The sequence below is a fragment of the Amblyomma maculatum genome, chromosome 2 (assembly GCF_055883805.1).
Source record: "Amblyomma maculatum isolate TAMU_Amacu chromosome 2, ASM5588380v1, whole genome shotgun sequence".
Taxonomy (NCBI): Eukaryota; Metazoa; Arthropoda; class Arachnida; order Ixodida; family Ixodidae; genus Amblyomma; species Amblyomma maculatum.
In genome coordinates this window covers 28,092,124-28,350,696 of record NC_139345.1, presented here as the reverse complement: position 1 = coordinate 28,350,696, position 258,573 = coordinate 28,092,124, and the positions used below count along the sequence as shown (strand labels likewise).

The following is a 258,573-nucleotide window of genomic DNA, read 5'->3' as shown; positions in this document are numbered from 1 at the left end:
TGAGGAGAAGGGTATACCAGCGGGTTTATGAGGTGCAGCTTCGCGGGTGACAGAAGCTGACCAGTCTGGGCTCGGCGAAGGAGTACTGCCTCCACTCTCCGGAATGAGCTATCGGGGCGGCGATATAGTTGCTCAGGGTTGGCCAAGTGCTGGAGTATGCTTCGACGATAGTGTTGTGCTTGATGCCATGTCTCCGCCCTATCCATATGAGGCGACGACGGATGCGTAACGTCCTCAGGGGGCCACGAAGCGGAAACGAATGTGGATCCAGGCAAAGGTGCGGAAAGAGCTGCTGCGCGCGCTGCCTGGTGAAACATTGTTTTTACGTGTGCCTGCATCTAGCAACCAAGTACGTATATTTTTTATGCTATTTGTGCGTGCGTGCTCGCGCGCGCGCGCGTGTGTGTGTGTGTGTGTGTGTGTGTGTGTGTGTGTGTGTGTGTGTGTGTGTGTGTGTGTGTGTGTGTGTGTGTGTGTGTGTGTGTGTGTGTGTGTGTGTGTGTATGTGTGTGTGTGTGTGTGTGTGTGTGTGTGTGTGTGTGTGCGTGTGTGTGTGTGTGTGTGTGTGTGTGTGTGTGTGTGTGTGTGTGTGTGTGTGTGTGTGTGTGTGTGTGTGTGTGTGTGTGTGTGTGTGTGTGTGTGTGTGTGTGTGTGTGTTCAGATAAGAATGGTATTCAAGGTTCCATAACCATTATTTGTTTTCAACGAAACTTTTGTATGTGGTTGGCGAACATCTGTACACAAAGGAATGAACCTTAGTTTTGCAAGGTATGCAGTAGTTTTCTCTTAAAAAAATCTTATATCACTAGAGGCGGAAAATGCCATTTTTGTGATTTAAAAAAGTGCAAGTTTGAAACCCTGCTGCTCGCACACTATCATTTTATTGCGCATTATTTTTTACTGAATAAACCTAAAATAATTTTACTTTAAAGAGAGTTACCAAAACCATTTTTTTTTTCTTACCGCAAGAAGAAATGCTCTGCCAAAAAGTCAATTTTCACTCTTACGTTCGAGCACGAAGATATAAGTTGTTGTCCCTAAAGCTTTTTCTCTTTATTATGAAGGCTGCGTTCTTAATTCAAAGAAAATTGCTATCATTCCGCAGAGCATTCTGCTTATGACAGTAAGTTAGTCCACTTGAGGAAAATCCTCTTCAAAAACATATTAATGTTAATTTTTATCATAACCGAGATATGAAATGATAAAATTAAAGATGGATTGAATACCACTGCATAACACAATAAAAAAAAATATATTACAGAATGGAGTAAAGGCTAAACTGTCACTTGCTTTTTCTCACCAATTGGCAAGAATGGACGAATTTATTCCATTTAAAGCAATCACCAACACTGCCAACAAGCAGCAGAAAACGACTTTATAAGCACTGAAGCACCGAGAAGGCCTTGGATATTGCATGAGATGGAATGTACTTAAATTCAGCAAATAACGAGTCGAATTTCTGACGCCTACTCATTAAAAGGAAGTCCTAATCAATTTTATAGAATAAAACCATGCGCTCAGATTTATATGTATTTTTATATCTTTATTCTACATCTTCCATGATTTACACAAAGATGACACAAATTCAGTTCAATTTACTTAATATGAAGGCGCAATGCGCTTTGATTGCACACAAAAGTTCCTCAGCAATTAGTAAAAAAGTTTATTTAGGTGCAAGGATTTCCTTGCAACCTCCAAAAGCGCACTGGCTCAAACTATGAGCAAGGGATTGATTTTGTGACCAAGTACTTGGTGAGAAGAGGGGAGTCGCTGGAGAAAGATTTGATGTTGGGAAAGGTTGAGGGTCGCCGGAGAAGGGGTAGGCAGCGAACGCGATGGTTAGATGGCATCCTCGAGGCACTGCAGATGAAGTTATGTGAGGTTAGGAAGATAGTGAGAGACCGGAAAGCGTGGCGTGACATGGTCCATAGGGTCACGAAGAGTCGGACACGACTGAACGACTGAACTGAACTGAACTTGGTGAGCTCGTATCGCTCACCGTGTCCGTGTGCCGTTTACAGGCACCGGCAACGCTCCACCGCTGCATAGCCTGCGTACAAACCCGCACTTTCAGAAAAGTTGCGTGCTCTTGGGATTGGCGTGCCCGGCCCAACTCGGCCTGTCTGACGCAAGTATACCCTGGCCCAAGGCTGGCCTGAGCCCGAAGCAGGGGGCTTCCGATTGATCCAAGCCTGGGCCTTCGGGCTAGCCTGAGACCATGCGCACTTAATTTCTACTCAGGATCAATACAGACCATTTGTGGTTTTTTAAACTGGACTGACATGAGTCCTTGAAGCCAACTTGCGTTACGCCTCCACCATCTGTATGTATATGCTGTAATGTATACTAACGCTGATATAATAAAATTGAATTGAACTGAAATTGAAATTTAAATCGAAAAGAGGCCAGGATTGAATTCGCATCCTCAGAGTCAGCAGCTTATATTGCCCTCACCCCTGAACCACTGCAATGAGCAGGAGCTTATATAATCCTCCCCAAAGATGATCATACATGCACAGATGAAGACAAGTCCTTTTGTAAAAAACCTTGATTAGCAAAGTGGCCCGTAAACCCCTTTGCTAAAATTTGTGCACCAAGACCATTTTGTTCAATCGTTGGCCCTGTTTTGAGGAACTGAGGGCTTTTGTTAAGTATATATACTTGATGAGGGCTCGAGGTGGCCGCTATGTACTCTAGTTGTGTTCCGTAAAATGAAATGCATGTCTTTAGTCCGACATGTTGTGCGGTGCCCCCTGGTGATGAAGTGCTTTATTAGCCCGATATATAATGCTAGTCACGACTCACAAGCTTACGCCTAGTGCATTCGAATGGTTCTGAAAAGCGCGCCAAAGAAATATCCTGCTGCTGAAAATGATGATACCATTACAAGAGATTGTTTCGTAAAGTGATGTCGACAGCTATGACGGAGAGAAGGTGGGTCTAAACATTAGGTGGGTTATAACTCTGCGGCCCAATAGTTGAAAGCGAAAAAACGTGAATGGTGCGCGGCGGACCTTACAACAGCAAAATATAAGGATCATCAACTTGACGCACCGAGCAGTTTTGCTTAATGTCTGCTTGACTTCGACTCTCGAAATCACGGAAGTAAACAGCAAACACGGAGCAACGCCGGGGTTGAACGCAAGATCTCATAGTGCAAAAGTTATTTCATAGCTCGAAATATAAAACATTCCGATTAAATTCATTTTGAAGGTAGCGCGAAAAACGAGGACTCAAAATGAACCCGATTCAACTCGCCCAACTTTCAACCTTACTACAAATTCCGGTTAAACTTTTAGCAGTAAATGTCAACGAACGCAATGGTGTAATTTGTTATCTTTCATGTTATGCGCACCTCACTTCGCTATTAACGGCTCAGTACGCCTCAAAAAGTAAATAATTTAGAACGTCTTTTCCTGATACACATTGCACCTTTTTATCTGACTTTGTGATGGTTTTTTTTTTTTTGGCATTCTGGCCAATAAGAAAACCGGTTAAAATGACTACCATGAGAAGACAAAATTTTGTTAATAACAAATTTCTGTCTTTTTTCTTCCATGATTTACACAAAGATGACACAAATTCAGTTCAGTTTACTGAATATAAAGGCGCAATGTGCTTTGATTGCACACAAAAGTTCCTGCGCAATTAGTAAAAAAGATCATTTTTCTTTGAATTTTGCGGTTGCAAGCAGAAGCAAAATCCGGTTCCGGTGACGGCCATGGTGCGATATATCTTTTTTCTCGCCTAACACAATCTGGGATGTTTCTCATAATAAAGCGACAAGCCACGCATTTTTTTTTTTTTTTTTTAAGAAATGGAGATGGTCGAGCTCAAAGTCTGAGTCAGTTGGCATGGATGGTCAGTAAGCAGTTGGCCGACTTTGAAGAAAAAAAAATTGCATAATTTTTTTTATTTGTGACAAATTAAGTACAAAAAGTTTGTCACAGTACTTGTTCGTGGACCCGGATGCTCGAAAATAGCTTCACGGCCGCCGGAACTCAAAATTCTATAAATGTATCATTCGAGCATTAAGAGAAGCTGCTGGCCTCTTGGATACTTGCATTACGACATTCTGCACGAGACACGAGGCGAGCACGAAGAGGCACAACGAGCATCGATTAACTAAAAATTTTTCTTGCCTGAGATGATATAGCACAGATCCATAGTAGAGGACTGGCCATGGTTTCATGCAGACACGAGCAAGGATTTGTTCACTCTGATTTCAGTTGCAGCTTCCATAAATTATTAATTTGTAATCAATGTCTGTGTGAAATTAAAAAAAAAAAGATTATGGGGGTGGGGATAGTTATTAAGCAAAAATATGTAAGCTAATAAAATTTAAAGTATGATCAGGCAGTGAACCGCTAATCAAGAACCCTTTCAGTTTCAATATTAAACGTATAAAATAACTCACTCACTAGTTTTAGAGCGCACACTTTGGAGATTGCCCCAAATGAGAGGAGGACGGGGAATTGAATAAAAAAAGGCCATCTTAAGTGAGGCAGAGGAATTTCCAAATACTTTTCCCTCTGAAAAACATGCCTCCGGCAGCAAAGGTTGTAATGATCTATAGCTTCTGCATCATCGCATGTTGCACTAAGATTCGACGGCGTGAAGCTGGAATGACACAAAAAGAAAAGGCCGAGGAAAGGAATTCTGTAGCGCAAGAGTGCCATGGAGACTTCACATTGCCTTGAGCTGTAAGATGGCACATTCCAAGGAAACTGTAAATGTTAGCAGACAGCACGCACAAGGAAGGCCTCGGGACTCTGGGTAGTTGAAAACGTTCAAAACGAGTCATAATCAGCAAAATAATGTTAAGTACAAAGTTGGCAACACTCCTTTGAGAGCTGAATTCCCCAAGACATCGGTTGTCATATTGGAAGTAATACCGCAATGCCCCGGAATCTACTGAAAACAGATTTCTTCCACATGGACGAGAAGAAAAAACAAGAAAAAGGCTCGAAAGCTATGTCCTCGACTCTCAAGCGCTGCTGAGACTAGTCCGAGATTACGTGAGAAATATTGCAGGAAACTTTTTAAAGGGTCAAACCAAAAGCTAGAAATTCAGCTGCAAATATTGGCGCGTGATCTGGGATCCGGACAAAATAGCTCCAGTCGAGTGACCGGGAATAAATTATAACTATCGCCGATATATTTGCCTCTTTAGGGGGCATCTGTGAAAATAATTGCAGGTTGCGGGCACTGCAACAGGTTATCCTCCCTAGGACCCTTTGTCACATCGGTAGTAAGGTGTTCCTGGTCGAAAATGGCCGGAGCAGCTTGAATATTACTAACGCGTTGCACTGACCTAACCGACACTGAAAGTTTAGACAACAAGGACTGAGTGAATCTGAATAGTGGTTGCTTGTACTGCGGCCAGTGGTTATGGAGAAATAAAGCTGGGCGTGCTAAAAAGTGAGGGAAGCCACTCATAGCAAAGACTTAAGTGTTCACAAAAAGGTATGCACAGTTAGAAGTTCGAACAGAGAATTCATATCTCTTACATTATCTTCTAAATAAAGGACTACACTCGCAACTCATTTTGGCAAAGCGAGGCATAGCCTTAGAGCACGCCTCTCCAAAAGCAACAAATGTTGCACTTAGTAACCGAATTGCAGAATTGGCCTTACATAAGTTTTTTAGAAAAACAAAAGAGTGTCTCTGCGAATACCAAATATTTTTTTGCTAATTCGCGTCAGGCGAAGAACACGCTAGCTTTTCAAGGAATTACTTCCGATATGAGGTCGTCAGTCGAATTGGAGCTTATATATTACACCCAGATATTATAGGGACGTAGCCTGTGGGATTTGCTCGCCGCAATACATTAGGGAGATATAAAGAGGGTATGTCGACGGCCCGACTCATTTGAATGTTGAAAAATAATGGCAACAAAACCGATCTCTGAGGCACATCATTAGTTCCGTAATAAGTTTCGGGAGTAAAAGATCCAGTACAGAAGAGTTGTCCATTTATTAAGAATTATTGAGACAGACGGAAAAAAGGGGGTTTGCTTCCCTCAAGCTTGCTCAACAGTATGGAATGTTGTGAACTGTCATAGACTTTAGTGATATCCGGAGTGACTAATGCCGATGCCTCGTTCCCCATTGCACAGATTTCTGCCTGGGCACGAGCGCTGAAATCACGCGACCTGTGTCAGCAATAAAACACTGCAACATTGAAATACCGCTCCTCAATTAGTTAAACTCAAGTAGTTTTAGTGCCTTTTTTTTACTTTCCAAATCACTCCTTGCGTGATCACACCTGCCTGTAGAGAACGTGCCGCCCTCATCTCGTCTTCCAAACACTCACTTATTGCTGCCATTGTCATGGGCGAAGGCTTTGGTTCTTGCTTGTCCAAGGTAGATTTCAAGAAACAATTTAAAAAAACATGCTCTTCAGCATGTTTGTCAAATACAAATGTTGAGGGCCCAGAGGAGCAAATTATGCGGACACCTTCTGCTACCCAGTTATGGGAAAGATCATTCGAAGATGTCTATATAAATCTCCGCTTCAAACAAGCCAATCGGACATAGCTTCCTGGCTTAAGAGTTTTGTGCCTTACTCATTGCCCAAGGGTCCTGAAAGGTTCGATTCACGCTTCACCCATCCACCTGAAGCCCGAGTTGGCAGTGGCCTACCAATTGTGGACAGATGTACTTTCTGTAGTAATTTTCTGCAGGCGCTTTTCATACGATCAACATATCATACTTTTAAAATGTAAGAAACTCGATTTCAAGGCCTCGAAACCGAAACTGTAGAGCCGGGCCGCAATATAGAGCAAATATGTTCACGCTCACAATCTACCGGCTTCTTAAGATCAACATCGAATCTGTATCGCTGTATGAAAACAGCAGTGTTAGCAGCTTAGCATTTTATTATTTACTAGTTTCAGGCACGTGCTGGGGCTCTCCGCACACTGTAGTATCGCAGCCACTTTGCTATAGCCGTGTCCTCTACGATTTATCCGGTGTCGCGGTGCGGAAGCAGAAACGGTGAAGCATCTATCAGTTGCAGCGGACACGCGGCACCGATACTTGAGGGTGCTACGCTGTCTGAGAGAACGTTAATAGAACTGTCTGAGGCGCTCGGTGGCTCGGTTTTAGAGGAGGCGAGCAGCTGTGGCCAACGTTAATATAAAACTAAGGTTGGCAGAGGCAGCCTGCAAGCGAAGCGCTGCCTGGCTGAGGGTGGACCTTGGTGCGGGGTATGAATAATGGAACGCAACGCTCCAAGCACTGCTCACACATTGCCTTTCTTTGTTTTAGAGCGCAGCTCTTTGGCGCCCGCTCCTGGGTTACGCGTCGGCGTCGGCCTCGTAACCAGCTCCACCCCCCTTTCAGCCCCCCCCCCCCCCCCCCAGCTCAGCCCCCCTCTTCCTTCGTGGCTCCGACCGCGCGCTGCGCGCGCTCCACCTTTCGCCGCTGCGTATACCTCCCCTCTTCCTGCGTGGAGGCGAGGGTGCTCTCCGGTTGTCGAAACGCCGGCTCGCTATCAGCGGATCACGGTGCGTGTATCCCAAGCCGAAACGCAGAGACGTTCTCTTCACTCGCTAGCGGCGTCAGCGGCGTCAGTCAGTCGCTGCTATCTGTTCGTCGTGCAACGTTCCTATGGGCCCACGCGCTGCCTCCCGCAACCTCCCGATAACCTAATTGCTCTCTTCATTTCTCCGACACAAAGCTTCTTTCATGACAGCCAAGAACTGTTAATGGAGTGTTTCTAGAAGGAATACGTGTGAGAAATTAAAAAAAAAAGTCTGTAATTCTACATACTTTTGTTTGAAATCTTTGCCTCAATCTATCGAAAAGGTGAAACAGCTGATGAGCTGCACTTAAATTTCGCCTTAGGAAGTAACGTAATCGTCGGCAATTTTTTCATTTGTGTTGTTGGACCTTTTGTTTACATCTAGGTCGGACTTTTTTTTAACAGACGTCCACCCGTTGTAAAAAGGAAAACTACCGGATCATCATCATCAGCGCGTGATGTGTAACAGAAAAAAAAATTTTTTTGAATTGTTGCCTGAGAGTAGCATTGAGTATTAAAGGGTTAATTTGTGAAATATGATTAAGTAATTTCCGATGAATGACTTTCTACCTCTAAAGTCAAACATCTAGTGGAAAATGAAGGTTTGTAGCTGGCCGCTAGTAATATCAATATCATTTTTTTTAGAATTCGACAACACGATTGCTCACGCAATTACTTTGCTCCGGAAACAAAAACTAACCATCAAACGAAATTATAAGGTCAAGATGTTCATGCCTCTCGCTTGTTTGGCAGATTCAAATGTCAAAAATATATTCTGTTCACTGTTCAGCTGAATAATACCATGGTCGCTCATACACACACGCCGCGTACCATTGCCCAAAGTTATCAGCAACTGCAATTTTTTAAAACTGTATCCAAATGCTGGCGGTATGGTTCAAGCAATTTAATTTGACCACTTCGCGCCTAAAGCCGAGAGATGCGCTATTAATTCGGAAAGCCCGAGTGCAAAGCAACGCACCTTAGTCTACGTCCCTTCGTGGCGTGTGTCACGCCATTGCGTGGCCTTGAAAAGTGAATTGCGGACCTTGCGGTTAACTGCGACGAACCCTGCGGCGAACACCACAGCTCTGTAGCGAGGGGTTTCATGGGGGACAGACGGTCCCATGCATCACGTAGAGCATATGCCCCATACCAACCCATATTTTCTAGCATGCGCTGTTGGAAGTCGGTTAGCGCGGGGGATGGCTTTGCAAAAACGTGCGTTCTTTTCGCACCAGCGGTTCAAAATCTGCTCAGCATGAGCACTATGGGTAATCACGCACGTTTCTATTTACTCATCAGTTTCGCTTTAAAAGTCGAGCCAGTTGAACGATGGCTCTGACGTCAAAGCAGGTGAGGCATGGAGGAAGGAAAGGTGAGGGATGGAGAAACTGCGACATAATCGATACTTATGTATTCTTTGATTCCTGTTTTCGAGGCAGGCTAGCTTTAGCATTGCGATGAAGTAAAATGGCGAAGGAGGGATTATATCGCAATTTTCTCTACTCGTGACCTTAATTGACTTAAAGTCACAACCATCGCTCCACTGTTAAAATTGAAACCGAAACAGGTGAGAAAAGAAATTCGATAGCGGTCGGTTATTAGCAAATAGCTCATGGTTATTCGTGCTTAGCATTATTAATACCTTAGCATTATTACAGAACATAAAACACGCAAACAAAAGTTATTAATTATACAGATTTGATAACAGCATTTATGGGATATCCGGCAGCACTAGTATAACCAAGGTGCGACGAACCGACTTCATACCTGAACGCTTTTTTCCTTCTTGCTAACAGTGCGTGACACATTACTGTGAATACCAGCTGTGTTCACGTACGACCGCTTCTCGGGCTCCACAGGCAAACCGGCCGAACGCACTGCTTCTGCCGCACGATCGCACTTCCCGTTGGACACCTCATCATTTCGACGTCAGAAAAGAGACGAACGGAAAAATAAAGTTAGAAAGAGGGAGACGCACTTCCTGGGATGATGTGTATACCATCTAGGTTTTCTGGTAACGTTATAGGTCACAAAGAAATGTGTAAAAGGAAGAAAGGGGTATTGATTCAACGAAGAAAGTTTGACCTGTCAAATAAAGTACAAGAGGCAACGATGGAATGGCCACTGTTGCCCCTGCGTCCAAGCAATATAAAATGTCTGGTAGTTCGGCGAAAGACCCCTCTGCTGCCAGGTGCCGCATTCTCATGAGCTTCAGCGTCAGGCAGACCTGTAAGTATCTGCTTTCGTATTCCGGGCGCTGCAGACAGGACATACTCGGCGTGGATCGTAAAGACCGAAAATGAGGCCATGTTCTTCAGCGTGTATGTTGACACAGCATATATCACATGGCCCCTTCCTTTCTGAGTATGTAGAATGTTTTAAATCTGTATAACTGATTCGAAGACAGTGTGATTATAGAATAGTGCGAACGTTGCTTTTGTTAGCGGCTAGATCAGCTAGATTACTGTACTTTAATTCTCGTATGCCGGGTCGAATACCCACTGGAAGGTAGGACACTAACCAATAGCCAAAAAAGCGTCTGGATACCAAACTAAAATTCGCACACGGCCCGACCGTCGGCAAACGACTGGGCAGAGTTCAGCAGCCGATATTCTCGGGCAGCCAATGCAGGGCCAAAGTGGGTCCTCGTTGGCTGCCAGTTACGCTGGATAATTGTAGACCAAATACTTTCAGTCAACTTTCGGCAAATTGTAGGAATTAGTTGGCACCCAATGCTCAGCAGCTAAACATGGCCCATGGTTGGCTGTCCACGAGGCTGACAAAGTACTTTGAGCCAGCCACAAATCGGAAAATGATAGGTATTAGTCAACACCGAATGCTCGGCAACCAAATATAGCCCAAATAAAGCCGTATTTGGCCTGGCGAAGTTATCAAAGTAGCACGAATGTTTTTAGACAAGGCACTTGCATAATGTTCGCGCAAAGGCGGCAGAGCTAACTTTTTTAAATATAAATTATCAGCAACAGAATCGTGTCCTCAGTTATTTTCAAATTTTGTGATCGCAAGCTTTAACATGATTGAAATAACTTTCTCAGTTTGACTAAATGAGCGCCTCATGTTGGGGAGATGCAAGCTTGCTGAAAATTGCTATTAGGTGTGTGTGTGTGTGTGTGTGTGGGTGTGTGTGTGTGTGTGTGTGTATGTGTGTGTTGTGTGTGTGTGTGTGTGTGTGTGTGTGTGTGTGTGTGTGTGTGTGTGTGTGTGTGTGTGTGTGTGTGTGTGTGTGTGTGTGTGTGTGTGTGTGTGTGTGTGTGTGTGTGTGTGTGTGTGTGTGTGTGTGTGTGTGTGTGTGTGTGTGTGTGTGTGTGCGCGCGCGTGCGTGCGTGCGTGCGTGGGTGTGTTTATTTAGTTGTAGTCTTTCTTGTATGATTGTCACAGTGGACCTGGTCATCATGTAAATGTTTTTATTGTGTTCACTTCCAGATATCTGCTCCTTGCAATCTGTTGACTTAAAAAGTTACTGATTTGTTTCAGCTTTGCGAAATAATTTGTGGGCACCAATTCTTTCACGAAGAACATGCATATGTTTTGTTGGTGACGTTACGGATTGACATTTGAAGCTGTTCAGGTATGTTTTGCATTAGGGTGGCCGTTGTCTGCAAGGTTGTCACCCGGCCTTGGCGTTATGTCGGCAGCTGACGATCAAAAGCCAGTCATCCATCCCGGCATCGGCTCAACCTTGTTAACCTAGCTTGGGTCAAGGTAGGGCAATGACGCGTGTCTACGCTGGACCAACCTAGGGCCAATACCGATGTTTTAGTTGGGTACAGATGAACAAACAGAACCACAGAACTCTGAATCCGGCTAATTTTAGACAGTGAATACCGGAAACGCCCAGATGGAGGAAAACTATGTCGGGATAGGGAGGATCTTATACACATGATATGGACTTGTGGAGAAATTCAAGATATAGATAGAGACAAGAACAGATGAATTTTGGGAGACGTTGAATTTAAACTCAAACCATGAGATCCAGTTAGGTTTAATCCGACTGGCCAGACATGCCTCCCGGGTCCAAGGACTCCCTTAGACAACACACAGGCGTCCCACGGACAGCCCAGGGATTCCGATTATGGGAGATTGGGATATCGTAGAGTAATCCGGAGAAGTACCAAAGGAATCCCAAAACATACCAAGTGAAACCAGAAGGGAGTTCTTTAAGACGTCTTAAGCATGCTCTGGGACATGAAAGTGGTATTTTGAGAGCTTATTGGCACATTGCTACTAATTTTTTCATTGTTATTCTAAGCCCTGCCTTTGGTAGGTGCCCTGCAGTAAGCATGCAATTATAATGTCCTCCAAAACGCTTTGTTTACAGTTGCGGAAAAAAATTCATACCAATTTATTCAATGAACGCACGCGTGTGCCGAGACCGTTTTCGGGACGTTCAACGCTGCTGCAGCCTGCTACTCAGCAGTATCTGCATGCATATAGTGCTGGGATGTTGTTTGAAGCAGCTTTTGAGGAAGTCTTCCAACATACACGAAGCGCTGCTTGCCTACAGGGCCACACCTAGCGTGGAAGGGTTTTCACCAGGAGAACTCTTGATGGGTCGTCGTCTGAACACCACAGTACCAACCACTTCGAAGCTGCTAGCCCCGAAGTGGGACGACAGCGAATTCAGACAAAATAATGAAGCCTACAGAGCTCGTGCAAAACGATCATACGACACCCGGCACAAGGTACGGAGCCGAGAGTGCTTACCACCAGGCACAGCGGTGCGCATCCTCGCTGGAGCTGCATCACATGGCGTGGTAACATAGCCAACATCAGAACCAAGATCCTACGTTGTACAAACCGACAGAGGACAAGAAATACGTACAGCAAGACACTTGCAACCGTTGCAGGACACGAGCACCACAAGAAGTGGACGTGTTTGTAAGCGACCAGAACGCCTGGACCTGTGAGATCAAACCTTTCAAGAAAGGGGGGTGTTGTGGGCGCCACTGACGAGAGCATCCCAAGCGGCAAGCTAACCAGGGGGACCGCCGGGAGACCCCGCATGGGCGACCGCGCCAAGCAGAGCGAAAACGGGCGCCATTACCTGATTCATAAATAATCAATTTTGCTTGTTATACCGGCTACGTCTACCACACCAGGAAACTAATTATCGAGATTGATTACAAATTTTTCAAGCCATCAAACAAACAAGCAGGTCGATTTTCCCTTTTGCTCAAGATTCACAAGGTTTCCGCATACGCATCGTTTTCTATACACATACCAGAAAGGCCAATTGTTGCTAGCAATAATAAGCACCACATAGCATAACTTCCGACCCAGCTCGGTTTCTCCGAATAATTGAGCTTAATAACACGACCAACCACTCATATGGCTGTAGACTTGTCACACTGCACTTGATGTCAATGCACTCTGCACTAATATTTCCATCGATGAATTATTAATCGACAACTTCTTTCCGCATCCGTCTGAAGCTTATCGCCCCTTAAACGAGTCTGTGCTTTAAATTAGTTTAAGTTTGATTAATCCTATTATTTGCAGATATTTGGAACCAGCATGGGTACGCCATCCGCGCCAAATTACGCGAATATATTGTTGCGAAGAAGAAGGTCAGCAGGGGCGCGAGAGGAGCCCTCGCGCTTGGCCAGCCATTAAAATCATCCTTCACTCTATCGCGATGTTGCGCCGTTCTCTTGCTTGCCGCCACGTAACATTTTGGTTGGAGGTGCGGCGTACGTCCTCCCCATCCTCGCCTTGAAGAATTGACGCCATCTGTAAGCCGGGAACATTGACTGAGAGCCTTGGGATTATCGCCGTGTAGCTTCGCCTCAGCCCTTCCTGCCCAGACCCGATCAGCCGCAACTACCGCCACCCAGCCCCCAGCCCGGATCTGAAGACAACTTAGCACACATGTACTGACCAGAGACCAGACTAGAGCAAAGACCCTTTAGACTCGAAAAACCGAAAGACAAGAACACGCAACCGCCGCCCCGACCAGCCGCCCGACGCGACCTCGAGCCATCGGTCCCATGGATGCTTCGGTGGCATATGGCCGGCTGAATAGCTCCAGGGGAGGTGGATCACCTAAACATCATCGTGGTCATCGTCATCGTGGTGGCAAGCGCATCATTCATTCTCTTCTATCTTTTCTTGAACACCTACACCGTCACGTCACCATCGACTTCAACTAATCGATCGGGACGATCGCTCATTGGCCCCGGGAAGTGTTGCGAAGAAGAAGATCGGCAGTGGCGCGAGAGGAGCTCTTGCGCTAGGCCAGTCATTAAAATCATCCTTCACCCTATCGCCATGTTGTGCCGTTCTCTTGCTTGCCGCCACGTAACAATATTCATGGGAGTTCTAGAATACAAAGTACTAAATTCATTTCCGGAAAAACCACGCATATACCTTCGCTATATTGACGATATCTTCATGATATGGCAGCATGGATCAGAATAATTATAATCTTTCGTCTTTCACCTTAATAATCAGAGTGGGAATAAATTGCGTTGTCAGTCTGCAATATTTAAAGGTCGACTTTCTCGGCACGATGGTGTGGAAAAGGGAAAACTTAAAATTTCCTTGCACAGAAAGCCAACGGATCAGCAACAATACCTATAGATTTCACCAGTCATCATCCGAGACATTGTAAGCAAAGAATATTTGTAGGACCGGCGAAACTGCTTATAAGAATGTGTAGGGATGATAATGATTACTTGAAGAAACTATATTAAGGTGGCGGTCCCACTCCAGCGGTGAAGAGACGACAGTTTTGGCGATATTCATACGCCTACCGCGCCTCACTAGTTTAGTTTATAAATGTGATTTTAATATATTTGTAAAGTTTATTTCCTCTCCTTTCTAATGGTGCATTTGGTTTATAAATAGCTGCAACGGTGTTTAAGCTGTAAAGGAAAACACAAAGGTAAGAAACGGCTTTTCAGCTCTACTTGTCTCGGGAAAAGCAAAATTGTGCAAAATCTTTTGCGCCTAGAGAAACACCATTCGAGATGTTTTGAGATTAGATGTTAATAAACAAAGTTAAGCATTTTTATTACTGTGTATCGCATAGTTTATTAGCCACGCGCCAGTGAAAAGTGTATAAAACAGGTATTTATACATACAATAACTTTCAAGATACGCATTCTGCTGCGGCGATTTTTTGCACAGTTGGAGGTCGTACATAGTTCGCTTTTTCCTGAAAATATCATCTGTCTGCTTCATTTAGTGTAAAAGTTATTTGTGATCAAACTTTGCGTTTTTTGTAAAATGACTAAAAGTAAATGCTAAACTGTTCAAGTAATAAGCTTTTATCTGTGCTGAAATTTCGCGTGGAAAAACCTTACACCTCGCTGTCAGAGGATAAGCATCGGTTTCGTTCTACGACTCTCGAGGAATGTGCACTGTCAGGATGATTTCAGCTAATTTTTTCGTGGTTCACTTGAAGCGCGCGAGCTCTTCATGAAATATTTTAAGCATGATTGAAATGCTCCATGGCTTGTTTGTTTCTGGCGAATATAACTTAAAGGTTCGGGCTTTCGTTCCTTTATTCAACCGGTAATAATTATCAACTACAAAGTGCACAAAAAGCAAATAATAGTGGAATAACAGAGCCACGTGTGATAAACAGGGACTTTAGATAAACGTAGTAGGTAGCGCCATCTATGAAATTTCATGTGCACTAAAATGTCGCAGTTCAGAAAAATTACGAGGATAGCGCCACAAACACCCTGAATCGACGGGTATTTACGAGAGGGTATTGTGCTTCTACAACGTTTTCCCTCTGCCCTTTCCTTTCCATCGGGCGAGAGAGGTAAACACTGGCGAGTCGGGTCGAGTAGTCGGGTCGAACTGAGGTGCAGGTGCTTCGCGCACTCAGGTGCTTCGCGCATGCGCAGTAGTGCTACTTGAAAATGGTCCCTTGACAAATGTACACTTCCTTGCTTTGAGATTTATTTATCGCCTCGAATTAAGTGCGTCATACTGTTTGTGTGCCGAAACGTTGCCAGCTAAGGCTCTCGCGCTACTTGCTTACTCTACTTACTCAGCAAGACATAATAGTGGCGGAGACATTGAAATTTTTTTTTCCGGTTTTGTTTTGTAGTCTTGTAGCGCCCCTCGCGCCGCGCTTTTATCACAAACAACGGCACGGCGCTGGACAAAGAAGAATTTGGCACTAAGCGTCTCAGTGCAAGCAGCGAAAAAAAAAAAAAAAGTTCGAACCCGACGCTGTCGGAGCTGGTTATTCCTCGTCTTAGCTCCGCTATATTCAGATGTTCGCGGTGTTAGCATATATTGTGAGGGTGTAGAATTTAGACTTCTTTTTTCAGTGGCAAGAAGAAAAAAATATCTTCCCCTTTCTACGATAAAATGAATAGTAGGGCACGCAACTATAGCACTGCATAAATTAATATAATATAATTTCAAAGAGCGTCTCCCTAGGAGAAATTGCACGAATACGTGTACCCTCTGCCACTTTACTGGTACAGATAAAATGTTTCGACAGTCTGCCAAGTACAACTTGAAAACCTGAACATGCACAAGCATGCCTCTTCAACCTTCCCACTGAAGTTCCTATATAGCGCAAGCAGTGCAGGCTCCAAAGAAAAGGAGAAAAAAAAAAATGATATAGTGGGCAGCCGAAGATAATCACCAACGTTTCAGTCATGTTTTTTTTTTTTTTTTTTTTTTTTTTTCCGAATGTTGCGTTCCGGTGATGATAGTAAAGGTGCCACAGTAGCTGCCGGGGATGTTTTCGGTGAATGGGCAAGTAGGAAACAGCCATGTGAAGCTTCTCCAATAAAAAAAATGTGATGTTGAATCGGGTTTTGCCACTGCATTTCCGTCATTCCCCTCACTAAAAATTAAAAAAAAAAATGATGAGGCTCAACGCCGCTGAAACGAATGTCGAGCTTAGCTCAAATGAGAGAAACCACTGTAATCAAGAGTTCGACGAAATGCAGCCTGATCAGGTGGTGGCATAAAAAAATATACAGGCTCACTGACCAAGTTAAAGTTTCATGAAAACGTACTATCGTTTCGACAGCCCTACAGCTTCGTTGTTCACAATGGAGAAACCAGACAAAAAGATTCGTTTATATCTTCTTCAAATACTTTGACTTGATCAGTGGCCCAATATATATATATATATATATATATATATATATATATATATATATATATATATATATATATATATATATATGCAAAGCATCAAACGGGAAACCAATTCAGTGTTTTCTCTCATAATATATATATATATATATATATATATATATATATATATATATATATATATATATATATATATATATATATATATATATATATATATATATATATATATATAAACGGGAAACCAATTCAGTGTTTTCTCTCATAATATATATATATATATATATATATATATATATATTATGAGAGAAAACACTGAATTTGTTTCCCGTTTGATGCTTTTATTTGCGCTTATTTTATTTATTTTATACGTGCATGATGTCCCGTCCTCTTCCCAGCTAATTCCGCTTCGTGAAGGGGGATATACCGCGGATTGTCCGAAGCATTACGGCGTCTAGGGTAAACCGTTGATGCATTCGGCAGGGAAGCTGGTTCGGCGTTCATTTTGCTATAATGCTACACCTGCCTAGCATCGCCCGCTACCGCGCTTTGCCGCTGTGGCCGGGGGCGTGGAGCGTTCGGTCTAGTTTGCCCGGGCACAGTGAAGACGGCGATGTTACTATGGTGATGGCACTGTTTACGATTCTTAGAAAAACGCGCCACTCGCGGAAGTGAGCAACAGAGCTAACGCTCTAAACGCCCGTCGGCAGGCAGAGCGTTTCCAAAAGAATGGGGCCCTTATCTCGAGTAACGTAGATACCGTGTCACCCAGGCGTCCACTCACCCGCCGTCTCAACGCCCAATTTGTTGATATTATATTTGAACCTTGTTTTGAAGCAACTCGACTTCCTGTGCTCTGAAAGGTATCCGATCATGTTAGCAAAAGTGACATAGAAGCGTGTGAGAATTTCGAAGCATGCAAAGAACGTGCTTCCGTTTGACCACATAAAGCAAAACCGCTGTACTGCATTGATATGGATAAATTCACAAATTATAGCACATGCCAAATCTGACCGAACGCGATCTGACCGATGCGTCTAATCGTTTGGCATTTGCAGGAAAACATTTGGTAAGCATGGGCGCTCTTGCATGGAGTAAAAATTGGGCTCTGATTATTATGTTGCAAATGTGTGAATGTACAAGTGCCACATCACGAAATTATTTACTACCAACACATGAAGCCGAAAGGCGGGCTCAACACTAAAGTATACTTGTTGCATACGTGTGTGTGCCCTGTGAAATGAGTACAATAAAGTAGGCTACAAGCTACAGTAGTCCACCCAATACATTGGTTCAGAAAGCGCATGCATCATCACGGGAAGCTGCAGCAGGACAGGTCAGCGTCTTCCATATCATGCTACTTTTCACATCAGATTTCAGTGTCGAGTGAAATTCTGCAGGAGAAAAATGTTGCTAGGAGATTGATTGTTAAAATTTTATTCTAATTGTATGAAAATACTGTGTTCCTTTAATTGCACACACACACACACACGCACACACGCGCGCACACACACGCACGCACGCACACGCGCGCACACACACACACACACACACACACACACACACACACACACACACACACACACACACACACACACACACACACACACACACACACACACACACACACACACACACACACACACACACACACACACACACACACACACACACACACACACACACACACACACACACACACACACACACACACACACACACACACACACACACACACACACACACACACACACACACACACACACACACACACGCGCGCGCGCGCGAGCAAATAAAATGAAGACTGTGGAGCATCCAACTGGGAGTGGGGAAGTGGCCGCCATAAGCGCCTACAAAACTGTCCCCGTTAGGTCCTTTCTTCTGGCAACATTCTTTTACAACCCCCTCTCCCCTTCCCCCATTTCCCACATAGTTTAGTGTGAATTCGCCTCCTCAGTGCTTCGAACATGAATACATGCCGGCCTCCTGCGCGATACATAGCCTCTTGGTGGATTTCACATCTATGTCGAAATATCGATTCATCTCAAAAGGAAAAAACTGGCAATCATTCACTTATTTGCACATTGTGACTTACCAGCTCTAGTTTCCAAGATTGGACAAGCACGAACAAAAATAAACAAGGGCGACGGTTTACTGAAGTTCAGCTAATTATAGCTACATTATCATATTTGTAATCCCGTTTGATAAAGCAAATTTCTGTTGACCGCAAGAGCTGGCAGCTTCCACTCCAGTCAAAGAGTGTTCCGATCCCTGCTATATCTATGGCATCTACAATAGGGAGGTTTAGAATATGGTACCCCTACCGCTTAGGGGGACAGGGTAATAGCGCGGGTGACAGTAGGAGCACAATTCTCTATTATAGTGCGCACGCTCCGCTATTACTCTATCCCACTTACGGATAGGGTCGCCGTATTCTAAAGCTCGCTAATGATCACTCGATTGCACAGCCCAAAAGACGAGGATCGAAAGAACACAAGACAGGCGCCGAATTCAACTAAGGTTCAAGTCTGCAGAAATAATGCCATTCGCTTTTCCATTTCACTCGTACTAAGATTGCACTGTGCAATCATGTTGACACCCTGTTTTGTGTTCAGTCAAGCTAGCCTACTGCAGTCCAGTCCGACCCCCTCACGCTCGGCGGGTAGGAGCAATCGGGCTCGTGGCTCTACACCGGAAACTATACTTCGTCTCACAAGATATCTGCAGCACTGCGAAAAGCAGAGGAGCCCTTTCAATTGTGCTCCGAAGTGCCTCTCGCCCGTGCGCACTATAATAGAGAACTGTGCTCCTGCACAATTGCCTATTGTACGCGTGATCCTGATTGGACCTGCTGGGGTGCCTCTGCCTTTCGCTGTGCTGCAAACATCTTGTGAGACGAAATATAGGCAAGAGAGGGAAGGCTCTTGTCCCATTGTCGGGGCGCGTATTGTTCGAAGTAGTGGTGCGGTGGGGTGAAGAGGGGAGTTCAATGGGGCAGCCCATGCTGCGCAGGACGGGGGAAAAGCCCTCCCCTTCTCTGCCTGGACACTGCTGTGGAGCCACAAAAACCTTTGAAAGTCCGCGCAGCAACACAAGAAAAGCGTTCAGGCAGCGCAAGTCGAGATGGCTGGGTGGCTGGGTATTCAATTCCTCAGTCATGGATTAGTGGCGTAGCCTGGTGGCAGAATCTGACCTACTTCCAAGATGGCGACCGTGGATACTATTTCAAACAAGCTATCCCGGTAACTCCATTACTACGGCCTTCGAAGCAACCACTTTAAACCGCAACGATGTGCTCACGAAACGACGAAACTCCAACACTGAACGCCAGCATTCTTTTGTAACGAACTACTCTAATGTCCTTCCAAACATAAATAATGTTCGGCGGAAATACCATTTCATGCTAATGTCTCATGAACGCCTGAAGAAAATATTCCCGAACAATCAGTTGCAATCCCACTATACTTCGTCTCACCAGATATCTGCAACACTGTTAAGGTAGAGGAGCCCTTGCAATTGTGCTCCTAAGCGCGTCTCGACCCTGCTCCCTATAATAGAGAATTGTGCTCCTACTGCCACCCCGCCAATTTGGGGGGCAAGAGGGACTCAGGAGCATAATTGCCGATTGCAGTGCGTGCGATCCTGATCGGATCGGGGTGCCTCTGCCTTTCGCAATGCGGCAAACATCTTGTGAGACGAAGAATAGATATACTATATGCTGGGGAAGCCCAACTGAAATTTTAGTGAGCAATTGCAGAGTATTGTAGCAAGGTTGGCGAAAATTATTTATAGCTACAGTGACGAAGAGTGTGCCTTTTGTGTTTAGAGTTAATAGCGAAATTGTGGGGCTCTCGCTGTGTTACGTTAACATATAAACGTAACCCAAACCTCAGATATATTCTAGTACGTATATTCTAAACTCAACAAGTGTTCAACACACTTAAAGGGCAACTCCGGGGGTTTTTCGACATTCGAATATTCTAATAAAAATTTTACTGTAGATTCTCCTCACCGTCTTGACGCATTCAACAAAATTTGGGCGCCGTACGATAATCCGCTCGCGCGCAACACGACTTTAAAATATGCTGTTTTCATGGCTTAAGTTGATACTATTTCTGCCTGCAACACTGAGTTTCTGATGTCACAAACAGTATACCGGCGTTACTTTCCATTTCCCGCATGATTATAAAAGTGTGAGGCTTATATTGAACTACCTCAGACATTTTATGCAATGCTTCATGATTTCCATACTTTATTTTCACCATCCAACGCACGTACGAGTGTTTCTCTAATACTGAGTGTGACGTCACCATTTCGTCACCTCGGACGTCGTTTCTGGCCGTGAAAGCAGTTTCGGTTTCGATTTGCTGTTTTTTCTTTTTAAAAATACTTCTAATTGGAATTTCGAAAAATGGTTTTTCGTGTTCGAGTCAGGACGTGCCGAGGAATGTAATTCAACCAAAAACACAAAATGATGGAAAAACCACCGGAGTTGACCACATCCTTGCTTTCGATCCAGATGCAAGATGCCTAATCATTTAGACACCATGGCTAAATCAACTCCATGTTTTTTTTTCCCCTTTTCGCATAGAATCATGCTTTAATTCATCCTCCTCAGGAGGTTACAACATATCCCGGAAAGGAGCTCATGAGGACCTCCTGCGGATTACCCGGTTAGGATGTGGGAGGTGGGGACTTAAACGGGACGTCCCTGGGAGTGTGTGCTTTCTGGACTTTTGGTAATTACGCACACATCCACATGTTGGAAAACCTGAGCAGTCGCCATCCTTAGGTAAGCGCATCTGTTCATCTCAGGAAATTTTATGTATACTCCAGAAGGGCGTCTCAGTACATACAAGTGCTGTTATGATTGTGCTTCTAGCCACGGCACCCGCGGCACCTGCAGCGAGCAGTTCCTTCAGTCGAGCAGATGCGGGCGAGCGCATGACGCCCGCGTACAAGCCCGGGGCTGCACCGCAATGCACCAGCGCAATTAGGAGAAGCCTCGGCGACCGGCGTGTCTGGACTTGTCAGAGCAGAGACCAGAAATATTGGTGCCTCCACCATGCCTCCACGACCGCCAGCGTCACGGCGGCGCGCCCTCCTCTCCTACATTTTCGCACCGCGGCGGGAACCCAGTGCGCTCGTGATCGGGCCTCTTGGCCCGCGGCCAACTACAGCGTCCGGCGCTCAGCCGGTGGTCGAGCGAGACCCGTCGAGACACCGTGAGAGTCGTCGCGTGCCATGCTGCTCGTCTGGAGCGGACGTGTCTCCCTGGCCGTCGCTACAGCGTCCGGCTGGTCCGGCGCTCAGCCGGTAGTCGAGCGAGACCCGTCGAGACCATCGTGAGAGTCGTCGCGTGTCGAGCTGCTCGCCTGGAGCGGACGTGTCTCCCTGGCCGTCGCTGCACGAAGACAATCGCGTCAATCCAGTAACTTTCGACCCCCGTGCCGGTATTGTTGTGCCCTTTACCATGATATAAATATTGTATAAATTCACCTTGCGTTCCCGTCATCGTGTGGACCTGGTTAACACCCGAACACGGACTAGAATCGTGACAGCACTGTACTCCAGATCAGCCAAGTTATATAAAATATTTTCGTGAATAGTTATTTATTTCATTTCCTGTTTAATTAATTAGGGTCACATGCAACGTTCTGTTAATTGAGCTCTTCATTTCTTTGTCGACAACAAAAATAAAGCGATTAGTAGAGCTATTTTGTGTTTTCGGGAGAAGTTGCGCGCCATGCTAGTTGGGCGCCACAATGCCTTTTTTTTTTTTTTTTTTTTTGCGAGCTTGCGATTCTTATTGAATATTGCCCCTTATATCGTGGTAGGTTGTATGTAATGCAGCGGACTGCGTTGTATTTTATATATTTTCCCAGGAAGCCAATTTCCATGTTTCAACATTTGCTGTTTATATTCTCTGAAAAACCACAACAGAAGATCAGTTGCAACCCCCCTAGATAAATTATGCTGGGAAAGTGCAACCGAAATATTAGTGAGAAGTTGTTGAGTATCTTTGCAAGCCAAATGGCGAAAATTATCTATAGCTACAATGCAGTGGCATAGCCAGAAATGTTTTTCGACAGGGGCTGACGTTGCTGCTCAGCCTCCTCCGTATCGAGATACCAATCACCAACCTGTCACCTCTCAACTGGGCCATAAATTCTGCATGCCGGGATGCAAAGATTGCACGGGGCTTTCGGGGCTTTCGTTTCATCGAGTATCCTGCTCATGTATTGTTTCAGACGAAAATTATTCGTTTAATTCAGCAAAGGCAGAACTAAAAAATCATCATAGCCAGTTTTCCAGTCATTCAAGGCAGCATCTGCACTACAACGAACTGAAGTGTTACGAACAAACGAGGACTCTCAGCAGACCACTTCGGCGTACTTTCCACCGGAGCATACATAGCGACTAAAAACACCCAGATTCAGTGCGAACAAGAGGCCCGGGATGGAGAAGACAGTGCGGTGTCAGAAGATCGAGTTTGGCCTGCGGAGGCTGCGCATGTGGTGTCACGCTCCCTCCTAGATTTTTTTTTTTATTTCTCCACACATTCCATTTCTGCGTGCTTTGTCAATTAGAGTATGGCTTGTCTCCTTTGTATGGTCCGATGAACGATTTCAGAAAACTAAATGCACCTTTCGCTTTTTTTCATTCCCGCCGAAATCTCTTGCTGAGCGTGAAAAAGACATACTATACAGACAGTCCAGATTGATTTCCGACTCTGGTGGTTGTTTTGGTCTGCGGCGTATGACAGTATGAAAAAATTTCGTGGGGGGGCTGAAGCCCCATAAGCCCTCCCCCTGGCTACGCCCGTGCTACAATGACGAAGAGTATGCCTTTGGTGTTTGGAATTAATAGAAAAATTGTGCTGCTCTCGTTCACTCGCTTTCGTGAGAAATGGATGCTGGGCAACTGTCCTGGAAAGTATTTAGCTTGGTCCTGAAGTGGAAACGAAACGGAACATCCCACAGAGCACATCCCAGAATAGAGCTCGCAGGGACATCCTCATAATTACCCTCTTAGGAGGTGGGGACTGAAACTCGATGTTCCTGGGAGTCGGTGTATTTGGTCTAGACAAGGTCTAGGCGGTTAAGCATCATGTCCTAGCTCTATTCCTTGGAGAATAAAGTTTCACCACCAGATTGCATATTCTGCAGCGATCAAATCGCAAACCTCTCACAAACCGGTCACAAACCGAGCCATGCCATCGATACTCTCTGAGCTGCCTTTTTACGAGCTCTATGCCTCTGAGCTCTATTTGACGATTCTGACCTGCAAGAGCTCTAAATCAGTGCTAGAGGTTTACGATAGTATTTGTGGCCATGTGACCGTTCTTGTAATTCTACCTGGATTCCGTATTCGGCTTCAGAGGATGGATCATTAGGGACAGTGTCCGGAGCAAAGACCTTTTCCGGAATGTTTCCAGGTAGAAGCCGGCAGTTAGTTTTGGCGTTAGTTTTTCAACTGTTGCATAATCACGAAGAGCGATAAATGAGAAACCGCTTGGAGCATTGTAACTTGACTGAAGGCGCTTTATCTTCAGTCAAGTTACAATGCTCCAAGCGGTTTCTCATTTATCGCTCTTCGTGATTATGCAACAGTTGAAAAACTAACGCCAAAACTAACTGCCGGCTTCTACCTGGAAACATTCCGGAAAAGGTCTTTGCTCCGGACACTGTCCCTAATCTTCAGTCAAGTTACAATGCACCATCTAGCCCAACTTCAAGTTTTGTTAAACTACCGCTTGGAGCAGTTGCTGCCCGCAAAGATTACGAGTCGGTGTGTCCTAGCTCTATCCTTTGGAGAATGATTGCATATTCTGCAGCGATCAAATCGCAAACCTCTCACAAATCGGTCACAAATCGAACCATGCGATCGATACTCTCTGAGCTGCACTTCTATTTGCCGATTCTGACCTGCAAGAGCTCTAAATCAGTGCTGGAGGTTTGCGATAGTATTTGTGATGGGGCCATGTGGCCGTTCGCGTAATTCTACCTGGATTCCGTATTACAGCTTCAGAGGACGGATCATTAGGGACAAACAGTGTCCGGAGCAAATACCTTTTCCGGAATTTTCCCAGGTAGAAGCCGTGCAGTTAGTTTTCCAACTGTTGCATAATCGCATAATCACCAAGAGCGATAAATGAGAAACCGCTCGGAGCTGTTGCCACTGTTGCCCGCAAAGATTACCTCCTTCAGATTTTACTGAAAGTTGTCTGTACTCTCCGAAAGTGGATGCGTTTCATGAATCCCGTTTCCGGATTACTCCCGACGGTGCCCGCGAGAATCTCCCGCCATGTTGATTGGCGGCCATAATGTGTTTATCCTGAAGGCAACGCTTTCGTCCTCAAAACAAGAAAAACACCATTTGTGAGGCTACCTGAGCGCTTGTCGTTTTTACTCTGAAATTTTTACGATGAGACTGGAGGAGCGCTTGTGCGTGTTCACTGGTGCTGTGCACAGATATGGGTTTACTCGATCAGCAATGGATGCGTGAAAAGGTGAGTTTCTAGCAATTTTAGTACCTCGTTAGACTAGACCCTACCCACCTCAGCTACGCTGAGGGTTGATCTGTTGAGGTTCACAAAAGCTTGTTCTGCAATGGCTGCTTTGCGTTGTGTCTGACCTTAGTAAAATTTTAACGTGAAACAGGCTGTGATCTTGTGCTTTGCAAGTGATCGCCACGCGCTCTTCAAACTTCGCGAGAAAAGACGTGATGTTCTAAAGCGGCGTGTGTTACAACCCATTTTGCAGTTACCATGCGGTGAACTCATTGTATGATTCCTCCATATATTTTACACTTCATCAGACCTGAACGCCTCAGTAGTTTTTACATCAATCGTATTGCGGTCGGTTTCAGAAGCTCGTTTTGAACGCGGCGCTGTGCCATTTCCTGGCGGTTAGATAAGAGTGTTGGTCAGAAAAAAGAAAAAAAAAAAAAAAAAAAAGAAAGAAAAGGGGGGGGGGGGGGGGGGCTGCAGGTAGTTTCTATTCGAGGAACCGCACTACATTTGTTGGCCTTTGTGCATGGTGCAAAAACCATCATTCTGAACTGCCGAATTGGATATCGTTCGGCGGGTCTACCGCTCTATCCAGTAGTCTAGCCTCGGCAGGACGACTGTAACCTGCAACACATCGCCTCGTCGAGCGTCAGCCGCACTGCATGCATCGACGAGCTAAAATGACCTCTTATTTCGTGTTCATTTTCTGCGTTCTTCTCTTAGGTCACCTCTAGAATGCCTAACCTGCTAGGCACAAACTTCACTCATTTAATGCTAGTTTCAACGACACAAATATTGGGATGGGTAATTTAGGTTCTGCATGTTGCTTATCTCATAGCAAATTGGCCCACTGATCACCTGACCCGCCCATGCTAATGCATTGTGAGTAGTCCAGGGTGTTATTGTTTGTGCTACTCGCAACATGACTTGTTCGATGACCGCCAAGTAATCCCGTGCTCGGCTTCCGCAAACGTCTGTTGGAAGATACACGAGTTCGTTTCTTGTCCTTCCATGAAAACCGCTAAAACCGCTTGGAATAGCTTGGGAGATCTCAAGTGGTGTCGTGCGTTTCACCAACAGCGGTATTTTGACCCGTCCTCTGCTCTTAGCGCAACGTTGTACGGCTGGAAAAAGCTTGGCCGAATCGTCGGACTTGGGCGTTTCACAATCCTGTCGGAGTATGTTTCATTTGCAGATATACAGTCGATCACATTCAAATTTTATGCGCAGCCGCCGTAATTCGCCACGTATGTCTGTTTAGAGCTTTCTGCACTTGGCATCTGGAAACCTGTTACGCGTTTTCGAGGCTAATATAGATGGATTAGTAACTTGTCTCTCTGTGATGAAAATGTCGAAGTGATCAAAGACATTCACCGGGCACCTAGTCAGTAGCATAGATGCATGCTTTTTATTAATGTACTTTTGAAATTTTGCTGAAAGTTAATTAAATGCTCAGGATTGTGCTGGACACAAATGTGTATGGTAGAAAAACCTTACCTGGTCATTTTTGGATTTTCATTTCATCTTACATCCTTTCCGTATGAACAAAAAAAAAAAAATGAATGGCGCAGATTAGAGTATCACTTCTTTATTAAACCATTATTTGGCAAATGTTTTGCTGCTATTGTATGCAGTTTCAAGGCCCGAGTGTGCTGATCCCAGGTGCAGATTTTTCTAGCATTTTCAAGGGATTTACGCTGTAAGACAAACATGGTAGGTCATCGTAAACCTTGGTCATCTTGGAATGTGAGCTTGGAAAAGTGGCTGAAAATGAGTTCGGGCAAAAACAGAGGCACTGTCAGTAAACCAGGCATGAAATGAACGGAAGCATTAAGGTATGGGGACACTATAAAGGCCAAAATTTGTTTAAAAAATGACATTTTGATTTTCTTTTTTTGGTTCCACCCAGAGACTCCACTGTTGCTTGTGAAAGTAATCGCGAATCTCTCTTGTGGCTTTCAGAAATTGGAGGCTAAGCTTTGACCTACACCATGCAGACTCAAAACAAACTACAGGATTTCAATTCACATTGTTCTGTTTTGCTTTTTGTTTCACATCAGTTAAATACGATAGCCTTGTTGCGGAGCCTCAATGATTAACGAACTCAACTGCTCCAACCAAAGATGTAGGATCAAATCCCGGCTGTGGCGACCACTTTTCGATAAAGGCAGAAAGAAAGGCGCCCGTGTGGATGTCAGTGCATATTAAAGAACCGCAGGTGGTAAAATTTTCTGGAGCCCTTCACTGCGGCGTCTCTCATATGCCAAGTTGCTCTGGGACGTTAAACTCTATAAACTAAACCAGTTACCTATCGCAGGGTCTTATGCGCAGGCGAGCTAGGGAGACAGGGCCTCCAGTGAAATATTTGGAGTGCATATTAATGCTTAAATGGCCTGATATGGCAAAAGGCTCCAGAGAGGTCTACGTGAGCCTTCCAACTTTCAGGTTCGGTCTATTTTATGCTGTCAGCTACCATAAGATTGGAAACCAGGCAACTCTCACGGCAAATGGAAATGTCACTTTTTGTTGCAAGCTTCATTCTTTGGGATGATGTTCGGGACATTGCTATACACCATCTATTTTTACCATCTGCTATTTGCCTATGATTGTTCTGGTTTCAACCGCCGATCGATGACTGTGACATCAGTTATGTATAAATCATGTGAAGGATGAAAAAACTGCAATAAAATTGCTTCTTCCTAATATTAATTTACAACAGTAATAAAGCCAGCTTGTCTTAACTGCAACACTCACGAGTGAAGCAGCGACTGCATTACAGTTTTTTCATTCCTGATATCACCTAGACTTTACTTTTACGTCAGCTATGCAAACTGAAACCAATACAGGTGAGGGGAAAATTCAATCATAAATTATTTAATAGTTGTAGGTGAAAAAGATGTGATCCATGTGCAGTAATGTCATGCCCGTTATTGACAAAAAAAATAAAAACCAAAATTTAGTGTCTATGGTCCTTAAGAAGCACCTTCCTACTAAGTTGTGGAGCATTTTAGCACCTCAGAACTTTGCCTTCCTTTGTATGTAGAACTTGTCTTCAGTATTTTTTTTTTTATTAATTTTTTCTTACTTTGTGTGTGTTATACAACATAAATAAAGTTACAGTCAGTGAAAATTTTCTCTTGTGAATTAGCACACTCATTTAATCAATTAAGTTATGCATTGAATGAGGACAATTTAACTCCAGTAGTAATGTTTTATGTTGTGGCTTGTTATCTTAATATCCATGCTCGCAGAAAACCAGTTTTGTGTATGATTCCAGCCTCTTGCAGTGATATTGCCTGTGCACTCATCATGTTCATTATTCTAGCTCACTACTCAGCTACACTACACCTGCATAAATAAGAAACATTATGGTCTGCATTAGTTTCTTTATGCGGAAGCTGAATCTAGCAATTCTCAGAGTGAGATGTTATGTTTAAAAAATTACGAAACATACATCTTTTCAAATCGTTTTTGCATACTGATTATGTAACATATTTGTCAATTCAAATTAGTAAAAAGAATTTTGTTTCATCAATTAAACATAATTGCCTCCTTCATAATTACCTTTGTAGCTTTAGCCTTTTGGTAAAAGATACTTTCAAAAGTTTCATTCAGTGCTTCCTATGGACCATTTAGGGCCGTGTGTTTAATACCCTTGTCAAATGGCATTTCTCCAGGACCTTTACTTAAAGCCAGTCTATTGCTCTAAAGAAGCAAAACCAAAAAGAGCAGTAGTGCAACTACACAGCAAGTTTAAAGGTAGACGACAATATTGATAATGATTCAGGCAACCTCTGTAGTGCCATCTGTTGATCGGCAAAATCACATTAAATATATAGAACAGTTGAGCTAAGTTATGGCAGTGTAAAATAAATAGTAAATTAGCGAGTAAACAAACAAAAAATGCACGCACAACAAAATGGCTTCAAAGAAAGCACAGCCTAAGGAGCAAAGTGAGCAAAGCATAGCGTGTGTATGTCGGTGCGGCTGCTGAAAACATTCGACGTCTTCTCTCTACACCCCAGATTTTTAAAGTTCATTCTAATGCAAAATTAACCCTGATAAAATTAACCAGGCTTAAATATAATATTCAAAATTTTATTTACTCTGATATAATCAAAATTATGTTTAAGACTCTTTTGTTTTTTGAGCTCACTCGCTTGCGCTCATGTTTGGGTTACTCCTTTGCGCTGCTTAAAGGCCGCTGATCACTGGATTTCTGGCTACGAGCCTTTTTCGCAAATGTCTTGAGGCTTTGCCTTTTAGCTATGCGTCAACTGCCTTTGGAGCCTTACAAGTGCTCATGTGGCAGGAGTATCAGCTTTTCAGTGACAACTGCTTGTCTGTCACATAGCAGGGAATCTATCAAAAATATTGCTCGAGAAGTTCCAGCTCTGATCGCTTTGAAAAACATGTAGAAAAGATGGTTTTTATATTTCAAACAACAGAATGGGCTTAATTACACGTCACATGCAAAATGGCCTTTTTCACTTTTCTTTATGCAAGTTTAGAAGAATGTCATTATTATTATTTTTTTTTTCATTTGTTACATCTGACACACCAATATTGCGTCTAATTGGTGTGCGCAACTTTCTGCAGTTCATGCTGATCATATCTGTAGAAAATCTGTAACCTTAATTCTGTAGTGTTAAAGGAGGTTTTATGTCGAAAATCCAGCATCGGCATTGGGACTGAAAAATCACTGGCATGGTGCTAGTAGGTAGTAGCTGGCACTTGACATGGCCAAGCTCTGATTCTTCGATGGTTTGTGCAACTAACGAGACGATATGACGTGATATCAGAAAGTAGGTTGGTTGGTTTATGGGGTTTAACGTCCCGAAGCGACTCAGGCTATGAGATACGCCGTAGTGGAGGACTTCGGAAATTCTGACCACCTGGGGTTCTTTAACGTGCACTGGCATCGCACAGCGCACGGGCACCTTGCTTTTCGCCGCCAACAAAAAGCGGCCGCCGAGGCCGGGATTTGATCCCGCATTCTTGGGAACAGTAGTCGAACGCCGTAACCACTGCACCACCCCGGCGGGGTATATCAGAAAGTTGAGAGGTCGCCCATTCGAGGTGGGAATGGGGAATAAGAATCAACCTTCCAGTGCTCTTGGATTCTGAGTCAGGCACGCTACTCCTAGGCCATGATAGTACTTTCATACGGCTTGGTTAATGTGGGGCTTATATGTCGGATAGTAGCCTATGCTATTGCATTTTGCCCTTAAAGAGTGCCCTTAAGAGCTTATCAGAAGTACAGCTGCAAAAGCTTTGCCCTTAGAGAAACTCTACTGTACAGCAGAAAACCAACTCCTCTCTGCTTTTTTTTTTATTTATTTATTTGTGCCCTCTGTCAGTGCGCCTAATTACTAGGGAGACTAAGAGCAATAGGTGGTTGGTTGCTTGCTTCGTCCTGCATTGAAAATTGAGACCCCTTTATTTATTTATTTTTTTACAAGGTACACAGTGAGCACCAGTATGTTTTCACTCTGCGGAATATTAGAGTGCAGTTGCTAGTTTATGGAGTACTGCTTGCAATATTGAAGCACTTTTATGTGCTGGAATTCAGGGCTAGTATGAGCTAAACGCACTGATTCCTTTTCCTTCTCTTTTTTAAACCTAAATTTTATGCTTATCATTTTATAGTGTAGTGCAGGGGATAAAATTTATAGTACTGCCAAAAACAGCTTTCAATCCATTTTGAACTACTTTAAGTGGTGCATCTGTCAGTGAAGTATGTGTCCATGTGTCCACTTACCTTTTCACGCAGGCTGAATGTCACGGAAAGTTGAGCTAGTTGGTACATATTTTTAAGGAATAACAGCGCGGAGACGAAGGACAAGGAAGGTGTTGTCTTCTTCCTTGTCCTTCGTCTCCACTCTGTTATTCCTTAAAAATATGTACCAACTAGCTGTGACTTTATCAGCATGCACTCCTGTTCTAAATTCATGATGAAAGTGGTTTGGTTAAAGACAATGACAGGTGATCAAAACGAGTTGTGAGCTTATTGTGGAAATGAAAAGGTCTTGCCTCATATTGACTCAATCAGGTGTTCAGACATAAATAAAATGAACATTCATAATTTCAATTTTGCATGGAAAATTGTGCGAAACAAGCTGAAGCGACATTCTGGGGTGAAACTTTGGTGTTACCGCTGCATCCCACCACATGAACATCTATTGCTGAAGTAGGATTAATGTGTTATATATATATATATTTATTTTATTTATTTACAAATACTGCAGGCCCTTCTCGGGCCCATGCAGGAGTGGATACAAAGGAGACGATACAGGGGAACAAGTTGGGTACATATATAATACAAAATAAGAATTCATCATCATAGTGGCATCATGGTGGTAATGATGCCAATTCAGGAAAAAGAAAATAGCAGTATTTTTTTTTTTTTCTCAAGAGTGTTTGTTAAATTTGATTATGATTTACACACTCTAAGGACATCTTTTGATGTAAAAAAGACGCATGCAAAAAGGCTGTGCTCCCTTCGCATCATAAAGTGCTTAAGGTGTTACATGGTGCCACTAAATCCTGGATTTATTAATTGATGTACAGCCATAGCCCATTAAAACTATCATCAACAAAGTGTCCTGTTGTGCTGTGTAAAAGCATTCAGTGGGCGAGGCCTTATATACTTATGGTTCTTCACTTTAGCCAGTGTGAAACCACTATTCCTGCTCACCTGTCATCTTTTCCAGCATTGGGATACGTAAAAGTCGGCGTAGCTGATGAGTGAAACGTTTCTTCAAAAGCCTTTTGTATCATATTTAACAAAGCCATTGTATAATTTGGCAGCTTAGACATCACTGTCTCAATTGCGCCAGTGTAGTTGGGATCTAGAAGTTAATTTTTTGCTCCCTTTAAATAAGTAACCTACATTGATTCAACATTGTGCAAGGCTACTGCAGGGTAGTTGTTCTTGCACACTCAAGAAGTACTAGTGTATTATTGCTGTTTCTTATAACATCTCGGCTGTGATGCAGTAGATGTATAATATACCTTCTTTTTTAAATTGTTGAACATTCTATGACTGCTCTCAGTGGCAACGCTGTTGCCAAATCATGTGCAGAGAGTCACCCTTGCGTACTGCGTTGGAAGCTGGTGTTGCTGTCGTTTCAGACTCCTCCAGGCTGCTGCTTCTTTGGGCCATATTTCCATCCTTATTGTGTCCTGTTTTGGCCGCAGCCACGAAACGCCTATGTTGGTGTATTATGTTTGCAGGAGGTGGAGGTAGCAGCAGCAGCAGCAGCAGCAGCAGCCATGCTGGCCCTGGAAGGCGGCAGAGAGAGCACGTAGCGGCTGCAGGAGACTGCCAATGGCTGACGCCAGGTGCCAGGCACCGCGGCTGGGCCCCAGTGGAGCTCACAATGGCGTGCCTGGCACAGGAGGAACTTCGCTGCCACAGTGCTTGGAGGAACGAACATGTGCCTCACATGTGAGCGCTGTTGAATGCCATTGCATGGCCACTTTGCTGGCAGCGCCAAAAAAGTTATTTTGCTGCTGTGCGCACTTTCTATATAAGCAATACTGTAACCATCATGGCAAGCTATGCTGTTGCACTGAAGAGTCTAAAAACACGACTTCTGATGAAGTTTTTCTTTATTGCAAGTGACCAATTCATCCTCCTGGTGGGAAACCTGCATCTCGTGCAATTGCTCTGCTAATCAATCAGTTTACAGGTTCAACCCCCCCCCCCCCCCCCTTTTCTCTTTTTGCCGAAGGGTTGAACTCTTGATGCCAAATGACCCACCTCAGTGGCTCATTGGTTAGGATGCTCAACTGCTGAACCCAATAGCACGGGCTCAATCCTGACTGTGGCAGTCGCTTTCAGTGGAGGCCAAAAGCGAGGCACCCGTGTGCAGTAGAACCCTGCTGTTACGTTCCTCACTGCTGCGTTTTCCTGGCTGTTACGTTGTTTTCATCTGGTCCCAGCATAGCTCCCATAGAATGCAATGTATTGGAAACCCCTCTGGTACATTGTAGCAGTGAAAACGTACCTGCATGATTTGTCACAACCTGGCTCCCCGAATCCGCTCGAGCAACGTGCGCCAGCTACCATTATGGCTTTTGACGAGTCTTGGCCAGGTTTGTCTACGGAACTGGCGGGAAGAAGGCGCACGCAAGTTGGAGAGACTGGCACTAGATGGCCATACCATCAACTCGATATGCCACCGTAGCCTCGAACTCGCATTTTTTTTCTCCGCCCATTTTTTTTTCTGTTGTCAAAGTAACGTCTTCGTCGTGCTTCGATGGCATCAATAGCGTCGTGCAAGCGGAAGACGTTTATCCTTGAGGAAAAGCTAGCCATAGAGAATGCAGCCGACAGGCAGGTAGCACGGAAGAGAGTGGATATTGCAAAAGACCTTGTTCTGCCACCCTCTACGCTTAACAGCATCATCTCGAAGCATGCCGAAATAGAAGGGAATGTTGAGCTTTTTGGCCCGAAGGCTTGTGGTGCCAAGTTTGCAAACCTCGACGAGGTATCAGCTTTGACAGGAGCATTCTGCGTGAGAAGGCAATGGACTAGCCGACAGATTGGGCATCAATTCATGGTGTGGCGTGGGCAGATTTATGGTGTCAAACGGCTGGATCGACCGTTTTCGAAAGGCACAGCATCGCTTATAAGACGGTAAGCGGAGAAGCAGCAAGTGTCAACCTAGAAACAGTCTACGATTGGAAGGCCCGGCTACAATTGAGGGGTATGAGCCTTGTGACATTTACAATGCTGACAAAACTGGCCTTTTCTTCCGTGTGCAGCCATCAAAGTCATTAAGCATGAAAGGCGGAGCATGCCATGAAGGCAAATGCAGCAAAGGCCAATTGGCGGTACTCCTTTGTTGTAACATAGATGACTCAGACAAGCTAAAGCCATGGGTAATTGGAAAACATCAGAACCCACGGTGCTTGAAGAACACTCTTGCTGCTATGTCACTACAAAAGCAAGAGTCGTGCATGGATGACGTGTTCTTTATTCAAAGAATTTCTTTGGTACTTTGACTACAAGGGGGGTTCCCAGTGCAGAAATGTTTTACTTTTTCTGGACAACGTGCTGTCCACCCGAGAGATCCACCGTTTCTTGGAACATGAAGCTTGTGTGCTTCCCACCTAACACTACAAGCCATTTGCAGCCATTGGATGCCGGCATCATAAAGAACCTAAAGCATGCGTACAGGAAATGTATTGTGAAGCTCTCTCTCGCTTGTATTGATAGCGGACAGCAACCTATGGCTGTTTCAGTACTTGGCGCTATACAATTACGTCTCTTCAGCATGGACTGCAGTGAGCGCATAAACTGCACGGCACTGCTTCGTTCTGTGTGGCTTTCACAGTGACTGGGAAATGGGAACTGCCACAGAGTCTGAAGAATCCGAAGAATTTTGTGATCAAGAGGCTATGAATGAGCTGTGTGTCATATTACAACTACATTGCCGTGGATGCTGCTGTTGTGACGTCAGAGTGCAGCATTGCCGAGATCGTTGCGAATTCGGTCACGAGTAAAGGCTCTGACTGTGATGACGAAGAGCACGAGCTGCATGATTCCGAGGAGTTGACTGAACCGAGCTTTGGGGAAGCCGCGGCGGCTCTGGACCTCCTTTGCAGGTACGTCGCACCTCAAAGCGACACAGACACTAATGTGGCCTTCCAGGCTATTGGGAAATGCGTGGTGCTTTCAGCGAACGAAAGAAACGGCAATCTACCATTCTCAGTTTATTTAAGCAAGTTTTTTTTTTCATTTTTAACCTCAATAAATAGTTTCAATTATAAGCCGCACTGTTTTCATTAATTTTCAGAACTTTTCTTACTGTTGCATTTTCCCAGCTGTTACGTTTTTTTTTTCCCGGTCTCGTGAAAAACGTATGAACGGGGTTTCACTGTACTGTTAATGTCTGTGCACTTTAAAGAATTCCAAGTAGTTGAAATTTCCGAAGCCCTTCACTATGGCGTGCCCATAGCCTGAGCCGATTTGTGATGCTGAGGCTCTATAAACCATCTTGGTGCCAAACATGATGTAGCATGATGTCAAGCCAGGGAGAGAAAGTGGGATAATGGCAGAGGGCCATATGGTGCTATATGGGGGTAAAGTTGGCTTAGCTAAAGGGCATATAGAAGCCACTAGCATGGTGGCACGTTAGCAGCCAAAGGTCAGATCATATTGTTGTCCGAGTAATATTCGGTGTCACGTTCAGTTTCCAGGACCTCAAAAAGTCTTCTGAGCCACACTGTTGTCTTCTTTTACATGGTAGCATTGAGCATATCTCTATTTCAGTGGAGAGCTTTGGCGCCAAATACAAATACTTGCTGGACCAAATAGAGGACATGAAACTTTTGCTTCTCATCCTGCTGGCTGTTAATGACCGTGGTCAGGTTAAATGGCTTTATTACCTGCACTGCAAAAAAAATGAAACCACAAAATGCCTTCAGTCTACTGGCATATGACATTTTGCATTGATTTTCTCTTGTGGATTGCATTAAAAATACAAAATGCTGCGAAAAATGGTGTGGTGTGGCGAGAACTTCGTTGCATTGATTTCTATTACTTGCTGACGGGGAATTGGAAGTATTTCATTGAAGTGGTGTTCATTCTGTGGGGTTCAACATTATACAATGGACTCCCTTCAGGATGAATTTTGAAGGGACCAGAAAATTTGTGGATCTTAGCAGAAGTGCCCCTAAAAAATTAGCTGTGGTTTAGCTCGTGGTTAAACCTGGGGTTACCCAAGAGCTATCTGCATGGCTACGCTTTGATTCGGTTTGAAAGTGAAGACATGGCTTTTGCACATAGTAGTTTACTCTATGGTTTCAGCTTTATTTATGCCATGGGGGCACTTTTGACCACTAAATTGCGATTAGGTGAAAGTGTCTGTTGCACTGGGGTCTGAAGCCCTCCACTATGGCACCTCTTTCTGTTTTCACTCCCACTTTCGTGATGACACGATAGCGTAAGCTACCAACCAGCATATAAAGCCCCGCTTTAACCGAGCTGTATGAACGTGCCTGCATGGCCTAGTGATAACGTGAATACAAAGGTTTTGGCAGGTTGATTGTGATATCACCCTCCCATATAAATGGAGAGACCCGAGTTGGCAGCTCTTGCCAAAAATAAAGTCAGGAAGTTAGTGCTCGGCCATGTAAGCTGCCGGCTACCTCCTCTTATTTTTCTCCTTCTCCTCCTCCTCCTTCCGGCCAACGTGCAACCACAACGAAAGTGCGATCACGGCGAAGAGGTGAAGTGGCTGGCATAGTGTAGCTCTCGCTACATAAATGATATATGTGAGCATGCTGGATGGGTTGCATCAAAATAATCAACAAAATAACCTTGCAGAGAGGAGATAACTGCAATACAGTATTTTTTGCACTATGCATGAAGTGAGCTGCAGACACAGCATGCAACCAGCTCATGTTACCCTACTTGAAAATGCAGTGGTCTAGTTTTCTTGTTCACTATCTCGTCTTTCTCACCGTATCTCACAGTGGCTGTTATTTGTGTGTTCCTTGCCTGGTGCATCTCTCTTATCTTGCTCCATCTGCAGCCTAGCTGTAACCAAAGCCACGAGGAGGCACACCCTTTTTATACACCATAGGCAATGCATGCAGCATCGATATATGGCCAGCACCATGATAACTGATGCTGCAGCACTGCGTCAGTTGAAGTTGTACTCCTGGAGCTTTCAAGTCTGAAGTTAACGAGTATCTGTGCATTGCACATGCATGTCTTGTAGTTCATGGGAGGCAGTGTGCGACACGAAAAATAGGCGCCATGTGCTTTTTATGTACTGGCAAGAAAGCTTCCTCCCAAGAAAGCATGCACCCTCTAGGCAGCTTCCCCATAGTTCTTTGTAAAGGTGCACGGACATCCTTTTGTTGGGGTGCCCTTTCTTGTTTCACATATTTTTTTTCCTTACGTTCCTGTACAGGTGCCTCGTGACTGCTATTTTGCAGTGTTGCCATGGCTCATGGCTTAAACGAAAGTTAGTCTCATCCAAAGGACACAGGAAACAGTTTGTGTTTACATTTCAAAATTATTTTATACATTGAATCTTATGGAAACAAGCCAATGGTCTTACATTGTTAATCTTATCCAGGAATTTTTCTTAGCGGAGCTTGTGGGAAGTCTACTGTATTGAACTCAAAAGGGAATTACAAAATACATAGATATGTAGAAAATTCGATATATTGTAAAAATAGCAGTGGATCAGCATATCTGCAACCTGCAAGCAAGAATACATTAAACCCAGGCTAGTGCTGTGACTCTTGCACTAACCGGCAGTTCACTGGTGTGCTGGAAGCGCACCACTTGCTAGGCGTTGGTAGGCCTAACCTGCTTCAGCCCAAAGCATCAGCGAACAGTCCTTTGGAACTAGTCACTGCCTGTCAGAAGGTGCCACCAACTCCTGCTTCCAGTACACCATAAACAGAGTAATTGCACACAAAATGGATAAGGTGGCCATAGCTGGCAAAAGATCTGGTTGAGAGGACAAAGTGCGGGATCACTGCAAGGAATTTCACTGTCTCTGTGTTATGACATTATCACCCTTCATTCTCACCTAAACCTCCTTTATTTCCCCTTTCCCCCTTCCCTTGGTGTGAAGGCAGATCAGGGCAATGGTTATGATGACTGATGTATTAATGAGATATGACTGCACTTTGAATGTTCGCGCATATTTGATTCTCTCTGTGAAGATGCATTGAGTCTAGAGCAGCAACCTAGTGGGTTCGATTTGGGCATGTTGCAGGTCATATTGACTGGGTACTTGGCAGGACTTCACTGTAGTGTGGGGCAACCCTTTTTGTGCCTCTGATAGAACAACTGGATAGCATAAACATTTTTTCTGCCTGCCTGTGCTGACCCTTGCTGCTCAGGCTATGGAGGTGGCAGCCTGTGTATGTCAGTCCTAGTACACTTCAGAGTTTTCTCTGTTGATGTGCCATGTGCGCATGTGCAAAACTGAGAGGGAAGTTCGCAGATATGGCAAACAAGATGTTGCTTTGTGGCCATCTGTGGCGGTCTAGTTCTATGTGGCTGCGGAGAAGCACCGGTGGCATTTGAAAAGGGGGACTGAAGAAGTGAAGCTCTCTAAAGAGAGTACTGGAAGCTCTGGTATGAATTTCAGCTACCCCTGCTTGTCACTAAGAAATTATTTGAGAAAACCATGGAAAAACCCATGTTTTTCAATAAATGTCTGAGAAATGAAATGTGGAATTAAAGCTCCTCCACCCTCAACCACTCCCTCTACTAGTCGCCTATAAATTTTTAAGGAGCTTGAGGGTTTATTTCAAGGAACGTTCATTCAAAGGGGCCAAGGTTGCTGGAGGTAAAAAGGTAATCTAACATGACTCTGGATTCACTTGAGCTCCTGGCATGTTTTTCTCAACTCATGATCTGTGCTACATTGTCATGCCTCTGGATGAGTGAATGTGCTGCTATAATGCACCTAACTCTCTGCAGCGTCACCTGAGGGCCCGGAGCAACAGCAGTGCCAGCAGCGAGGCGAGTAGTGATGCATCATCTTGTTCTTCATCGTCTTCGTCATCGTCGTGTTCCTCCACATCCTCCAGCTCATGCTCATCAGCCACTTGCTCAGATGAGGAAAGTAGCTCCCTTCCGGCCAATTGCGAGTTCGCCATTGTGCGCCAGCCAGAGCAGACACATGACCCTCTCAAGCTTCGAATTGCCGCCCGGCGAGTCTCCAAAACTGAGGATTCAGCCTGTGCGACAACATCAGCTGGTGGCAGTGGCTCGGCTAGCGGCTCATCTGCGGTGCGGCTCCGCATAAAACAACGCAAGAGTCGGAGACGGAGGCGTTCGCGGAGTCCTACGGGAGGAAAAGGGCTGTGCCAGCCGCGCTGTTCTTGCATGGAGAAGAGTAAAGGAAAGGTGAGCTTTCACTGAGAACTTCTTTGCTTAGAGAACAATAAAAGTTCAGATTATCAATTAGTTTCAAAAAGCTGGCAAAAACCACTAGCATTACAGTAAATTCATTTGGCTAAAGACTGGGCATGGTCACCTGCGTTGTTGGTGAGAACAGCATGACAGTGATTGTTTTTCACATTTTCATCATTGTTTTATTGCATGCGCACTATTGGGAGCATCAAAGCAGTACCGCTCGAAAATGATGAGAACCTTCCTGACATCCTAAATTCGTGGTGCAATGTGGTAGCAATGGTGCCCCTCACAAGCAGTCTACTGCGGGTGTGGATGTTTCTTCGTATGATCCGCTCAATGGAGACATTTCAAGAGCGCACATTTCCAGAGCAGTGGAAGACTCATGCAAAAGGAAGCGTGGAAAACGTGCAGTGCCGCCAATGAGCATTCGAAAGGTTACACAGCTGTGATTGATTGGCTGGCTGATGCATGTCCGATAGCATTTTTGCCACAGTCTGGTTTGAGTGGTGTAAAGCTCATAAAAAGCATAACTGAAACTTAGTCAGCCTGTTCTCAGAGATGAGGCCGTCCATTTTTTGCCATGCCTGTCATTGCGTGCATGTCAGAGGTGTGCGATCAACTCCATAGCATTCAGTTCAGGTTTAAGGAGTGGTATTTTAACGATTACATACTGTGCCAATTCTACCTCGATGTGGCATAACCAGCCCAAGAATCATAATGTCCATCCGACGCTACAACCCTGCATGGCTCTCTGAGACTCCGTGGACAGTAAGACTCTTCCACAACAGTCACATTACCAGACTTTTAGCAAGTCTTGAAGATCATGTAGACCAAAGCAGGCAGCTGCCACCGCGACCAGCACCTGCTACCCTCTGGCACTTCTAGCTGCCGTACCAGTCATGGCGCCAATTTGATTTTGCCTATTCTTCCGTGCTTTACCTGGTTTTATCTTCTATTCCTGTTTTGGAGGCAACGCACCCTCGTGACTATATACTGCCCTATTGCGAAGACGTTTCTTGGCCATATGCCAGGTACCAGATTGCCGGGTGTCGGCAGCCTGTATTCGTATTATCTGTAATGGAATTGACTTACGTTGGAATCAATGGACTTTCTATACAGACATTATTATGGAGCTTGGCCACACCAGGTACTAGTACTGTTCAAATTATCTTGAAATTTGCAATATTGAGGTTCTAATTAACAAGCTTTCACTGTACCTCCTTTCATAATGATCGTGCAAGCTTAACCCATTGCCACTCTCGAGATAACTCATGAGGCCCCACACGCACACCCTCTGCTACTTACTCCCAAGTATGCTCATGTTTCCTCTTTAACTCACTCCTTGCCACTCTTGATAATATTCGCGTAGAAATAAATATTTTGGCCATGTTGCACCGCTTAATGGAGAAGCCACATAAGCACATAGACCTTGTAGGGTAAATTTTAGACAACCGATGTAGGGGATGTTCCTAGATCCATGTCACCATTATTATCATCACTGCATCGCTTCGTTGTTATCTTGGCCATGCAGCCATCCGAGTTAGCGTGCTTTGTAGGACAAATATTTTCAGGAATTGTTCATGAATTCTGACGCAGGTGAAAGTGATAACATTGAAGCAGCACAGCTAAAAGGGCTTGTCAAGTGAACACAGCGAGGAACAGCTCCTGCTGCCTTAGATTTTGAAGAAGAGAAGGAAACCCGACAAGAGGAATAGAAAATGTTTACATCTGCAGAGCATCATAATGTATTACTAGCATAAAAAAATCTATGGAACTTGAAAAACAACGAGCCTAGCCAACATTTAAAGAAATGGCATGGAGGGAGTAGCAGTCAGAAAAAAACAAAACTGCAGTGAAAGGGTTAAAGGAACACTGGGGTTTTCAGGGCTATGTTTGTTGCTGGACGAGTTGGTTGATCATTATAAAAAAAAAAAAAAGAAATTGGTGGTGGCTTAGCTTGGCTAAGCCTGGATACCAGAAGCAAACATTTTCGACGATGCCATGGCTTAGCTTGTGCTTAGCCGGTGAAAGCGCGCAGCACCAACTAAAGGTCAACCGGCGGAGTCACAGCGGCGGCAGCGGCGGCTCCGACTACTTGTGACGTGACGTGATTTGTGCATGCGCCGCTGTGGCTTATTGCGAAAGCAATACTACGCCAGGTCTAACCACTCGTCGCTGTGTGCTGTGTCTGTGTCCATGTCTATGACCGTGGTCCCTTGGCAGGAGCTGCCAACTTGGGTCTCTCGTTTCACAACGGACGGTTATGTCAGACTCAGCCTGCCAGGATTCTTGCATTCACGTTACCCGTATAGGCCACTAAGGCATGCTCATACGGCTTGGTTAAAGCGGGGCTTTATATGCGTTTCTAACGATGGAGAACACGCGAGACTCGAGAGTTGACTAGCCTAGTGAAGCTTTTCGCTTCAAAACAGCTCTGGCAGGCGAAGAACGAGAAGGAGAACACAACTGCGCTGGTTGTGTGTCGTCCTCCTTCTCATCCTTCGTCTGTGAGCGCCGTTTTTTTTCATAATTTTCAGGGCTGTTACTTTTAGCTTTCCAGTTGTTTCGTTGCGTCATATCAAGTTTAGTTCAAAAGGAATGATGCAGATTGGTGAGCACAAAGGAAAGCCATTCAATTTACAGTGTCCAAAATACAAACAAATGAGAAACAGTGATTTTGGAGCAATTTTTTTTGCCTATTTCAAACTCCAAGTAGCTGTGCTTAGTGCTGCCAATTGGAACAGTACTGCCTGCAAACGATGTAGAGCAGGGGTTCTCAAACTGTCCTGCTATGTCACGTGTCAGAAAGAGCAGACCTTCGTGCTGCCAGGGTGCACACTTCCCATTTTTGGGCCACATTTTCAAACCTATGTGAGCCTTAATTAGTTCGCTGCAGCCCTCCAGTGCACTGTTGAGTGAACATTTGCTTGCTGCAAATCAGAAGTTATGGTCTATAAATGTTGCAACCTCTCTTACTTTTGTGGGCATACTGATGGGTGGTCCACCAAGTGGGACAGATTGTTGGATAGACATGTAACTGCTTGCAATTTAATGTGGGCCCACAGAGCATCCTGCACTGTCAGAAGTGTGCTTGATGCTTTCGTTTAGTGTCCTCGGTTTGAGTGGGCACCAAGAAGCACATGAAATGCTTGTTCCTGGTTCTGATATGTCTCGAAAAATGCTACAGAAGCTACTAAATTTCTAGTGTTACTCTCTTCTGAACTATGTAGTTCCTTGAATGGAGGCTAAGGGCAAAGTCACATATTGCAGTTTTGCTTGCATATACCCTCGCACATAGTTTCAACCCCAACTTCAGAAAAAGAAAGTTATCCCCGTGTCACCCGCACATTTACCTGAAGAAAGGACAGCCAAGATTCCTTTAGGTTTGCTAGCAGTGGTGGCTTTGGTGTTCAGAGCAATTTATTTCGAGAAGCTCGATGCAGTGCTCTGATCATCACACTTAATATTGTTATCACACCCTTCTGCAGAGGCTTGGTCACTGTTGTCAAGGGCGTCGCCTTTAAATTTGTCTAGGCTGTGGCTCAATTCCGGACGCTTTTGTCCACCATGTCAACTAGGACTGGCTTTTACACTTTGATGATGTTGGAAAAAATAGTTTGGCCTTCGGTCTCACCCCATTAGGGTGTGGATAAAAAATTTGTTAGGTAGCCACCTTAGCATACTCTGCTTTGTTGGCCGCTCAGTAGCTTGACATGCGTTGATGACCATGGGGGTTTGGGTGCTAGCATAGAGCTGTATGTGATGTTGTTCCCTGTAACCTTCTAAAATTCACGTAAAACTCCACCATCACGCAAGAAAATATGGTGCTTATATTTCAAAACTGAAATTTTTCAGGGGGCAGTACACTTCTCATAAATTGATGCAGGAAAATTTTAAAAAATTTGTTTTCAGCAGCTTACACATAAATTACATCTGTCAGTAGTGACTAAGTCACTCATTCAGATGATGTTGACAATTTGTTACAGAACGTCTCTTTTGCTTTCGTGCAGATGACGGATCAAGATCCCTCCACATGCAGCTACACGTCTTCTTCCCGCAAGACTTCGCGCTCGTGCAGCAGCTCCCGCTCATCAAGCAGTGGTTCATCGAGTTCTGGCTCATCCTCAAGCTCTGGTTCTAATTCTGGTTCTGGTTCAGGTTCTGGCTCAAGCTCAGGGTCGAGTTCGAGCTCGGGCAGTTCTTCAAGTTCTTCAGACTCTGAAAGCTCGTGCAGTGTATCAGATTATTCGTCTTGCCGCACGCCTGTCAAGGCCACTGGATATCGTGCCTATCAGAGCAGTGACACCGGCATTTCGTCTCCGTTTCGGCCTTGCACAAAGGCTGAAACAACTTGTGCTATCCCAGTTGCATCAGACATAATAGGAAATGTGGAGAAGCCAGCTTCCACAGCAAGTGACTGCAACACGGTAGTTGGGCAGCCCTTGCCTTACCTAAACATGGATGCACCAGCAAATGTGTCACCTGACAGTGGTATCCAGTCTTGTGGAGAGTCTCCACAACGTGTGAGCTGTCATGGGGATTCTCCACATCGTGGTAGCTGCCGTGAAGATTCACCTCCACGCACGAATTGCCATGATGATGAAATTGACAAGAAACGTGCCATGCAGGAGGAGCTGGTCCCCGCAGCTTGCAGCAATCCAGGGCTAACCGACACCCTTAATAAGCCACCTGGGATTCCTCGCTTGGAGCAGTGCAAGTTGTCTGATGTGAACACAGTGCACGAGATGAAGCAGTCCTCACCTGGCAGTGAACCGGACACTGTGACTGACACTGCCGAGGCTGTTGAGAGTCCTTGCAGAGGGCTGCATGTCACTGAAACTTTTGAAAAGTCACCACTTATGGATACAGGGGCAGCAGTCTCATCACCTTTACAGTGTATACCTAACTGTGCAGAAAATTTGCAAGAGATCGACATTTGTGGGAGTGAAACAAAAAGGTACCCTTCTTGTGAGGTGTCTGCTAAGTCACCAGTGGTCCCTACATTGGACGAAGTCAGTGGAAAGACGGAAGTATTCAAGGATGTGACACCACCCCCACCTCAGCTTACACCTCCACGCTCAGTTCTAGAGCCAGTTCCAAGTTCTGGCGCTGGTCTAAGCAGTAGTGTTGTCGTTGACAGCGAAAAAGAAGAGAGGATTAAAAGTCAGTGTCCCCCTGTCCTGTCTTGTTCCTCGAGCAATGGGAAACACAACAGGAAGGTTAGCAGCCGAGAGAAGAAAGTTATAGAGGAGGTCAGTGCCATGTCACCACCACGGCTCAGAAGAAGGAGACGAGATGGGGAGGAACCAGCCATTGTGAAGAGGGTGCCAGTCAGAACAAGGGACCTGAGACCATCTAGGGGAGAGAGGACACCAGTGAATGCTAGCACAAGACCACTGCGCAGTGCTACTGTAAAGGCCAGTGCACGAAGCCGAGGTAAAGCTGAAAGCGGAGACAGCGAACTTCATCAGCTTGTGCAGAGGGTGCACGACTCAATTAGCACACAGTTCCACGACACAGCAGGTGCATCGAGTGACTTTGAAACAACAGCAGACGGGGAGGAAGCTGTTGTGAAAAGGAAAGGTGCTGAGCAAGAGGTGGTAGAAGTGGAACCCGGTGAAATAAAGAGTGCCTCATCACCACCTTCGCTTGCATCAGCGCAAGATCAGGAGAATCCCGATGTGAATATCTCTGAGAATGCAGAGCCCACAGTTAAGAAGATTGAAGAAAAGTTGGTACCAGGCCGCAAAAGGGGGAGACCCAAGCTAAGTACTGCAAAGAAGTCAGCTGGTGTAAAAGTGGAAAAGCCAGTTTTACGGCAAACACGAAAGGAAAAATCTGAGCAGGATGCCAGTGCTCACACATCTCCAGTGCCAGAGGGGAAGAGTGAAGTGATAGAGGTGAACAGTAACGTACCAGAGGTGAAGAGTGACGTGCCAGAGGTGAAGAGTGACGTGCCAGAGGTGAAGAATGACGTGCCAGACCTGAAGCCTTGCCTAAGCAACTCAGTGAAACAGGAGGATACGTCTGATGTGCGTAGGACTTGCCTTGAGGATGTACCGGTTAAGACAAGCGCTGATGTGGTGGAGACAAGGAAGAACAGAGTGTCTGCAAAAAAGGAGGGCACTGATGTGTCTGTTGACATGGATGCTTTGCTTCGCGAATGCAACATTGAGGAGCAGACACATCTGCTCCATATGTACCAGCGGAAAATGAAAAAGAAGAGGTTTGTGCAGCAACCACTGCGTCATACTCGCCGTAGCAGTCTACGGAAGTCTGCACGTTTAGCAGCCACCCTCAGCTGTGAATCAGTGGATGCTCTTATTGACGCACTTTCTTCCATTTTCATCTCAAAGCAGGCATCGCTGCACATTGCCAATATTGATGATGTCCCTGCAATTTTTAAGCCAGTGAAATACTTGCGCCCAAAGCGCACTTCCGAAAGACCATTGAGGCAGTTGAGTAGTGCTGGTAAGGCTGAGGCTCGAAAGGTGGACAAAGATGAAATAAAGGCAATGCCTGGAAAGAAGGGAAAAATAAAAAAGCAGGTGCAACCTCCTTCAATCATATCGGAGTCTCCTTCAGATACGCTGACACCTCCATCGGGGGATCGATGCTTACCTCTGAAGAAGCGACATTGTCTTCTCAGTGAGGACAAAAGCCTAGAAACAGACAGTGACAAGGAGCCCAAACCTCAGGACGCAGCTGATAAAGGCCAGAGCAAGCATCCATCGCCAGCTATGATAACTGCAGATGTGACCAAAACCAGCAGCCCACCTGAAACTATGCCAACCTTGCCGCGGTGTGAAATGCCTGTCCTTACAAAAGCAGCGAGGAAGGCTATGTACCCCATTGTGTCATTAGAACCACTTCCTCAGGATGTCAAAGGGTCAAAGAAGAAATCTGCATCAAAAGGCAGGAAGCAGAAAGCTCATTCGGTTGCAAAGAGAAGGTCTTGCATTCAGAACAATGCCGCGACCCCTGCTGTTGATGATACTATTGAGAGCTGCATTGAGAAGTTCAACGAGGCACTTGACTCAGCCAAGCTGAACGAAAAGTCGCGGTCCAGAACGAAGTCGCCAACTAAGCTGAGCCAGAGCCTTGATTCAAGCAATCATTTGCAGGCAGGAAGTACACCTAAATCACCACCTGAAACTCGCTGCAAATCTCATTCTAAGCTGCAAACTAAGACGGGCCCTATTTCCCAGCCAGAATCTCAGCCCGAATCCCAGCCCGAATCCCAGCCCAAATCCCAGCCCAAATCCCAGCCCGAATCCCAGCCCGAATCCCAGCTCGAATCCCAGCTCGAATCCCAGCCCGAATCCCAGCCTCTATCCGAGCCCGAATACCAGCCTCAATCCGAGTCCGAATCCCAGCCTGAAACCCAGCCAGAGTCACGGCCTGAACCCCAGCCTGAACTGTCTACTGAGTCCCTAGACGAATCCCAGCCAGAATCACTGGCTGATTCTCAGCTTGAGGTCCAGCCTGTGTGCTCACTTGAGCCCCAGGCTGAATTTCGGCTTGAATACCAAGCAGAGATACAGCCAGCTGCTCATCTGGTTGATGATGATGACATTCCTCTGTCTGCATTGGTTGCGCAGCAAACGGATGCTTGCGATGATGAAGAAGCAGTAATGCTTGTTGAGGATGACAGTGACCCTGAAAATCCTTTAAAGAAAATATCTCTTTTGAAGCAGAAGCAACAGAAACTGCTTAAAGCTGTTGAACGAGCGCGTCGGTCAAAAGAACGCGTGAGGAGTGATTTGCCTGCAGAAGAAGAATCAATGGGCATTGTCAAGAAGCATCGAAAGCGAAAGATGAGGAACAGGACTGGCTTCGTGAAGGTCAAGCGAAAAAGGGTCGCAGCGAAAAGTAGTCTTGTTGCCGCATCTGCCTGTGACGATACATTAGACAGTGCTGCTGATGACACTGTGGAGTCAACAAGAGTCAAGGAGCTGCTAACTGACAATTCCATGGTAGTGGATGGTTCCATTGTACACGTCAGCCAAGAACATATTGATGCTTGTGAAGTGGATAATCAGTCTCAAATATTAGATAAACACAAATCTGGCAACAGTGGTGAGGTGGGAGCAGTCAAGGAAAAGGGGTTAGGAACTGCGCCTGACAGCAACAGCAGACCTGAGAAGACCTCTGTACGCGCTACTGATGCCAAAAGCAAGTCAGTCACCTTCAGAGAGGAAGGTGAGGCAGCAGTAGCAAATGAGGAGTCTCTGTTGGATGGTAATACTGAGGCAGAGAATAAAGGAAGTGGGGAAAGTAATTCCAGTGTGCACACAACCAAAAAAGCCGTCAGTAGAGGCAGACAAGCAGGCATAGCAAGGCCAGACATTGGAAAAGCCAGTGATGAAACCGATGTAGATGATGGGCTGAAAGCAGGGGATGAGCCAACAAAAGAGCAGGCTAAAGTTCCAGCCAAGGTGACAACTGCTAGGAAATCCAGAGGAAGGAAGAAGACCAGAGCACTCAAGAAGAACCTAAAAGCCAGTCAAAAAGTGGACACGCCTAAATGTGGTGAAGAGACTGAAACAGGAGAAAGCGGTAAAAAAAATGAGTACGAAACTGGCAGCCAGGCAAAAGATGAAAGTGACAAAGACAGCGGTGCAAAAGTGAGTGCTGATATGGACCGGGTGCATCAAATAGCTGAGGAGGTCGAAAAAAGTGTGAAAAATGTAAGGCTGCCTCAACAACGAAAAAAATGCGGGCCAAGAAAGAAAATTTTGAAGTCCAGCAAAGCCAAAAATAAAAAGCCGGTGAAACCAGAGCCCTGTGAGCCTAATGCAAGTGCTGACGTGGATGACGTGGGTGAGTTATATTTATTTTCCTTTCTAATGAAGGATGTGTCATGAAATTTTGGCCTTTACAGTATGATTACACACTGATTGGAAACAGCATTCTTGTCATTTAGTTTCGAGAGTTTTGAGGTATTAACCTCCTGTTCCAACCATACAAAATGGTAAAAAGTAGTGGTTAAGATCTTAGTAAGCTACAGTCGGACACAGTTCAAGGAAGTGGTTGCAGATACCCCTCAAAGGAGGCACTTCCAGTGGTGCTCTCATCACGTCGCAGTTAATCCCATCTCACAGGCACACATACTATTCACCTGTCATCTTATACTAGGGGAGGAATCATGATGTCATGAGAACTGGTTGATGCCTTTAGCTGGAGGGTTTCTTTTGAAGGGCATTCGCCACTGCATTTCTGAGTTGTATATGATGATAGGCGGGGTGACTAATCACTTCGTCGCCAGTTGCAGCAATGCAAAATAGGATACTTCACTTTGATTGTACTGAAGGGACTAAGAGCATAAGAAATGGTAAACGAGATTTTAACACAAAACTGCACAAAGATCATCTTATGGAGGTACCCTTTTTTTTGTTTTATTAAAGTGGGAGATCTTTCTTACCTTTATCGGTTCTTATATTTCCCACGTGATAGCTCAGTGGTTATGGCGCTTGACTACTGAGCTGTGAAACACTGGTGTGATTCTAGCCACATTTCCGTAGAGGCAAAATGCTAGGCGCCTGTGTACTTTGTTACGTCAGTGCGCATTAAAGAACGCTCCTGGGGGGCAAAATTCATTGGAGGCACTCAGATTTCTCTTAAAGGCAGTAAGAGGAAAGCTTTTCCTGCGACTCTTTGCATTCATTTGCTGCTTTTTCACTCATGTGGTTCTTTTTTAAGGCGAAAACCTTTCTATGTTCATGGAGCGGAAATCTGCGCAGGGGAGCTGTGGATGTGATCTGTGCAACGCATCTGTGCACTGATGTATCACTCGCAAATAGTGGACATGTGAGGAAGGAGATTAAGAATGAAAACAATTGATGGTGATAGGTGATGAATAATATTTATAAATAGACATCGATAGAGTAAAGGACTAATGCTTATACTAAAGGATGATTAGTAATGACCAATATGTCAAACTACGACTTGTAATGACTGCAACTGGTTTGAAATGATTAAAAATGCTCAGAAATTATTGGCAATGACTACTATGACTAGGCATGACTCATCATGACTTATGTCAAATGGCGACTTGTGTTGCCCACAGCTGATTGGAAATGTGTACAAATGGTTAGCTATGAGTGGTAATGACTACAATGACTAGGCATGGCTCATCATGACTACAAAACGACCAATATGTCAAACGACGACTTGAAATGACTGCAACTGATTGGAAATGAGCAAAAATGCTTAGCTGGGAGTGATGACGACTACAGTGACCAGGCATGACTCACCACGACTACAAAACTAGGCTTTTGGTGACTAGGCTTTCGCCGTTCTCCTTTTAAAAGACATCTAAGAGACCCTCTAAATTTTTTTTTGCTCTTTCTTGTTTACTCTTTCTAATTTTCTCTCTTTTTGTTGTTGTTTTTTTTTTCTTTTTTCTATCCCACTACCTTTTTCCTCTTTTACTCTTCACTGCCTGTTTTTGATGATCTAACGCGAGGCCTGACATTAAAGCTTTTCAGCGTTTTTGCACACTTTTGTCGTATTTGGCACAATTTCGACGTTCGGGGCTGTTTTGACGTCTGCAAATTATATCGACATCCTTGGCTATTTTGATATCGAATTGACTTTTTTGACTCTAGATCAGCAAAATTTTTCACACAGACACATTTTTTCACCTTCTATCTCATAGAACCATTCTTTTATTCATCAATGAATTCATTTCTTGACAGTGACAGTGTGACACCCTCTGCGGACGCACAAATCCTGTTCATACTCATGAGCTCATAAAGGCTTTCAGTTTAAAATCATCTGAATTCTTCTACTACAACACCCCTCATAGTCAGAGCCCTCATTCATGGAGTTCCTTGTCATGCTTCTTAGGACTCAATAGTTGATACTTATGAGACTGTGTCATGCTGTATGTTGTTTTATTTCATTGAGATAGCTAGGTTAGCATGCTAGTTATGATTGCAGGCTTAGCCAGACTCACAGTCTTGACAGAAGTCATAAATACCTCATCGATGTGTACTGCATCCGGAGTATTAAGCCTGTCTCACTTTAGCATGTGTTACTTTTTGCCACTTGAAATATTCTAGTTGAGTAGGCACTAATAGCTGTAGTTCTTTCTTTGCAGAAATAACAGAAAATGGAGCTACCGATGACAATACACACGACATCCTTCAGGAGCCGTTGCTAATTGACACTATAGCCGAGGCAATCGAAGCGGTGGTCATAGCCGGTGTAAAAAGGAAGGTGGGAAGACCAGTGAAGGTGAAATCTAAGGCCAGAATACTGGCTGCCGCAAAGCGTAAGGCCAAGATGATGAAAGGGGCTCCCACAAGCAAGAAGTTTAAGCTTTTGAAAAAGCAAGCAGTGTCCCTGCTGACTCCGACATCAGACAGTGAATTGTCATCGTGTACGATGCCATGTGTGGCTTCACCGTCTGGTACATCAGCTGCATCACATTCCTCCACCTTATGTGCCTCATCTGGTTTGGGAGCAGCAAATGCATCTGGCAAGCCTCCAAAAAAGAAGAGCAAAGTGGAGAACAACTCTGAGAAGGCTTCATCTTCTATAAGCAGGTGTGTGTTTTAACTTTCAATCCCGAGGCGTGGTAAAAAAGAGTAGCATATATTCTATTGCACTACTTTCACATTTGAATTTGTGGAACCCAAGGTCTTATCAATTTTGCTCCTTTTTTCTGTCTTGTTCTGAGGACCTGGCGCCCTTAAATTCAGTGCTGCAGCACATTCTATCTGCACTACAATTTATTATTATTCAGGGACTTGCCATGTTTTGAGTTCTTTAAACTCCCACAGACTCTGTTTTATGAGTGCACATTGTGCGTACAGTAGAATCTCGTTGATATGAATCTCAAGCGATCGCGAAAACCATTAACATATTTGAAATGAACGAAAAATCATATGCATAACTGTGGGAAAAGAATTCATGCATACCTATCTAAGACTGAGGGGATTTATTTATGGCTGCGCAAAATCGTCAGTGAGTGGGCCTGCACCCCCGAAAACTGTTCCCTGCATGTACAGTGCAACAGGAGATCACAACATCGGCAATTTGTGGGCCGCGCCCTGCTGGGCACTACTCCTTGGGCATACAGCACAACAGGCGATCATGACGCTGGCATGTCCGGGGTGCACGCCACTGCTAACTTCTCTTCGTGCATAGGGCAACTAGCAAATCGTGGAGTCAATTGATGTGCGGGCAGTCCATAGTACTTCATGCTGCTGTCGTGGATTGTGCATTTGCACCAACCATTATTGGCATGGGAGAGCAGATATTCTTCCTATTATACATTATGCACTCTGGCTGGGGAATTTTGTGAGTTCATATCAATCGGCTTTGCATCGCCAAGATTCTGTTGTGTTGTGCAAGCTACTCATTGCACATGATGTGACACTGCCTGGAGATGTAGAGACTGATTGCAGAAGAACGCTTTCTGATTGCAGAAGGACGCCAGTCATAATACTTTCAGGGGACGGCACGACAATATCATATAATTGGGCACCTCACATAGTGGATGCAGCCAATATAATTGTGCCTGTCAAAATGTTGTTTAATCCCCTTTCATTTGGGAAGTGTTGCTTGATTTGCTGCACTCTGCTTCAATCTACTTTCCCGGCTCCATCCTGTTTCAAAACAATATTGTCACAAAACTGCCTCAGTCTGGCTGCCTTGATATTACTGTCAAATTTAATGGAGCACAGACTTTTGCCGCACGGTGTAAGTATCTGCAAAACGTGTGATCTAATCCAATTCATTTAAGCAACCTTGAGAAGCGCATCAGGTGGGTGGCATGTTCAGTTGTATGTTCATGCTATGGGAGCTGCCGTAGTCAAAACGACGACAGTGCCCTTGTGGCAGAGGCACAACACCAGTATTCATAAGTTTAGTAATGCATCTCGCACTGGGCCTAGTACAATTAAACCTCGATGTAATGAAGTTGGTAAAATCTGCAGTTTACTTCGTAAAATTAAAATTTTCTAACATTGAGATTTGTCTTTTGAAAGTGGCTATCACATGTGTAATGTGGATGATGCGCCTGTAAAATTTTGGTTCCACCATCATCATCGCCACACTGGATTGCTGGCCCTTGATCACATTGCCCATTCTGCGGCTTGTTCGGTTGCCACCACCGCTGCAGCTGCGTGGGAGGGAGCCAGGGAAATGAATGCTGGCAGCAGCGGGTCGCGTCAGTTTTCCTGCCTCGTTTTATCCCCATCAGTCACGTTGTACCTGATGAACTGAAACCCGGTTTTCGCTGCACATCACTTTGCGCTGCAAACACGAGCATGTACGTCTTGTTCACACGCACGCATCATCTGAGTAGAAAGCTCTTTTACTGAGCTTTATGGAAATAGTAAATGAGCACGATAACTAAAGCGTAATTTCCTTTGAGCGCAGTCTGGACGCCGCATTTGATGCCCGTTTTGGGCAATGTTGCAACATACAGACAAATTCATTGATAACAATACAGGTTAGAACAATATTTCAAATATATCAATAGACTAAAGTGGCACTGTCAGCCTTATCATGATTTTATGGCAGAATAAACCGCTTATAACAATGCTGCTGTAGCACATTATTGGTTATCACATAGAAATCTGATCACTGAGAACCAGCTTAAAAGACACAAAAACGCAGAATTGCTTTAACCACAGCAGCCAACTCACCCTCACGATGAGAGAGCAAACGTTATATAATGCAAAAAAATAATAATGTAGAGCTCTTGTGGTCGGGTCCTCATTCCAGGACTCCTGCGGCCTTTGATGCCCGACTAGCCCATTCAATCAGCCAATGCTGGTCTTCGACTCTGAACTGGACAGCGCAGCCTCCCACTGCTCCGGTGTGGCATTGTGAATTATAGGCAGTGCATCTATTTTCTGGCAGGCCCATGTAATATGATAAATTGTCGGTTTCTATCCACACGAGGGATATGTGTCCCTGTATACGGTCGGATGTATCTGTATACGCTCCCGATGAGAAAGTGTGCGCATGAGAAGATGGTGGAGCCGACTGACAGGTAAGTCAGATGCTGTGAAAGCAAAAACTGTTCTTGACTGTGCATGCTGACAACTTGTGCACCAGGGACGCGCCATGCTTACAAGCAAAGTCTTCTTCTATGAAGCAGTCCATTATTAACTGCTCTGAGCGTGTGCCTTTCGTAGAAAATGGGCCACTGTGGTGGTGCTGCATCTCTGCATAGGCCACATCTTGTGCATAACTCGTGACAGTCGTTGATGTGCCTTGAGAGCACAGCTTTCTTTTTCCTTCCCACTATCTTTGTTCACTCTGTCCTGCAAGCGCGTCGAATTTCTGGTCAAAAATTGCTTCTGGGAAGCTGGTTTTGTTCAGAACACTGGTGACTTGAAGGTTCATGAAGCACCCACTGATGTAATGACGACGACAATAGTGATGAATTTTTACACGATGATGCAGTCATGAAAAATCAAGATTTCACCTACTAGGCGGTCTGATCAGCTTTTACCTGTGCTGACTGTGAAAAGGTAAGAGACCGATGCAAAAGAGGCCTTACAAATGACAAAGTTCTTTTGAGACTTCATTTTTCCCGAAGGTCCCCAAATCATATATGTACAGTACAGTAGTTAAACACTCTGCAGAGAGATGTGAACAAAATATGTCATGAACCAGTCGAAGCTGACTGATACGGACTTTTCTTTTAAAGAAATCAACATTACAACAGTTTGTCATTTCTGTTTTGGCACATCCCAGTGATAACGATCATTGGTTATAACAAAGATATTTTCTTCACACTTTAGTATTGTTATAAGTTAGTTTGTGCTGCTTCTGTGTCGTGCTGGCTACGGGCTGCGCGGACGTTCATGCCACCTAGTGGATTCCCGCGACGCTATGTCCGCAAGCCTCACCCATACCACCCGATATGGCGTTGCAGGCAGCGTGCGCCACCACCACCTACATTTACATCGGCCATATGCACCCTCCCGTACGCGCTGCAGTACGTGGTTTGGTACGTGCCTTGCTGAACCCACCCACTGAGTTTGTGGTACAATGTTTTCTCGGGTCAGTTTAAAGCCTGCAATAAAATTTCACTACATTGAAAGTGGTAAAATTTACTTTGTTGTATGAAGCTAAATTTACATAGTGGTCTATGGACAGGAGTTGTGAAAGCCAAGATATCTCATTGCATAAAAGATTTTGTTGTATTTTAATTTGTTACGTCGAGCATATATAGAATTTTCGTGATAATAAATATTGGTTTACAAGCAAATTTAAAACAAGTCACAAGCAATTGAAGGAAATTCATTGTGAAAATATTCTCTGTGCTCAGGATGTAGCATCTCCTCCCAGAGATGCATGCATATTCAGCAAAGCATTGTATGTTGAATAAGAAGGAACCAAAGCGCTTTTTTTTTTTTTTTTTTTTTGTAAGTCAAAAGTAGACCGCCGCAGTGATTAGAGGTGTTTGACCCCTAAGAAACATCTTCTGTAATGTAATTAGAATGCTCATACTTTTGTTTTATTACTACAAAGCTGCTCCGAAAGCTGGTCAAGTTTATTCATGTAGTCGTGATCACACTCCTGGAGTTCAAAATGCTGATAAAAGATATTTTGTTTCCAGTGAAAAACCAGTAGAAGAGACGCCAGTAGTGACTGTGACAAAGCCTTCGACCGGTGACGGTGCCCATCGCATGCGGCGACGAAGGCGCCGTGAGCACCATCTCCCGAAGAAGAAGTACCTAAAGGCTGGCCTCTATTCCAGCTGCTTTAAGGAAGATGGGTGAGTTGTGGGCCAATAGATTGCAATGCTTTTGCACTTGGGCAAAGACTGATCTGGAAGCATAGCCAGCAGGTGGCACAAATAATGTCATGCATGTAGAGTCAATAAAGATTCAAGGGTGGAACTATTTTAGTTGGACAATTCTTACACGGGCCATCTGTATTACAACGTTGCAGACCATGGGCATAAGTCCACTCCATTCCTATCGATCTGCGTACAGCTGCACAAAACATGCTGCACTCATGTCTGTCCCAATACTATCTTTTTTCCTTCCGCTCCGCACTTGCCCGTCTTGTTCTTAGGCTGCTTGGCATCACTACTCTTGTTATCTCCACTACTTTCCAAAGGAGAAACTAGGGAACAGTATTCCTTACTTGAATTCCGTTGGCCAGTTCTAAGTGCTCAAGACTCCTTGGCAAGAGGAAATTTGCTGATCAGTTCAGTCATGGACTTTGTTGCACTATTGACAGCTTGTGTACTGTGTTTGATATGTTGGTTTCTACATTTTTTAATTTGGTCAAGCAGTCCCTGCCGAATTAGTCATAAAAAGAAACTGAAAATGAGAAATTTTATTTTTTGTGTAATTTAAGTAAAGTATGACTTTACTAGCTGTAGCTTTGGAAAATTAGTCCAGAAGGACCACTTTAAAGATTGCAAAGTGTGCAGAGTGTAATTTACTAAAACGAATATTATTTTGTTATCATAGCATACAAAGGTACCTGGTGAACAAAGCAAATTGTTTGCAACGTTCACTGCTTGCTCATAAATGTGTTGCAGCAAGTAGGAATGTTGTGCAGGTTTTTGACACATTTTCTAATTACTAGTATCTGAATGTATCTAGCTTATGTTTTTTGCCTGTTCTACTTGCAGAGGTCCATCTAAAGATGCTGGAGAGGCAACAAATACAGAAACCTCACTGCCAGAACAGCTGAGCTCACTGAACCTCAAGTAAGATGGCTTTAACACAGCCCTTGTTAACCTGTGTGCTCCAATATGGCATTGTTGAAACATCTGAAATTGTGTCTCTGAGCTTATTGACATCCACTGCACAGTTTGCTTTTATATAAGTGGGGAAACTTGGTTCTGGGTTTCTAAATTAACTTCACTGTTAGCAGCACTTACTCCAGCATGTAATAGTCTCATGCTGCTTTCTGCTACACATAAAGATTAGTAGTAAACAAAGGCAGAAAAAAAACATCTTAAAAACGTCTTTTTTGAAGGAGTTCTGTCCATGAAACCCTGCATTGAGCACAGTCATAACACAGCGGTGGAATTGCTGTGTCTGTAGCATCGCACTGCGCCAGTTGGCAAATTCTGCTGCATGCTGTTGCAAAATCAACTTTTGAATTAAATTGATTTCAAACAAACAAGCATGCTTCCATACATGTTTGACGTGTATGGAAGTGAAAGCTGCTCTTTGCGCCACTTTTTCACCCACTTTTGCACCATAACTGTGCCAAGAGCTCGATGAGAAACTTTGGCAAGGACGAAACAGGAACTGAGGGCAGCAGCACTTTCAAACTGGTCGGTTGCATGTTTCTTTTGTGACACCATCACAAGTGTAGGGCTGTGAAAGTATCCAAAATTTCCAATAGCTGCTGAATCGAAACACCAAGTAAAAATTACTGTATTTTCAGCAGTCTCTTTGTATATACATATATATATATATATATTTTTTTTTCTCATTTTCCTCATTTTAGGGCTATTTTAAAAAAAAAAGACTGGGCTGAAGAAAGCAGCCTTTTAAACTGAAGGGTTCTACAGTTGAATCCCGCCACAACGAATACCGCCACAACGAAATTTCCGCGACAACGAATAATTTTTTATTCCCCGCGAGTATCCTATAAGAATTAATGGCCTAAATTTCTCTGCACAACGAACCATTTTTGCAGAGCGTTTCCGCTTCAACGAAATTTTCGCGTTCAAAATCGAAACCGAAACTAGTTTTATTGACGAGAAGTCCAAGTCAAATCCAAAGCCACATTAAGCATGAAATCACGTGATTGCAGTTCCGCCATTTTGGCTTTGTGTCGTGGTCGCGTTGTTCACTCGCTGCCTTTCTCTTCGACAACGACGAGTTTTCATCCGCAGGACACGATGGCAACGCAAGTGAAAAAACGCAAAACTCTTTCCCTTGAGCAAAAAGCTCAAATAATCGCCCAAGCAGAAAGCGGAAGGAAGAAAGCGGCAATTGCTGAAGACTTCGGAATTCCTGCAAGTTCGCTGTCAACGATTCTAGGCAATAAGGACAGCGTGAGAATGGCACTTGCTTCAGGCACATCCTCGAAGCACAAAAAGGTGACGCGGCCCCTCCATGAAGAGTTGGACAAAGCAGTGCATGCGTGGTTTGTGGAAGCACGAGCCAGCAACGTCCCCCTGTCCGGAAGCATCGTCCAGCAGAAAGCCTTGAACTATGCATGCCTACTTGGCATTGATGATTTTAAAGCCAGCATTGGCTGGCTAAACCGTTTCAAGGCCCGCCATAACATCGTTGGAAAAGTGTTGTGCGGCGAGTCAATGTCAGCAGGCGTGGACGGAGCAGCTGCTTGGAAGGTGAGTAACATGGCCGGAATTTTAAGCAACTTCGCGCCTGCAGACATTTACAACGCCGACGAGACCGGGCTATTCTACGAGATGTTGCCGGCTAGGACGCTCGACTTCAAGGGGCAGCGCTGTCACGGCGGCAAACACAGCAAAAAACGCATCACAGTGCTGCTTTGCACAAATATGGATGGCTCGGACAAGCATCCGCCGTTAGTCATAGGCAAAAGTGCCAAGCCGCGCTGTTTTAAGGGAACTCGTAGCCTACCTGTGCAGTACAAGGCGAACAACAAGTCATGGATGACCCGCGCTATTTTCACCGAGTGGATGATGGCATTCGACCGCGGCATGAAGCGGCAGGGCCGTAAAGTTTGCTTGCTTTTGGACAATTGTTCAGCGCATCACTCCGACGAAGTCAAGCTCACTAACACGGAGCTGAGGTTTTTCCCTCCCAATTGCACGTCTGTCTTACAGCCTCTCGATCAGGGCGTGATTCTTAGCCTGAAGCGCGCTTACCGCGGGAGGTTAATTCAGCGGCTGCTTTTTAACACTGAAACCGGCCGAGACACGAAGGTGGACTTGTACGTGGCACTGCAGATTATGTCTGCTGCCTGGAGCACACTGGGGCGCTCAGTAATTGTGAACTGTTTCAGGCACGCCGGATTTGCCGAAGGTCGACCCGTACACTCTGCTGGCCTAACACCAGGCGTTACAGACGACGACGAAGAGGCGTCACCGGCTCCGGGGATCGCGGCCGCCTGGAAAACGCTGGGAGAAATAGGAACCGTGCCGCCTAATCTCGAGCTCGACGAATACATCGGCGCTGACGCTTGTGTTGTTGTTCACGAAGATGTGAGTGATGAGCAGATCATAAAAGCTGCCCGGAATGATAAGGACTCTTCCGATGAAGAAGACGACGACGTACAGGAAGCGCCGGCTGCGGCAACCGCCGTACAGGTGATGGACGCTTTTGATGTCATCAGGAATTTCGTTGCTGTCCGAGACGACGATGTTGCAATGGGTTTGCTGACCGAGTGCGAAAATCGCGTGACGGCGTTGCTCGCCGTGAAGCGTAAGCAAACCAAGCTTACAGATTTTTGGCATTAAACGCCTTTGCTGCTGCTTGGGCAATTCTTTCTGCGTTTCACGTCAAATTTTTGCGATAACGAAGTTCCGCGAGAACGAATTTTTTTTCGTGCACCGTGAATTTCGTTATAGCGGGATTCAACTGTATCCACTTTTTTTTTATCGTCACCATTGCTAAAATCGGAACACCTCAGCAAACATTAGGGGTTACTATGACGGTCAGCTGTTATGGCACTGCTGTTATTCCGGCTGCATTCTGTTTATCACATGCCATGTTGCTGGCAGAAGGATACATACAAGGGGAAGTGAAATTGTAAAAGCCATACAGATCACATATGCTGGCTAGCAATGTGTCGATTTCAATAATGCTGCATGATAGTGGGCTAGCATGCTTGGCTGTGGCATGAATTGAACTCTAATTATTATTATTATTTTCTTTTTTTTGCTCAGCTTTCCCAAAATTTTGTCTCTGTTGTGCCTAATGAGTTGGCCGCCCTTTCTTTTCCGACGCATATTTTCTGTCTTTGTTTTAAGATACCTCCAATGCTGTCCACAATTTAACACAAGCTCTCCTGATTTGCTTATTTGAGTTCTGTTTCTATTGTTCTCCTCAAATTGGGCTGAGACCTTTTTTTTTTGAACATGCTGTTTCTTTTTATGTCATGTTTCCATGGCATCGTTACTTGGTTATCCTGTAAGGCATCATAATGAATGGAATTTAGGACACCTGATCTTCGACACAGTCATTTTTGTAATAACTTTGAGTCAGCAGGCAAAACCTACGTGACTCATTGAAAACTGTTGTGTCATTGTCTGTTGCTAGCAAGATGTGTAGCCAGCGAGTGAAGGCTGATCAACCATGCAACAAAGGGATTGCAGTTCGACAAGTGCTGCCATGTTCCCATCTGTTGAAAGGACTCACCAGAGTCATGAAAATCCTACCGAAGTTTGGTTTGGGGATAAAACCAGCTGCTGGGGGCACGACCGCCGATTAAGGAGCTGTGAGCGGCAGACAATGCCAGTAGTGTACGGTATGGTTGCAAGAGAAAGTTTTGCTTACACGCCCTTGCTATTGTTTAATCTCTTTAACACTTCATGCGAAATTGAAGCCGAGATCTTGTATTGGACACAGTTTCGTAATCTTAGCCCACTTGATGCTTATAGAGAGAAAGAACGCTGTCAACAGTGCCACGGCTGGTTCTGTACCGCCGATCATCTGAGGCCTAAAAGGGCATTGAATGACTGCCTAAATAATGTTCACTGCGCTCACTAACCTACAAAATACATGTGACTAACACACTTCTCAGAGGTGGGAACACTGTTTGAATTGTGCCAGCCTGCCTGCACCGTTACGTTGAGCCTACTTACATGCTGCTACAAACTGCAGTTTTTGATGGAATTGAACCAAGGCTGTGCCAAAATACTATTCTAGCAGCTTGGGAGAATGCAAAAAGGCTGACGATGCGCCCAATGGGTGTAGCCATGACGCTCTGGTTCCGTCACACAATGTATGATGAGAAAGATGACTGACGGAAATGAACCTCATTGCACTTTGCTCTGTAAGCCTTTGTTGCCCACTGTTAGCACACACTGCAGGCATGTTTTGCAAACCAGCTTCGTGATTGCTGCCAACACTGTCCAAAATGAGCAGCGTGAGTGTACTTGCAAAGAAAAAAATTATTTTTAAGGGGCTTAACTTAAATAATGCTACTTTTGGTCCGGCCAGATTTATCAGTTTCTGTTGTGGGTTTGGATCCCATTGCCGTTCCGTTATTGATTAGCTTTTCTTCGACTTTCTAATCAATCATCTATATGATAATGTTATATTTTTTAGATTGATGGACATTACAAAAAAATTTTCTATGCTTTCCTTGGCGTCAGTAGTTGTCACTTCCCTATGTATGTATCGCATAACCAGCCCCCCATTTCCTGTGTTGGTTTGCTGATCGCATGACTAGAGTCTTGATTGTGGCAGCCTTGATGCCATAGGTCGCGTAATTAACTTATTGCGCAGCTCGCACCCTCCTTTTTACAAAGTCTGCTGCTGTGGATGAGAATGGCACCAGTGAAAATGAAGTAGCAGCAACTCAGTTGGTATAGCTTGAGACGTGAAATTCGAAGTTCTTGGTGTCGGATCTCACTGGTGGCATGTTGTTTTTTCTTCTACTTTCTAACCAATTATCTCCATAATTATTTTATAATTTTGCATTGGTCAGCATAAAAAAAAGATAACTCTTGTTTTCCTTCGTGTCAGTGGCTTTCGGCTCCTTTTGTATAATAACAAGGTTAGACATTTTATGATTGACTGCTGATGAGGTTCAAAATACTTTTGCTGTGGCTTCAAGTTAGGCCTAGCAACACTGGACGTATGGCGTTACTGTGCAGGTGGCAATGTCGCCACAAAGGAAGGCAGTACTCGCGTGGGTGCACTTGTTACGGCTTTTGGCACAGCATAAGAGTTATTCTTTTCTGGTGCAAACGCCGAGTGCACAAGACGAGTGACGCCATGACACCATGTGTTCATGGTTCCAGGAAGAGTCCAGCATGCGGGACGATTCCAGAAGTATGTGGCTGGAGTTGGTGCAGCTGTACCGTATTTGAAAAGGGTCTTGCCAATGGTCCACTGCGAGGTAGTTTGCTCTCAAGAGGCTGTGCCTGCCGATGCCACTGCGCTCAGCTTTCTTTTCCTCTTCCTATCCTCTCCTTCTTTGCTGCTGCTGCTGCTGCTGCTGATGCCACTGCTGCTGTCTGCCCTCAGCGCTGTGCTGTGCTGGGCACCCTCACCTGACGGCTTCTACCTAACCACCACCTGCACTGTGCCTGCTGAGGAAATTGCCACCCCACCCACCAAAGCAGAGCCTGCCTGGTACTACTGCATCTACGAAGGCATTTTTACCACAAAACATGCACCTGGCACTCTTTTGCTGGACGTAGCGCAAGTTTTCACACCTTTTTTTGGCCCCTCTGCAGTGGCTCATTGAGTAGGGCACTTGGCGGCTGATCCTGACGACATGGATTCAATCCTAGCTGCACTGGCCGCTTTTCGATGGAAGTAGAACATAAAGTGCTTGTCTACTGTGCACTGTCGATGCATGTTAAAAATTCCCAGGTGATCGAAATTGTCTGGTGTCGTGGCCTTCCTTTTAGCTGATATCACTTTCGGACATTAAACTCCTGTATACCATATTGTATCATCTTTTTTTGGAACAAAATGTGGGGAAGAGAGGTCATGCAAGCATTATGATAGGGAGTTGTCAATTTCATCAAGAGTTGGTTTCAAGATCAGCGCTCTCTTTGTGTGCCCCCCCCCCCCCCCCCCCCCCCTTGTTTCCTTTCGGACATGCTTTGGACTGAAAAATAATTGGGGAATTGAGGCCTCTGTTTCTTGTTTATATTGTTTGTTTTAGAAACCACTCAGCAAGCTTATGCAGGGTGTCTCATGCAGCTGTAATCAAGTTTAAAGACCAAACTGTCATGTTGCACATAAGTGTAGTGAACAGCACACCATTGGCTGCTCTGTTACTCAGATGGCAGTGTTTCTGACATCTTGCTGCACTAATTGCTTGAAATTGTTGTGCGGTCTTCAATCATTGTTTCAGAGCACTACAAGCATCTAAAGCGTTGTAGAATGCATTAAAAAATGTTCCAGTTGTTTCGAGTATGTTGCAGTTAAACATGTAAATTCTGACCTCAGGGATCCAAGGAAAACGTCCAAAATGTCCAGAAAGTCAACCAGAAACTGTATGCATCCTAGTAAATTTAATATTTATCAATAGTTAATTTTTGTAGTAAATTTAATAAAAACTGGAGTGGTAATGGTTGTCTGCTTTTGATATGAGAATTACACGGCACTGGCAATTTTTCGCAGTTCCATTAAATGCTTTACAGTGTACATAGAACTGCTTCAGAATAGTAAAGGCCTTTGTGGCCACCCTAACAGCGCGGTGCGATAACATAGGAGCCTACTCTCATGCAGCGTCATCACGTAAGGACACTCCATCACACCAGTTGTCAACAGCGTAAGGCGAGCATGTATTTGCAATGCACTGGAAGAATGAATAACCGTGTAGGCAAGATTGAGGGAAACACACATCAGTGCCAAAACGGTGCGACACCTTGTAACATGAACAAGGAAAGATTGGTGGTGCACAACCAGGGGTTTTAAGTGGCGAACAGCTGTTCTTGGGTGGCTGGCTAATTCGCAGCTGATGGACTGAAGCTCGGAAAAGTGAACCTCAAACCATGTGGCCTCCATGATGGGGTCCTCAAGTTGTTGCAGCTGTTGCATGCACATCAGAAGCACATTCAGGCTGCAGTAATGTACAAGTGAAGTGCAAAAGTGCTCTTTTCTTACGTCTCTCCTTCATCCCGTTGTTGTGATGTATTACTGCAGCCCATGGTAAGGAGGTCAGCATGCACACTAACCGGCATCACAGATTTAGTGCCAGAACCACAATAGAAGGTGGTAGTGGTAGGGGGTTTATCATTGGCATTAGCATAGCTGAGTGGGAAGATACTTGATCTTGGAGGCACAATCGTAAGGAAAGCACAGGGAATTCAAGTTTAAGGAAATGGCAAGAGCTGAATGTTGTGCACAATTTCTCTACTCTTACAGCACAGTTAGGAAAAACTTTTTGCACACTGTTGCTCGTGAGGCACTCTGAAGTCACAGAGGAACTTCCTCAGATCAGCAACTATAGAATTGTGGTCTTTTTTCTTGTTTTCTTTATTAGCTTTATTTTTTGAGATGCAACTGGACATTCAGGCTGCTTCCATGCCAGTGGGGCATTTTCGTTTGTGCACATTCTCTTTGACGCAAAGCATCAGGCTTGCATAATGTGCATATCGCGCAGTTGTTCTTTTCGGTCAAATTCTAAAAGCTGTGCAAGGAAAGTGAGCCTTTGGAAACATTGAAATATGACCGAGCAGAACTTCATCTTGCCTGCCTCTAATGTTTTGTAGCTTTCGTGGTTTGTGAGAAGTGGGCAATTTGCTTGCACGGCTCACCTAGCTGGAGAAAGAGAGTTGGGCCACAGTGCTGGTGTGCATTCCTACGCGTGCAGTGAGCCAAGCACAGAGGAGGAGGAGGAAGGAAACCAGCCTGCACCCTTGGAGGAGGAGAGGTGCACCAGCCTGATGCCGTCCCCCATCCATGCGGGCAAGTACCTGCGCCAAAAGCGGTCTGACTTTCAGCTCTCCTATGACATCTGGTGGCTACACAAGAACAAGCAGGTGAGCTTTCAAGTCTCTGTCTTGATTTTATTTGCTCAAACAACTCATGCACCAGTGCACAGCATTGGTTGCATGTGGCCTGTTGTCTATGTGGTGTGTTGTTCTTGTCATAATTAAAAAGAAAGAGGGGGGGGGGGGGGGGGGGGGGATAAGCATGAAAGTAAAAGGAGGGATGAACCTTGCTTTAGAGTTCTGACTTCTCAATAAATTTTAGGATTTTTGTTTTTTGAACATGACAGTCAGGTTTGTGTTCAAATTGGGTAATTATGGTACGTCTGCTCATAGAGTAAAAAATAATAACATTGTTTTCTTCCTCTTTGTGAAGCCTTTTCCAAGAGCCTGAATATGTTTTGTTTCTTTAAAATGTGCTCTGAAATGACAAACGGCTTGGTGTGATCGCATCACCAGCAGTATATAAGCTGTTCAAGATGGAATGTGACTTCAATTTATCAAAAATATCCAGTTTTATATTGTAACCTTGTGATAGACCATTCATTCAGATTTCAGAAAATACACTTGGGCATTCAGCCTTCAAAAAATATCTTAATGCTCTTTTCTGGTGACATTGAGAATATTCAGGTGCTTTATTTGCATTTTTTTGTGTAAAATAAATCTATTTCTATATCTGGCAACCTTCTGATTAAGCTTTTTTTTTTTTTTTCGAATTCAGAAAATATATTGCTCTTTAGTATGTACATATTTAAAAAAACTTTTTTTTTGTCCTTTCCTGTGGTCATGTTAGGTAGAAAATTGAGTTTTCAGAAGTTTTATCACCATTTTTCTCAAAAACATTCTTTGAGGTTTATGTACGTTTTTCGTTTGAGAACTATGAAGTATAAGTAAATGCTATTTCCGCAAATTTTGATCAGTATTACTTACTTGAGCGCTACTAGAATCATTAGCCTATTTGTATTTTTATTATTAAAGAGACATGCGCAGCAATTGTATAGTGCCGAAAAAGATAAACTGTTTATTGCTTACAGTGAATAAATTTTTGTTTATGCATTTGTTTGTTTATACTGTGAATCCCATCAGGGATTGTAACGGAAGGGCTGTGAGTATACATACATTAAAACTACAAACATACATAATGCCACATAGTGCAGAGTGTTACATGCATACATACAAGCTTACAACAATCGAGAAAAACGGGTACAGTTGAACTTGGATGTAACGAACCTCTACGTAACGAATTCCTGACTTTAACATAGTTTTTAAATTCCCCAATGCCGCACCCATTGAAGCCAATGTATTTTCGACCTCTATGTAACGAAAGCATTGCGGCGGTCAACCTTGATGTAACGAACTCGCGAAGCTGATCAGTCATTATTTTTCTAGCTTTTACTGAAAATTTGGCCGAAGAAATGCATTAATTTAGTGAATATTAGAACTCTAAGAAGCCAGCAGCTACATGAACGCCTGTAATCACAGAAATCAAGCAAAATTGGCGATGATGATGATGATAGTATTACCTTCTAGCGCTGCTCCGTGGCTAACGCAGCAGCCTCCTGAGGCGTTGGTAGTGTAGTGCAACACCAGGTAGCATTAGTGGCTGCAGTTGATTTCTTTGTAGGTACTGTACGTGCGTGTAGCACATGCAAGTTTTGCTCACGTTGTGCATTCGCCATCCTGTCTGTTGTTCTGCATCTCGTGCACGTCTCATGTGTCTGCGGATTTGCAGTGTTGGTTCGCCCGACGTGTTTCGTTAGTGCTAGGCCAGCCCTTCTGCCTGTATTCGTGGGGCCCTGCTTGTTTCTGCGGCGTCAGTTCGTCGTGATGAGTTCAACGACCAGAAAACGAAAAGTTTTGTAATTTCAAGACAAACTTGCCATTTTAAATGCGATCTCCGCTGGCGAGAAGAAGGATGGCGCCGCTCGTTTCAACATCCCAGCGAGCACCCTATCAACAATTTTGAGTGCGGAAGAGAAGATTAGAAGAGGCAGTGGAGTCTGGAACAAAGGCTAAGAAAAGATTGAAACTGTCAACATATGATGATGTGGATAAGGCAGTGTTCACGTGGTTTTTGGACACGTGAGACAGGAATGTGTCCATAAGCAGAGCAATATTACAACAAGAAGGCGAAGGATTTTGTGTGCATCTTGGGCCATGATGACTTCAAGGCAAGCAACGGGTGGTTACAAGGTTTCAAGAGCCGACACAATGTTATCGGGAAAGTTATCTGCGGCGAATCTGCATCTGCAGACAGCGATGCTGCTGCTTCGTGGGTGGCTAACATGCTTCTTGGAATACTGAGTCGCTTCGAAGCGGCTGAGATCTATAATGCTGACGAGACGGCTCTCTTTTATCAGATGCTTCCGAGCCGCACGCTAGCACTTAAATGAGATGACTGCTGCGACAGAAAGCAGAGCAAACTCCACGTAACAGTTCTACTGTGCACCAGCCTCGACGGCACTGACAAGCGAGTTCCGCTAGTTGTGGGAAAAAGTGCCCGTCCCAGGTGCTTTAAGGGGACGAAGCGTATGCCTGTGAAATACACGGCGAGCACTAAAGCGTGGATGACTTGGGCAATATTTTCTGAATGGCTGAAAGACTTCAACCAGGCTATCAAGCGGCAAGGCCGTCAAGTTTGCCTACTTCTGGACAGTTGCACTGCGCACCATGTTGAAGGTTTGCAGCTGTCTCACATCGAACTGTACTACTTCCTGGCCAATTGCACATCACTAATACAGCCGCTGGACAAAGGAATAATCAACAGTTTTAAATGCAATTACCGGCGCCGACTGATACAGAAGCTTGTTCTGAACATCCGTCTGGAACGGGAGCTGAAGATCGATATTTATCAGTCAGTTGAAATGCTTGCAGCCTCCTGGCAAGAAGTCAGGGCAGAAGTTATTAAGAAGTGCTTTATGAAGGCAGGGATAACAAAAAACGTACAGGCTGGTGCCAGTGATGAGGAAGAAGAGGCTTCAGCTTCATCCGATGTGGCCAAAGTGTAGGATGAGCTACGCAGCAAAGGTCTGTCCCCCACGACGTCGACCTTAGCGACTTTTTGTTTGCCGACAACGCTGCCGTAGCTACGGAAGAAATGAATGATGAGGTACTTGCCGGAAGCGTGCAAAATCTCGATGTCTGTGATGATGGTTCCTGTGAGCCAGATCCGTGTGACGTGCCCACTGTGAAGGAGGTGACGAACGCAATCGACATATTGCGCCGTTTCGTTGGCTCGCGTGACGACGAAGAAGCATTACATGATTTAGCTTTACTGGAGCGCCGTGTTGTGCCTTCGCTCGCCCGGAAACAAGCAGAGATTACGCAGTTTTCTACTGTAAAATAAATGCCTGAAGGGTGAGTTCACCTTCACTGATATCTGAAGCCTTTCGGTTTCGTTTCTGCATCATTCGTGCAAGCCTGCATACAAACCCTGCATGTAACGACAAATTGCGAACTTTTGTCAACTTCGTTATATCCAGGTTCAACTTTATGTTAGGTCGATTGATTACATGATTAAGGAAGGTAACAACTAGTACAAAATCCATATGACAAGAATAATTACAGTCGCAGAGTCAATGACGGAATCAGTAATAAAATTCTAATTAACATTCAAGCAACAATCAAGGTTACAAAAATACAAAAAAGTATATATATAGTCATGGTTTCGTAACATAACTGTTGCCACTATAGTACGAAATTTGAAGACTTTGCACTTAATAGATATAAAGAAAAATGTGTCATGAAACACAAAAACAGCACAAAATTTTAGCTAAGGTACCTTTCGAGCTCTAATGCAAGCTACATCTATTTAGAAGATTGCTGGCAAATGTCATATTGTCACCAATACATGTAGCAAGCAGCAGAACAACCGAGCTGGACCTTTTTAATCAAGCTAAGCTTGAGAGAGATGACGACGCTCAGCCACGTGCCAAGACATTCGGCCACTTGGTGGCACCAGAAGACTGTCAGCGGTGTGGCCGCGGTGTGGCATTGCGGCATCGGCCCGATGCCGCAAGTGTAGGGGAATAATAGAAAAGCGGGGCAAGTTATACGGGACAGTCTCTGGCTCTGGTTTGAACCCTAAAATGGTTTAACGATTGTAATGTGGCTTCATTCTGGCAGCGTGAACTATTTCAGATTTCGGCTGCCGAGAGGAGTGGACAGTGCCTTGTGGTAGTACCTCATAGTTCACCGCGCTCAGGCGGCGGAGCACCTCGTAAGGTCCAAAGTAACGCAACAGAAGCTTTTCAGAGCGCCCTCGCAACCGTATTGGGCTCCATACCCAGACTTGGTCGCTGGGCGTGTAAGTCACCTCTCGGTGTCACAGGTTGTAGCTCTGGGCGTCGTGTACTTGTTGGTGCTGAATTCGCTGTCGGGCATGCTGGCGTGCAGCTTCTGCGTCACGAATTGGTCAGCCCCCGTGACAGTGGAGGGAGCAGAATCTGGAACAAGCATGTCATCCAGCATAGTCAAGGGTTCGCGTCCATGAACCAAATGGAATGGAGTGAAGCGTGTTGTTTCCTGGAGTGCAGTGTTGCATGCGAACAGGATGTACGGCAGAATTCGGTCCCAGTTCTCATGATCGTCATCTACATACATAGAAATCATATCGGCAATTGTCTTGTTAAGCCGCTCAGTCAGTCCATTAGTTTGAGGATGATAGGCTGTTGTCTTGCGGTGGGTGGTGCCACTGAGTCGAAGTACCTCACTCGTGAGTGCCGACGTAAACGAGGTTCCTCTGTCAGTTAAGACGACTGTTGGCACACCATGACGGAGTACAATGTTGTGAATGAAGAAATGCGCAACTTCCTCTGCGGCACCACGGGGAATGGCCTTGGTCTCACAGTAGCAGCTGAGGTAGGCAATCGCTATATACCTGTTACCCATGGAGGACTTCGGAAATGGGCCCAGTAAGTCCATGCCGACCTGTTGAAATGGGAATTTCAGGGGATCGATAGGCAGCAGGAGCCCAGCTGGTTTAATGGGTGGTGTCTTCCGCCGCTGGCACTCGCGGCAGGCACGGGCGTAGCGGTGCACAACGGCAGCTAGCCTGGGCCAGTAGTACTTTCAGCGTATCCGTGCCAATGTGCGAGAAAAACCGAGATGGCTGGAAGAAAGGTCATCGTGGCACGCACGAAGAACTTCGTCATGTAGCAGCGTAGTGGGTACTACAAGCAGATAAGCAGTTTCTGTTGGACCGTAGTTCTTCTTTGTAGAGCACACCATCACGCAGGCAAAATGACGACAGTCCGTGCCTGAAGAGCTGAGGAGGAGATGATACGGTTCCTTCGAGGTATTCTATGAGGGGCAAAAGTTCAGAGTCAGCCCGCTGCTTTCGGGATAAGGTGGACGTCGCGAGAACACCGAGGAAAGCGAAATCGTCGTCGGAGCCGTCCGCGTGGCAAAGAGTAGGGGCGCGGGACAGACAGTCAGCATCACTGTGTTTCTTGCCGGACTTGTGCACGATAGTAACGTCAAATTCTCGCAACCGAAGGCTCCATCAAGCCAAGCCTACCAGATGGATCTTTCAGGTTTGCCAGCCAACACAGAGAGTGATGGTTGCTCACGACACGAAACAGACGACCGTACAAGTACGGACGAAATTTCATGACTGCCCACACAACAGCGAGGCATTCCTTTTCCTTAGTTGAATAATTAATTTCGGAACGGGACAAAGTGCGACTGGCGTAAGTAATGACGCGTTCTGCACAGTCCTGCCTGAACAAGGACCGCACCGAGGTCAATGTTACTGGCATCCGTGTGCAGTTCCGTGTCAGCCTCTTCGTCGAAGTGGCCAAGTATAGGCGTATATTGGAGACAGGACTTGAGTTCCATGAAAGCTTTTTCCTGGTTGGGGCCCCAAAAGAACGGCTCGGCGTCTTTTGTCAGGCGGGTCAGAGGCTCAGCGATCTTGGAGAAATTGTTAACAAAGCGATGATAATATGCGCAGAGGCCGAGAAATCGACGCAAGCTTCGTTTATCCGCTGGTTTGGAGAATGAAGCAACAGCGGCCGTCTTTTCTGGGTCTAGGCTAACACCTCGAGCACTGACAATGTGGCCGAGAAATTTCAGCTCATTAAAAGCAAAGTGGCATTTTTCGGGTTTTAGAGAGAGACCGGCAGATCGGATGGCCTCGAAGACAGCGCGCAAACATTTCAGATGCTCGTCGAACGTGTCCGAGAAAATTACAGCGTCGTCGAGATATACGAGGCATGACTGCCACTTCAGACGAGAGAGTACAGTGTCCATCATTCGTGTCCAGTGCCACACCGAGCTGGCCCTTTTTAATCAAGCTAAGCTCGAGAGAGACGAGGACGACGCTCAGCCACATGCCAAGACATTCGGCCACTTGGTGGCAATATCGTAGTTTTTATTACGATACTTATAATTTTACTAAATTTGCAGGGGTACCTAGTTTTTCTCTACTACTAGAATCTTTTCTACTTTCCATTGCAGCTTCTGTACAGCTATGATCCTGTCAACAACTACAAACGGATCAAGTCAAGTGAGTGCTTTTGTGTGCTCATTTTCTGCCCACATAGTACAGTAAATGTGTTTATTCAATCCCTGCTAATTTGGATAATTCAAACTGCTAGCACAATTTTATATCTACGTAAGTGATAGCATATGCCCTCCGAAGTAGATGCTAGGGGTCTCGGACTCGTTAGTTGAATGGCTTGTTGAAGCGTGGCCACATCCAGTAAGGATTATCACAATAGCCCTACTAAAACCTTAATTGCATGCTGCAGGTATCGTTGACATGCTTGCGATGGCAGGTGGAAATACAAACTGATAGCCTCATTTCTGAGACGGCATCTACCACTTTATTTTAGTTTCACTTTTCCGAGATGCGCCAGCCCATGGCAGTAGCGGTTATCACCCATGTATCTGCCAGTTAACCAAGCCCAGTGGTGTACCATTTCGTCTTTTGCGAACAAAAAATTAGCCGTGTAGTGTTTTAATGTCTTCAAGCACTCATTTAGCAATGCAGAAGCTTTTTCTGAACAGGAAGCATAAAAATCAAGGAGTAAATACTGAAATCAATTTTAAGACCGTTCTAGCACAATGCGCTCTGAGCATCATCTGCTCGGCCACTGTCCAATTTGTTTCCTAGTGGCTCTCATATGGTGGCACCACATCCCCATGTGAAAGGCAGAGGGCGCTAACAGTGTAGCAACGTAGGATCTGTAATGAGTTTGATCCCAATCATCTTTACCACATTCGAAAGCACCGTGTGTTACAGTATAGTACCAATAATACTTCCCGACAGGGTTTTGTAGTGTAAACACCATATTTTCTTTTTTTCGTTTTCAACGGTGATTTAGCCGTAGCTGCTCAGGGCATAATACTGGGGTACTCATGAGCTTCATTTTTGTTGTCTACATGCGCAGATGTATATGTCGACGTGAAGCCAGTCTCTAAATATGAAGTGCAAAGCTGCAATTGCATGCGACCGAAAGTGAAGGCTGACAAGGGCTGTGGTACTGACTGCCTGAACAGGTGAGGATGGATTGTGAAAAAGTTTTTCAGCTTGTACATCACTTCTGTGGCACGCTTTTGAATGAGGGAAATAAGCTTGCTCTGTCATTTTGAACATAATGCAATGGCTCTAGACACTACAGAAAACCTGCAACATCATTCTGAAGATCCCTTGAACCATAAGAACCGTAAAACCATTTATTCCAATGTGTATGAAGAATCCCATAAAACGTTGGTAAGGAAATAAAAACATCTTTTAATTGGATGAAAGCTTTAAAGTGACTTTGTGAGAAGGTGCTCAAATGTGTGCTCATTGTCATTCCCTTGCCCGTAATGCAACTAATTTTGGGCCATAATGGCTTAGTGCAGTGTATTTCTCACTTTTAAACCTTCCAACAGTTGTGTGAGCATATTAGACAGATTTAGCATCACTCTTTCCTGTGTGGCTGCAGGATGATGTATGTGGAGTGCTCGCCCACACTGTGCCCCTGTGGTGAACAGTGTGGAAATCAGAAGATTCAGAAGCACGACTGGAGCCCAGGCCTGGAGCGCTTCATGACCCGTGACCGAGGCTGGGGAATACGCACACGAGAACCAATCAAGGCTGGTAAGTGTGATCTTTAATGGGGCTATATGTCTTGTATAAGTTTAGTTTTAGTCTATTTCTTGGAAATTTGGCTGACTTACTTTGGTGTTTATTTCGGAATGCAGTCTTCTTTCTTTCTTTGCGTATATGAGCTATCGGTTAGTTATTGGTGTTATTCCTTCCTTTATTTTCGGTAAATATGTATTTCGGGTAGTTAGAAGCCACAGTGTATAGTATTTTGGACTTTCTGTTCCCACAAGCATCAGTTTATCAGTCTACTGTTACAGCATTGTTATATGCGAGTTATTTTAGCATAGAACTTATGGTAAAGCTGATAGTGCTACGTCTGTTCATTGTTATATATAATATATTTTTCAAAGCGGGATTGTTAGTGGGTTCGACTGATGACAAAACATGATATGAGCTTGATTTTACAAAGGTTGCTGGTTATGCAATATTAACTAATGCATTCCTGAAATAAAGGTGCTCATTAATTAGTACCAGTAAAGCAGGAAGGTGATTCCAATTGTAGGAAGGTTTGGAAGTCCTGGGCATGCCATGGATTCAAGTTGCAGTCAGCTATGAAGAAATCCTGCAACAGGATGTCCGCGCATAAAAGCCTGAGCAGTCTTCATTTGACTAGCCCCGTGTTGTGCACTTAGCTTGATCTCATCAGAGCGCAAGCAGCAGCGAAGTGCAGTGATGCACATAACTTTGAGATGGCATGCCAGGTCTTCATATGTAATGCAGCACATTTCCCTTTGGCGCATATGCTAAAGCTACGAAATATTCACTAGGAAACATGAAAAATAATGTCAAAGAAAATTTCGAACGACTAGTGATCTCCGGCACTCAACAGACTGCTCCAGCCCAAGGATGCTACGCCAGCTCTTTCTTAGCAGTGTATATATTAGTGCTAGCTAATAAAAGATTAAAGAAAAGTAACATAATAGTAATTGATTACTTCACTGGAATCAGTTATTTTTCAGATGTAATTTTAATTCTAACCAGTAACTTGTTTTCTGTAACATTTACTAGTCTGGTGTGAATGAATTGGTGCCTTTATTCTTGTGGCCAGGAAACTGAATGTAAAAAACAGTCCCTACATGAAAGCTGCTGCCCATCAATTTGTGACAGAAAAAAAAGTGTGTGTGTGTGTGTGTTATTACACAGTAAAGCTTCTTTCTTTTAAATTAAGCAGTACTGCCCTTGTAGCTGTGAACTAATTTTTTCGCCTCTTTTTTTTTTTTTTCTTTAATTGGTTGTCAAAGGTCAAGTGCTCGCAATGTGCTCACATTTTCTTGGTAGTGACATGTTGTTTTCGTTGTTTTCTTTTTATTTCTGTTTCTTCCTTTTGCAGAGGAGTGGGGTCTGTGGGAATTTTTTCTTTCAATACCGATTGAGCACTGCCTCATGTATGTACCCCTGTGCACATTGTGTCATTGTGCAGGTGAATTCATCCTCGAGTATGTTGGTGAGATTGTTAGTGAGCAGGAGTTTCGCCACCGTATGGCAGAGCGCTACCGCAATGATGAGCATCACTACTGCCTCAACCTGGATTCTGGCATGGTCATTGACGGTTACCGCATGGCAGGGGAAGGACGCTTTGTCAACCATGCCTGCGACCCCAACTGTGAGATGCAAAAGTGGTGAGATATGGCTTTCACATTCCACATCGCCTGCAGTTGTTGAATGCAAATCTTTCGCCATTATAATCTCTATCCGCTGAATGCCCACAAACCTGGCAAGCAGGTGCCAGCTGTGGACGTACTGAACACGTGTCATTACTTTGCTGCTCTGCTGCAGGTCTGTGAATGGATACTATCGTGTTGGCCTGTTTGCTCTGAAGGACATTCCAAGCAACACTGAGATCTGCTACGACTACAACTTTCACAACTTCAACAATGAACGCCAGGTGAGACGCAGTGGACCATACTGTCGTATTCGAACTTGCTGCCTCAACGAACTAGTGCAGTGCGAGTGCATTGTTCAGTTGAAGTGGTGACGGGCACGCGGTACGATGAGGTGGCGATTCAATCGCACGCCAGTCACATGCCTATCAACCATTAGTGCTTGTTCTTATTGCTGTCCTCAGATTAAGCAGCACGGATGATTTAGATGCACCTCTGTGGTGGGCCATTAAAACAACATTTTGTTCCGTGAAATTTTTTGTGCCTCTTTTGCATATCTTTAGCCATGTGAATGCAAAAAGATTGTTCGTTATAATCGATCGAGTGCCACATTTTGATTTTTTTGTTTACTTTTACAGATAGAACTCCCGTAGAAATAAAGCACAGACCAAACAGGCTGATTTAATGTTGTTTGATCCGATAATTCTTTATATCATTGTTAATTATAACGAGATTCAACTGTAATGTTGTTCATTTCCTCAAGTTTGCAAATGTATGGATGCAAAGTTTTATTGTCTTGCTTCCTGACCAGGAAGCAAAATTAGTGTCCTCATGCGAAAAATTAATCATTGTGCTGAGTTGTCATATGTTAACTCTCATAGAAGCTGGCCTGGAATCAAAAATATTGTTATGGCGGTAATATTGTCGAAAATAGGGTTCATCTGTGTTTGGCATGTTCTGTACACCTTCTGCAGTTGAGTGAGTGCGTAAAATGTTGGCAAGCCATGAAAATTAGTGAAAACTTTCTACCAACATGGTATGCATTGGTGGCATAAGTTCCATTTCTGATAAGCAACACACATTTCACGTGAATATCAGGTGGCTTTGCAAAGAGTGTGTTTTAATGTACTACACAAGCTGATGCACAAAAGAAACATGTTGCGTTTCATGAATGGAATGTTATTCATTATTTTAATTTGTGGTAGCGTGAAATGCATTCACTGCAACCTAGGCCTGTACTTTTCCTTCTTGGTCAACAGCAAGAGTGCAAGTGTGGGAGTGACCAGTGTCGGGGCTTTATTGGAGGCAAGAGCCAACGCCTGAACGCGCAGGCCAAGGACAAGTCTAAAGAAGGCACCAAGGGCACCTCAAGCCGCTCCGTTCGCAAGCAACAGCGCGAGCGTCATCGGCTACGCCAGAAACGGGAGGTACGTATTTAGCTGTTCTGCACACAGCGTTGCTCTTTTGCACAGTTCTTTTCAGCCATGGAGGTGTTGAGTTTCCACTGAGCGTCGAGAAAATGGTTTTAAATGAATCTACCCTACAATGTGAGTGTTGAATCAGGAAATGGAAACTGGGAAAAGCACCAACTGTTCAAGTGTTTCTCCTATATGCAAAGCTACCGCAGTTTTTGAAACTTCTTTTTTTTTTTTTTCAGTACTTTTTAGTGGTTTTCACTTCTTCACCAGTCAAACATGTGGACAGCATGCAAACGGAGGCATACAATCAGATACAATTACTTTTTTTAGTTCATTGGCTCTGCCAAACCACGTGTAGATGCTTAATTACAACTTAAAAACATATTTTTCTCAAGAGGTATACAGTGTTTTGAACCTTGTGGATGGCCCAGTAAACGCCTGAATGTTTACTTTATTTCAACGAGAGTTTTGTTTTTTCAAGTTAAGCAGCACCATTTTCTACTCTCAAACAGGGAACCAAAACTGAGGGTGGTACAACAGTCACGGAGCCTACGGTAACAGCACGACTAAGCCAGCTGCAGTTGAAGCCGCTCTCTCATCAGCAGCGATGCTTTGTCCAAAAACATCGCTGCTTTCTGCTGCGCAACTACGACCGTGCCAAGCGGTCCTGTGCCAACCGACCGTCACGTGACCGGTGAGTGACCCCCCCGCATGAGATGCTTATTCTCTTCAATATGCTTGTGCTTTGTTTCGGACTCCTTTGAACTCCAGTATGCTGAAATCAAATTGGTACACTTAAATCTTTTCTCTGGTTTGAGGTGCATTCGGGAGTGATATCGCTTGAGAAGCACTAGATGTGGGAAGCACATAATTCGTGACACCGCTAGAGATACAGCAGTGCAGCGAGATGGTGCCAAATCACAGCTGTGCAATGATGCAGGTCAGCCTACAATGCACCAGCGGCGTCTACCACACATGGAGCAATACCAAAGTCTGCCGTGGCCAGACTAAACTTAGTAGCCATCACGTTAACAGTGCTGTCCAAAGGCTTAGTTGTGCACCAACAATGACCAGTGGACAAATCCACACAACTTGAACTGTGAATCCGGGACCGCCAGGATATCAACGCTTGCAAAAAAGGTGGTGAAAGGGATATGCTGGTTCCCCTGAGGACAGAGTAGAAGAGTGCTCATTCCCATGGTCCACAAATACCTCCTATTTCACTTTAGCGCAACATCATTCGAGCTTCAAACTTATAATAGCAGCTCTAGGTGAAATTGATAAATAATGTGCGCTTGCTGACCGAAAATTCAGACCTGATTTTTCAGGCATGCTTCCTACAAGTTCGTATTTTCGCCTTGCGCTATGTTGGTACATATATATTGAACAGTATGGAGTGACCGCGCCCACCCCCACAACCTTCTGTGCTAAGGGGCACGGTCGCTCCGCACGCGCTACTCTCTCGCGCTAAGCAATCATAGGACGCGCGTGTGCGGTTACGGGCTCAAGGGTTGTTCTGCCATTTGCCGCAGGTTTGGAGGTTTTTATTTTTTATTATGTTGGCATGTGCTACGACGTGCCAAGTTCAGGTTCGCGCGCCGTTGTCTCTCCAATAGGTCGACACATGACTTGATCACTGCTTTCGCTCTCTCTCGCCGTGTCCTTGCTTGTGGCTAACAGCAGCAAAGGAGGTTGTTTTAGCTTCTTTCCATCTCCCTCTGTCACCTTCATTTTGCGACGTCCCATTTCTCTCCGTTGTGCGGGCCACCGAAAGTGCGCCCTCCGTGCGCGCGGTTACTTTTGGATAACTGATCGCGCGGTACCTTCAACTGCTAACTGGAGCAATGGCTCTTCTGGTTATGAATACGAGCCAAGCTCGGATTCGGACTCTCAAGCAGTATTTAGCAGTAAAGCTTGTTAATTCGAATTCCACGGGACCGCTAAGCCAGTCCGAATTAAGCAAAATTTGAAATGATGAAAGTGAGCAAAAATGAATGCGCTTGAAACGTGGAGGGCACAAAAAACATTTATTTACCAAAATAAAATCGGTTATTACCTTCCGCCTCTTTTCGCTGAGGACAACAGTCGTCACTGCCCTCTAAGACGCAAATGCGACGCAGGGAGTCTTCTTCCCCCTCTCACGCGACATTAAGCGCTTCCACTGCTTTTGCCACGGACGGCTGCACGGGCGCCTCTTCCTCTTCGTCGTCCTCGTCTTCTGCATCTTCTGGGACAGACCGCTCACCAACAACAGCAGCAATAATGTCCTCATCAGATAGGGCATCGCACACCGCTGCGTCGCAGTCCACTTCAACGTAGTCATCAAAACTAATATCCTGAAGTGCAGCACGCATTGCCGCTGGCAGGGGTTCCCGACTCTCGTCATTGCCACTTTCCTCCATTCCAGCAACAAAGCCACAGTGGTGGAAGCAGTTTGCAATTGTGGACGGCGTTACCTGCTCCCATGCACGCACCAACATGTGCGTTGCTGAGAGCAACGTGATGCTGTGGCTTTCTTGGTTGCCCATGCACAAAATCATACGCTGGAGCATATGGCACCTGTACAAACACTTACTATGTTTCTAATGACACCCTGATCCAGCGGTTGCAGGCTTGCAGTCGTGTTGGCGGGCAGAAACACCAATCTTGTAGCTATCAGCTTGGCGTCGACCTTGTGTGCCAAGCAAATATCGACAATGAGCAAAACTTGTTGCTTGCTTAACTGCATCTCCCGGTCAAACTTTAGCAGCCACTTTTTAAACAACTCACCCGTCATCCATGCCTTGCTGTTGGCGGCGTATTCGGTTGGCAGTGTTCGGATGTTTTTGAAACACCGGGGCTTATGTGACTTCTCAATTACAAAAAGTGTGACCTTCTCCGTCCCGGCCATATTCGCGGCGACCAAAACAGTAATCCGCTCTTTGTTGCACTTACCACCAACACAACTGTCCCCTTTGGATGTTATACTCCGCCGGGGTGGCGCAGTGGTTACGGCGCTCGACTACTGTTCCCAAGGATGCGAGATCGAATCCCGGCCTCGGCGGCCGCTTTTCAATGGAGGCGAAAAGCAAAGCGCTCGTGTGCTGTGCGATGTCAGTGCACTTTAAAGAACCCCAGGTGGTCAAAATTTCCGGAGTCCTCCACTACGGCGTCTCTCACAGCCTGAGTCGCTTTGGGACGTTAAACCCCATAAACCAAGCCAAACCAAACCTTTGATGTTATAGTTTTGTCCGGTTGAAGCTTGTAGAACAAAGCTGTTTAATCGGCATTAAATATGTCCTCTACCAAGAAACTGTCCATATACTGCTGCAAGGCACTGCTTCACAACATCGCGCAAGTCTCCGCGTCCACTTCTTGTGCTTCACCGGATGGCACCCGGAAGACAAGATTATGTCTGTCTCTAAAGCGATGGATCCATCCTTCGGAGGCAACAAAATCTTGCACATTCATGCGCAGGGCAAAATCGGCTTTCGCCATGATGGTTCGGTCACTCAGGGGTGTATTACTGCTTCTCATTTCCTTCGCCCATGTGTAACTGCGGTCTCAACCTCGGGGTACTTTGCTGATCGTAGCCTTTTTCTGCTGTTGGATAAGTCTGATTTGTATGCATCCTCGATGGCCTTTCTATTGCGTACATACGTCGAAACGTGCTTTGCAGAATACCATGCTTTTTCGCGATTTCCACTTTGCTGATATTGCCTTGGTCCACTTCCGGCAAAATATCCACTTTCTCCTGCACAGTTTTGACGCAGTATTTTCCGCGCGAACACATCTCACGGACATAAGCTCAAGGCATGCGGCTTGCAAAACTATTGCTCACAGCACTAATCGTCTTTTGCACAAAAGAACCAGTTGTAACTTGTTCCAGGCCTAGCCTGCCCAGTCTCCCAACACTACGCCAGCCTGTCGATGGTTCTGCCACCCGTCATTCAGCCATGAAAGCTTCGAATGGTTGTTTTCAATGACGCTTGGCAGCGCCAATTTTTGAGTGAATTAATGAGCTGTTAAACACATTCACTTCTATGCAGTGCAGACCGGACCACGACGACTGGTTCGAATTATCTAAAATTTTGAATTAACGAGTTGTGAATTAACAAGCTTTTACTGTATCATTCTCATTTATTGTCAGGCTGATGGTGATGGTGATAATTAAATACACCTGCAGAACACTGAAATGTGCATATTCCGTTGACTACGTTATTTTATAGCAATCATAATCAAAAATAAATCGCTATGCTCGTTCCCTGAAACTAAGCCGACACCCTACAGCGAAAGGGCTAAAGATGCTTCACAGCACAGACTGTGCGGACTATGCGGAGAAGCATCCTCAAAGTGCAGCGGTTCAGTGAGCTTGCAGCAGCAGGTTCGGTTTCGTGTCTAGTCTTTCTCTAAGCCCACACATTTGACTGCGATGTGCCGACGACAGTACAGCCATCGAACGCTGGTTGCTTCCCATCATCTGTACATACACTACGTGGCGAGACAGTCAAGCATCAGAGTGGGCACAGAACTGCTGACCCCTTCCTTCATCATGGTGGCAATCGGAAGTTTATGTAAAGCGATTTTTTTTTTCTGTAAAATTTGAATTTTTGGATGTTTTAACGGTCCCTAGCAAGTCTAGATAAATTGTTCGTTGACTGTATTGTGCACGGTGATAGGGCACACGGAAGCGAGGAGGGATTTTAGCTGTCATTGCCCTGGTCTTTTTTTGAGCATACAGATTGAAATTGCGTGTCACATTTGATATTGTAAGGGCCCTGTTTCAGTTTAAATGTCCCTGCCCTTGAGCCTTAACCTTTGGCGTGTGTGTGTGTGTGTGTGCAGGCAAGTGCATGGAGGAGGATCGGAGCTTGCAGTGGCAGGTGGCAAGAAGCATGCTGTGCACCCAGCTGGCTTGGGTGCACTCACAACTGCATCAACCGCCGGCGGTGAAGAGGAAGAAGAGCGGGAGGAAGAAGCCTTCCGAACGCAGTTTACAGCACTCAACACGTCCCGGTCGGTGCGCACCCGACAACTGGCCCGAGCACAGGAGAACACCCAGCTGGCACGCACTGCACGGTTGGCCCAGGTCTTCCGAGATATTTGCAGCTCTGTGCTGGCCTGCAAAGGTGCCTCCTTTGTTCAGTTTGTGTGTGAAGAGCAGGCAGGGGGCTAGATCAAGGGAGTGCTTGTTCAGTGTGCATGGCGCTGTGATATGGCTGTGGTGTCAGGAAATGCAACATTCTGCATGGCCTCACAACAGATTTTTACTGCAATACTTTTGCAGCAACATGCCAGTCCATCTTTTCAGCAAAAATTCAGGTTTCAACAGACAGCTGACCTTTTATTATCATTTCAGAGGGGCAGTGGCTCGTTAGACACATACAGAGTGCCTTGCCTCTCGTTTCTCTGTCGTGCTGCTTTGGCATGATTGTACTAGTTTTTTTGTGTGCATAGTACTGCACTGATGGTTGGGCTTTGTGATTGAGTGGCACATGCTTCAGTGTAGGGGTAACTATGTACTGCTATTGGTTTTCGTCCTTCTTCCATCTGGCACTTACACCTGTTTTGCACTGTCTGTTTTCAGATGAGAATGGCAAAGTGCTGTCAACGCCATTTGTCAACCTGCCATCAAAGCGAAAGTAAGTTGATGATTGTCACCTTGAAAATGGGGCTGTGCGAACATTCGAAATTTTGAATACGAATCGAACATGTTTGTTATTCAATTCATATTTGTGTTCGAAAAACTGTATTCAGAATTTTTGAATATTTGAAGATTACTGAATACATCTAAAATTTTCGAATTCACCGCTGTAGTTTCCCCGCAATGCTTGACCTTGTGGGCTGCGTAGTGAACAGTCCTCAAAACACGGCGGGGTCGTTCTAGGAAGAGGGACCTTCCCTTTTGTGAAGAGGGCCTTCCCAACAGTGTGCGCAAAGCGAAGCACTTGAAGAAACCGAGAAAAAAAAATGTTGTTCTCGCTTCGGTTTCATCTCAAATGCCGACATCCATCGTGCGGGTGTTCATCAGATACAATTACTGTGATGCAAATGGTTTTCGGCAGTCATTTCAGGCTCATTTGTAGATCCGAGCGTTCAGTTATTTCAGACATTTTTTTCTGGTCCCTTGAAGGTCACGTTAACGAGAGTTTACTGCACTTAGAAGGAATTTGACAGCTCCACCCAGTTTTATGCAGGTTCCTTCTATACAAAAACTGGTATTGAAATCTTGTAATAAAAATTAGTACCAGATTTTTTCAGTAGGGCATACAGTTCTATGCAATTCTAGATTAATTTTAATTGCAAATACCATGTGAATTCTGAAATAAACAAGGCAAACAGTGTTTTCTATAGTTGAATTTCCATTTTTTTTTCTTTCACTGATCAGATATTCAATTTCGAAGGCAATTTTTTTTTTCCATATTCATATTTGATTCATATTCCAAAATTCCAATGTTCACACACTCATACTTGAAAGTTCAGGAGGGGCATGTGTTTTAAAATTTGTATTTTAGTTTTTAGTCCTATCTGAATGAAACTCCACAGTGTTGACCTGGTTTCTACATTGATTTTAAATCTATAATTATTTTTCTTTATAGCTTCGCTCCTTCAAAAATTGTTTCAAATATAAATTAAATGGCATTTATTTGGGGGTTGTTGGAAACTTCGGCTTTACAAATACAGAAAGTGTGTGGCCTCAATGCCAGAGACATGGCCTAGAGGAGGATGCTATTTTTATTCCCCTGAAAGCTGTTGATATGTAAGAAAGAAATGACTGGCATTTGCAGTGAGTATTTCTACTTAATTTTTTTAATGAAAGTTTAATTCTGATTTGCGAATCGATGCCAGAGTGATTATAAAGCCTCACCCCCCAGATCTCAATTCGAACAGATACTAATGCTAAATTTGTCGGTGTCAGTCAACAACAGCATTGACAATGTCCCGTAAGGCTGAGTGCAGTGGTCGAAACATCCAGCTGAGAAAAATGCACTTTAAACTTTAGGCAACAGGAACATTGTTAGAATCCAGCTGCTGCAGTATGAATGGTATAGTTGTGTAGCTCCGTTCTTCATTAGGTATGTCAAAGCCATTCACATGACTATTCCATTGCCGTGAGAGCTAAAGAAATGCTAAAATTGTGCAATAAAGTGGCCTCACCATATGCAAATAAGCTTACAAAGTAAGGGGCCTTTCATGCCTGTGAGTATAGGCAAGCAGGCCTGGTCACCTAGTGGCAGTTGCTGACTGCATCTCGCTCAAATTAAGTGGGCTGTCATCAATTCCTTTGGGCCTAGTTTTTGTAAATCCAGCCATATTGTTAGCACTGCCATGCAGCATGAAAGCAGCCCAGCATGACTGGCCAACTTGCTCATCTGAGCTTTCATTCTGTTTTTCCAGGGTGGAAAGTTGGGCTGATTGGTGCATGATCTTGTGGCTAAAGACAGCGCTAACACGAGACAAAGGAGAGAGGGGACGTGATGCTGTGATCCCCTCTCTCCTTCTTGCGTTAGCGCTGCTTTTAGCCACTTTTCATATTCATGAGATCCTCATCACTTTCACTGCCATTTCCTTTTCTTTGTCCTTGCAAATGATTGCAAAGGGCACTGATCTATTTCATCACTGATGGCAGCCCAGTTTCTTGACTGCTGGACCCATTTGTTGCTGACTATTTCATTTTTGGGAAAAAACAAAAAAAAAAGGCTTGCACTGGCATACAGAAACAATTTCACAAAATTTCAGGTCAGCAGCAGCAGCAGCAGACTCACAACAGTGAACAAAAGCTTTTGCACATGCTGTTTAAGAGGATGACTTAAAGCATGACTCGCTTTTCAGCACCTACTTGCTGGTTGCGATTAGTGTCACTTGACACAGTCGAACCCGGATATATCGAACTCGAAGGGGATTGCGAAATAGTTCGATATATCAATAATTCGATATACAAAAATCGGCTTGTGACGGCACTTACGATGCGAAAAAACGATACCGTATTTGTCGCCTAATCAACCCACTCGCATAATGAACCCACCCTCCACTTTTGCACCCGAGAATTTGAAAAATAAAAAATGTGTTAAGACCAGCTCGCTCACATGTAAGCGATTGAGCGATCTCAGCGAATCTCAGTGACGAGCGGCAGCGACAGAGCGAAAATTTTCAAACTTGTTGGAACTGCATCTCTCTTGCCACTCGAGCCACCGCGACAGCTCAATACAAGGTTTCTGTGTCGCTGCGGCAGAAATCGCAAGCGTTTTCGCTTGCATGTGGATGGCGCTTCACTCCGTTTCGGTCGTCGCATCCACAGCTCATTTCTTGGCAGCGTGCCAAGATGCTGTGCAGCGATAACGTCAGGACGCGTTTATCTTTTTATAGCTCCTCCGGTGGCGGGGAGCGAACTTGGCAGAGTGCCCGTGATGGCTTGATTGCACAAGCCTGGTTCGATTTATCACGCCGCGCTTGGGGCGGACGTCATGATCGCAGCAGCAGACTGCGTGCTTCCGTTGATTCATACATGCAAAGATAAACGGCTCCCGCAAAAAAAGAAAAAAAAAAAAGCCTGCCGCTTCTTAACGTCCGCAGCCGCCATATCTTACGCTACGTCGCGCGTACAGCACAACAGTAAGAAAGAATGACTCTCGAAAAAAAAACAATGAAGAAAAACAGAGCTGCTGCTTCTTAAAGTCCGCAGGCGCCACAGCCACGTCAGCCGCCGCGCGCAGAGGGTTCGCAACACATGCTGGAGAAAGAAAGCGTCCGACGTTTGTCTTAAAACGGGCTGAGCTGGCTTGGCGCATGCGTGGCGCGTGCTGAAGAAGAGAGATAGCTCGGCAAAAGAATGGGCACACCCACGCACATGGCTTGCAAACCTCATGTGTTGGCGTGCGGGAAACGATAACTGCAGATGCGCGCGCCTTTGGGGAATGGGCGCGGCGCTGTCCAGAACTGTCCCCTCTCATTCCTTCCGCGCGTGGCTTGAAAACGTCACGCGGCAAATGGCCAAGGGTGCTGTGATCGTCTTTGGGGAAGGCACACTTTCCAGTGCGTGGTGCGGAGTTCGATATATCGAACGACCGGTGAAATTGAGTTCGATATATGACGCGGCTTTCCTATACTTTTACATGGGATTTTCAAGGGGATATTCCGTGAGTTCGATATAATCAAAATTCGATATATCCGGCTTCGATATAACCGGGGTTGACTGTATTAGCAACAGTTGGAAATAGTGGTGCCTGCTCTTTCACGTCCATAGGACCCAGATCAGCAGACTTGTTGCTGGAGCAGCAAAAACCAGAAGGTAGTGAAGACTATTGAAAATTTTTCTCATGCATGCATGGGAGAAAGCATGGCAAAAGGGCATTACAAAAATCTCTGTGAAGGAGCCTGATGCAAAAGCCTAAATCATTAGCATATGCATTCAACACCGTGCCATCCACCTGATATTATGTAGTCTGATGCCCCTAGCTCCCTAACTGGGGAACCTGACTAATTTGGACAGTTCATTTGGCTGGACACACTTGAAGTCTCAGGGAAACACTCACAGCAGAAAGCGTCACTGGAAGACCTGTGCAGTTCTTTCGGCCATCCTTTCCAGTTGCAATGGCAGTAGTGTCTATTTCTTATAGCACTTCCTGTGGTGATGGTGTACCAGGGAATACGCTGGCCAAGCCTCAACCATTTGTTGACTATGGCCGCCACCCTGAAGCACCATTTCTATCAAGGCCCCCACGATCGGACGGTTGGGCTCCATAGAAAACGGGCTCCCTTTCTTTCACCAGTGTTATTTCATAGAAGGGAGAAGAGAAACTTGTTTACCTTCGCTAGTGCAGCATGCTTGAAAGCAGCTAAGCATGTGCCAGATATGGAATTTCACAGTTGATTTTCATACTCGAGTGTTTTCGTGTGCTATCTGCAGTTATAGAAATCCAAAGCATTGGCCCCTAATGCACCAACAAATCAGTTCATGTCTTCTCTTGTACAGTATGTATACTTTGTATACTTTTTTGGTCTGTAAACATGCAGTGTTAGAGCAGTTTCGTTGCACTTGGTCTTTGAACAGGTGCCCCGACTACTTTGAGAAAATTCACACACCGATTGACCTCAATAACATTGAGAAGAACATCATCACAGGGGAGTACAAGGACCTGGAGACATTTGCAGCTGACTTCAACCTTCTTTTTGACAATGCTGAGGTTTGTTACTAACTTTGCTAGATACATTTATCTCTGTGATACAGTTTTTATACATAAAATTGCTTTGCTAACTTTTGTTTGCTGCAAAATTGCATAAAGCTGTAGTATACTAAACAGATTTTTTACCTGTCAAAGTTTTGTTTCTTTAGTAAGTAGAATCACACCTTTCTTGGCAAAATGAAGAGACTTATGATAGGTCAACAGGGTCATTATGTTGCAGCCGCATGACTTCACGCAGGAGTTGCTGTCGCCCCAGAATACTCAGGTTAAACATGACATCACATATGGAATGAAAATGATAAAAACATGACGTGCAATGCAAATTTAAGGTTGGCCCCGCCGGGTGGCGCAGTGGTTATGGCGCTCGAAATCCCGGCCTCGGCGGCCGCTTTTCTGTAAAGGCAAAAAGCAAGGTGCCCGTGTGCTGTACGATGTCAGTGCACGTTAAAGAACCCCAGGTGGTCGAAATTTCCGGAGTCCTCCACTATAGCGTCTCTCATAGCCTGAGTTGCTTTGGGACGTTAAACCCCGCAAACCAACCAACCAACCAACCAACCAAACCAAATTTAAGGTTGCTGCATGTGTCACGTGATTTCACTTTGTAAAGTGTTTGGTTTCGCTAAAAGGAAAATTTTGGTCATAAACGGGATTCACACCCATAGCCTTTGGTTTGCGAGCTCGACACAGTACCATCTAAGCCACTTAAGATGCGCTTATACAAACTGTGAATAACTGGTGTAAATATGTACATGTTTTGTGGTCTAGGATATAAATTTTTTTTACAACTGTATGCTTAATAAGTATGTGTGAAACTAAAGAGGTAACAATTACTCAGCGAGCAGCAAGATTCATGTGATTTCATATCCTTTGCTTGAAGTAGCGCAGTGGCGCCGCCATTTTGTGGCCGTCGACGTTTATCAGAGCTTTTTGTCATTCACTCTTAATTGATATGAACTGTGCAGCTCTACCACAAGGACAACACAGAGCTGATGACATCGGTGAGCAAGCTAAAACGTTGCTACGAAGAAGCGAAATACTTGGTGGTGCCGATTCTGGAAGACATTCTTGGAGAGCCAGTGCCGTCGCACTTCAGCACTTACTCGGCCAATCACGGTGAGTTTATCATGTTTTCTCTGTGAAGGCATGTGTAAGAACATGTCTTATCACAAATTTGAGTAGGGCAGGAGAGCACTGTCATATTTTAATTCTAGCGATTTCCAAGGTCATAAACTATTTCCTCTTGCCTTGCTGTGCTAAATGAGGCTTGGTTACATTATTGTATTTCCTTCTATATGTAATTACAGCACTACACAGCTTATACCCCTGTCACACGAGCAGATTTAATGTCATTCGATGCATCGAATGTCATTCGGTTTCTTTCGGTGCTACACGGTAAAATATAATGTCATTCGCAAATGGTAGCAATTACGATCAGCTACAAAAAATGCTGCACTTAAGGAGCATCAGTGCGCATAAAAGGCGTTTGAAATCACTATGTAACATTTTAAATCTGATCAAAACATTTCTGTACAATAATTCAAGCGAAAAACATTACTTTTGGCTGTGCTGTAGAACTTTAGCCATAAAAATCCAAGCCAAGTATCGAGCCACCCAGAAGTCCGAAATATGTAAACAAAGAATATGGCTGAACACAGCGGAGCGCGGATACACAGTGCGGAGACGCACGGAGACACGTAGAGCATGCAATTGGCGTCCAAACTGTGAGGCGCTCAGTCAAAACTTTAAATAGTTCCGAGATAAACATACGGGGAGATGCGGTTAACAAGGAACACAGAGCCCAAAATGATCGTGAGTCGCTGCCATTACTGGACCACTGCTGTGACCGAGAGTAATGCCGTTCCGCGAGAGTCTGCAGTGCTAATAATTTTACACCTAAATTAACAGGTTTTAAAACAAAACTTTAGAAATATAATTTTTAAATTTCAATGTGCGCAGAATATGTTGTTGCGTTACGTGTTTCTGCTGCGTATCTGGCGTCAAGAGTACACATTCGGTTCGCGATCGAATGCGAATGAGTTCCCCAAACTCATTCGATGAAGAATGTCATTCGAACCTAATGACATTAAATTTTCTCGTGTAGCATGGGAATAATGACATTAGATGCTAATGTCATTCGATACGAATGACATTAAATTTGCTCGTGTGACAGGGGTATTAAGAAGGTCCGTTGTGCAGGTTTTCTGTAAAAGGTAAAAATAAGGGTTGTGAGAATTTTTGAAATCGCAAGTGTTTATGAAAAGTATTTGCTGTTCAATCCGATTTGCACTGCACTTACACTATTCAGACTATTCAAACTTCCTAAACATTCGAAAGTTATGAATTCCTAATTTATCTAAATTGGAGCATTTAAGAACTGTATGCTGTGTCTTTTGTGTGTGTGTATGTGTGTGTGCGCGTGCGTGTGTGTGGTTTTTGCTGTTTGTATATTTGTCCTTCTTGCTCGGATTGGCTAAAATCGGCAGGACTGTACAACCAGAATTATTACGAAAAAAAAAAGGTGGGCAGCAGGTTAACCTGTATTACAAGTGAAAGGCACTGCCATTCAGAAATCTCTTAATTTCGCCACCAGTTTAGATAGGCAGATCTTTGGAATAAGTGAATAGGAAGGTCGGAAAGTGAAAGTGCAGCAGGACTCAAATCGAAAATAAATACTGTTTGAAACTAATTCAAAGTTTCTAATGTTATCACACCCATAGTTTTAGCAGAGCAGCTGGAAATCCACTGTGTATGTCCAAAGGCTTCTCTGGCTTGCTGCCCCCCCCCCCCCCCCCCCCCCCCCGCATTTTTTTTTTCTTTCTTTCTTTTTTGATCTTTGGATGTAAGCATGCTTTTATGACTTTGTAACACTTGAAATTGGTTGTGTCCGTTTTTTCCATCTCATAATGGAAAGAAAAACCTGCGGAGGAGGACGAGGAGGTGATCCGGTGCGTCTGCAACATCTTCAAGGACGAGGGCCTCATGATCCAGTGCGAAAAGTGCTTTGTAAGTGTGTGCAAATTGTGGTTTCTAGCTTTAAAAACAGTGCATTTATCTCTCCCAGCTCCGTTTATGATTTCAGTCAGTGCTGTGTTCCAAGTAAAGTTGTGACTGACGAAAATTTTGCTGGAGTGCATTGTAGTATTCCAAGGCCTTTTCAAGGTATTGTAAAATTTAGCTCAGTCTTAAGGGACTGATAAAAATATTTCAAATTATCCAAAAGCTATATTACCGATTGGCCCCCAGAAGCTGCCCAAAGTCATTTATATGATAGGAAATTTACTTGCTGAAGAATGGAATGAACGGGGCAGTGTTCTGACTTTGAAATGGAAGCTAAGCAAACATTCTGTTACTTGCTTTACTGCCTGCACATTGTTAATAACGTTGCTGCAGTACTGCTTCAGAACGGTACGGGGCTCCTTGGCCTCCTTCACGTTGCACTGGAGCCTCGTCACAGGGGCCATTGTCACATCAGGAGGCTCCACAGCGCAAGTAGTGGACAACGTGTGACGCGTACGGTACATTGGAAGAATGAAATAACAGTGCAGAGGATAGCAAAACAAGTGCACATTACAGAACTTGGCACAACATAGAACATTGGCGGGAAGTTATGACAATGCCATTGATACGGGACGCTTGCTTATTCAGCATTTCGTGTTGATCTCTCCTGGTGTCTAGGTCTGGCAGCATTGTGACTGCATGGGAGTGAATGGTGACATAGAGAACTACCTGTGCGAGCTGTGCAATCCACGAGAAGTCAACCTGGTAAGCTCTTGCAGCTCATGCTGTCAGGATTCATACAGTGCTTTGTGGTTCCCTTTGGCTTGCACCTTTTGTAAATCTGTTCAACTTGTTTTCTACAGCGTTAACTTAGCTGCCTATTTCACTGTGGAGGAGTGCATTTACCTGTGCGATTAATTGCATTCACTGCGTGTCAAATGCAGCTTTTTTTTTTTTTTTTGTTATTCTTTAATTATGTTATGAATACCGCATTATGGCTATGCAACATCTGGGCTTAATTTTACATGCTTGAAAAGCTTATGTAGCTTCACATTTCAGCCGAGGCATGTTTTGATGTGTTCTGGACAGGAAATTCCCCTGGGACCTCCTGTAGCTGAGGGTGATCCTCAGTCCTACCTTACACTCCTCAAAGGGAACCTGCAGGTTAAGCAAGGTGAGTGCCAGTGCTTGTATTGGCTTGAATATAAAAAGCAGTGCAGAAGCGAGCTTCTGTGGGTCCCCTTGCATGCCTGGCATTTCTACAAGGTGTGCAGAGCCACAGTTGAAGATCCAAGTTTCAAGGCTTGCATGTATTATTGTTTCATGTGCGACCGATGATGGGGAGAAGGCAGTAAAAATAAAGTCGGCTACTGATGCTTAAATTTCGATCATGCCTGGTGCATATACAGGGGTGGAAGTGCTGCTCCTTTTGATCCATTCCTCTCCAAACTGCTTTTCCTGGTTCGTCCTGCTCCAAACTGGCTGCTGAAATGTTTTGCTATCAAATTTAGCTGATCATGAGAACGATGGCAGCGCACCGATGGCAGGAGGTATTACACATCTTGCACTAAGCTTAATACAAACAAAATTTTCGAAATCTACGGAAATATTTGTTCGCGAGTAAATTTATTTTGACACAGAAGAGTTTGGAGGCAATTGTGAAAAAATGCACTGTGCGTGTGGCATAGCACATCCCCCCAGCCTTTTGAATTGCTGGTGGAGAGAGAAGTGAGAGCAGTAAGCAAAGCAGATGCCCGCAAACTACCACAAACTGTTAGGAAACTTGTCTGGCTGCAAAAAGTGCACAAGTTGTGTTCTAATGATTTTGCTGTGAAAATAAGCAGGTGCTTCGCCATCAAATCTCAGCATCACCTTGCGGCATGGCTTCGAGGCACCGCTGCTTCAGTGGTTGTCAGCGAAATTGTGATCGAGCATTCTTCTAGCACCCATAAACTGGAGTGGCGCAGGCTGCCGATTTGAATTATTCAGTTATATTTATACATTAGAAATTTGGAACCGCAGAAATTCCTGGAATCATCCAGGATATTGAATTGACTGGATTTAAATTAAGGTTTTATGCAGTTACAGTAAACTTTTAAATTTTTTTTGAAAGGAATAAGTATTGTGAGCTTTTGTTCTTATATAGCCAAGTAAATATTTAATGTTCCATTTATGTGGTAGGATCAGGTAATGCCTTTATACAAAATGCCTGAATTGAGGTTATGTAGTATCTTTTGTTGAGCTAGGTTTGTGTTAACCATGTGAGATGGAAGGCAAGCGTATTGTTTTAATCCTCAGGGGACTGTGTGTACTTGAGCAAGTTCAAGGACAAAAGCCCATTGAAGCCTGTGTCACCGGAGACACGTGGGGACAAGAAGTCTTCAAAAAAGGCTGAAGGCTCTGAAGGTGCTGACGGCACCGAGCCAGAAGAGATGGAAGAAGGTGGAGGAAAGTCCACTCTCCTCCGGAACCTGCATGGCAGCAACAGCCCCATTTCGGATGAAGGTGGTAACCTCGACATCTTTCGTGTGGAACGGCTCTGGAAAAATGAACGGTGGGTGCATATTGCACTGAAGATGTTTTGGATGATTATGGTGTCTCATATGTGAAATGGCTTCACCTCTCACTTTACTATCAGGATATGCACATTCAATATGAATAGCCAGTGGTCAGTGGGAGGGCAGCAAATTTTGTAGGAATGTGGGCTCAATGTTGTTGCTTTTGTTGGGTTTTTTTTTTTTTTTTTTTTTAGTGCCTGTTCATATGTGTCATTAATCATGTGGGTGGCTCTTTTAGCTCAGGGAATCCATGCAGTGGTGTGTTGTAGTGTTAAGGTGATTTTGGATAACTTGCGGGTATGTTTTCACTTTCAATGCTCATGAGAGTTGAGTAAACGAGATTCCACTGCACTTGTACAACAAAGGAAAACACGCATCATGCGCCAGTTGGAAACACAAAACCTGGCTAGATAGCTCTGGCTCATGTTGCCACTGTCACGCAAATCTGCGCAAAACACTCATTCCTTACAGCATACAACAGACTCAAACTCAAACCACATGGCAGGCTTCTGCACCAGCGGTTATGCAATGTCCCCTGTGCAAGCTTATTATCATTGTGTTAGGCTGCTGTGCCATTTACTGATGTGTTTTCTAGTCAGCCACCCTCCAGACACTGATCATTCTATGCCTGGAAACAGAGCATTTCTTCACCCAAGACGGGTGGTTTCGTGGTCATAGTAGTCATATGTCTGTGTCACTTTTGGGTCGAAGCCCCATACTCCCCCTTCCCCTCCTTTTTTGAGTAGACGGCCTGTTTGACTGTTGTTGAACCTCTCTGGACAAAAATGCTGCTCTTGGAATACTGTTTCCTTTAAGGTGCAGATGCTTTAGCTCACTGTGGTTGATGCTGCTCGTAGCAACTTTTCCACTGGAGCTCAGATCGCCGTTCACTGCAACTTCAGTGCCACACCAGAAAGTCAATTGTCCCGTAATTGCTGACTGCAGTGCTGGTAGTCCACCGTTACTTTTGTAAATGCTGTTACTACTACTAGGTCCAAAGCTGCCGTTCCTTACATCGTTGTTAGCATTCCCACATTCATCCTCCTTTCGCAGTGTGTACTGACAACATTGTCACCATGTCTGGCCTTGTCGCCAAATCTCTCAACTCTGCCATCAAGATGTACCGTCGCCGTGTGCCCACTTCTCACCTTGCACGGCCAACTGCAGGTTCTTCACTACATCCGCTCCGGTTACCTGCATATACATTCGGCTTCCTTGCCTTCACTATGCACCCCATTCTTCATATGGCCACTTTCAGCCTCTTCATTGTCTCCAGTTCTTGTTGACTCGGAACGAAGACAGCGCAAACAAGGACAACTACAGAAGAGATAATTCACCAACTAGCCCAGCACCAGATTTTATTAAAGCAGTTCTTGCCACACCTCTCTATGCCACCTTGCTGAGCCACAGGAACAATCTTTGGTCCTAGTATTTGCAGCAGCACACAGACTCATCAAAATCACTTCTCAACACTTTGTATTCTGCTTTTCCATTGCTTCTTCAATGCCCCACTTTGTTTGCCAGTGTAGCAACGTGGCTCCCACGGTCCTCAGTTCCTTACTAACTCGCTACTAGGGAAAGAGGACTTGTAGAAAAAGCAGCGCACTCCTTTGCAGTCATGCAATGAAGGATTACACATGTGCATGCAACAAAGGGAAATGTAGTACAGTCGAACCCGGATATATCGAATTTTGGTTATATCGAACCCCCTCGGAATATCCCCCTGAAAATCCCATGTAAAAGTATAGGAAAGCCGCGTCATATATCGAACTCAGTTTCACCATTCCCGCTAAAAGAATGAAACGTCATGCATCAGTTTTTTTTCCATTGAACACGTAGTCAACTAAGACTGAGTAGGTGCATGGTTATGAGTACATTTAATAGCTCACGACATGACCAATCGAGACTTGTGGCTGGAACGCATTGAGAGCATATGGGCCCTATTTGCCAGTAAATTAATGATAACTTTGTGGCCGGACTGCAAGCTTGAAGAGCCAGAAAGAAAGGTTTCAGTGTGTTTACATCCGATTGCGCAAATATGCTCTGCCAGAGAGTTAACATGCAAGTTGGCTCCTCTTTTGTTTAGGGATAACAAATAACATATTCTGTATTGCATTTTTAATACGAATGGCCTGCAAAGGTTTTGTGTAAAATCAGCGCAATAAGTATACGCTGTGTATTGGACGGCGTGTTCACACGTGATAGCTATAAATGTATTTGGTGAACGTTCGCTCTCAGTAAAAAAATTAATGAAGGTTGAGTGCCTGGCCCCCACATGCATCATAGCATTCTCGCAGAGTGCTTAGCTCAGCACAACATTTCATCCGGACTGCATTTTTCACACGAAGCCTAGCTGTATTTACCTACAGCTAGGCTTTAAAATTGCTGCCAATGTAGTGATTTCGTTCTGTTGACTAAGCCAGCATGGCGTGTGTAGTTCTCGGAACGCTAAGAGATGGCACTCCGCGTTTCATCTTTTGATTCACGTAGTGTGTGCACTGATTTGGCAACGTGTTCATACGTGGTTCACAATCCAGTCACTGTGTGCTGATCCAAGATATATGCCAGGGGTCATGTTTATTTATTTCATACTGCAGACCCTATTACAGATCCAAGCAGGACAAATACATAATACATATCACAGGTTCAAGGGCTGCAAATTGGAGAAGGAGCCACTTTATTATGGTTGTATAGTTTGAAGTGTATTGTGACGCTCTAAACGGAATTATAAATTCTGTAGGCATCAGTAATGTGCAGAGGTAAAGAAATTGATAGCCTCATATGTCCCTTACATTGTGAAAAGAATCTTTGCATTCACTTTTAATTTGTGCAAAACCACACCTAGACCAGAACCCTGTTCCAGAGAAGTTTATTGAAGGGGAAGTAAACTGTATCGCTTTTGAAGTGTGGTGACGGGGAAGTGACAAAACTTCATTGTAGTGGCATTTATCATAGCACGTTTTCACTGTAGCTTGGTGCGCATGTGTAGAGTATTTCTAATATTGATCCAGAACTGTAGTTTTAAAATGGGAAAAAGTGCTGGTGCCTGAAAACATCTTACTGTGTTCTTTTTCCTGATCTTTGCACAACTCTCGTGCCTGCTTGCAGGGGAGAGAAGTTCATTTACGGGCACCACTATCTGAGGCCGCACGAGACCTTCCATGAGCCAACCCGCAAGTTCTACCACAATGAGGTACGTAATCTTTATAGCTTTTAATGCAGAATTTTTATTTGAAACTGCACACTGTTATTAAATTGAAACAATGTACGCATACTTGGCATGCACAGGGCATTTTTATGTTGCTAAGATGCCCCATTGCCCTGGTGTCGTGACAGGTGAGAGAAGTCAGATGAGAATGTAACGAAATAATAACTGAGTAAATAAAAAATTAATTATGGCCATTTTCAGAATTGCTACACCAGCTTCAAGGAAATGCAGTGTACCCAAGTAATGGAGAAACATCCAATTTTTAATGCAGCAACACAATACCTTATGCCTAGTGTGAAGTTTGAATACATGTATAAAAAAGAAAAGTAAGGACGTGAAAACAAGCGCAAAGAACTTACCACTGCAGGTGACTGACACGGTTTTGATTTTAGTCATAATACTGTGATTGGACAATCTGTATGCATTCCAAGAAGTTCTGGTTTTCTGTTCTGCACACTTATGTATCAAAACAAGCATAGAGAATGCTGCAGATGAAAGAGCAGTTGTGCAGAAGAAAGAGGTGTCATGTCTGGTCCTTTTTTTCTCATAGCAGTGAGTTTTCATGGCATCTTTAAGGTTTGGAAGAAGCCTTGTGAGCACATGCAAGATATCATGGACAAGAAATGGCTTGGCTTGGTTTTGTGGGATTTAACGTCCCAAAGCGACTCAGGCTATGAGAGATGCTGTAGTGGAGGGCTCAAGAAATTTCAGCCACCTGGGGTTCTTTAGCGTGCATTGCACAGCACATGGGCACCTTGCTTTTTGTAGTACCGGTTTGCTTCTGCAGTTTGCACACGCAAGGCAGTGTCATCAGCAGATTGCAGAATTATGATTCGCTGATGATGGCTTCAGTAGAACCTCATTTATTCAGGCTTCAAGGAACCACAAAAAAAATGTTGTGTTATCGAATGGTCAAGTTACTAAATTCTTCCCTGCTCTCTTAAAAAAATAAAAAAAATAAAAATAAAACTTGAAAATTTCAAAATATGGTGAAGCCTTATGAGGAGATTCTTTCGCACTAAAAGCTTTCCACTCATAGCAAGTATGCAGTAAGAGCAGCATAGATGTGAGGGAAATCAGAAGCAAGTAGGCTTCTAAAGTGGAAAAGAAGTGATTAGCAGCTTGTAAAAGGAATCGGACAGCTGGAGAATGTGCAGCTGACAGCTGCCATTGCCTGCAGCAAAGCTCGGAAATCAAAACTGTGATGGCTATATCAAAACTATATTAGCGATGAGGGCCTTTCTGTTGCCTGCCTTTTGTGCATGTTGGAGCACATGGGCTACACTGCTCAGGTTTTCGTTTGGTTTAGTTGGTTCCTGTTAAAAAGTACCTACATTTGGAGATTACAATGCATCATGCAATGTGTGGGATTTTCATTCTCTCACTTACGCCATTGGTGATTTGTCTACTCGGACCCACTTATGAAGTCCCATATGAAATTCCACAAGTGTGCTTGGCTGCATATCATAAGTGACTAAACTGAGACAACGAAGTTTACGTTAGGACAGTTGCAGAGACAGGATAAGTGCCATGGGTGTGGGCATTTAGTGTGCAACATGATATGGAAGGATAAAAAAAAAGTGCGCTTTCACTTTGTGATTGTTCAGACCAAGCAGTAGGACATATTGTCACCATGTTTGATGTGTGGAAAGCCCACTTGGGGAACTTGCGTGAAGTCTAAGCCTTTCGGCATCCAAATATGACTGGCATAGCCCTTGTCAAAAGTTTAGAGCCCAAGGGGTCTACTTCTGAGCCATACTATGTGACTCGTAATGCATTCCCAGGTTTCCAAACTTGCTGAAGGCAAGGTTTTTTTGTCCTACCCTCTCTAGTAGCTAGGACGATTGTTCAAAAAAATCATAACATATGGCTTAAAAGCAAACTCCCTGGGCTTTAAACTTGTGACAAAGGCTGTACATACAATAAGTTATGGAGAGCCAATTTGGATTGTCAGCTAATTTGGATAGATAATATGGTTTTGATACAGTCTGATCATGAAAGTTCTTACAATATTTGATCTCTGCTGAATATTCAGAAATATTAAATAGGTTCATATTCTAAATTTCAAATATTCACACATACCCGAAATTTATATATACATTTTTTTGTTTTCATGCAACAGATATTCATAGACATTTCACCTATTCATCCATTCTTCACGTGAGCAGTTCTGGGAAGAGAAACAAGTTATCATTGTCCCTCAAATGTATTATCAAGGTAGTCTCCTCCACATATTAACGAATGGCCATTATTACAGAAAAATTACTATTAGCCAGAAATGCATTGTCACATGCCATTGCTACTGATCGAGTTAGCTGCACTAGTAGTACGATGATGTGCATTTCTTGGGCGCAGGTCCTGCGTGTGCCTCTGTATGAGATCTTGCCCCTGGAGTGCGTGGCCGGTCTGTGCTGGGTGCTGGACTTGGCCACCTATTGTCGGGGCCGGCCACGAGGTGCATCCGAGAAAGACGTCTACGTGTGTGAGTGCCGTGTCGACAAGAGTGCCCGGCTCTTCTACAAGCTCAACAAACCCCGGTACACAACTCAGCTGTCCTCGGAATGCATTGTCACATGAGTGTAATTTGTTGGCCAGGTTTCTTGCTTTTTTGTTTCGGATGCTGTCAAGTTAAATGCTGTCGAAGGTACTCTTAAGGTTGATCATTTCGATGTGAATTCTTGCACAGAAGTTTGTTCAACATAGTTTGCTCAGTGCGACAGATTATCATAAATTCATTGCACCACACAGTATGCGGGCTACGCCATTAAGTAGCCACTGCCATCTGGAAAGGCAAAGTCTAGACCAGAGCACCAATAAAATGATAAGCGACAACATTTTGACGGCAGCTCAACGCCAGCTGTTAAATATGGAAGCCCGTTATACCCAGTGGCACGGGCAAAGGCGTATTATTCTTTATTACTTTTGGGCAGCCTCACCATAATATACTACATATGTTGAATGTGGAGAGAAACAAGTGCACAAGCTCCGAGCTGCCGCATGAGCGCCTGTGGCCACAGCAGCCAGTTTGGCACATTGTAAACACAGTGCAATGGCGTAATTGTTGATACAACTTTCGTAGACACCACAGTGTCCGCTGGTTATGCTTTTGCTGGCCCTTTGCTCACCACCAGGACAAAAGTGTTACAATTATGCAGCGAGCACTGCATGCCTGTTTTTTGTATGATGTCGAGGGAATGCCTGTTGCAGACAGAAATTCCGATACAGTTTCGTCAAGCTACTATCTCAAGTTCTCCAAGGCTAGCATTTGTTCCATGAATTATGCACGTGCATAGCTACAAGTTTAAGCCATATGGTGTATATGATACCTTGGGTAACCGTGGCGAGGCATTGCCTGCTTTTATACATGAGGTGCAAATACGAGCAAGATGGTTACGACCGGTGTGGGCCATGGTAGGTTATCCCACTCGACCACATTCATTAGCTTCTGTTGGTTGTATTATTGCTAGCCAATTTGCTATTTTAAGTGCGACTGCATAATTAAGAACCTGCGTATGTATATAATATGCAGTTTTTCTCCCTGAGTTTAGCATGTCAGATTTCCACCTTATATGCGGATGCAAACAATTTTCTGCCTAAATTTGCAGTTCTGTTTCCTTACTATTCAGTGCTATCGTCAGGTTTCCATCAAGAGGAGGCGCTGCCTAGCAGTGGCCTTGGTTGACTGTATCGGGTATTTTAGATTTGAACTCAGTTTCATTACGCTAACTTCAGTGCTCAGTGGAACGATTGTAACATTGCCTTAGCATTGCAGGTTGCCTATACAGCACAAGTGCGATTACCCAATGCCTCAAGAGCTGTCCAAAAAGCAAAACATTGTTGCAGTGTGACACTTGGCAACTCTCTTCTTTTTCCCCTCTCTCAATTTCCAGGTTTCCTGTTTGCACGAAAAGCTACGCCTTTGATGCTTTTGACACAAAGCTTACCCCAAAAAGGACATACTCGGTCAGTATTTTGAAACCTTTTTCCTCTGTTGTTACACAGTCTTGCCCCTTCTTCCAGTTTTCTACTGCATGTTGCATCAACTTCAGTGCAGTGTGTTCTTATTTTTACTTTCCTTCTTTCTTTTGCTGTGACTGCTTAGCCTCGAAGTAATCCCATTGTGTACCAGAAACGCAGCCGGGCAAAGACAACACATGGCTTTCCTGATGAACGGAGTGCTGATGTAAGTTGAAAACTTCTTGCTGCCTGGTGAATAAAGTCAAGCTACGGAGAGCTTCCTAAAAGGAGGCCCTTTCCGTGACTATTGCTGCTCAGTCCTTCTTGGAGCGTTGTCCACTTCTTGAAATTTGCTAGTGTTTTGGAAAGCATGCCGACATGTCAATGCTTGAAACCTTGGCCACTAAATGGCTTAAATGCTGCAGGCTGCTCACCAAAATTGGTTTTACTGACCTAGTGCACATTTTCCACTGGATGCAGAGAGAGGTGAAGAAGGAGCGCCTGGCCAAGGTTGTACGTCGCCTGGTGGCATCGGCAGCAGCAGAAGAAGCTGCTGACATGCCTCCGTCATCCGGACGGTAGCCACCGCTTTCCTGGCATCCACACCAACACATGCTCATTACTGCGACACTGAAGCTGCACTGTGGAGAAGAATAGAGTGCAGGGCTCCCCCGTCACTGCCCTGCAAGCGCACAGGTCTCCAGGCGACAGAAGAAAAGCAGCACCAGTGTTGTTCCCTTCTGTTGCAACCTGGGAGGCAGGACCTCTGGAGGTGTGCTGCGGGAAGCGTGCATCTCTTGTACAGCCATTGTTGTTCGGTCGCCTTCTTCACAAATGCCGCTTCGGCGTTTATATGCATCGCATGGCCCATCATGCATTTCATCTGGGAGCCACCATTCACCATCGCCTCTCCCTTCTTTCCTAAAATGTTGACCGTTGAAGCAGCAGATTTCCCACCATGTTTTGCTCCTATCATTGCACAAATTCTGCACTTGCCCACATTTGCAGTGTGCATGCCATACCTGCCCCTTTGTGTAGCGTTTCTGTCTTGCTTTTCGTCTCGAAAAGAAAACAGTACAAAACCGACGTAAATTGATACGGTGTCCGCAACGGCTTCTCTACAGCTTTGCTGTGCGATTTCAGGAACTGTTGTTTTAGTCAGCTCATGTGGCGCAAATGTGTTTCCTGGTTTTCTAAGACAGATATTGTCTACAGCCGGATTAGGGCAGCAATGCCAAATTAATTATCCGCTGCATCTGAGAATCACATGCAGCGCTGTAGCCACGTTTTATCTCTAATCATTTGAGGTGATGGCACAGCCTTCTTCGCCACAGTGAGTCTCTTTTTTTTCGGGTTGTGGGTTGTTTGTTTAGCATGAGCTGTCTGTGTAGATCGACTACATTATCGCCGAGAATGAAGGCCAAAGCATGGATGCTAATCTGCAAAGCATTGAGGTGCTCATGCTGAGGCTCCTGTTATTTATTTATGTGTGACATGTCGCTTTTTGTTACCTTAGTTTGTTTTAGCATATTGTGGCTGCACTTTACACATTGCCCTTTTTTTGTGGTCCCAGCTCATCTGCACTCCCATGTCCCTCCCTGTCCACACCTTTTGTACTGTATGCATTTCCCGAACTGCCAATTTATTTTTACCTTACTGTAATGTAATGTCAGTGGGGATGAGGCTTCCTGGAAAACAACAATTCATATTGTTCACTAAAGGCCCCTTTAATCGACTTACCATGTTGCGACCATTGCTGAAAAGAAAGGGGAAGCGCACATTACAGTTTTCTGAAGGCCTTTTTAATTGTGTTGCACCATATGTTCGATTTTAGCTTCCAAGAAAGTATATGCCATTTCGAGTCATTGTATATAAATACTCAGTGGTTTTAAAGAGGAGAAAGAGATAGGTTCATGAAGCATTTTGTTTTTCTTTCTTTTGCTAGCTGATACTTCATTGCAGCTTCACTGCACAGGTCATCGCATTTGTGGGGAATATACCATTTCATTTTCAAACGGTTGAAAATCATTATCTGTACATAACGGAATCCTTGCTTTATTCACATTGACATGATCAGCATGACTTTTTTTTTTCCTGGTGTTAAGCCGTGTCTTCATGTATTAAACGTTATTTTTGACAAAAATGATTCCTGGATATGTGTGACGCTCATTCTTGAAGCTTGCATCGGCACCAGCGCTGGACACTTTTGCAGTCATTAATATGCAACACCATTTCCAAGCATCAATAAGTAGTATTAGTGAGAAATTAACAATCACCTGAAATGTAACGCATGTTACAGACCGAGGATGAAGTCATATGTGGCATCTTGCATCAAAATTTAATGTTTCAATTTTCACATCATTGATGAACTGCCCAGCAATAATTTCTGGTTAACACTACAGTAGAATGCAACTTTAAAAACCAGCAGTTGCTAACTATGGGCCATGGTACATGGCGCGTGTATTACCCTGCTGAACAGCAAACGAAAATACTTTTTGAAATTTGAATACACCAAAGAAGGTCCAGGCATTGTAATTCCTGAGCTTGTAATTTGGTCTGCTGCTGAGTTCGTCATTTAGGTAACCAGAAAGGCTTGAACTTTCGGACTACTTTCTGCCACAGAGGAATTGTGTGTGGCGGTTACTGCCGATGAATTACATCGAACTATGGCGGTCTTGTAAGGTTCATGCGAGATGTGAGGAACCAACCTTAAACTGAAGTAAAATATTGTTCTGCTGAGCAGCGTAACAAAAAATGCATGATTTCTGATGGGACTGCGACTTTGAAGTAATGACATCAAGTTGCGTCTCTAGCTAAATTCATCCTTGCTTTATTGAGGTCTGACAATGTTTGTCTTCTATAGGGAGCTGTAGCACTGCTCTGAGCTACCATGAAGTATGCATTCATAATTGTAACATGTATAAATCTGCCCGCCTTAGGTTAAACACATCAGCTTGAACTGTTTTCAGCTTCTGTTTAAAATGGTAAACTTAATAAAATAGTGAAAAACATTTCGGCAGAGACCTGCCTGGTCAGGAGCCAACAAGGGTACCTACACTCCGGTGCTGACTCTGCACTTTCGCCATGGTTGATTAGGTGAAAGCAAGAGGCACACTCTTGAACTTCATTGCCATTGTTCAGGGAAAGTGTTTGCCAGCTCATGTCACTCGAGTTCAGGAGCAAACAATAATCGAAGAACCCCAATAGATCATTGCCGGATTGTGGGGGGCCAGACTGCCACTGCTCTAAAGCCATGTGCAGTCTTTGTCAAAAATATACAGCCCAAGGGGGTTTGTTTCTAAGCCCTGGGACTGCTGGAAGCACTCCTGGACTATACATATTCTTGGGGACGAGGAAACAGTAGCTGTGGCTTAGGCAGAAGTGCTCGTGCCAGGCCCACCGCAATTCATTAATATTGTTTCGCGGTCAACGGTCATCCTCTGTGTTCATTGCCTTGTCGCCTCGTAACAATATATTCGAGTACAATGAGACCTCTCATCACCTGTGTTACTGCGAACGCTGGAGTTGCGCCTACAGGACCTAAAAGTGAACCCCTTGGGCTGTATATTTTTTACTCCACATACACTGACGAGAGTTGGCGATTGGTCAACTTCCTTTCCATCACGTGAGGAAAGCGATATTACTGCTTATACATATTTTATGATTGCAGCTCTTGGGACACTGAAGCAGTGACTGTTCTGCAGTTTGTATGCCCCACGTGAACTAAGTTTGTGACGAGTCAGCCATCCCTAGGCGGTTGAAATCGAAACAGCAAGAGAGAAATATTCAATTGTAAATTATTACTGTTTTTTTTTTTTATGCATTATGTGCGGCTGTTAACATTTCATGTGCTGCACGTCATTCCAAGGATTGAACACACAGCTAACATTTGGTGTCTCTACTCCTTTAAGTCACTGGCAAAAACTGAATACACTGTTGTTCAAATTCTTGAAGTTGCTTTGAAGATAGTGAAGGAAATGTGCTGCTTAGGGCATGCTCAAAATGACGTTGCTCAACACGAAGTGCCTTAAATCCGAGTTCATTCATGGCTTGCAGGCCAGCCTACAAAAGAAAGAAAAGGAGAATAACAGTTAAAACTGCCATAGCTTGCAGCACATCACTTAGTAAGGGAATGAAGGAGAGGTACAGTTTAAAAGCTTGAAGGCTACTTTATGTTGCACCTGAAGCAGCAGACTCCATTTTATGCAGTTGAGTATTCCTTCTAGCGCAGGTAGGTACCCTCTTGTTGCATTTCACAGAGGCCTGTGATTTCTGCTGAGGCTATCTATGGGTAGAAACACAAGAGTGCTCTTCTGCTATTCAACTGAGTTTAGGCCTGTATTGGTGATGCCGGTTGCCGCTGCATAAAATAGCTATTCACAATGTCTGGCATCCGCAGACGTGGACTTAGCAGAACAAACAAAAATAAGCAAACATGAAAACTGTGCGGTGGGGACCAGACCCAGCAATGTCAGAATTAACTATGTATTATTGCATGTCATGGATTAAAAATGCGAATTGGGGCAGAAACATGGTTTTTTTTTTAAAAGGAAGCACTGTCTGGTTGCTGCTGTTCACTAGAGTGTGCAGCTAACATGCCCTTTCAGGTTTCAAAACTGCATGGGGCTTCAGCGCAGAAGGACGTACAGCAAGTTGCTCAAATTTCTCCTTATAGTGGTGCTTGCTCCCACCTGTCACATTCACATGGATCAACGTGGGTAGCTGGGCGCTGAAAGGGATATCGGTGTTACCCTTAGAACCAGTGGCTAAAACGGAACACTGCTGCAGGCACCGTACAGAACATGGGCTGCAAAGTTTCCAGACCCGCAGCGAATGCTACTTAGGCCCCTTGTAAGAAGAGGGGATCACCTATAATGGCCAAGCCAACGACCTGTCTCCATCACCAGAGCACAACTAAAGCTTAATGTTGTATTGATGAAACACCTCTAAAGGGTGTGACGAGTGCTCCATCATCCTTGCTTATGGAGAGATTCATTGCTTATGTGAAAACGGCTTTATAAGGCCAGTCAAATTATGGCTTTATGCAGTAAAGCATGGCTAAGAAATACCAGGACAAGCTAAGTGGTACACAAGGATGGTGCATGGGTAGTCCATGATGGTCATTATTAAGTGTGGCGGCATTGGCATGCATCGACCAGGGCCACATTATGGACAGTGGACAGTATAGTGGCCACTGATAGTGCAGAAAGCACACTGGTGGAAGGCAAAGAGAAAGAGGTGCAGGAAATTGAAGAAACCAAGGCAATAAGAGACGGCTTGGAATAAAGCAATGCAGCAATAATGGGGTGCCCAAAATTCTGTGCAAGACTGCGTAACCTGGGACCAGTTTAAGAGGTGCGAGTTGGAAGGCTAACAATACATGCAGAACATGCATTAGACTGCGACAAAAGAAGGAAGACGGCCAGAAGTAAAGGCGGGAAGCCTGCTTGGATAAGAGCATCAAGAACAGCAGCACAAATTACAAGCACTGGGAGATACTATATATAAGCACTGCAATGCAACAGCTTCCCAATTGTCTGATTGACCTTAGGGCTGAATGAAACAAACCCTTAAGTATTGCTAGACTGTGTGAGTACAACAATAGTATGTATTCATGAACTCTAAAATATAGTGTGGTGCACCACTCACTGCTTGACAAAGGTGCATGATATCAGCTGCACTGAAATGCTCCATTCTTTTTGCGAGGGATGGCATGTCAACTTCTCCAAGAGACATTGTTGCACAACGAGCCTTGAGGATCTCTTCTCGGGCCTGCGCACAAGGCCATAGAAGCACTTAACATGAAGTTTCTGTACAGGCAGGCAGTGATGTTCCATTGTGACAAGCAGTGGCACTGCTGAAAGTGCCACAAGAACATATTGAGCCATGAACAGGACAGCTGGCACCCCTATCTCATTTCTTGGATAAACATCACAAATAATACGTTGGAATGTTGAGCTAGTTGGTCTGCACACATGATGAAAAACACAGCTGAAAAGGCAATAATGCACAGAAGAGAGACACACGCACACATATAGACAAGGACAATGCTGCACTAACAACTAATTATTCCCACCCCTGCACCTCCTTCTTTCTTCACTTCTATGTACACCAAGCCTCAGCCTTCACTGTCCTCCCAGTAAGCAAGGAATTCCATCTCCTTCTTCAGTAAGGAAACGGAAGGCATACTAACACATTGTTCATCAGCCACAGTTATCGCCCAGGCTTCCAAAATCGCTCTTGTCAACTTGTCCTTATTTTTCTTCAAAACATCAATACTACGAAGGTCAGCAGGCCATTTTTGTTTCTTGGATAACTTAGTCTTTGTAGTCTGCAATGTTGGTTCCAGACTTCTCCGATATTACAGTGGCGTGTTCTCTATTGTTGTCGCTAACACATCTCCCAGTCTGACTAATGTACTTCTTCCCACAGAACAGAGGAATCTGATACACTATTACTTGAATGCAATGAATGGTTTTACTATGCATCATAGCTTAGTGCTGCAGAACAAGTGAAAAAGGAGAGGGAATGAACAAGTGACACAGAGGAAGAAATCGTTTTTAGTACCCTTCATGGCTTTACCCACAACTTGATGAAGATTGGCCAGAAATATGGCATTTAAATTATTCCTACAGCCCCCCAAAAACCTGAAGTATGTGTGCGTGGGTTAATGGGAAGAAGTAAAAATGCAAAATTGTGCACTGAACAAGGTATTCAAAATGCATTCAAGGGTATCAGATTCCCCTGCTCTGTGGGAAGAAGTACATTGGCCAGACTAGGAGATGCGTTACCGACAGGAACAGAGAACACGCCACTGCAATATTGCAGAAGTCTGGAACCAACATTGCAGTGCAGTGCAAAGACTAAGTTATCCAAGAAACAAAAATGGCCTGCTGACTTTCATAGTATTGATGTTTTGAAGAAGAATAAGGACAAGTTGACGAGCGATTTTGGAAGCCTGGGCGATAACTGTGGCTGATGAACAATGTGTTAGTATGCCTTCCGTTTCCTTATTGAAGAAGGAGATGGAATTCCTTGCTTACTGGGAGGACAGTGAAGGATGAGGCTTGGTGTACATAGAAGAAGTGAAGAAAGGAGGAGGTGCGGGGGTGGGAATAATTAGTTGTCAGTGCAGCATTGTCCTTATCTATGTATGTGTGCGTGTCTCCTCTGTGCATTGTTGGCTGTTCAGCTGCGTTTTTCATTATAAGAAAATACCACCACCTTGAAAAGCAGAGTAGAGTAGAAGACTGATGATGAGCTAATAATTAATTGCACACACTAAAAGCAAATGAATTTTGCTTTTGTGACCATGTTGTCCTTTATGATTTAGTGCCATAGCCAAGTGTACACTAAGCAAAGGCACTTTGCCATTGCGATTCTCTTTGCAATTCTCTGCTTGTATCTTTATCCAGGATTTCTTATACTTTAAAAATAAATTTATTAAATATGGCTGTTGAAAAGGTCTGACTATGGTGAATGGCAGCTACAGACTCACCTGAGCGTCTGGTGGTGGGATGTAGACAATAAGATCAAATCTGCCAGGCCTCAGCAATGCGTCATCAACTGCATCTGGCTTGCAGGTCGTAGCTATCATGACAACGTTTCGTCGTCCCTGTCAACAAAATCATGCCCTCAAGTGTGTTATTAGCTTGGCGCACAAGCAACAACATACTATGAGAAAAACTCCTCCTTGGTACCTGAGCTCACACAGCTATGCTCCACAAAGTGAATTTCGTAAGCGAGTTTGCTGCGGTTTACAAAAATATCTAGATCAGCTTCCTGCCAGAACCTATTATAGTATTGAATACTGTCGCAGTAAAAAAGTTAATGGTCAGCCAGCCACCTAAAAGCATTCGCTGACCAATTTTCTGCTGTTAAAACACTGAGAAATGGGGGAATAATATGGCACTCTTCAAATACATTGTTATACACTCCGCATAGCATTTAATGTTGCCCAGCCGTACGATTAGTCCCCACCCCAGGTAAGCTGAGGTCAGAGCTCCATCCATAAACAGTGGTGTTCCTGGTCATTGAGAGGCACATGCTAGCCTGCAGGAGCTAGATGTGCAATCCATGCATAAAAATTTAATGTGTGTGCTGATTTGTATTACCCGGGCTACTGAAACAAAAAATATGTATGGCTTAACATCCATAGCTGCACTTGGTAGTTTCACTGTGACTAGAGAATTTTAGCACACATGGACAGTCACACAGCCAATTTGGTAACATGCGACCACTGCTACCATTGCCATTCCTACCTAGCCACATTTGGCACATACTGCGTGGTTACCATAGTTTGCATATTCACTGCATGAAGGTGCTAAATGAGTGGGAGCGTATATACACAAGCCAGCTTTAGCAAAGCCAACAAGGATAGCTTGTCAAGAGGTTCCTTTCCAGGATTCTGCCACTGACTTGGAAACTTTGGCACATGTTCATGTTCTTCAAATCGAGATAGCAACTAGTGCCAAATAACATGCATGCAACCAGTCACAAACAAAAGCACAGTGAAGGTATCACAATATTTTCAGACAGAACTGTGATGGATATTTTCATGCTGTACTGGGTGATGTTGAAAACAAAATACTGAATAGGCTGCACTTATAGACAGTCTACAAAGCGGAGAAGTCGAAACTTTAAATATACATAGTCCACAAACTAAACCAGACGTTATGGTAAATATTTCGGGTGTTTGCCACCTTTTTAACATTGCAAACAATTATGGAACATTGTTACGAGGTTGTTCTCTGTGGATGTGGGACAACTACACCTATATATATCTGGGTTCTTTCTTAAGGGCATTAAAATATGTTTTTTCAAGTACAGCGGACCATGTGTAGAAAACATCCTCGCAAAACTCACCTCACTACTGCCTCCTCTTTGAAGCGTACCACTTCCTGCGCACAATACATTAGCAAATTTTGAATTACAGAAGATAATGAATGAAACAAAAAGCAAGTATAAGCCATACTAACCAATTCCATCGATCTCGCACAAAAGTGCAGAGAGGACACGATCCTGGGCTCCTGAATGCTCGCCAGACCTGCGGCCAACTAGAGTGTCTATGTCATCCATAAATATTGCACTTGGTGCTCTAAGCCTGGCTTGCCGAAAAACCTGCACGGAAACATGAACATCTTGACTGACATGTTATTAGTAAGCAGCCAGAAGTAGCCAGCATCTGAACAGTACCAAAGCAGCATGTTCCTACCTTACACAAGCAGAGAGGAGAGCGTTATTTTACTGTAGTATAGCCCAGTGTTCAAACCTTCAGGCATAAGTGCACAGTTCTATGATCCAGCCCAAAATGTGAAGTGTGTATGCTCAATGTCCATTTCATCGAAAACATCTTCACACTCCACAGTTTCAGCCTAAGAATATATCTTGTTCTAATGGAGCCTCTCCAGTGAAACAAAGGAAGCAAAGCACTCCTTATGCTTTGTTCACTGGTTTCACTGGTTTCACTAGTTCACCCCCACTAGTGGCACCCTTTGGCACTTAGTAAATTCTTCAAAGACAGAAAAAGAATTTGCACTTGACTAAGAGGTTACTAGGGACACTAATAGTGATTTTCCTACACAGAAAGGAGATGTATTCCTTGAAACAATCATAAATGAAGTCCCCCACTGAAAATTGTCACAAAACAAAGGCAACAACATGTCATTCAAGCTTAGAAGCCAGGCTCTCAAGAGGCTATGGCCTCGCCACATGAAAAGAACACAAACAAATCTGAAAGCTTGTGCACGCCTTATGCTTCTGAATTTGTTCCACATAACAGGTTTAGCATGCAAAGCGACTTTTGACAGAACCTTTCATGGAAGCTTTGCTACATGTGAAAGCAATGAAGCAATTGTGGCCTGCAAAGAATTTGCCTGACAAAGTGCAGTTGACAAAGTGCAGTTGACAAAGTGCGGTTACCAGACTTCTCAAAGAGAATTTAACAGTCCATCACTTTTAAAAAATTCTCTGGTTTATCCAGCCTTTGTTTTCAGCAAAGCTGACATAGTTGTAAAACTTGTGCCTATAATGCTTTAGAAGACTGGGCACTGCGACAACCCGCGTTGGACAGCTGGCCGCTTTTGCAATGACCGCCATGGGCGCCCGAAGGAAGGCGTGATGCGCAACAGCAACACTATGTTCACTACCTAGCGTATTGCAGGTGTAGCAATACGAGACTACACCAGAGCTGTGCAATTCTCTATTCTTAGCTATTCTTACAAAGGATGCGATTACTAGAATAATACCCAGATAAGATGTTTGAACACATGGAATTCGGAAAAGCTTAGTGTTCTGTAATTTTTTTCTTTCTGTAAATGTACAAAATCTGCTATTTTTTTTCCTGCTACTTTGAATAAAAATTTATTTGTATTCAAAGAAATGGATATGGAGGAAAACAATATGGCACATGTGAATTGCAGCTTGTGCTTTCAATTAACGGATATTTATGAATACCTTTTTTTCGCACAGCAAGGGATCTTTATGAATACCCTTTTTTCGTACAGCTTGCGTTCATCAATGCATGATTGAACTTTTCTCTTAAATCCTCAGTAATCTGCAATACGTCTTCCCGAGATCGGTGTTCTTATTGTGCTCTAATTGTCACAAGAACAAATGACAAGGCATGCAGTGTGTTTACTAAGGCATATTATTCATAAGCACAATGATTTAAGCTTTGGGCTTGCTTCTGCTTCATCTGCAGCTGCATGTGGCTTTACAGCAGCCCTTGTCATGGCAATGGAGCCGGGTGTAGGGCGGACCCATTACTGCTCGAGCTCAGCCTCCCTAACTATGACCTTGGCCTGGGATGGCAGGAAGCTGCTAGTTTTGCTCCCGTCCCATCGTTTATTCTCCGCTCTTTTGCAGCTTGCACTCCTACCCCCAGGCGTGTGCTGCCGTTGGCTGTTGCCATCCTGGTCATCTTTGCTGAACAAGTGTCGCCTTGTGCTTGTTTGGTACACTTCTTTCTTGGGATGTGGGCTGTTTGTTGTGATGGAGCCAGTTGTTGGTTTCTCCTTACTGGCTTGAATAGTTTAGGGCATTCCATGCACGTTTCTAAGTGTGGGCCCCTGCAGTTGACACACTTGGGCTGACACATGTGGTCAGCGGTGGGGTTTTGTAGGCCGCAGGTACGGCAGATTGGCAGCTTCGAGGTAGGGAAGACATCAGGTCTGTGTCTTGTCTGCCCATAATATGAACAAAATTGCTGTGCAAGTCTGTATGGAAAACATGAATACTCGCAGCAAGTCTTGGGAGATTTGGACCGTCCATCGTCAAAAGGGTGGTTGTCGAGGTTCCCAGAATCGTCTTGTCCATGAATGAGCCCGCATAGTAGTTGGGAGGGAAAATGACACGTAGGCTCGTACTAGATGGGTTGCACTTGTGATTATTAAAAGTGTCAGCTGTCGAAGTATTGCTGCCACTTTTTCATATTGGGCACTGGCCACAATGATGCTGGAGCCCAGATGTGGCCGTACTATTTTTTCTTCCATTCGGTTCGTCTTTGGGCAAGAACGGATGAGCACTGCTGTAATAATGTGGTTTGAATAGTCATGTAGGCTTAGCCATCCAGTAAGGCGCATTACGATTTTGATCTCTCCCTTCAGAAGGGGGAGAGCCTGGGCCTTGCTTGCAAATTAGGTCGATTAGGTTGACAGCGGGTGAACCACTTACGGGTTGGATGAGGTTGTCGGTGTTTGGTTGTCATCGGGCTGCCTTGCTGAGCTTCTTCGCTCGAGATCTTTTGATGGCGCCCTTCAATGCTGGGTCACTCAGGAGATCACCAACAGTGCCCTCGGCCGATTTGCAGGAGTCTTTGTTTGTCGCAGTTGCAGGACATTTAGTAGACGGTGTCTGGTTCCGGGCTGTAGTACATGGAAGTCGTAGTCCTCGGGAATGCCTATGTTCTCAAACCCCTAACGGGGATTTTCTCGGGAGGTGCTGGCTTCACCTTGCGCTCCTCTGGTAGCCATAGTGTAATTGGTTGCTGTCCAGTGAGCTGCAAGGTGGCCAACACTGCAAGGCAGAGCTGCCGAGGTTTGGGTCTACGACAACATGGTTGATATGCCTAGCATGGCGTAGTCGAGGCAAAGAGCCTTGCTTAACGATGCGTCGGGCAGCCCGTAGGCCCGATGGTGAGATGGCCCACGTGATGGCCCACGTGCAGCTGTGGCAGCTTCGGTGAAGTGGCTTCAACTGCAGCGGCAACAAGGGTTGTTGTGCAGTGTTGCGAGTTCAAGGACTCACAATTTGTAGTGTTGGGACGGGAGCCCATCCGCGCATGTCCTCTCAGCAGCGGCCGCGGAGTCTTAATTTGCAAGGTGAGTCAGCAACGATATGCAATAAAAAATATGCAAGGAGAGCTCAACAATGTGGCGATATATATATATATACAGGACTAAAAACTAGAGGCTTGCCAAGCTTGCCGACAAAAATAAAATGATGGACTAACATAGAAAGGCAGTTCACAGTTTTATGAGACCATATAGCATGTGAGGCGCTGTATACTGTTAGCACATATGCACTTCTCCTTTACTTCACACATTTTTTTTTCCTCTTGGGAACTATTGTCACTGTTCACTGACTTTTGCTAAAAAGCAAAGCCACTAAGTACATAACATTTGATTGCTTGAACTGTAAGCTTTTTTCCATGTTCCTCACATCCCAACTTTGGAAGAGCTTAAACCTCCTCCCAGCTCACTTTCAAGGAAAGCTGCAAAATCCGACATGCTAGACAAACTCGATCTTCCAGAGCTGAATGAACTGAATGAATCCTCCAATGCACAAACCAGACTTGAAAGGAGTGTAGATGGGTACAAAATACCGCCCGAGTCAAATTTCTGAGCACACTGCGACCTGGCATCGAGCATGGAGCAACCTATGTCCATGGTGAGAGATCGAGTACAGGCTTCACAACCTGTCTCTCACAGCATGTTGCAAGCTGCATATCCTGCCATGCAGCAGACCAATGGGCTAAAAATTTTCTTGATGCTATAACTATGCTCACCCTGCGGAAGTAAAATGAGTGGAGCCTGTGTGTCCTCTAGGCTTCTGTCCTACTCTCGGTCACCCCCTGACTGTCTGCTGCTGAGATTTCGTCTAACAGCAAACTATAATTACTTGAGAGCTACAATTTCCTATACTTTGAGGCAGTGCAAGGTAATAGAAAGACAGCACATTTGTGACTATTAAAGACTATGCTGGTGTCAAATGACCATTTTCCCTACTAGCTTGTCCCGCAACTAAGAAGACACTTTCTAATTTGTCTTGTGAGAGGTGCGAAGTCAAATGTATTTAAACTTTCACTTCTAGCAAAGGTAATTTGCAATCTCTATAGTTGAATTCAAAGTGGCTCATAGACTCTCAGCTGTACAGTCACTTAAGAGTTTTTTTGCATGCAACTACAATTCATTCTGATTACTAAAAATTCCTTCAGGCATTTTAACTTCAAGGAAGCCTCAAATGCCTATCCTTTAATTCTGAAGATCATAATTTTTTTGGTTTTGAGAGTGCTTCTATGAATGCCTTTATATCACAAACTGATCGATATAACTTTCGGACTTCCTTCCGATATAGAAAAGGCCTTTAAAATATTCTCATTAAAGAAACAGACTGCCGGGCCAACTCTCACTTTATCCGCTCCAAAAAAATATTCATTCTATTATTCTGAGGCATGGCTCTTAATGTTACGTTATTGCTGTCTTTCTTCCATGCCTCTTTGATTGACCCCACAACCGTGCAGCCATTGGGCACATTGAAGCCTGTCTACAAGAATGCATCGCACATAATCTTGATCCACTATGAGAAGTTCGAGAAGAAATGGAGGATCTGCTGGATGTAGGAACCTCTGGATGTGGGCACCTTGACTTGATGTTTGTCAATGTGGCTGCGCATGACGAAAAAAAGTTGTTAATTTGAAAGAAATAGCAAGGACAGGCAGTGGTAAACAGCTGAATGCTCATCACCATTTTCTTTTCCTAATAGCACGGGCAGCCTTGCGTGAGCGCTAATATATCATTCCACTAGGCAATTCAATTTCAACAACCTACAAGTTAGAACCACACATGCTTTTGTATCGATCAAAATGTATAGCATCCCATTCTTTGTTCAGGCTACTTGGGTAAATCAAAGTGGCCTCAGAATGAAACAGCTCTGCAAAGACTTTTTTAGATACAGCACCTACAGCAAAGACAACCATCGCAACAGGGCTGGTAATCTTCATCTAAACATGTTTATCACTTCCTTAAACATGATAAGATCGGCAAAGAAATGTATCAAGAGCAAAACTGACACTGCTTAATAATTTTTATGCCAAAAGTCTACCACATGCTGCAGTTCTAACTGGCACCACTGCACGCGACACCATTTACAGAGGCCAGCCTGTTCACAGCAACATTTCTGCAAGCACAATCTTTGCAAGGATGCTTTTTCTGACATCGATTTTCAATGCGAAAATGCCTAGGACTTGCGTCCATCTACCTACAGGAAAAATAAAAACACAGTGTAAATTTTATGGCACAGAATCATTGCTACAAACCTCCGAGCAAACAATATTACTCTGGAAATGGTGAATAAAATAATGTGGCTTCCCAAAGAAGATTACCTTTGAAGGGTTGGAGTACAGCCACCAAGCCATAGTCAGCTAGTTCATCAGCAGAACAGTTTGAGCTGAAATTTCCTAAATCAGTAAATGCCTATTGAGCCTGCACTGCAATGTCAATCAAGTAATGTAAGAAAAATTAGACAACTTAAAGTACAAAATACAATGAAAATAGAATTTAATGTTGACTTCCAATTGGTACATTTAAAAAAATGAGCACAAAGAATGCTTACCTGAATTCATTTTGTCAATGTGTTCTGAAAAGTTTAATCTCATCAAAGATGATAACGCTCTGCATGGAAAACTAATCCATGGAATGCAGCTTGCTGCAGAATACTTCTCAATGAAACCAAATCAGCTTTTGTAATGTTGTCTGGCTTTCTCGAGGCAGAAGCAGCAGTTTTTGTCCTTTTACGTAGACTTCAGCTACAAGGGCCAATTAAGCTTTTCTTGAATCAACAGGTACATTAGATTTCACTAGCTTTCTCTAGGTCAATGAGTTTGCTCCCAGAGCAACCTTCATGTAATTCCATATTTTATTAAACGCTTTCACCACCACCTTTCAGCAGTACCAAGTTGGCACTGAACATAACAAAAGTTATTCTCACAGTTTGCAACTGCAATTCTCGACCAGAGTGCCAGAATTTTTAGGCCACCACATAATGCATGTCAACCTTGTCCAAACCCATCTCCTGTGGTCAATCTTTGACTGTCACCATCATTTTCATGAAAATCAGGGACTAAGTGGCTTGGCTTCTCACTTGCAGTTGGCCTGCCATTTCCGACGTCAGTGTACATTAGATCAAATCATCCCCGTTTTGCCGGCGGAAGCTTCTGGTTGCAAAGATTCCTGCCCTTCCTCTTCTTTGACAGGGACTTCGAAGTAGTATAGCTTGGTGAGGCCAGAAAGACTACAGGAATGACATCATTTGATAACAACGGCCACCACTGGGGTATTTCCATGATTATGTCACTCATCATGGTCTGGCATGTGCACTGGGTGAAGTTCGCCTTGAAGTTATCATATCTCTTGATGTTGTGCCGCGGAGGAATTGAAAACCAGGCCTCTTGTAGCAGCTTTCATAGCAGAAAAAAGTGAAATCTGTAGAAGAAGTTTTACTGTTTCACAGCAAGAAGCAGGTGCTTTCGGAAATCAAAAGTAAGCCATGCATGTGACTGAAGTTAAAGCACACTGTGTGACTCTCAATTCGTACGCCTCTCTCCAGAGCCCAACTCCTGTGGTGTAGCTTTGCTGCAGCATTGTTGATCGGCCGCAATTAAAAATAGAGTAGATGTCCACGAACAGGAGTGAGCACTGTTGACTAATGTATTTGTAGAAAGTTCTCACTAATACTTGAGATGATGCATTGACAAAAAAAAATAAAAAGAACACACACCGTGCTGTATGTGCCCCATTGCACTGCGTGCGCATGCAGGCGGCCAGCCAGCTGGCATTCTTGTTGCTGGTAGCGCAATCTGTGACTGCAGCACCTCCATCATCGCAAAAGCGGCCCCTCACTCCCATGCATTCGCAGCACAGTCATCAGACTGCCCAGTCTTATAGAGCACTATACTTAAGCCGCTATATTTAAATGAGGATCAAATTGGCACCAATCTTCGAAGTACCTTGAAAAAGCAATTATGATGGCAACTGGCTCAACATTTTCAAGCAAAATAGAGAATTGCTCTGGGAGGTTAACATTCAGAGTAACTACAAAACAAACTTTGTTGACCAATTTTTCAAATGACTTTCTTGAACTTACTAGCAGAACAAAAATAAACGAAAACCTGGAACAATATGAGGAAATGTCAGCATGCATTTTAGTTTACTGGTGCACTGCCACAATTGGGACTTCAAGACAAAGTAACAGTAACAGCATGCCTAGCTATTCTTTCACTGCAACCTTGAAAAACAGCACACACCACAGCATCATATATTGTACTTTTGTACCACAGTGGTTATGCCATTTCTTGGCAAGGTTTTTGCACTAGGTCTTATGCTTTTCTGGCTGTTTTCATTTCATCTTCTTACATGGCCTCCAGCGGTACTAGCATTCTGCACAAACCCTTACAGGTATTCCTTTCTGGCGTGACTGGTTACTTCAAACAGTAAATCAGACTCACCGCAGTGATTACTTTCTCGGAGTCCCCAACAAAAGGAGAGTACACATTGGCCGCTCCAAGGGAGAACAACGTCAATCCTGGGCAACTAGCAGCGAGTGCGAGAGCGATGGCGGTTTTACCGCATCCTGGGGGCCCTACCAACAGCACGCCTCGCGGCTGTGACACTCCAAGCCTCCCAAAGGCCACTGGATTTAGCAGAGGGCCCTCAACCGCCTGGAAAATTCAAATACTGGGTCACAAATGTCACAAACAGCAAAGGGAGTTGGCACATAGTATAGGGGAAACCCCCACCACGAGGCAGAATGGAATTTGTAATAAGGGAGTAATTTACTCATTAGTATCCACCCAAACACAGCCATGTAGCACAAAGGAAAGTTATACAGCTTTCACAGAAACTTCGTAGTGGATGAAAAATTTGTCCTGGTCCAGGGCACAAGGCTACCTGAATTTCTTCAACTACAAATTTTCTATGAAAGCTGTATAGCTTTCTTTTGTAGCCGTATGACTGAGATTGGATGGGCATTACTGAGTAAATTACTCCCTTATAGCAAAGACAGGTCTACCGTATTACCGAAAGTAAAGCTTAGAATAAAGGTGGTAGAAACTGCAGCACTGATTGGCACTGTCGCTTTTGTAACACTTTCCTTTGTTCCTCAGCCAATGGTATCAACGCCTCCTCTCAGTCCGCACTGAACCATTTATGCATGACTTTCTTTGCCTCATTACCAGCAATTAACCATTATCAGGCATGGCTTTGCCATTGCTGCAGGGCTATGAAAGAACAGCAATAATTCGGCGAGGACCTGTGGGAACCCGAATGAAAACTAGCTGACGCCACCTGTAAGCATTTCATGCTTAGAGGCACATCTGCTGCGTGCAGCTAGCTATCAAAATCTGGTGCAGACCTTGCACACCACCAAGGCCACAGCAATACACTCCCTAATTATGGCAGAAACACTGTCTGCTAAAGACTACGTGCAGGTGACATGTTGCTAACAGCAGAGAGACTGAGTTGGTCAACGAGCCTCTGAGGCAATCTTATTGAACCATTCCTGTGTTCCTTTCATGGTAGGGCTTCTAATGCACTGACTGGCCTTCACTGTATTGCTAAAAATAAAGTGCCACCAGTGGCTGATTTCCCTGTTTGAGAAAAAGGGCAACCTACTCTGTTTATGCAGAAAACAGGGAAGATTAAACAGTACTTAGTGGCAACGCACAAATGACTGAAAATCCTTGTGCCCACCTTTCTGAAGCCACAACATTTACTAACATAATAATACATTTACACTGAGAATAAAAACATGCTAGGCATTTCAAACCATATAGTAAAGAGTACAAGAAAGCACATTCCGCTGATTATTCTCTGATAAAATTAGAATGAACAAGAGCAGTACTCACTGTTTGCAGCTTTTTCTGTATGTTGCCAATACCTCCAAGCTCTTTCCAAGAGAAGCGAGGAACAACTTCAACAGCAAACTCAAGACGACTGCTCAAGTTTGATCGAACTGTTGCAAGGGCAGCTTGAAAGTCCTTGTCTGTGACAAATGCCTCGGTGCGGTCTGAAGACTAAGAAAAAGGAAGTTATGGAAGGCAAGGCAGAACCTACTACTAGGTACAGGTCTCCAGTTTTGCCATGTGCCAAGATTTCCATTTAAGAGAACCTCTTGCCATGCACTCTGGCATGGAGCAGCAATAGCAGCTTGAAATAGCCAAACAAATTTTGCACCTTCACTGGTACTCACACAAGATTTGGATGATTCTTCCCAATGTCCATATCTCCCTCACACTTATGTCAAAGTACACCGCATGCTAGACTAGTCACTGCCAACAATAAAGTCAAATGCAAATACCCCGCCTTTTGGAACAGGGATCATTTTGGGAAAAAGAAGAAGCCATAAATATATATACGATCTTCAGCCACAGTGCTAGCTGTCCACCATGGAACACAACGGGACGCGACAGGAACTTGCACGCAAGACCTGCCCATACCAGCTGTACACCATAACTATAACCCAATTTGGTGTAACACAGGGCGTTAGCCACACGTGTTTAATCCTTGCTGCCTGAAAACAGGGAGCACCAAGAAGAGAGCAAAAGATGGGAATCTTGTGAGAAAAAAGAGAAGAACAGACCACTGCCGATTTTCCCTGGTTAGGTCAGCCCAGAGGTGCTGTCTGCGGGAAATGATGACCAAAGTAGTACGCTGCTTCCACCGAGGTCGAGGTCCATATGTTCAGCATCAGCTCAACAACAATTATACCTTTTTTCCACGACACAGCTATACCACGCACAGCTAAGCATGGTGGTGCACTCTTAATCAACATCTGCTTTAACAGATGCCCCTGCACGGAGTAACAAAGCTTTTGAACAATGTTTCACTAGGAGAATATAAACCAAATGCATTGTCCCACATTTGATTCACTATTGACTAATGCAGCGCTTTGCCACAAACTAACATTTCTTTCAGCTAATAAAAAAGCAAGAATCATGAGCATCAATTATAGTGAATGCTGAGCTGAAATGCATCATGAGTCGTGGCTGGAAATATTTTTCAAGCTAGACAAATATTTTATAATTTCAAACTGGTGAAAAATAGTTAAAAGAAATAAGCATATTAGAGGGTACACTGAAGTACAACTGCAACAGAAAATGATTAGCACAAGTGAGTCATGACTGGACTGGAGAAATTGCAATATAGCGCTATAATTGCCATACGTGCCGATATCAAGAATAGACAGCACGTTCCATTTTGCAAAGCGGGGTGGGAGGCAGAAACTGCAACAAAGGTGCCGCTGCTCGCAAAGTCAGCAAAAAAAAAAAAAAACCAATACTCCTGTCACACGGGCACTGTAAAGGCGTTTGAATAAAAAAACACCTCCCAAAAAGAGTTTCATCTGCAGACACACAACAAAGTTTAATCACCTTTTCAGAAGTATTCTTTTCTCAAAGATCAGCAATCTCTTTTACGGCTGGGAAGTCGTAGTCGCCAGCCTAGTGAACACTAGTGATTATCTTTTAATAGAGAAGGGAAGCAAATGTGCATTTTTGTGTCACATTTACACATTAAAAAAAAAAAGGGTTTTATACTTTGCAGAAGGTTAGCTAGGCGCAATAATGCACTTTTTCTACAGCACTCCCATAAGCAGTTCAAAAGATATCACGTGATGATTGATGCTAAGCGCCGATGTAGATGCTCGCCACCTTCTTTAATTTAACATTTGTGAACCTCTTGTAGCTAAATTTACTATAAACAACGGATAACACGTATTTGATTTATAGGCTGCAACACGTCGGCTTATTCTTAGCAGTGTTGTTTAAAGCCTAGTACCACGGTTTCAATAGCATCCTCGGAAGGACACTAAAAAGAGATCGTCAGCGCCATGTGTCTACTATGCAACTCCTTTTGAATATAAGTCTTTCGGGAAAGGATCACTTTGGTGAAAAAGTTTATGCTTGCTCGTGTGACAGAGGCATTAATCATGCGGGTAGGCACATCGGTGCATGATTCTGGATAAGGATTGTATAAGCGTTCATTTATGATGCAGGCTTTCGGATGTGCTCCTTTCTGCCGGCCACCCCCGCTATCAGCGCCACTCTCTCTATCAGCGTGTTCGGCAACAAGAGAGCCGTATCTTGAAATTTTTCTACTGCTATCATAAGTCATTTCTGCTAACTTTTTCCGTTGCAGCTGTACAACACTTCATACACTACTATACTAACAATGCCCCTGATTTTCCGCTTCAAAAATTTCACGTAAGTGAAAATGGATTAACTAGCATTATTTCATATCATATGCTACGGCACTATTTTCCAAACTTAACTAACAAATTTTACCCATCCTACAACAATGTGAAAGCAAGCCTTGCAAAAATCCACTTACAGTGCGCTTCATGGCAGCCATAAGAGACTCACGAAGGAGGGCAATTAGGTCTCCAAGCACAAAGCCAGATGTGGGTAGAACGAGATGGCTCAAGTCCAAGCCCAGCTTGGTTCCAGCTGTCCGTAAGATACAACTTCTCTCCTCAGCTGACAGAGCCCCCATCAACAGCTGGAATATAAAACACCGGGACATTAAGAGAGATCAAGATATGACCGCATACAAAATGCTGCCTCGTAAGTGCAGGTAGCAAAAGTACAGCTGACATCAGAAATAAATGGGACCACATGCTTGGGTAAAAATAGCACTGACACATAAGCAAGTGGAATTTTCTGTGACGGCCTTATACAGGCCCAGTTTTTCTTCTGCCGTGATCTTAACACTCTGGCTTTTTACTTTGTCGAAGATTCTAGCACAACTTTAAGAATATTCTTATTATTTTGTAACTTTAAAACAAGGTAGCGGGGTGTTCAAAATGTGATCAGTATTGTTTTGCTGTCCTTGTTATGTTTTCCAAGCCCTGGGAGGTACAGTCTTTAATTCAGGTCCTTAAAGTGAAAAACTGTTTTGCACCTCTTTTTGGTAAGAAATGTAAGCCGTTAGAAGACACACCGTAGCTATATGACAGTGCTTTAATGCTGCACCTATGCACCAGTAAATATCAAATAATGCAAACACTAGCCGAACTAAATCACAGAACTGAATTACATTTCCTTTGACACAAACTACATGTGCCAATATTATTATGTGCCTATTTAAACAGACATTAAAAAATCTAGACGATGTGCAGTCTGTCACTAGTAAAGATTATTTATAGGAAGCAAGTCAACAAGCATTCGAGAACAAACAAAACCAAGCTAAAGATACTCAAAAGGCACAATGCTGTATGTTTTGATATCCAAAAAGAGCTTATAAGAGGAAACAATTTGAGTATGAGGAGACTGATAGTTGCTGAAGCACACCTAATGCAAGAAGTAGTATGGTAATTATGATCTGCATTGCAAGGCACTGACTGACCTATTATTGCAGCTGTAGACTCAAAAGCCTCCCTGACTTTTGCTAACCCCCAACTCATGGTATCTGCTAATTTTTACTTTTTGCCTTTTGCATAAGCTTCTGGTGCACCTTGGCCTTTCAGGCTAGCAAACCGGTTTCTTTTACCGGTTAACCTCCCTGCATTTCCTCCTTTTTACCTTCCTTCCGAAACCAATGCTTGGGTGCGTCATGTTAACAGCATTGCAGTCAACGCGCATCAGAACACAACGGAATTAGGACGACTGTAGGTAACATTGCTGTTTCTTGCAGACACACGGAAGTAAACTGCCGAAATGGCATGCCACACTTTGACTTGAGAAGCGAAAGGCAAGTCACCTCCCTATCAAAGCGTCCCGGCCGACGCATGGCTGGGTCGATGTTATTCGGCCGAGTAGTCGTGGCGACAACGAAGACGCGCCGTCTGTCCTCCGAGCCATCCATAAGCGTCAGCAGCTGCGTTACGAGCCTATTGGCATGATGTGACGAACCAGACCCTCTTCGGACGCACAGCAGATCTACGTCGTCTATAAGCACGATGCAGGGCATCACTCGGTTGAGCGCTGAGGCCTCCGCAAACACGGAACGGAGCAGTGCCTCACTGTCGCCGGGGGCAGAGCGGCTAAGCTCCGGTCCTCGCACGCTCAGCAAGTGTGCGCCGCATTTTTGAGCCACTCGACGAACAACGCTAGTTTTACCGGTTCCCGAAGGCCCCGTCAGCAAGATTCCACTTTGAAGTCGTAACCCGACGCTCTTGAGCGTCTCGGGGTATTTGTGCGGAAATGTACACAGCTTAGCAAGCAGCTCCGTAGGTTCTCTTAGTGACTGTTCCCACACGTCTGAGAACAACGTGCGGTCGTTCTCATCCGACTTGTATGTGACGCTGGAAATTATTATTCTAGTGCTTCCTGTAATTCTGCAGGCGACGTCCTTGGGAAGGACCTGGTCGATGACGACCGCATGCACCGCGCATAGCCGCGCGAGTGGACGGTTGGACGGGCAGAAAAATGTCGATCCTGTTGTCACGTAATAGTTGCGCATAATCTTAGACAGCCAGTGTACAAATCGTTCACGCCGAACTTCATGCCATTTGATAAGTTCATGGACAGACGTAAGGACAACTGTGACGGTAGCGCTTTCAGCAGGCTGGCTTTGACCGAAAAGATCAACGCGGACGTTGTTACCGCGTGCAGTAATGTCACTGCCATTATTAACACCGAGTTCCACAGTCCTGTCAATGAAGGCAACGTAACTCGTGTATCGGTGTGGGTACACAACACACAAGTATGTTTTCCCGGCCACCGTAACTTTCACGACCGACCGCGGCAGACAGTTTCTTGCAATTAAGTAGGCAGCTGGAACTTCACAAATCTGGGATCCCATAAGACGGTCATCACTGCCTGCATACGTTAAAGACATTGTTTGTTCACGGTAGAAACGATCGAACTGCGGTGGCTACGGATCCATGCGACAGGGTTGGTTTTGAAGGCGGTTGAAGGTGTTGAATGACCGATGAAAGTAAACATGAAACACGTGCACACTGGCGGATGATTGCGCTTGCGGATTTGCCGCTCAGGACCCAGTGCTGCCAGTTCCGTTCATTTTCCGCTTTAAACTTAACCATTTGCCATATTTTGCTGAATAATTTTTCTGGTTAGAACCGCGTTATATTTTATATAAATCAATGCGTAATGATTAGAAGCACATGATTATAGATTATAGTATTTTGCTAGCCTTACTATAAAATTATATGCTTTCAGAAACGACAAAGTTTGCTTCAGTCATTTTTATTTTGTCAGGTAAAAATCAATAATAAAGTAAAGTGGAAAGAATAATTGGGAATTCGCGGCTAGTAATCTTGGTTGACAGCTTATTATTACTTTGGTTTGGGCGTTTTCAGTATTTGTGGGTTTGTGGATGCGCGACACGCGGGCGGCGCCAAGTGATCGCAGCGCTACCATGCCCTACCGGAGTCCTGAGCCCTACCCGAGCTACCCGAGCGCTGCCCTGGCGCCTGTTTTTGCCAAAATGGCTGCGGCCTGTTGTGGGTCGGACTCTTGGAATTTGGACATCAAAATCAAGTCCATCGAAAAGACCATCGCACCCCTGGTGCAACAGGTGAGACTCGCCGGGCAAGTGTGTCTCGCATTACGCCCGTTGCGGTGCCCTCAACAGTGCCGTGGACGATACCTTTGTGGAAACGTGCTCTCTACGCCACTCGCGTGCCTGGACGAGCGCATTTTCGTCTGCTATCGATGCTCGGACGCAGACGATCCGGTACGCTCCAATCGCCGGCACATCGTGCGCGCTGGCTGTTTACTAGGGCAGCAGTTATTCGCGCGATTCGTTATGGTTTCAAATGACCGGTTGGTACGTTGTGAAAATATTCCTACGTAGAGCAAATGAAAAATATCTTGGTCTCTGGGAATTATTCCTGAAAACAAGCGACGTAGCGGTTTAACGATTGAGCTCGTCCGATGAAGCAGCTAAGGCGCGTGCGTGAAAATAGTTTAGAAAGGTGTGCGCTTAACGGCTTGGCACAGTGAGCAAAAAAATAGTCAAGTAACTTAAGCCGCAGAATTATTATTTTCGTCTGCTCAAATTGTGTACGGAAACAAGAACGCTGAAATGGGAATATATGGATGGAACAATATTTAACCGGTCGAGCTTAATTGTGTACTGCAGCTTGCTTTCGCCACTCTAGCTCCGCATCCTCACGAATGGCGATTGTTGAAATAATAATAACATTTTGTTTTTATGTGAAGCACAAGCAGCTTTTGCTACTACTATCGTAAGAGAGGGACTTAAACCTCAAATGTTCAATTTCGTTCTAACGACGATTGTGGTTGTGTTTTAGTAAACATTTTTTCTTTTACTATTTTTTAATTGATTATTGTTGCTCCATATAAGGAGAAATCTTCATAAGTTTTAGTAGATTTTAGTTGATTTTGTATACTGACTGCTTATGGTTACATTTTAGACGGTACAGCGGCCGAATAACTTCCTGCATTATGAGACCTAAACCTTGTTTTCTTCGCGTATTCACCTAACACTATCACCTATTTGCTGCCTATTTCAGCCTGCATTTTTAGGTTTGCCATGGCTAGAGTTTAGAAAACGCCCACTGCTACTTTTAACGTCGTTTGCTTCGCGCTTCCTGTTTGAGATCAGTAATCCCTTCGACGAGCTGCTGCCACCCTAGAGAAGAACCACGATGCCGAACTTGATAGCACGCTTATTGCCGCTGTACGGGGACTTCAATTTCTGCTCCCCTTTTAAGACACTTCTTTCCTGAAAGCCCGGCAGTTCTCCTTGAGCGGTGACCTTCGATCCAGTCAGTGCATATATACGCATACCGGCGCGCGGATGTACTCGGACCTTGAGTTTAGCTTATTGTTTTGCAGGTTCGATTTACAACAGATTTTGTTTGTGCTATCTCCGCTCATGCGTGTGACCGATCAACCCGCAGTGTCGACGGTGCACAGCCTACGAAGGGGAGAAATTTAATATATTTCTTCGCAATCTTCACCTTTCCTCTTGGAAAGCAGCCCCGGGCTTTGCACCCGTCGCCTGCTTTTCTCCAAGGCGAACATTGAAGACAACGTCTACATGTACCATTATGACTTACGTAACTTATGAGGCTTCCGCTCAGTTCAAGAATAGATATCAGTATCATGAGCTGCAGCACTGTGAATGCCAGGAGGAGAATTAAGCTTCTCTCCAAGGTGAACATTGAAGACAACGTCTACATGTACCATTATGACTTACGTAACTTATGAGGCTTCCGCTCAGTTCAAGAATAGATATCAGTATCATGAGCTGCAGCACTGTGAATGTCAGGAGAAGAATTAAGTGGCGTTTTCAATATCAGTTCACGGCAAAAATGCTTGTGGCGGTATTGGCGGGCTCGTAAAGCATCAAGCAACACAACACAACTTGCAAAAACCCCGCATGGGCGCTCACTGTCAGAGGCTTCTTAAGCTTGCGCTTGGAGACAAGCTTAAGGGTAGCGTTCGGGAGCGTCCGCAGAGCGGGCATGCTGAATAACGAAGAGTGGGAAACAGCAAAGAAATTGCCTGGCTTCCAAATGGCTCACTTGAACTGTGTTCACAGGCTCAAACGAAGACAGTGCCTCCCATACGTGGCTTCAACCACTGATTCGGAAAGGAAGAGGTTGTGATCTAGTTTGCGGCCACGTGCTGGGCAATATATGTAGTGCTCGGATAATCAATGGCTACCATTTAGTACTTGTCGAGATCTTACTGAACTGAAATCTGCACGCGGATCAGTAACACATTTTTAAATTACCTCGCGCCTTTGCGACAGTATTTTCTACATGAAAACGGTTGAATAATACATAACCCCTAGAGGCCTCAAATGTTCTCCCGAAAGCCAGCTAGGGATGCTCGTATACAGCCACCACGCATCTGATTGGACAAAGAACAACCGGGAATCTAACTAAAGGCAGGTGGAGTACCCATACCCAGAGAGGACAAGATTAGGATCCTAGGTATGTGGCTACAGGAAAATGGTCATCACGGAAAAGCTACAAGGAAACTCGGAGGGTACGCCCAACAAACGATACGTCTAATTAGACGCATCGCTAACCACAAGTCGGGGATGAAGGAAGTCAACCTCCTAAGACTTGTACAGGCGTTTGTCATCAGCAGGATCGCCTACGCTGGGGAAAAGGGATAAGGGGATTAAAAAGGGGAAGAGAAAGGGGACGTGGAGCACAGTCGTTCGTCACACAAGCCGGTGACTGTTAGAAAACTAAACATTGCCCTGTATTCCTTAAAGACGGTCGACTGCCGTGGCTACGGACCAAGAGTCTTATCCGCCGTTAAAGGGCGAGGATCGAGGCGGTCTAGCGCACAACGCAGCTTATGTCTTTCACTCACGAATGCATTCGATATGAAAGCCAAGCAGACCAAAAATGACTGATGTCCCGATGGAAGTCAGGAAGCGACTAAAAATCCCGCGCTGCCACGGAACATACATCTAGAGCATCACCAGGAAAGAAGGAAGAGAAGGGCGGAAACGCTGCAAAAGATATATCGACGGCGCCGAGTATGATGACAGGCATGTTATGGTGTCAGCAGTAACGTATGATCAACAAAACCTGTCAATAAGCGGCTTGGTCATAACGAGCGTAGCTGACACGGCTGAAGGGGCTTTAGGCTGAAAAGGGGGTCATTGCCCTTGCGATAGTAGGGACAATTGCTACTGCAATTACAATTAAGTTATTCAAAAATAGCAATAGGCAATTTTCTCAAGTAAAGGGTCTCTGCACAGGCAAATGGGATACTGGAAACATGTCATCGTTACATCGCCTTGCTGAGCAGCGGAGAGAGAAGCCATCGTTTGCCGCAGCATCGCAAGATCATGGCAGTGCGCCCAAGCAATCCAGCCGCGAAAAAAAAATAGCTATAAAGGAACCGCTGGTCGTATTTCAGGATGGACTTGACACGACACTCCCTGAGCTTCTATGTCAGCGTTCATTCCTACCCTCCCTTTCGCAAAGGAAATCAATTAAGCCGCTCAGCATGAGAATGACGCAGGCTTCATTAGGCACTATAGAAAAAGAGAAATAGGGAGAGATGAGAGGCAGGTAAGCCGCCTATAGCTTTACTAATGAACACGCGGTCAGTGCTGTGTGCCTGTGTGGCACTCGGTTTAAGGCTAATTAAGGCGCACCAAAGTCATTTCCCGACCATTGCACGTTTTCTCAAGGGCGAAACCAATCCAGTACCGCGTGCATCGATCGTTGAACAATGACGGCAGTAGTGGTGCAGAAACGCGAAGCATTGCGACTGTATCGACATGGACAGCAAGGTTACCCGTATACCAGGTGTCGATGGCACCATGGTTAAGCAAGAAATGATACCACCATCTGCGGCACCATCATATTATTTCCGAAAGCTACCCCAAGAGTGGAAGAGGGCTAAGATCATCCTAATCCACAAGCAGGGAAAACCACCGGGCTTGGAGAATCTCCGCCCAATATCGCTAACATCCTGCGTAGGCAAACTACTTGAGAAAGTTATTCAGAGGAGGCTAACCAAATACACCGAAGAGAATGATGCGTGGCCGGCTGAATTGGTCGGATTCAGGTCCGGCCTTTGTACGCAAGATACCATGCTCAGACTACATAACGATGTTGTCAGAGACTTCAGGAAAAAAAATACGAAAGCTATTCTAGGCTTAGACCTTAAGAAAGCTTTTGACAACGTCAGTCACGACGCCATTCTCGACGGGCTCGCTGAGCTTAGAGTAGGGGAAAGAACCTACAACTATATTAGATCATTCCTGCGAGACAGGACGGCGATCATAAGCTTTCAGGGCTTATGTTCGGAGGAGTTCCCGCTGGGTAACAGAGGCACTCCGCAGGGGGCTGTGCTCTCACCTTTCCTTTTTAACATCGTAATGAGGAAGCTCCCCAGTAAGCTTGTCCATCTCGATGACTTAAAACTAAGCATCTACGCGGACGATGTGACCGTCTGGATGTGCGAAGGGAACGACTCGTACATCACATCCAGGCTCCAAGAGGCAGCAAATATAATCAGCTATCACGCAGAGGACGTAGGTCTATGCTGTTCGCCAGAAAAATCGGAGCTTCTGGTAATGACCAGCAGTAGTGGGAAGATAACTCCAGATATCAAAATTAAAGTCAACGGAAACGAAGTCCGGAAAGTAGATGAAATTAGAATATTAGGTATGATTATCAACCGCAGGGGTAGTAACAAAAGCCTGATGAAGAAATTAAAAGATCAGGCGGAGCTCGTAGTCAGAGTATTTAAGAAGACGTCCAACAGAAGGAGTGGTCTCACGGAGGCTAGTAGACTCAGACTCGTACAAGCTTTTGTCACGAGCAGAATGTGCTACGCGACTCCATTCCTAAATATCAACAAGACCGAAGAACACAAATTAAACACCATAATTAGGAGATGCACGAAGTGCGCTCTAGGACTCCCCATAACTACTTCTAACGACATTCTAGAGAAAATGGGGTTGCATAATGAGTGGAAAGAGCTGGCTGCGGCGGTCAGGCTGTCCCAGAGAGAGCGACTCGCAGGAACGGCGGCGGGTAGGCAAATCCTCGATTGGGTAAACCTACTAGCGCCCGGGGAAGGCGAAAGTGTCAGAGAAAGCATAGATCGAGAAATCAGAAAGCATCTATACGTCTCGCCCATACCGAAGAACATGCACCCCGTACACGACGAGGGGAGGAGAAAAAGCAGAGCTAAGCACCTCGCTAACAAATTGGACAAACTCCCGCCGGGATCGGTCGCCTACACCGATGCAGCGATCGGGAAAGAAGGCGACGTAACCTCGGTCGCCCTATTGGACACTGGGATCGCCATAGGAATAGAAAGAAATCGAGATCTACCGCCGGTAGAGGCGGAGGAGATTGCAATAGCCATTGCCATTGCACGACCAGGCGTGAAACACGTCATCAGCGATAGCAAAGCGGCGGTTAGAAATTTTAGCAAGGGTAGAGTCAGCAATCGTGCTGCAAAACTTCTGAACGAGTCGTCTCTCGCCGAAAGCGTGACCATAATCTGGACCCCAGCACACTCCGGTCTCGCCGGCAACGAGGCTGCCCACATGCTCGCCCGCTCCTCGCTACCTCGGGGTGCTGCGGACGCCTCCACAACATCTAAAACCAAAGAATGTATAGGTACCTTTAGGGATGTAACGGACAACTTGAAGAAAGACCGGAGGATATATCCGCCACCGGTTAGATCCCTGAGTAAAAAGGAATCGTATGACTGGAGAAGACTCCAAGCTCGAAATTTCTTTTCGCCCCTGTGGAGGAGTTGGACGGGTGCCAGAGGGCGGAAGAGGGACGGTGCAGAAACCGAAATTTGTAAATTTTGCGGCCACGTGGCAACATTAGATCATATAATATGGAGATGCGTTCGTGCCCCAGGGCGCAACGCGATTAAAACTAGCGATGAATGGGAGACCACGCTAAGAAGCTCCGACGAAAAAACACAGCGATTCGCCGTCCGCCTGGCGGCCGAGGCTGAAGACCTCTTCTCCTAGACGAGGCCGGGTGTCCTCTGGCCGCGGTGTGACAGACTGCCTCCCCGGACGCCTGCGTGCGGACTCGTAGGTGGCTGCTGCACCATATTCGGCGGAAATAAATGTTCTTCCTCCTCCTCCTCCGAAAGCTCTTGCACACACGCGCATTTTATCACTAACTATACTTTAAAAAAAAATCACAGGAAATGAATGACATTCGTGAACCATGCACTCGAGAGCTTACTTTTCTACAGCATGCTGTATGATTATTCTGTTATCGCCTATGTAAAAAAATGAAAAAGACATGGCGGCTCGTGACGTCACATAGCCTGCCGGTCAATTACATGTCCGGTGATATCCATGAAAGAGAAATGAGCTCCGGCGCGCTATTGCACCTCCGACCTCTCACTTCCCGGCTATATGTCACCTGCCAGCTCTATAAGTCAAACCGCTGTTTGGACGTGTTGGTTTTGCATCTTCTTATAAAACGGCTTCTTATCGGCCTACACTTTCAGAGAAATTACGCAGCTGTACCAAAACAGACACAATCTATACCCCCACCCGTGTAAAGGGTTAACGAGAGCGGAGGAACGCGTGTTTCTGCGCCTCCTTGCGAGCACCGTGATGTGCCCGGCGTCACTTACACATTTTGACAGTGCCTTCTCCGGGGAGTGCCCGCACAGTGGAGAAATGTCATCGGACCTTTTGCACATGGTGTGGGCGTACCCCTCCAACCCTGCCTTTGCACCTAACCCAAACCCCGCCCGGGAGGACTGGAAGGCGACCTATACTCGCCTGCTCCGACCTGAAAGCCCAAAAGGCGTTAGTCAAACGAGCAATGGCGGCAGCGGAAGCCACCGGGGTCCCGTACTAGGGACTCCACCTATAGTGTTTTTGAGGGGAAGGGCACTAAGCCTGACCCCAGAGCAACCACCACCATCACCGCCGTGTGTGTCCTTTCTCTTTGGCCTGCGTAGCTCTGCTGTTTTATGATATAACCTGCCAAGTATGGTACCTGCCGGAGGCATATCCCGGTGTTTGTCACCGGCCAACTTCGAGGCCGCGAGGATTCTAACGGTTGACACCATGGACACTGCCAGTGCCGATGGACAACGTTTTCCAGCAGGTGGATACTAATGCTCTGGAGCTAAAACCCGCTGCGGTGGCGCTTCGGCGTTCGCTTGCTCATCGCATCGTAGCGGAATCTAACCACAAGAGCGGATTGTGCAGCCTTCTTTGGTAGCGGCTGCCAGCGCACTTCTGGAAAGCGCTGTTCCGTCCTTCGCTCGAGATAATGAGCTGGTGGCCACGCGAAGAATATGTACATACTACGCGTGTTAGTGCTACATATACGGTTTGACCACGCGTATACGCGTAAGCCGAAGGCATGCAGGGCACGCGCTTCATCTAGGCAGCGCGACGCACGGGGTATAGCGTCGCGCTGTGTTTTGGTGCCCTCGTCGGGCGGATCCGGGCTTGCGACCCTAGCTGTGCTTCATTCGGCACCCAAGCATGAGCGGCAGCAGCATATGGAGATCGTCCAGGCGTTCTCGTTCCGCCAGGGTGGCTCAGTATAGTTTACAGCACTTTACTGCTGAACCCAAGGACGCGAGCAAAGTAGAGTTCTGGGCTAGTTGGTAATACATGATAAGTGGGAGGCTTAGCGCGGAACAGACAAGGACAAGAGAGGCACACAGGACGAGCGCTAGCGCTCGTCCTGTGTGCCTCTCTTGTCCTTGTCTGTTCCGCGCTAAGCTTCCCTCTTACCAAGGACGCGGTATCGAATCACCGCCTCGGTAGCCACACTTCCGCGAGGCGAAAAGGCGCCAGTGTGCGGTGCGATGTCAGTGAACGCTAAAGAATCCCAGGGGGTAGAAATTTCCGGAGCCTTTCACTACGGCGTCCATTGTAGCCCTAGTCGTTAAACCTTATAAATAACACCAAACTAGACCAAACCAGGCGTTTTCCGGCTACGAAGGCAACTAAATAAATGAAAATCTGCACGTTCGGCATTAGGATTCAAACCCGCAGCGGCGCGGACAGATACATTCCGCTGGCTGGCGTTTCAGCCCACTACCGCACTACTGCAATAAAACATCACGCTTATTAAAAAGGCAGTCACTCGGCTATTATGTTGAATTTGCTTGGCACGGGCCTTTCGTCGTTCACCGTGGTGTAGGGGATCCATGTTGGTTGGAATTGGGAGGACGTGGTACTCTCCGCGGATGGCCAAGGGTAGCCTGATCCGTACCGCTCACATCATGAGAGAGCACACTCCTGGTACACACACCCGCCACAGTATTCTGTGGATCCCGGCACACGAAGGCATAGAGAGCAATGAGGCAGCTGACAGGATAGCTCGAGGTCATACATTCCGAGCCCCGTCGCCGTCCACCGCCGAACCTTCATCTCCACTAACATACACAGCGAAATAATAAACTACCATCGACTTTACCGCAGAACATACGCACATGTTCTACGGTAAAGACCTCCACAAAGACCTCCCTCGTCAGGAAGCCACTATATGGCGAAACATGCAAGCCCGCACAATTCCAAACCCAACCCGACACAATAAGATTTGGCCCGCGCAATACCCCACAAATGCATGTCCGACCTGCGGAGAGATGTCCGACATTCTCCACATGACTTGGAACTGCCCCGAACAACTTAAATCATACAGTTTACAGAAAATTAGCCATGCGCAGTGGGAGGCGAAGCTGGCTCACACAGAGCTCCCCCTTCAGCGCCAGCTGATCGGTTAGGCCTGGAGAGCCGTATTCGCCAATGGTTTCCCGGACCTATAGTGAACCACCCACGTAATTACTTTGTATAAATAAAGTTTATTCTCTCTCTCTCTCTCTCTCTCTAGACATGTCTGCACACAACCAAGCGCCGCTGGCAACTGCCGCCTAGTCTGCCACCGGGCTTGCTTGCGTCACGTGACTTGAACATTTACCAACTTGCAACGCACCTTTAAACTCGGACCATGTCACTTGGTCTGATGTCACACACATCGGTGACCAATCATTGCTCGCTTAGCCAAGTATCCTGCCATTTGCCAGAGCACCTGACAACAGGCCGTGTCAGTGACCTTGTGACATCATCGCCCTGTCGAGCAATGAGCAGCTTTTGTGACTAACGCAACGCAAAATCGCATGGGTCAAGTCTAATGCTGTCGCATTAACAGTTGCTTCACATATCTTCGCCGCGCACACCTTACGGACAAAATAATACGAACATTGAAATAAAATAGTTACACTTCGAATGAATGCAAAAAGAAATGGCAAAATCGCGACATTGTAACATGCAAACCACGAAAATGACTGTGATAAAGTGAACAAAATTCTTGTGTTGACATGCTTTTCATGGGAAAGGAAGATTGCAAAAGTTCAATGTAAGAGTTTATTTCGCCTAAATTTAAAGGAAATGTGTACTGTCCAAGCTTCCGCATAAACAGCCGCGTCTGGCATCCGTGGCTTGTGCGACGCTTCTCTTCTCTTGGCCGGGCGATTTCGCGAAAACCCCGAAGCGGCTCAATGCTGCCCTAGGGTGTCTATTTTTGTTTGCGTAATCTGGCGGGACGATCGAGGTGACGGGCGGCCCCCATCTGGCTGTTAGAGCTTTGATCCGTGTCGCTCTGCCGACAGCACGGGCTGCGACGATGGCGCTGGTCGCCAGGTGTCCTTGCGTGAATGCCTCGGACGCAGTTTGCCCCTTATATTATCTCCTTGTCGTCTGCTGACCGGGAGATTGTTTTAGAACATCCATTTTTTTTTTTGCCCTTCACTTGCTCGACAACCAGATTATGTAACTTAATTCGATCTTTCAGGTTCGAACAAAAGGTGTCTCGTGGAAGAGGTGCGGCGTGAGGCAGTAAACATATGCACACTGAGTTTTCTTTCGCGCCTGCCCCTTGTGTTTTGACAGCAGCCTTCCCTACCAAATGTTCGGTTTTTGCCCTGTGTAGCCGCTGCGGTAGAATATTCTTGCGCGATTTTCGCGCTGTTCTATCAGTCTCGGATGCAGCATAAACAGGATGGGCCGCGCGCATGAACACGTGTTCGTGCGAGGGGAAACGCGGTGGAACGTGTGTTCGTACAAGAAAGGGGGGGGAGTAGCGACGCGATATATCCCGCTATTGCTTCCCTTTTCTTCGGAATGGTTAGCAAGGCTTTTGTGAGCTCCGATCACTTCGTGTCATTTGGTTGTAGCCCGTAAATAATTCATTATTTGTTATTACGCGATAGCGTGTTGGGTTCGTTCATCCGAAAAGCCGTCGCCGTACCCCGGAATTGAAAACTGTTACCAGGAAACGTGTAAGAAAAAAAAAAATACGCAATTCAATAACAATAAATTGATCTCCATTTGGGTTTGAACCCAGGCCCTCCCTCCGCATGACAGGCGGGCACGCAACTCAGAGGCCACGAAATTTTCTTTTTTTTTTTATGTGGTTGTGTACAAATAGGGTATACTATTTACAGAGCGCTCAGCCGTTAAGCTCCACTATCTTTACAGAAAATACAGCTAAAAAGGCGGAAAATATAAACTTTTGTCAACGGCAGAAGCTACAGTCCGGTTGAAAGTCATTTTCCTCATAAACATCCCTTAGGTACAGCATGCATGCATACATATATATATATATATATATATATATATATATATATATATATATATATATCGAGGCCAAGGAAAGCGTTGGGGATGGTACTTTAACTTTTTTTTTATGTTTTACTTGGATAATCACAGATATTAGTAATGTAATCTGTTTAGGGGAAATATATTTAAACACAAAGTAGAAGAAAAGACAACGTGCCGATGGTGGGAACCGAACCCACGACCTCCGAATAACGCGTCCGGTGCTCTTCCAACTGAGCTACATCGGCCGCTGTCCCCCCTGCTACTTTTCTTGGGTATTTATGTTGTCTGTATACGAAACTTGAGAGTGTTCACCAGCGACACCCTCAGCCATAGCGGCGGACGTGGGACGTCCTTTGTTACCGCCAGCGTCACGTAGAACGTGATCAAGAGCGAGGGCGAAAGCTGTGCTAGAACCCTCTTACGCTACCTATGGCTTCAAGACTGCCAGAACCGAGACCCCCGTAAGCTACAAGCAGATCACGAGCACCCTCATTACCCCTTAATATATATATATATATATATATATATATATATATATATATATATATATATATATATATATATATATATATATAGATATATAGCGTTGCTGTCCAACATGCGTGTTTTCCACAAGTGTCCAATAAGGAGAATCATGTCATAGGGTTCGTAATCAAGTTAAGTAACTACGAGGTATCACAAACTACGAATTTAGAAGAATAAAGCAGTTAATGAAACAGTGTTCAATTGTTTCAGGCACATCACACAGACTTCAGTTGAGGGAAGATACGAAAATATTTTCCCTGTGGAGCCATGTGTTCAGAGGTAGAGTTTTGGTCTATAATTTAAATAAAAACGTTTTCTTGCGCGGAAAAATCGACTCTATTCGACCCGAGTCTGAGGCGGAGCAACTAGTCCTTCCCGAAGGCGTATGACGAATGTCACGAGGGGAGACTCCGCGTCGTCGCACTGAAGGAAAATTCACGCTGCGCCGTATACGTGCAGCGTGCCTGGGCGGCTCTCGTCAGTGCCTCGGCTGTCGGCATCTAATATAGCTGTGTGAGGGAGAGGAAGTGCATACAGACGACGCGCACGAAGAATTCACTCGCTGAACGCGTCTGTTTTTGACGCAAGATGGTTAAAGGCTCTCTTCTCGTGAAAATCCGACATCAGTCTGCGTTGTGAGCGAAAAATTACGAACATGGCTCTGACAGGTCGTAGTTATTGGTGGGCGGGTTATGTGACGTCATTACGGGGCCACGGTCGACAGGTGGTGCCAACTTCCGCTTTTCCTTTGATGTGGGCTTATATTACGTGCCAAACACGCTACTCTTCAGCCACGCAGGCACATTCGTACGGCTTTGTTAAAGCGGGGATTTATTTATTAATCTGCGTCGAGCGACCTTTCACACAACGTGGCAGCTTACTGCTTTATGCTAATATGTATCTGTGAGATAACAGAGGCACAAATTAAGGGGTTAGTGATTAGGCGCGGAGCGAAGTGCGTGTATGCGAACTGGTACCTGCAAGGAGAGCCACAGACAGGTGGCCTTTTTTTTTTTTTTTTTTTTTTTGTCTTGTAGGTATCGTTCATGTTAGACGTCACCGCTGATCTAAGTTCCGGGTATATATCAGGTGTCGATTTTTTTTTTCTCCGTCACACATGATGTTTCATTTCGTTCACTTTTATTTTATTCACATGAGACTGCAGCTCAAAGCGGCACCAGTGTTGTAAGAGCACAGGAAAAAAAATGAGTGCCTAAATAATTCGTTCCTGTAGCAAATTTCAGTTGCATGGCTGGCGTTTCAACCCTCGTCTTTCCTTTCCGTCCTCTTCCAGTAGGTAACATGTCCCTATTAAAGTTGACAAATGCAAATTTGTGCGTGTGTGCCGGTTGACTCACTATTTTCCGTCGCACCACCATATTGTCATCGTTTTAGTCTCCGTACATTGTTTAATATACCTCGATGTTCACTTTGCTGGAAACCTGGGCTATTCATGTCGTTAACACCACTGAGAAAAACTTTCGCTGTTTCAATGAATTTTACACATACTCGAGTAGACAGCGTCACTGTGTGACCCTCTTCAGCAGAACTTCACGCACTAACTAGAAATGGTTAAAAATTATTCTAGTGTCCATTCACCCTCGCCAACTACAAAAGAGCTGCAGATGTTTTTACTGTTAAACCACGCTGGTTAAACCTAGCTTTGGCCTACCATGCCTCGCATCTGGTCGCACAACTTTTCCCTCTCGTTTTTCACAACATATTTCACCATTCTTACCTAAACGCAAATAAATGATTCTCCCCTCAGAGTACATCTTGTCACGTTGGATGATATGCACAAGGTTCAGAGTCAAACTTACGTTCATTTATTTATTTATTTTTTATCCGCTGACATCGTAAGAACAAAATTACTGTCATTGAGTAACGCACGATACTTTTTGCTCCAGAAAAGCATACGAAAAAAAAAAAAAAGAAAAGGAGGAACACTGTGAAGCAGCGTACAACACACAACGTTGTCGCTAGCAGACAGAAATATATAACATTACCAGCAAAGTACTTTCGCAAAAAAAGAATTGTCAAAAATCAACCGACATTGCATTTGTATATATGTTTCTTTTGAATTTTCGGCATTATCGACAAGCATCGGTGTTCTAGGTAGGCTGTAGCACTCGAACGCTGTTTTAGGAATGAATGAATATTGATAATATGCAGTTCTAAAAAGGGGTATTCCTACTTTACACAGATAATCGATATGATATAAGAAAAAGGCCGGTGGCTTGATGAGTACGGATTTTTTTGTTTGTTGGATTAGAGGGATAATTTTTGAAGAAAAGACGCGTATTTGTTTGCAAGGGCACGCCTTGAAGAAATGTGCCCGCGAGCCATGGAATGTCTGTCGAGTGACGCACCTACAATGAGCATCAACGACATCGATTTATTCCGGATTAGTGAAATATTCAAAAATGGGCGCAACATAAAACGTAGCGGCAGGGCACAGCGTACGGCCTATTGGCACTCAAGAGCGCAATTCTATGATTAAGTCAAAACTGGCGCCAGCGGCGCACTGCGGCGCAAGTGGTACGATGCGCGGCACAAATAAGGACCCTGGGCTGTACGAGAAGACAGGGTGCCCGCGTAGCAACCATTCACGTCAGACACCTATTCCATCCTCGCAGATACCGCTTCTATCTTGTCTTCAAGCAAGTAAAGCTTCAGCTGCCGTCCACACAACGGCAGCTCGCGCTGGCCGCACTCAGCTAGACCGCCGGAATCCTTGTTCACCTTCGCGATCACATGCAACTATAGGGTGTGCAAATAGTACTCTTTCCCAACCGAGCTGAATACGAATAGTTTACTTACCTCAGCTACCGAATCGAATATATGGACTGCGTTTTTATTTTTTTTTTTTTGTGAATAATTGTATATAAGAAGCAAAAGTGTGAGTCACTGAAGTGGTGGCGCTGCGATACAGCGCTGACTTGTGTATTTAAAAGATACAACACTAATTTCTGCCGAATATGGCGGCAACATGAATTTGGTATGAGTATGTTAACTTTAGCAGAGTCAAGATACGTATTGGAAAACTGCCTTTTCTTATCGATGATGAAAGAGAATAAACTTAAGCCACACTTCAGGACACAAGCCGGTCGATACTACATATCAGTCATCGCCTTCGCAACCTTGCTTTAAGGCAAGGTTGCTAAAGTTGCCTGTTTTCGGTGTCGTTCAGTCTTGGTGGTCTTGCAGAGGCATTATGAATACTCCTCCTACAGGATTGGACCGCGTGGCGGCAGACAAGCCTCTGTGCGACGCATGTGGAGACGGCCACACTGTAAATTATCTCTTATACCCATGTAGTAAACTCGAACTAATAAGGAAAAAACATTTTGCACATTTTTATAATAAACACATTCATTTTCATCCCGCATTGGGGTTAGGTGAAACCCCATTGTCAACTTGTTATGTACTTTTAAGTTCCTAAAAGAAGCAAATATGCTAAACAACAACAAAAAGGCATTTAATCCAGTGTTTGTCGCAATATAGCCTTAGTTGCTATGCACCATTAAACCCAACACAATGATCCTTTGTCTCGTATACATGTAGTCATCACTGCAGAGTGGTTGGCAGTGTCGGTATGGGCCCTGTTTTTCGAACAGTCGTCAAAAATAAAAATAAAACGGTGGACCTTATTGAACCTCGTTTCAATTATTAAAAAATATTCGAACAGTTTATGACATATTCCATCTGTTTGAAAATTTTCCAAAGTACAATATCGGGCTCGTTCGAATAATCGATTACGCGAATATTCGATTCGATATCGAAGTTCTCGAATGTTTTTATCGCGCACCCCTGCGACTGCAGCAACGAACAGCTCGCTCATGCGCAGCTGTCTTGCACCTGTGCGAACTTTATTAGCGGGGAAAATGCACCAGCGAGCAGTGCGCGTAGCTTGGAAGTCGTAGAGACGTACACTTTGTATTTTGGGGCTAACGCTCCCATCCTTAATGTCTTTATTGGGCTAGGAGAATAAATAAATAAATAAATCGCTCTGCAGCAACCTGGCTGCCTGGCCGCGTTCAAGCGCGGCACGATAACGCTTCGTAGTTCCGCGAGAAAAGAGCCTGGCCGGAATCGCAAGTGACGCTAGAAGAAAGCCGGAGGATGGTCGCCACTTGCTTATGGTGGAGTTCTCTCTCTCTCTCTCTCTCTCTCTCTCTCTCTCTCTCTCTCTCTCTCTCTCTCTCTCTCTCTCTCTCTCTCTCTCTCTCTCTCTCTCTCTCTCTCTCCTTACTCCTCCTCTCTCTCCCTCTCCCTCCTCTCCTCCCCGGCCACCTTGGAAAAGCGCCAGGTGGGTGGTTTGCCTGCCTGCAGCGTACAGCAGCGCAGCGGCGATGGCAGCCGCTCGACAATAAACATTCGTCACAGCATTGACGTCCCGGGTCCGCCGTCCATGGGGCTGCCTGCTGCCGGGTCGGTGTACCCAAGGAGTGGATCTCGAGTGCATGGTCACTGCTGACTAGCTTGCTCGTTCGTTTCCTGCTCGGCAGCCTAAATCTGCGAAGCAGCAGATTAGCACAACCGTGCGCACGATGAAACATAACAAGGGGCATTCAAGGGCGTTTTCTTGCAGAGCATTGCTGGAAAGGAGCGTGTACACACAACAGTATCACATGGTTTGAAAGGTTACTAGGGACGTCTATAAAGTTTTGTGACAAATATGGCATCACTGTAACTTTCGCTTCACTGCAGCCGGAACAGCGAGGATTTGCCTTTACTCTGGAACGTGCGATACCATTGCTTTGCTTTCTTCGCGCCCGTCCTTGTGCTGCATTTTGTCGTCATGAGAAACCCAACTCACCCGAACAACTGCCCTGACCATTGTCTAGACACTCGTATTGCTCAGAGTCGCTAGACAGCATGCGCAAAGTTTCACCAACAGGATGTGCCTGACCTGCCTACCTAAAGGAGCCTTCAGTACCCGCCGTTCCAAGGGAGCCAACTTCCAACAGTTTAAAGGCCCCGCTGGGCATAAAATGTAGTGTCTCAACTGGTTAAGAGCAGCGTGACGTCAGAGAAGAGCAGTTTTGTTCTACAATAATTTGCTTCCTCGGGTGCTGGAATCGAACATCTGTCCCTTGGGAGTCGCGAGCAGGGCACGCTACCTCTGCATCACTAAGGAACACTGTTGCGTCAAACTCTAAGATAAGTTCGAAAATAAATTCCCGGGTTCGAACCCCTGATCAGGACGAATTTTTCTTCTACCACGGAGTGTCTGAGAAAGCTGTATAGCTTTCCTCTGTAGCCGTATGGCTGCACGCTAAGATAGATGCTATAGAGTAATTGTTCTATTATTTCAAGTTCAAGCTACAGTGATGGAGTCACGTTCGGGTTTACGTGGATGGCCTGCTAAAATGAGCGTATCGGCTCTTCATATAAACTCGTCGGCGTTTTTGTTTTCCTGGAAAGCCACCTTAACATCCAGGCAAGCACGTTCTCGTCAGAACACCGAACAGTGTCGCAGAGAGCACGCCTTCGCTCGCCGAGAACGCCCGCTCAAAGTCCGAGGATGTATCCGCTAAGTCAGCGCTTTCGCCGATCCTCACGGATTTTTCTGCGCTTACGCGGCTGTGTCAACAGCCAGGAAAGACCCCTTCCCGCCAGCATCCTCGATCCGCGAGCAACCGATGCTGCTTTTGTAAGAAGTCACATTTATTGCTACGCGGAAGAAGGCGAGCGTGAGAGGGGGAAGCGCGGGGAGCCTTCGCGTCCACCAATCATCCTCCGCAGTGACACTCTCGGGAAAATGCAATCGATTTCGAATGATGCCGATAACTTTTGTGTACCGTCATGAGTGCTCTTCCGTGCGTCAGCTGCAGTGCTATAGAGTCGATGTCGTTTATTGCAACGCCAGCGCTGAATTTATCGACTACGTTCTACAAAACGCGTGTGCGTTCTTTGTTCACAGCACCTCGAACTGCTTGATGCCCTTGTAATGGCGGCTACTGAAGGCTCTTGTATGGTAGGCAGTTCAGGCAGAGCCCTTTTGACACTTTGCGCGGGCTACTTAGCGGCTCTGAGGAACGTAGCATAACCATATGTGCCTTTTTCTCTTCCCACTATGGCTCCCACTATGGCTCCCATTATGGCTACCACTATAGCTCCAAGGAATGCAAGCATGACCGTATGCGCCTTTTTCTCTTCCCACTATGGTCACTATGGCCCCAACATGGCTACAAGAAATGTCAGCATAACCGTACAAGTTTTTTTTTTTTTTTTTTCACTATGGCCACGTAGCTAATGTTTGCGCTGCGAAACAGTCGCATACATAGGCAGGTAACATACAGTGGTTGTGACGGTGCATGTAGGCTGGCTAGCCATGATGGTCTTCGAATTTTTGTGGTATATCTTCCCTGTGACAAGCGGTGCCATGACGTGTCGGAACCGAGAACTGTCTCACGGTGTTCAGTACTGGGACCATAGGCTCCGCGTTGTGGATATCGAGTTGCTTAATCACTAGGTTCTCACGCAGTGTTATGCGGTCTGTACGTAAGACTGATTTGAAAGAAAGTATAAATGATGTTGGGGTATTGATGCTTGAAAAAAAAATACAGAAATGTGGTCATTGTGCGGCTGTTCGTGACGCCCGCTGGTGATACAGTGTTTTGAGAGCTTGCATTTGGGCTTTTACGTTACCGGTGCGTCCACATCAATCTGCTAAAAGATAAATGTTGTTTTTAACGTCCCGAAATTGAAACGAGGCAACGTCATAGTGTAGGTATCCATATCGGCAATTTGGCCCAGCACGTGCATGCGTCCGCATTTTGCCTGCATAGAAACGCGGCTGCCCGGCAGTGATTCGATCCCGTGACCTTTGGCCTAGTAGCCGAACCTCAAAGCCACCGCGACGAGCGCGCAGAAAGTTCTTGCAGCCGATGCTATAACTGGAACTAACATTCCCAACGAGTGGTTAAAAGCGACGTTACGAAGCCGCTGTAAGCGTGAAAGTTCAGACACTGCTGTGACGCGCTGGAGCGCAATGTCGAGCTGGGCTAATGAATCTCAGCGTGCAGCTGCAAAACGAGGAAACTCTATTCTGTAAAAGAGAACTTTAAATGGGGCCTAGATGTACCAGCTGGGCGTATAATGCTGCACCGGACTTGTAACAGTAACAAGGAATCGAGGCCGGGTGCTGGCGTCGTGAGTCATTATCTCACTAAGGCGGCAAGGGCTCAGCTGCTTTCCATCATCAGCATGTATTGGGTGGACAGTTCTGGAATCGTCTCTTTCTGCATGTTTCGACCTCGCGGCGCCTTTTGCTGCGTTTACTTACCGCAATCTATTGAGATAGGGAAACGTGTAATAGAGGGATAGTATGCATGGTTTTTTTTTCTTCGTTTACAGATACTATTAACTTATGATGTACTCGCGGAGTCTATGCGCGGACTTGAGAGGTCTTAGCACTTATACTTAGTCTTCGCTGTTACGATTTAGGATGCGCACTATCGCAAAGCTCATGGCGCATGACGTTTGTCAGAATATGTTACCATATAATAGCTCTCGACATAAGCATGCCCATAAGACATCACGTCGGCCATTGTGTTTCAGAGGCTCGCTTGGGTGCAGGTACAACCACTTATACTAAGGGGAGTGGCGCCTTCGGTTACAAGAGCTGCGAGAGGTTCTTAGTTGTCATCACACAGCACGTGGAGGCATCATAACACGACTGCTTACTTTTAGGTCTCTCCATCCTCTATTCAGATGTTGAAGACTAAGAACAGGAAAGAGGAGTAGAGTCTCGAACAAGACTGCTCTGAAATAGCGCCGGATACGAAAGAACGGGGAAATGCGGCTTTGCTCTCGGAGGAAATGCTCTATCTAAAGCGCAGCTTCGTTATCTTCAGGTGATGTCATCATACTCGGTGTAGGTATTTAAAGCATTCACGTCACTGTTCATCTTTTTTTACGGAGACCTGGCCCGACGGGTGTGCGTTTCCGTCGTTATTTCCGCGCCCTCATCACTTTGGCTGTTCGAATGCGGGGCTCGACTTCTTTCTCATTACCGCACGAACAAACACGAAATTAGCTTCAAAACTGCTACTTTTCGCTCAGTCACAGGCGAAAGTATCCAACCACATGTTCGCATGCAGTCACTGCGTTGGGTTTAAAGAGAAACGTATGTAACAAGAGGCGGTAAATAAAGCAACCGGTTCTAATAAAAAATTTTTGTTCGTAACCGTCCGATCTTATGTCTGTCTCATGGGGAAAATTATAGTGAAATTTACAGCACAAAATTAACTGTGAGCGAATCACTCTTTTAATGGACGCTGCATCGCGAATCATGCGGATTTATAATTGGATTTTTTTAAATTGAAGTTTATTTGTCCACACACATTACAGTGGGAAGAGGGGACAGTGGGCAAAAAGCTACATAATGCAGCTTGAGGTAGCACCCAGTGCCCCAAGAATACATGGGCAGCAGTGTGTTTCGTGAACATCAAGCTTATGGGGAACTTAACATCCCCATCAACACAAGTAAAAAAAGAAAGTACAACAGTATAGACAAGCGTCATGTTTGTAAACAAAGGTGGCGCTGCGATCGGCAGCGACATGGGGTGTAGGCAAAAGCGCGGCGGGCCTACACTGCGCAAAGCGACGCTGCCTTCGAAACCAGTTCGCGCGTGCGAGTATATTGAAACGTAAGCTTCGCTTATACGTAGAAATAGATTGGTTTATGCCTGGAAAGTATTTCCGCACATTATCAGCCGATTACAGCTAGAATTACTTGGCGAATAGCGCTGCATTGGCTTCCTTCTCCGTGGCCTCAACAGCGCACGGCTGCGGTACGTAGGCGACGGCCGTAAGTGATTAAGTTAAATAAAAACGAGAAAGCGTAATGTATAAGAAAGACTAATAGTTCACCCTGTTCAACTCCCAGGCCTATTCCTAGCGCATGCAAGGAGGACGACAATATAAATGACTGGAAGTGTGTTTTTCATATGACGAATCTATTGACTGCCTTTCTGTTGCTTCAAGCACTCACTCTAAAGAACAATATTATCGGCAACTATGTAAAGTAAACTAGAAATCACATTTCTAGCTCACTTTACCGGCAACTTAAGTCATAGAATTTCGTATCTAAAAAGAACTCAATCTTTTAGATATTTTTAACATGTTGGCAAAGTGCACTGCCAACTTGTTTTCGCCTGCCCGATAAAAAAGACGTTGACGTCTATCTCATCTTACAGATGTAGCAAGGTCATTCACAGGTTAATATGTACATGTATGCCAGTACCAAAGCTCTCATTTTGTTCTTTTTGCTCTATAGGAGAGACGCATATGAGTGCAGATGAAACGTTCTCCACGATCGCTTGCAGCGAAATTTGCGTGATTTGCTGAGCTTTTTTTTAATATACATGGAAATTTTTTATTCAAATGCGCATCATCTTATTCTGCTTATTTTGCACCCCTCATAGTCGATTCCTCTTTGAGACATTGAACTCCATGTACCATATATACTTAAATATCCTGCTCGATCAGAGCTAGATTGTACGTGGATATTTAATTCGTTCGTCAGGATCTTATAATGACCTCCAAAAATAAAATTTAGAAATGAGAAATAATGCTGCGGGACTGCCCGGATCATAACAATGTATACTATAGAACCGGTGATGAAGAGACTGGTTGAAACTCGTGAAAGTACAAACAGAGAAAAGCTATATTTTACAGGTCCGGGCCTGTTATAGCCAGCAATATCGTACTGGAGTGACCACGCTCAAAGTAATTGCAATTACCTTCACAACAGCGTTTGTGTCCTTTCTGAGTGAACATATGCACGGGCAGCACTGCAAGTGAATAGAACTCACAGTGCAGCTTCCCTGCGGGATCATACGCACACGGAATATATCGCGTCTGAACTTCTTACAACTTAATAGCATATCAAAATGGGCACGAGCTATATAGGCGTTTGTTCTTGCGCTATTCGTCGTGCCGCCGAAAAGCAATCATGATAATTAAGGGTTGCAAACGAACTGATCTAGTTTCGGTGAAGAACTGCAACGCATATATATGTTAGCCGCGAAGGCAATCCGTCACTGAAGAGTCTACTTGTCGCGCTCAATGCCGCTGCCCTTCGCTCTCATCTTTATTCTACCGCAAGAAACATGTTAAAACAAGTGCCATTTTGCTTTTTGTGCCTCGTGGCGCAATCAACCGCACCACAGCTCGTAGAAATATTGGGAATTATGCCCGAAAACACAGCAATCGCCGCGCATCCAATGCAGACGGCCCGCGCTTTTGCCTACACCACGAAAGTCACTGCTGTCGCCAGCGCCACCGCACCTCCGCTGACGTCACGGGCTGACGCTTGTCTATAACACTGATCGCGTACACAAGAAAAGAAATGCACATAATAGAAACAACACACATAGATTTTAGGCGATAGAGCGCCACAGTACGACAGCGGAGAGGAGATATCAGAAGGTTGTAAGCACGTGTTGGTTGCAGTGCAACATTTTACTTTATTTTACCAGAAGTAAAAACTTGTGGAACAGTAAACGAGAGAACAAACTTCAGTTCACGTTCTCAGATTTCACTTTATTTTCGATATCTGTACATTACTAATCTCTTCAACATTTTGTGGCAAATATGACAGCGGAATGAACCTGTTTTTGTTTTTTGTGTAAATTAAGGGACACTGATGATCAATAAAGCTCTTGATTTTTTATTTTCTGTGGACACTTGCGAGAGATGTTCAACGCTGTTTTTGCAGAAAACTCTATCGTGTATCTATGCATGCTGGAGTTTAACCTTTAGCCTTATTGCCCACAACACGGCTTCGTTAACATGCTGGCATCAAACACTTGCGCACTTTGGTCGTAAGTATTTAACCTCCTGGGTTGCTTTATGAGGGTGTTAATTATTATTACTCTAGACCTATACCCGCTAGCTTTAATAAAGTGTAGTTCTTCAGTCCACATTGAAGTATACATATCTGTGACCGACATAATATGTCGCATTTCACGCATAAACGATGGAAATAGTTTTAGGTACTGCGTCCACTTTTAATTCAATGTTTAGAGGAATCTCCCAGGATGAAGTATAGATTTGTCACAAAAAAAAAAAAAAAAAAAAAGAGCGTTGGCTGGTATCTACTAAATACACGTAATGCGGCTACAAATGGTCTGCAAGCCGTCCTGGTTAGCTTATCTGGTAGAGCGACTGTCACGGGCATGCGGTGGCCGCTGGTTGGCACCTCGGAGCAGGACAATTTTTTATCAACTTACTAAGTTTTTATAAAAGATGATTCTTTTTTTTTCTTTGTGGCAGTATGGCTGGTCATGGGCGGATACCAATGTGCAGTTACTCCCTTACTACGAAGCCTATTTATTTATATCCGCCGCCATAGCGCAGTGGCTAGGGTGCTCGACTGCTGAACGCAAGGACGCGGGATCGAATCCCGGCCGCGGCGGTAGCTTTTCGATGGATTCGAAAAGCAAGGCTTGCGTGTGCTGCGCGATGTCAGTGCACGTTAAAGAACATCAGATATTCGAAATTTTCACAGCCCTTCCCTATGGTGTCCCTCATATTGCCTGAGTCGTTTTGAGACGTTAAACCCCATAAACAAACAAAATAAACAAGCGAAGCTTGTCTATCTGCTACTGGCTCAAAACCGGCACAATGCGCTGTCGCGACGCTTTGTTTCCCATTGTGACTGTCCTCTCACCCTAACGCTTGACATCGTTCACATAGAATAAGCTTACACTAAGCGTCCTGATCCGCTGCGTATGTCGGACATCTCAGTTTTCACAGTGTAGCCTCTGTTTGCTGCTGGTGCACCGACAAATTCATTCGTGCATCCGTGCCCCATCCCAATCGGTGGTGGCCCGCAGCTAACGCGCAGGCTGCCGTGGCGCTGGCGTCATCTTTCGCGGCGATGACCGATGACCGCTGTCAGACTCGCCATTTGTCAGTAAGCGCCTGCGGCGGCCAAGCCAGCCGTCCGCGATCTGTCACGGTCGTCGCGCGGAGGATTCTGACAGCAATAATAATCGCTGGCGCGCTTCCCGTTTCCTTGTTTACTTTTACAGCGGTATGCAGTGGCCGTAGTGCTTAAACGGAAGGGTGGCTGTCACGGGAGACTATTTACAAGGTTGCTACCCTGGTTAGAGGAGCAGGGTTACCGCGAAATTGGGAAGGTTCGGACGCGTAGTCAGAGGGTGTAATAGAGGTCTGCCTGAGTTTACAGCGACAACCACCACGCGTTTGTTCTCAGGGTTTCGCCTCGTCATCGTAGTTGTATAGTAGGCAAATACTACCTGAAGGTAGTTCCACTAGTAATATAGTAGCGGAAAATTAAAAGAAATCGAATGCTTTGTAACTTTTCATATTGCGTGTCGCTCCTTAATTTCTGTTCCAGTATATCGTGAAACGAAAATACCCTCTCACCTTTCGCTGAATTTCACGTTACACGGCGCTAACTTTCCTGTCAGCGTTTCTTTCTCTTACATGGCTGCATCTTAAAGTGCACCTGCGGCAGAGCCCGAGTTGCCCTTTAAGCAAAGCCGACTTCTCCGCCTGCCGCTGCGGGACAATTCCACACCAGCCCCACAGGATCGACACTGTTCCGCAGCGACAAGGCACCAATACAGCTCCATATAATATCCACGTCATGCTGTAAAAAGCTTCTGGAATTAACTTCTTTTTCTCATAGTTTCAATGTTCAGGCTTGCATTGGACCTGCGCACGCGGGTGGCTCTGCTTGAAATGCACGCAGCAGTTACAATTTTTTGTTCTGCGCAGGCGTGCTTATTTAAAGGTTTTGCGGCCTTCGGAGAAACTACTGGCTTTCAAAATATGCGTGGTTCTGGGCTGCAGCGCAGACCGAGTGGGCTAAAAAGGGCGCGCAAATATTTACCTCGGCGAGTCACAGTAGAATGCTATTCTCTCGTCGCCGGTTGCGAGTTCTTGCAGATAGAATCTTTTTTTCTCTTTCTCAATCGTGTCAAGCTTTTACGATTCATGAAATATTGCTTGTAAGCTGTGATCGCTTGTTTAACTGCCGTATTCCTGATTACCTCTGTTCACACGGCCTCTGCCCATTGTCCGCAAACACGTAGAGAGAATAAGCAGTTAAGGCGGAGACTTCGATATGTATATGTGGTCTGCCTCGATCTGGTCCTGTCTTTTGTGTTCCCCCTGTATCAAAAAATCACAAATTTCAAACTTCTACAGATTTAAACAAGCCAGCTCAAAAAATGTAAAGTGATAAAGGACGACAAATAACTGTTCTTGTCGGCGATTGGAAATCACGATATTAGAGCTCACCTTCTGACATAAAGAGAATAGAGCAGTACCGCATGCAGTCGCCTTCCTTCTCCCATCTGTTGCTACAGTGCATTAAACTGGCGATTCTTCTTGCAAATAATCTAGCTTTTGATCCAGTAATCATAGCAGAAAGCGACGTAGCGTTGACTGCGGACGCGAGAACAACGCGTACAACCCGGTTTACAGAAAAAAAAAAAAATGAGAACACCCCGCACTGGACATGGCTTGCAGTGTAGGAAGCGTCCACAGTGGAACTGTATGCTTCCCCTGAGGCGTAGTTGGTCCATTTCGGCAGAGCAGCACATATGTTAGACCGCTTATTGGTTTTAAGGTAGGGTGTTGAGGTTCGCTTGCTCATGACAGCTGAGTTGCCTTTCGGGACAGTTGCACGAGTGCTGGAGTTACGGAGCTTTGGCGCGTGGTGAAGCTCGAATAGCCTTCCAATATTTCGACTTAGTGACCCCTGATGTCTGTGCTGATTTATTTCCTGTGCTGCGGCTGCACCCGCGGTAATCGAAACCGAATCGGGGTTCCTTTTGCATCGGCCTTCCTCTGATAGATGGCCATTTTCCGTGCCCTGGGCGGGCACTTGTTTCCATCGGGCTGGCTTCTGTGGCTGAACTATGGTTTCACCCTCGAGCGAAAGGAAACGGCTCCGATGGACCTCGCGAAGAACGAGAACCAGCGTTCTCTGTTCCGAAAGGATGAAAGAGTGGCGGGAATGGGGAGGCGCACTTTGGGTGCCAATTTGCAGTCGCGCAGGCTACACCCAAGTCGACCTCTGACAGCATTAAGCGCCTTCTTGGTCGATGAAGCCGTGTTTCAAAGGGGACGCTGTACAATCGCCGGGCAAACGAAGGAAACGCAGATGCTTACTGGCGACAGTGAGCGATGTGAGGAGGAGAGCTCCAAGCGCAACTTGGAGGAGACGAGGGCCCGCGGGCGTTAAGGAAGACCGGAGCGAACTTGGTGCGGCGGAGCCCGTAGGAGGAGGTGGAGGCCGTCTCCTCATGTAGATCGATCGATGCGTGCGAATGGGGCAGGAACGCGCGCGGGACCTTTTCTCGCCCGTTGGACCCCAGTGCAGCCTTTCCTTTTTCACGCCCTTCCTCGCATGTCTGCCTGTCGCATCGAGCCGTGTCCCGGCCGGTGTAACGACCACTGGGCACGGTTGGGTCGGCGGGTATCGTCGCAGGACGCACATCGGCCCCGTCGCTCTTGAAGGACGGGCCGCTTCGGTGTAAACTGGACGGCGACCGAAAAGCAGCTACTCTAATGCGCTCCTGCGACGCAGTGAACGGGACCTCCGTGATCAATTAGCGCTAATGGAGCGGGTCACGAACGGGTACGTCTTCCTTCGGCGACGCTCTCTTCGTCATCGCCCTTGGTCTGGCGCCGAGAAAAACTCGCGGGTTGCGAGAAACTACGTTATGCCGCCGCGCATTTCTGCGGTTAAAGGATTGTTCTTGTGATGCCTTGCAAGACCGGCTCCCTGCAGTTATTTTGACGTTTCGTTGTGGGAAACTCCTCCAGTGGCTTTTTCTCCGTGAGGTTGATTGATGTTCTCGAGCTTGTCTCGCTCAGCACCCATGTCGTGCGCTTGTCTCTGTTGCTTTGTATCCGCCGCTATCCGATCGCTAACGGCCAGTAAATAAGCGCAAAGAAAGATCAGTTTGAGGCACGTGTTTGCTAAAAATACAGACTAATACCGCGGCAGCGTAGTTCCGACGTCCACTCACTTGTACGGGCGCCTGAGTGGCGTATTCTGCAGTGAATCAGCAACCTAGAAGAAAGAGCAGACACGACAATCACTGGACGTTAGCTATAGGTCCCTGCTACAGGAAGTAGTCAGCGGCCAGCCCACATATTTCTTTTGTTGTGCTAGTGCCAGAGAGGGGCTGTTGATACGATATATATGATCTTTTCCAATAGAGTATATCTTATATCTGTGCAAAATATCCGTATACCTAGTCTTGTCCCCCCCCCCCACACACACACACACAGATGTATACGAGGCTTTAAATTCTGTTGTGCGGTTACGGCATGTTATGCAAATGTCCCCCTGACCGCATCTCACTACAACCGAACAATTTCTCTGCGCATACCGTTATATTGACAAGCGGTTGATTTATTTCGTCTTTTTTTTTTTTTTTTTCTCCGTGCATACGCTCAATTCCGTTGTGCTGGAACATTTCGGAATCACTTTTGTTCACCACTTTATGGTTACTCAATATAGTGTAATGTCTCAAACCTTTTGATAATTCTTTAGGGGGGGTATAAGTAAGGAACTGCTAGCGGCGAAAGGCGATTAGCGTAAAACCTCAATCCGATACTTTCATACATTGTCCTGGACTGGCAGGATTCTCGTGTCTGTCGATAGTATACGTCGTGTCGCGCTTATTTTCTTTTTTTGCTCTCTCCTATCTTCTTATCCCAGGTTAATCGCGCCATCGATCTCAAACGACTAGGGTCGTTTAGCGGCCGAAACGTGTCCCTCCATGCAGTATGCGCGCTATTTTTAGACCGGAGGGAAAAGTGCGGCAGAGCAGGCGCGCCTACGCTTTCGGTAAAAGCTCCGCTCGCATTCTTCGTAAGCTAAGGATACGTCGCCCGGTCTTGATTTTGTAAATGCCTAGAATTGCGCTCCAAACCGGACGTCCTATAGTTACAGTGTTCGAGTGCTTGAAGGCATTGTTATTGCAGGCCAGTATAGTCTCTCTATTATCTGCTCGTACAACGGGGCAAACGCCGAGACTTCACTGCATGTAACAAAACGAGGGGCCTTGAACCATCGCGGGTTTCGGGTCGCGCAGCAGTTGGCGTATAGCATGAACATGGAGAGCTCTCACAAATGAATTGGGCCTCATTATTTTGCACGTAATCAAAACTGAGGTGAAGCAAGATAAGGTAAGGGTATGTGAGGTGAGGTAAAGTAAGGTAAAGTAAGGTAAAGTAAGGTAAGTAAGGTAAGATGAGGTGAGGTGAGGTAAAAATTTGTGCATGAAAAAGGGTGATTGGGAAGGGGAAGTGACGAGCAGATTGGTCAGCGCGCTGAGTACAGTGCTTCGCTGGCTTTTGCTGTCAGTCAGGTGGACGATTATTTGATGTGCGTTCAAGGCCTCACTGCACAGCGGTCGCCTCCCACTACTCCTATGTGTTTGGTTGGTTTGGTTTGTCAGGTTTATTGTCCCAAATCAAGCGGCTCAGGCTATGAGAGACGACTTAGTGGGCTCCGGAAATTTTCACCACCTCGAGTTCTTTAACGTGCGCTGATATTGCAAAGCGCGTCCATGGCTTTTTGTCTCCATCGGAAAGGGGCCGCCGCGGCCTGCATTCGATCCCGCATCCTTGGGCACAGTAGGAGGAGGAGGAGAAAACATTTATTTATGATGATATGATTTGGGAAGGGAGGTGCGTTTCGTTGTGGAGCTGAGTGGCAGACCCTATTCCGGGACGCCATTGGCCGCCGCCGCTGCCCGAGCTCTCTGGACCAGGACACGCTGGGCCTCCAGGTCCGAGCTGGACAGGGACGCCTCCTGCAGCCCTCCCTAGTTGGCTGTTTTATTGCTTTTAGTTTTGTATTTTGCTAGCAGGCCCACACCATGTGGTATAAGTCAGCATACTGCCCGCAGAATGTGCACATACCCGTGAATGTTGGGTCCATGTGTTTTAGTATGGCGGGATTTAGAAAACACCCGGTTTGAAGCCGTCTAAGGTGGCACTCCTCAGATCTGTCGATATATTTGGCGGGTCCCGAGAGTGCCCTCCTGCAGAGGCTTTAGTAACTTGTAATGTCCGCATAAGTTATGAGCGGGATTGGTATGGCTGCCTCGGTAGTCGAGCGCCCTAACCACTGCACCAGCACTGCGGGTTGGTGGATTAAATTATGTGCTTCTGCTGTGCATCCATAGGATATGTGGAAAAAGAGTGGGGCAGGTGCCACACTAGGGGCAAACAAAGCTGTAGCGAGTGGGGTATATCTTACTTCTGACATGTACTTTAGGATACGTATTAGTTTTTATGAAGCGCCAGTCAATGACCCCTGCTGTTTTCAGTTTTGCGAGATACGTTGCAGACGATTTCCGTACACAATGGGTAAAGGGATAGGGTGCGGGTGAGGCTGGTGGTCCGCCCAGCTATTCAAGTGTGGTCTCCTTAATTCAGAAGCTCAGCATTGGCTGCGATGTCGATCCCGAACGCGGAAGACCAGCAAATGCTGGTGACCAGGCAAAGGCAAGGACAGCCAGTGTTCTACGGGTTCGAAGTACGGTGGTGGAGGCCTAGGTGCCATGTGATAGAGGCTCGGGAGCCTCTACTACATGGCACCTGGGCCCCTAATCCGCGCCTAAGCTGCGGGTTAGGGGTAGGTCGGTGAGATGGCTCATGTAAGCTTGGGGGCTCTGCTCAAAAGCGTTGGCTGTGCGGCACAGTGCCATATCCATGTGGGATCTGCGTGTCAGGAGGAGCTGTGTTCGGGAGGGAAAGGCCTAACGTTGGTTTTGTGGCTATCGCTTTCTACTTCCTAGCGCGAGGTTGCGAGTGTGATCCCGCAGTGGCGACTGCGTTCCGATGCAGGAACTATGCAAGACATCCGGAGACCCACGATTCGGTTGACGTTAAAATATGCATGATGGTGGCAAATAATACTGAGCGATTTCTTACTGAGTTCCTCGTGACTGAGGTGACGAAAAAAAAAAAAAGTCACTGAGAGCTGATTACGGTATATATTGGCAATGCAGTATCAGGAGAAGCTTTTGATGCCTTTACGTCGAGTTATGTGATTCTATCGTGGTTGTGTTTACGGACCCGCACTCGTCTTTCTGCAAACAGCCAGGCGTATATTCGGCTCATCTCTAGCTGGTGGTTAGGTCTGCCCGAGGTGTCGGGAGTTGGCGACACGCACGCAGTGAAGATGAATCGAAAAGTATAGTATTGTCACTTGCGGTCCGGCGGCTTCACCAACCTCCAGCCAATGAGAGTTATTGCCGAAGCCGCACTTTCCTCCACCGATATTTCTAATGCAGGTAAAAAAAAAAAAAACAAACAGCAGTGGGCAAGGTAGCGCAAAGAAGAGAATTTATCGCAGAGAAGATTAGCTGGTTCTCCTTGGACGCAGGACGCGCAATTTCGGCAGTTGCTGACGCCGTCGTCGGTGCAGGCGCGTACCTTTTCGATGTCAAATCAACGTCGCAGTACGTTGTTAAGTCAAAAAAGATACACGCTCGCACATGGGCATACGAGCACAACGTAGACATCTCCTAAGACGGACGATGCGGCGTGAAGCACCTGACCTCTAACATAGACTCGGCTGGAATCATTGTAGACCGGTAGGGCGGTTTTCGCGCATTTGACTTCGGATGTCCCACAGCGCCTCCAACACGGCAAAGGGGCGCAGTGAGGAAGGCTTCCATCTGCGTGGGTGTCAAAGGGTTCTCAGCTGCCTAGCTGATTGCTCAGCGCCTGTTCGCAACCAATCAGAGCCATCTCCGCGCCAACTCAATCAGCACCGAGACCGAGAACAGCCCAGTAATTCCATGAGGGAGAGCAGTGTGGTGCTTTGTGATCCTTCACGTTCGACGCGCGCCTTGGGACCTTTGCGGCGGCTGCGAATGCGGATTTGTTTTCTGCATGCGCTGCACGCGTGCACGCGTCCTCTGAGCTACGAGGCGCCACTGCCGCTGCCGCTGTCGTGACCCCTGTTTACTTCCCTTAAAAGCGGATAGGCGGCAAGTGTAGAGCGGGTGGACCGACTTCCCCTAAAAGGAATTTTCCTCACATCCCTCCCCCCTCCCCCTCCCCCCTTCCCTTCGCACCGTCCTTCTCAACATGCCGGCGGCAGTAACCTCGTTCCGGTTGGGGAGAATCGCAAAAAGCGCCTGTGTGTTGCGGGTGTCAGTGGACGTAAATGTCCACAAATGGTCGAACTTAGTCCCGAACTCTCATCCCCCCCGCGGCACATATTTCTGTTTTTTTTCCTCTCTCTTTCCAAGAAGGGAAAGGCGCATTAAATAAATCCACATTACGATAATTGCGACAAAGTTGTTACCCGTCGAACAGGTTGCATGCGTCGCAAGCCTAGCACAGGTGTTCAAACACGGAATTCCGCGGCGCGCATCCATGTGCTGACTGTGCATGAATAGTACGTAACGGTACACCTACGCATTTCCTCTCCGGGTTAAACGTTTGCCTTTTCTGGAGAGAACGGAAAACTTCGTGAGAAATTGAGTCTTAGCTGCCAGATGTATGTATACATGTGTATACCGCGAACCCGAATTAAAGGCTGGGTAGTGTGCTGCACAGGGCATGGCGATTTCCAGGCAAAAATTGCCGACTCTCGGCCAAGGTTTAACAGCGTACTAATACCGAACAAGGGCTCAAACACAGCGCTTAGCTCAGAACAAGCATATGTTATATCAAATTTCAAACGTTCTCCTCTCCTCAATAATGTCCGAAGTTTCGGGTACATCGCACTGTCCCTCCCGACTGCCAACTGTCCGAAAATTACGGTGGATACGGAACACGCTCTATATTCATGTATTCAGAAGTACCTGGCTTGAAATGACAAACGGTTCCTATCGAGCAATAGTTGTTTTAATTTTTGTTTTTTTTTTCTCTCTCTCTTCTTGCCGTGTCTTCATGCACTCTTCACTCATCATCCAAAGCAGCTAGTTATTTTTTTTTAACGATATTTATTGCCAAAGCAGCTAGTTCAACGAAGAACCTCCTCCGAACAGCGTTACAGGAAGCGATGCTCAGCCCAGGGGCGCAGTTTAGGGACGCATCGATTCCCCAGCGGCCCCGAAATAGCGCCTTCCCCGCCCATCGGGTGCTGCCCCGTCGGAACGCTCGCAGCACGCACTGTAACATCACCGGCGCACACCTTGAATGCACGCACCCGAGGGTGCGATCCGCATCGCCGCTCACTCTCTCTCTCCTTTGAGCTTCGAGATGGAGTCTGCCCGCGGGCATAGCTTTCAGACTTTCTGCGGTGGCAGCGTCCGTGTGGTACAGCGTGCTTGCTCGTTAGCACGCCCCATTTCGAGCGTGTCTTCACTAATTCCAGTGCGGAGCTCTTGCGCTTTGTGCATCCCCCGTTTGCCATTTTATTGTTCGTCTCTTCTTTTAAAACAGGTTGTCGTGCGCGTCTGGGCGCGTGCGTTGGCCGTCCGACTGTACGCGAAACCCGAAGCGCCCCATGGCGCAAGAGAACGAAGAGGAAGCTTTACTGGCTTTATACGCACTATAGCACGCTCATCTATCGCGCGAATTGTCACAGCGGACTAAGCGCGAATCAGTAAAGGAAGGAATCGAAGTAGAAGCGTGAATTTGGGATGTGAGTGCCTATAGAAATTGGCTCAGCCGGCCGTGTTGCGATGTGGTATCGTGCCTTCAAGGAACATGAAAGGAAACAACGTGATTTTCTATACAAGAAAAATATAGCTTCTCTCTGCATTCCGTGCGGGAATGAAATTCCTACTTGGCTGCGACGTTATTAAAGGGAATGACAGTCAGAGTAACTCCACCCAGTCCTTGCTCTCGGCAGAAAGAAAAAATTATTTGGCTGCTGTTGCTACATCAATGTTCACACAGAAGCAAAAGGCGTAATTACCGGTGGAAAAATTTTATTTTAAAAATTTGTTCGCTTCTTTTTTTTCTTTTTTTTTTGGAAAAGGGGAGGGGGGTCTTCTATTTGACTGTAGATATGAGTTACAAAAATTCAAGGAGTAGTACTGCGACAGCTTTAGCAGAGTTCAGCGCCTTACGCAACAGAGCGTAAACACGTGGTAATTTATTTTTAACTGCATGCATGCGCAGACGACCAATGATATGTTAGTGGCGCGGGCAGCTTCTCTGAGATTCATCTACAGTCTGTGTGCACAGGTAGGTGTATACGTGTATATTGTACAAGAGGCACTTGAGACCTGAACGAGCCCTTCGGCACGTTCATTCCTGGAATAAGACAAGAGTGATAGGTATTTGAATGCGTGACCTGCGTCCATGTGCTTGGCGGAATTAGTGCAACAAGTAGTTGCGACTGTACAATTCGAGAGATATCTTCGGAACAAGTAAGTCGACCCGGGTTTCACACCTGGAAGCGGGGAAGCATTCGAGTGCTCGCTAACGGCAGAATTATGCGAAATGCCGCGCGACTGTGTCAGATGACCGAACGCGTTTCGAGACCGGAAAGAAAAAAAAAAAAAAGAAAGAGCGGACGTACGCCACCCTAAATAGGTGGTCGACATATATTGAAGAGCATACGGCTGGTGGAATTTTTGACTCCATCCAACGGGCGGCTCTTTGAAGTAGTTCCCACGGTTCTATATTTATCAATTGCATCGTATGTATACCACTTGGAGGGCGGTGGCTTTAACGTGTTATTCGTACGTCGTCTTCGATCGCATTGAGACGGGGGAACAGCATGCGACATGCTACCGGTTGTGTTCTCAGGCGTGATGTGGCGCGTGTTCCCGTGTTATAACGGTTACATGTCTCCCGTCGCCTCGCAGCTGCCGTATCTCTTCGCCGCCAATCTCGGCGCGGCCAATTTCAGCGGGTTCTGCGCTTGTTCGCGATCGAGATTAAAGGAGAAGCAACGGTGTTTCCGTTGCACGCAGTGTGCGTCTATCGCCCGCCATTCTCGGCCGGCCCGTAATCTCCTCTGCTCATTATGGAAGCGACTCTTACTCTACTTGGCCCCTCCCGCCCGTCTGGCTCTGCGTTAAACTCAATTTGGCTAGGCTTTCGTGGGGCGCACGAAAGAAGCAGGCTTTGTCACGCTGACGCGCTTTGTCCCAAATGGAAGGCCGTTTTTTTTTTTCTCTCTCTTCGTGCAACAGAAAGCTGGAGCGACAATGACTGCTGTTACTCCAGCCTTGATTAAAGTGACTCGGCTGTCTTCAACAGTCCTGATGCTTGTCTTTTTTTCCTTTATTCTTGCACGTTGTGATGCGTGTCTGGTGCGACGATGTCGTAACTCGCAGCCTGTTGTCAACGGACAGCGATGCAGTATTACATGGACCGTTCTGGCTATGGAAGAAGCCTGCAGCTTTTTACTTTTATGTTTGTGAGGAGAAACGTGCGCGCGCTTTTATCTGCGTGTACACAGTGGTTCCAGTAGGACTGGGATGACGTAACTTCTTCCCCAGGGAGAAGAAATGTTCCGCGGGCCTTCTTCAGGTCGCCACGCCTTCTGCGATCTGGAAGTTCGCGCCCAATGTTTTGCCCACCCCCGCGATGCGGGAACATAATGGTGGGAGCTGGTTGGGCCGCGTACGCAGGTGGGGCTGCGTGGGAGCTTTCGCATTGTTCTAAGCAGATGTTTAGTTGCATAAGAGTCAAATGAATGAAGTTGCCGCATATCGTGTCTGCCTGTAGCAGCATCAGTAGAAGCGGCTTTTTGCCGCAGTACACTGGTAGCCGTCGCCGATTCGCTGAGCGGAACGCGCTGTTGCTTCGTCGGAGAGCATGCTCGCCCCAGAGCACGGCGCGACTTTACCTGGACGCTTTCGAAACCAGCCCTACTGCGGGGAAACTTGTGCGGTCCACCGCCGTAGAAACGCGAAGGGGCCAAGAGAGCGAAGGGGAAGCCAGCGACGGGCGTGTTTGGTGATCGATAGCCTGCCGTTTGAGAGGCGTCGGCAAGGGCACGTGCGGAGGACATGAACAGAGCGAAAAGAGCGTCCACCGCCCCTGAGGAGCTGGCTGTCCTTCGTGTATGTGAAAACAGCGTCCCACGACCACTGCGTGCCGCCTCTGCATGCGTATGCTAATGAGGACTAAACGAGAGTTATTTTACCCGCGTAACATATTAGTGCGAAAGCACTCGCACAATCGCCAGAGCCGAGCAAAAGTTTTGCTTGTGCCCCGCTGGTTACCGTAGCAGCTGTGGTGCCAGCCGTTGTCAAGCCACAGAAGAGACGGCATGCGCAACAGATACCTCTGTAGCAAGGTCTTTCCCTCCTATCGCCTCTGTGGCGCCATTTTCTCGTACGGCATCACTAACGGACCTTTGTGTAGCGTCGATTTTTCCTCTTTCGTATCAAAATTATGGCGCAATCGTTCTTGCATCGTTCAGAAAGGTACCATGCCATTTCGCTTCTCATTTAACATCTACTTACTAGTAAAGTTTGAGGGCTAGTTTTTTATAGGAATTCTAATCGACGACAGGTATTTCAGCTGTATGCCGTGTAGGGATTTTTCACATGCTCGCAGTTCCAGAATGGTTTCGTACAGATCTGTGCCTACGAGACAGACTGCAACGAGCAGACTTTTATTGACTTTTGAAAATGAATTAAAGTCGTTGTTCACTAGCTCTTACTCATATTGACACACACTGCTTCTGTAACAAGCACTAGATATGCAAACCGCAACTGAACTACAAGATGGCAGGAATAAGTTTTCTGCCCTGGGCTGCAGCGTGTGTGTGTGTGTGTGTGTGTGTGTGTGTGTGTGTGTGTGTGTGTGTGTGTGTGTGTGTGTGTGTGTGTGTGTGTGTGTGTGTGTGTGTGTGTGTGTGTGTGTGTGTGTGTGTGTGTGTGTGTGCGTGCGTGTGCGTGTGCGTGTGCGTGTGCGTGTGTGTGTGTGTGTGTGTGTGTGTGTGTGTGTGTGTGTGTGTGTGTGTGTGTGTGTGTGAGAGAGAGAGAGAGAGAGAGAGAGAGAGAGAGAGAGAGAGAGAGAGAGAGAGGGGGGGGGGGGGGGGGGGGGAACAGGCAAAAAGGAAGTTGAAGGAAGGGCGGGAGAGAGAGGGTGATGAAGTTTGTCATGTATTTTTAGTGCTTCGTTTTTGGATAACCCATGGCAGCGGCGCAGTAGCATTTCGCCTGCCATATGAGATCTTTTCCTTACCTACCTGAAGCCTATGGCTGAATGACCTTTCCTTCCAGAAGATATCTGTTCCACAGAATAGGCCACAAATGAAAAGCTAAGATTTAAGCTTGAAAGAGTCTGTGGCCACTTCTCCTTTATTTTCGTTTCCGAAACGAGGAATTTTACTGGGAAAAAAAAAAGCTGAACATTCATTTTATTTTATTTTTTGCGAAGAAAAAGCACGATAAATGAAGGAACCAAATGGGACCGCCCCTCCAACGCGAGTGACTTATGAATCCGCCCCTGCCTAAAGGTGGGTAATATTTTCTCAAGGTTAAAAAAAGAAAAAAAAAAGTCAGCGCAGAGCACCGCCATTAGCCGCCCTATTTCTACTGCTATTACTAAGGTCTTTGGGATATTGTTGGGGCGATTCCCAGGTGGTCAAAATTACTCCGTAGCCCTCCACAAGGGCTCCTCTTTCTCTCTTTTCACTTTCACTCCCACATTCCTTCCTTCCCTTACGGCGCAGTTGAGGTGTCCACAGAAAACAAGTGAGACAGTTACCGCGCCTTTCCCTTCCTATAAATCAATCATAAATTATACTGGACGCGGGTTATGCCGGCCTATGTCGTGGCGGCACTCTTGGCGTCCAGGGGAAGTGGAGATGGGATGTGGGGAAGGGTGGGGTCATCATCATGGAGCCGCTCTTGCCATCGTCTACTTCTCTGCCAGCGCCATGGTCCGCAGGTCCGGTGGGAAACTGAAGATGAGCAGCCAGGCCGGTCTCCTCCAGGAAGGCCAGCAGGAGCCGGTGGGCTGCCAGCGGCTATTTCCGCGACAATGGGCAGCGACCGATGGCGGCAGTTTCTATAGGAAGGGAAAGTGTATCGATGACAACGATCTTTCGTTAAAAAAGACATTCCAATATGTTTGTCTGGTACGACGTTTCTTATTAACGTTGCATACCACCAAGTAAATATTTATGAGCGTTCCCCGAACGAAGACCGAGTAGTAAATAACGAGCTATTAATTTTGATTAATTGTGCCAGTCTCCAAAGAAAAAAAAAAGTTTGATGCGGTTGCAGTTGTTCCTTTCGATTTAGTTGGCTCAAGCAGCGGCTAGAGAATTAGTAATTGGGGCGTTTTCACCTGCGGACAGCCATCCGTAGGGCTAGCTAGCTTCTTCAGGCTTGAAGAAGGCCGTTAATTTTGGCGAAAAAGCTCTCGTCACCAGAAGAGCCTTGAAAAGGGCCCACTGTGATTCGTGCTCGTACCCGGGAGAAAGTGTCCTCCGTCATGGTGTGACCAGGCGCCGTCCTCCGAAGCATCGCGCGAGGAGATAGCGAATCGACCTCGGCGTTGATTGAAACTCGGCTATCCCCCTCGTTCACGGGCAGCTTCCCCCACAGAGTCTGCGTTATCACCCCACCTTTGCGCGCGTTGTCCGCACGAGGTGTGCCGCTGACAGGTGCGCTATTTTTCTCCGCGAGTCGGGCGCCACAGCGCACTGAGGGCAGCTCTCCGGCATCCGGGACTCCCGTTAATAAGCGGAACCGAAGCTCCACTGCGTGCTGCCACCTGTGCGCTGTAGGCCGTACCGTCTCCGTCGGCGCTCCCTCAGCTCCCTCGCTTCTTTCCCGTCGCGCTTGCGCAGTGGAGCGCAGCTTCCCTCCGACCCACGCGACGCGCACCGGCAGCTGCCGGTAACTGGTTTTGCATTCTTCGCGCCACCTGACCGGCAGTGGCTGAGTTTCAGTACACCGCTTCTTCGCTTTCTCACGTGATCGGCTGCCGCCATATTTTGGACGCAGCGAGCGCCGCCCAGCGTTGTCGGCACCCTCGCCTCAGAACGGGTTCCTCCCGCTGCTCCCTATTTCCCGCTACTAGTGTTGTTTTTTTTCTTCCGTTGCCCGGCTGTTCCCCTGCGGGTCGGTGCGAACGACGGTCTTGGGGTCAAGCGAACGGGGCCGCGAGGCCTGGACCACGGCTGCCGCTGCCTCCTTGGAGAGTGCCGGGGCCTGCTCCGCGACTACGGGCAGCCTGCGGGAAGACCATGCGTGGGGACCGGGGCCGCGGCGTCGGGTCCGTCGTTCCGAGTCCGCGCTGGTCAGCGGCGTCGCCATGACTCAACGCTGCCTGCGCTCGCCGAGCGTCAACTTCGCCGACTGTGAATCGCCCCTGCCCGGAGTTACGTTCGAGCAGCCCTACGGCCGGAGGCGCTACACGCCACGGCGAGTGAGTACGCGGTCGTGGACCCCTCGCACGCGGCGCCCGGGCGACCTTGCCCCCGATACGGAGCGCCGGCGAGTGACCGGTCCTCCAGCCGAGTGGCTCCTAACGAGCCGCCCGGCTTAAACCCCTCACGCTGCGCAACGAAAGCCTTCCTATCTATGCGTGTTTATTTCGAAGGTCAGCGGCGTATAACGGCAGTTCATGTGTATGACGCACTGGGACCGCACTTGTTGGCTTTCAGGCCTGTCAGACAAGCGTGTACGTAAAAAGCAACGAGGCGAAGCATGTTCCTTGCTCTAACAATCGATATAAGCTACCAAGCGCAAACTAAACTTGCTTGGCGATGATAGCCTGGCCCGGATGAGACGCGACCGATAAGTCAAAAGCGTACAGACACGTTGAAGGGAAGTGCGATGCGCACTGAGTAGTCTTTTAGAGATGTGGGCAGACCGCAGTGGCGTGCGAGTGGTGTGTGTGTCTGTGTGTGTGGCCATAATTGGCTCGGATGGTGTTCGCGGACGCGTTACTGCACCAAACTAGCGTGTGTTGGCAAGTGATATCTACTTGTGGTGTGCGTTCATTTGTGTAATGCGTCTTACGTAGCGTGTGCATTTCAGTAAGCGAGGAGTGACTGGCACCGTGTGGCCTGCGTCTTTGACGTGCAGCACTGCGAGTTAACGCGCGCAACACACAGGCTTTGAACTTGATGTGATGTTGTAAGGTACAGAATAATAAGAGGAAATCCAGACGTAGCACTATAGATTGCACTAGAAGCCCAAGGCATATACGTGTAAATCAATGCGGTAGGGCTGAGCGGCATGTAACATATACGCGTAGAAAACGTGCGCACTGATGTAGTAAATCGCCCAAATTACTCCCAGCATCTATTTAGAGGCCAGTGCAATCTTCTTGGGTTCATAAGTGCGATTATTTCCATAATAGTGTGAAAAGTAATATGTACAGGTTCCGCTTAGAACCGCATGTTAGAGACATTTGTCAAAAACATGAAAGCGACTCATATTTCACGCACCGGTCCACAAGGTGACGCATGAGGCGCAATGATGTGCTACACTTTATTTCGTCTCTAAACTTTCTCGCAAGAGTTCCGCCTGCAAGTTATGCTGATTTCCACATACTGAATTGCGGTCGGAGAGAAAGTCTATCATATATAACCAAGTCAAGTGGCTGGCGGCCAGTAAGTAATAGCTGTGAAAACGAAAACAATGGTCGAAAACGGCCGACAATGTGACCGAGTTTAAAGACGGCGCTGAGGTGAAGGAAACCACGGAGGAAGATCCTCCGGAGTGCAAATCGGATAGCGTTCGCAGCAAGCCGACGTGCAAGCGAACTTCTGTCATCTGCACTTGAAGGGGCGACCTATGCTGTCGTTATACTCTTGCATGTCATGGCATAACAAACTGACAAACTGTATTATAGTTTAGGTGCGTTTTGGGAATGACATTGATAACAATAGAGTGCTCGCGTTTCGTGTGTCTATTAGGGAGTCGTAAACAACGACTACGTGCGCTGGCTGCACTTTAGCCCAGCAGAACCATCCTGGGCCAAGATCCACGGATATCTACTTGCGCACAGATGAGGTGATGCGAGATAGGCGGCATCGCATTAAGTTTCACTGGTCTTGTAAATACAGAAAGCGTCTTGAGCGCGTTTGAGGTTTTTATTTCCGCACTCGTCTTTCTTTCCTTTTTTATATAGTTCGTGATCGGTCGCACGCTCGGAGAAGCACAATGACAGTAAAAGTACAAGTGTACGTGTCATGTAGGGCCGCGTGGCCGAAACACGGGATAACAAAGACTCACTGTTTTCTGTGTTCTTTTTTTGCAGCGAGATAATCCTTTCGACTCTGTTGGCCCCGTCAGAGAAAGAAGCCTGTAAAGCGTGCTTTGCCTGTCAAACTTAGGAGTGCTGCGGAACAGCCGACCTCGCGGGAGGACTTGGAAGCCGTGCCGACCCTTCTTACGAACGATGAGAGGATTCGCGGATATGGCAATTCTTTCTTACTCGATTGTTATTTTCTTTCCCGCCGTTTGTCAATCGTGGAGCAGCCTTTACCTGGCGCGCTTGTTGTCCTGCGTTCCGCCTACGCCCGCTTAATCCCGGCCGAAAGCCCGTTATTCTGTCCAGACTAAAGATCAGAAATGGCCTTCAGTGACGCGCGCTGACTTTGGAAAATACCTGCACTGCGCCCGATTAGTGCTGTCATGTGGACTCAGTGGGGCCTTTGTTTGTTTAGCCTGTGAAGAAATCAAATTATAAGGGTCTTTAACGCAGCGCATCAGTTGTTCTTTCATTTCGTCTCCATGTCGAAATGACATTTCGAGCGAGAGGTCATGCACAAAATTACCAGTATTTGGAAAACGGTAGGCTTGATTCCCTGTCAAGTTCGATATTTATATCAAGGTGTAATGCAAAAAGGTGCTAAAGATTGTTAAGTCTATTGTTCCCCAGATAGGCTAACAAAAATTTCTATTATTTTTAGTATTTCTTTTATTTAATTAATCTTGTATCATTTAGTTCCTTTTATAACGTTTTTGCGACATCCTGCTATCAGCTTTCGCTCCCAGAATCATTCTCAAAATCAAAGTGGGTTGCCAGGGCTTTTTCATGCACAAGCTAAGATCTATTTTTCATTACAGAATTATAAGCCTGCAGAAAAGTTACATTCTTTGAAATTGTGACCCCATGCCCATTGACGAATAAATGCCTCGATTCAACTCAGAAGGCACCAAGAGCTAGCGCACAAGAGTGCTAAGAGGACAGCTCAGGTACTCTAAGCCGATGCGGTGGATGGCAAGTTGGTGACATGTGCACTGCCGCTGTTGCTCAAGCCGTTCACTGGCTCGTATCCTGGCTGGTAAAGGAACGGCACCAGACTGTGTACCATGTACTGCGCTATCGCACCTCCTATAAACGTGTTAATTACCGATGATGGTGATTTTAATTGTCAAGAAGTTGGAACGCATTAACGAACGCAGGTATATTTAGGCAATCATTACCTTATGAGTCTTAGCCTGACAGTCCAGCACGTCAGTACGGAGAAAGCAGTGTAGCATTGTAGCATTGATTTAGAAGTTCCGAAAAAAAAAGCCATCTGATATATAGTCCATTAAAATTTTCAGCGCGCGCACGCAGCGTCTTGCATCGCCATATCCGGTGGTGTCATTAATGACAAATCATATCTGTTGGGCACGGAAACTAATAAAAAGCAAAAACAAACGGAACGGTCGATAAGAGCACAGACGAACGAACTGTGTTCTTTTTCGTTCCGTTTATTACCGCTATTCAGTAATTTCCGTCAATATACATTATTCAAGCTCGGATCATCGTTATTTTTTTTTTATATGCTGGAGAGATGGTTAATTTTTTTTTTTTAAATCACAACTGCAGAAGTATCCATGTTCCGTGGTTAGAGCTACGGCGAGCGTAAATTTCCTCTAGAGCTCTATACATGTTTATTTGTTTATTCGCGTACCCCTACCTCCAAGTGGTCATTATTGTAGAGGGGAACATATAAATATCGCACAGGTGACAATGTGTACATGAATACACTATGTTAGAAGTAGCAACAGTAGGATATTCGACAGCTGTTCTCACAAAAAGTGGACTTAAACGTTACAAAAGAAAAAAAAGAAAAGAGATTTATAACATGCTCACAATGATGCGGATATTGATACTACAGCTGCCTCAGCATGTAGATAAAGCACGGAGGAAAAAGTTTTATGGAACTTAATGCAACAGAAACTTGACTGACGCATTGTCAAAACAGCATGGCTACACGCAGACATTCTCTTTAAGCAAGTTCCAATCGTGTATGGTGTTAGGGGGAAAAAAAGGAATGCTTAAATATAGTTATCTAACACTTGACTTTCGAGACTTTTAAGGGTCAACTCAGGAAGACCGGTAGGTAGAAATAGGCATATATATTTCTTTCCTTAAACCTATTGCACCTGTAGATATATTATGGAATAATTTTAGCCGGGTGCTAGTCAGTCTTTTTTGTAGAACCTGCCATCTCGGATAGATTCCTTACACCTTTCATGATGTCACTAGCGGTCCACGCGCTACAATTTAGCCATATTTACAACCTTATCCCTATTACAAATAAGTACGTCTTTCGAAGGTGCATCAGCACAGTTCTGCACAGACGCGGAGAGAAAGCAAATACTGTAATATTATAGCATTAAAATTTCATAACCATGTACTGCAGGGAGTATTTTTTCTTCACGGCAAAGGACATTGCGCTTCTGTAATGGTAAAACAGCCCAGCAATACCCCGAAGTGTTTTCCAAATCAGGGCTATATAAGTCACCCGAGGCATTTTCACGTCATGCATAACTCCCATATAGTTTCAGTTCAGTTCAGTCGTGTCCGGCTCTTCGTGACCCTATGGACCATGTCACGCCACGCTCCCATATAGTTTACCTTGGACATATTTCATACGTATTCTGTTACAGAGCGTGAACATGCTGTAGACTGACTGCTGGGACACTAATCACCGTTATCAGTGAATTTATCAATTTGACGCTATAGCGTTAAGAGCCCCGTTCACCAGAGATCCGGCGTTGGCGTCGTGAGCAAAACATTACGAGCATGGCACTGGCAGGTGCTATAACTGGAAGCTGACATGGCTGCGCACTAACTGGCCGTAAAGACGTTTGGCAGGAGCTGCCAACTAGCAGCTCTCCTTTTACATGAAAGGATGATGTCAGAATCAGCCTGCCAGGACCCTTGCATTCGCTTTACCCCTATAGGCCACTAAAGCACGTTCATGCGGCTTGGTTAAAGCGGTGCTTTATATATGTGGGATGGTAGCTTACGCTATCGCCTCATAGCCTTAAAGGCGAAGCTTAAGTGTCGCCATACTTTTTCGCGCGTGTTCATGTGTAAAGCACAAATATGGCGAACACCATTCGCCTGGGCACAAGAGACACTTGTTATCCAAAATGTTCTTATTTTCACACTGGTTCAGTCGTAGAGTAAGAAAATGGCGAACGCCGATTGCTGGGACACTGATCGCTATTGTTATCAAATAATTTCTCATTTTCGTACGTATCCAATTGCAGAGTAAGAACATGGCGAACACTGACTGTTGGGGCATCGATGGCTGTTGCAGTCAAATAACTGCTCATTTTCGCACATATTGAATTGTATTGCAGCAACATGGCGAACACCGATTGCTGGACTACCAATCACAGTTGTTTTCAAATAGTGACAGCTAAGGCTCTTAATTGAGCAAAGTGGTTGCTAGATACGGACATAGTGGCTAGCGCGCAAGGAAGACGCACACAGAAGGTAGCATGCATCCTGTCCCCTTGACTTCTGTGTGTGTCTTTCTTGTGTGCTAGCCATTATGTCCGAAGTTATCAAATAATTTTTCATTTTGCTAATATTTAATTGTAGAGCAGGAACATGACCAACCCCGATTGCTGGAGCAGCAATCACTGTTATTGTCAAATAATTTCTCCTTACACATATTCAGTTGCAGAGCTGGAACGTGGCGAGAACCTATTGCTAGAGCACCAATCACTTTTGTCGTCAACAAATTTCTTTTTTTTTCTCACGCATTCCGTTGCATAGCACGCACATGACGATTTCTGGGGCACAAATGACTGTTGTAAAAAAAAAATATATATTTTCGCATATGTTCAGTTCTAGAACAGGAATAGGCGAACAGCAATCACTGTTGTAAAACAATTTCTCGTTATTGCATGTAATACGTAGCAGAACAGGAACATGTTGAGCCCTGAATGCTGGAGCACCAATCACTGGTATCATCAAATAATACATGCGTCACCTGAGAGTATACTCTCTGCCAACATCAAACACGAAAAAATGCCTGCATTACGCTCCGATATAAATTTTTCTCGATATAGTTTGGTGACTTTTTTCTTGGAAGATGGGTTGTTTTAGTTTTGGGCAAAATTTCTCATAAGCTGCGTGCGCTGAACTGGTCACACCAGTCGAGGAATTAAAACAAAAATTTACACTCTTCCGCTGATAGAAAGTTGGGCTAAACTTACGTCTGAAACATCACGTAGGCAAGTCGGAACTGAAATCATACCTGAGAGCAAACAGCGGCAAGCCACAAACTAATTATCAGTCATGAACTGAGCCATTCGAATATAAACAAGAAATTAATCACCGGCCCAATCTGGGCAGTATTTTTTTTTTCGGGGGGGGGGGGGGGGGGGGGCGGTCAGAAATTTATTGTGCTTTCTATACCTTGCGAAGGCAGCAGATATGATAGTCCGCGACAGCATTCTTCGTTTGTTTTCAAAGCAGCGATTCAAACTGTTCACGGGAGAGCGACAAAATGGAACTAACAGCAGACTGTCTCGTTACTTATTAGCAGAATTAAGCATGCTAGGAATGTGACTGATTCTTTTATTATTGATAATGTTATCAAAAATCAAAATGTAGAATGGTATTTCTCTTAGGTGATGCTGAAAGACATTCGGAGATCATTGGTAATTAATTCACTCTGAAGCTCTGACAAAGAACTGCTTCACTCTCAACCTGAAATGGTATGTATGCTATGCTGCTCTCCCATCCATTTCTCCTTTCTTTTCTTGAACGAAATTTCCACCGGTTGTCACTGCCATTCTCCATTCTCACTCTCACAATATTCTATGACGTCCTTTTGCGCATTTCTTTTTTTCTGACGTGCATCACGCACCAACCGTACGTTTGTCATTGTCATCAGGTCGCTGTACGAGCGGTCTGTTGCTGTAACATTGCGCGACATACGAGGTCTGTTAGAAAAGTATCCGACCTTATTTTGTTTTTGAAAACACCTGATGTATATGAAACAAGCGCGCTTGCATCAACCGACCTTGAATCTTCGCGCTCATGCACACATTTTTTCCCGCCTGACGATAGCGACAGTCGCTGGGACGCAGCGTTTGAGTGAGGTGGTGCGCAATGCGTTCGTCGGTTTTTTATTGCAATGAAAATGGCGGAGTAATGGGAGCAGCGCTACTGCATCAAATTTTGCCAGAAACTGGGCGACAGCCAAGTGAAAAGCACTCGGAAGATTCAGACGGCTTTCGGTGACGATGCTATGAGTAGCAAACAGATTAAGCAGTGGTACAACCGGTTTAAAAACGGCCGCACATCGGTGGAGAGCGAGTCACTCATCGGTCGGCCATCAACATGCCAAAATAACCAGGTCATTATCTAAGTGAACGCTGTGGTGATGCGGGACCGTCGTGCGACTATTCAAGAAATTGCAGAAGAGGTAAGCATCAGCCCTTTTTCTGCACATTTCATTATCTGAAGATTTGGCCATGAAGAGATTTGCAGCGAAATTCGTGCCGAAGCTGCTCATGGTGGAGCAAAAGCAACTTCGTGTTGAAGTCTCACAGGACATGCTGGATTCCACAAACAGGGACCCCGACTTCATGAACACCATAATCACTAGTGACGAGTCTTGGGTGTGCGGGTACGACCAGGAAACCAAATCCCAGTCGTCACAGTGGAAGCATTCCACGTCACCAAGACTAAAGAAGGCAGGTAAAGTGCGCAGTAATGTCAAACGGATGCTGACTGCTTTCTTAGACTCCCGCGGTGTGATACACCACGAATACGCACCACAGGGTCAAACAATCACCAAAATTACCACAGGGATGTCCTCGTCGCCTACGTGATGCTATGCGGCGCAAGAGACCGGAGTTCAACAGGAAATTGGCGCATCTATAACTGCTGCATATTCTTCGCGTTTGATTCAGACTTTTTTGGCGAAAAACCAGACTCCTGTAGCTAAAATGGCTCCTTACTCTACTAATACGGCCCCCTGCGACTTCTGGCTGTTACCCACAATAAAGAGGCCATTGAATTGAGCACGATTTTAGACAATAGAGGACACTATGGCTGCAACGACAGCTGAGCTAAACTTCATTCCGAAAGATGCTTTCTCGGAATGCTCCCAACAATGGCAGCACCGCTGGGAGAAATGTGTGGAGTTCCAAGGAAACTACTTTGAGGGTGATTAGGTTTCCAACGTTCCAGATATGCCAGTTTTTTTTTTTTCTTCGGCCGAAGGTCGGATACTTTTCTAACAGCCCTCGTATGGAGGCATGCGTACGTTGATTAGTTTGGAGCAGCAACCTTGAAAGTGTATGCGAAGGAGGAGGAGGAGGAGGAGGAGGAGGAGGAGGAGGAGGAGGAGGAGGAGGAGGAGGAGGAGGAGGAGGAGGAGGAGGAGGAGGAGGAGGAGGTTCCTCACGTCGTATGTGCCATTGTCGATGTTATTCTCTTCTCTCGGGTAACTGGCAGCATATTATGTGATGAAAGCGAGCACTCAAGTGAGCACAAACACCAATGATTTGCACCGTGCCCGCTGGCAGTAAGCGTTTTACTTATCAAGTTGCATGGCTTTCCCATGACTGGTAGAAGCTCTGTCTGTTGCAATTTTTGCGCTGTGTATATTCCTTCAAAATTAATGACGAATTAACTACCGCAGCTTTGAAACGAATGAAGGTAGCGTGCTCTCTGATGCTCTAGCCCCAGTGAAAAGAGTGTGGTTGGGGGTTATAACTTTTCTTTGCGATCTCGTGAGTAGGCAGTGAATGCAGGAAGCCTGGAAAAGGACATCGTAGTGCTGAATATACTCAGCACTTGGGCGGCCAATAAAAAATGGCCGATAAATGAGAGCGTGGAAATTGGCCTCCACCATTACCGCCTGTGTGTAAGGTGAGAACATTCCAGAAGGAAGAAGAAAAACAAAGACGGGCTACTGTCAGAAGCAAAGAACAAGAACTGTATGAACAGCAGGAACAATGCCGCGGATACAATGTGCGTCACTATTTCTTACCCCGGCTTTTAATATACAAATGTTGAGATTTGGACCTAAAAAGGTAGACGTTCTCCCGTAGTTATGTCTATTAAACATTTCTCGCTCTAAAAGTTGAAGATTTCCGCGCAGTTAAGGCGACCACAATTTCAAAGAGAGACGTCGGAGTGCTGTCTTAACGGCTGCAGAAAAAGGTTCTCACGCAAAGCCTTATTAAAGCAACTAGTCTTTCTGTGTTTCTGTCTCTCTTTCTTTCCTTCTCTCTATCTTTCGGTTGCAGTGTTGAATTCGCTTTTCGCAGAGTGTGCACAATGTTCGTACATATAACAAATGAATAAAAACGTCCAATGAAAAAAAAAAAAAAAGGCATGCAGATCTGCAGACAGCAAGAAGTAAATTTGAAGTCACAAGCAACAGAAAACGCGGAAGAAATTCACATCACACTTGGATCGCACGTAATGATAGAGGTCACATTGGTGGACCAAAAAAAGTAACCAGTCTATGGAAAATCGCATGTCTTCAGAATAAGTCGAACAGGAGCGCATTGAAATAATGCTAAAACAAAGTACGGTAAATCTTACGGAAAATGTAAAGAATGATTTAACAGAAAACAAATGCAGCATAACAAGCACGAATACGGATTCAGGCACATGATTTAGGTGCAGTGCTTTCTCGAATGGCCTGAGGGTTACTAGAGGACAAACTAATTACTGTTTTAACTCAAACGAGTAGTAAAAAGTATTGATTCAGGCACGGAGTTATATGTGCACAATGGCATGGTGTAAATAATGCAGAATTGAAGCAGTGAACTACCGTTATAACACTAAACCTCAAGCCAACGTGTGTTGCATTCTTTTGAAGTTAATATTCTTTTCGATGCTGGTTAGAAGTTATATATTACAATCGTGGACGGCTATAGCGTGTTTACGTTACCAGCGTGCAAGAGCGGCCACAAGAAAAAAAAAAAAGCGAAAAGTGGAGCGCATAGTAGATACACCATAGTATAAACGCCGCGCTGTCCGTTTCTTTTTTTTTTTTTTTTTTTTTTATCATCCCCGTATATTTATCTGAAAGGACGCCGAGTACATTGGCATGCAACATTTGTTCTGGGGGGAAAAACAGTTTGTACCTGTGTGCGCATTTGTCCGGGAGTATAGAATTCATTTGAAGGTAAGAAAAAAAAAATTAAAAATTAACCCGCTCCCTTTCTTTCACTGGGTTCGAACCTAAACGTTCATAGTGAAGACTGCTCCGTGATGTTCTTTTGGAAGTGAATGGCGGTGTTTTCTAACCTCAGAGATCTGGGCATGAAAAATTCATCTCGACACACCACGTTTTTTTTTTTTTTTTCTTTTTCGAAAACGGCCCGGTGCGGTGGCACCTGCATTTCGTTTCTTGGCATTTTCTAGTTCATAAAAAATCTCCCTTTTCAGTGAAAATATACGGCGCTTCTGACGTTAAACTGCAGTAACTAGTTGGCAGGCCAAGTTGTTGTTGTTGTAGTGGTTATTTATTGCATGTACAAAAGGAAAAATGTTTGCCAGCCCCGGTATCTGCTATCTTATATCTGGAGCACCTGAACTGGGGCGGCGGAAATAAAGGGATAGCGAGGAGAAGGTAGAGGAAATCAAAGAGGTGAGTGATAGGGAGAAAGAAAAGGGTAGGTAAAAATAAAAGAAATATATACACTATGGTACAGTATACAGTAGTTTGCTTGAGGCCCACCCGCAAATGTCTTAAGTCACTGAGCACTCGGCCCATCGGGCGGGCCTCCGCAATAGCTCTGCGTCCAGGCAACTGTTCACAGCGCACGCACTGGCCAACTGTACAAAGCACTGACGGCTGTCGTGGGCGATCGGCCATTATTGTGGGAAATAGCACACTTGGAGCGTTCAGTCCCAGCGCGCACTATCTGGCGAGGTGAAATAGGCGGGTCATCAAGCCCGCCTGTTCGATGTACTCACACAAGCTCACGTGAGCTCGCTCGCGGACGCGCGCACAGCCCGGCGGCCACAGGAGCACAGCTACGCTGTCCGGGATTACCCCCTGCGCTCTGTAAGCTGCCAGCAACTCACGTCGTGGTTCGGCTAGCGCGGTGCAGCGCAGTAGAAGATGTTCGAGGGTTTCTACCGCGCCACAGCCGTCACACACGTCACTAGTGGCAAGTCCGTGGCGCATCCGTCGTTCCCCAGGCCACACACATCCAATGCGTGCACAGAGGATCATTGCGCGTTGCAGCCGGGTCAGCGAGCGGCCGCTGACACTGTGAATGCGCTCACCTCTTGCGATGCATGGGTCGGGGTGCTGCTTCCGGAGGTGATCGTCGATTACCGCACGCACATCCTCCAAAGCGAGTTGCTCGTCGCTAGGAGGGAGTTCATGTGCTGCGGTCGCGAGCTCGTCGGCACGTTCGTTGCCCTCTATGCCGCAGTGCCCGGGGATCCACTGTGCCCGTATAGCGCAGCCACGCTCCGCCAAGCGCTTGAGACGCGCGCGAATCTGGCACAGCAGCGGAGTTCCCCGGCCGGTGGTTCGAAGGCGGCTGAGGGCAGCGCGGGAGTCACATAGCACGGCACACCTGGGTGGCGGCGGAGTCAGTTCAAGCAGTAGATCCAGGCCTAGGCGTAGGCCCAGCAGCTCCGCCGTGGTGGAAGAACCCAGGTATGACAGGTGCAGCTGTCTGTGCAGTTGCAGGGCGGGGATGGTAGCCGCCGCTGCTAGCGAGCAACTGTCTCTGGCCACGGAGCCGTCAGGGTAAACGAGGAGGTGGTGTTGGAGTTCCTCGTAGATGACGGCTCTGGTCAGCTGCTGCACTGCACAGGGCGGTGTGGTGCGTTTCCCCGCGATTCCGACAATCTCTCGCTGAACCTCCGTAGCAGCGGGCCAGGGCTAGAAGAGGTCGTAGGGGGGCGTAGTTTGTCCCTTTAAATGTAGGGTGGTCCGTAACAAGTTAACGCTGCGGAGGAAAGCTTTTCTGGGGTCGCGCTCTCATCCGTAAAAATGTGTGACAGCGAATTCGTAATCATCAGTCTTGTGATCACGAGTTGGCAAGGAAACTGTGTTGCGATTTTTTCTGCGGCACTGGCGGAAATGTCAGTTATTATGTCTCTATGTATGCGATTTTTCTTTGTCGATGGCGGCTGCGTTTCGGTGGAGGCGAAACGGAATGGCGTCCCTCTGCTGTGCGATGTCAATGCACGTTAAAGATCCCCAGGTGGTCGAAATTACTCCGTCGCCCTCCACTATGGCTGCTCTTTCTCTCTTTCCACTTTCACTCCCACTTCTGCCCACGGAAAAAGTGTGATAGATACTGGGCCTTTCCTTTCCTGTGAACCAATTATTATTATTATTATTATTATTATTATTATTATTATTATTATTATTATTATTATTATTATTATCATTATTATTATTATTATTATTATTATTATTATTATTATTATTATTATTATTATTATTTGCTGTCCTCGTCTTTTATTGTGCAGTTTTATCAATTTTCAAGACATACACCAACTAGCTCACCAGACATTACTGCTCAGCTACATATCGGTGAGGAATATATATCTTGAAGGCACTATATGGCCGTAAAACGCCGCCTACTCGCGACCAGAACTGTCGTTATTCACTGGACCCCAGGTCACTCGGACGAATCAGGGGCCAATGCGGCGGCACACGCCGCGGCTGCCGCGGCAGGTGGGATGTCCACATTTACTTCCCCACCCCCCTTGCTTCATCCTTATTCGACCTTGGGCGGGCAACTCACCCCTTCTCTTGCCCTTATGCACCATACTGGGACCAGTCTTCGTAGCCTCAGTCAGCATCGCATGCAGGTGGCCACACCAGACCCACCTTTTACGCGAAAAGCCCACCTCACCCGAAGTCAAGAAGTCTTCTTGAATAAGCTCATCGTCCATGCCGCTTACACGCCACGTGTTATAGCCCACTGGCGTCAGTATATAGAGGAAATTATTACGTGCCCCCACTGTACGACTCTAACGCGCGGCGACATATCTCATCTACTCTGGAATTTCCCTGCTTTTTCTACTGGATGCTCCGAGATCAAACCCTACCGCCTGAACTACCGTTCCCTTCTAGAAAGTGATGCTAACACATAGATGATATTTGTCAAGTATGGCTCCCCTAGGGCCCTGGTCAGAGCAATATGATTTGAGTGACGACCTGTGCAAACAATGAAGATTCTGTCTACTGCCCTTTACCTCCATTCATGGCCATGAGCCTTCCCATTCAGTAAAGGACATTCAATCAATCAATCAGTCTTGAAGGCATGTCCAATTTGACTCTGATAGTTCTCGCCTCGTGCTGTCCAACTAATGTTGGTCACAGAATCAGGGAGCAATAAATTAGCATTAAGTGGCCTGTTGTGGCTGACCCGTTAATGTGCACGCTTGTCGCCCTCAAGAGTACAGCGCTTCTTCCGCCTCTGAGCAAATATTAAAATAATCCTCGCACACAGATGTCATTTGCATGATACAAGCTCTGCATATTTGCAGCTGTCACACTCTTACATGCAGGTAGTGACGCCTGATGCAATTTAACAATTTGGCAGAAAGAAATATAGAATAGTAAATCTTACCAACTGTTCCGTATTATTCTAGAAAGCACGAACACGAAAAAGGAGGAGGAGGAGGAAGAACATTTATTTCCGCCGAATATGGTGCAGCAGCCACCTACGAGTCCGCACGCAGGCGTCCGGGGAGGCAGTCTGTCACACCGCGGCCAGAGGACACCCGGCCTCGTCTAGGAGAAGAGGTCTTCAGCCTCGGCCGCCAGGCGGACGGCGAATCGCTGTGTTTTTTCGTCGGAGCTTCTTAGCGTGGTCTCCCATTCATCACTAGTTTTAATCGCGTTGCGCCCTGGAGCACGAACGCATCTCCATATTATATGATCTAATGTTGCCACGTGGCCACAAAATTTACAAATTTCGGTTTCTGCACCGTCCCTCTTCCGCCCTCTGGCACCCGTCCAACTCCTCCACAGGGGCGAAAAGAAATTTCGAGCTTGGAGTCTTCTCCAGTCGTACGATTCCTTTTTACTCAGGGATCTAACCGGTGGCGGATATATCCTCCGGTCTTTCTTCAAGTTGTCGGTTACATCCCTAAAGGTACCTATACATTATTTGGTTTTAGATGTTGTGGAGGCGTCCGCAGCACCCCGAGGTAGCGAGGAGCGGGCGAGCATGTGGGCAGCCTCGTTGCCGGCGAGACCGGCGTGTGCTGGGGTCCAGATTATGGTCACGCTTTCGGTGAGAGACGACTCGTTCAGAAGTTTTGCAGCACGATTGCTGACTCTACCCTTGCTAAAATTTCTAACCGCCGCTTTGCTATCGCTGATGACGTGTTTCACGCCTGGTCGTGCAATGGCAATGGCTATTGCAATCTCCTCCGCCTCTACCGGCGGTAGATCTCGATTTCTTTCTATTCCTATGGCGATCCCAGTGTCCAATAGGGCGACCGAGGTTACGTCGCCTTCTTTCCCGATCGCTGCATCGGTGTAGGCGACCGATCCCGGCGGGAGTTTGTCCAATTTGTTAGCGAGGTGCTTAGCTCTGCTTTTTCTCCTCCCCTCGTCGTGTACGGGGTGCATGTTCTTCGGTATGGGCGAGACGTATAGATGCTTTCTGATTTCTCGATCTATGCTTTCTCTGACACTTTCGCCTTCCCCGGGCGCTAGTAGGTTTACCCAATCGAGGATTTGCCTACCCGCCGCCGTTCCTGCGAGTCGCTCTCTCTGGGACAGCCTGACCGCCGCAGCCAGCTCTTTCCACTCATTATGCAACCCCATTTTCTCTAGAATGTCGTTAGAAGTAGTTATGGGGAGTCCTAGAGCGCACTTCGTGCATCTCCTAATTATGGTGTTTAATTTGTGTTCTTCGGTCTTGTTGATATTTAGGAATGGAGTCGCGTAGCACATTCTGCTCGTGACAAAAGCTTGTACGAGTCTGAGTCTACTAGCCTCCGTGAGGCCACTCCTTCTGTTGGACGTCTTCTTAAATACTCTGACTACGAGCTCCGCCTGATCTTTTAATTTCTTCATCAGGCTTTTGTTACTACCCCTGCGGTTGATAATCATACCTAATATTCTAATTTCATCTACTTTCCGGACTTCGTTTCCGTTGACTTTAATTTTGATATCTGGAGTTATCTTCCCACTACTGCTGGTCATTACCAGGAGCTCCCATTTTTCTGGCGAACAGCATAGACCTACGTCCTCTGCGTGATAGCTGATTATATTTGCTGCCTCTTGGAGCCTGGATGTGATGTACGAGTCGTTCCCTTCGCACATCCAGACGGTCACATCGTCCGCGTAGATGCTTAGTTTTAAGTCATCGAGATGGCCAAGCTTACTGGGGAGCTTCCTCATTACGATGTTAAAAAGGAAAGGTGAGAGCACAGCCCCCTGCGGAGTGCCTCTGTTACCCAGCGGGAACTCCTCCGAACATAAGCCCTGAAAGCTGATGATCGCCGTCCTGTCTCGCAGGAATGATCTAATATAGTTGTAGGTTCTTTCGCCTACTCTAAGCTCAGCGAGCCCGTCGAGAATGGCGTCGTGACTGACGTTGTCAAAAGCTTTCTTAAGGTCTAAGCCTAGAATAGCTTTCGTATTTTTTTTCCTGAAGTCTCTGACAACATCGTTATGTAGTCTGAGCATGGTATCTTGCGTACAAAGGCCGGGCCTGAATCCGACCAATTCAGCCGGCCACGCATCATTCTCTTCGGTGTATTTGGTTAGCCTCCTCTGAATAACTTTCTCAAGTAGTTTGCCTACGCAGGATGTTAGTGATATTGGGCGGAGATTCTCCAAGCCCGGTGGTTTTCCCTGCTTGTGGATTAGGGTGATCTTAGCCCTCTTCCACTCTTGGGGTACTTGACCACTCTCCCACACCTGATTTAAATATTTGGTTAGGGCATTGATCGATTCGTCGTCCAGATTGTGGCGTCATATGTTTGTTTGTTTGTTTGTTTGTTTGTTTGTTTGTTTGTTTGTTTTATACTCAGGCCGCGGCAGTCACTTTTCGATGGAGGCGAAACGGAGTGGCGTCCGTGTGCTGTGCGATGTCAGTGCACGTTAAAGAACCCCAGCTCAGCATTTCAATCCGACAATAATCTCGGGCCTCAAATGCAGTTGTGTCTGCAGCAGCAAATTCAACCGCGTATCGCCCGTAGTATTGGAATTTCGCCACTCTGGCACCACTGTTGCTGTCAGAAGCAGGACGTGTTTACTGGCTAGGCGAAGAGTTTGACGCTGGAGCAGAAAAAACAAACTGGCTATGCCGGCAGCGGTAGCTGTATGTGACCGGACACGAAGTTGTAAAGGCGGCTGTAGCCAGACCCGATTGCTCATTTGGACTCCAGGCCACCAGGGCCTACCAGGGAATGAGGCCGCCAACTCGGCCGCCCGCGCACTCGCTAACCGGGACCCCGACGTAGACCCTACCGATCTGGACCAGGACACTTATCCTCTCTTAACTTTTCAAGAAATCTGTGCCTATTACCGGGACTCGCACCGTCAGTACTTGGCTCCTCTCAAGGGGCTAGGGAAAGCGGGAGAAAGAATACTTCTTAGACTTTTTCAAATACTTTACTGTGCCCGGCAGTACTCAAACATTTGGACCCTTCCTTTTCTGGCCCCTGCCCTTTCTGTGGAGATGTGGCTGACACCTTTCACATGGTCTGGGCATGCCAGCTAAATTTTTCTCTTTTACCCATAACCCCTTCCCCTACCCGAGAGGATTGGGAGGCGGCCCTGCTCGGCTGCCTGGATCTAGCGGCACAACAAGCGCTGGCCCAGCGAGCTCGTGTGGCGGCCCAGACCAATGGAGTCCCGGAATAAGGGACTCCACCTAGTATTGTAAGGGGAGCGGCCCACTAGGGGTGGTTCTCCAAGCATCCTCTCCTTTTATATTAAATGCTTACCGTCATCATCTTTCATCTACGATAAAGAGGAATACAAACTTGGTCCCTTCAAGCAGCGAGAACTACAGGAGATGCTAAGGCAGCTAATTAGCACCCCCAAAAAAATAATTTGTGGGCAATCAGCTGAATTGATGCAGATAGGATGGCGAAATGATGCATTTGAACGCCGTTTATGTTGTAATGAGGCACACATTTCAAGACACCTTCGCCAGTTTTACTTGACTCTCCTTTACTGCTTGACCGCATCATCGTATGCACGTGACGCTATCTTCGGGCAGTACTTTCCTCTGATGTGCAGTAATTTCTTATTGGTTGGTTCACAGGAATGGAAAGGCGCAGTATCTGTCAGTATCTGTCAGTATTGCTCTGTGGACACCTGAACCGCGCCGTAAGGGAAGTGAGGAAGGTGGGAGTGAAAGTGGAAAGAGAGAAAGGGGAGCCGTAGTGGAGGGCTACGGAGTAATTTCGACCACTCGTTTAAATTTGCTTTATCATTCTTAGTCATCTATTTAGTCTTGTTGTCATGCTTGGTCATTGCCTTAGATAAACGCCATTACATCCGAGCATTTCTTTATAATCGAGGTTTTCGTTATGTCATGATCTTTGGTTATATTCACAACGCCCCTAAGCGTGGAGGGGGATTGAAATCATTGCCTGAAATTTTAGTGACCACACTGAACCTTACTGTTCAGCCATCTTCAGCGCACCACTACGTTAAGATCGCTTGCTTACGTCCAACACCTGAATCTTGCGCTAACGGTGCTCCGTGCTGGACGCTTCTTCCGCGTTACGTGGCTAGCCTTGTCGTTGGTTTGTGCTTTACCGTCTCTACTGATGCTCCGTAACATGTGCGGCCGCATCAAGCCCGCTAGCGTGAATGATTCACGGCACAGCGCGCGGTCGCACGCTGCGCAGGCTGGTGCTCGCTCGAGCGGCCTCTCCATTAAGCTTTCAAGAGCCGTGGAAACCAGAGCGGGCCAGCAGGGAGTGCAGCAGGAAGCGCGAAAACAAAGCACTGTTCGGAAAAACGCAGACCGCAGCACCTCTCGTTGTCCGGTACGGTGGCTTTCGGCCGGGGAGCAGCGACCGGTGGCGCCTTCGGGGAGGACACACACTACTGACCGGAGGGGCGGACCAAGGGCGGCCTTCCAAATGGGCGCAGCTGTGGGAGAGGAGACGCTAGCGGCCGAGAAGAAAAATAGGGCGCGCCGCGTTTTTTCCGCGCGAAAGTGTGGTCCCACTGACGCCAGAGCGCGAACGACGCCTGTGCGTGTGTGCGTGCGACACTTCGCGCGTCCTGCTCCGAAACAATGGAAACTTGACGGCGGCCTCTCCCTCCTTCTCCCTTCATCGGCCCGGAGGAACAATGAATCGATCGCAGCGGCATCGATTCAGCGGAGGGGGGGGGGGAGGCAAGGCCCAAGTGAGGCGAGATGTCCCCGTGTCACCAGCTCTCTTCCCCTCATCCGCCCTTGCTTCGTACGGCCGGACATGATCACCGGGACACTTGGCTCCGCGCCGGGCTCTTCTTCGGTGTTGCCGTACCGAAGGGCCCCTTTTTCTCGCCTCGTATGATCCGTTTCAAATCAACCGCTCTATTTCTGTACATTGGTCCGCTTCACGTCGGCCGCCCTGTACGTTAGACACGGGGAAATGTCTGCTGTTGTCTTTTTTTGTGACTCGGGAGTGTCCTCATTCTATCAGTTCTGTTCGCTGAGCTTAGACGACAGAACTGTTTTGAGGCCCTCCTCTTGTATTTTTCCCCGCGAGAGGAGGAGGCTTCGCGACATTTCCTTCTTCACGAGAGCAAGTTCGTCGTTCTCAGTGCCTTTTACTCTCCCTCCGACAGCCGCGCTTTTGGTCAGCTACGTTATCCTTACCGACGCGGGCCTCTTGATTTCCGACTCACGCTGTTTGCCCGTCCAAGTCGACACAGGCAACATCCCCGGCCTCAGCGCTGCGGATGCTCGGTTCCGCTCTTCTTGCTTCGCTCGCACCAACCACGAAAGGCGTCCCCCAACAGACGCCGTTCTGTGCGCGAGTTTGGCCCTCCATCCCTCTATTGATTGAACTCTTGCTTTCTGCGGAGGGAGAAGCAGTAATTGCGGCCCTGTCGCCGCTCTTGCGGTGCCCTCGTTACGCCGCACACTCGACGTGGCGGCCGGAAGTGGTGATTGCCGCCAAGTCCAGCTTTCTTGGACATTAGTTTTCATTGCGATGCAACTGTGGAATATCGTAGGATACTGTTATGTACACATTGACGCGAGTGGTTTAATCTCCTGACGCGAATCAAGGTGTCTTTTGTAAACTTTTTTCATTGCTCGCATCCAGTAGTTAAGTCTGCCAAATAAAACCAAGGGCAGCTAACTTGTTTAACGATAGCAAATACGTTAATAGCAAAAATAGTTACAAACCTCCTGGGATCTGTGGGTATATTGACTGTTGAAGTGGAATCTTACGATATTCGAAGAAAAAAAAATGGTTTGGTTTTAACTTAGTTTGGGGTTTTAACGTCCGAAAGCGACTCAAACTATGACAGACGCCGTAGTGGAGGATTCCGGAAATTTCGAGCACCTGGGGTTCTTTAACGTGCACTGACAACGCACAGCACACGGGCACCTTGCTTTTTCGCCTCCTTCGAAAAGTGGCCGCCGTGCCCGGGATTTCCGGCATCCTTGGTCACAGTATTCAAGCGCCGTAACCAATGCAACACCACGGTGAAAAAAAAAAAAAAAAAAAAAAAAATGTGTGTGTCCATAATTTCTCGGTATGGGAACATATAGGCGGCTGCTTTCTCCTCGTTCATATTTGGGCCATGAAAGAGCGAGTCGTGAAACATGAGCACGTTTTACCGCCCCCGATCATTATTGCGATGGCGTACCATCAAACGTGTTAGCGAAGACACTGCTCGCAGTCGTGGGGCTATTTCCAATTGGTATGACATTTGCACGCGTGCTTGTTTGGTCTGACATGCAGTCTCCATTCGAGTCACGTCTGAAGCATGCATGGTCGTCGTTTCCTTCTGCGACCTGCTTCACTTTGTTTCCATGCGGCGTGCGGAAAAACTGCAAAAGATTTAAAAAAAAATGGCCAAGTGCTATGGCCCGGGGATAATCGCGAATTATCGGGCGCTGGTTAGCCCTGGTTTTGCATGGTTTATACTATTTTTCTATGATTTTGCTTGATTTGAACTGGATTACATCATGTGACGTACCTTACGATGTATGCTGTGTAAGTTGGCAGGAGCAACGCAGATAGAAAACCCCACTTTAACGAAGCCGTGCGAGCGTGGCCATTCAGTGACCGGCCATAGAACCTGCCAAATACCACCTGCCAACTCTCTTCGCTATTTCGGCTGCCCTAGTGCCAGCGCACTAAACGTAAATTAGAGGGACACTCCGCCTTATGTGTACGATGCGATAACGGCCAGTGGACCTCGTTAATTACACAAGTATACATCAGCATGCACACGTAAGATATTGCCTCTTTACGTGAAAGACAATACAACACACAAACTTGCACATATCCCTAAGTAGTATAAGCATGCGCTGCGCGACCTAGCTGGTGACATGCTCGAGTTTCAATCCCAGCTGAAATGGCTTAAAATTTTGTTTAAGAGAAAGTCAGTTTCTTTATAAAGGTAAATTATTTGACACATGTGGCAAAATTTATTTCGTATTAAATGTAACATTTTTAACGCTGACATTCCACGCGTGATACCGGGTTTAATTTGAGGATTGTTGAGCGTTTATATAAGCTGGTACGCGCAGTGGGTGTGTCTTCATGATTTTGGAAATCAACGGGGATTTCTCGTCTTGCTTTGGGCTTTTTTCGCTCACTCTGACGTCGATGCTGGGTTTTCTACGACAAGGGAACCTTACTCTGCCGCGTAGAAACTTCAAAAACATAAGTTTATCAATTATGTGACGTGATAGCGTTTAAAAAAAAAAAGTCCCTAGGCTAAGGCTAGATTAAGGACTCCCCTAGCGAAACTTTTCAGGGACATCGACACCTTTGTTACCATTATACTGCTTTTTAACCAGCCGACAAACATGTCTTGTTGGCGTAGTGACAGCGTGTCTCACTGGCAACTCAAAGATAACGCCCCCGCTGGGGTGGCGCAATGTTCAGGGCGCTCGACTACTGTACCCAAGGATGCGGGATTGAATCTCGGCCTAGGCGGGCGCTTTTCGATGGAGGCGACAAGCTAGGCGCCCGAGTGCTGTGCGGTGTCAGTGCACGTTAAAGAACTTCAGATCGAAAGTTCTGGAGCCCTACATTGCGGCGTCTCTCATATCCTGAGTCGCTTTGGGACGTTAAACCGCAGAAAACAACTAAAAAATCACAGGCTGATTTCTTAACGAACTACTTTTTTAGCGTGATTGATTTACTTTGCTTAATTACCCTATGTAATGATGTTTTTGTTGTGGTATGTCATAATGACAGTTTATGCAGCATTTTCATTGCGCGTTTTAATGAGTGACTTCACGACCTGCTCGACCAATACGAAGTGTCCTGTCGCGGTGACGCCAACGACGCCGGGTTGTCCGCCGAACGGGACCTTTTGGTGTAATTGGATGTCGCGGACCTCGTCTTAGCTTGCACCACAGCGAAGCCCGTAAGCGCCGTGATCATGCACTGTAGGTAGAGACGAAAGAAGTACGGCCGCCGTGAAGGGAAAATGTAGCGTTGTGAGCGGAGCACATCGCAAGGACGGAACGGCGTCGCAAGTTCCTAAGGGAGAAATCGTCGGAGGGGCGCTCTCCAGTTTAATCGTCCATACCTGCGCCGATAAAAACCGCTCCTTGGAGAAACTTTTGCAGTTAGAACTTCCACATGCCATGTCTTTTTATATGCACAACTGTTTTTGGACATTTCATGAAATCGTGGTTTTGGGTGAAAGAGCACGGCTGTGCTATCAGGACGCTTTCGCCATCGAATTCTCCGTTAGAAGGGGCAGTGTAGAGGTGGAGGACAATCTCTATCTAAAGCGTGCCCTCGTAAGAGTCGGAACGAGTGGGCACGTCTCCTACAAATGGAGTGCGGTGCGCGTCGAGGTTTTCAGCCTGGTACAGCCGGCACTTATCTGCTGCGCCGCCTGAAAGAGAGCGCGCGCGGAAAAACGGGACGCGAGGCGGGAGGAACCTGGTCTCCGGGAAAGGTCACGCGGTCGTGACCTCGTTCGCGCGAAACTCGGCCACGCGGTTGGCGCTGCCTTGCCCTTCTTGCACCGATTTCCTCGCGTCTCCTTGTATCCCTTTTTTCCCGCGTGCCTAGCCCATGTTAGTTCTGTATTGGCACTTCCTGTGTGGGAAACTTATTGCGGGGCGCTGCACCTTGGCGGCTCTCGCTGTGCTGAGCAAGCAGTTTCTCGTTCGGCCGACTCGGTGCGGCCGGTGCACCTCGGCACGGGCGTTGATCAAAGGAGAGGGGCGCCTTGTTTTCCCGCTTTCTCCAATCACAGTGATTGTGATTCAGGAGTAATTTACTCTGTGCTTATCAGTTGCTTCGTCTCGCTTTAAGTCCTAATTACTGTGCCTGAGATGCAAGAAATTTGCGCTTTCGGCGAGAAAAGTGCCTATGCACAGTGAATATTAGGAGTAGTGACGTATTGGGTTTTAATGCCGCTAACGTTGTTTGCTTTTATTCGGTCTCGGGATGGTAATCTTCTTGAGCAGAAATCTCACATGGCATACATAACCAGTGATGTCATATCTGTGGCGCCTTGCAAATGCACGTAGAGGATAGCGATGACTTTGCCACTATACACTCTGCTGCGTCAAGTACGAGAAGCTTCTGTTTTTTGTTTTTGTTTTTTTTTTTGTTATTATTCAAAGAATAAGGCTTGACAAAACGGCTCATTGCCTACGTACGGCTGCATTCAGGCGGATGTAATCTGCCATTATTCCCTTTTCCAGGCCGGCTGAAAGCAGACCGCTTGTTGACGCCCTCCGCAGCAGGAAACAATGCTGCGGAAATAGCTGCAGTTCCAAAAGTTTAGCAGCCAAATTTTGTCGTAAATGGGCAGTCGTTTTTATAAAAAAAAAAAAAAAAAAAGAAAAACTCGCAGCTTGCACTCTATGCTGAGTAGAGGGCGGTGGTAGAGGTGCCATTGCACGCATTTCAAACCTATGAGAGACCAAGAAATGCTGTCGACTCGAACGCATTTCGCAACACATTTAGTTCCGCGCGATTAAATCTAATAGACGTTTGGCTGCTGATTCTAACGTTGTGGGTTCGATCTCGCCTGCACGCGTTAACTCCAGGTGGTCTAAAATGATCTGGACTCCTCAGCTACACTGTCCGTCATAGGCCTTTTGTCGCTGCGAGATGATAAACTTCATATATTTTACTATTAAAAATAATGAGTCCTAACTAGCTTTAAAAAGGGACTAAAAGATATTTCAATGCATTCTTCTCAAGCTCTGGCAACTCTTATTAATACAGACAGTGTCGAAGGAGTAACGCACATGCTATAGACTTACCCTGTGAAAAAAGAAACCTTGAGAAGAAGAAAAAAATCTGCGTGCACGCGAATAACTGGACCGCGGAACCTGTCAGAAGTCGGACGCAGCACCGGCGGTCTCCCGCTGGATTCGCTTTTTTCTCTCTGCCTTGTAAATAGGTATATCGTAGTTGGACTCTAACGACTCTGGTCTGACTTGTGTTGGCTACAATATTTAGTAGTCCAGTGAATATGCTTATTATGATATACTAACATAAGCGCTTTTCTTGAAACCAAGCACTGCGGCCGCCGTTTTATTTATTTATTATTTTTTATTTTTTTTTTGTAGGGTCGCGGTGTAGACAAAAGCATGCAGATGCTTGTCTAGCCAGGGGAATAATGGCGGAGACATCCTCTTTTCGAGTCAGGGAAGCCATCAAAAAAGTTAGCCTTGATCAGTACAAGGAATCGCTACGTACAGCCATGGCCAAACGTTCTGGAGCCAAAATATTTTCGTTTCAGCTGCTAAATGGAGCCGTCACGGCGCCATTAAAGGCTAAAGAGTCGTGAAGTCAGGGCTATGAGACAGCTTCTTGCTGTGACAACAAATCATTTCGTAGCTTTTAAATTAACTTTGATCTTTAATGTTGGCATGAACGGCTCTATTCAGCGACTGAGATGAAAATTCGTTGGCTTCAGGACTTTTGACCAAGGCTGTACGTGACGATGAGGGTGATGGCGTGCATGCAGTGTAGAGAATTGCCGAGCGCACCGTCACATGCCTTTAGACATCTGAGCAATTGAGCATCTTTGTTCCGTAAACTGTTGTGGTCGCCTGTACCCTGCAGCTTTCACAGAGAAAGTGCAACCACTATACGCCAGTTCGGTTAAAGCATATGTCGTATACAGGTGCATGCTATCGCTGAGCTGAACTCATTGTGTTGGTGAGGAACTTTCTTTTCTTCCTATACCGGTCAAAATTATGCACATTCAACAACAGATAAATAATCTTTAAATATATGGATGTGACCAGATACTTCAGCAGTGCCACAACACAAGGCGGAGGGAGTATAGGACCACAGTCTAGCTCCGTTTGTCTGCCGGGACAGTCATGATTGCAACGATGATAGTGTAAACAATAATTCGATTCAATAAAGAGATCTATTCCCCGTCACGAGAGCTTGCACTGGTGATCAAGGTCCGAGCTGCTATCCAGCTGGTACCAGCGCGCGAGGTTGAGGATAGCAGGGAACTGCCGGATTGATCTGGCACGCCCAGGTGGTATGTATACTTAGGGAAGGGGTATTTATTACTGTGTAAGTGTGTCTTGTGGTCTCTACGGTGAGTACGGGTGGTTACCAACCATTGCGGGTTCACGTGAGCCGAGCCCCGACCAGCCGCTACCACATGCACACAGCAGGCACACTCAATCTTCGCTGGGAGGAGAGTGATTCGCCGTAAGGAATCCAGTCTTCACGCTAACAAAGGGGACGCTTACGCGACACACACAAACTCAACAGTGGCCCCTTCCCGGAGACGCGCGTTGAATAAATGAACACGAAACGGGAAGAGAAAAGCGCGCCGCTAGCAAACGGTGCTGTCACTGCTGTGTTCTCTCTCGCGCGGCGACAATATGGTCGTTTAGAGAACGAAGTTGGACAAGCTCGGGGATCGCTGCACATTACTAGGCAGGCTCGAGCCGCTTTAAGTCAATGAACTCGGGTTTGGCTAGCTGGAGTATGCGCTAGTCAGCGTGTACTGAGGCTGGCAGAGAAGAACAGTCGCGTACAATCTTGCAATGTGTCGGGGTGGTGTCTCTCAGGGTCCCGCTCGGGCGTTCGCGCTATGCGTGGCTGCCAGAACAAGTCTTAATTTGCCGTCTAATTGTTCCAATGAGCAAATGTCATTGGGACGTCGGAGCGAAGCTATGGTCTAGTGACAGTGACAACTAACCCAGCCACCTATCAGAATCCTGAAGCAGGGCAAAGGGGAAGAATACTTTCGCCGTTCAGAGGCAACGGTGGGACGCCCGCACATCCACAATATTGAGATGTAGTGCGGGGTGTATCTTGTGTACGATGCTCAGATGAGAATTTTTATTGCTTTGCAGCCTTCGCCAGACAAGGCCACTTATCACGTGAGTCGTTTGTGAGTTGTTTGATGCCTGAACCTGCCCAGGCGCTGATGCTAAAGAAGACTTGCATACTGGTTCGCTACTAGTTCCGGTCAGATACATGCGGTCGATGATGGTTCCTGGTGCCATGGTGACTCTTGTGCGGGCAACAGCGTGTGCACGCAGGTTGCTAGGTAGTGAATCATGACCAGTGGTTCGTACCTGATGAGAGCCTCGGCACGCTGTTTCAGATTCTGGTTATTTGTATGGTGTTAGTCGTCAGGAAAGGGCGGGGAAGGCTGGTGGCACTTGCTGATGCTGTGGCTGCTTCCTTGGCTTTCAGGAGGATGGTGGTTAAAATGGATGCTGTCGCGAGTCGCGACAGTATCTAGCACTTGGTCAACTGTGCTTATAGTGGTGGCGCTCGGGGTAGCGAGCTGCACCCGAGTAGCGGTCTTGTGGTTATGTGCTGTATAGATGCGACCCACTACCTCGGTTCGAGCGTTCTTTCGTCCAGTGTGGTAGACGAGGTGCATATTTCTGAAAATGGATGCGATTCGCAGGTGGTCTTTGATAGCCAGAGATGTAATGTTGTCGGTGTGTTACGTGGGTCACTGGATAGGAGCTAGCCGAAGCTTTGCAACAGACAATGTCCAGTGGTGGTGACTGTCACACGCTTATATTAGCTTTCATTATGGGCTTGTATTAGTTATCTGACCGTGTCATGAAGTCCCGTGGAAAGGAGCTTCTTTAGTATATGTGGATGGCATTATGGGGTGTCCTTGCTTATAATAAATAGCCTTTACGAATAGGAATTACAAATAATAAGTAAGTAATAATTACGAGTTTACGAAACTAACAATGAGAATAAGGTCAGTCGACCATTTAATCTGGCTATTGGGCTTGAGGAGTTCTGAGGCGGAGTATGCGATACGGCGCCATCTCTCTCTCCAAAAGTGCTCGCCGCTGTTTGCAGCTCCGATCCCACGCGGACCAGAGCAGGTGACGTGGCACTTGAGCCGTTGATTGACGCCACTGGGCGCGCGGTGCATAGAATGCGAGTTTTTCAGAAGCGCCCGCCTTTTCGGCGCAAGATAGCCAAAGCTTGTTTAGCCACAGCGCCGACGTTTTGGAAATTATAAAAGCTGATATGGCCATTAGGTATGGCCAGCTACAAAACCCAAATTGCAACCAGACGCCCGTAAATGTAATATTTAGAAAATTAATTACCAAAATTAATTAACCGCCGTACTAGTTAAAATTATTATTGTTTTCTGATTTTGTTCCCCTCCCCACGTGTAGGGCAGCCTACTGGGCGTCGCCTAGTTAACCTCCCTGCCTTGTATTCTTCAATCTCTCTCTTCTTATGTTCGCCAGCAGTGGTAGAACTGTACCACAAATGCCGCGTTCAATCCCTAAACGCATATTTTTTATTATTAGTGGCCGTCTTCCTTGTAACAACTATAATACTTAAAACACCTATATATCTACTGGAAGTAGCGGTGGACGCCACAACTGAGGCCACGGTAGGCGTTGTATGATGCGCTGGGTGATCTGGTTGATGGCGGTCTTGCTTTGCGATGTGCCTAACAGACGCCGTGAGAGAGATTATGTTCTGACTGTGACCCTGAAGTCAATTGCATGAGTTTATGCTGCGATTCTTGTCATATACTCGGTTGCTTCTTCTTTGGCGGTACGTAATTTGAGCTTCCAGATGTGCTGTTGATGCTTCCAATTCTCGAGAGCACCGCGTCTGGCCTCTGAGAAGTGCATTTTAGCCGACAGCAGGGGTTTCTGTCGGTAGTTCAAATTTGGCAATGTCTTTCGTGTGTGTGTTGAGGTCCGCATGTAGCGTCGTTGCCCATGGTTGAATCCTCGTTGTCGGATCGCGCCTAACGAAATGCATTCTACTCTGTCAGTTTGGCACAAGGGGTGTTTCGCGGAGTTTGTCGACCAGTATATTGTTGTAACGATTACGCAGTATTCGCTGCCAATGGTCTCCTCTGTATTGAGCCACTCGGCATGCGACCAGTTTTTTCACTATCGCTATGGTCACGGTCAAGAAGAATAAGATTGGGATGGAGTGCATTTGGCAAGCACTCGCAGATTATGATTAGCAGCTTACCGGTATCGCTCAAGGGGAAAGTATACAACAGTTGCATCTTACCTGTACTCACCTATGGGGCTGAAACGTGGAGGCTAGCCAAGAGAGTTCTACTTAAGTTGAGGACAACGCAGAGGGCTATGGAACGAAAAATGGTAGGGGTAACATTAAGAGATAGGAAGCGTGCAGCGTGGGTTAGAGAAATAACTCAAGTTACTGACATTCTAGTGGAAATCAAGAAGAAGAGATGGGCGTGGACAGGGCATGTAGCGCGAAGAGAGGATAACTGATGGCCGCTTAGGGTAACAAACTGGATTCCAAGGGAAAGAAAACGTAGCAGGGGGCGGCAGATAGTTAGGTGGGCGGATGAGATTAAGAAGTTCGCAGAGGTCAAGTGGATGCAGCTAGCACAGAACCGGACTAATTGGAGAAATATGGGAAAGGCATTCGCCCTGCAGTGGGTATAGTCAGGCTGATGATGATGATGATGATGATGATGATGATGATGATGGTGGTGGTGGTGGTGGTGGTGGTGGTGGTGGTGGTGGTGGTCACGGCAAATGGCCCCGGTGACGCTGTTGCCTATGAGCCTGGTTTAAATCGTATCTGTGAGGAGCACCAGAAGTAATGACAAATCGCGGTATGTAGCTCAGCAACCATGCGTATGGTATTAGTGCAAACACATGTCAGGTGCTTTCGTGTTGGAGCCACCGTGATCAGGTCTTCGCGAGCAAAGGACAGGGACTTAGCGAAAAGGTCAAATCAGTCGTAGCGATGACTCGACGGGCTATACTCGTTTAGAACAAATATATGCTTCGGGCGCTGCGTTTGTTGAGAAAGACTTCCGGTTAGCACGTGTTCGACTAGAGACTGCTCGTGCTGTTCCACTGCCTGCCAGAAGCAGGACTGAAAACTACCGCTGCGCATGTGTCATCGTTAGACATCGTTAACAGCCGGCGGAGAAATCAGAACAAGCCCCTCCGCGGTGGTGGTGCAGTGATTAATTAGGGCGTTCGACTGCTGTGCCCAAGGATGCGGCCGCCTTTCGATGGAGGTGGAAAGCAAGGCGCTTGCATACTGTGCGATGTCAGCGCGCGTTAAGGAAGAACCCCAGATGGTCGAAATCTCCGGAGCCCTCCACTACGGCGTCTCTCATAGCCTGAATCGTTTTGGGACGTTAAACCCCATAAACTATAAACCGAACCAACCAGAAAGCAGAGCAGGCAATTTAATCTGGCTGGGCTCCCTCCAATTTACTTAGAACTTGTATGTTTTCGTAATAAGTAATAATTGGTTCACAGGAAGGTAAAGGCGCAGTGTCTGTCACACTTGTGTCTGCGGACACTGATTGATTGATTTATAGGAAGGGAAAAGGCGCGGTAACTGTCTCACTTGTGTTCTGTGGACACCGCAACCGCGCCGTAAGGGAAGGGAGGAAGATGGGAGTGAAAGTGGCAAGAGAGAAAGAGGAGCTGTAGTGGAGGGCTACGAAGTAATTTCGACCACCTGGGGATCTTTAACGCGCGCTGACATCGCACAGCACACGGACGCCTCTTCGTATGTTTTCATCGCGTATATGCTTATTTTTCTGTGTATTCTCTGGCAAACTTGACTCGAAAAACTTATTTGTACCAGCGTTTGGCTGTGTTGGTGTTATCCACCTTTACGACACGCTGCCACACTGATTTTCCTCATTATCATCGTCCGCCCGACTGTGTCCACTCCGAGAGAAGTGTTTTTGCCGTCCCCTCCAGTCAACCTGACCTGTGACGACTGAGGCCCACATTATCTCCGAAGGCAGGCTAACGTATTCCGGCGACCTGACTCGCTTCCGTCCTCTCAGCTGCTGCGCTGTGCACGCCGTGTGGACGCGAGCCGGTGCATCAACAGATGCTGCGAATGCGGACGCTAGCCTAATATCGCCGCTGTGGTATACGCTGTATGTAAACGCTATCGGCGCGCGTTATAGGCCCCTTCTTCGATCTGCTCAAGAGTTGTTTGCCGTGGAATCGCAAGTGTTTGCTTAGGAGCCGCACGCTTTCGCTTTAACGTGTTGTGTTGTAATGAAGGAGGCCACAACTCATGCTGCCAGCTCAGCGCTACGTAACGCTCTCAACCACTAGGGATTGCGTCGTTCACCGAAATCTCGACACACTGTTATTTTTGCATTTTACCTGCATCGAAAAAGCGGCTGCCGGAAATTGAACCCGCTGACTCTTGGCGAGGAGCGAAACGCTACGCCGACGACGCTCAGTATATGCGCGTACTGCATGAGTGTGAGTGAGGAAAAAGGTGATCTTATTTCGAACCCCCCCACTTCCAACTGTGTGCGGTCCACCCGGCCAATGCGCGCATTGACGTCCTCATCTGGTCGATGGGCGCATTAACGTGAATCCTCGGTGTACCAACGAAACAGCAGAGAACAGGACCGCTCTCCGCGATTGGTATTCCCTGCGGCTTCGCCGGTCGTCGCCTCGTCGTGGTCGCGCGAGGTGGGCGGCGGACTACCGTGCCGGGCGCCGAATCCGTAATCAGCCGAAATCGGGCAAGGCCGCACGGCAGCAGCCGGGACCGCGCCTATTTGATTTCCGCAGCTGGTGGTATTATTGAGTTTCCCGTGCGGGCATCGATCTGACGGTGAATAGGCGAGGCCCACCCTGGACGCTCATCAATCAACGCTCCCTCTGTGCGCCTCCTGTTGGCGCTGCTACAGCGCGTAACTTCTCGGCTGCGGAACGCGAGTGACTCGAGCGCCGTGCGAACCTCGTTCGGCCCTCAACCACACGCAGCGCAAATGGAGCCTGTGTAGGTAAGTATAGAGTCTAGTATTTTGTATGTTGAGGCTTTTAAAGGGACATTAAAGGGAAATTCCAAACTAGGCAGGAAGGATAGATCATTTCTCGTGAACACTAGAGGCGTTCTTTCTTTCTTTTTGGAGGGGAGGGGTGTAAAAAGATTATTGCGTTGCTGAAAAGACCACAGATCAATTCCCCGGAACCCTTCCATGTTCAAAGAGCCCACGAAAAATCACTGACGTCATTTCATAATGCATTTGCAATAAGACTGTCCGACAATCAGAGGAGCCACTTCGAAAGACCTGAAACTCGGACAGAAACGGAAATCGGACCACCACCGGTTGGTTCCCTGACCGGTCGAATCAGCCGCCGCTTAAGGCTGCAAATTACAAATGGTGCTCAGGTGTGGCCGTCTTTCCGGTCCGTTCCATCGCTTGCATCCACATCTCGTTTAGACCATGTCCATACGGTTGAAATGGGCTCCGTAGGTGCGAACTAAACTAGTTGCAGTTGTCGACGATAGTCGCAGATTACAGAATAAACTGCTGGCCGCGATCACGCGCCTGTATATCGCTGACGATGACGCGGGTGCGTGGCCTTTGGTACGTTGTGTGCTCCTGTTAAGTGTGCGTGAAAACTTGTACGGGTTTTCAGAAGTACGCGGGCAGCAATCACAGTCAACATATTTCACTCAACGCCATGTCTGAGCGAAACGTTGGACGCGCTGTGTTCGTCAAACGGCGCGCTTTGCTGTCGGTTATCGTTTGATTTTCTTTTCTTTTTTTTTTTGTAAGGGTGATAGCAGGCGACCTTTGTTATGAAGCATGCTGTGGTCATTGCGATTTCTACATTGGTTAATCTCTTCCTGTTGTAACTTGTTCGTAGGTTTAAAAAAATCTCGGTGCGAAGTGTAAGGGCCATTTGTTTAACCTACACCAGCTAGATCAGTGTAGGAAATCGTCTATACCTACAATGGATTTTTGCTGCACTGGTGTAGGTGGTGTAGTTTAAACAAATGGCCCTGTAGTCTGCTTCCTGCAAGCCGTAGCTCTTGGCAGGAAATGCGTCCATAATCTTGAACACGCATCAGCTTACTGGACATTTTTCTCCCAGAAAATCCTGCCTTGATTGCTGGCGCTTGATGTACTGCATTAGTAATGAGCTGCGCTGGGATTCTTTTTTTTCTTTACTGATGCTACATATGCACATGGTACGCCGGCATGTCTTGAAGCATATCCGCCGGTCCATGTGCGAAACTATGGAATAACATGCGCCCGCATCGCGCCTCACACTTTGACGACGTGCATGCATGAGCGCGTGCCGAAGAAAAAAAAAGAAACGGAAATGAACATTCTGCAAGTTCAGAACTACCGCAACCTGCGCGAAGAACCCAATTCACAAGTAGCTTTAAGTGAGAAAGGAATCGCTTCACCGGCCGCCCAGCCATCACAACACAGCAAGAACGCCGTTCAGAGCTTGCGGTTCTGAACTTGCTTAGTATACCGGCCACACGCAGGAATACTCAATGCTCGTGTTTGCGTTTAGTTTTTCTCTAGCTCCGTCGTCTGCGCTATCGTTGCCACATTGGGAGAAGACTTGGCACCCGAAACCGCCTTGCCCTGGAATCACATAACTCATCGAGGTGGCTGTTCCTGGCCCTACGGGGCTGGGACTGGTAGGTCAACGCCGCTTGCGGCGAGGGCTACCCTGCCACCGAAGTTTTATGCGAAAGCAATACTACTCCCATTTTCAGCCCCTCGCGTAGCCACGGCGTGGTCACGTGATGGCTGTGACGTCATACCAGCTTCGAGAGATGGGCTACCAAGTCGAGTCGTCGGGTGACGGCGGCGGTCGGTAGGTACGGCGCGCCGCGGATGAGATGATGACGTCACTGTGACGTCATACCAGCTGCAAGAGATCAGATACCAAGTCAGTCGTCGGGTGGTGGCGGCGGTCGGTAGGCACGGCGCGCTGCAGCTGGAGCCGCGCTGCTACCGAGTGGAGGCGCTGCTGTCACCTCTTCGAAGGATTGGCGTACATTGGAAAGCATGAGCAAACACTTAAGGCCAAAGGTCGCAGAAATGCCGGAATAATGAAACATAGGGCATTGTGGGGATACAAAAGGTATGAGGTATTGAGGGGTATTTGGAAAGGAATTATGGTGCCCGGACTTACTTTCTGAAATGCGGTTTTGTGCCTAAAATCAGAGGTACAGTCGACATTAGAAATAAATCAGAGAGCCGTTGGACGATTAGCACTAGGTGCCCACGGCAAAACCACAAATTAGGCGGTACAGGGAGATATGGGCTGGGCATATTTCGAAGTACGGGAAACTCAGAGTAAAATATTATATGAGGAACGCCTGAGGAAATTGGACAGTAACAGATGGGCAGCTAAAGTATTTAGATATCTATACTTAAAAAGCGTTGACTCACAATGGAGGAAAAGAACTAGGAAACTAACTAGTAAGTATGCTAGTCACAAAGACGGAGAAATAAAGAGCGTTAAGCAACAGGTGAAAAACGCAGAAGGTAAAAATTGGATAAATTCGATGGAAAAGAAACAGAGTGTAGAATTATACCGAAAGTGGAAAAGGCAGATAAGGAAGAAAGCTTTCTTTGATAACTCAAGAAGTAGTGCCCTACTTTTTGAAGCAAGATCAGGGTGCCTTAGAACACGCAGCTACAAAAAGAAATTTAACAATGAAGATGACGCATGTGCTATATGTGGTAACTCCAGTGAAACAATTGACCATATTATACTCGAATGTAATGGTATCCATTAGGAAGTTGATGCAGGCGCAGTCACTGTTCCTGAAGCTCTGGGGTTTAGAGATGCCAGTGGCCGGGTGAATAAACCGGCGGTGGAAGCTAGCAAAAAACGACTGGAAGATTGGTGGCTTACAAGCAGAGAAGTGACATAATGTTGTAATGGTATCCATTAGGAAGTTGATGCAGGCGCAGTCACTGTTCCTGAAGCTCTGGGGTTTAGAGATGCCAGTGGCCGGGTGAATAAACCGGCGGTGGAAGCTAGCAAAAAACGACTGGAAGATTGGTGGCTTACAAGCAGAGAAGTGACATAATGTTAGTAATGTAGAAACAAAAATTTAGTAAATAGAATGATGGTATAGTTAACCAATCTAAAACAATAATTAAGATAAGGGAGAAAAATTAGCATGATAGCTACTGCTACCTCCCCGTTTCAAAGGGGACGCTCCTATATTCCATCCATCCATCCATCCTCTCAAAGTTGAGAGGAAGAGGAGGAAAACGATACTGTAATGGACGGTTTGAACAGTTTCCTTCTCTATTCCCTAGATACTATTTCTATTTATTTTTTTGCGATGTAGTTATACATCTCAAAATCTAATATCTCTGCACCCCAATTCCTGGCCTATCCCCCTGTGTGGGTATGTGCCACCACATTAGAGAACAACTCTTTGTCGACGTGTTCAAGCAGCAGTCAAAAACGTTGGAATGCAACAAGGCAGCAACGACGCGTTCGGGAAACAGGAGAAGAACGGCAATAGCGGCTTGAAAAGGAGCGTTCTGGTCGTGCTGCTCGACAAGAAAGTATAACGAGACCCGGAGGAAACAGCGTGCAGAAGAGACGTCGCTAGAACGAGCTGTACGTTTGAAAAAGGGACGGGAAGTGTCACTTATTATGAAGGCTATTTCACTGTGTCAACGGGATACTCGGAAGAGCAACGCCGTTCAGAGTATGCGAGAAGAGTTAGTGAATTTGACTCGGCTACGCGTGAATTTCATAGACGATTCACGAATAACCCTTCGGAAGTGTGCTAGGTGTATGATCGCCTATGGAATAAAGACTGCTTGATTCCGGTAAGCGAGCTCATGTATCCTACTCTTCACATAGCTTATCCAGAATGAATGGGACGAGGAGACTATGAGAAGTGCTGTGGTGTGTAGAACGTGTCGAGTGAGTCTTAAAGACCAGAAGGTCCCCCTTTACAGTCTGATGGCTATGTGATGACTCTTGTGGAGACAAAGTCTCACTACTTCAGTGATCACCAAAGTGTCTTCATAGGTATAAACAATAAAACTGGACAATACTAAACTCAAATGTGTGTCCTGTGTTAATCGTACGGTCAACATGGTACACCACAATTGGCTACACTACGAGCTGAACTATAGCATAGCCATGCTGTTATTGCTTTCGCAACCTATCAGGCTTAACTTAAGCTAAGCCCCACCTAATTTTTTATCTGTTGTAGGCCGTCATTGCACCCGCCACCGCTTCTTTGGTGGTATACGACGGCTGTTACGGCACGCGTCTTTCTCTCCCTCTTCTCAATTTTCTCTTCTGTCCGCACGAGGCAGCGGAAGTGGCTCAGCTACAGAGCCAATAGCAGGCCCGTGCACTTTATTTTCCTTCTTCCTACAGCCGCAACATAACTCATCGACCTATCCATCCGGAAAGCAACCCTCCTGTTCCCAGTCCCTGTTCCCAAGTCATAGCAACACTGAAAATTCCACCACAAACCGAACTAGTCAAAGATGGCTGTCACTAACCTTCACCGAGGAGGCGACGTACACTCTGCAGTTGGTTATCGCGCTCTTTCTTCACATTCTTGGCTACGCTCACCACGCTGATTTCCTTACATATTTAGACAATCGTTGCCTACCGTGGCGGCAAAATAGCGTTTCTCGAGTAATCTCATAAATGCGTCGCCCATGAAAGATATGCGAATCCGGAAATAGGGGTGTCATGAATGGTTCACTCGTATACGGAATTTTCAGGGTTGTAAAAGCGTTGTTTTCAGCAAGAATAACATATTTGCTATCAAGTGACACTAGGTTATCAATCTAGCCTGACTAAATTATAGCTATACGTTTTATAAACGTCACTTGGAAAAACGCACAGCGTGGCTTATTACACGCTTCGGTCTTAATGCCGAAAATCACTGGCGCCCTACTGTCCTTGGATAAATGCACATACATTAATAAGACATGTCTCTGGTTGAAATGGCCCCTTTAACGGCCAGTGTGGAGCGCGTTGGGGCCAAAATGTAACGCTTCCTATTCAGTGTGTGCGTCATTTCTCTAGCTTGTATATTCTGCAGCCCAGAACCGAGTCTGTCAACCAGAAACGTGGAGATATTTTACGATGATCACCATCACCGTGCACCGAAGCACACATGGATGTCCCCTGACGATTTCCCATCAGCCTTCACTGCCTGAGCCAGCCGCGGCCAACATAGCCGAGCAGATTTTCTCCTTCCGATCGTTTGCGAATATTGGACTGAAATTTCTAGTTAAAGATACGGAGGAGGAAACAGGAATGGGCGGGGTATAAATAACCCATTTCCAGATCAGGTAAATATAGCCGGTGTAATCGGGTGGAAGTAACTGCGCCTTCTATTTCGCGAAAAAGCCGCAGCACTCTTTCCTCGCCTTTGCACTGTGTACGCGATTCCGAAACGCCATCTTTTCTCTCTGTGTCTCTCTCTCACTCTTTACCAGCGGGGAACGTTCGTTTTTCTTTACCAAGGCCCATACGAAAGCCAAAAACCTTTCAGTGGCAAAGCCTGGAATGTATACACTGATGCCAAGGGGCACGTGGAACGTCAGGAAGAGCAAGCGTCCCGGATTCCACTTTCACGCTACTTTGCGCGTCGCCAGAAATGCTTTTTGCCTGCACTCACACATCAGTAGTTTTCACTAGGAAGGAATGAAAAGGGAATGCCCGTCGCGTGCGCAAAGTCCCTCTCCTCCTCCTCGAATAGAGCAGGTGTCTGACGTCTATGGTGTTGTGTCATGTCGCAGATCAGCACGCTGGTGAGCGCCAAGGACCGGGCGGTGCGCAGCGAGCAGGCGGTCCGGGCTCGCGTGGGCCAGGCCGTCAACCTGGCGGTGGAACGTTTCGTCTCTGTCGGCGAGGCCCTGGCCGACGACAACGTCGAGATCAAGCTGGACATGTACGACGCGTGCCGAAGTGCACGTGCCGCCGGTAAGCACTGGCCGCTGCACACTGGTGACGCTGAAGAAGCGCCCACAGGTTAGGTCACAGCGGCGCGTGCTGTTGTTCTCCGCCGCCGCAGGTGCCAGCATCGAGCAGTTGTGCGACGTGCGGATGGACGAGGCGGCCGAGGACCGGGGTGCGTTGGCGCGGGCCGCACGCGCCCTCCTCGCGTCCGTCACCCGGGTACTCCTCCTGGCAGACACCGTCGTGGTCAAGCAGCTTCTCAGCGCAAAGGACAGGGTGGGTGGCCGAGCACACCTACTGCACTGCTGCTTTTACGCCCGAAGTGAAGAGCTCGACCCCGCATCCTTCCCTCTATTATTATTTTTTTTTTCATCGTAGTTTTTGATAGAGGAAGGAAAAATCAAAAGTGCCTAATTACGGGCGGACTGCTCGCCTTCACGTGTCCACTTTAGTGCGTCCGTGATACCGCGCGCTTGATCTGTCCTTCCGTAATTTTCACTGCATTACAATTTGCAACTTGTTGAAGGGGCACTCTTCGCTCCTAGTTCCAACCTTTACGATATTGTATAGCGACACTAAATAGCTGGAATGGGTGCGAGGTTTTTTTTTTTTTTCTTTTTTTTTTCAGTCTCGTAAGACTTCAGAGAGCGAAGAAACAGTGCCTAGACCGGGAATATATGCATCACGCTGTAAAATTATACGCAGCGTGAACAGCTGCAGAAACCGTTATAGCGTACGAATGCTGCCAAGGTGACATTATTTTAATTGCTTCCGCTTAAAAACTGTTAGCTTTGGACACTTAACATTTTGGTGCGTCGCTCGCCAGAGACAGCCGGTGAAAGTGTGTCCCTCTGCAGCGTTCATTCTGCAATGTGTGTCGTTTGTGCGCAGGTATCCATAAGCTTGAATCGCCTTGAGAATGTCGCTAACTTCACGGAGTTTGTGAAAGCATTCAGCCAGTTCGGCACCGAAATGGTTGAGCTGGCTCATCTCACCGGAGACAGGCAGAACGTGAGTACTCACCCTCTCTTCCGGTGCTCTACGTTAAAGGTGCTCGTACAAGGCAGCCCGATGCTTCTTACTTCCTACTTGAGGGCTCTCAGTGGCTTTCTCTGCTGCTAGTCGCGGGTGCGATGCCGGCCGTATTTCGACGGGGGTTAAACACGAAAACTCCCGTGTGCTGTACGTTAAAGAACACCAGGTGATCTAAATTAATCCGGGTCCCTCCACTACAAAGTACCTCATTGCCCGCGTATTGCTTCGAGACTTTACAAACTGCTTTTTAGCAGCCTTCCGGTAGTTTTCACTGGCGGCAACGCGTTTTGCGAATACTGTAAAGAAAGAATGCATAAGTGACGCTGTATGTATAGCCATGGGTGACACTGCTGCAGCGACACTGGTTATAGGCGTTTTCGTCTCCTCATGTACCCGCTTTCTTTTGCGTGCATAATATGTTTCCTGCCGCTATGCGCAGTCCTGTGCTTGGCGGTGGCATGTCTCGTTGAAGTTCTTGTTCGCCTTATTTGGTTTACGATTGGGTATATACGTCTTCTATACCATTAGTAAACGGAGCGCATTCTGCTTCTTTGACTGCACTCTTGTCCGCTGTGATGCTTCCGGTACTGTCTAAAATGGACAACCAGTCAATTTTCTCTAGGTGGCACATCATTGGATTGAGGACGCCTGGGTATTTCAGCTCCGTTAGGATGCGGGGTGCCCACGAAGTTTCTTCATACACAAAGCTTGTTTTTCACTTTCTATGGAGTAGTAAAAAAAAAAAAAAAAGAAAACTAGGTTGAACGATTGAGCGAGAAAAAAAGCATCAAGTGCTTGAACAAAAGCTCGGTATGCGCAACATTTTCGCGTATAACACTTATGCGTGGAGATCCGTCGTCAGGGGTGCGCTCTGCAGCCTTTCCTAACGAAACAGCTAACCCTCATCATTAGGCCCTGCACGCCCTTGCTTTAGGTCATTCATCAGCACATTAAGTCCCGAGATTAAAAGGGGGCTCGCCAATCTGTTTTCAGGGCATTAAAATTGTGCAATGACAGCTTACTTGTTCGTAACTTCTTAAGTTGCACGATGAGGCAAGAAGTATTCAGACGTGGCATTCTGTCTATATTAAGGCGGAAGGCTTTAATGGCTCATCGTTGTCAGCAGGAATGTGTCGACAAAATGTCCCGCTTTTCAGTTGGTCAATCGAGGTGTGCCGCGAACTTCACAGGCCGCGAACTTCAAACGAGCCAATTGTACTTAGGCGAGCAATCGCTTAACTAATTAGAGGTTTGGTTGGTTTGGTTTGTGGGGTCTTGATGTGGTAGTACCCACAGTGAGCCTAGGTTGACTTAGTTAATCAGGTAATTACCTAATCAGGCTAATTCACTAATAGTACTAATGGCTAACTAGTCACTAACCGGTACTAACCAATGATTAACTAGCCATTAACTACTTCTAATTAGTCATTAGTCATATCTAAATAGTCACACTCTAAGAAAAAAAGGTGTGATCTTACCCCTTTAGGGGGGTAAGTCCACTGACGCACTGGGGAGCCCCTTTGGGTGCAAAGTTACACCCTCGACGGGGGCTTAAGTGTGTCTGGTGTAAAGTTTACGCTACAACGAGGCTAACGTTATGCCATATGGTGAAGTGCAAGTATATGCTACTGGGGAGTAACGTTACCCTTTCTCAGAAGGACTAAAGGTTAGGCCATGAAAGTGCAAAAATATCCTCTAAAATCGGGTGCATGTTTGCTCCCAGCTGGAATAAGCTTATGCCTAATCATAAGGCGTAAACTTACCCTCACAGTGTCTGCATTTATGCCAGCGTAATGAGCTTACTACAGCACCCCATAAGTGCATCTTTGCACCCTATGAATGGGCGTAACTTTGCACTTTTACGTTCATATTTATGCTTTGTTTGGAAGGGTAATATTACCACCCAGAGGAATAAAATAAGTTCATATTATAGTGTTTTTTACACCCATTTAAAATAATGTTCTTTTCCTTCGAAGGGTATGTTTGCGCCCTTCTAAATATAGTCTAGGCGCACACTGGTACGCTAGTAATTTGAAAACAACCGCACTTCGACTGATTGTGCACTTAGTCACAAGACATCGCCGCTATCGAAGCGATACGAGACATACATTTTCTTTATTTGCAACGCAAGCGACTCCGTTTGGCATATGTGTGGTAATGCTGCCTCCGCTGCAACATTAGACAGCCTTAACATACGCCCTATACAGAAGAAAAACGTTTGGTGAAAATATGTATGTCTTCGTCAGCCGGTCACAGACGCCCTCGCTTCCGCAATGTTGGTTTCTTCGTGCTAGAGCGACATATTTGTGACGGGCCATGTAGCCATTCAGGGTGCAGTTTGCACACCGATATTAGTACATGAGAACGGAAGGCAGGGTTTACTTTTTATTGCGTTTGAAAATGGCAGGATAACCGAGCAGTCTTTTGTCATCGTCGTGGTTGAATCCATACTCCGAGGGAACCTGTGTGAGAGAAAAACGAGAGAAAAATGAGATGTGGAGGGAATAGACACATTCACAATGTATACACATGCAAGCGATCGAAACACCTCGGCGACTAAACTGCGGCGGCGCGGCAAAAGAAAAAAAAAATGGAAGTGTGTTGGAACCGCATCGCGGCTGCAGATACAGCAAGCGCTTTCTCTTGCATGGAGAACATTTTTCCAGCACCGCACCCTTCTTGTGGCCGCCAAGCGAGGAACATCTGACGGGGCGGGTTACCGAAGATCGCTCCTATTTTTTCTGCACAAATTCTTTCGCAGTAGTGGTGCCGGCCTGTTTTCCAAGCAGTATATAGAGATATAGATCATAGAGATTGGGACCACTCGAACCTCGGACTTAGCACTGTGCTCACTATTGCGATGCATGCTGATTAAACGAGTACCGGCTTAAACCCACAATAAGGGCAGCAAAAAGTTTGAAAAATGGAACTTACAAGCACCATGCGCCGGTTTACGTTGACCGCTGCCGCCGCACCTGCTGCTGTCGCCCATCATTGACATGCGTAATGGAGTCCGAAGCTGGTACATGGCGCCACCGCAGCAGCAGCAACCTTTCAAGTCCATAGTTGTTCTTAACGCTGGCCCAGCGAATCTGCTAACGTGATCTCTCCTCCGCTGCTGCTTTTGGGCAGCCCAAGACTGTTGCAGCACTAGAAGATGCGTACCTCTTGCTTTATCCGAGCTCCACGTCGTCGCTGATTGCATAGTCGTCGTGAACTGTGCCCTTAACAGAATTCTGCCGCGTCAGTTAATTTAAGATTACGTCTTTACAGGGGGTAGTTCCCTGCAGTGACAACGAAGGACTTTGCTCGCACATATCTATTTGTATGTTGAGTATGATACAAATATTTACAACTCAAGGGCAGTGCAGCCCATAGGCATAAGACTGAGACCACTCGATGCTTCCGCGTCCGAACAGGACATCGCTTCTGCTGGAATGACTCGTGATCCCACGGAGTCTTGAGAAGAGTATGTGTTCAGAGCCACCATGTGCTCGCCGTCAAAAAGAGGCACGCATTTTGGGCTCCCTGGGACCTGTCATATTGTTCACAATGAAGTATTGTGTACCCCGCCTAGGCACTGTGGAAGCTACAGCCAAACTGGTTTCCGAAAGTCCGGCGAAAAATGACTTCATGCTGTGAAGAAAAGAGTTCCGGGGAGCAGCAGGTTCTTCTGACTGTTCCTTACCCCACCTCCATCATTGGCGCTTGAGATTCAGTGTCCAAAATTCTGATGTTCACTGAAGGGGCAAGCTTATCAGGAGAAAAGAGCGTGCGTCACCTTTGCGCTGTGTCATACGGCGAGCGAAGGAATCAATGCCCAGTTTCCTGAATTCTCGGAACTAGAAAGGAGAAGTGACCACGTGCAAGTATCACAGGTTGTACGTGGCTCCGCAGCCTGCTAGCTGGTCTTTTGTAAGTTTTCCACTCAACTTATGCTCGAAGGCATCGTGTCGCACAATGCTGCTGCAAACACGTGTGTGCTGCATTGAAAAACGCGAAGTGCCTGGTGTGCGGCGTGGCGGAAAACATGCATGCGTCGTGTTTCATCACAAAAGCGCCGGAGAAGTGGCGATTGGAACCACCCGACAGCCTGGTGCAGCAAGTACGAAACACGCCGAAGCACTGCGAAAAAAAGGAACCCTGGTAAACTAAGAACAATAGAGCTAGCTCTTGGGGCAGTTTGTACACCTTAAAATTAAAAGAACCTGTTGAAATCGGAACGAATGAAAAAATTATGAATGATGACATGCAAAAATAACGTCTCCTGCAATATTAATACAGTGCAATACGACACGGTGTACGCATTCTGTTTTCTTCACTTTCCAAACTGATTAGCCTATTTTTGAAAATTAAAAAAAAAATGAATGAAGAAGAGAGCATGTGTGCAGAACAGTAAGATCAAGCAAATGAAAACCTTGGTCGAGGCAAGACGAGTTATTTACCGCATTCCGACGGCCCGTGGAAAAGTGCATTTATAGGACAGACAGGCAGGTAGGTCGTTTGCAGAAACATAAAAACTCTCTAAAAGAGGAGACCCAAGAATATACAGGGCGTTGTACAATTACCAGCGCAGCGCGCTGTAGAATGCTCCTCCAAACTAAACCGCAAAATCCTCGCAGCTAAAATTTCGCACAGAAATGGAATTTTGCCGTTGGTATTTTTAATAATAAAGTTGTTTGGCGTACTTGCCTGATTCGATCAGAAGTCGAATGTTCCCATAATATGCGGCGGCTGCGATGCAAGACAAGCCACTGCCTCAGCGATAGCACCGGCATTGCCGCCGCATACAATGGGAACATCCAACTTCTGATCGAATCAGGCAAGAACCATACCATCGACAAAATGTCATTTCTGCCCGAAATTTTGAGCTATATATATATATATATATATGGACCATATTACGCCACGCTTTCCGGCTATATATATATATATATATATATATATATATATATATATATATATATATATATATATATATATATATATAATGGACCATATTACGCCACGCTTCCCGGTCTCCCACTATCTTCCTAAGATCACATAACTTCATCTGCAGCGCCTCGAGGATGCCATCCAACCATCGCGTTCGCTGCCTATCCCTTCTCCGGTGACCCTCAAACTTTCCCAACATCAAATCTTTCTCCAGCGACTCCTCTCTTCTCATCAGATGACCAAAGTAGCTGAGCTTTAACTTTAGAATTTGACCCTCCAATGAGCAGTCAGGGTTTATGGTCGACAATATCGACTGATTTGATCTCCTGGCCGTCCAAAGAACTTTCAAGAGTCTCCGCCAGCACCACAATTCAAACGCGTCAGTTCTTCGGCGGTCAGCCTTCTCCACAGTCCAACTCTCGCATCCATACATCACCACTGGAAAGACCATAGCACGAGTTATACGGATCTTGGTTGGCAGTGTAATGTTTCTGCTCTTTACAAGGCGGTCAAGGCTAGCCATGGCTCTCTTGCCCAGAAGCAGGCGTCTCCCAATTTCATGGCTGCAGTCTCTTTCCGGGGTAATCTTGGAGCCCAAGAAGAGAAAATCTGTCACAGCTTCCACTTCTTGTCCCTTGATGCTCCAGGACTTGATAGGGGCAGACGCCATGATCTTTGTCTTTTTAATGGTCAGTTTAAGCATATATATATATATATATATATATTGTAAAAGAAGGCTAGGTTGAGACGGCAAGGTCGTGACGGCAAGGCCAGCGATGCCTTGTCTAGCGTTTTTAATCCGGTGACAAAAACCCAGGCGCGTGCCGGAGCCGGCGCCGCGGGACGATGATGATGGTATGTACAAATGAAAGAGGAAGATCATGGCATATACAAATGAAATAACATCCACGGAAGGCTCACAATATATATATATATATATATATATATATATATATATATATATATATATATATATATATATATATATATATATATATATATATATATATATATATATATATATATTATACATACGTGTGTGTGTGTCCTTTTGTAAACTAAGAATGTCCGACTGACATACTTTCCGCGGTACAGTAAATGAGGGTGAAGAAATCCTTATTTTCAGTGTAGCTGGTCGCATTCAACAAAAAACTAGTAGAAAGACTCAACTTTTGATGAAGTTTGTCCTCGAGTGTCACAGCTTTCAGCTGCCCACCAGCCTGCCTCTAGTTAACGCTATAAAATTAAATAATTTCAAGCCAGCATGACACCAAAGCTGTAGACGCGATAGCGCCTTTAACACGGCGTTTTCATTCCGCGAATTCTAGCCGTTAAGAGACGCAGAGTTTGGCAATGTGATTAACGCCTTTAGTTTGCTTTGTTTGGAGGAACGGAAGGTGCTCTATCTGCCTCACTTCTCGGTGAACGGCGAGCTTTAAAATGAAAGGCATAAAAACGGAGGTAGAGCCGCCCAAATCTTTAACTGGCGTGCGCATGACGACCTCCTTTTCTATGCTCCTGCGCCTTAATAAGGACAATACTTGCCAGATGATCAAGATTACGCAACAGCTTGGTGAGCTATTTCTTATACTTGACTTTTCGCAGGTTAGCTGCTCTGTAACACTCAGAATTACAGAAAGTACTGCCGTCACGAACGTCAGTTAAGATTTCGGCAGCTGTACATAGGTCGTTGGTTCCAATCTCTGTCGCAAACTAACCTTCAACATGACTAGCAGATGGATGCTAAATGTGACGCGAAAAGGGCATGACACCACCCTGAAAGCTGTATAAGGAATCGATTTTATCAAGATTTTAATATAAAACAGAGCATATATTTTTCCACGAGTTGCGAGTTTCGGCGACGACCATGGCAATGGCGATGCCTTGTCGGCCGAACGAGCTGTATGCGCTTCAGGTAAAATCAAATATGTGCATAATTTTGTTGCTGAACACAACCAACACCTCTTTCTCTCTTTTCTTTTAATCCACCTTCCTTCGAAGATTCTCAAGCTTCCCCTTACGGTGTGGTTCAGGATTCTACCAATTAGTGTGACAGATACTGTGCCTTTTCTTTCCTTGAAGCAGCTTAGGAAATACGTTTGCAGAACGGCCCGTGACAGTTCGCTATGCAGTCGGAGTGGCTCCACTATAAGCCTGAAACAGGCTGTGCACTGCCAGAGCATTACTCCCACAAGCAAAACAAAAGTATCTGCTGTTTCATTAGAATTTAGAAGCAGTTTTGCAGTCATTACGTCCCCCCATAGAAACCAGGACACACCTGCAGCTTGCAGTTCCTGACTGGGGAGAGTAAACATGGAGAGGGACACAAACGCTGCGAGAGAAAAACGGTGGCGAAGGTGGCACAAAAGGCGTCCCCTCTCTGAAAGCGACGGTGCAGGAACGAGACATGATGGGACAGAATGCTGAACCAGCGCCCCATCGTGACATGTGCCCAAACTATTAACACTGCTGTCTAAGGGGCACGAACACACACACAAGCACACAAACGCTGGTAGAGAGGGTAAGTAGGGTTGCAGTAGGGTGCAAGTTTTCTAAGAGGGGGTAAGTGAATAGGGACCTGCTTCCAGCAGGTGCAAAGTTACCCCCAAGGCCTTCTAAAGGGGGTAAAGGACCATGCTATGCCCTTTTTACCCCTTTCGCACACCCTTTTTTCTTAGAGTGTCATGAATAATTATAGATGACTATGACGCCATCACATCGTGACGTCGTCGGCTGTTACGTCATGACCAGATGTGACTTCATCATGATGTCATATCTGGCCATTTCTAATAACCGGAAGTGATAATGACGTCACACCCGGTCATGACTGGTGATGACGTCACCAGGAAATTCACCCATATACGAAGCTGACCCCGCCGGGAGTTTGATCCAGGCGTCCGTGCGGTGCCTTTCATTTGGAGCTTGCTCGAATGCCGCATCACAGAGCATATAGAAATAGACGCAGTTGCAGAAGCTGGTGGAGTAGGGGAAGGGGTGTCATAGAAAGAAGCCAAACACCCCAATCAAAGTGGACAATTATAATTCGCATTCAAGGTCAACAGCCAAATAAAGCACTAGTCAATCACAAATGGTCTGGCAGTCAATGCCTAAGCAGCGCAGCGGGGAAGGCTTCCGCCTTAAAGCACTTTAATGAGTCAAAGTGCCCCCTGAAGTTTGATTGTCATTCGTTGTGAAAAATTACCTCCTATACTTAAAACAAGTATGTGAAAATGCGGCATCTTCGCCGAGCACATCCAAAGCAGTGCGTTTTGTGCCGAGGAGCGAGGAATTGTAGTCGTGCGGCAGAGTCAAAAATAAGATTCTCGGGGGCCGAGTGAAAATGAATGAGAAAACGTTAGGTACAGCCTTGGTCAACAGTTTCTAGCTGTGATAAAAAACCATTTCCTAGCATTTGAAATGCCCTTTGACCTTTAAAGATGGCTTGACGGCTGCATTCTGGGGCTTAGAGGAAAATCCTTTAGCCTTAGAACTTTTGACCAAAACTGTACATATCTGCATTCCATGTCCGTGGGGCATAACTTCGGTATTAGCCCAACGCGAATATGGTTTGATGATTTCCCGACGCTCTTTATGAATGGGCATATTTAGGCATCGTTGAGCTTATGCATCACACTTTGTTTTGATGACCCAAGCTGCTAACTGAGCTGATTTTATGAAAACCTTATCTTCACAGAAAGAAGCAAACTGTGCCAGTGGCGCATGACAAATTATACAAAAAATTCAGATGTTTAACGCGGATACAGCTAGTTATAAAGTGTGTAAACACTAGTGTGGATTAGTTTATCTTTGTAAATGTAGCTGACGCTGCCGTCTTCTCGCTATCACTATATTTCCAGACACGCTCGTATGGACGACCGTAATACGTGTTGCCCAGGCTGTCCCGAGTGACGTATAATAACCACGTCTTAACCACGCCGTACAAATGTGCCTGCGTGGCCTAGGGACTATCTCTTGATCCAATGGTCTTGGAAAACTGTATTCCGATTTCACTCCCCCCCCCCCCCCCCTTCCACCTTAATGGCGAAACACGAGTTGGAGGCGTCCGTGTGCTGTGCGATGTCAGCGCACGTTAAAGATCCCCAGGTGGTCGAAATTACTCCGTAGCCCTTCACTACGGCTCCTCTTTCTCTTTCCACTTTCGTTCCCACCTCCCTCCCTTCCCTTACGGCGCGGTTCAGGTGTCCACAGAGCAAGTGTGACAGATACTTCGCCTTTCCCTTCCTGTGAACCAACCAACCAAACAAACAACCTTTCATGTCGACACCGTAGTGAATGGTGAGCCGGTTAGGCCTCGTAAAGTACTGCTTTTGCGCTGAAAGTAATGTCAACTAAAAGTTTACATGTTTAGTTTCTTGCACAACAAATAGCACAGATGTGCATAATTTGAGGTGCCCGTACATGCAAAATTGTAAGTATTGCAAAACAGTAACTGCCCCGCCGGGGTGGTGCAGTGGTAAGACGCCCGACTACTGTGCCGGAGTACCCGGGTTCGAACCCGACCTCGGCGGCTGCGTTTCGATGGAGGCGAAACGAAGAGGCGTCCGTGTGCTGTGCGATGTCAGCGCACGTTAAAGATCTTCAGGTGGTCCAAATTACTCCGTAGCCCTCCACTACGGCTCCTATTTCTCTCCTTCCACTTTCTCTCCCACCTTCCTCCCTTCCCTTACGGCGCGGTTCAGGTGTCCACAGCTACAAGTGTGACAGATACTGCGCCTTTCATTTCCTGTGAACGAATCAATCAATCAATCAAAACAGTAACTTCATGGTGAAAGCGCGTTACAAAAAGTGCCCCTACGATCTGCCGCAAGTGTCGAAACAAGGCTTCAACTATGGTATTGTTGTCGCAAGCCGCGTAAGTGATATTTCAATCGACTCAGCGCTTTCAAAATACTTTTCCGTGACGAGTAATTCTAACACTTTGCCTGCAGATATTTTTATGATTGAATTACACTAGCGCCGTTCACTTACGTGCAGTTTATAATTGAATTAATCCGCGTGTATCTCCTCTCCTCTGCTCGTCGTGGCTGGATTTCGTAAATAAATTTTTGACAGGTACGAGCAGTTGAAGACAAAATGAGATAACACAACTGTGCACATTCATTTCTTGTAGAAGTCGCCATATCACTTTATGTTACGGGTATTCTGCTATGCCAGGCGTTTCAGGGAAGCCGAGCGCTAAATTTTAAGAATAGGCTTTTTTGTAATACGAAGATGGCTTCTGCGGCACAAATGGCAGTGTTTGCGAACATGGGAAAACAGTGAAAGCTGATAAACTGATTTCTGATAATTAACTTTATAACTATAGAGTCAGGCGTCTAGTTCTAATTAGATATTTGCTGTAGCTCAGCAAAGTTTGCTATATCGCGCCAAAACATGCGCAATTTCGAAAAACCCGTGCTCTAAGCACCGTCCCCAGCGCTGTCAATCAATGGCGCAGGCGAAGTGCCACGTCACCTTGTCTGCACTACGTGCACAGCGATCCTCGCCACTGTTTGCTGCCCACACGGGACAGATAAAGGGGCGCAGCACTTGCACCATTGATTGACAGCGCTTAGAGAGCTTGATTTTCGAAAGCGTGAGTCTTTTGGCGCGGAACGGTTAAAATTTGTTGAGCCAGGCTAATGGCGTCTTCAAAATAATAAAAACTGATAATGCTACTAGTAATGACCGGCTACAAGCCCCTAATTCGAACTAGACATCCAACTGAAATAGCTGAAAAGACAGTTTTCTTAAATTAGAAATTGTTCTCCTGTTTTACTGCCGCAGAAGCTGTCTTCATAGTTTAGAAATTAGAGGCCGGCTTCCTTGTACCACTTGGTAAAACCTCCGGTGTAGCAATGGTGGTCGCTGGTGTTGACCGCATAACAGGCCTGCTTTCTTTCTCGACGTGTGTCAGGACCTCGGTACGCAGGCTGTAAATCTGACGCTCAGGTCATTCTCTGCAGGACATGAAGGACGAGAAACGAAGAGCCCAGATGACGTCGGCAAGAATGATCCTCGAGAGGTCCACGATGCTGCTGCTGACTGCATCAAAGGCACGCAAACCTGTTCTTCGTTAAGCAACACATTCGCATACAAACGCCAATACTATATACGAGGGACGAAAGAAACCAACGTCCTGCCTGCTTCTTCTTGTGAATGCTTCCTCTTTAGCGGCCTTTTTCTCTAAGCGTGCACCAATTAACTGGCCCAACAAGCGACGCTTCGACAATGGAAAGGAGAGCACCAGCTAGCCCGGCAGCCAGCTCTGCTAAATAGATTCACGCCTTCGTATGCGAAGACACATGCTCACATCTGTACAGACTTCGTGCCTACCTGTAGAGGCGTCAAAATGACGGGTATTGCTTTATTTCTTTAGAAATTTGTATTTATAAAGTTGCGGCTGGTTACAACTATCCTTACAATGATTAAGCACCGTTATTGCCTTGTAAATTTAATGATAAATGCCATCAGGCAGTGTATGACGTGCTTCAGAGACAAGAACTTTCACAAATAATATGCCTCATCGGGTTTAAACGGTGCGTTCAATGTGGTCCAAACTATGCATATCGGGGGACTGGTGGTGGTTGTGAAAGACTTTAAATCACTCGAAAGGAGTGTGCATAGGGAGGTATGATTGGACCGGTCCTCACAAGCGCTAAACGGGGTCCCTAGTACGGGACCCCAGTGGCATCGGCAGCTGCCAGGGCGCGTTCGATCAAGGCCGTTCGGGCCTATAGGTCAGAGCAGCCGAGCAGGGTCGCACTCCCCCCTTCCCCTGTCTTCCCGGGTGGGGTTGGGGTTTGGAGGGATAACAAGGTTGGACGGGCATGCCCGTGTCATGTGATATATGTCCGAAGATGTGATAGATGCATGAATAAGGAGCGTTTTATCCGAAAAGCCTCAATACCTATTGTTAATCTTCACTTACAATGTGTTAGGTATCCGCGTTCAAGCTCCGTTGGGGACAGCAGCGAGCGACGCCTTATAGTCTCTGGATTTCGGGATAAGCGGCCGTGCAGTGAGTGTCGTTTCCCGCCCCTTTGTGCGCAGGCCTGTCTGAGGCATCCGGAGTGCGAGACGGCGCGGGAGAACCGGGACACGGTGTTCCTGCAGATGCGCCGCGCCATGGACCTGGTGCATTTCGTGGTCAAGGACGGCGTCATTCCCGAGCTGGCCTCCTGCGCCGCCTCTTCCTCCTCCGAGTGCCGCCGCAAGGGCGCCCGGCGGGGCTCCTGGCGCCTGGACGAATTCGATCGGTGCGCCACCGTCCACAACGCTGTCAAGATGTTTGAGGTGCGCAGCCAAACAGTTCTTTCCCACCGTGCTGCTTACGTAGTCTGAGGAGATGGTTGATCAGAGGGTATCGGTCGGTTAAGAGGCGGAAGGCAACTATAATTCAAGATTTCGTTCCCTCCTTCCGGCGGGAACCCTGCGCTGAACGATCATTTCAGCGATACAAACGTTATCCGAGCCGTGCCGCTGCTGAAGTTGGCGACAAACGCAGGACCTGGTGGAGACGATGCGCATGACGCTGGTGGGGCCCAGCTGCCGGGAGCGGCTGTCGAGTGCCTTAGACGCGGTGGTGGAGCGCACGCAGGACTTCACCGACTCGGCCTACACGTCGCACGAGCACCGCGAGAAGATCCTCCTGCTCTGCGACAGGGCCAAGCTCGAGCTAAACCAGCTCCTCCGGATCGGCGTCAGCCTGGTACGCGCCGTCCTCGGACCCCCGCTCGCTGGGCTGCAGTGTTGTTGTTCTCCTCGCAGGATCAAGCAGGTTGTACGTCTCCCAACGAGGACCTCGAGAACGCCATTGAGCAGACGCTCAGGGCAACGGCAGACCTCAAGCAACAGGTGCGCCTCACTTTCAACTGGGCTCTTATTGCCTCCTGTTATAATTTTTTTTCAACCTCAGTGAGATTTTTCTCTGCTACTCGTGCTGCTTAATAGGGGTGCCGTAATATCCCGACGATTAGCTCATCCAAATGCGCATAAAGATATCTTAGCCACCGCGCAAAGTTTTGCCTTCACACATGCTACGAGCGCGCGCAACATGGCGGCTTACAGGCGTGCACTGGGCTCGCTCGCACACAGCACACTTGCGAAATTTCTCGCCTTGCGCTCGCGTCTTCCGCTCTGCAACGAAGAAGCAGGGATGAATAGCGACCCAGTGCCAAAGCAGATACCCGAACTTCGCTACCGCACTAGTATTGCTAGATCAGCGTTAGTTTTGAGGGTACTTGAAAACTAGTTATCGCCAGCTATCTGCAATACAACATTTGAATCACCAGAACTAGAACAATTTTAGCGATTATTTTGACAGCAGCCATCTACGACGATTTGAGACCTGTACGGTCAAAACTCACCCGTGTCCCATGCTCGGAAATAGCGTCCCTTATTTTTCACAGCATTTCCGAACTGCCGCCTGAAGGCGTACGCTATCCATTTTCAGATTTTTGTCGCGTTGTTTTTCACTGGTACTTTGAGGGATCAGAAATTAGCTTCCGCAAATATTTTCTAATTTGAACCAACAAAACATTTCTTAAATTTGGAACCCCAGAAAAAGTATGGAGAAACGCATAGCGTGACGAGTTCCAGAGAGGCCAAGCAGTGTTACTGTAGAAAGCTTATGGCTTAATACCTTAAATAAGTCCAAAATTTGATACAGTAGCGCTTTCTTTGACAAATCCAAGCGGCAATCTTAATGGCGAATTCCACTGGTCAGCTTGGACAGTTTTTTCCTTTTTTTTTTCTTCGCACCTTGGAACGAATGCTTGAGGTTCGGTTCCATGCAACGGTGTACCAAATTTGTTATATAAACGTGCATTGTTCTCACGTTACTGGGAGAAAAGGAAGGAAATAACTGCATTACGGTGCAGAAACACTAGTCCCTCTGGTACAGCGGGGCATCATCGCTGTGCTGAACCAAAATGTGTTCCGAAACATGAATGCGCCTTTTACTTCGTCCCTGGCTGGCGTCTTCCGTTTCCACTAACACTTGCCTAAAAGAAATTTCGTCCAACTTTTGTCCACGTTACAGCAGCGACACGCTATAAAGATGTCTTTGCTTCGACACTGGCGCGCTATTTTTGAAAATATTTGGTCAAGTGCGGCATTTGAGTAACACAGGATGGGACTTAGGCTCGCTTGGCGACGTGGCTTCTCCATTGCAGCTTCGCGACACGGCGTTGGACCATGCGGACGAGCTCTTTAAGACAATGGACGAGGGCGAGCTGCTCAACCGGCTGAAGAACGCCTCGCTCGCCGGCGACCACGCCAGGCTGGAGGAGTACGCGGACAAGTTCGCCGAGCACGCCGAACATGTCCAGGAGGTGCGCACTCCGCACGCATATTGTCGCCGCCGAAGGCCAGCACGTTAATTGGGCCCGCGCACCGCACTCAGCCGCACGTGCCCTGCTTCACTGTGCAGCAGTCGCAGGCGCGCACAGCGCTGGTCGGCAGCTTCGGCTTGCGCCTGCACCTAGCTAAAGTGACTCGACAGAAGTAGAAGACTGCGGTATATTGTATGGATTTTTCTGTAAAAAAAAAAAAAATGTATGGAATCATATAATTGGCCATCGCCCTAAATTGCTTTATATGAGTGGATGAATTGAAAAGAAAAAAAAAACGCGAGTAATTGTTTTTTATTTGGAAAGGATGAAATTCATAGGGCGACTCTGTCGAATTCAGTGGCGGCTAAGTTGTTCCGTCGACTTTAACTTACCTATGACGCCTCCTTGCCACTGCTTCGACAGCGCGGATGCTGCCGTCCACGGTGTTCTGCCTAGATTGCTGCAAAACGCACATTAGGATCCTGTCTTTGCACCCTCCTTGCGTTACTCTTCGGCAATGCTCTGTGAATGGAAATGCTCAGCAACCCTTCCCAATCTTACTTCTGCTCCCTATCCTTAGCTCTGCGTTACCTTTCACTGTGCGTATGAAAATCGGTGGACGACGCGATCTCGCGCGAGACGAGACTTAACAGCTATTGCTCCAAAACAAGGTAGGGGCTGTTCCAGAGGCTGTGGCATGTTAGCATTCTCGAAATGACACAGAAACAAGTTCGGCATCGTTGTAACCAAGTCTTTTGTATTCATGAAAAAAAAAAAGAAATAGGTGAAATATGTTATCATGCTCGAGACGCGGCAAGGCGCAGAAAAAATATTATTGCACAAAATACGATCTACTACATCAAATCAAGCAAAGGTGTTTCATGAGGGTGAATTCGGATAAAGGGGTTAACCTACCTTCTTTAACTTGGTGAGCTTATATAGTTCGGCAATTTCTGCTGTTGTTGATGTGTGTGTTAATCCTAACTTTATAAATGTGATATATATATATATATATATATATATATATATATATATATATATATATATATATATATATATATATATATATATATATATATATATATATATATATATATATATATATATACGTTTGCTCCTTTTCCGAGAACTACTGCCGTGATATACGAATTCAACAAAAATTCCGGGGGCAAACTTAAGTCTGCTTAGGTGCGGTAATGCGAAAGCATTACGAGTTCTGTCACGCCTCCTGATGGATTCACCCAGTGCTAGGCTAGCGGACCTTGGTCACACGCGGCCAGATGGCATATCAAGAAGATGCGCAGACAGAACTTTATGAAGATGACAATGTTCACTGCACAGCGCGAGAATGTGATGCTGTTTTACATGAGGCGTGTTCCGCTACGGCGATAGTGTACTCAAACTTGTTCATGTCTCAAGTTACCGGCCTGCTTAATACGAGCCTGCCATATCCCTAGCCCGATACTGCACCACCATCAAAACATCAAAATTCTGGGAGGCACACACATGCATCTAGGTAAGGCAGCCAGTTTGGAGGTTCGCAAGCAGCATATGCACTCCTCACCAAAGCACACTGCTCACGAAACACGGATTTGGACGATCTTGGTGACTCGGCATGTCTGTCCATCATACGGCTTTTCCAAATACTGAATAGTCCCATCAACACAAATAGATCATAAGGCACAACAGAGTTTTTGTCAAGAGGCAAAAGAAATCTAATAGTATATGGTGTAATTTCAATGTCCATCTTAAGAGTTCGTTGTAGAATGCCTCAAACGACAATAGCATCACGGCACAGAGTGAAACAATGATCAATTGTCTCAGGCACGTTACACTGACGGCAATTCACCGTCCAGGGCATAAACATCTCCTTATGGTGAAGGAATTTCTTGACAGGCAGTGTCGCTGTCTGTAGTTTGAAAAAGAACGTTTTTGCTGCTATCTGAATACACATTCCTAACACGCTTTAGAACAAAAACCCTAGATAAGGCTGCTGATACAACGGTGTAGGGAACAAAGACTCAGAACCTGGATCAGCTGCTTTCTCAAGATGCTATACAGGTAATCTAAAGAGAAGCGCACAGCGAGGAAATTGAAAGTGTCAGCAACCTCTTTAAGAAATCCCCATAAAGCCCTCAAAGTCGGTGCGAATAAGTAAGGCAAATGAGGACGCCTAATGAGCACAGCTACAAGAAACGGGTGATTTGCTGATTTTTTTCTTTTTTTACGAAAGTTTTCCTACGCAATAAAAGAGAAAAAAAAAACTGCGGCTATAGTGTAGTGCTCTCGTCCCTGGATCAAGAAAGCTGACTGTTTGGATAATGGTTCAATTCCTAGTAATGACGCTTTTTTTTTTTTTTTTTTTTTTTTGCGGACACGCTCTGACGGGGGGCTCTGTCCACGCCACTCGTGAGCCAATTAATGCTTTCACAATATTCTTCTTGCAGTTTTGATGGTTGTAATATAGAATAAATGAAAGCACTTGAAACATGATCTACGACGTATTTCTTCGCATTGTCGATCTTGTATTATCGACAGGAATATTTTAAAATAACTTCTTTCCCCATCTGGGGCGCATGACTATTTTATTGCGGCAAATGGATTAGAAAAGGTACATGTCTTGTCAGAGCTGTCGAACTCGCGACAGCGAGCGGAACGATCAAAAACCGTGCGCCACGACTTGGCCGCCCGGTCATGACGATACCACCCCGCCATTCTTTCGTAGTTTTGCTTTTTTTTTTCGTACTCAGTTATTTAATCGTGCTCTGAAAATGCCTGTAAACGGCTGAAAGTATGACCTTTAAACACTCTCCGAGTATATTTGCAAGGAACCTTTCACGGTGCGCAGCCAGTGAACTCTTTCGTGTAAAGTCATCAGCCATTACAATAATGCACGTAATAATAGTGCACAAGAGTGCGTTGAGTCGGCACTGGTACTCGATATTTACGTCGCTTTCTTTCTCAGCAACGCCACGTTGTTGATGAAATCTGCACGCAATACTTGCCGAAGAGCAAACCCTTCTTTCTGGGGTAAACTACGGATCCAGTCGTTATACTGTCGTTTTCAGTCCCTTTCGAAGAAGCAGGACAGGGTTGCGATGCACTGGAGTGAAACCCTTCGTATTTTAATGCATCATGGTCCTCTCAGTTTCTGATGTGCCATAAAACTCGACACGCCAACCAACCAATATTTTTTTCAGATCCCAGTGTGACTTTCTTGTGCATAGTGCTATGTGCCCTTGCTTTACACTAATTGCCTGGGCGAATGGGCAGGTATGCCGGCTGCTGTACCACGTGGCGAGCACGGAGGCCCTCCAGGTGACCGCCAAGAATACGGATGCTTGCCTCAAGGTCTACGGCTCCCAGGTGAGCCCTGCGTCGCCGCCTTCGCATGCCATGCTCGCGTTGTTAACGGCGTGACTACCCAGAGTCAAGCCTACCTCGCAGTCTGCAACTGGGGCCCTGCGAATCGCGCGATGTGTGTGCCTATGTAGCATGTCTAATTTGCTTACGGTTTACCAGCACTGTCGACAAAGCTTGAATGTAGGTGCTGATCATCAGGAATACCTTATTTCCCATGTGGAGCTTCTGCATTCGACGCGTCTTTTTAGTCTTAAGTTCTCGCTGGCGACATGAAATAAAGGGAACAGTTATCGTTAGCTGCACGCACGCGGAAGGCTGGTGTCGGCCACTTTCCTTCGAGCATCGTATCCAGCGCTGACGCGTCCTCGTCGTGGGCGCAGGTGGTGAGCGCGTGCCAGACCCTGAGCACGCATCCGGTGAGCAAGATCGCCAAGGAGAACCTGGAGGTGTTCATGGAGGTGTGGCAGTCGCTGGTCAACGACGTGGCCTCCATATCTCGAGAGGCCAGCCAGCAGTGCCGGCCGCCGCCGCCGACCCAGGGCCCTGACGGCGCGCGATCCGTCTACATGTCGTTGCCAAGGCCCGGGGTGAGGCTCCTTTTACGTCCCCTTAAAAAATTTGCCGCCACGCACTGTGTGACTGCGTCGAGTGGCTGCTAGAACCGCATTAGTGCTCACGTAGTAGTGAGCCATCGCTGAACGCATGTCCGCTCTACCTGGCAACGCCCAACTGGCACTCTTCAAATAGGCCACGTAAATAACCACTGCCTCTTAGCAGATGATTTTGTTTTATTGCTGCATGAATGACCACCTGGTGGATTCCACGTGGTAGATTCGGCACTTAGTGAGTATGCTTAGACAGACACATAAAACTGCGTTTCAACTTGCGACGGAAATTTTCGACTAGCTGTTTGCGGCCACTTACGAGGCTTTGGGATATCGCTCTTTCTCTACTCACTTTATTTTTTCACTGTGCTGAGCCAAACAAGCCCATATTCACTGGAACTGAATCCAGCGCAACCGATCCCGGTTTATTAAAAATCACTGCCGGAGGTTTTTTGTCGTTTTGGCGCACGTCATACGAATACCAAAAATGGCACGCATGCCTTCACGAGTCTACATGTGAGGCCCCTGTAAAGGGTACTCTGCCACACGAACGCCCTTTATGCGGAGAAACGCGCACGCAGGCATGCGTTCCGCCCCAATGGCTCAGTGGTAACTGCTGAGCCAGGCGACCTGGGTTAGATCCTGGCCGCAGCAGCCGCGATTGTATAAAGGCGAAACGCAGGGCGGCCGTGTATAGTGTGATGCCAGTGCATGTCAACGAACCCCAGGTGATCGAAACAGCCGAAGCGTTCCACAGCGCGGCATTTCTCATAGCCTGAGTCGCGCTGGAACGTGCAAACTCCCTACACCCTCCACCTTGCTTTTTCGCTTTTTTTCAAGGCCAGTTGGCTGTTTTGGCTGTCTGTAATGAATGAGCGCTGCAGTTTTGTGTGTGTGCCAAGGAGGTGGGGGTGGGGGTGGAGGGTGTAGGGGGTTTGTTTGCACGTTCCAGCGCGACTCAGGCTATGAGAAATGCCGCGCTGTGGAAGGCTCCGGCTGTTTTGATCACCTGGGGTTCGGTGACATGCACTGGCATCGCAGTATACACGGCCGCCCTGCGTTTTGCCTCTATGCAATCGCGGCTACCGCGGCCAGGATCGAACCCGGGTCGCGTGGCTCAGCAGTTACCACTGAGCCATTGCGGCGGAACGCGTGCCTGCGTGCGCGTTTCTCCGCACAAAGGGCATTCGTGTGGCAGAGTACCTTTTACAGGGGCCTCACACGTAGACTCGTGAAGGCACGCGTGTCATTTTTGGTGTTCGTATGACGTACGCCAAAACGAGAGAGAGAGAGAGAGAAAAAAAAAAGTCTTGAAAGCACCCGTCTCATTTCTCATGTATTGAAACACTTGTACTTGAATAATTCAACTGGCCTAGTTGCTTATCCTTCAGGGTTGCTCAGTGGCCGGGGCGCTCGGCTACAGATCTGAAATACCAGGATCAAATTCTGGCCACGGCGGACACATTCTTAAGAGGGCGAAATGCAAAATGCGCCCAAGTACTGTGCGATGTCAGCGTACGAAAAAAAGCACCAGGTGTTCGATTAATCTGTAGTCCTGCACTCCCTTCTCAGCCTGGAAGTTTACTGTGTCTTTCCTTCCCTCGCAGAACGTCATTTGTTAAGTTCGCATTTGTAAGGAGATAAGCGCTGCGAGAAAGAAAAAAAGACAAAAATGAAAAATGAGAAGCTAAGGCAACAAATGGCGGACACCACGTCCTGCATGTTTCTCATGCGTACGCTATAGCAAGTGTTTTCATCGTCGTGAAACGACTCTAGGTTCGTGTCCGCTCGTCTACTTCTCACCAACTTCTGTCCATTCTTTCGTTTTGGGTCAAAGCCTCGAACGTCCTTCATGCACGACTCTCATTCTTTGCCTTCTTTTTTTTTTTCTTTCCACCCCTCCAGCGCCACGGTACAACGAGCAAGCCACTCAAGCCCATGAAGCTTGACACTGAGGTACGCAGTGCTTTCACACTTTTCATAACTCAAGTCTCAATCTTGGCTCACCTCTGTGTATGATAGACGTCGCGTTTGGCAGCCACTGAGGGAAAAGAAAACAAATTCAGGCGGTAATGTCCGGAGAGCTTTTGCTGGCTACCCTTCCCGTTCCCTGGTGTACTCCTTTTTTCATGGTTAGAAAGTTGTCTTTTTGAATGCTGGTTGAATCCCAAACACCCGCGATAACTCTCCGGATGGCCGTATAGGCACCGTGCAGATAAGTATACAAATAAATGAACTGGACAGTAGACTGAGTTTAACAGCTGTTCAGATTAAATTAAAAGTGGGGCTAACAAGCTGCCTGTGCAGGCGCGCCAATCCTTTTCAGCATCATTGTTGGGCCGATAGAAACTGAGTTCGAAGCGGAGGTGATGCAAGAACAACAACAGCACTGCGTGCACAATATACCGCCTTGCGATTCTGATGGCGTGACTCCAAAGGGCGAACCCCTCTCGTCGGCCTTGAGGGGAGTGCAGCGCAACGCGTGGTCTCGCAGGAGCAAGCCAAGATCGCCAAGCTGGGCCTCGAGATGAAGCTGCTGACGTCGGAGATGGACGCCGAGACGGAGAAGTGGCCCGCCGCCGAGAACGACATCGTAGGCCGGGCACGCGCCATGTCTCAGATGGCCTTCTCCATGTACCAGTTCACTCGAGGAGAGGGCGACCTCAAGACCACACAGGCACGTATGCTCAGCCGAGGCAAAACCAGAGGAGCCAAGAGAGTCGAATAAGGCAGTATTTGCGCTCACGCTGTTCGCACCCAGATCCTGAGGAAACACCGAAGGCATGAATACTGAAACTGGGCTTGCTTTAGAGCAACTTTTATACTTTATCCACTTGGAGGGTGCCAAGCGGCTAGCTAGTAAAAGTTCGCGCGTTAGAAACTCCTAAAAAGCCATACGGATTTCTTGAAGCTCGCGGGATTCTCATTCAAGACTTATGCTACAGACAAACTGTATGCATTTTCGGAGGGTATGTAAAGTTGGATAATTTGTTGCAATGATGAGCAATATGTTACGGTATTCTGTTCAACTTAACTACCAAGGAAACAACGATAGCAACGCACAGTGCGCTCGCCCTGAGTTGGCAAAAAGGTTGGAAAGTCGGGACAGAGTTGTTCCCTTTAAGTTTCCCTTGAAACAAATTTCTGTGGCTGTAATGCCATTTGGGTGGAAGTTTAAACTCAAATTAAAGCGGACTGAATGTGTTTTAAAATATTGTAAAATATTTTTGTGTTTTTACATTTGAAGCTGGTTAGAAACAAAATGAGCCCTGAATATGATGGGGATCAATACGTTAAAAATGTGACGAGGCTAAGGCTCATTGACGTAAAGCGAGTGTGGCATCAGGAGCTATTGGTGTATCTTGCTTATTCAGGGCAAAGCATATGGTTCCAAGAAAGAAAATAAATATTCATTGATACTAACAGTCAATTCTATTAAAGGAGCAGAGAAACCAATATTGAACGCATTTCCTAAGCACCATTTCCTTTAGCGCTACGCTATTATGAAATGTAAAATGAAGTATAAATTGACATTTACTCCTTTGATGACTGACGCACCTTTAGAAACCACTGACAAAAAAATTGTCTAAGAAAACTAAAAATCAGTCTTTTAACTTTGCGAATTCCGCCTTAACATTAACTCTCTACTAAGTCAGGAAAAAAAGTGTTATTTTGAGAGAATTAAATTGAATAAAATCTCCAAGGAACAATGGCAACTTCTAAAAGTTTTAACAAATATCCTCCCAATGCCCATATATATAAAAGTCATATCACGTAATCAGTCTAACGATATGGTAAATGCTTTCAGAAATCACTTTGTTATTCTTCAATCATCCAGACTCAATTTCACAATTAAACTTGAACCACACATCACATTCATTCCATAATTTTTCAGTCACTACTGATGAAGTTCACCTTAATATCTCTCAAGCCCAGGTATAGGCCCAGGTTTAGGCGACATCTGTGTGCGCCATTTGAAATCAGCTGCTTGTATAATATCTTACATATATAGTTAGTTAAATAATCAGTGTAATTTTCAACATGCATTTTTACTGATATCTTTATAAAGAAAGAAAAAGCATTAGTATAGTATATGTACAGAAAAGGTGACAATGAGCTTGCAACTAATTATCGTCCCATCTCCATACTTTTCTTCCTTAGCAAAGTTATTGAAGAAAAATAATGTTCACACTGAGATTAAATATTTTCATAAGCAAGCGTAAGTTACTAAAATATTGGTCATTCGGCTTTCATTGAGGGAGTCCCACTAAACTTATGCTGCTTTGCCTAAATGGCTACTGTATTAAACAACTGCTGCACAGTGAACAACTTTTTGGCTCTGTATATTTAAGCGTGACTGACTCTTTTGGCATGATTAATTGCAACATTATATTACAAACTTGAAGCATATGACATAACTGGTCTCACACTAACTTTTAAAGAAATATTGCTTACCTGACTTAAAGAACACGCTATTCATGGCCTGTGTATTTTCTGAATTTAAGGTCATTAACATAGGTGTACCCCAAGGATCAACTGTTGGCCCTTTGCTTTTTTTTTTTTTTAATTTACATTAGTGGCTTTCCTAATTTCCCTCTGGCACTCATTATACAAGTACATCACCAATTTTCAGATTACACTGCTATTTCTCGCCCTGATGAAAGCACAATCCTTCTAACCATGAAATTAAATACCACACTAGTTAATGTCAAAAGGGTGCCAGAAGAATTGGGTACATTTGTTGCAGGAGTGAAAACAGATTACACTTTTTGAGAGCCAGAGGAGAGTGCCAGTTTATTGCGCGATAAAATGCACTATATATATATATATATATATATATATATATATATATATATATATATATATATATATATATATATATATATATTCTGGAATTTTTATGTGTCCACTTGTTCAGATCTCCTACTTTTAGATAACATATTTTTCTGTTGTTCTTTTATAGGACCTGTTTACACAGGCTGAATTCTTTGCAGAAGAAGCCAACAAGCTCTATAAGGTTGTACGACAGTTTTCTTATCAGGTAAGTAATGCTTGAAAAGCAGCACTTCACTGAGGGGAGTCATAGCATCATCTACTCATCAACATAATGTGTGCTGAGTGATATCAAAATAAGCAAACGATGGGAATGACTACTTACCACTTATTCTTTATTGTCTTCCGTTATGGTTACCAAGAGGCATACTCGTTAAGCTTTGATACATGCCTGAGTGGAACTTGACAGATGCTATTGTTCATTGTACATATATGCTATGCTTTGTAAAATGCGTGGCATTCAGCTAAATGAACAGCCCTGCAGCTTCGTTTCCAGTTTTATCAACAATGATCTCTCAGCAGTACCTAAGTCAGGAAAACTAAGAAAGAATTGACTGCAATGACACTTCCTCACAATGAAATGCTTGAGCGTGCTCACACTCCATCAAGAAAAGCTATGCAACCAAACACTGCTACATAAAGCCCAATTTTCGTTTTACACTATTAAACGGTACAGAACTTTTTCGAACTTTCTTGTGGTAGTATGTGTAGAGGGTGTGGTTTCTTGCCCTGAAGTAGATCCTCTGCTGTGCAGTACTGCCTCGTTCTTGAGAAACACCATGGTCCTGGGTATATATACACCCCACTGCAGTGGCTCAGTGCTAGGGCGCTCGACTGCTGTATCAAAGGACGCAGGATCTAATTCCGGCCGCGGCGGCCGCTTTTTGTTGGAGACGAAAAGCAAGGCGCCCGTACACTATGCGATGTCAGTGCATTTTAAAGAACCCCAAGTGGTCGAAATTTCTGGAGACCTGCGCTATGGCATCTCTCATAGCCCGAGTTGTCGAACTATATCTTAGAGCATACTTGAGGAAAAAGGTATTTGCATGATACAAGCTTTCTCTCACCCATGCAATGTATCTATTTTCACTTTGAGCCGTGACGCCGAATCATATTCCAGCCTCGACCAACACCATTCCCACTTCATGTTTTTGATCAATTCGCTCTTGCACTACCATCTGATCTGTTGGTCGTCCTGGTCCTAGCGATGGTCCGGGGTTCGATCGCCGGACCGAAAAAAGCTGTTCTTTGACTACGAAGTTTCTGAGATAACTGTATAGCTTTCCTTTGTAGTCATATGCCTGTGCTTGATTGGATGTCTATGAGTAATTACTCCTTTATTACAAATCTACTACATCATGGAGGATTCTCCTAAACATTCGACCAATATAAAAAAGAAAACAGAGTTCATCGCCGCTCGCAGCACTGTTAATGGGGCTAATATTATTATTTCAAACAGATTTTATTAATATACATTTCATCCATATTTTGAGGGAGGGGGAGAGGGGGGTGATCTGTGCACAGTTCTTGTTGAGCATGACTGTAGACAGATTTCTTTCTGTTTAAATTCATCATAAAAGCTGTGGGACTCAACTCTCTGTCACCATTGGGCTCTCATAGAGCATTATCTGAGAGCCCTCATAGATCACTGTCATCTCTTTGCGCTTGTTCTGACAGCGATAGCTGTTTGTGCGACGCTTCGGCGATACACGGCGCCCGATTCCGCTTCTTCGAATCACAAGCTCCGACTAATTGCGCATGTGTAAAAAATGAAACAGAGAGAAATAAAGAAAAGGCTCTTGCATAAAAATACGCTCCCTTTTTCTTTTTTCTTATATAGCTTTTTTTTTTTTCACTCGTTCATTACGGCCGCCATATGCGCGATACTGTGCATTATCTCCATTAGGTAAGATGCCTCTCGCCTCTTTCTCGATGTCAACGCCACAGCATCGCTATTCTGCGTTTCCACTTGAGCACAATTAGGGCGCACTGCTCATTCAGTTTAAGCTAGATATGCCCAGGCCACGTAACGCTCACACGCCTCTCGAGGATCGGTAATGACGAGTGAAGTATCTTAGCGGTGCTGGCGTGAAAGGGGATGCACAGAGCGATAAACTGACCGCCTTCTTTGTCTGCTTGAGCGCGAAGCTCTAATGGGGAAGGTAGAATGCGAGCCGGATGACAGCGAGTGCGTCCACCATGCACAGCGCGTCCCGCTATCCTAGGCCGTAATTACGACTGACCACATATGTCTGATGAGGTTGGCTGTTTTTATTACCTGCTTTTCCAGATGGTGTATATGGTGTCTGCGTTCGCTTGTATGTGAAGTCCTAGAACGCGGAGACGTACCGAGCGAACGGGTTAGCCGTTGACGGTGAATCGATGGAGGGATCGTGTGGTCGCGGCCAGACTATGAGTAGCTCTGATTTTTGGAGTAAGCAGGCAAGGTACATCTCTCCTGCGATCCTCTCGACCATTTCCCCCGCGATTTGGAAGGTGTCCTGTGCCGCGCCCATCGACTCTCTTGTGAATCAGAGGGTGATATCGCCCTCGTACAGTGCGATGCAGGTCGGGAATGTCGGTCTGCGCCCGCGCGAGTGCGACCATTGCAACGTTAAAAATCAAAGGAGAAATTCAGCTTCCTGCAAAGTGCCTCGAATGAGAATGGAAAACATTGGGATGGACACCGCTTCAACGCTAAATTGTACCGTGCGGTCTGCCAAAAAAGCTTTCACATACTTCCAGATTAGCACGCCATATCTGGTGGCGGCGAGCCGAGTGTGCGGAGGATGTGCTCGTTTGCGTGCGTGGAGAATCGTTTCTTTCAGCTAAAACAGGACGTCAAGCTGCGCCGAGAGGTTTAGTCGAAAGCCGGATTGGTTCGGGGCAAAGAGCCTCGCAGATCCGAGGTGCGACTGCGGGCAGCGAAGCACGACATGTTCGGGCAATTAAGAAATGGTTAGGTCCTTCTGACGCTGTAAACGTTGCAGCGGCAAATACTGCTACACCGCGAAGCTTGGCTCCACCAATTTCCTGTGCTAATGAAGTCTATTTTTCATTAAAGAGGGATGTTTTGTTATGCCAAAAGAACTATTTGCCATTCATTGGTAACTCAAATTCTGGTTTAACTTTCAAATGTGTCTTTATATGTAGGGTGCTCGCCTCTTTATTGATATGAACTTGAATTAACATCACCAGGGGTGTAGCCACGGGGAGGGCTTATGGGGCTTCAGCACTCCACGAAATTGTTTCGTATTGTCATACACCGCAGAGCAAAACAACCACCGGCCCCGGAAATCAGTTTGTCTACAGTGTCTTTTTCACGCTCAAAAAGACATTTCGGTGCGAATAAAAACGCGAGGGGTGCATCGAGTTTCCTAAAGCCGTATATTGGACCATGCAAACGAGACAGGCCACGCTATCGAACAAGCTGACAAAGTACACAGCGAGGTCCGATGCATGGAGAGGAAAAACAAAAGAAAGCTTGAAGGGAGCAGGTCAATCTCCTCCGACGGCGCTGCATTCTCTCTTTCGGGGCACTTGTTCGCGCTGAATCTCGGTATTATTTAGTGACTGTGCATGCTCCGGCGGAAAGCTTGTCGATGGGGTCTGCTGAAAGTCCGCGTCTATCCGTAAAACCTCAGTTCCATATAGTGTACAAGTGCTACATATAGGCACCGGCCTGGAAAGAACTGTGCAGGTAACCTTTTCATCTGGGGGTCCGTCAGGAAGACTACACATTCAAATAATGTTAATTTCAGCATCTGCGAAACTGGCTGTGATGCACTTTTAGTTCTGCATTTGCTAAATTAAACAAAAATATTTAGTTTGAAACAATACACACGCGGCCCGGAATACTCGATGGAACGAAAGCCTCGTGCAGTCTTTGCAACCTGACACGTAGTGTTTATGGCGCAGTTGAGAGGTGATAGGTTGGTGACAGGGATAACTCATGACGAGTAGCTCGGTATACGGAAGAGACCGCGCAGCAACATCAGCCCCCCTCAAAAAAATTCTAGCTAAGCCACTGAGCATCACTTATGACAGAAAAAATTGAGAACTTATTTGCAAATGACGTCACAAAATTAAAGGCCAAAACAGTTATGTTTAGTCTACTGTGGGTATGCGTGCGTGTCTTAAGCTTCCTCAAAAGCATGGCCAAAATTAAGGTAATGCAAACTTTTACTTGCTTGTCCATTGTGCATGCTACGGTTAATGTGTCATGCATTCTTGTGACCTTCCGGCAGGTTCCCACGGGACAACACAAGAAAGAGCTGCTTGAGTTTCTGGACAAGGTACCCACATTTGTCCAGCAGCTGCAGTTCACGGTGAAGAACCCAACAGTGGGGAAGGCGGCCACTTTCACTAAGGTGATTTGCCCTGGCCTTATTTTGTTGCCTGTGCGCACACCCCTCGGATGTGGTGTGAAACCCCCTTTCTATAGTCACTGTCAGTATAGCAACATTTGTGCTTTTGTTGTCCATCCCCGTCCTTCTGTATTTCTCCCAGGTTGACAACGTCATCCAGGAAACAAAAAACCTGATGAATGTCATATCCAAAGTGGTCACAACCTGTTTAGTTTGTGCAACAAAGGTGAGTAAAAATACACAGCACTGAGCAGTTGTGCATGTTGCTTGCATGAGCGCAGATTTGGCCCTTTTGCCTGTTCTGTATATGTTGCTGTGTAACTAAAATGCCTGCATCATCCATTTCTGTAATTTGTGCATAAAAACAAAACAGGCTTCTAATTATGCTAACTCATGACTAACATTAACCCAGCAGTTAAATGTTCTCCATGTGCTCATATTTTATTTTGAGTGCCTTTGTTGAAGCTACAATACTGTATGGATAAACTGCACAAGTTCTTCCTTTCCTGGGCATATAAAGTTGACTCCATTGGAATATGTCTAGCCTACATGCATATCATGTAATTTAAGCTTTGCTGTGGCTGAATCTTCGGCACCTGATCCTTATTTTGGGTTCTGAAACCACTGAACTTATACTTTGCGTCCCTGGTTCACTTATATGTATAAATATTACAGGGTAGCTCTGTGTCTTCTTGGTCCTTTGTGCAAAATTTTTCTACCACGTGACGGTTTGCATCAGTACAAATAAGTTTCCCATTTCATGACCCGACAGTTGGGACTGTAGCCACAGGCAGACTTGCGTGCATGAAGGCACAATAATATTCGTTCTGCGACCTGCATTGGTCATTTCAGGCACGTGATGATTGCAGTCACCATTTACAATCGCCAGTGTATCTGTATGGTGCGCACAGGAGAGGTCCAGCGAACGTATCCATGACCTCATTTGTTGGTCCCCTGTGAGGCCATTGGTTCATTTAAACTGAGTTGCGGTTCCCTTTCTTTTTCGTCTTTTTTATTGTTTTATTTATTATTTCGAAAATTTTCGTCATAACATAAAAATATGCCGATCGTAAACTCAAAATCGTTCAAAAATTATTCCGGAGTTCCTCTGAACACAGAAGATTCTTTCTCTGACTAAGAAAGCGCCTGAAAAGGCTTTACATTTCATATAAACCATGCGCAATGCTGGTTTTATAAAATCGGGCCGTTAAAACCATAAAGAAATCACAGAGCCACGCGTGCTCTGAAAGGCGACGAAAATTCACACCAAAGCTCGTTCTCACTCTATTTTGACAAAGCCAACCTCAACCTAAGCTGGCACTCAAGCATCACTGTGACGGCATAGCGAAGTGCATTACATCCTGACTGACGGGCGAATAGCGCACAATGTCTCGACAGCTGCCCTGAAACCGCAGTAGAAAGGAAAATCTTGCTTGCGCAGGCTTGTCGCCTGGACAGTGGAAAAGCATGACGGAATCGCTTCACTGTGACGCTTGCAACTCTGCTGTTAATAAGCGTCTCGAAAAAAAAAAAAAAAGAAATTCTGCCACTTTTCGGCAAGAGGATGGTCAGGGATTTAAGATTAACTAAAGAAAAAAAAAAACAGCATGTGATACACTTTAATTCCTCACCTGACAGGAGTTTTTTTTTTTTTTCATATTTGTAATATTAGGATTCAAATTCGCCGGGTGCAAGGCGAGTGTGACTCGGGTTCAGTGGTTCTTAGATGCATATGAAAAGATGACAAAATTGCAGTTGTAGCACTTGTTCCATCCGTCAATTACTGTGCTCGAGTGATGTATTTCTTGAGTCTTTTTGCAAAGTGGTGAAGTGTGTGAAATGCTCTGGGCCCAGTACAACCTCGACTTCCGCGGCTCGGAAAGTGGCCGGGCGCACTCTCAGTGCGGCTACCAGGAGGAGGAGTACAGCTACAGCGATGGAGGCGGTGGCGGCGCAGGATTTGGGTCTAAGGGTGGCCCGGGCGCCGTCAGCTCGTCAGACCCGGGCATCTGACAGTTCGGGATGGGCCCCCGGAGGCCCAAGCAAGACGCCCGCCGCACCAGGGTGTCTTTTTTACTCTTTTAGGGTCAAAATCCAAGCGGGACTAAGCGGTCACGTGCCGCCGCTGCCGGTGAGCCGCGGCTGCCGCTCACCGCGCGCCTAGCGCGGTTTCGGCGGCAGTTGCGCTGCTCTCAACCGGCGGCGGCTTAGCCGTGGCTCGGTAGTTCTGCCCTGATCATCGACCCGCGCAGTTGTGTTTGAGGGAGGTGCATGAGTACCGCCCTCCGTTATGTCTGCTTTTCTGTAACCAACTAACCTCTGACCTTTGGCTGTACTGCATGGCCAGAACAGTGTCTTGCGATGTGGCAAACCCCAGTCTTCGTTCGAAATCACAAGTTGTGTTCTTTCGTGTCCTAGAGGAAGCCAAGTTGTCGTTACTGTTGGTCGGTGGTCAGGGCAGATGTGGTCCTGTCTGCCCCACTCTTGACGTGCGCTGCCCAGTCGCCGGAACTAAGCCAGAGAGATTCCCCTGAGCTCAAAATCACGCCTCAACTCCGCCTTTGTGTCCGAGGCACTATGCGCCAACGAAAAGCCCAGGTTGCCGCTGATGTTCGCCAAACCGGGTCGCTGGCCTCAAGTTCCCTGCACCTGGTCGAAACACCCCGGCGTTTTCCTGAATGCTTGTCATCTGCTTGCGCAACATGTGGCCAAAGAAGTTATCCAAAGCAAGCCTAGTCATGTGCTATTACCGCAACCTTGCCGACCGGTTATCAAGACTGCGCGCTTGCACGTCAAGTCGTGGGTGGGTTTTGACCCTGAAGCGATTTTTTTCCCCAATTTTCATCGTTCAAAGAGTGCGACATTACAAATCCTTTCTTCTGTTAATCATGTGCCAAGGTGCCATTCCGACGGAGCGGGCGACTTTGAGCGTGGAAATCGTTTGTACTCACCCTGCTTCTTGGGCGAGCAGGTTTGATGTTAATGCCAGCCTGCTATGCGCCTTTCAGAAGCAAACCTATAGTGTACTCATTGATGCCAACCTGCCTGGAGAACGTCATGAGCCAGCACCGACAATGGGGCGGATTTACGTTTCGGGGAACGCTGTGCGCGCAAGTGGGCAAACGAAAGCAGTGTTTTCTTTGAGGGCGAAAATGGCCGCCGCCACTCGGTGTTTTGTTGTTTCCGGACTTGGCCAGTTGTGCTGAAGCGACTTGTTATCGCCATTTCTGAGCTGTGCGTGTGGTCGGCTGGTACAGAGCGACAGCTGTAGGACAAGTATCGTGCAAGTGAGACTGAATCATCCACATACGTCGCTAACCGCTCAGTATATCTTGTGGTTACATGGGTCGCCGTGGAGGCGCCTTTCTGTGCTTGGTGTGTTCTTGGGCGTCAGGCGGAGCTCTCGGGCGTCGCAGGAAGGCGAGACCTGCGTGGTCCTTGTGTTCGTTTACTTCGCCTTCGAGTACCGAGGCCGACCTCGTCTTCATGCTGCCATTTTCTACACGTTGTATAGTCGCCCCAGCCTCCATTGTTTCCCGTAGTGAGAAACGTACAAATTTTCCCGGAGCATCCGCGTTCTCGAACGTTCCCTGTCTTCCGAATAGCCAGCCTCCTCCGCGTACGGTATCCGAAGACATCTTCCTCCGGGACGAGACGTCGTCGCTCCCCGTTCCGCCTCGTCTTCCCTGACGTCTCCCCGCGGGTGAAAGAGCCGAAGACGAAAGCAATACCGCCTCCGTGTCTCCAAAGTCTCGCTACTGCGCGTGCATCTGCACAAAACAATCCGGGTGCGCCTCATTTTTTTTTTTTTTTCCCTCTTCTCCAGCGACCGGATCGCAGACGCCCTACAGGGCCCTCCGGTCTCCTTTCTGGCGCCCCAAGGATAACCTACACGCACGCCCCAGGCTAGGTCTGTTTTGTGCTTGGGAGCTTACACCAGCTGTCACGAGCCGTTCTTCAGGCGTGGTTTGTTCCATTCAGACGCGCCTAACAGCCGCCTGCCCGCGGAATCAAGCACCACCCGCGAGCCTTCTTCCATTTCGTTTTAATCACACGTGAGATACGCTTCGTGCAGAAGCGATGGTGCCGCGCACCACCGAGCGCGACTGTGCGACGAACGCGCCTCGTGGGCCCCTCGATCGGTTGGCCGGTCGCCTCGGCGACTGCGCGCGACGCGACTGCGGGGATCTCTGCTGGCGACATTCCAATTGCGGCACCTGACTCGATTTCCTTTTTATTGTGCCTTATTATGACACGCGCGAGCTCAATTTATGCGCCTCTTCTATACTGTCTTCTTCGTGAACATTTTCCCTGGGAGGAGCATGCTTCACGGGCGAGCCGCACTTTGTCGCACTGGAAAGGAATATGGCTGCCGTTGCATAACAATCGCCCTTTTGGCACTGCCTTCATTATGGCAGGCGATGATGCCCAGCATTGTTCGTCAACTAGCACTTCGATGAAACAGGAGATAATTTTCGTAACTCCTGCAAGTCCTATAGAGGCGCTCGCTGTTCCGGCAACACTATAGGCAGCGGCAGCCACTTGGTTACAGTATTCTAGCCACTGTAACTTGGTACTCTGATATTTTTCCAAGGGTTCTGCGCTGTAGCGGTCCGCCCACGCAGCTTGCTTTCTCCCGCGAGTGCACGAGTCAGCTGCAGCTTCTCTGGAGCCGGGGAATCCCCGCAGGTTGCGCGTAGCGAGATGGGGAAGCCGGGACGCCGCAGGCCGCTCAGGTCACCACGAGTGCGCAGTCTCAAGTATATATCAAAGTCAACGTCGAATCTCCCGAGAACGCTGCTTTTCTCTCGAGGACGCCGATTTCATTACCTCCGGACTGGAGCGTTCTCCTGTCAACGTTCCTCCTATATATATATATAATGCATACACATGCACACACGCACATACACACACACACGCATGCACATATAAATATATACTATGTATGTAAGTATATATACATGTAGTGCTCACACCGTTCTATAGGCAGAGAGAATTTAAGAACCGTCGGCCATACACTGTGATCGTGTCGAACGTACATCGTTATTTAATAGATTACCTTTTCCCCCGTTTCTGCTCCCTTCTTTTTTTCATCTCAAGAGTCATGTCCTTATGCACGGTAGAAGCGAATCGAGTGAACCTAAAAGGCATCTGCACATGATTTTACAAAGGCGCATTTTTGCTTTTTTTTTTCCCCCTTCCTAGCGCACGTTTCACGCATCGGTGGCAGCACAAATTCACTTTTATAGCGCGTTCGAGGCAAGCGCTCCTTTCGATTGCTAAATAAGAAACAGCATTGGCCACGCACGCGAAGCTGCCCGCTACTCTATCCATCGAGGCGCAAGCGGTCGGTCCGTATAGTGGCATATGAGCTTTTCATTGGCTGTGTGACGTATTACCCTTCCAGCCGTCATGGGAGGAAGGGGGTGAGGGGCATTAACGCGTTGCGCTGATATTCCTGCGCTCGAAGAGACTGTGTATATGCATATTCGGTTTCTCATAGCAAACGCGAGTGCGGTTGGTATTGCAGCTTACCGAAGTTTACTGCCGGAATCCGACTGCAATAATGCGCGTTGAACCTAAAGGATAATGGAATCTCAGCAAAAGGTCGAAATAGCATGCGCACGTACCACGACTGAGCTAGAGAACACTCTGGCTATTTTCGATGAAAAAGAGGCAAAAAAAATTTACCTGTCGATTTCAGTTTTAAGAACGTCCGTTTAGCTCTAAAAAATTATTAAAAAAAAAGAAAACCACAACCTGACAAGAAATCCCTAGTCGAAATCGTGACTGGTCTAATTGGTTTATGGAACAATTCCAAGTTGATACCAGTTGTTCTCACTTAGTTCAGGCTATGATTTCTAAGCTAGACCTTCCACAACGCGATAAACAGTGCGATAAGGCTGTGGCAACTACCGGTACCATGGTTTGTTGAGGTTATAAGCGAGCGATAAGGCTTAGTCTGCAAAGTAATCGTTCGCGGACAGAGCTAAGAAAAGGTTTTCATGACAAAGCTATATATGTACCCGCCTACTGTTACCTTGCAGCAAGATCGTAGCATCTATATATATCGCGAATCGATATTCGAAACGCAGCGGCAGCTTGGTCTAAAAAAAAACGGCGTCGCCTACAGTATTTGCCGCAGTAAGTTGCAATAAAAGCTCTGGTCTGAAAATCTTGTATGGATCAAACGCACGAGCCTCTTGTGTGTATGTTTACGACATTGTGCTGCGAGGTCGAGTAGTGTGCGGCTGTGCGTACTCAAGGTAACGTCGCCCCCAGTGCCAAATAGAGACTGATGAGTCACACGACGCGCCCCAGACCGGGGAGCGCGAGATCGCGGGGGGAGCACGTACTACTTCTGAGGCCATGGGTACTACGCAGGCCGCTGTATGCAACCCTAAAGCGTCGCCTCTCGCGCGGCCTGATTACAGAAATGCTGATTCGAGTTTCTTTTCTTTGCCGCGAGTGTATCAGCTGTGCAACACGTGTGACTCGATGGCTGTCTTAGTTTTTTTTTCTTTCTTGAGAAGGGCATTCGGCATGAGCTCCTCCCTGCGCTGCCGGTATGAAGGCGTGAATAAAATGACCACTCGCAAGATGCGGCCGAACCATGGCGTGACGCTTGAGAAGGATGCCGTTTTCCAGACGCATTGCACCCGGTTTCGTGCGCGGACATCCGTCACCCGTAAAGACTAGAGAGTTTTAGCTTACCGTGATCCGCGATCCGCTACCGTGATCCGCCACCTCGCGTCCCACTGCGCATGCCCAGATCCCTTGACGCCGATAGATGGCGCCACATACTGGATGTCGGCACATAGACCTGCCGCGTCGGGACCAATCAGAATGTGCGCCCCGCCCACGCACGGTAGCGGGTCACGGTGGCGGATCGCGGATCACGGTAAGCTAAATCTCTCTACTGTCGAGGAACCCGTGCGGTACCTCACCCCACGCTTGCCGCTCCTCCCACATGCACGCCGAGCGCTCGGAGGGAGATGCCTGTGCGCAGTGCCTGTCCCCATGTTTTCCCCCCTCTAGCCGTAGTCCTTTCACTGCCACGTGTTTTTGATAGGCATTTACGAAAACTTGGTCCGGTCATCGCGCGCAAGCCCTTAGCAGCAGTTGGCGACCTTTCCATTCGTGGCGTTCCTTTCGTGTTCGAGGTTAACATATCCCATCGGGTCATGGCACAGGGTGGCAAGGGACCCGTCGTTCGCGCATGCGCCAACGCAGAGGCATAACGGTCCTGGGTCGAGCAACGGTTTCCCTGGCAGGTTTCCCTGGACACTCGTGTCTGTGTGAGAATGTGGCTCCCCATTCAGAAAATCAACGGTGGATCGCTCCGTGCGCGCCTGCGCGTTCCTCTGGATCGGCGTATTAGGCATCGCATAGCAGCCTTTTTTCTTGCCATTCATCAACTCTTCGTCCAGCGGACTATACATTGACAGCGTTCCACATCCATGGTGGAATGACAGTGCTAGGGTTGCCACCTTGCTTTGCATGCATGTGTCCGGTTCGACCCCAGTCGTCCCTGGGCGAACGTCTGAAGAACTTGGACAAACACGCCGCAGGACAAGCAGCACTCTGTTCACTCAGGCGCCAGAGTGAATTGTAGCACTACACGGACCGCGTGCTGTATATCTGCCCATTTCATCTTCGTCACACGGAACCGCTGCGGTCGACTTTCTGCGCGTCAGCTACATCAACACCACGGTCCTTCCTTTAAAAAATTTGGCCTTTGGAGTAGCGCACATCGATTGAGCATGCCTACGTTATATAGTCACCGTCCACGTCTTCGATGGCAACTTCTACGTAATTCCTTCCGAGTATTCCTATTATAATCTCGCCAAGACAGTCTTTTTCGACTACTGATTAAAACAGTCATGCGAATACCTGTCAGATGCCAGGAGTTCGTGCAAGGCCTGAAGAATTTACTTTTATAATAAATGAAAAGGTTAGTTTCAGAGGGTGCTCGCAGCAGCAAGGTTCTTAATGCCAGCTAAAAAATAAATGAGAAACAGTATAAACACGTAATCTTGTTAAGAAAAAAAAGAAAGAATTCCCACAGTAGAGCCATTTTAAGGAGCTCAAAGTATCAAAAACAAATATGGTAAAGCTACGACAGTCCCTTCTGCTTTTGTGTTGCCGATTTCCATGCATATGTTGCAGTTTACTTTGCCCCATAACTATTCGGCATCGATGCACTATGGTGGAAGCCGCTTATGACAAACTGTGACGAAGCGATACTATTCTCTTTGTCAAACTGGACAATAAATATTTCAAACAGCCACCTTAATATGCAACTTCTTCCTGGGACCTACACGTGCTTCCGCTAATATCGCCGACAGTGTGTTTTACTGCTTGAGCAAAGCAACGTCGTTTTAGCCTTAGTTTGCACATCAGGAGCGGATTTACGTGCAATTCTTAGCTGGCTTGGAGGGAAGTGGAAATGGGATGGGTGTTACTTGGGCAATGTGTTTCCGGGACTTTCTGCATCGAAAAAACCTACTTTGCTAATTTTTTTCATCAAAAATTTCTTACTTGGGGGGAGTGGGCAAAAGGATACGGGTAGAATTGGTGTAGTGAGTTGAGTCAACTGGTATAGCTGTTTCATTCTTAACTTTAATGCAGACCTCAGAATCTATAAACAATCAAAACTGATTAGCCCAACAGCAAGTTCTGTAATGATGCAACTGTGTCAATTAACATCACAGTAGGCACAGACATTTGTTCTGTGGCCACCTGTCTAGCCTTCTGTTTGTGTTTTTTCTATCTCTTGAGCTATCACCTTGATCACACAGGCAGGGGTGGTATCTGATCGCTCAATGCTCAGGAACACAGTCAGTGCTTTTGGCGAGTTGACAGAATTTAGTTGATCAATAAATATACTTAGTGTGAAAGTACTTTTTCTGTTCATTATTCCCAAATGAAAGTATGCTTCTTTTTTTTTTCACTGTTGTTTGCTAAAATTCTTAACTGTACCGTATTCAGCCCCATCTGCAACTGAAGCGTGGAAGCTGCATTGGCGCTAACACGCAAATGTGCACATATCATACTTTCAGATTCATCACATCAGCTTTACAGCATGATGGTTTCATCAGTGCTTGAATGACAAGGAACTGGGATGAACATAGTACCACTAGCTCATAAAAGTAGATCGTGCGTGATCTCGACTGTGTCATATATATCGGACTAATCTATTTGCGCCAAGAGGTTTGTTATAAGCGGGTTCCTCCATGTAGCAAATATGTGGTGTATTCAACCGATACAAAATATCAGTCTTCACTTTTCTTTCTTAATTTCCAGCTATAGTATATTTTCACACATTGGCAGAGCGCCAATACTGACTGTGCCGATGATGGCCGGACCTTCTCTTTCCTCATTCCTTTTTTTTTCTTCTCTAAGGTGGCAACCCTAAGCACGCATCCCGATTGCATATCTTTTATTTTTTTTTTTCGGATCTCTATTAATGTGGCTGCACCCACTGGACACGCACACAATGTGGGAATGTGCACATAGTTCAATGATAAGTTTCCTCACTTCATAGACGTGGTCTGGGTATGTTCCTGCAAAGATTGCGCGCTGAGCACAGGTTGCATGCTGGACTGTCGAACAGATGTCAGACACTCAGTCAGAATGCGCTGCGACAGGGGAAGAATGGGCCGGCACGTCGCGTGCAAAACCCAGGGTGAAGGAGCTACGCGGAGCCCCACTGGCCAAAACAATAGGAGAGCGGTGATAACAACACGCAGGCGAAAGGGGTACAAGTAATGCATGTTGTAATCACGTTTCTAGTTGTTTTTCACCAGCACTCTGCTTGCTTTTCGCTGTAAGTATATAAATACATTCAAATATATTATGACAGTTTCAGTTTTCTTCGTGTACATAGTAGGACTGAACTATTTCTCCCATTCTATTAACAGACAAAGGTTGTTTCTATAGATGTACATATATAAATGTCAGTGTTGATGTGAAAGGAAATGGTTTAAATAAATGAATAAATAAATAAATAAATATATATATTATATATAAGTATATGAAAGCGTCTACGCATTGAGACGAAGATGTTTGCCGCACACAGAGTTAGCGTTTTGAGGCGCATCCTTCGGTTTGTCTGTTTCTCCGACAAATGCGTCTAGACTAAGTAAGGCCAGGAATCTGCTGACGCTTTGGTCGGTACAGGGGAAGAGGGGGGAGGGGACGGGAGGGCGCAATGTGAAGTGTCCACGCTCTCTCAGTCCCCTTGGATTTTGGTTGTGCACGGGCTTACCTCGAAAGCGAGGTGACTCGACGGTGCGCCGCGCCACGTGAGTCTCTGGAATAAGCATCAAGATGGCGACACGCCCGTTTCATCCCTACGGTTTGGTTTGAATGCTGATTTGGTTCGTCACTTTCACAGGAACAGCTCTGCAAAATCGCATCGCTTATGCCCAAGGGAGCGCATTCTGTTGTGCTCACAGGGTCAGCCTCTGGGGAAAAACGCGCACGCTGTGTTCGCCTAGCTGTGCCTGGTGGTGCATGTTCTTGCCACCGTCAGGCACCGCGGTCAGCAGCAATGGACAGAACGCGAAGAGGGCGTGCATCACGCAAGCAGCACATATCTCTGAAATGTCCAAGATTAGGAAGTGGTGTCTACAAAATGCAGGTGCCGCACACTATTGTGGTTACCCAGGCATGCGTTGAGTTTACTTCTAAAGAAATACAGGGAAGAAAAAACACGCTGCTGCAGAGTCCCCGCGAGAGTGCAGCACTCCCAGCTGCGCGGAGCCCCGTTGTGTTTTCACAGATCTACTACTAGGCTATAGGTATGATTGACGTGTTTTAGAGTTTCAGCCATCTAGCATACAACGAAACGTGAGCAATATAGGTATGTCAACATGTTTTCTAACTTCGTATGATCTGTTGGGAGCTGTTGTAGTCAAGTGATTGCAAAAAGAACCCATAGGCGTGAAGGCTTGTGACAGCGGATACATTTTGCGTTCAAAGTGCAAGCTGCACATTTGTCTCCTGCATGTGTTGTTGCATTTGTCATATCTTTGCTTTGTAGGGAATGAACAATGTGCTGCTTAAGCCATGTGGCATGCACTTCGCAATGAGATGTAATGGCATTCGGGAGAAAACAAGAGAATAGCCCACCTCCTTGTGCTGGAAAGAAGAATGTAATATAACTAGTTACAGAGTCTCCAAGCGTGTTCTCATGTACAGATTGAATTCTTTGCAAACAAGCTTCAGCAAATACTAGAGCTACAAATACTGGCAGGTCTACAGAATGTACTTTTGTTCTACTCCATTTTGAAAGAAGCATAATTAAATGCTCAGCATTATGTGCAGATGAGCTGAACAGGAAAGCAAAGGCATAAAATTATTTTTATGATGCCCTTTTTTTTTGCCACCACTAGACCTGCTGTACTCGCATTTTAAAAAAACTTTCTTTGGTGGTGTTCACCAGTCAATGCACTTTTGTTTTTAGTGCTCATCTAGGTCATTCTTCATGCCAAATAGAGGCTTGCACGTTGTTATCTCGAGCACAATCGTTTCCTCCACTGTTGCAGTGTCCGCCTCCAATTCAAGGGCAGAACTCCTAAGATGATGTAATGCAACGCCCAAGCATTGTGAAAAAAAAAAAAAATTCAGGTATGCTATGTTTTGGGCAAACTGTTACGTTCTTCCACATGTTCTCCTTCCAGTGTCTATACATTTGTGTCCTCCAGAATAAAATCGTTTTACATTAACACCAGCTCCTGTCTGCAATATTTTAACAAGCATGCTGCCTGCATTTGGTGCCCGAGCAAGGCCAAGCACAATGTGAATGCTGCATAACAATAATTACCTGTGCAGCGCCTTGTAAATCCAGTATGCGGGCATATGCTTTCAGCAAGACCTGCACCGTGCAGTTTGATGTTCATGGAGTAAACAGCATGCAACAAGAGCCCACAGTCCTCTATTTCACAATCTCTCCACAAAGTCCCTAACCAATTTTGAACCATCCCAAAATGTATAAAAAGGGGCTAGACATTCCAGGGGAAAAAACCTATAAAAGTACACCACATCCGATTTTTTTACATTCACAGGCAAAAAAGAAAAGACTGTACTCTAGACATGCATGTCACAGCATTCTGGCTGTTTGAGTAAAAAGAGTTTCAGTCACTGACCAAGTCAACATGAAAAAAGACGTTTCGGAACCCCTACAGGTTCCTTGATCACAATGAGGCAGACAAGGCGAGGGAATTTCCATTCCCTCGCCTTGTCCGCCTCATTGTGATCAAGGAACCTGTAAGGGTTCCGAAATGTCTTCTTTTTTCATGTTGACTTGGTCAGTTACTGAAATTCTTTTTACTCAACTACCATGCCTGACCAGACGAACCTTCGTCGAACCCTTGACTATTCTGGCTGTTTGTTAGGAGTTCAGTCTAAAGCAAGCAATAATAAAGTGTCAAAGATAGTGGCAAGGTAGGACAGTCTGCACTTTGGTTAAGCAGAGCAGATGTGCACTTTGAAGTATTGTTCCACTACCTTACAGACCTCTGTGAGCTAGTAAGGTCGACCTCATTACCAAGCGCCATCTGCTAAAAAATGATGTGCTACAAAGAAGCACTTATGTAGCACTTATCACTGTCATCACTGGCTTAGAAGGGTCGCATGGTTAAGCATGTTTCTTCATGGCATGTAACGACACTCAAAAACTCAAAAGTGTCACAAAAAGGTGTCATGTTCTAGATACCATGATGATTCAACTGCAGTTCCATCAGCATTGTCAAAAGAAGGGCACATGGTCGTCCATTCTCTAGCTCAACAGCCTAGTGATAACTCAGTAACCCACAATTTAGAAATAAACTTCAACTTGCAGTTTTGTTTAACTAATCCTAAACATGACTTCCATTACTTTCTCATTTTTCGCAGCATTTCTTTCTACAATTAAGCACAATTATAACTGATGTTGTTAGTAATTAGAGACAATTACAGCACTGAGTGATAAACAATGCTCAGGTTGCCAAAAAAAGCTTACATAAAGTCCAAGTAACGTCTGATGTATCGTGTCAGCAAAAAAATCCAGTAACCCATTCGTGGGAAAGAATACTTGCCCCCCAAAAAACTGAATTCTAAAGCAAGTACGAGAAAAACATGGGAAACAAAACCCGAAAAGTCCAGCCCCTACATATGACCAAACTTGCAGTTCATTTACTAAAAAAGACTCCATCGCAAATGGGTGTATACATATGCATACATCCCCATCTAGTACTTCATCAAAGACAAGCGGGTACTGATTGTGATGGAGCACAGTGTCAATTCAGAAAGGAGAATGGCACAGTGTGTTAGTATGTGTGGACTAAGTTCTGCTTCCTCCTTTAAACACTCATTTAACGAAACTGTTCAAATGGTTCTCAAAGCTTTTGGAGGCTGTTCCACTGGTACAACACAGATGAAACTATAATGATGTCAATTCAGGAATTGTCATGGCAGCATTGATGCAATTTGCTTTAAAAGTCTCTCCACTCATCTGAATGCGACACCAACACTACACATAACATTAATGGACAGTATTCATTAGCCGACCAACCAGCTGAAAATGATACAGGGTAGATCTAGGTCCTGTTTAGCAGATAGCCACATGATGTGCAAACCAAACCATGAGTTTCCAAGATTATAAATCTAATAGGATTCTTTAACCAGCTACCAAAATAAACTTTCTGCCCTATTCCAGAATGTTTGTGGAAGCTTAAAATGCAGATTACACAAATGCGTGAAAATCACTTCAAGAATAATTACATTCTTACATCATTTCAGCATTAAACCGACACACTTAAAGCCAAAGAAGCTAGATAAATTAACACGAATGTACACCGGAAAACTTGTGAACACAACCTGAGCTCACCCATGATACCATCTTCACAGGCCACTAACATTTCTTACAGTGTGATCTTCTGCGTAATATTTTGAGTCTAGCTGAGTGCAGGAAACTTTACATTTTCATTATCCTCTACTCGAACAAAGGTGGGGTATAAACCATCACTCACTGAGAGTGCAGCAAAGTGCATTATCTGGTTTACACTAAAGGATGAACAAAAATGATTCTGATAAATGTGCATAACAAAACAGCATCAACCCTCATTAATCTTTGGCTGCTATGAATGGACAGCAGTCCAACAAGGAAACAAAGCATGTCCAGTAGTAAGCAAAGCCATGTTTGTAAAGAGACATCTTGACTTGTTTATTGTACATTTGATGGGATGTATACATAGCCTTAGTCATAAAAATACATCACTCGGTATATTGTACAAACCACGTTGTGTACAAAACAGCCACCTCTACGAGAAAAACCAGCGGAATGTGAATAATGCAATGGTTTATGACAACTCTCTCAAACTGTAGGTTACAAACCAGGGACGTAGCCTCGGTGTCGAAACACTCCCATCTTCTGAGTACAGTATTCGCCCACTTTCAGCCTTTATTTTGCCCATTTTTTTTTCCCTACCTGTGCCATATAACACCCCCTGAAAAATATTTCTGGCTCTGTCACTGTTACAGATCCAACCACACTGACCGGAACCGAGTTTGTGACACCTTGAACAAGCCAGTGGGCTCAAGATCTGTTGGCCAAGAGTGCCATGAGGGGGGACTCCATATGCACTCACGGCTGATCGAAGTACAGGCCTGCGTGGTTTGTGGGTTGCAAGCAGCAATGCTGAATTAATGCACTAGCACTGCTTCCAAGCTGGAACCATAACTCGCTGCAACAGCATCACGTGATGCGACACTGCTGTGAACAAATGTGCATGCCTTGTCACGCACAGTATGTCATGCGGGGTTGAAAAATTACCTAAACAGCCATAAACTACTCAGGGTGTGTCGTTATCGAAAGTGTCGTTATCTCCCCGACCTCGAAGCATCTGATTGGTGGAAACACCGGAACATGATGATGCACCCTCTTCCGGTTTGTAGTGGCAGCACCCGGTTCCGGCGTTTCGACCAATCAGGTGACTAGAGGTCACGTGAGATAGCGACACTTCGTTAACGACGCAAACTCGGAATACGGGCCTAGGAGAAGCTCAGCAGGTCAATTTCATGTCGAAGGCACATAAACTATCCTTTAGAAGTGCAGACTAATCTTGCTTTCACTTCCTCTCCAGTAGCCAACACATTTGTTTTTGTGTTGGTATTCAGCTTCTCTAGTTTGCGTTTACAGTCTATCCCGGATATATCGAATTATTGCCTATATCGAACAGTTAAAAAATCCCCTTGGAAATCCCATGCCAAAGTACAGCGTTACTGTTTGCGTATGCAGAACTCTTGTGCACCGGCTTATCGATATATCGAACTCCGCGCTGCGCTGTGCCCTGGCAGGTTCACTTCTCCTCACGAAGCTCTCGGAACGTTCCCGTGATCTCTCGCCTGCCGCTTCGCACTCGGAGAAAGGGGCATGTGGGTAAAAGGCACATGACGAGGAACACTTGGAGTGCGATTGGGCGTGAAAGGGAAGCGAGAAGAGAAAAACCACGCTGACCACCAGCGCCCGTTTTGGGTGTGTTGGTTGGCCGACACCGCTCGTGCAGCGAGACAAACAAGGTCAGTGCAGCTTGGGCTTGTGGAAGTGTGGAGCTGCGCAGTGGTGCGTCTTTCAATTTGCTTTGTTCCTTCTATTCACGAGGCCAACGCGAAAGCTCGAGACTCATGTAGAGCACTGCATTTTACCTTTTGCATTTGGCACATGTTCCGGAGCCATGACCATGACAAAACGCAAGAATTTGGATTGTCAACAAAGGCGGACATCATTCGACGGGTAGAGGCTGGCGAGAAAAAGCTGGTTGCCGCGGCGTTCGGAATTCCTCGCAACATCCTAAGTACGATCCTTAAGAACAAAGCCAATGTTAAGCTGAAGGCAGTGCAGTCGTGTGCAGTCAGAGCGTGTCATGTGCGCGTTCCAACCTTTGGCAAGGTCGAGAAGACGTTGTACACCTCATTTTTAGAGACACATGCCACGAAGATACCTGTTGACGGCCCAATGCTCATGGAAAAGGCCAAATGGTTTGCTGTGGCATTCGGAGAAAAAAGTTTCACTGGTAGCACTGATTGGCAGCAGCGATTTAAGTTGCTACAGCATCGTCAGAAAGACTCTTTCGGGCGAAAGCGAGGCAACTAGCACAAGTGACACGGAAAAGTGGTTGTCCGAAGAGTAGCCAAATATTTCCGACATCCGAAATATTCAACACAGATGAGACTGCACTGTTTTGGCAAATGCTGCCAAACAAGACTCTGCATCTGAAGGGCACTACATACCATGGTGGAAAGAACAGCAAAGTGTGCGTATCAATTTTGCTTGCTGCAAATATGGATGGGTCAAGCAAACTATGGCCTTTTATTATTGGAAAGAGCAGGTCACGCTGCTTTAAGAATGCGAAAGGCCTCCCAGTCTGATACGCATCCAATAAGAAAGCTTGGATGACACGCAATTTTTTCGTCAAATGACTCCAGGCGTAGGATGCTGAACTGAAGAAGTCTGGCCGCAGAGTTTGTCTTCTTCTTGACAATTGTTCGGCCAATCATGTCGTCTGCCCATTAAAGCAAATCACCCTCAAGTTTCTGTTGCCAAACACAACGGCAAAACTTCAGCCTCTCGAACAAGGCATTGTGAAAGTGTTTAAGGTTGGGCGCAGAGGCTCCTAATCAACCTTCGATTGGGAATCGAACTCAAGGTGGACCTCCTTGGAGCCATTCAAATCCTGGTTGGTGCTTGGAACGGCGTGAAAAATAGTACAATTGTGAACTGCTTCCGCAAAGCAGGCTTTGTGGTGGCTGCAGACGACGGGTGTCTTGACAATGAAGACAATGACGCTGGATGCCTGGACAGTGAATTTCGTGAGCTCTCGGCGTTCCCAGGCACCATCACAGGCGCCGTTACAGCACGCAATTTCGTCACCGGTGATGACAGCGTGCAAGCTTCAGCGGATCGCGCTGATGCAGAGGTTGTGGCTGACATCATCGGTGCCGAGGACACTGACTCAAGCAGCGGCGAAGGTTCTGACGAAGAGGACCAACCAACATGCACTGCAGCTGAACTTGCATCACCTTTCAGCGTGATTAGCCGCTGCTGTGGCACAATGGAAGCAGCTGGCGTTTCTCATTTGGGCACTGTCAACAAGCTTGAGGACAGCTTAATGAACTTGATGATAGTGCAGAAGAAGCAAGCAAAAGTGACAAAATTTTTATTCCGAAATAAAATGCTCTAGTCATTGCGCTGTGTTTTTCGTTTATTACACGCCTTGGAGGCACAAATCGGTAAGTTCCCATTAGTCACGACATTGAGAACTGCCTTGAGATATGTGGAATTGTTAGATAAGATTCTGACATGCACATTTTATATTTCGAATTATCGATATATCGAACTATTTTGTGATCCCCTTCGAGTCTGATATATCTGGGATCGACTGTATTGCAATATCCAGCCAAAGCAAAACTTGCAACTCACACAACACATGGGCCTGCCTCTTGATCAAGCATGAATGCAACAAGGGCCAACTGATCTGAACTCCAGTGGTTGCTGCCTGCATTGCACACGATGTTCGGAGTGGGTGTTAATTTATTCTGTGCAAGCTTGATTGGAACTGTACAGGCCAATTGCAAATGCTGCAACTACTAAATCGATCTGTGTCAGTGCTTCAAAATATGCACAAAAAAAAAAAAAAAGAAACAGGCCAAGCTCACTAGCTTTCAGCAGGATCCTCCCTATTTAAAAAAAAAATACATATATATACAACAAAGCACGTGCATTAAATAACACTTCATGTAAATAAAATGGACGGATATCAATATGGTTACTAGCTACTGGCCCATTTAACACCAGATCAGATCATAATGTCCAACATCAGTCAACATGCATGGCCTCTGCACACATCAAAACCCGTGAGTAAAAGTCATGAATGCTATATAACATGGGATAAAACACAGCCATCTTAAACTGCCGAGGTGGTCCAACTCTGCAGTAGCTGTTGATCCCTGCAGTTATAAACCATTTACATATCTATACTAATTTCAGAAATGACATGACCAATATATTATTATTATTATTATTATTGAGAGTAGTTCTAATAGAACGGTAGGTGTTCCTTGCTTCACTTCCTCTGCATACTGATAAAAGCTTTCTAGCTTTCTTTAAACTTTGTAAGCTGTGCTAACTACTTCAATGTACAAAAGAAAGCAATGAAGCTTAGCTTTCCAGATAACAAATGACATGGCAGCTTGCTGGCAATTATATATTGGTGGTCTCCTCACTCAATAATGTTCAAAACACTCCTTTACACAACTGACCATAGTAGATTTGTTTGTCTCTGTACTCAGACAAAGAGAAATGGTCATTAATGCAGGGCTACTCATAAGTGGCACTCAGTGCCAATCCATCGAAAAAGAGCCACTGAGTTAGAATCATAGCTAACAAACCTACCTCCCCAATTTCAGAACACATATCTGTACTGCTTTCTTCAAACAATGCTTAAGAAATCAACTTGCACTGATCTTCATTCACTTATGAAATGCAGGTAGCAGCTACCCTTGCATCTTCTCACTGCGATCTACAAAATGCAGCTAAAATATAACCACTACCCCACTGAGAGCAAGAACTCTAAGTTAAACACACACAAAAAAAAAAAGCCCTATTCTATGAGGATCCATTTGATCTTCTGAGGTGGGGCCCCGCCATCCATCCCAAGCGACAGAGGGCCAGAGCTCCTTCATCCGCTGGTGTAAATAAAAAGTTATACTTTCTCTCTCTGGCACTAGTCACTGTTGTTGGGTGACGAAGCATTGGACTGCAAGCATCCGTGGGAAGCGACCAGAGCATTGGCTGCATAATGCAGCCAGTGGTTAGCTGGCGTGTGCATGCAGCAAATGACGATGGCTATTGTCCATGGCAGGACCTGCTACTTTGCGGTTCCCGTGACTGGCCGCCTGGTGCTTTTATCTGATGCTGCAGTCATTCTGGCATAGCGCCAAATGAAATCCTTATAGAATTCCGCCCAGCTTAGCTCATCATCAGCTCTCATGATGCAAAGTCATGTAGAAATAGCTTGTCATCGGCTATTTTGGTACAACCTGCCATGGCATAGCTCGCAGGTCAACTCAAGGAATAAAAAAAAGAGATTCAAGCTTCATCTGGTGTAGCGATAGCTATGGGCAGGCTATCCTGAAATGATAGAGTGATGACAAATCTACTGGCAGTTCCATACAGCGACAAGAACATAAACCAGTAGGAGAGTACTGCCAATGTTTGGTTTTCAGTGAAATGACGTAGTGGAAACCACATTCGCAAAGCTGACCAACAGAACCAAAATATAGTAAGACATTTTTGCGATAGATACAGCCCAGGGACAGATTGCAAAAATGACGCCAATGGACTCAGCTTGCCTAACACCAATACAAATGATCCAGGTCAGCTTTCTGCATTCTCATGCTGCTCCTTATCAAGCTACGTATCAGTTTATGTTCTCGTAGATGCATGGCGCCACTAGCAGTTTTTGTTCATTGCTCTGTCATTTCAATATTGATTGTCCATCACTGCACAAGTTCCCATATGGCAAGACACAGGCAGAACTATGCTAGACGATTTCTGTGCCAATAATGGTTAACAGAGCACCATGGTAGCACACCGCAACAATCTCTCACACATCTTTTCAAATAAGATTCACGGCTGCCAGTGAGCTACACACTACAGTACCTAAACACAGATATAATGGTCCCATATTCCAGGACACATAGCTTGACCTGTGAACATTTCGAATGGATGCTCTGTGATTATATACAGCCATTGAAAATTAGGCCCACAAAACTGCTCACATGAGCTAAATTAATCACAGCAGTTCCACAATGTACAAGTTGGTAAGTAGATACACACAATGCAGCAACTTCAAAAATGAAAAAGGAGGTCCCATGTTATGCCTATCACCATTGAGTGCATTCGTTTTTGCTTTCTTACAGAGATCCAGCCACTAACTATACACCTCCATACATAATGCGACGACAAACAGAATGCAGCACGAGCAGCAGATTGACAAACGCGCACCAAGCAACTGCAGCTCCATTTTTAGGGTGTCTCGTGGTGTCAGTAGTGCCATGATATTCACAACTTATGAGCTTCAATCTGACCAACAGGATGGCGCACACAAACACAGTAACTTGGCAGCAAATAATTCTGGCCTTGAGATTCCATAGCATTGCTGACCATTATCAGCAGTGTGACTCATATGCAATGTCAAATATGAGCAGGCTGAATTATCGCACACAAAATTACACCCCAGTTTCAACTTCATACAATATCCAACTGCGATCAACAGTGGCACTTGCAGTCTGATGCGGCGCATAAATGCTTCCAACAGGGGCAAGTGACTGCTTTAAATTTTTGCAGTTTCGTCAGTCACTATCATTAATTAATAATGATCATGATGAAAATGTGCAATTTACGACTGACAAAGCTTTAAAAACGGAGCAATAAATCTTTCTTCACATCATACACAGAACTATGATATGCCAAAGTATATATAGCACTAGCATAACACCACTTGTTTCCTGCATGCATACAGAACTAAAGAAAGTGGACAATTGGCTCACTATGAATTTCATTTATGTATTCAGCTCCGTGACGCTAGTGGTGCACACTGCACAAGTTAAGGCTGAAAAAAGTGCACTACGAAAACAAATCAGTTTTTACAACCTGAAACAACCTGAAGAAGCTGACCTGAAAGCTTCTATATAATGCAGTATCTCATAATGTTTGTCTGCACTCTGTACACAAGTTTTTAAAAACATGAGCTGTAAAGCTCAGTCGACATGCAGTGCAGCTTTCAGCTTCCACTATCACTATGGTGTATTGTGATTCGTGGACAATTTTGCCCAAGCAGTGCACATGGTACAAACAGCAGGACGCTTTCGTCCCCTAGTTGGTGCAAGTGGCAAACAGTGTGGTTGGAGCTAGTTTAGTTGTCAGTGCAGGCTCCGCCACTTAAAATGAAAGTTTCCCCCTAGTGACCTCCCTACAACCACTCGGCAGAGTAATTTATTTGTAAGTGATCTGTCAGTAAACGTTCTAGTCCAGATCGTCCAACAAGGTTGATACAATGGTCCTTTTATCCTAGAGAAAAAGCATGAATGCTTGGCTTGACGATAAGGCACTTACTGCATGAAAACGCAGACTTGTAAATAACTAAGGCTTTGCTGTGGTTTATGCTCTTGAATGAGGCTACTACAGTTAATACAGAGTTACAGTAGGGTCCAATATATGATACACTACCTATACCTGCTTATGTGGTCACCTGCCGTGCATACGCAGTCCATGCCCCGCGGCTCGGGACTATCTGCACATATGTGGCTGGTCCTCATGCAAGGGTGCGTGGACAGGTAGTACATCGCAGAGGGTAGTCAAGCTAGGCTCCAATATGTCACATACTCCACAGTGCACTGTAAGGGTCCCACAACTTATTTAGCATATCTCTCCCTTAAAGCGAACTAATATTATTGCGAAGTGCTAGCGATCACTCCCAACTGCTAGGCCTGGGCTTCCGTAGTGTTGATGACGTTAAAAATGATGTCAGCAAATGCAGCTGTGCAGAAAAAACTGACAAGCTCCTCGATATGTTGATGAGCACGGCTGTAAGATGTGTTTGAGAGAAGAGCAGTTTAAGCTCAAATTGAAGCTAATAGACAGGACACCCAAGAGCTACGACACACACACGAACGTGCGCTGCCAGCCAAATAACTTGAGATTCCTGCCTCTCACTTTCTCCTGAACTCTAGCACAACACTGCCGAGTTACTGCCTGAGACGAGTGCATAACGACTGGTCCCAAAAAGCCCGGGAGGACCGTGAGAACCACTCCTGAGGAAGCAACATGTCTACAAGTGTGGGACCGTACCAAGCAGAGCCACGCACAAGAGGTCTTGCATGCGAGGAGCCAAGTGCTGCAACCCACGAGACCACGACATCCAAGAGAATGGGAGGACCCACTGCATCACGAAGTCCTGATGTAGGCCAGCAGTCCAAAAGCAAGTGCAGCTATGCAGGTCCACACTGATGGCCGCGAGAGTCCGGCACCAAGCTACAACCAGACAAAAAGGAACGGTGACCATGTGCAGTAAGGACTTCAGAACATATGCAACACATCACACTAATAGCGAGACCTTGCTCAGTAGGCTGGGATATTTCTTCAGTTGCCACACTGAGCTTCAAGAAAGTGATAGCAGCACAAATGCTTTATAACATTTAAACACAGCCACTGATTGTGAACATGGAAGCTGGATAACAATACAAGTGAATGAATGCTTCACAGCCACATAATTTCTCTTTTCTTGCCGTAATGTAGGGTGAAAAAAAAAAAAAAAAGTCTATACTCGCTAACAACTTGTAATTGAAATCAGAGCAAGAAGAAAATGCTGTACAACTTAAAAATCTTTCCCAACTTTCACTGTTGCTACCGAATAAAACAATCAACAGCAGTTATTCACATGATATCCAATTTAAACCTAAACATCCAAGAACTAACTACTTTATCCTCTGAACACCTTCTTTTTTATTTAAAGGATACCAAGGATGACAAAAGCGCTACTTTCACTGCAAACAGAACTTTTATTAATTAGAACAGGCCGACAAATGAAGCACAGATGCTGGCAGCCCAGGCTGTTTTCACATTAAATTCCTAACAGTGGCCAGAGTTCTTTCCAGCCTTGACATCAAAGGTTAGAATCAGTGGAAATAAATGTATTATTTGCTGCTGGCTTGGCATCAACACAGCTAGAAGTAGCCACAGACTCAGTCTGTGTTTTTTTGTTTTGTTTTGTTTTTTTTTTTTGAAAAATAATTTTACAATGCAATGTGCACTAACATTTTGAACCCATAGCCAAAGGCTAGTGTCTGGTCCATACACAATACAATTTAATGCAACATAACTGCAGCACGGGAAGACGAACACACTCCATTCATGGAATAAATGTCAGAAATTCGCAACACATCAAGAGAAAACAAAGAAAGCGAGCACAATACACTTATCTTCAAAAAAAAAAAATTGCACCGTAACTTTACATGTTCATCAAAAACATTTTCAGAGCTTGCAAAACATTTGTTTCCATTTTAATGTCATTAGGAATGCCATTCCTAATCAAAGCTCCACTGAACTCGATTAGATGTTGCCCATAACTATTGCAACACACTGGTAAATTTAAGTGTTTGGCACTAGCTGCTCTTGTACAAATATGCTATGAGGAAGTGGTTCATTAAATTGTAGGATTTTGTGGATTGTCTGCGCTACCTTTAAAGTGTATATGGAGTGAAAAGCAAGAATGCAGGTTGGCTTAAGAAATGGTTTGCTAGAGTCCGACAATTTTGAGTAAGTATAATAATTTTTACTGCTCTCTTCTGCAGACGGATAAGTGGCTCAAGATATGTTGCGTATGTGTTACCCCATGACTCTGTGCAATACATTAATTGGCTCTGTTGAGAAGGTGACAACATGACGAGATAACATGTTCACATTCTGTACAGGTTGTACTCATAATCTTTATTCAAAAAAGAAAAGGAGGTGTTATTGGTCACCATTGCAAGCAGGATCTGTTTACAAACTTGGATGTGTTGAAGCAGCCTCTGCAGGCCATGGCGCATTGGGTTATCAAGTGCACCTTTTGTAGAGGTCAGTTTAGCCTTGACTCAATCCCAATTCTGTAACCTGCTCCAGGAGCTGCGGCAGCAGTCCGCACAAGATCACCTCACCCCCGAACCCTCTTCTGCCTCAAGAGGTCCATGACACATCTATGACTGAGAACCACAGCACTAGCTCTCTTCATTGTACCACCCAAACTGCATTACACTCGTTGCCACACCTCACCATACAGTATGGCTGAGCATGCCTGCGGAGTACGAGTGCACTGTGCTCAGCGTTTGCAACTGAACAGTAGCGGCGCCTTCTGCAGGTACATCAGAAACTGAATTTTTTTTTAGTGCGCAAGGAGCACAGACTGTCTCAAGGGCCACACAGTGAGGGCATGGCCATCTCATTTCTTATCACAGCAGGTCTTTCCAGAGCACAATGGTGCAGAGGTTAGCCATAGCTGCTACAGATATGCAGCCATTTCACTGCTGCTTTGTAATCAGCGTTCAATTGAAGTTCTCGGTTTAATCAGAAAAGGTTCAATAAATATATGCCAAATTTCTTTTTTTTTAAATTCTGATTTAATAAGCAAGAGCCAAAATTCTAGAGATGTATGTTACAGCTTGTTCGCTATTGAGCACAAATTGCAAACAATAATCCGTCCGTGCAATGTCAAAAATGTAATAATAAAGGTGAGTGATGTGGGACATTGGGTTCATTCAATTATATAGTGCAGTTGTATGCTTTGATGCATTGCTCTGCTACTTCAGAAATGCATGCCAGACACAGGCTAGAGGCTCCACTGTTTCACTGCCCAAACCTGGGCCTCCTGGCTCCTTTCGAATTACTACTGTGACCATTTTTTTTTTTTTAATCTTGTGAAGACTTTACTCTCTTCAAAGTTCACTCCATAAAGTATTGAAGAGTTGGGAGAGCAAGAGGGAAATGCAACAGTAAAGTACAGCTGCATTTGCCACAACCAGCTAAAGGGCTTTCACAATGAAGGCAACCAGACAAAAAGACTTATTCCCCTTCTCAAGCAAGGCATGTTGCTTTGCCTGCCGCTTTCTATAAAACTGCTTTTTTTCTCATCTTATTCGATTTTCGCACAACCCAGTTTCTAAAAGTAAACCTCTACTTGCATTTCTACCCTACAGCCTGATCACTGAATTTCTACACCGTTATTGTTTCTTACAGTGACAGCGTTTTACACGGCCACAGTCTGTGCGTAACCAACCATATACTAATTTACGGTTGCGTCAACTGCTCTTGCTAGCAAGCAAGTGATCATAGCTACATGCAACTTCTGCCTTTAGAAGGATCCCACATATACCACCAAAGAAGAAATCAGCAATTGTGCATGTGTCCCAATCTGTCTAGGTCCACGTACCCTGGCATTGTTTCATCAAGCACGATCAAACAATTAGCCCACACCTCTGCCCTTGTAAGCAGTGATTCTTCGATTTGCTGTATGGAGGTTCACTCTCGTAAAGATGCGCCACGGGGGGGGGCTAGACGCTACAGTCGCCTTCTAGCCCACCCGACGTGCCAGCCCTAGCAGACAGAGCTGTGACCCCCAACCCACGGTGCGAGAAATCGCCACTGCGGCGGGTTCGGGCCAGAGGGGACAAACACCGAGTTACGTACTCGAACAGAGTTTATTGTGCTCGAGTACACGGCAAAGGAATAGCAATCAAGAACAACCACCGTGTAGCGAGCGAACGCCGCGTACGGGGGTGAAATAAAAACCACCTAATGGGGAAGCGCGCCAGGGACGTGAGAGGAAGAGTCTTCTCACCTGACACGGCTTCTCGCTCACATCTCGTTGCGGTAAGTGCCTAGGGTGTGTGGGCGATTCTCGGTGACGGCGGTGGTCTCCTCGGCGGAAATCAGGAACCGCGCGCGTGCGCGCCCATTCGCCGAAGAACCCCGAACGAGTTGCTACAGTCGCGCTCCTCGACACGGAACGGGAGAGGAGGTCTCCCGGTTACACCGGCAGGAAAGAGGGAAGCCCGCGGCAGCATCGCCGCAGGGCCCGGGAGGCGGCGGGGGGTGGCCAGCATGCCCTCTCCTCCGCCAACCTCTCTGCCAGCGCGCGTAATCACGCGTGTTAATTACACGCGGGCGTTACAATGGAGGAAGGGGATTGTGAATCCCCACATCCCCCCCTCCTTAAAACCGCCGCACGGCTAAAAGTAGTCGCATTCACCGAGGGATGTACCGAGGGGGACGGCTAAACGCCGTTTAACTTTTAAACCCAGAGAAAACCGTTTAACGCCACAGAAAAGTGCCAATATATAAAAAGTTGCAGACAGCTCACAGCCACGGGTGTCGGAGGGGGAGGCAAGGCCGACGACCACAGGAGACGACCTTGGAGCTGGGGGCACACGTGCGGCGGCCGCAGGTCCCGCTTCCTCGCCGTCAGTCAGCCAAGCACGGAAATATCGATGGCCACAGGCGGGCCTCTGCATTCATCCTTGGTCAGTCAGAGCAGCTTGCCGGGGAACGGTTAGGAACTGCGTCTTCGTGTTGCGTAGCGTGCTGCAGGCCCCCCTCAGCGGATCGTCCGCTCGCTCCAGGCCGGCCTCTTTTCCCTCCGTCGTTGACGCCGCCGATGGCGAAGGCAGCGGGGCACCATGCTGCTCCCGCTGGTGAAGGCACGGCCGCGAGCACCGAACGGCGCCGAGGCGGTTCTTTTGCTGCAGCTTTTGTCGTGCTAGACGCATGGGCCCGTTCCACGAACTCCGGCTGGCTCGCTCCATAGCCGACCGGAAACCGTTTGTCTTGGCCTGGTTGACGGTGACAGCATGCCCTGGGTGCAGGAATGCGGCCATTCCTTGGACAGCTTACCCCTCGCTGCTGCAATGGTCGTCGTGGCCTCCGCCGGCTCCCCTCCTTGCTGGCTGCAATGCTGTCTTTTCCCTAGTTACATTTTTTTTTTCTTTTTCAAGTCTACCCCCGCTCGGTCTTTTCCAATAGAAAGCGCGTGCTTGCTCTGGAAGTAAAATGCGCTGAATATCGACAGAGCGTCCCATCTATATTCAGCACAAGAAATTACTCCCTGCGCGTTGGTCAGAGTTACGTCTGCCGTGGGCGCAAGTCGTAACGAGGCGCGATGCTCGAAATCCCAAACCTTGCCTCTCGCTGCAGCTGCCTGCTGGTGGGGGAGTGCGTCCTCCTCGGGCCACGCAGCGCGGCTCGAATTGCGGTGCGCTTTGTGTAAAGTCTAGCTCCGCCATCTTTGCTTGCAGCTCTGTTGCACGTCGGCGTGTGCCCAACGCAGCAACCGTGGCGTTGTTGCGAACTTATAAAGCAAGTTTACCGGTTCGACAACGTCACCACCATGCACATCACTAGGCAGCGAAATGACACAACTTGAAGAAAAGTCTCAGGGCCGTTCGCATGCTCAGCGATGCACATGTGCGATATAGCTCGTCTCAGCGTGGCGTGACCAACCTCGAAGGACTCACGTGTATCCTTCGCGTGGGGAAAGGATTGCGCAAGGTGCTATAGGAGTACAGACGACAGGGATCCACCGCGCTCACAGCAATACAAGCTGTGTAGCGCCCGCGCAGGCAGCAATACCAGCGTGCCCTTATGTGCGCCGCGGCCGCGCCGCTCGGCTCCAAGAGCCCGTCGAACACTGGTCGACAAAATAAAATAAAAAAAAACAGGATCCTACCGCTTTCCTAAAGGTCTCTTAAGGCTGACTAGGCTCCCCACTGCACTGATGAATTAAAACGGTCACCACTTAACTCAGAGAAGCTCGCAGCCTCTTCTCTGAGGCTGCGAGCTATCGCGACGAACTGGCTAACTGGCACAGCAGAAAGGATAGTAATAACGCTTCTCATGCCATCAACGTGCACGTGCAAATATACATATGCTACAACGTTGACCGCCCTCACGTAGAGCATGGTAAGTCAAAACACTACGAGAGAATGCCCATTATGCCATCGTGCGCATCACCCTGCTGCAGAGCGGTGGAGTCGTGTGACATCCTGCTCTCGAAGAAAATTACAAGATCACAGTGGCTAGCGTCAGCTCCTGATCTCTCGCAATAAGAACAGTTAAGGTGGTTTTGCTTGCTTGCCGTTGTGCAATCACCACTGCAGTATTAGAAGAGACTGAAAGGTCAGTCCTGCTCACTGCCATGGCTAGTCTATGTGTCGGCGTCGTACACACACAGACACTCGATTTGTCACACCTCTGGCCCCATGTTCGGGCGCTAAAATATGGGGGTTCATTCTCGTAAGAAGAATGCGCCACGGGGAGGCTAGACGCTACAGTCGCCTTCTAGTCCCGACGTGCCAGCCCTAGCAGACAGAGCTGTGACCCCCAACCCGCGGTGCGAGAAATCGCCACTGCGGCGGGTTCGGGCCAGAGGGGACAAACACCGAGTTACGTACTCGAACAGAGTTTATTGTGCTCGAGTACACGGCAAAGGAATAGCAATCAAGAACAACCACCGTGTAGCGAGCGAACGCCGCGTACGGGGGTGAAATAAAAACCACCTAATGGGGAAGCACGCCAGGGAGGTGAGAGAAAGAGTCTTCTCACCTGACATGGCTTCTCACTCACATTCCGTTGCGGTAAGTGCCTACGGTCAATGGGCGATTCTCGGTGACGGCGGTGGTCTCCTCGACGGAAATCACGAACCGCGCGCGTGCGCGCCCATTCGCCGAAGACCCCGAGCGAGTTGCTACAGTCGCGCTCCTCGACACGGAACGGGAGAGGAGGTCTCCCGGTTACGCCGGCAAGAAAGAGGGAAGCCCGCGGCAGTGTCGCCGCAGGCCCGGGAGGCAGCGGGGGTGGCCAGCATGCCCTCTCCTCCGCCAACCTCTCTGCCAGCGCACGTAATCACGCGTGTTAATTACGCGCGGGCGTTATAATGGAGGAAGGGGATTGTGAATCCCCACAGCTGAAGAAGAAAGAAAAGAAAATTGCATTCTGAAATAAATACCCGTCAGCATTGTCACTGCCTTCTTTACAACTAATAAAAGTTAGCCAAATTTTCATAAATTAAAACTGAAAAGTCCGACCCCTAATTGCAATAAACCCAAACAGGCGGCTGCGTTTCGATGGAGGCGAAACGAAGAGGCGTCCGTGCGGTGTTGGCGCATGTTAAAGATCCCCAGGTGGTCGAAATTACTCCATAGCCCTCCACTACGGTTCTCCTCACTTTCCACTTTTACTTCCACCTTCCTCCTTTCCCTTACAGCGTGGTTCAGGTGTCCACAGAAACAAATGTGACAGATACTGCGCCTTTCCCTTCCTGTGAACCAATTGTTAAGGCGAAAGCCTTTAATGCATCAGCGTTGTGGACAGAAGGTTGTCAGCAGAAGATTGTCAAGAGAGGTGTGATGCTTTCGAGAGCAAGAGTTAAAAATAAATTAGTAAACCCAGTCTCCACCGGGAATCGAACCTTCATTCTCTGGATCCCCAGCCAGCGCTTTACAAACTGCACCACGCCCCGTATCCTGAAACCCTCTTCATAATTCCCCTTGTCTACAGTGAGGATAATAGCTGGGATTCCACGAATGATCGATACTGCGCCTTTCCTTTCCTGCAATTATAGAACGCTGGTGAACTTTGATGCCTTCAATGAAATGCTGGTTATGTTCAACAAGGGGCGCGCGATGTACCGTCACGTCACGACAGGTCATCATGTTGCCAAGCAATTCATGCATATATGAAGCTGACCCTGCGGGGCGTTCGATCCAGGCATCCGTGCTGCGCCTTTCATTTGCCACTTCCTCGAACGCTGCACCACACAGCAAACAGAAGCAGACCCAGATGTCTACCAGGCGTTAGTACAGCAGGCATCAGTGGCATTTGAAACTAATTTACAGGATAGAAAAGGTGCAGTATCTGTCACAATTCTCCCTGGACACATGTACCACATCTAAAGGAAGGGAGGGTGGCAATGAGTACAATATATTGGCTCCCTGGCCGCATGTCATCCGAGCTGGCCACTATCCGCAGCTGGGAGCGGCTGCTGCAACTAGGGAGCCTACATATTGTACTGCCACGACACCTGGCTAGCTGCAACGATTGCCGGCTTCTAGGAACTATTCGAATTTCTGACGAGTTGGAACATCAAAAAGCAGCCACAGACCCAGCGAGGAGGACTCTCAAAGGGAGAGAGGAGTCGGAGCGACACGATGGATGCAGAGGGGAGTCTCGGACAACAGGAGAGACTGAACTCGAGTGTCGCGTTGAGAGGCCGCACTCTTTGCGAAATGAAGTTTGCACAATTGTGGAAATAAATTCATTTAATCTGGAATTGCCAAGTGTAGGCTTCGTCGGAGAATGCCAGAGAGACGGAGCAAGGGACCTGCCTGACTGCAACCCACTTATAAGAATAATGACAGGAGTACCCATAAACGAGGCACTTACTGAACAACAGTCAAATGGTGACTCAAAAATAGTAGCCCATTGTACAAAATGATAGTTCATGGTAGGTTGGTTAGGTTAATAGAGTTTAACGTCTCAAAGCGACTTGACTCAGACTATGATAGAGGTAGCAGAGGGCTCCAGAAATTTTGACCACCCTGGGTTCTTTAATGTGCACTAACATCGTGCAGTGCATCTCAAAACAACCACCGTGGCTGGGATTCAATCAGGACTGCATCCTTGGGTGCAGCAGTCGAGCGCCCTAATGACTGTGCGACTGAGACAGGGGTAGTTCACAGTAGATAGACTGAACCAACATTGTCTTCAAGGCATGAACCATCATTGCAGTGCTACCATTTTTCAACAAGATTTCCCCTAGCCATTTGGTATGAATACCAACAACAGTTACCAGAATGTGCTCATCAAGTGGACCAGCAAAATTCGTGAGATCCTTGACCAACGTTCTCCCACTGTGGGCATAGGCACGTGCTGCTGGTCAGTGGCATGCTCATCCATTTAATGAATGCATACCAGGCACAAGCTCACTATTTTCTCAACATCCGTAAAAAAGCAAGTGAACCCCTTCATCATCACGATTCCATGATGTGTCTCATGCAACAGATGCAAAAGAGGTTGCCGTTGGCAAAAAGGTACCTATAATGGCTTCCTGGATGCAATAATTAAGTACATGGCTGAACATTAGACCATCATTTCTTCCAAAATACTCTTGTGGCTTCAACTTCCTAGGTAAATCACTAAGATGTGCTAGGTTACCTGGCTCATCATGAACCTCCTTACAGTAAAGTCATTCAAGTGAAGTTTATATTGCGAACTCACTATATTTTAGAGTCTTTAGAAATGCTAGCTGAAGCACCTGGTATACCTGTAGAAGCTTAGCAGCAGAGACTGACACTGAATCATTGTAGTAGCCATAGCCAGAACCGATACTCCTGAGATAAAGAAACAAAGTGGTGGCATGTAGTCCGTAGCTAAGTAAAATGTTTCCCCAGCAGAACCTTGTGTGTTCAATTTATTAGACAGAAATAAACTGCAACATGGTCACTGGTGCATAGTTCCAGACTAGAATAACACCTAAATCAGCCAGCTTCAAGAACTGAAATGAAGACAAATTACATTATTTATAGCACTTTTATCATGCTTCACGTGGCCTAAACTCCTTTTACACATCACAGTCATCATTCATTTAATGTATACAAAACCAAACAATCTCAAGGAGAAATTCAATTACAGAATATTTAATCATAGGCAAATATGTGCATAGGAAAAGGTGCAAGCAGCAATACGGTGTTCATACTCATTCAACAACATATACTCTACTGCCGATAAAAGCATACAAAGCTGCAGAAAGCTTGAACTGCACATTCTTAGATCTCGACTACTTGTAAAACAAAGCCAGGGAGCTTTACAGCCATTACATGGCAAAGTTTAGCAACCAGCATACGATTTCATAACAAAGTACACATACCGTCACATAGTAGTTGCAGCGGTCACCAGTACAGCATTCGACGCACTCCCAGTCATTGTACCAGATCCGATCACAACGATCTTCATAGCGTAAAGTCTGGTTGAGGCAGTACTCCTCGGTGGAGCAATGCTTGCTGATGTAGTACTGTTTTTCCCCAGAAGCAGCCCAATATGGGGTACCTGCAATAGCATAATTTAGCAGCCATCACACATCAGAAATTAACCAACAGCTTCTGTAGCAGTAAAACAGTAACAGTAATAAGATGCAGCTCCTCACAACACCATGTATGGTGGTGACAGCCACGGCTTACCTGTAGAGCAGCCCGCTTTCAGTGTTGTTTATCCCACTTCAAAGTTAGCACACTTCATATTATGAGGGTAGTATAATTGGTAACATGTTTTTAATAATAAAATGAATAAAGTATGATAAAAGCGAAGATGATAACCTCTCATTGGTAATATGCACAACTCATTCCTTAGGGAAACAGTTCAGTGGCACCAAGCCACATTTTGTGGTGCTGAGAGTTGTATGAAACAAGACTAATGTCACAACAGCCTTCTACCGCTACTACTACTACACTACTACTACTACTAGCCTTTCAGTGAACTGTTTCAATGCATGGATAATAATGCAACCACTGTGGCCTGCTTCTTAGCTTAACAAACTTTGCTCAAAAGCAGCCAGTTTAGAATACCTAGTCCTGCAAACTTCCTCCATGCGATTAGAAAAATTATCGCCAAGCCCAAAGCCTGAGCTATGTGATAAGCGACAATGTTTTGGTGTTACCAGCCCATCACATTAAGCCCCCACGCACTGCAAATGATTGCTTCATATAACCAGTGTTACACAAAATACTTTATTAGACAGAAGAGAATGCAAGTGAAGGATTTTTACAAGGGCAGAAAATTCTAAATGTGCTGGCAACAGAAACAGTAAGACAATAAACTATGTTTCAAGGCTAACTGCTCAATGATGCCACCTGCTCTAAAATATTGCAAGAAAGGCCAAAGTGATCAGTAGAAAATGCAGTTTTGTTTTCGTTCGTTTTATCAGACTGGCTTATATATTCACCAATTTGACTAATTTGCTAGAGGTATTTCAAAACAGTGCCAGCAACTTTGTCTCTCATTTTCTAAGCAACATTGTCTCCTTTTCAGGCAGAAAAACATTTGAGCGCTGCCTTAAGGGGTACGACGTGATAGGATTAATGGCTCCCACCTGTGACTCCGATTGCTGTTCCTCGATCGCGTACATGTAACCTTTACTCACTCAATTACCAACCCCTTAATTTGTGCTTCTAATAGCTCACAAACTTATTAGCATATAGTCTTAAGCTACCACGCTATCCAGCTATCAGTCCTAAGTAACCCCCGACTTAGATATAAAGCCCTGGTTCAATTAACCCATACGAATGTGCCTCCATGGCCTAGGAGTAGCATCAAAGACTCTGCATCCAAAAGCCCGGGAAGGTTGATTTCTTTCCTGCTCTCCCACCTCAAATTAGCAACCAAAGTTTGCAGCTCCTTCCACCTTTATATCATGTGGTCTCGTTAAGTTGCACAACACAATAAAGAATCGGTGGTCAGCCATGTTACCTGCCAACTAGCATCTGCCTGAGTCATGCCAGTAATTCTCACTCACAACACCAACAGCGCTAAATTTTTTGGAGACAGGCACATTTAAAGCGAAAGTCCCCAGAAGTGAGCCTATAATTTGTGAACAGTTTTTTATAACTGCCATATCTGTGCCTTGTGGCAACCACTGGCTCCAGTCTTTCGTCCAAATTCTGCACCTTTATATAATGGCAAGCATTTGTCTGAGCTTTACAGCATGCAGTTATTTTCCCAATCCTAATTGCACCCCAGTTATCAGGCATTGCAGAGGCAAATTTTCCTCAGAAATATATGACATACAGAAATACAACTGCAGCATATGCATAAGCATACCATCCACCTATTTGCTAGAAAAGAAAAAAAAAAAAAGAAAAATTCTTGAACCAAGCTTAACGTGACATGGTAAAGCTGCATGGTAATCAGTTTTTTCTATACTCTTGCACATTGTTATCACGTGTTGTTTTTCTCTTACCTTTCGGCATTTACACACGTGCATTTCTTGCACTGGCCCACCACAATCTAACTTGTTAACGCTTATGTTAAAACCAAGAAGCAACAACAAAAAAGTAAGAGCAGATGACACGATATCAAAACACATTTGGTCTGCTTCTCCGCCATTGATGGTGAGGAAACACAGCTGACGCACGTGTTTGTGCGACAACATTCAGGACTTGACACATGAAAAGGGAAGACTGAATGGAGCACTAACATGGCAGAGGCACGAAGGTGGGGAAACATTCCGAAAAGGAAAAGAAACACAACTGACAGAAGCTACCACAGAGACGATAAGAGGGAGTAGAAAAAATACAGGGTAATGTGGCTACATTACCTCAGACCCTCAAGAACAGAGGCGTGTAGATTGAAAAGCAGCAAATTGTGCCACAGCAAAAATGACAGCAAAAAGCACTGAGCAAGGGTGAGTGCCGTGCTCAGACGCATCAGCTTAGACCAGCCTTACGCTCGCAGATAGCAGGCAGGTTGCCACTGCATTTCTTGTAACGTACGCATGTGTGTGCAGTCAGAGTGGAGTAGTAACCTTGAGTTGGTATGCACATACACGCTGCGGATATGATTATTGGATACTAATAAAGACGTTCTTTGACAGTGCAAGCAGGCTGAGCGTCTGGTCCAGAAGATAGCAAATCAATGCGTGCAACAAACTGACGAAAGGAGAGCTGCAGCAGCCACGATAGTAAGAGTAGTTGTGCCAGACAAACTAGAGCACAACGATAAGTAGCTCTACTGCATAATGCTGCAATAATACATATAATACACACTGTACTTGTAGTCAGTTTTATGTGGCTCCGCAGTGAAGGCTATGCAGGAAAGGGAAGGAGATGGGCCCATACCCATGCCATCCCATGCCATGAAGGGATGGATTGTTCATTGCTTATATTAGGGATGCAGAGGGGGTGGAAGGACAGAAGGTGTAGTGTTCCTGGGGATAGCAATAAAGGCCTGTCTCCTTCCATTTCCTGCCTAGCCACTACTGCAAAGCCACAGAAAGCTGTTGCTAGCACAGCAGATCTATAGCCCTTGTACCCTTGCCTCAGGCACGTTCATGCAGCTTGGTTAAGCGAGCTTTATATGTTGGCTGGTAGCTTACGTTATCGCGAAGGTAGCAGTGAAAACAGAGAGAGAGAGAGGTGCCGTAGTAGAGGGTTTCGAACCATCACGCGATAGAGGCTTTCGCCTCATCCCACATTAGTGGTCAAAAGTGCCCCAGTCTTGCCATTTCACCCTGCCTGTCCAAAGAAGAAAAAGAAGACGAAGAAGGAAAAGAACATAAATAAGAAAAAGAAGAAGAAAGATAACTTAGTAGTTGATAGAGGTGAACAACAACAGTGAGTTGCTAGGACAGAATGTTCGTTCTAACGTTGTGACAGCTGTGTGCATCGGAGTTCGACGTAGAGACGATGTCATACTACTAGAAATCTTCTATGCCCAAATGGGAATGGTCAACGACGAGAGGCAAGGGGTGCTCTTACGTGAAGTGATTCCCATATGGCATATATAAAGCTGAACCCATAGAGTAAACTACTATGTGCAAAAACCAGGTCTTTACTTTCAAGCCAAACCTGAGCATAGCCATGCAGATTACTC

General features: G+C 46.0%; 4 protein-coding genes and 2 pseudogenes across 6 annotated transcripts in view; 3 read left to right on the top strand and 3 right to left on the bottom strand.

The window, feature by feature from the left end:
- Window positions 1-24,893: 24,893 nt before the first annotated feature.
- On the top strand, window positions 24,894-99,737 carry ash1 (histone-lysine N-methyltransferase ash1). Of its 2 annotated transcripts, XM_084593605.1 has the most exons (29): window positions 24,894-25,135; window positions 32,372-32,585; window positions 38,598-39,026; window positions 43,046-47,858; window positions 50,140-50,587; window positions 54,625-54,783; window positions 55,654-55,731; window positions 61,169-61,276; window positions 63,474-63,642; window positions 70,051-70,099; window positions 70,986-71,094; window positions 71,526-71,680; window positions 73,110-73,308; window positions 73,466-73,574; window positions 74,550-74,717; window positions 75,221-75,402; window positions 79,533-79,816; window positions 80,275-80,329; window positions 84,739-84,871; window positions 85,834-85,984; window positions 87,783-87,874; window positions 88,547-88,633; window positions 88,958-89,042; window positions 90,167-90,422; window positions 93,535-93,619; window positions 95,990-96,171; window positions 97,525-97,597; window positions 97,737-97,817; window positions 98,072-99,737. In XM_084593605.1, exons 2-29 carry the CDS (start codon window positions 32,466-32,468, stop codon window positions 98,171-98,173), a joined length of 8,961 nt encoding a protein of 2,986 aa, XP_084449731.1. In that variant the 5' UTR covers window positions 24,894-25,135; window positions 32,372-32,465; the 3' UTR covers window positions 98,174-99,737. The 2 variants fall into 2 exon arrangements, with proteins under 2 accessions (XP_084449731.1, XP_084449732.1); XM_084593606.1 differs by lacking the exon at window positions 61,169-61,276.
- Window positions 99,738-99,828: 91 nt separating this feature from the next.
- LOC146198206 (uncharacterized) lies at window positions 99,829-120,830 on the bottom strand. Its single transcript, XM_084593608.1, has 9 exons — window positions 119,563-120,830; window positions 118,195-118,362; window positions 115,713-115,880; window positions 114,315-114,527; window positions 106,570-106,711; window positions 106,457-106,491; window positions 105,090-105,206; window positions 103,241-103,363; window positions 99,829-101,653 (listed from the first exon to the last, which is right to left on the bottom strand). The coding sequence occupies exons 1-9, from the start codon at window positions 120,640-120,642 to the stop codon at window positions 101,498-101,500; spliced, it is 2,202 nt and encodes a 733-aa protein (XP_084449734.1). The 5' UTR covers window positions 120,643-120,830; the 3' UTR covers window positions 99,829-101,497.
- A 415-nt stretch (window positions 120,831-121,245) lies between these two features.
- Window positions 121,246-234,991, top strand: alpha-Catr (alpha-catenin related). Of its 2 annotated transcripts, none has more exons than XM_084593604.1 (17): window positions 121,246-121,341; window positions 194,726-194,909; window positions 195,001-195,161; window positions 195,777-195,896; window positions 206,822-206,911; window positions 207,909-208,151; window positions 208,363-208,566; window positions 208,626-208,712; window positions 210,032-210,190; window positions 213,464-213,556; window positions 213,934-214,140; window positions 216,064-216,114; window positions 216,653-216,835; window positions 219,122-219,199; window positions 223,239-223,361; window positions 223,501-223,584; window positions 234,911-234,991. In XM_084593604.1, exons 1-17 carry the CDS (start codon window positions 121,252-121,254, stop codon window positions 234,941-234,943), a joined length of 2,190 nt encoding a protein of 729 aa, XP_084449730.1. In that variant the 5' UTR covers window positions 121,246-121,251; the 3' UTR covers window positions 234,944-234,991. The 2 variants fall into 2 exon arrangements, with proteins under 2 accessions (XP_084449730.1, XP_084449729.1); XM_084593603.1 differs by having other exon boundaries at window positions 225,213-234,991.
- On the top strand, window positions 165,710-166,420 carry LOC146198205 (histone-lysine N-methyltransferase SETMAR-like; annotated as a pseudogene).
- Window positions 211,674-212,144, bottom strand: LOC146198204 (uncharacterized; annotated as a pseudogene).
- Window positions 234,992-237,542: 2,551 nt separating the features above from the next.
- The window catches only part of cold (coiled), a 22,070-nt gene continuing 1,039 nt past the window's right edge, over window positions 237,543-258,573 (bottom strand). The window contains exons 3-4 of the mRNA XM_084593602.1: window positions 254,858-255,036; window positions 237,543-245,436 (exon numbers count right to left, since the gene is read on the bottom strand). Coding sequence (XP_084449728.1) covers window positions 245,350-245,436; window positions 254,858-255,036 — 266 coding nt within the window. The 3' untranslated portion in view covers window positions 237,543-245,349. The remainder of the gene's footprint in view (window positions 245,437-254,857; window positions 255,037-258,573) is intronic.

Bases quoted from the DNA above. Each gene is read 5' to 3' on its own strand.
- ash1 (XM_084593605.1), top strand. From the start codon at position 32,466: ATGGCTGACGCCAGGTGCCAGGCACCGCGGCTGGGCCCCAGTGGAGCT. The intron at 39,027-43,045 runs GTGAGCTTTCAC...GCTTTCGTGCAG, and splicing joins TGGAGAAGAGTAAAGGAAAG to ATGACGGATCAAGATCCCTC. The intron at 93,620-95,989 runs GTACGTAATCTT...TCTTGGGCGCAG, and splicing joins GCAAGTTCTACCACAATGAG to GTCCTGCGTGTGCCTCTGTA.
- LOC146198206 (XM_084593608.1), bottom strand. From the start codon at position 120,642: ATGTCTTTAACGTATGCAGGCAGTGATGACCGTCTTATGGGATCCCAG. The intron at 106,492-106,569 runs GTTAGTATGGCT...TATTGTGCGCAG, and splicing joins GTGCGAGATCGATGGAATTG to GAAGTGGTACGCTTCAAAGA. The intron at 103,364-105,089 runs GTGAGTCTGTAG...CCTTGTGCGCAG, and splicing joins TCCCACCACCAGACGCTCAG to GCCCGAGAAGAGATCCTCAA.
- alpha-Catr (XM_084593603.1), top strand. From the start codon at position 121,252: ATGGCTGCGGCCTGTTGTGGGTCGGACTCTTGGAATTTGGACATCAAA. The intron at 195,162-195,776 runs GTGGGTGGCCGA...GTTTGTGCGCAG, and splicing joins TTCTCAGCGCAAAGGACAGG to GTATCCATAAGCTTGAATCG. The intron at 195,897-206,821 runs GTGAGTACTCAC...CATTCTCTGCAG, and splicing joins TCACCGGAGACAGGCAGAAC to GACATGAAGGACGAGAAACG.